The sequence below is a fragment of the Cetorhinus maximus genome, chromosome 19 (assembly GCF_964194155.1).
Source record: "Cetorhinus maximus chromosome 19, sCetMax3.hap1.1, whole genome shotgun sequence".
Classification (NCBI taxonomy): Eukaryota; Metazoa; Chordata; class Chondrichthyes; order Lamniformes; family Cetorhinidae; genus Cetorhinus; species Cetorhinus maximus.
The window spans coordinates 32,152,862-32,441,219 of NC_135897.1; the positions used below are offsets into that span (position 1 = coordinate 32,152,862).

General features: G+C 45.3%; 4 protein-coding genes across 8 annotated transcripts; all 4 read left to right on the top strand.

Annotated features, from left to right (window-relative positions):
- Positions 1-1,731: 1,731 nt before the first annotated feature.
- nmnat3 (nicotinamide nucleotide adenylyltransferase 3) lies at positions 1,732-117,685 on the top strand. 5 transcript variants are annotated; one of them, XM_078563669.1, is made up of 6 exons: positions 46,106-46,333; positions 52,472-52,625; positions 72,317-72,500; positions 84,939-85,051; positions 94,578-94,626; positions 117,110-117,300. In XM_078563669.1, exons 2-6 carry the CDS (start codon positions 52,517-52,519, stop codon positions 117,159-117,161), a joined length of 507 nt encoding a protein of 168 aa, XP_078419795.1. In that variant the 5' UTR covers positions 46,106-46,333; positions 52,472-52,516; the 3' UTR covers positions 117,162-117,300. The 5 variants fall into 5 exon arrangements, with proteins under 5 accessions (XP_078419794.1, XP_078419795.1, XP_078419793.1 ...); XM_078563668.1 differs by lacking the exons at positions 46,106-46,333; positions 94,578-94,626 and adding an exon at positions 1,732-1,842 and having other exon boundaries at positions 117,110-117,685; XM_078563667.1 differs by lacking the exon at positions 94,578-94,626 and having other exon boundaries at positions 117,110-117,685.
- Positions 117,686-126,187: 8,502 nt separating this feature from the next.
- On the top strand, positions 126,188-138,631 carry rbp1.1 (retinol binding protein 1, cellular, tandem duplicate 1). The gene is made up of 4 exons (XM_078563672.1): positions 126,188-126,439; positions 127,203-127,381; positions 131,302-131,403; positions 137,608-138,631. Exons 1-4 carry the CDS (start codon positions 126,289-126,291, stop codon positions 137,659-137,661), a joined length of 486 nt encoding a protein of 161 aa, XP_078419798.1. The 5' UTR covers positions 126,188-126,288; the 3' UTR covers positions 137,662-138,631.
- On the top strand, positions 134,095-135,681 carry LOC144694259 (large ribosomal subunit protein eL37-like). Its single transcript, XM_078564605.1, has 2 exons — positions 134,095-134,245; positions 135,305-135,681. The coding sequence occupies exons 1-2, from the start codon at positions 134,095-134,097 to the stop codon at positions 135,622-135,624; spliced, it is 471 nt and encodes a 156-aa protein (XP_078420731.1). The 3' UTR covers positions 135,625-135,681.
- Positions 138,632-153,985: 15,354 nt separating the features above from the next.
- On the top strand, positions 153,986-177,876 carry LOC144693729 (retinol-binding protein 2-like). The gene is made up of 4 exons (XM_078563673.1): positions 153,986-154,148; positions 168,816-168,994; positions 175,549-175,650; positions 177,639-177,876. Exons 1-4 carry the CDS (start codon positions 154,076-154,078, stop codon positions 177,690-177,692), a joined length of 408 nt encoding a protein of 135 aa, XP_078419799.1. The 5' UTR covers positions 153,986-154,075; the 3' UTR covers positions 177,693-177,876.
- Positions 177,877-288,358: the final 110,482 nt, after the last annotated feature.

Here is a 288,358-nt window from a genome sequence, read left to right on the forward strand (position 1 = left end):
GCCAACATTGAACACAAAAGTCAGCCCAACTTGGCAACTTGGAAATTGTGTAAAGCAGTTTCCACCTTGATCGTACATGGTGAACCTCTTTTCGAGTTACCAACAGTCACAGATTGCAACTCTTCCGAGTACAATCACAGTTCTTGGTTTCCGGGAGTGGGACATGAACCCACAACCCTCTGATTCAAAGGCAAGGGTGCTATGAACTGAGCCACAGCTGACACCTCCATTGTACATGGTGAAAGTGAACAACCAGACATATCATCACAACTGCAGACACATGTGCAACCAGAGAAGCTGCTCCTTCACAGCAGACAGCTGATGAGGAAGAGTTGATTTTGCCAACTGAACAAGAAATGGAATGACCATCAGTCCCAGAGGTCAACTGCTCCCCAAAAAATGCAACGGGTCAGCAGCAACATTCGTCACAGCAACAACATACCCCGGAGAAGCAACGTCGCACTCGGAGCCAGCAGACACCAGACGAACAACGAACAACAAACTGCATGTGCACCATTAGAAGATTTGAACACTTTAAAGATTATGTATTCAATGTATGTGTGGAGACTGTTATGATGTGGCAGGTGGTATTTGCCAGGCTGACCAAATCCACAAGGGAAACTTGATCACATGATCACAACAGTTTGCAATTTGTATTTATTACGAGAAGATTGGTGCACCGAATTCAGAAGTAATGAGTCCGCTAACACCTTTAGAGGTTTTAATAATTAAAACATTTATTAACAAAAGAAAATAATTAAAACACACACAAGATTACAGTTACACCATTTAATATTAAGACAAATTCCAAAATTCCTAATTAACCTGACTCCCAACTACACACCCCCTTTGAGGCAACAGTCCAAAATAGAATTTAAATTTAGATAGGCAGTCCAGCAAGGTTATCACAGGCACCCACTTGACAGTAGAATTGCAAAGGCTTTTACCTCAACTTTGGTTACTGGAACAGCAGACTTTTGCAAAGTGGCTAGAGGCTGTTTCCCCAAGTCAGTTTCACATGGTGTACCTTTTAGATCTTACATGGTCACCCCTGATACAATCTTCCATCCTTGTTTAAGTATATTTCTTTCCCTTTAACCTGTAAATCCCATTGTTGCCACATGTCTTTGAAATTTACTTTCCTCAGACTATAAAAATCTTTCATGTTGTCAATATGGGCTTTTCCTTTTGGGAAAAATAAACAATAACCTTGCCCTATTTATCCTGTCAGTTATAAAACTTTATCATGTTTCTTTGAAAACCAAATACCTCTCCACTTATCTCAAAATGCAAATTTCATTCACACCCTATCTGCTGAGACTTTTACCCTAGCTCACTCATTAGCATTTCAAATACCCTTTTTATACCTAACTCTTTTGATAATTTCAACCTTGCAGTCTATCTGACCCTACTTCAATTAAATCAGCTATAGACACACAAACATTGGCCTACTTTACAACAGTCCACTATAATATTATGAAAAATATGGTGACAGAGACAGATGAAAGTGAAACAGATTAGAATGAACACTTTTCTGTTTGCACATGCTGACTTTCTTTATAGACTGTGTAAGTGGGTAACTTGGAACTACAAATAATAATGCATGCAATGTATTTTATTTTCTTTTTATGAAAAGTGGGATGCTTGAAGAAATGCCTTTCTGCACTATTGACTGTTATGTACAGTGGCTTGCCATAGCCATGTGACCTCTGATATCATTCCTTGGTGAGTAAAGAATTCAGGCAGAAGCCATTTTGCTCATTACATGAACAGAAATGTAGTGCAGATAGAGGCTGAACCATTTTTACGTCAAATGTCCCATGTTCAGAAATCAGAGCAAAGGTAAATGGCCACAGGTTGTTAATTGAGTGTGAGAGGTCATTGTGAGTTCAGACTTGAGGTTCCATGGACAGAATGTTTTTTTCCCTTAAAATTAGTACTTGTATAAGGTGGAATACTATAAGGCAATGTATCTTGGAGAAGAATTGAGATTACACACTTCATGGAAACATAGTGGTGGGAATTGCCAAGCAAAGAGACTTCGGTTCAAGTAGTCAAAGGATATTAAAGTCAGAATAAGCATACAACATAACATCACCGGAATAATGTCAGAATAGGACCCTTTCGTTATGCGGAGAGATTTGTGATACTCAGACTATTTCCCTGAAGTAGAGAAAGCTAAGTAGAGATTTAACAGAAGTTTTTAAAATTAAGGAAATTTTTGATCAAGTGAATAGGAAAAAGATGTTTCTCTGGTCGTGAGTCAGTGAGCAAAATAGTGCCTTGTGTGTTCTAGGCTCTTACAACATGCGCAGCTTCTGACTGCGAATCATGAGAATAATATGATGAAGAAGCTTTTAACTATTCAACTTTACAAAATAAAACTTCTGCAGGAGTGAAAAACTGACAGTAGCTGGACAGCTATCCATTCTACACCCTGCCCAATTTTCCTTCCCATTGGCTTCAGGTTATCCCCATAGTGTTCAAGTGTCAGGACATTTTAAGAAGATTAGGAATAGGAGTAGGCCATTCAGTCCCTTGAGCACAGTGCTCTGTGATTTAATTAGATTATGGCTGATATGCACCTCAACTGTAGCTATTCCAAATCTTTTCTTATACTCTTATCTATCAAAAATCTATCAGTCTCAGTCTTGAGGGCTCCAATTGTTCCCATATCCAGAGCCTTTCTTGCTTTCTATTAGATTTTGTGTGAATAATTGTTTCCTGATTTCCTTCCTGACTGGCTTAGCTCTAAGTTTAAGATTATGTTCCCTCCTTCATGATCTCCCCCACCAGAGGAAATAGTATATCTGTATCTACACTATTGATTCCTTCTAACATTTTAAACACATCCAGAACATCACCTCTCCATCTTCTATTTTTAAGAACATACAGGCCAAGCTTATGTAACCTTTCCTCATAATTTAACCCACTAAGTCCTGTTATCATTTTGGCAAATCTGTGCTGTACCCAGTTGAAGGCCAATTTATCTTTCCTGAGGTGTGTACACAACATTGTACACAAATAATTCAGCCAAAACAAGAAGCTCAATGATGATTTGCGCCTTCAAGTTGATTCCAAATTCATGCCTAAATAGTTACCATCCAGAAAGCTACCCGAATCTGCAAAATACATTCATGGTTTTTTTGGAAAAATGCTTGCATTGATTGGTTGTCCTGACTCACTTCATCATTTCAATGCTGTTGGTATTGAAAGGAAATAACCAAATGTGCCTGTACATTGATCCAAAACCACAGATCTAAGACTCAAATTTAATCACTACATACACTGAACTATCAATGAGGGTCTACCTGAACTTGTGAAAGTAAAGCTGTTCATGGGTGTGGATGCAAAGATATAGAAGGAAAATATTGCGGATTCTGGAAATCTGAAATAAAAACAAGAAATGCTGGAAATAGTAAGCAGGTCTGTCAGCATTTGTGAAGACAGAAACAGAGTTAATGGCCTGGATTCTCCTGTTAGCAGCAAAGCGTGGGCATTGAGGGAGCCTGTGTGTGGGGGGAGAAGGGGAGCCACGGGAGCCGGGAAAGCAGAGGAATCATGAAGAACATTTTTATTGCCAATAATAACAGTCTATAGCAATGAATCCTTGGATTTTATTGCTGATAATTTCATCTACCCTGCCTGACAGATTTACTTTTCACTAACTTTACTGACTTACGCCTGTGTTATGAGCCCTAGGTTTTTGGCCAATTTCTCCCACTAATGGCCCCTGCCACTTTAAGAATAGACCCAGCAGGATTGTCAGCGTGGGCTCGACTGGAGCCCATTGAGGAGTATTGCAACTTCTGAATTTCAGTGTAAGTCTATTGCTATTCCTTCACTGTTGCTGGGTCAAAAACCTGGAACTCCCTTCCTAACTGCAGTTAGTGTACCTATGCAGGATGAACTGCAGTGGTTTGAGAAGGCAGCTCACCACCATATTCTCAGGGGCAACAAATACTCACCCTGCCAGTGATGCCCACGTCCCATAAAGCAATTAAAAAATGATCCTGTTAAAGTTGTAACAGCACTTCTGAGGTGGTTTCCCCTTGTCTCCCCCATGGTTTTTACCTTTTGCTGCTCGCGGGCATTCAAAAACAAAGGCTAACCCACCCTAACAACGGGTGGTGTTCTATCCGAACCCAGCGAACATAAGCACCATGCTGGGTGCTACCCTAATATTCACAGCTGGTGATGCTGTCTCCACTTGCCAGTGCTGTCTGGAATGTGGGCCATTCAATTCAGCCCCTTCAATCTGACTTAACTTGGTTCTTTAAACCTTAATACCCTTGCCTAACACAAATCTATCAACACCAGTTTTGAAATTTTCAGTTGAGTTAACAGCTTTTAGGAGTTCCAGATTTCCACTCCTCTTTGTGTGAAGAAGTTCTTTCTGACATCATCCCTGAACAGCCTTGCTCTAATTTCATGTCACTTTGTTCTGGACAATCCCACTAGTAGAAATAATTTCTCTCTATCTACCCAACTAACTCCTTTGATACCTCAATTAGATCATCCTTTAACTTTCTATATTCCAGGAAATACAAGCCTAGTCTATGCAACTTGTCTTCATAGTTAAGCCCTTTTAGCCCCAGTATCATTCAGGTGAACCTGTGCTGCATCCCCTGACTCAGAGGTAGGAATACTACCAGTGAGGAAGTGGAGACTTTGTCCAAGCACAAGTATACTGCTGGACTTCAACCCTGTTTTCAGAGACCATACTATAGTCTCCACTCGCTGAGGTTGTCTGTGAAGGGTTTCAAGTCCATCAATTACTGATTCAGAGGTGGGAATTCTGCCACTAAGGCAAAGACTCACTCCCAGAACAATGGGCATTGATCTCATAGGCATCCTGCAGAGCTCAAATTATGCCAATAGAGGGAAAGATATTGAAAGGTGTTTTCTCGCATTGTGTATTGAAACAAAGGATATCAGTAAGATTGAGAGAGTGCAGAGAAGATTTACTAGGATGTTGCCAGGTCTTAAGGAGTTGAGTTACAGTGAAAGATTAAACAGGTTAGGACTTTATTCTTTGGAGTGTAGAAGAATGAGGGGAGATTTGATAGAAGTTTACAAAATTGTGAGGGGTATAGACAGAGTAAATGTGAGTAGGCTCTTTCCACTTAGATTAGGAGAAATAAACACGAGAGAACATGGCTTTAGGGTGAAAGGGGAAAGGTTTAGGGGGAACATTAGGCGGAACGTCTTCACTCAGAGAGTGGTGAGAGTGTGGAACGAGCTACCATCTGATGTGGTAAATGCGGGCTCACTCTTAAGTTTTAAGAATAAATTAGATAGATACATGGTTGGGAGAGGTCTGGAGGGTTATGGACTAGGTGCAGGTCAATGGGACTAGCGGAATAATATTTCGGCACAGACTAGAAGGGCCGAATGGCCTGTTTTCTGTGCTGTAGAGTTCTATGGTTCTATGGTTCTAAACTGCTCAAGTTTGTGGGCTCTACCAACATGTTTTTATAATAGATTTAATCCAGACTTCTATTTCCTAGTTTTTAAAAGTTAGATTTCCTAAATCTTCATTATGCTACTACTGAAAGGTTCCACACATAATGCAGTTGGATGAATTAAATATTCACCGCTTACAGCAGTTCGCTAGGACTTTATCTACTGAAGAAACCTGAAAGGAGTATTTTTACAGGTGCTTCATGACTGACCAGATTGTTTTCTGGTAATAGATTCATGTTGGACAAATGCATCCACAGCAAAATCACTGCCACAAAGTATTTTGATTTTGAATGATTAAATGCTACAATATCAGGAAAATTAGCATTTTGTTCAGCACAGGAGTCTGTTGACCTAAATTATTCTCTCTTTAAAAATGTGTCATTGGTTAGTATTGATATATTTTGGCTGTGCACTGATGTCTATCAGTATCAAATATTTTATTCTGGATTCAGGATAAGTTGCAGAATGATCTGTGACATTTGGTGGTGCATCCTTCTGTTGCACATGACATTTTCTAAGCTGAATCTGTGTGACCTCTGTTTCAATCCTGGGTTAAAACAAATAGGGAAAAGTAGGAAATATATTTATTTTGCACACGATTTATTTTGGACAAAAGACAGAAAATAGCTTAGTAGATAAATACATCACTTGCTGGGGTAGTAAGCCATTTAGAACAGCAAGGTTCTGGGTCCTGTGTTCTATTCTCAGTTAGTTAGTCTCAGCCATGCCAGCGTTTGGGTGTTAAAATTAGATCAAATTATCCTAGACTAGGGCGAAGAAAAATTAGTCAGCGTGTCCACTTGTGATTGCCACTTGATAGAAAATGTATGTTAGCGGTCACTGAGTGATCACAGGTTTACTCAATGTTGTAATAAGCCCTCTGACTGAATTATCTGTATTGGGTAAGGTATCAGAGAGCTGACAACATTCATTAAACTCTATCCCAGAAGAGGAAAGGTGAAAAGGCACTGCCAAAGGAGTCTTGGTGAGTTGTTGCAGTGTATCTTGTAGATGGTATACTCTGCTGCCACTCTGACCTTTGGTGGGGGAGTGAATATTTAAGGTGATGGATGGGGTGCTGATTGAGCAGGTTGCTTTGTCCTGGTTGGTGTCAAGCCTCTTGATTGTTGTAGGAGCTGCACTCATCCAGGCAAGTGGAGAGTATTCCATCACACTCCTGAATTGCGTCTTGTAGATGGTGGACAGGCTTTGGGGAGTCAGGAAGTGAGTTACTTGGCACAGAATTCCCAGCCTCTGATCTGTGCTTGCAACCACAGTATTTATATGGCCAGTCCAGTTCAGTTTCTGATCAGTGGTGTCCCCCAGAAAGTTGATGTTGGGAGGTTCAGTGATGGTAGCACTGTTGAACTATAGCACTGTTGAACTTCAAGGGCAGTTGGTTTGATTCTCTTTTCCTGAAGATTGTAAAAGCCTGACACTTCTGTGATGTGAATGTTACTTGCCACTTGTCAGTCCAAGCCTAAATGTTGTCCAGCTTTTGTTGCATGTGGGCACGGACTGTTTTCGTATCTGAGGAGTTGCAAACGATATTGAACACTGCAATCATTAGCGAATATCCCCACTTGTGATCTTATGTTGGAGGAATACCCATTGATATAGCAGCTGATGATAGTCGGGCCTAGGATACAACTCTGAGGAAATCCTGTAGCAATGTCTTGTATTATAAAGTCAACATTAAAAAAATGCATGATCACTTAAAGTAATTCACAAGATCACTCTAAACATCAATTTAAATATCATAGTTTTTTTTTACAAAATATTTTGGCATTGAGAAATGCTATGAACATGGGGAAAGACATATGTTGTTTCTTTCTCGCTGATATATGCTGCCTGCAAAGTCTATTCAAATCTACTGAATGTGCAATCGCTGCCAGTTACAATATGCTATTTATTTTTGTTTTCTAACCCTTTTTGAATGGCTTTCCTATCATCATTAAGTAAATCAGAGCTTCAGCAAGAATTTGCGCAATCCAGCAGTCATTACCCAATTATAATTATTTGAACCAACCCTTTTATTTTATGTATAAAGTGTTTCAATTCAGGACATAAAATCAATTAAGTATTGTATGCTTAAAACTGGAAGCTAATACAGAGAAGTAATAGCTGAACAATTACCATTATGCTCTGAATTATTCTATAGTTATTGAATTGGCAAAACAATGTTTTCTTTTGAATATAGGAACTCTCTCTAAAAACTTGTTAATCTAAATTACTAATGAATGTAGGTTCATTAGCAAGAAGGCATTGATTTTGAGACCAGTCAGGAGATACAGTTTTAGTCTGTCATTCAATAATGTATTGATTGAATGAAACAAAAGCTAACAGCCTACATTATTAAGATTGTAGGAAATATATGTGGATACAGAAGGACTGCGGAGATAAAAGCAAGTTGAAGAGCATTAAGGGCCAACAATATTCACAGCGAAAAACAGTGACAGCAGTGCTTTGTATTGTGTTGCTAATAGTATGGAAGATTTTCTCAGGGTGCAGCAGATACCAGGATATGGCATTTTGCTCATTATGTTTCAGATATTCCCGTTGAGTCAGTTAGACCAATATTTCTTAGACAGGCCTCACGTAAACTTGAGCCTAGTTTACTTATATTAAGAGCATATATTGTGTTACATACATAGAACACATATTGCATTGTGTGAAAAATTGTTTTCTCTCTCTTTAATTTAAAAGTTCAATGGTTAAACTGCAGAAATAAAGCTATTCCTGATGAATGAATTGTTTCATTATTGCAAAATTAATATTTCAGTATGTGAACCAAAAGCAAAGTTGCCCTCAAGAATGACTTGTGGAAAAGTGTTGTTATTTTCTTGAGCCTGGACTTACAGTTCCCAATTGTGAATTCTTAAAACTCTTTGGAGGATTTACAAAAGTGTGCTTAAAATGTGACTTTAGTTGTCTCAACCGAGCTGAGAAAATACAATAGTCTGGTTCTTATGCTGTATTTGTGGTGACCTAATGAGTCCTTGACCACATTTCTAGTCACCACATGATGATGGTTCAATTCCAAGGATAAATAATCTTCTTGGGCAATTAGCCCGCAAAACCAGATATTCATGCTGTGGCTGCAGATGCTCCAAATGAAGTGTAGGAAATACGAGCTGGTATAGCAGTATTTTACATTATTTTCTCTATTGAAAGAAAATAACTAAATTCTGTATTTGACTAATGATACTTTTGAATTCTTGTGGGTTGCTATTATTTATTATACCTCTAGTTATTTTTCAGAAACAGCATTGGTCCTACTTTAACAGTTAGCTTTGAGCCTTTTTGTTAAATCTCAAAGTAGTGCTTTCGGGAGGGACCCTATCTCAGCAAAATAAATGCATCTTTCTGTAGTAATGTGGTGACTATACAAAAGCATGTGTTAGGCACGTTAATTTTAATTAAGTTCTCATTTGAGTTACTTTCAAGTTGTTCTTTCCTGGTGCTCTAGACTGTTGCTAATGATCTTGAACAAAAATTTTTTATTGCTTTTGAGTGATAATAGTCCACAGGAGAGATTTGCTGGTGTTTCTGCTTATACTTGTACAAGTGGTACGTTCATGTTGCATGAAAAAACCCAACATACTCTTTCCAGGATATCCTCTGGTATCAAGTACATGGGAGACTTTGGACAAGCAGCATCCATGAAACTGGCAGTGCTGATAGCATGGATCTCAGCCAATAAGCCATAATGTTTGGACATAATCCATCCAGGGGATTGCACGCTATAAGATTTCTTTTGCGTTTAGCAAACAGAGATGATTTTCAACTTCAACTTGCTTTTGAATAAGATAGGCTGAGGTTGCGTTCTTGATTGGGTCCAGTCATGCCTGGATCAGACTGAGAGCGCCATATAGTTTGATCAAATTGAAATGCTTCTTTTTTTCTTATTCACTCATGGGATGTGGTGCATTGCTGGCTAGGCCAGCATTTATTGCCCATCCCTAATTGCCCTTGAGAAGGTGGTGGTGAGCTGTCTTCTTGAACTGCTGCAATCCATGTTTTGCAGGTACACCCACAGTGCTATTAGGGAGAGAGTTCCAGGATTTTGACCCAGCCACACTTAAGGAATGGTGATATATTTCCAAGTCAGGATGGTGTGGGGCTTGGAGGGGAACTCCCAGGTGGTGGTGTTCCCATGCATCTGCTGCTCTTGTCGTTCTAGATGGTAGCGCTCATGGGTTTGGAAGGTGTTGTTTAAGAAGCCTTGGTGAGTTCCTGCAGTGCATCTTGTAGATGGTACATGCATCTGCCACTGTGTGTTGGTGGTGGAGGGAGTGAATGTTTGTGGATGGGGCATCAATCAAGTGGGCTGTTTTGTCCTGGATGGTGTCAAGCTTCTTGAGTGTTATTGGAGTTGCACTCATCCAGGCAAGTTGAGAGTATTCCATCACACACCTGACTTGTGCCTTGTAGATGGTGGACAGGCTTTGGGGAGTCAGGAGGTGAGTTACTCACCACAGGTTCCTAGCGTCTGACCTGCTTTTGTAGCCACAGTGTTTATATAGCTAGTCCAGTTCAGTTTCTGGTCAATGATAACCCCCAAGATGTTGATAGTGGGGGATAGAGCGATGGTAATACCATTGAATGTCAAGGGGCGATGGTTACATTCTCTCTTGTTGGGGATGGTCATTGCCTGGCACTTGTGCGGCACGAATGTTACTTGTCATTGTCAGCCCAAGTCTGGATATTGTCCAGGTATTGCTGCATTTGGACATGGAATTCTTCAGTATCTGAGGAGTTGTGAATGGTGCTGAATACTGTGCAATCATCATTGAACATCCCCACTTCTGACCTTATGATAAGAAGGAAGGTCATTGATGAAGCGGCTGACGATGGTTGGGCCTAGGATACTACCCTTAGGAACTCCTGCAGTGATGCCCTGGAACTGAGCTGATTGACTCCAACAACCACAATCACCTTTCTTTGTGCTAAATATGGCTCCAACTAGCGGAGAGTTTTCCTGCTGATTCCCATTGACTTCAGTTTTGCTAGGGCTCCTTGATGCCACACTCGATCAAATGCTGTCTTGATGTCAAGGGTAGTCACTCTCACCTCACCTCTGGAGTTCAGCTCTTTTGTCCATGTTTGAACCAAGACCGTAATGAAATCAGGAGCTGAGTGACCCTGGCAGAAACCAAACTGAGTGTCAGTGAACAGGTTATTGCTAAGCAAGTGCCACTTGATAGTACTGTTGATGACCCCTTTCATCACTTTACTGATGCTCGAGAGTAGTAGGCTGATGGGACGGTAATTGGCCTGGTTCGATTTGTCCTGCATTTTGTGTACAGGACATACTGGGCAATTTTCCACATATTGGAAGCAGTTCACCAGTAACGCAGAAGTTAAAGTGTTAACGTTGTGGGGGAAATCATGCACCCAAAGTCTGTATATTTAAAGAGGCAGAGTTTCACTACTGCCACCAAAAAGGGCATGTTGTTAAACAGTGCAGGGCTAGATCAAGACAGCCTTTTAGACAGCAGGTCAAGTTAAATGAAGTGCACAATATAGATGAGCCAGGAGTTACTGAGGCTGACGTTTATTCCCTACACAAGCTGAAGGCCAGGGAAACTGAACCAATCACTGTTATACTTCAAGTAAATGGAAAGCCTCTGCTCATGGAGGTTGACATAGGAGCATCGACCACAGTGGTGGGAGAATACATCTTTAAATACCTCAGAGAAGGTACCCAGCCATTGAGTTTGGTGAAAACCGCTGCTCAGTTAAAAACATATACAGGAAAAGCAATACAGGTGAAAGGCGTCAACTCTATCCTATATCCTAGAGGCAACAGACAGCTCAACTGCTGATAATTGCTGTCACAAAAATACCTAGCCTTCTGGGCCGTGATTGGTTGAAAGAAATCAAACTAAGCTGGTCAGAAATTTTTCAGGTCAGGACAGAAGGAATTCCAGAGTTGCTAAAAAAGATGACAGAGTATTCCAAGATGAGTTCGGGAAAATCAAAGGTCTACAAGCTAAAATATACATGGACCCTGAAGCAACACCCCGGCTTTTTAGGGCAAGATCTGTGCCTTACATTCTAAGAGGAAAGGCAGATGTGGAATTATGCCATTTGGAGAAGTTAGGAATAATACAGCCAGTCCAATTTTCAGAATGGGCAGTACCCATAGTCTTTGTGCTGAAACCGGACCAAACCATTTGCATCTGTGGGGGTTTTAAATTAACGGTAAACAAGACTGCGAATTTAGACAAATACCCAATCCCAAGGATTGAAGATCTGTATGCTAAACTTTCAGGAGGAAGATCCTACACTAAACTGGACATACATCATGCCTATCAGCAGCTCGAGCTGGACAACACATCCAGAAATTATGTCACCATAAACATGCACAAGGGCCTGTACCAATATACACACCTACCCTTCGATGTGTCACCTGCCTGTGTGATTTTCCAAAGAACCATGGAAATCTTACTACAAGGACTTCCCTGAGTTATAGTGTACCTGGATGACGTCTTGGATCACAGGATCCACAGAAGCAGAACATGTGGAAAACCTGGAAGGAGTTCTGAAGAGAATTTTGGAGGCTGGTATTCATTTTTTTAAAAAGTGCACTTTCCAAGCAAAGGAAGTTGCTTATCTGGGTCATCGAGTGGATGCCTAAAGGTTGCATCCATTAGAGGAGAAAGTCAGGACAATCAAGGAAGTGCCCTCTCCTATCAACGTCACAGAGCTCAAGTCTTTTTTTTGGCATGGTAAACTATTACGGCCGCTATTTGCCTAATCTATCTACAGTGTTAGCCCCTTTACATTTATTATTGAAGAACCACTGATGGTCCTGGAAAGGCGCAACAAGAGGAAGCATTTACAAGAGTCAAGAAACTTTTACACTCATCATGTCTGCTAGTGCACTATGACCCGTCTAAGGGATTCATACTCACTTGTGATGCACCTCCCTGCAGAGTGGGAGCAGTATTGTCACACTAGACGGAGGATGGATCTGAAAGACCGATAGGGTATGTACCCAGAACCCTTTCTGCAGCCGAGAAAGGATACTCGCAAATTAAAAAAGAAGTCTTTGCCCTCTTTTTAGAGTGCAAAAGTTCCATCAATATTTGCATATTGACACTTCACCATAGAGTCAGATCACAACCACTGTCAGGTTTGTTTAGTGGAGATAAGGCAATCGGACCAATAGCCTCTGCTAGACATTAAAGATGGGCTTTAATTTTGTCGGCATACAAGTACACTTTTATGCACTGTCCGGGTGTGCATATAGCAAATGCAGATGCCTCCCATTGTCAGATAGTATTACACACGTACCAGTACCTCAAGAGATAGCATTTGCATTGAATTTCCTGGACTCCTCACCAGCCTGCATGAGACAGATAAAGAATTGGATAAATTGGGATCTGATTTTAGCAAGAGTCCATGAACAATGTTATGAAATGGCAGGTGATATGTGCCAGGCGGACCAAATCCACAAGGGAAACTTGGCCACGCTATCACAATAGTTTTGCAATTTATATTTATTATGAGAAGATTTGGGAATGCACTGACTTCAGAAGTAATGAGCCCACCAACACTTACAGAGATTGTAAAAACTAAATTAAAACATTTATCAACGAAAGAAAAGATTTCAAGCACATATATAAGATTACAGTTACTTAATACTATAACAAATCCCAAAATTCCTAACTAAACTGACTGCCAACTATATGCCCACTTTAAGGCAACAGTCCAAAATAGATTTTAAGGGCAGGATTTTCCCCCCAATTCAGGCCCGCCCAGCGTGACGTCTGTATGGAAGCACTATGCGCTCCCTGTGCGGGCGGAGGGTGGGGGAAATCCCTAAACCTGAGAGTGCGCTCTTTCGTGCGCATCCCTGAAGCTAAGTGCTGCCTCAGGGAGATCGGCTCTACCATAAAATACAATAAAAAATATTAAAAATAGAAAAAAGAGATCCCTGACATGTCCTTTCATGTGACACTGTCACATGAGCTGGGACATGTCCATAACTTTTAAAAAAACTTTAATTAAATTTTTAAAAACCTACATGAAACCTCATCCCGCCCGTGGATGGAGTTTCACGCTTTTTGTAATGCCCAACAAGGCTCCTGGCCTGCCCGCCAACCAATTACTTCAATGACTCTGTCAATGGCCTCAATTGGCCATTGACAGGTCGGCGGGTGCACAGCTGAATTTGCTGTGCCCCCCGCCTACCTGAAAATTTAAATGTGGTACGGTGACATCGGGAGTTCAGCCCGATGTCACCGCGCATCATTTTACGTGTTGGCAAGCGGGCCCCGCTCACCGACGGGAAAATCCTGCCCTAAATTTAAATAGCAAGCCAGCAGATTTACCACAGCACCCACACAACAATGGAATTCCAAAGGCTTTTCTCCAACTTTAGTCACTGGGCACAACAGACTTTTGCAAACATGGTTGGAGGCTTCCCCAAGGCAGTCCTTTTAGTTCTTATATCATTCCACAACATCATCTTCATTCCTTCTTTATATATGTTTCTCTCTCTTTAAACTGTAAATTCTATTATTCTATTTGTCTTTGGAAATGTACTTTTTCCATAATGTAAAAATCTTTCATGTAGCCAATATGGTCAGTAGCTTTTGGGAAAAATAAACATACAGCTTGGCCTTGCTTATCTTGGCTCATAACATCTGCGCCCACAGGGTCGGTTTTGGGAGGTTCCCCAAAGATGCGCTGGATAATCCCTCTGGGAAGTTCCTTGGTATGGGTTTGCATGGCAATTGCCCAGAAGTGCACACTTCCTCTGGACAATTGCGCTGTGCTGGGAACCATCTGAAAATACGGTTTACATCGCAAACTTCAGATGGCTCAGCCTGCGTTATACTAAAAGTTACCCAGAAAAAGCTAGAAGAATTAAAACCTCTTCTAACTTCTGAGTAACTATTGTAAAGACCCAGACCTACCCTACAGAACTGCCCCCCACCCCCCCACAACACACCCCACCCCCGCTGAACTCCGACAACCCTGGACCTCTGACTCCCACCCATGCCCTCTGGGCCTTGGACCACCCACTGCCGCGATCGTCCCGGACATTGCAGCCCCCTAGATCTCAGACCCCCTCTCGCGACACCCCCGGACCTCAGAGACCCCCCCACGAGCTCCCAACCAACCTCCGCCACAGACATTGGACCCCTCCAGACCTCAGATCCACCCCTCCCACCCACCCCCCGGAACTCAGAACCCCCCCGACCTCCGACACCCCTAATCCTCCTGAGCTCTGACACCTCCCACCCCACTCCCGAGCTCCAACAATCCCACTCCCCTGACCTATAACACCCCCCACTCCACCACCACCAACTCCACCACCTCCCCTCCACCACCCACCAGCCCCCAGCCTCTGACAACCCTGGAACTCTGATTCCTACGCATCTCCTCTGGACCTCAGATCCCCTGCCCATGAACCTCCTGGACCTTGGATCACCCCCCCCATGACCCCCCCCACCCCAGACCTGGACCTCGGACCCCTCAGCCCCTCAACCTTGGGCACCCTGACCTCGGACGCCCCCCCCGACCTCAGACCACCCCCCCCCCACCCCCCAACCATCCCTGACCTTGAACCCCTCCCTTACCTTGGACCCTCCCCAACCTCCGACCCCCGACACCTGAAAACCCCATCGCCCCCCCCCCCCCCCCCCCCACCCCCCCCACCCAACCTGGACCTCTGACCATCGCCTGCCTGGGCCTCCGACCTACACCACCCCCCCTACCTCTGACCAATACCCCCCCCCACCCCCAAATACTCCCAATCCCCAAATCCCATCCGCTTACCTTAGACACTTAACCTTCCCCTGGCCTGTCAATTTCCCTGGCCCTTTAAACTGACCAGCTTTATGGCAGCAAGTGCTGTAAAAAAGGGGCCTGACCTCCTTGAATACACTGGATCTACACTTCGCTGGGGCCTGCGAGGAGTCTTTTGATGCAGGCCCCAAACAGTTCTGGTGAACGGAAGTAGCACTGCAGTTTTCAAGACCAGGTAATTAGGTATTTATTTCTTCTAATTTCTGCGGGCTAGTTGTAAGTTACAGCCCATTATTGGTTGGAAGCATCCTATCATCCTTTTGAAACCTAAACAACCCCTTCACTTATCTAAAAATGCAAATTTCCTTCACACCCGACATGCTAAGACCTCATCCATGTTTACTTATTAGCATTTCAAATGCCTTTTACCCCCTAATTTCTTTTGATAATTTCAAGCTTGCAGCCCATCTGACTCTAATTTAATTAAATCGCTCAGGCAGAACCATCTACACACACACCTATAAACCCAATTTATAATAAACCACAATAATATACTGAAAATTATTATAGTTTCATCACAACAAGTAATACAAGGTTGGTCCAATGCACAAGTCTTGGAAAAATTAAAACCATTCTTTGTACCTAAATCTGAACTGAGTTGTCAAGATGGTATCTTGCTGTGGGGAGCAAGTCGTTATCCCTGTGCAAGGAAGAGAACCATTATAGACAGAGCTTCATAGTGCGCATCCTTGTATTTTGAAAATGAAGATGCTCACACAAAGTTATACCTGGTGGCCAGGCATAGACAGTGATATAGAAAAATGGTGAAACACTGTCTCCAGTGTCAGCAACAGCAGAAGTTGCCCATTTCAGCTCCACTGCATCTGTGGAAAGACCTGGTTGACCCTGGGTTAGACTATGCAGAGACTATGTAGGTCCATTTCTAGGTACCATGTTTCTTGTGATTATAGACGCACATTCCAAATGGATGGATGTGTTTGAAGTGAGATCACCTACTTCATCTGCAACCATTGAAAAACTGTGCCAGAGTTTTTTACCTGAAGTTATTGTGTCAGACAATGGTACACGTTTCACTAGTACTGAATCCCAAAGATTCATGAACCTAAATGGGATTAAACACGTCAGAACAACACTGTATCATCCTTCGTCCAATGGGTTAACAGAATGAGCAGTACAAACCTTTAAACCAGACATGAAGAAACTATCAGAGGGAACATTGGAAACACAAATTTCAAGATTCCTGTTTAGTTTTCACACAATTCCTCATGCGACCATTGGTTTAACGCCTTCAGAATTGTTAATGAAGTGCTGACTTGATACAAGATTGAGGCTAGTATTCCCTAATTTAGAGGGGAGGGTGTAGAGAAACCAGAGTAGTCAGAGAGTGAATTGCGATGTTCACAGTAAAAGTCAAGAGTTTACTGTGGGAGAGGCAGTTTTTGTACGAAATTTTGCAACTGGACCGAGATGGGTCCCTGGTACAATTGTCTCTGAAAGAGGGCCTTTATCTTATCAAGTAGAATTGGAAAACAGGATTGTTAGGAAACAAGTGGATCATCTCAGAAGTCAAGAAACCCTCCAACAAGCAGTTAATGCACCTGAAATCGAAGTTGAAACTTCAACTCCTGAGGTGCCAAGTCGACAAAGAATAGACATACCAGATGTCTCTGTTGAAGTGAATAATTCTGAACTGCCATTGTCTAGGGATGTCCCTGAAGCTGTAGTTCCTGTTAAAGTCGATCCAATGGGAGGACCTCCAGTTGTAGAGTCACGTCGCTCTACCCGAATCCGAAAACCACCTCAAAGACTAAATTTATAATGGCATGAACTGTATATCATTGTACATAATACGGATTGAAATGTTTTTGTAAATAAGAAGGTAAAACAAAATTAAAGGGGGAGGAATGTAGTAATTGTAAGTTAAAACATTTCTTACTGTTATGGGGACCACGTGACTGCATAGACCAATCAGCCCGAAGCATGGGGAATCTTAAGGGCGGAGCTTTTCAGCCTTGGTCTGGGAACAAGCATGTAGCCTCATCTGGAGTCTGTAAATAAAGTTACTGTTTCTAACAAGAAACTAGCCCTGCATTCCAAGTTTTTACAAGTATGTTTTTCCCTCTTGTTTGTTCCTTCACTACGCCTGCTGCAGACCCAGTCTAGCAGCTATCTCCTTTGGGACTTGGTCAGTTCAGTCAGTAGTCGTGCTACTGAACCACTCTTGGTGATGGACATTGAAGATACCCCCCCACACCCAGCCCCCAGAGTACATTCTGCACCCTTGCCACCCTCAATTCTTTCTAACGTTGGTGGGGGGGGGGGGGGGGGGGGGGGGGTGTGGTCAGTACATGGTAAACAGCAGGAGGTTTCTTTGCCCATGTTTGACCTGATGTCATGAGACTTCGTGAGGTTCGGAGTCGATGCTGAGGACTCCCAGGGCAACACCCTCCCGACTGTATACCACTGTGCCGTCACCTATGCTGGGTCTGTCCTGCTGGTGGGACAGAACATACTGAGGGATGGTGATGTGGAGTCTGGGACATAATCTGCAAGGTATGTTTCCATAAGTATGACTATGTCAGGCTGTTGCTTGACTAGTCTGTGAGACAGCTCTCCCAATTGTGGCACAAGCCCCCAGATGTTCATAAGGAGGATCTTGCAGGGTCGATAGGGCTGAGTTTGGCGCTGTCATTTCCGGTGCCTAAGTCGATGCCGAGTGATACATCCAGTTTCATTCCTTCTGGACTTTGTAGTTATTCATACAACTGATTGGCTTGCTAGGCCATTTCAGAGGGCATTTAAAAGTCAACCACAGCTGTGGGCCTGGAGTCACATGTAGACTGGACCAGGTAAGGACGCAGAATTCCTTCCCTGAAGGGCATTAGTGAACCAGATGGGTTTATACAACAATGGTTTCATGGCCATCATTAGACTTTTAATTACAAATTTGTATTGAACTCAATTTCTCACCATGTGCCATGGCGGGATTCGAATCTGGGTCCCCAGAACATTACCCAAGGTCTCTGGCTTACTAGTCCAGTTACAATGCCACTGCCTCCCTGGAATCTTTGACAAGATTCTTGGTGTGGACAGGGAGGGGAGGATGGGGTGAGTGGATTTCAATTATATGCATTAGGTGGAAATTTGATTGGTGGACACCTAAAATGCCCCAGTTACCTAATCACAATAAAATCACCTGGATCCCACCATTTCCAATTGACAGATGACAGGGCCACATGTGCTAATCAATGAAGTAACCAGATCCCAACAATGATTTTATCTTTAGCTTGAGGACGGAGTGCTTATTCAGGCTTCTGCTGCGGTCACACTGCCCATGCTCTACCACAAGACCCACCTTGAACACCCTTCTCCGCACTTCTGAATGCCAAGAGCTATCTGATGCTTTGGAGCCTGGCAGTCACCTCCTGATCACATTCTACCCACTCTGAGCAGGAAATGGACCAACAGAATGTTAATGAGGCCCAGTGGTTAAAATTGCTGTGACTTCATACTGTCATGGACGTGCAGGAAACTAACTGAAACTAGCTGTTTTCTGCCAGAACCACGCTGGGAGTTAACCACCCGGTTTCACTCGCCTCATTCTCTTGTAAATTCAGGGATTATGATGTGATATCCTGGTTGAAGACTAATGCTGGTATTAAACTAAACTTAGTGATTGTGTTACCTACAATCCTGGATGGAGGCTCTGCTGCTATCCATCAGTTTGAATCACTGATCACTTGGAAGGTGTTCTGATCCAGAGGACCTTTTTTATTCCATTTAATTGGAATTTAATCCGGATAAATGTGAGGTGATGCATTTGGGCAGGACAAACAAGGCACGGGAATACACGATGAATGGTAGGACGCTGGGAAGTACCGAGGATCAGAGGGACTTTGGTGTGCATGTCCACCGGTCCCTTAAGGAGTGGGACAGGTAGATAAGGTGGTTAAGAAGGCATATGGGATACTTGCCTTTCTTAGCCGAGGCATAGAGTATAAGAACAGGGAAGTTATGCTGGAACTGTATAAAACGCTGGTTAGGCCACAGCTAGAGTATTACATGCAATTCTGGAATCCGCATTATAGGAAGGATGTGATTGCACTCGAGAGAGTGCAGAGGAGATTTACCAGGATGTTGCCTGGGCTGGAGAGTTTTAGTTATGAGGAGAGATTGGATAGATAGGTTATTTTCCCTGGAGCAGAGGAGATTGAGGGGGGACATGATTGAGGTGTATAAAATTATGAGGGGCATAGATAGGGTAGACAGGAAGGAACTTTTTCCCTTGGTGGAGGGATCAATAACCAGGGGGCATAGGTTTAAGGTAAGGGGCAGGAGGTTTAGAGGGGATGTGAGGTTGAATTCTTTTACCCAGAGGTTGGTGGCAATCTGGAACTCACTGCCTGAAAGGGTGATAGAGGCAGAAACCCTCATAACATTTAAGAAGTAATTGAATGTGCACTTGCGATCCAAAGGATCCCTTCACTAGACTGCCTTTTCCTACCTGCTGGATGGCCACAAGCTTACTATTCTCCCAAACCCTATGTAGTTGCCACATGACCATTTCCTGGAACATGCAATCCAGGAAATTCTCAGCCTCCTGTTTGGCCTGCAGTGACTCCAGCTGCTCCTCAAGCTCAGAAACCCTGAGTTCAAGCAACTGGAGGCACTTCCTGCACAGTTGGTTATCCAGGACACGGAACATCCTGGAGCCCCCACATGGTACAGGAAATGTAGGCAAAGCATCTCAATTGTTCCATAATTTTACTTAAAATTTTCTCTACGTATGTTATTTGTATCAATTTGGTATCCCCTTATTCCTATTTATTATTTAAATACTTGTGTATATAAGATTTTTATTCAATGCAATTCTGATCCCTTTAATGTTGACATCCTCTGTCTAGTTAGTTTTAATTTTATCACCTTAGATCTAAGTAATGATCCTGATTATTTATATAGTTACTTACTATTGTCTGTTGCTTTGCTGAACTCCCCAATTACCAATGCCACCAAATCCCCTTTGTCACTCTGTTTAACAGATTTCAGCAAAAATCCCCAGCACTGTACTTACCATTCTTGTTTTCCTTTGCCCAAAATTCTTTCTCCTTGAAGGAGAGGAAGTGTTAATACTTGGACTCCACAAACCCTATTTCTCTTTTCAAGATCTGTTGAATGGAAAGATTCATCTTTAGATTTTTGAAACACTTCCAATGCTCCTTAACTTGTGTCAGTCTTCCTATTTTGTTGTCCTGTCCCTTTGGTAGAATCAACTTGCTTCATTTTATAATGAAATTTGCATATGTTTTGGGTCTTCTAGTGCCTTAAGTTTACATAAAACCATGCCATTGCTTTGGTGAAAATACAAGTGCCAGTTGATATATTGTCAAATTAAGTCCATTGTGTCATGAGTACAAGGCATATATGCAGTCTAGTATGCTTAAATCAATTTATCTTATTGCATTGATCAGTGTTGGGACCCTTGCTCTTCCTGATATATATCAATGACTTAGACCTTGGTGTACAGGGGCACAATTTCAGAATTTGCAGATGATAAGAAACTTGGAAGTATTGTGAACTGTGAGGAGGATTGTGCAGAGCTTCAAAAGGACATAGACAAGTTGGTGGAATGGGCAGACAAGTGGTAGATCAAGTTAAATGCAGACAAGTGTGAAGTGATTCATTTTTGGAGGAAGAACATGGAGAGACAATATGAAATAAATGGTTGAACTCTAAAGGGAGTGCAGGAGCAGAGGAACCTGGTTGTAAGTGTACATAAGTCATTGAAGGTGGCAGTTCAGGTTGAGGGAGCATTTAATAAAGCATATAGCATCCTAGGCTTTATTAATAGGGCATAGAGTACAAGAGCAAGGGGGTTGTGTAAAAGTTGTATAAAACACTGGTTCAGTCTCAACTGGAGTATTGCGTCCAGTTCTGGGCATCGCACTTTAGGAAAGATGTGAAAGCAATGGAGAGAGTGGTTTCAGGGATGAGGAAATTCAGTTACAAAGATAGATTGGAGAAGTTGGGACTGTTTTCCTTGGAGCAGAGAAAGCTGAGTTGAGCTGATTGAGCTATTCAAAATCGTTAGGGGTCTGGACAGAGTAGATAAGGGAAAACTGTTCACACTCGTGAAAGGATTGAGAACGAGAGGGCACAGATTTAAAGTAATTTGCAAAAGAAGCAAAAGTGAGTTGAGAAATAACACAGCAAGTGCTGCCTGAGTGTGTGGTTCAGTTGAGGCATTCAAAAGGGAATTAGGTAGCCATATGAAAAGGAAGAATGTGCAGTATTACAGGGAGAAGGTGGGGGAATAGCATTAGGTGAATTGCTCATGTGGAGAGTTGCTGCAGACACGATGGGCTGAATGGCCTCCTTCTGTGCTGTATCAATTCTGTGGTTCTGCATTCTGTCTATCGTTTTCCAATTACTTTTCCCTTTTCCCTTTAGTTCCTTAATCCATGGAGCCTGGTTGGAAAGACAGGATATGTGCAGCTAACTATTAAAAGCTGAGAAGCATCAAAGAACTTGCCTGAGGAAGACTGAGATACAGCAGGGATTTGCATAGCCTGAATGAGCTGGGAGTTGAACCAGAATATATCCAGGGAGCTGTAGAAATATAGGCTTCATTGCATACCGTGTACCAAAATGCTGCTAAGATTACAGGTTCACAGACAGTCATCCGCTTAATGCAAAATTCCATCCCCAGTGATATCTGTAATATCTGCATGTATTTCGCATACAAAGTCATTCAGCCCAGTCACATTACCTTGAAATGATACTTGGGCTGGAGACTTTTGTTCAAATAAAAACAGAAAATACTCAGCAGGCCAGACAGCATCTTCGGAGGGGGAAACAGATTTAATATTTCAGGTGAATGATCTTTCATAAGAACTGGGAAAAGTTGGAAACGTAATAAATTTTAAACAAGTACAGAAGCAGGGCAGGTGGGAAGGGGAGGAAAGAATAAAAGGGACAGTTTATGGCTTCATCTCAAAGCTGTCCTGGTTTGCAATTGCATTGCATCCTTCACCTCACCCAGCACTTTAACAAAAAACTTTATTTCTTCCTTTCAGGTGTAAAGGGCATAAGTTTCAACAACTCTTGGATACCAATGCCCTTTCTGATCCTTCTCCCTTTTTACTTTCCTCTGATCCCATCTCTCCTTTCAATCTCACACTTTGCTGTGTTTTCTCTGTTCCCTCTGACCTCGCTTCCCCTCTTTGACACTGAACGATGAATCCTCAGTAAAAGCTGCAACTTCATCCCTTCAAACATCAAGGAATTTTCAGCTCGGCACGATGTTAAGTTTTTCTTCCATTGCCTGATATGCGCACACTTCTTTGACCAGGAGACTACCTCCTGTGTTCAGAATTCTTGTTCCATCTGGATCCCTTCTTCTAGTCTCATACCTGCTTTAGATCTTTTCATTGAAATCTGCGGGCATGATACCGGCTGTCTCAATCTTTCTCTTCTGCTTACTAACTCTAATCTACCTCCCTCTGAATTTACCGCACTCCATTTCTTCAGGTCCAATCCTAACATTGTCATTAAATGTGTTGACAATGATGACATTGTTGTTGTTTGGTGAACTAACATCTAATCTCTAAAGGCTGAACGCCGACTCTTTCACACTTCCTCCTACCTCCCCTTGGACCATAATGCCACCACTGAACATCAAGCCATCATTTCCCAGACTGACACTGATCTCGTTTTCTCCAGAGATCTCTCTTCCACTGCCTGCATTCTCATCGTCCCCCAACCCTGAAGAACCCGATTCTACTTCCTTTTCAAAATCCACAAACAGGACTCGCCTGAAGATCCATCATTTCAGCCTGTTCGTGCCCCATGGAACTGATTTCTTCCGTAGTCATAGTCATTATTACAGCACAAAAGGAGGTCATTCATCCCACTGAGTACCTTACACCTGCCTCTTTGTGGATATGTGGAATATTCTTTCCCAATCCTAACCAGGTTGCCTTCCTCACCTTTTTTTTGGTACATTGGTAACTTTCCTGCTGTGACCCTAAGCTGGAAAATTTAATCAACTTTGCTTTTAATTTCCACTTTTTCCTCACCATCACATGGTCCATTTCTGGCTCTTCTTTTCCGTTTTTTGACATCTCTATGTCCATTCCTGGGATAGGCTATCGAGCAATATTCACAATAAACCCACTGACTCCCACAGCAACCTCAACTACACTTCCTCCCACCCTGCTTCCTGTACCTCTGTTACATTCTCCCAGTTTCTCCATTACCATCACATCTGTTTGTGCTATGCCATTTCCATACCAGTGCTTCTGATAGATCTTCCTTTTACATCAACTGAGGGATTCCCCCTACGCTGGTTGATATGTCCCTCGACAATGTTCATTCCATTTCATGTACTTCTCTTCTCAGCCCTTCCCCTCCCTCCCAGAATCACAACAGAGTTCCCCTTACCCTCACCTTCCATTCCACCGGCCTCCACATTCAACGATCACCCTCTGCCACCTCCAGCGTGATGCCACCACAAAACATCTTTTCCTCACCTCCCAAATCACTCCCAACATCCACTCCTCTTCCTAGGCCACTGCCCCATGTAAGCACAGGAGAAGCAACACCTGCCCTTTTCTCTCACCCTTTTCCACCATTCACGCCCCCAAACACACCTTCCAGCTGAAACACCAATTTACCTGCTTTTGTATCTGTTTACTTCTTTTAACTTACTATACTGTATTTGCTGCTCACAATGTGGTCTCCTCGACATGGAAGTCCAAACGTGGCTCAGCTGTGCGGAACACCTCCATTCAGGCCGGATTCATGACCTGGAGCTTTTGGTTCCTGGTCAGTTTAATTTCCTACCCCACTCCCATTCTGAATTCCCTATTCTCAGCCTCTTATACCGTTCAAATGAACTCTCAATGTAAGCTTGAGGAACAGCATCTCAACTTTCAATTGGCACTCTACAGCCTTCTGTACTCGACATTAAGTTCAACAATTTTAGATCATAACCACCGCTCCATTTTTCAGACAACAATAGCTGGTAGCAATATTTCTGCTTTTCCCATTTGCACCTCCTCTAGACCCATCTTTTGTTTCTTTACTCATCCCATTACCATCTCCATTTGCTTTGCACCATCATCCCTTTTGTCATTTGATGTCTCCAGCTTCCACCCTATCACTGATCTTCCCCTTTTGTTCTTTCCTCTCCCCTTTACCTGCCTCTGTACTTGCTTAAAACCTGTTAAATCCCTAACTTTCCCCATTTCTGAGGAAAGGCCATCAACCCGAAACATTCACTTTGTTTCCCTCTCCAGAGATGCTGCCGACCTGCTGAGCATTTCTAGCAGTCCTCTTTTTCTGCAGATATCCAGCATCCACAGTGTTTTGCTGTTGTTCAAATAGTTTGTTTCTCCACAGAGAATTTGAACATTTACTTCAAATGAGAAACCATTCAAACAGCTATTTGATCCAAACACTTCAGAAGTCAAAATTCTTTGTTGCAGATGGGAAGATGTAACTCGTGAAATGGCAGACAAGAGCAGTCAATCATAAGTAACAGTTCCCCTCAGGGAGATTTTTAAGTGAATGGGCTGATATTGACATTTTGCAAGCTAATCATTTTTTGTACAGTCTACAGAAATCTTGATCCAAGTATTATAAACATGGCACTAAACTGTTAAGATTGAAATACGCCATTTGGTCTTTGAATATTCATTTGAAGCTGTAAAGACAAAAAATTAACCCCAGAGACAATAGGTTAAACAGGACAAATAAGACTGCAAGGTAGTCTTAAGACATCTGACAAATGTAATGTGAAAATTGAGGTTATGAGGTGGTTTATCTGTTTAGTCATAGCCAAAAAATCTTCTAGAATGGTTTCTCTCCTTGTCCCTGCACCATTAACTGTGGAGACCCTCAACAATCTATCCTTGGACCTCTCTTATTTCTCATTTATATGCAGCCCCTCGGTGACATCATCCGAACACAACATGTCAGGTTCCACATGTTGACTCAGCCCTATCTCAGTACCATCTCTCTTAACTCCTCCACTGTACACGATTTGACCATCTAGTATTGGATGAACATAAATTTCACCAAATATTGGGAAGACCAAAGCGATTTTCTTCAGCCTGTGCAACAAACTTAATTCTCTATTCCCCTCCGGCACTGTGTAGCTGAACCAAACCAGACTGCTAGCAACTGCAGTGTCCTATTTGACCCTGAACTCAGTTTTTGATCCCATATCCTCTCCATCACTAAGACAGCCTACTTACACTTTCATAATTTTGCCCATCTCCATCCTCAGCCCTGAAACTCGCATCCTTATTTCATCTCCACACTGGTCTATTCCAATGCCTTTCTGGCAAGTCTCCCACCTTCTATAACCTTCAAATCATCTAAAGTTCTGTTGCCTGTATCCTAACTTGCCATTCACCCATTATCCCATTCACTCATTATCCCATTCACCCATTATCCCATTCACCCATTATCCCATTCACCCATTATCCCATTCACCCGTTATCCCATTCACCCGTTATCCCATTCACCCGTTATCCCATTCACCCGTTATCCCATTCACCCGTTATCCCATTCACCCGTTATCCCATTCACCCATTATCTCATTCACCCATTATCTCATTCACCCATTATCCCAGTGCTTGCTGATCTACATTGGCACCCAGTCAGCAACACCTCAGATTTAAAATTTTCATCCATGGATTCAAATTCGTCCATGGCCCTGCCCCTTCCCATCTCTGTAGCTAGCTTTTTCCAGCCCTACAATCATTTGAGAACTCTGTGTTCATCCAATTCTGGCCTCTTGTTCATCCAGATTTCCTTCCTCACTTCATTGGTGGCTGTGCCTTCAACTGTCTAAGCCGTAAACACTGGAATTCCCTACCTAGACCTCTCTGCCTCTCTCCCGCTCTTTCCTCTTTTAAGATGCTCCTTTAAACCTATTTCTTTGACCAAAGTTTTAGACACCTGTCCTCTTTCTCTCTCTCCAGGTACCAGGCCCTAAGAGGGCATTGGCGACAAAGGACCCCCGTGTTAATCTTGCTCTAGGGGTGTGGACCATCTTCATTGGTGGTACAGTCATTCAGTTTGCGAGGCTCTTTAAAAAGATCATTCCTTGTCTACCTTGATCACTTTTACCATTGATCTTGCCCATCAGCATCAGACTTTCTAAATCATAATTTCTTCTTATGTGGCCAAGAAATTCCTACCATTCCTTCTTGATCTTGGTCAGCAGAGTTCCTTTGGTCTCTGATTTTACTAGCACCTCTTCATTGGTAGTGTGACTTGTCCAAGATATCTTCATTATTCGCCTCAAAAACCACAACTCTGCCACCTCAATTCTTCCTTGTATTGTTTCACTGATTGTCCAACACTCACTTCTATATGTCTATCCTTTCTATTGCTTTATGTGGCTCAGTTTCAAATTTTGATAGTGTTCATGTAAAGGGCTTTGGGATGTTTTGCTGCTATAGAAATAGAAGTTGTTGCTGCAGGAGGCTGAGAAAAATGACTTATGGCATTAAAGAGTTAATACAGGAACTTACTCAGGCAAAGAAAACTGATTAGATTTTTGAGGGCAACTGGATAGCATTATACTTGGTAATGGGCAATTGTAGGCCAATAAAATGAACATTAAACCTTGAGAATGAATGAGGAATGTGGTGGTACACCAGTATTATCAGGGACAGGTAATACTCTTTGTAGAGGGGTAACAGGACATTGGGGATATAGATAAAAACAAAAAGCTAAAAGCTACTGCGGATGCTGGAAATCCAAAACAAAAACAGAATTACCTGGAAAAACTCAGCAAGTGTGGCAGCATCGGCGGAGAAGAAATCAGTTAACGTTTCGAGCCTTCATGGCCCTTCGGCAGAACTGGAGCATAGTTAGAAGAAGGGAGAAATATAAATTGGTTTAAGGTGGGTGGGGGGGGGGAAGAGACACATTGAGGGTGTGGTGTGATGATTGTGGAGATGAGCAGATAATCAAAAGAATACGCGGCTGGGGCTGGGATTGGAAGATGGGGTGAGGACGGAGGGACAAGCAGGGGTGGAGGGTCCCAGATGGGTGTTGGAGTCGATGAGTTGTTGGAGCTTGCGTTCCTTAGCACTTGAGAGAAAGAGAAAAAGTTTCTTGTTGAGGCGACGGATGAGGCGAAGAATAAAATGAAACTGGGGGCACGCGCAGCTTTGAAAAAGGGTGCGGCGGTGCTGCTGGAGGGAGAGGTCGAGTGTGTTCATATGGCGGCGCATGGCACTGAGTGTGGATCTCAGAATGCGACGGGAACAGCAGTCCGAGAAACGTTTTATGTCCCGGAGATACCTGTAATCCTGGGTGGGTTCGAAACAAGAGGGATGGAATTTCAGTTGAAATCCACGTGGGGTGAGTCGGAGACGGAGACAGTCACTGAGCAAACACCAGGAGAGAAATGGAAAGCAATGAAGGTGAGCAGGGCAGAAGAGACAGTCGGAAATCCTGTCGGAGGACAGAACCATACTTCTTCAAAGAGGGTAATTCTGTTTTTGTTTTGGATTTCCAGCATCCGCAGTAGCTTTTAGCTTTTTGTTTTTATCTTTGTGTTTGATTGACTGCCACCTCTCTTCAAAAAATGCCCTCTTTGAAGAAGTATGGTTCTGTCCTCCGACAGGATTTCCGACTGTCTCTTCTGCCCTGCTCACCTTCATTGCTTTCCATTTCTCTCCTGGTGTTTGCTCAGTGACTGTCTCCGTCTCCGACTCACCCCACGTGGATTTCAACTGAAATTCCATCCCTCTTGTTTCGAACCCACCCAGGATTACAGGTATCTCCGGGACATAAAACGTTTCTCGGACTGCTGTTCCCGTCGCATTCTGAGATCCACACTCAGTGCCATGCGCCGCCATATGAACACACTCGACCTCTCCCTCCAGCAGCACCGCCGCACCCTTTTTCAAAGCTGCGCGTGCCCCCAGTTTCATTTTATTCTTCGTCTCATCCGTCGCCTCAACAAGAAACTTTTTCTCTTTCTCTCAAGTGCTAAGGAACGCAAGCTCCAACAACTCATCGACTCCAACACCCATCTGGGACCCTCCACCCCTGCTTGTCCCTCCGTCCTCACCCCATCTTCCAATCCCAGCCCCAGCCGCGTATTCTTTTGATTATCTGCTCATCTCCACAATCATCACACCACACCCTCAATGTGTCTCTTCCCCCCCCCCACCCACCTTAAACCAATTTATATTTCTCCCTTCTTCTAACTATGCTCCAGTTCTGCCGAAGGGCCATGAAGGCTCGAAACGTTAACTGATTTCTTCTCCGCCGATGCTGCCACACTTGCTGAGTTTTTCCAGGTAATTCTGTTTTTGCATTGGGGATATAGGGTAGATTATGGTTAGGAAAGAAAACAAGATTGGTAAGAAAACCTGAAAAAATATTAATGAAATCTCAATAATGAATCGATTCTAGGCACTGTTCAATACCGCAGAAGGAAATAAGATCCTGAAAGAAAAGGCAGCTAGAATACTGGAGGGAACAACCTGAACACAGATTATAGGTCACAGACAGACTATGTTTTTAGAGGGTTCTCTGATTGGAAAACTGAAAGCCAAGTGCGCTAGAAAGACCAGGCCAACAGGATGCTGAACTGCCTACCTGCTAAAGCAGTATACATTGCAGAAAGGTATAGGAAGGGTCACTGAAAGGGTTAGAAGTAGCACAGTGCTTGTCATTCATGCATGGGTCAATAACCTAGGTAGAAAGACATTAGCCACCTCAAAGCTCACATCAATAACAATGAAATATTGAAGAGAGGAAATGTAAAAATGGCCTGGAATTCTTCCAGCGTTTCGGAAAGGAGGGAAGTTCAATCATAAATTTAAAGGTATTAATAAACAGCTGGTAACATGGTGTCAAAATAATAATGCTACCTTCATGAATAACTGGGAACGTTATCTGAATATGAAGGACCATAAACTGGTAAGTTGGGTTATATGTTAATCAAATGCGAAAAAAGAGATTTGTGAAGAACGCTGAAACAGCAACTGAGAACCAGTTAAGCTAGACGGGTGAGGGAAGGCAGATCCCAAATAAAATGGAATTCAGGGTAGAAGGTCGAGAACAGATGGCTGTGAACACAGCAGCCCTGAGAGATATGGATGTACAAGAGCACAGGAACAAGTTGAGACGGAGAGACACCAAATGGGCTGACACATTGTAGATGAAATTTAATGCTGAGAAGTGTGAAGTGAAGCATTTTGGGAGGAAGCATAAGGAAAGGCAATATAAACCAAATGGTACAATTTTAAAAGGGATGCGGAAACAGGGAACATAAATCTTTGAGGAGACAGGACGAGTTGAAAAGGCTGCCAAAAAAGCATACAGGCTCATTTGGCTTTATAAATAAAGCCATAGAGCACAACAGCAAGGAGGTTATGTTAAATCTTTTAAGATCACTGGTGAGGCCTCAGCTGGAGTATCTTGCCCAATTCTGGACATCGCACTTTTTTGGAGGATGTCAAAGTCTTGAAGGGGGTACAGAGGAAATCTATCAGAATGATATCAGGGATGAAGGACTTCAGTTACATGCTGACAGTTGGGAACCTGGTATTGTTTTCCTTGGAGCAGAGCAAGTTAAGGATAGATTTTATAGAGGTATTCAAAATTATGAGGGGTTTGATAGAGTAAATAAGAAAAAGAACACTGTTTCCACAGGCAGGACTGTCGGTAACCAGAGGGTACAGATTTCAGATAATTGACAGAAGAACTAAGAAGGAGATGAGGAGCATTCTTGTCATTCAATGAGTTGTTGTGTTCTGGAATGTGCTGCTTGAAAGGGTGGTAGAAGCATATTCAACAGGAAAATTTGTAGGATTATGAGGCAAGAGCAAGGGTGTGGGACTAATTGGATAACTCCTTCAAAGAGCCAGTATAGGCACACAGGCCAAATTGCATCCTCTTGTGCCGCATGATTCCGAGAAAAATCAACATTAAGCTGCCTTTATATGCACACTGAAAGCATTGAAAATAAGATGACAGGACTCAGGGTAATTGTGGCAGTGAGTATGATGCAAATATCAGAAACATGATATTCAATTCAGAGAATGGAAGTTAATTTAACATTCAGCTGTATATAGTATGTAGAAAGGGCAGAAAAAGTGGTTCTGCAGTCACATATTTCAGGGAAAACTGGAAAGTGAATGATGTTGAGCTGTGGGCTGGGTAGTCTACGGAAAGACCTATCTGTATATTCATCTCTAATCTGAAAAAAATCCATGATAGAACTATGGCAGAGAAGTTGGCTATGCAGTGCCCATTTTGTGGGTACTGGAAGGCTCCTTAAACTTCAGAAATGGTGTCCATGATGCAGGCATACACTTCCGAGAGAAAGGGGACCGGAGAGTATTTTTGTATAGGGGTTGGTACACTTGGTGAACCTAACTACCACCAGCAGAATAGCGTATAACACTGATTTGATGCCAGCATTGCCATTTTAGAGTTCCACGTTCCAGCCTATGCCCTCTCTTTATCTCTTACAGCTGAATAGGACATTAAACAGCATGAAGGATACCCTCCCAGCACTATTTAAAAAGATATTTAAAACTGATTGCAGGAACTTCTAATGAAAGGTCATCAATCTGAAACATTACTCTGTTCCTCTTTCCACAGATGCTGCCTGACCTGCTGAGTATTTCTATCATTTCTTTTATTTGTAAAAGGGGTAGTTGCTTCCAGACATGGGTGGCCTAGTAAGGCTTCCTCTTGGCATTGAGCAGGGGCCATGTAGATCAGGACAAGCTGGTAGAAGAGAGAAGAGGAGGAGGAGGCGGAGAAGGAGTCACAGCAATGCTCCTTCCCATAATGACTAGCTGTATCTCCTCCATGGAGTCTGAAACATGCAGGAGTGCCTCTCCCCCTCCCATTTGTTCCTGCTGCCACCACCTGTTGTGTATCACCTTCCCCTGCAAGAAAGAGGCAATTATGTCAGTGAGTGTGGTGCAATGTGCTTAGGTGATCTGGCTGTCATAGTTGAATAAATGACAGTGTGTGTAAGTTTTGAGGTGTGGGTGTGAGGCTTGCAGCAATAATTCATTGAGGATAAGGTAATGCATATTAATGTTAGCTGTGAGTGTTGATTGATGGAGATTGCTTACAGATGAATGATGGCACTGCAGTGAGTTGAGTAGCGAATGAGGCAATGGTGCAGATAGTAGGATATGGTATTTGAGGATGCATCCCAGACATGTAAGGTAATTTCTTCCTGCAGTGCACCAAGGTCCTTGGGGATGTAGTCCTAGCAATGACTTCTGCTGCTATCTCTTCCTACTGCCTTTTGAGCATGTGTCTGAAGGCACTCCACCCAAATCCCCCCTCCCGTCCATGGACATGTCTTCTTCTTTCTATTTCTTCCATCCCTCCACTATAGTGTCCAAAAGCCTTGGTGCCCACTCTCAACCGTGGTCAGTCATTGTTGATTCTTCCACAGCACAGAATTCAGAATAGTCTTAGTACCACTTAGCAGCAACAATGCACTTTTGCTTTAAGAGGTGCAGGTAACCTTTAATAATACTAGGCATGCAGCTAATGAACAGTGTGGGCAGCACAGGCTGCATGCAACAATCATGGAAATGAGCAGGAAGCACAAAGTTGCCCCCTTGCCTGCAGTGTAATCAATGGGGGTAGGTTAATTGTGCATCAAGATCACTGCACTCATTTTCGGGGGTGATCCGATTTAACCCCTGAGTGGTTTACTAAAGAGCACCAGACCAAGGGAAGGCAGAGTACAGTTTGCTCCACAGAGACATAAGAAAGATACATGACAACAGGGAATTTATTTTATGGGAGATTTCAGTGCAACTAACCCAATATAAACTTAGGAAATCCAAATGATATAGTATCAGAGATGGTAAATGTAACACATGATGGCTTCACGACTATAGAAATGAAACTACGAGAGGCAATGCTCACCTTGTCCTGGACAGTACAGGAACAGTAGTTATGGTACCGCTATGGGACATAATAACCATAAAATTATCAAGTTTAATGGAATCGGAGACCCAATTTTAGCAAAGAACAGGGGTTAGGTTTATAACTTTAAAATACTGAGGAGGAATTGAAAACGATAGATTATAGGAGAGTGTCAACATTTCAGTAGAAATTAAATGGAACACCTTTAAGTAAATAATGCTAGACAGGCAGAACAAGTATATATCCAAGTTCAACAAGCTTAGACTGAACAAACAGATTAAAGGTGAAATAAAGAAGAAAATGACCTCTACAGCTCCTCTGCTCAGGAAAAATGAGAAAAAGGTGGACTGGGATGAAAATAGCATCAGAAATAGGAAAGATCAGATAGGTAGCAAATGCAAGGCAGTCTAAGTTGGGTTTGGAGTTGTCAGGAAGAGATATTAATGAATATAATGTTATTGGAATTTTTTTAAAATAGAGGTTTAGTCTGTGTGTGTGTTAATTGGATTAAAGCCAGCTAACCTGGATGCTTTGATGTATAGTAGTTTTGAGATGTAAACAGTAAGCTAAAGGGTGCATTTGCATTTTGTTGAATAGAGCATTCAAGAGTGGGAGTGAAATCTCGAACCTAGCTAGGAGAGACCAAGCAATATGTTTATATTACAAATAAAATTGGTACTATGAAAGGGGTTTTATTGTTAGAAGAGGTGGAGTTCAAAGGGCCTCGTGATACAATGAGAATTTACATTCAAAGAGAAAGGCTGGGTACAACAGAAAGGAGTTTGTGTGTGCAGGTGAGAGGCATGTAATATCTGAGCAGCTGTAAGCCTACAACTGTCTGCAAAGGAACCAAATTGAAAGGAACCTAATTTTGAATTTGTAAGGTGAAAATGCTTTGCCTGGTTTAAGTCTGTTGGTTATTACGTAGAAACTAGAAGCAGGAGTAGGCTATTTGGCCCATTGAGCTTGCTCCGCCATTCAACATGATTACGCTGATCCTCTATCTCAAAGCCACATTCCCCCTTTCTCTCCATACTCCTTGATGCCCCTAATATCCAAACGTTTATCAATTTCTTTCTTGAACATACTCAGTGGCTCGGCCTCCACAGCTTTCTATGGTAGAGAATTCCACAGGTTGCCCACCCTCTGAGTGAAGAAATTTTCCTCATCTCAGTCCTAAATGGTCTGCCCCATGTCCTGAGACTATGGCCCCTGGTTCTAGATTCCTCAACCAGTGGAACATCCTCCCTGCATCCAGTCTGTTAGAATTTTATACGTTTCAATCAGATCCCCTCTCATTCTTCTAAACTCTAGTGAATACAGGCTCAGTTGAACCAATCTCTCCTCATATGGCAGTCCTGCTATTCCTGGTATCAGCCTAATGAACCTTTGCTGCACTCCCTCTATGGCAAGTATATCCCTTCTTAGGTAGGGAGACCAAAACTGCACGCAATACTCCAAGTGTGGTCTCACCAAGGCCTTGTATAACTGCAGTAAGACATCCCTACTTCTGAACTCAAATCCTCTTGCAATGAAGGCCAACATACCATTTGCCTTCCTAATTGGTTGCTGCACCTGCTTGTTTACTTTCATTGACTGGTGTACAAGGACACCCAAATCCCTTTGTACATTCACATTTCCCAATATATCACCATTTAAATAATACCCTGCCTTTCTGTTTTTCATACTGAAGCGTATAATTTCACATTTATTCACGTTATATTGCATCTGCCATTTGTTTGCCCACACACACAACTTGTCTAAATCGCCCTGAAGCCTCCTTGCATCCTCCTCACAACTCACAATCCCGCCCAGTTTTGTTTCATCAGCAAACTTGGAAATATTGCATTTGGTTTCTTCATCCAAGTCATTTATATATATTGTGAATAGCTGGGGCCCAAGCACTGATCCCTGTGGTACGCCACTAGTCACCACCTACCATCCGGAAAAACACCCATTTATTCCCACTCTCTGTTTCCGGTCTGTCAACCAATTCTCAATCCATGCCAGTATATTCCCCCTGATCCCATGTGCTTTAATTTTGCCCACTAGCCTCTTATGTGGGACCTTATCAAAAGCCTTCTTGAAATCCAAATACATCACATCCACTGGTTCTCCCTTATCTATTCAACTATTCGCAAGATTGTTAATTAATCCTTTCTCATTGCACAATACCCACTCTAAGATAGCCTGCTCTCTAGTTGGTTCCTCAATGTATTGGTCTAAAAAACCACCATGTACACACTCCAGGAAATCCTCCTCCACAGTATTATTGCTAGTTTGGTTTGTCCAATCTACATGTAGATTAAAGTCATCCATGATTACAGTCATACCCTTATTGCATGCATCTCTAATTTCCTGTTTAATGCCTTCCCTTACATCTCCATTATTGTTTGAGGGTCCACAGACAACCCCCACAAACGTTTTCTGCCCCTTGGTGTTTCTTATCTCCACCCAAACAGATTCCACATTGTGATTTTCTGAGCCAATATCCTTCCTCAATACTGCATTGATTTCCTCTTTCACTAACAGCGCTACCCCACCTCCTTCCCTATTTGTCTGTCCTTCCTAAATATTAATACCCCTGGATGTTCAGTTCCCGTCCTTGGTCACCCTGCAGCCATGTCTCCGTAATTGCAACTGTATCATAATCGTTTATATCTATTTGCGCTGTTAATTCATCGACCTTATTGTGAATGCTCTGTGCATTAAGATACAATGCCTTTAGACTTGTCTTTTTAACCTTGTTAGTCATCTTAGCTTTATTTTACATTATGACTCCATTTATTTTTCACCCTTGTTTTTTCTGCCTTCCACTTTTGCTTCTTACTTTTCTGTCTTTTGTTCCTATCCTTATTTCCCCCTCCTCTGCCTCCTGCTCAGGTTCCTATCCCCTTGCTATTCTAGTTTAAACCTTCCCCAACCGCACTGGCGAACCCCGCCCCCCCACCCCCCCTCCTCCCCATCCCCCCTCCTCCCACCGCCCCTCTCCCCGAGGACATTGGTACCAGTCCTGCCCAGATGCAACGCGTACTGTTTGTACTGGCCCCACCTTCCCCAGAACCGGTCCCAATGTCCCAGGAATTTGAATCCTTCCCCTTTGCACCATTTCTTCAGCCATGTATTCATCCAATATATCCTGTTATTTCTACTCTTGCTAGCACGTGGCACTGGTAGGAATCCTGAGATTACTATCTTTGAGGTCCTACTTTTTAATTTACGCCCTAATTCCCTATATTCAGCTTGTAGGACCTCATCCCTTTTTTTACCTATGTTGTTGGTACCAATATGTACCACGACCACTGGTTGTCCATCCTCCCACTTCGGAATGCCCCATAGCCTCTCCGAGATGTCCTTGACCCAGGCACCAGGGAGGCAACATACCTCCTGGAGTCTCTTTTGTGGCTGCAGAAACACCTGTCCATTCCCCTTACAATTGAATCCCCTGTCACTATAGCCCTGCCACTCTTCTTGGTGCCATGAACTTGGCTCCTGCTGCTTTCCCCTGAGAAGTCACCTCCCCCAACAGCACCCAAAATGGTATATCTGTCAGAGAGTGGGATGGCCACAGGGGACTCCTGCACTACCTGCCTTCCTCTACTCTACCTGGTGGTCACTCATCTCCTTTCTGCCTGTTCAGTCTTTACCTGTGGTGTGATCACCTCACTGAACATGCTGTCCATGACAGTCTCAGCATCGTGGACACTCCATAGTGAATCCACCCACAGCTCCAACTCTGAAATGAGGTAGGCCAGTATCTGCAGCTGGATACACATGGTCGCCAGGGACACTGGAAGTGTCCATGACTTCCCCCATAGCGCAGGAGGAGCATATTATGGGTGCGAGCTCTGTGGCCATGACTTCCCTTTAGATTAAGCTCGTTAGTTACTCCCTTTAAAGAATACTAACTATGCTAGGGGCCTTATTCCACTCCAAACACTCCCACTACAGTCCAAAGTCCTCACCTTATTTTAAGCTAATGGACTGCAGCAGTTTAATTAGTAGAAAAAGTAGAAGTAGAAGTACTCACCTGGCCCTACTTACCAATCAGCTGCCTCCCATGCATTGTGTCACTTTTTCAATTGTGATGTCACTTCGAACTCCACCGCCTGAATGTCCTGAGGGTATGCTTCTCCTCTCTGGCCTCAGCCCTTTTATACCGCTCTCACTGGCCTCTCCTTTCTGGTCTCAGCCTCTGTTTTTCGAGCCCTTTATACCGCTCTCACTGGCCTCTCCGCTCCAGTCTAAAACTCACTTACAACCCTAACAGCAACTTTTAGTTAATTGCTAAATTAAAGAAAGACTTGACTTTAGATTGAATCTAACCCTTAATTTAACCCTTAAACTCCCTCAGTCACCAATCTCCAACTGAAGCTCTCTACTGCAGCCAAACACATCACTCCAGTGCAGACAAAAAAGATTATTGTTGCCTTACTGGAGATTCATTTGGGAATTTGTTAAAAGTTATGATAGTAGTAATTTGTAGACATGTGTATGTATTAATTCCTTGTTGTGAATTAATAAATGTTTCATTTAGTTTGATATAAAACCTCTGGAGGCTTGGTGGCTTCATTTCTGAATTCAGACCTGCAACTCAAAACATACCAATTGAAAATATAGGTTATGATAGTTGTTTAAAGTTTCCCTCTGGGATTTTAAATAACTCAGCCTTTACAAACTGCTGTGTCATAACAGAGTACATGCACATAAATGGACATAGCGTGGTAAATAAATCTGGTGAGCTGCAGGCACAGGTTACCACATGGGATTATGATATTGTGGCAATAACAGAGATGTCGCTCAAAGAAGGTGTGAATTGAGATCGTAATATTCGTGGTTCCAAGGTATTCAGCAAAGACAGGAAGTAAAAGGAGAGCATGTGACAGGATTGATTAAGGAAACTATTATAACACAAGAGAGGGGTGATATAGTTGAGTGGTAAAATAATCTACTTGGTTTGAAATCAGGAACAATAGAGGAACTATTACTCTACTGGCTCTATAATATAGGTCAACAATGAATGCAAAGAAGATAGATGAGCAAATTTGCAGTCTAATTACAGAAAGATGGAATAACTACAGTGAAATGATAATGGGGAACTCCAATTAACCAAATATAGATTGGGATAATAACGGTGTAAAAGGCAAAAGGAGGGAAGGATTTCTGAAGTGTGTACAAGATAACTTTTTTGAGAGTATATTTCCAGTTTAATGAAAAATTAAGCAGTGCTGGATCTGGTTCTGGGGAATGAAGTGCAGCAAGTGGCGAACATGTTTCAGTGGGATGAATTTGGAAAACAATTAGCATAATATCATCAGGCTGAGATTTGTTATGGAAATGGACAAGAACAATGGAGCTTTAAAGTACTTAACTTGAGGAGGACTAATTGTTAAGAAATCTGGCCCAGGTTGATTGAAATCAGAAATTGGTAAACAAAACAGTAAATGAACAATGGGAGGAAATGAAAGAGGAGATGCTCTGGATACAGCGTAGATGCATTCCCAAGGGAGGAGGAGTGGGCACGTGGTGGATGGGGGGGTTGGTGGGGGGGGTGCAGTGTAAGGTGTGGTTGGAAGGAAGGGATCCAAAGCTAGATCTCCTTGGATGAGCAAAGATAACTGGCTGCATTTTGCTATCAGCGAAGAAGCAATGTGTTCACTACTAACCTCAAATTTAATCTCTGTGTCATGGTTTTCCCTTTTCCTGACAGCATTTTACATTTGACACTAAGTTAAGGGGATGTTTTGGTGTGGAGTAACAGTGATGTTCGGTAAGTAGCCAATCACATTGAAGTTGTGCACAGCAAACCAGGAAGTTAAAGTTAAAATCACTTTTAATTTAAAATTTTGATAGCCAAATGAGCGGTCATAATTGGCTTAAGATAAAAGCTAAAACTATTAAAAATAAAAATGTGTAATTTTTATCGTAATTCAGAAATTTGACATTCCACAAATATAATTTCCCAGTGTCAGTGTGGGCATTTTGCAGTAATTATGAAGATAGTACCCTGTTAAGAAACCCAGCTAAATCTCATTCAACAACATGTAATTTTTTCAAAACAGAAACAGAATTACCTGGAAAAACTCAGCAGGTCTGGCAGCATTGGCGGAGAAGAAAAGAGTTGACGTTTCGAGTCCACATGACCCTTCAACATAACTGAGTATAGTTAGGAGAGGGGTGAAATATAAACTGGTTTAAGGTGGGGGGGCGGGGGGAGAGAAGTTGAGGGTGGGGTGGTTGTAGGGACAAGCAAGCAGTGATAGGAGCAGATAATCAAAAGATGTCACAGACAAAAGGATCAAAGAGGTGTTGAAGGTGGTGATATTGTCTAAGAAAATGTGCTAATTAAGAATGGATGGCAGGACACTCAAGGTACAGCTCTAGTGGGGGTGGGGTGGAAAGAAAGTAATTTTTTCACTGGTTTTTAAAACGATTCTAACAGCATAAGAGTGGAAGTTCTCATTAGTGCAATATATTTCCCATTGATGGCGTTCTGGAGGGACCTCAAAAGCGCAGCCTCTGAAAATGCGTGGAATCACTGACACATCCACCTTTTGCATTTCTGCATTATTTTGCTGAATTTTGCCATCATTACCACAGCAAATCCGGCTGATTAGGCGTCAAAAAGATCTTCTTGATGAGCCCAACAGGAGGTAATTATCACATTGGATAGGATAAAACTAGGTAAAGAGGAGGTACTTAAAAGGTTTGCAGTCCTCAAAGAAGAAAAGTCAACCAGCCCAGATAGGATATATCCTAGGTTACTGAGCAAGCTAAAGTGGAAATTGTGCAGGTTCTGACCGTAATCTTCCAATCCACTTTGATATGGAGGTGAGCACAGAGGAGTGGAGGATTGAAAATGTTGTAATGCTCTTCAAAAAAAGGGTAAGGATAAACCTAGGAATTACAGGCTTGTCAGCCGATCATCACGTGGTGGAGAAACTTTTAAAGTCAATAATTTGGGTCAAAATTAATTAGCATTTGCAAAATAGTGCAGAAGAAATTTACTGGAATGGTACCAGAGATGAAGGACTTCAGTTATGTGGAGAGACTGGAGAAGCTGGGGTTGTACACCTTAAAACAGAGAAAAAATTAGATGAGATTTGATAGAGGTGTTCAAAACCATGAAGAAAAAATAAAGAGAAACTGCTTCCAGTGGCAGAAGGATTGGTAACCAGGGGACAAGATTCAAGGTGGCATAAGGAAATTGATTTTTACACAGGGAGTTGTGATGCCTGAAAAGGCGGTGGAAGTAGAATTGGTAACTTTCAAAAGTTAGTTGGCCCTTGAAAGAAAAAAAATGAGCTATGGGGAAAGAGCAGGGGAATAGGCTACTTGGATAGGCCCACCAAAGAGCTGGCATTGACACGATCAACCAAATGGCCTCCTTCTGTGCTGTATCATTCCATGATTCGATGTAAGAACAATTTAAAAAGTCGGTTAAGAGACACCCAGAAATAAACAAAGAAGAGAGGTAAGATATATCAGTAAGGGGTTCTTGCAGGACTACAATACCGAGAACTGGGGGAAGGTGAATTTTGCAGAAATGAGAAGGGACTTGGCTGAGGTGGACTGGACAGCACTGCTGGAGGATAAAACAGTGGAGAACCAGTGGGAAGCACTAAAAAGCGAGATCTTAATTGTACAAAGTAGACACGTCCCCTACAAAAATAAGAGTGGGACTGCCAAATCTAGACCCCCCTGGTTGTCTTGAGGAATACAGGGGAAGATCAAACAGAAAAAGAAAGCGTACGATAGGCACAAAGAACTAAGCACTGCAGATAGCCTAGACGAATATAGGAAGTGCAGGGATGAAGTAAAAAAGGAAATAAGGAAATCAAAGAGAGGGCATGAAAAAAGATTAGCAAGTAAAATTAAAGATAACCCAAAGATATTTTACCAATACATTAATGCTAAAAAGTTAGTTAAGGAAAAAATGGGACCTATCAGAGGTGAAGATGGAAACTTGTGTGTAGAAGCAGAGGCTGTGGGAAGGGCTTTGAATTAATATTTTGTCTCCGTGCTTACAAAGGAAAGGGAGGAAATAGATATAGTAGTCCAGTAATGCAGTTGACATGGTGTACATGGGCTTCAAAAGGTATTTGATAAAGTGCCAAATAACAGCAAAGTTGGAATAAAAGAGATAGTGGCAGCATGGATATGAATTTGCCTAAGTGACAAGAAACAGAGAGCAGTGATGAACAGTTATTTACCAGACTGGAGGAAAGCATGCAGTGGGCAGTATTTAATGGAGGTGAAAGGGGTTTTGCCGCCATCTGCACACCTGGCAGAAGCCCTGCATCACCTTTTCTAAGGATGGCCTGCCGAATTAAGTGCCACTCAGGCACTTTACTGAACAGTGGGAGGCCTTCCCTGGGATTAAGAACTCAACCAGTGGAAGTCCCGCCCAACGAGAGCTGCCAGCCACTCAGAGGCCAGCATCTCGACTAAACGGAAGTGCTTCCGGGGAGGTGGTGACTGCTGCTGGTATGACACCCACCTCAGTACTAGTAGCATCATTAGATTCCAGGCCACAGGTGAGTGATGATGGGAGGGGGTTGTGGGGCTGCAGGTCAGCAGCATGGGCACAGGGGATAAAAACAAAAAACTAAAACAAAAACAGAATTACCTGGAAAAACTCATCAGGTCTGGCAGCATCGGTGGAGAAGAAAAGAGTTGACGTTTCGAGTCCTCACGACCCTTCAACAGAACTGAGTATAGTTAGGAGAGGGGTGAAATATAAGCTGGTTTAAGGGGGGGGGGGGAGAGAAGTTGAGTTGGGGGGGTGGTTGTAGGGACAAGCAAGCAGTGATAGGAGCAGATAATCAAAAGATGTCACAGACAAAAGGATCAAAGAGGTGTTGAAGGTGGTGATATTATCTAAGAAAATGTGCTAATTAAGAATGGATGGCAGGACACTCAAGGTACAGCTCTAGTGGGGGTGGGGTGGAAAGACTGACAAGGTATTAGTTGTAGATTTTAAAATAATGGAAATAGGTGGGAAAAGAAAAATCTATATAAACTATTGAAAAAAACAAAAGGGAGGGGGAAGAAACGGGGTGGGGATGGGGGGAGGGAGTTTAAGATCTAAAGTTGTTGAATTCAATATTCAGCCCGGAAGGCTGTAAAGTGCCTAGTCGGAAGATGAGGTGCTGTTCCTCCAGTTTGCGTTGGGCTTCACTGGAACAATGCAGCAAGCCAAGGACAGACATGTGGGCAAGAGAGCAGGGTGGAGTGTTAAAATGGCAAGCGACAGGGAGGTTTGGGTCTTTTTTGCAGACAGACCGCAGGTGTTCTGCAAAGCGGTCGCCCAGTTTGCGTTTGGTCTCTCCAATGTAGAGGAGACCGCATTGGGAGCAACGAATGCAGTAGACTAAGTTAGGGGAAATGCAAGTGTAATGCTGCTTCATTTGAAAGGAGTGTTTGGGCCCTTGGACGGTGAGGAGAGAGGAAGTGAAGGGGCAGGTGTTGCATCTTCTGCGTGGGCATGGGGAGGTGCCATAGGTAGGGGTTGAGGAGTAGGGGGTGATGGAGGAGTGGACCAGGGTGTCCCGGAGGGAACGATCCCTACGGAATGCTGCCAGGGGGATGAAGGGAAGATGTGTTTGGTGGTGGCATCATGCTGGAGTTGGCGGAAATGGCGGAGGATGATCCTTTGAATGCGGAGGCTGGTGGGGTGATAAGTGAGGACAAGGGGGACCCTATCATGTTTCTGGGAGGAAGGAGAAGGCGTGAGGGCGGATGCGCGGGAGATGGGCCGGACACGGTTGAGGGCCCTGTCAACGACCGTGGGTGGAAAACCTGGGTTAAGGAAGAAGGAGGACATGTCAGAGGAACTGTTTTTGAAGGTAGCGTCATCAGAACAGATGCGACGGAGGCGAAGGAACTGAGAGAATGGGATGGAGTCCTTACAGGAAGCGGGGTATGAGGAGCTGTAGTCGAGGTAGCTGTGGGAGTCGGTAGGCTTGTAATGGATATTGGTGGACAGTCTATCATCAGAAATTGAGACAGAGAGGTCAAGGAAGGGAAGGGAAGTGTCAGAGATGGACACATGTGAAAATGATGGAGGGGTGGAGATTGGAAGCAAAATTAATAAATTTTTTATTTATTAATCAGAGCATGAAGCAGCACCGAAGTAATCATTGATGTACCGGAGAAAGATTTGTGGGAGGGGGCCGGAGTAGGACTGGAACAAGGAATGTTCCACATACCCCATAAAGAGACAGGCATAGCTGGGGCCCATGCGGGTACCCATAGCCACACCTTTTATTTGGAGGAAGTGAGAGGAGTTAAAGGCACAGGGGAGGTTGTCAGAGGGCACCCCCTTCCCAATGCCAGATCCCTTAATCAGACTGAGTACCTTTGAATGAGGGCCCACAGCGCAGCCTGACTGATCTGGGAGGCAGACTGCAACTTCAGCATTTCTGTGCCAATCTACATATGCCTGACATCCTGAAGTTATGGTCAACTTCAGAATGATGCCAACCACCCCTTCAAACCCCAACAACACCCTCCACTCCGCCCCCTTCACAACCCCACGTCACCCTCCACTCCGCCCCCTTCAAATCCCCTCATCACCCTCTACTCCTCCCCCTTCACATCCCCACATCACCCTCCACTCCGCCCCCTTCACATCCCCTCATCCTCCACTCCGCCCCCTTCAAATCCCCTCATCACCCTCTACTCCTCCCCCTTCACATCCGCACATCACCCTCTACTCCACCCCCTTCACAACCCCACATCACCCTCCACTCCGCCCCCTTCAAATCCCCACATCACCCTCCACTCCACCCCCTTCACATCCGCACATCACCCTCTACTCCACCCCCTTCACACCCCCACATCACCCTCCACTCCACCCCCTTCACATCCCCACATCACCCTCCACTCCGCCCCCTTCACATCCCCACATCACCCTCCACCCCGCCCCCTTCACACCCCCACATCACCCTCCACTCCATCCCCTTCACTTCCGCACATCACCCTCCACTCCACTCCGACCCCTTCACATCCCCTCATCACCCTCCACTCCGCCCCCTTCACACACCCACATCACCCTCCAATCCGCCCCCTTCACATCCCCACAACACCCTCTACTCCACCCTCTTCACATCCCTCATCCTCCACTCCGCCCCCTTCACATCCCCTCATCAACTTCCACTCCACCCCCTTCACATCCCCTCATCCTCCACTCCGCCCCCTTCACATCCCCACATCACCCTCCACTCCACCCCCTTCACATCCCCTCATCCTCCACTCCGCCTCCTTCACATCCTCACATCACCCTCCACTCCACCCCCTTCACATCCCCACATCACCCTCTAGTCTGCCCCCTTCACATCCCCACATCAGCCTCCACTCCGCACCCTTCACACCCCCACAACACCCTCTACTCCACCCCCTTCACTCTCCCACATCACCCTCCACTCCACCCCCTTCACACCCCCACATCACCCTCCACTCCGCCCCCTTCACATCCCCACATCACCCTCCACTCCACCCCTTTCACACCCCCACATCACCCTCCACTCCACCCCCTTCACACTCCCACATCATCCTCCACTCCACCCCCTTCACATCCCCACATCACCCTCCACTCCACCCCTTTCACACCCCCACATCACCCTCCACTCCGCCCCCTTCACACTCCCACATCACCCTCCACTCCACCCACTTCACATCCCCACATCACCCACTCCACCTCCTTCACACCCCCACATCACCCTCCACTCCGCCCCCTTCACATCCCCACATCACCCTCCACTCCACCCCGTTCACATCCCCACATCACCCACTCCACCCCCTTCACATCCCCTCATCCTCCACTCCACCTCCTTCACACTCCCACATCAGCCTCCACTCCGCCCCCTTCACATCCCCACATCACCCTCCAATCCACCCCTTCACACCGCCACGTCACCCTCCACTCCACCCCCTTCTCACCCCCACATCACCTCCACTCCACCCCCTTCACACCCCCACATCACCTCCACTCCACTCCGCCCCCTTCACATCCCCACATCACACTCCACTCCACCCCCTTCACATCCCCACATCACACTCCACTCCACCCCCTTCACACCCCCACATCACCCTCCACTCCACCCCCTTCACATCCCCACATCACCCTCCACTCCGCCCCCTTCACATCCCCTCTTCACCCTCCACTCCACCCACTTCACATCCCCACATCACCCTCCACTCCGCCCCCTTCACACCCCCACATCACCCTCCACTCCACCCCCTTCGCACCCCCACATCACCCTCCGCTCCACCCTCTTCACACACCCACATCACCCTCCACTCCACCCCCTTCACACCCCCACATCACCCTCCGCTCCACCCTCTTCACACACCCACATCACCCTCTACTCCGCCCCCTTCACACACCCACATCACCCTCCACTCCACCCCTTCACACCCCCACATCACCCTCCACTCCGCCCCCTTCACACCCCCACATCACCCTCCACTCCGCCCCCTTCACACCCCCACATCACCCTCCACTCCACCCCCTTCACACCCCCACAACACCCTCCACTCCACCCCCTTCACCTCCCCACATCACCCTCCACTCCACCCCCTTCACATCCCCTCATCACCCTCTACTCCGCCCCCTTCACATCCCCACATCACCCTCCACTCCACCCCGTTCACACCCCCACATCACCCTCCACCCCCTTCACACCCCCACATCACCCTCCACTCCACCCCCTTCACATCCGCACATCACCCTCTACTCCACCCCCTTCACACTCCCACATCACCCTTCACTCCACCCCCTTCACATCCCCACATCACCCTCCACTCCACCCCCTTCACATCCCCACATCACACTCCACTCCGCCCCCTTCACACCCCCACATCACCCTCCACTCCACCCCCTTCACTTCCGCACATCACCCTCCACTCCACTCCGACCCCTTCACATCCCCTCATCACCCTCCACTCCGCCCCCTTCACACCCCCACATCACCCTCCACTCCGCCCCCTTCACATCCCCACAACACCCTCTACTCCACCCTCTTCACATCCCTCATCCTCCACTCCGCCCCTTCACATCCCCTCATCAACCTCCACTCCGCCCCCTTAACATCCCCACATCACCCTCCACTCCACCCCTTTCACACCCCCACATCACCCTCCACTCCGCCCCCTTCACACTCCCACATCACCCTCCACTCCACCCCTTCACATCCCTACATCACCCTCCACTCCGCCCCCTTCACACTCCATCACCCTCCACTCCACCCCCTTCACATCCCCACATCACCCTCCACTCCACCCCCTTCACACCCCCACATCACCCTCCACTCCACCCCCTTCACATCCCCGGCCTCCACCACCCCTGACCCACCCTCCCCAAATCCTCCACTCCACACCCCCTCCATTCCCCCATACTCCCATCTCCTCCACCCCCATGCTCCCCCACATACCCCACCCCACTCCCCTACATCCCCTTTTCCCATTTCTTCTCATTACCAGCAATAAATCTTTTGTTTAATTCAAGATTTTTTTTGTCCATGGTGTAATTTAAAATTTACCCGGGCTGGTGTGAGAATCTGTTGTAAATTGGTTTGGTTGTGCAAGATGCAGATTGTTGTGAGAAATTGGCACTCCTATGTTTTTTGTCCCTTCTGCTATTCCGTGCTTGTTGTGTGAGCTGAGCAGCACTGGAGGGTCAGCCAGCAGAGGGCGAATGGAGGGGTGGGTTTAAGGTTTAAGGTTTGTTTGTGTAACTTACTGCAGTTTTCTCTCTCTCTCTCTCTCTCTCTCTAGCTGCTTCTTAATGTCACTGAATCAGGCTTTACATCCTGGGGAATTGAGCAACAGAGCTACCTAAGATTCCCTGTGCTGGGACTGACCTCCCTGAGAGACTGAGCTGTGTAAAGACTAGACACGTTCTTTACAGACTGAATACCACAATGTGAAGAAGGAATTGATCCCAGGGGGTTCCTGGAAATTCAATCGTGTTGCTACATATTTGGGGGTGTCAGCAGGCCAGGTTTAGGTGGGCGTTGCTAGAAAGTGTAACTTGTTTCTAAGTTAGAGCAGCTTAGGCCTGGAGGAATAAGCACAGCAGCTTCCTGTCAGACAAGCAGCACACTGAGGGAAAAGGCGACCAGAAACAGCAGTAATGGTAAGGGAGGATTTGTGAAATGCACGACCAGCTGTTTAATAAACAGAAATTGCTGGTGTGATTTATTAGGAGTCACAGAGAATGTTTCAGCAAGTGGGTCAGAAAACTTAAACGTGTGGCTGTTGAGAAGATTATCTTGTGCTGCTGAGAGGGTGAAATCCTTATTGCCAGTTATTCAGCCAGCCTAAGAATTCTCTCTCTGGATCAGTGTGTAGGTCCACTGTCGGCAGTAGCTCAGTGGTAGCACTTTACCTTTGGCCTCAGGGTTGTGGCTTCAGGTTCCACTGCAGAGATTTGAGCAGAGAATCTCGGTTGATCCTTCAGTATAGTACAGTATTGCGATGTTGGAAGCCCCAACTTTCAGATGAGAGATAAGCCAAGGCTCTACATATCCTCTCGGGGATGTAGAAGTCCCATGGCACTATTTGAAAAAGGGCAGGGGAGTTCTCTCTGTCTCTTGACAATATTTATCCCTCAATCAACATCACTCAAAAGTCATTATCTCATTGCTGTTTGTGGGTTCTTCCTGTTTGTGATTGGCTGGCGGGTTTCCAATGTTACAACAATGATGACACTTCAAAAATTACTTAATTGACTGTAAAGCACTATATGAAGGCGAGTTCTTTTTTTTCTTTATTTGGTGTTTGTTGAGTTATAAATGCCAGAAAGGATCCAGGTCCAATCAACAGTCTGTACTGAGTTTACTAATCTCAGCAGGCCAGCAACATTTGGCCTCAACATTCCAGGATAGCGAAAGAGAAGACATTATCCTGTTCAATATCAAGAATGTAGCCCCAGTTGGACAGTCCAGGGATGGACCGGGTGCTGTCTGCAGTTAAATAGACACTTGCTGCCTTGGCGGACACACAGAATGACAGCTTGTGTGAAGGGCAGCGGATCAGCCACTGTCCTTTAACCAGCTCTCCTGCAAAAGTTAGTGCTTTCAATGTCGAAACAGGAATAGGGTATTCAGACCCTTGAGTTTGTTATGCCATTCAGTCAGATCATGGCTGATTTGTACCTGACCTCATTTGCCCACCTTTGCTCCATACCCTTTGCTACCCTGCCCTGACAAAAGTCTTATCAATCTCAATCTTGAAAATTTCAATTAATGCAGCATCTACAGCTTTGTGAGAGAGACTCAGATTTTTCAGTTTTAAAAAAAAAGTCGTTCCTGATCTCACTCCTAAATGGCCAAGCTCTAATTTTAAGATTGTTTCCCTTGTTCTGAATTCCTTCACCAGGGGAAATATATTTTCGATGCAACCTTTCCTCAAAATTTAACAGTTTAAGATCTGGTATCATTCTGGTGAATCAATTGCACCCCTTCCAAGGCCAATACATCTTTCCTGAGATTTGGTGTTCAAAACTGTTACTCCATGTCTGTCCAATTCTTTGTACAAATGAAAACACACCCTCCTTCCCTTTCTATTACACTCCCCTTGAGATAAAGGCTAAAATTACATTAGCCTTTTTAATTGCTTTTGGCTTACATGCACATCCCTTCAAGATAGAAGAGGAGAAAAATTGAGAAGGCAGAAGAAAATATTCTTAAAAAAAAAACACCTAATAATGTACCAGTGTTAAAATACTGGGAGAATTTGGCCCAGAACTGTATACAAAAACTATGCGCACAATTATAGAAATAGGAAAAAAAAAATGAGAGAAAGACATAAATGCATTTGTATACCACATTATCTGGTAGTTCAAAGCACTTTATGTTCAATTAAATATTTTTGAAGAGCAGTACCTGTTGTGTAGACATCCAAGCAGCCAGTTTTACACAGCAAGGTCTCACCGACAGCAGTGAGATTGGTTGACTGAGGGAACAATGTTGACTGTGACACCTGGAGAATTGACTGCTCTTCTACAAATAGTCTCCTGGGATTTTTAATGCCCACCTAAATAGTGCCAAGGAGATCTTGGTGTAATATTGCATCCAACAAAGCTGCTCTAGATTATGTGCCCAAGCCATGGAATAGGGCAGGAACTCTCAATCTTTAGATTTACAATTTATGAATGCTGCCAGCAAGCATCTAGCTGAAGAATAGAGGGGACTGTTCCCCAGCAAGTCTCCCTCCCCGAAGCCACCCATTGTCAGAAAAGATCTGTATGTCATTTTAATGAGTATAGATTTCCAACCGTTTATTATTTGTTCAAGGAATATGAGCATCAATGGCAAGGCCAGCATTTGTTGCCAATCCCAAATTACCCTTGAGAAGGTGGTGGTGAGCTGCCTTCTTGAACTGCTACAGTTTATGTGGTGATAGATACACTCACGGTGTTGTTAAGAAGGGAGTTCCGGGATTTTGACCCAGTGACAGTGAAGGAACGGCAACGTAGTTCCAAGTCAGAATAGTGTATGACTTAGAGGGGGATTTGGATGTGTTTGCGTTCTCGTGCATCTGTTACCTTCTCCTTTTAAGTGATAGAGGTCATGAGTTTGGAAGTTGCAGTTGAAGAATGCTTGGCGAGTTGCTGCAGTGCATCTTGTACACATTGCTGCCACTGTGGAGGGATTCAATATTTAAGGTGGTGGATGGGGTGCCGATCAAGTGGGTTGCTTTGTCCTAAATAATGTTGAGCTTTTTGTGTTGTTAGGGCATACTCATCCAGGCAAGTGGAGAGTATTCCATCACACTCTTGGCTTGTGCTTTATAGATGGTACACAGGCTTTGGAGAGTCAGGAGGCAAGTTACCTGCCACACAATTCCCAGCTTCTGGCTTGCTGTTGTAACCACAATATTTATATGGCTGGTGCTGTTAGTTTCTGGTCAATGGTAACCCTCAGAATATTGATAGTGGGTGATTCGGCAGCGTTAATGCTATTGAATGTCAAGGGGAGATGGTGAGGTTCTTCCTTGTTTGAGATGCTCATTGCCTAGCACTTGCGTGGCATGAATGTTACTTGCCACTTTTATTTCCGATTTCCAGCATCTGCTGTATTTTGGTTTTGTACTTGATACTTCAGCTGAAGCCTGAATGTTATCCAGGTCTTGCTGGATATAGACATGGACTGCTTCAGTATCTGAGGAGGTACAAATAGTACAGAACACCGTGCAATCGTCAGCAAACATCCGCACTTCTCACCTTATGATGGAGGCAGGTCACTGATGGAGGATTACATTTCGTAAAATAGGATTACGTAGAATATACTGCGCAGATAAAAAGGCCATTCAGTTAGCTAGTCCATGCCAGTGTTTATGCTCCACTTGAGCCTCCTCCCACTTTTCCCTCATCTAAATCTACTAGCATAACCCTCTATTCCCTTCTCCATCGTATGCTTGTCAAACTTCCCCTTACAAGGGAAAACATTGATGAAGCAGCTGAAGATGGTTGGGTCTAGGACAGTATTCTGAGAAACTCCTGCAGCAATGTCGTGGGCTGAGATAGTTGACCTCTGACAAACACAAGCGCCTTCCCTTTGCGCTAGGCATGACTCCAAGCAGTGGCAAGATATCCCTGATCCCCATTGATTTCAATTTTGCTCGTGCTCCTTGATGCCACACTCAATCAAATGCTGCCTTGATGCCAAGGGCAGTCATTCTCACCTCACCTCTGGAGTTCAGCTCTTTTTTCCATGTTTGTATCAAGGCTGTAATAAGGTCAGGAACCAAGTGGACCTGGCAGAACCCAAATTAAGCACCAGGGAGTACATTATTGATAAGCAATTGCTGCTTGATAGCACTGTAACTGATACCTTCTATCACTTAGATGTGTGAGAATAGTACTGGCTGGATCAGATTTGTCCTCTTTTTGTGCATAGGACATATTTGGGCAATTTTCCACATTGTTGGGTAGATGCCAATATTGTAGCTGTAACTCTTTCGAGTTATCAACAGATCGCATGTAACTCATTCGAGTACATTCACAGTTCTTGGTTTCTGGGAGTGGGACATGAACCCACAACCTTCTGATTCAAAGGCGAGGGTGCTATGAACTGAGCCACAGCTGACACCTCAAATATTGTAGCTGTACCTGAACAGCTTGGCTAGGGGTGTGGCTAACTCTGGGGCACTAGTTTTTAGCATTACTGCTGGGATATTGTCTTGATTCCTTATGTGGAGTTTAGTTCTGCAATGCATCAAAAAAGCTGCCTATAGTTCACTAGAGTTTCTAGTTTCTGTTCAGTATCAGACATAAACAATAGCTATAAGAAAACAAGGCCTTGAAACAACATTGTGGGATAATTTAATATATTGGTTTGAAATTCATTGCTCCACTGTTTTAGAAAGCCCATTTATTTTAAACTGATTTGACATTTGTGTAACAGAAAGAACTTTCAGTTGAAAGCATTAAATGTTTGTATGTTTTTCCACGGCATGATTTCAAGGCCAAAGTTTATTGAAGCTTCAGCAAATGCTACATTTCAAGGGTTTTGGAGCCATTTTTCCCTCATATTTGTTAGTAGCACTGATAACTCAATTGGTTCAGCATTGGGAGGCAAGAGTTTTTAGTTTGATTCTGAGCATGGTTCACTTAGCTTCATTTTAATCATCAGTAAAGTGATGGAAGGGGTCATCAACAGTGCTATCGAGCGGCACTTGCTTAGCAATAACCTGCTCACTGACGCCCAGTTTGGGTTCTGGCAGGGCTATTCGGCCCCTGACCTCATTACAGCCTTGGTCCAAACATGGACAAAAGAGCTGAACTCCTGAGGTGAGGTGAGAGTGACTGCCCTTGACATCAGGGCCGCATTTGACTGAGTGTGGTGTCAAGGAGCCCTAGCAAAACTGGAGTCAATAGGAATCAGGGGGAAAACTCTCCGCTGGTTGGAATCATACCTAGCACAAAGGAAGATGGTTGTGGTTTTTGGAGGTCAATCAACTCAGTTCCAGGGCATCACTGCAGGAGTTCTTCAGGGTAGTGTCCCAGGCCTAACCATCTCCAGCTGCTTCATCAATGACCTTCTTTCCATCATAAGGTCAGAATCGGGGATGTTCGCTGATGATTGCACAATGTTCAGCACCATTCGCGACTCCAGAGATACTGAAGCAGTCCATGTCCAAACGCAGCAAGAGCTGGAGAATATCCAGGCTTAGGTTGACAAGTGGCAAGTAACATTCACATTGCACAAGTGCCAGACAATGACCACCTCCAACAAGAGAGAATCTAACCTTCGCCCCATGACATTCAGTTGCATTAGTGTCACTGAATCTCCCACTATCAACATCTTAGGGGTTACCATTGACCAAAAACTGAACTGGGCTAGCCATATAAATACTGTGGCTACAAGACCAGGTCAGAGGCTAGGAATCCTGCTTCAAGTAACTCACCTTCTGACTCCCCAAAGCCTGTCCATCTACAAGGCACAAGTCAGGAGTGTGATGGAATACTCTCTACTTTTCTGGATGAGTGCAGCTTCAACAACACTCAAGACGCTTGACACCAACCAGGACAAAGAAGCCCACTTGTTTGGCATCCCATCCTCCACCTTAAACATTTGCTCCCTCCACCACCAATGTACAGTGGCAGCAGTGTGTACCATCTACAAAATGCACTGCAATATTTCACCAAGGCTCCTTAGTCAGCACCTTCCGAACCCATGACCACTACCATCCAGAAGGACAAGGGCAGCAGATACATGGGTACACCACCATCTGGAAGTTCCCCTCCAAGCCACTCACCATCCTGACTTGGAAACATATTCTTTTGAGGTACATTAATTGAGCATCATGTTTTAAGATGTGGGTTGAGAGGAAGGAAGCATGTTGACGATCACTCGAAAGGAACCGGAAATGGAAATGCACGCTTGAAATAAACTATTTGAAGCCTGGGTTAAAATAATCCACAAGGAAAGTTTCCACTAATGCATTAGCCAATGAACTGCCAGAGCTCTAGAGTTGTAAGTAGAGGCTTTGATTCCTGCAGAATTCAAAAGCCCTCATTACCATCATACCTATAACACCTATCTCCACAGCTCAGGTCATTCCAGGGCATTGTGTATTTATCCAACTTCCCTTGTTACACCTTCCCAATGCACCATAAATAGATATTTTCATCCTTACCCTGAATGTATCAGATTCCCTTTTCTCATTTTGCATCTTGAACATCCATTTCGGATTATGTACATAGCACAGTAAAATTTGCCTGAGGTTCTGATGAACTCAAACACTGTATTTTCTTCCTTCCTTTAAGCTTTAATCTTGACACTGGAGACAAAGCACACCTTTGTATGCTAAAATGATTAACAGAGTTCCAGTTGCCTTGCTCGCCTGTGGTTCCTTCAACCCCATCACAAATATGCACATGAGAATGTTCGAACTTGCTAGAGATCATCTTCATCAAACAGGTCAGTGTTGTCACAGCTGTAAATTGTACTGTACTATATATAGCCTTAAAATAACCACAAGGTAAAATTAAGTATTGAAATTACTATCTACTTTTCCAAGGAAATTCAGCTGACAATAAGTGTTTTTTTAATGAATGTGAGTGTGTAGAAACAAAATAAGAATGCATTTAGACAACTGTTGAGTAGATGAAAGTTGACCAGTTACTTTTCCCCCCATGATTATTGTTATGAGTTTACATTCATCAGAATGACTAACATCAGCGCTGAAGAAAGTACCATTGCTCTGTTGTTCTCCTGCAGATGAAGTGTCATTCTTCACAGTTTAGGTGCAGAGTGAAGATTTCTTCATACTCCTCATTAAATGTTCCACTGTTCCTACCTCAAAGCAGCATGCCCATTCCAGTCGTTCTTCTGAGTGAGGTTGTTAATTAGCTCAGAATTAGGGAAAGTTTTGTGTTGTGAATCCACAGCCAGTCATTTATTTCAGTCTGCCTAAACTCATTTCTCTTAGGATTTTTACAAGACAGCAGTCATACCATCAGTCTAGCCTTGAGCCAGTTCCGGGATCTTGCAGAGAACACCACCACCTGCATGTTCCGTTCCAAGTCACTCACCCTCCTGACTTGGAACTATATTGGCTTTCCTTCATTGTCATTGGGCCAGGAACCTGGAACTCACTTTCTAACAGCACTGTGGGTTTACCTACACCTGTTGGACTGTAGCAGTTCAAGAAGGCTGCTCACCACCACCTTCTCAAGGGCAATTATGGATGGACAATAAACTCTGGTTTTGCCAGTGATGCTCACATCCCATGAAAAAATACAATAAGAGATCTGCTCCAATCATGACACCTGGAAGTACCCTATGCTTATGTGGGGTATGGTAATGAGTGGTTATGGTACTGAACCAGTAACCCACTGGTAATGATTTTGTGCAACACAGTTCAGTAAATCTGGTCATTTATGAGCTGGCACCAGGAAAAATATGACCAAGAAGGTTTTTGTAACAACCTATTATTCATTGATTCCTTTAGGGAAGGTAACTTGCCACCTCAGCCTTTGACTTCAATCCCACACTCTGTGGTTAATTCTTAATGGCATCTTAAGTATTTACCGAGTCCCTCAGTAAAAACAGTCACTAATTCTTCATCACTGGTATGTATTATGTAGATAGGAATAATTGATTGTGTCGTTGAAAAAGAGAGACATGTCAAAGTTTTTCATCTTGCACTCATCAGGACATTGTGCAAGAATACCAATATTGGCGTAAAATAGCAATTTATACTGTGTGAGACGAGAGTGCCAATTGGTTGGCAAGTGGACTATGCTTGGCAATTTCAGATTCTGTACATAGTATGGTAAAATTTGTCTAAGGTTCTAATGAACTCAAGGCAACTTGGCAAAAAAAACTTTAAAAAAAACTTGGCAGTTAACTGGCAGTCACCATCAATTGGTGCATTCTCCATGGCAATGCCTCTACCAATCAGAGTCCACTTGCCAACCATCAGCACTCTCTTCTCATATAGTATAAATTGTTGTTTTCTCCTTATATTAATATTCTTGTGAAGTGTCCTGATGAGTTCAAGATGAAAAGCTTCAACATATCTCTTTTTTTCAGCAATACTCAAGTTCTGTACTACCAAACAACTACTTAATTGATTGTAATTCATGCTAGTTTTGCTTTGGGCTGAGTACATAACTGAGACAGTAGATGCTACTTTTCAAGACTACTTTTCTTAGAAAGATATCATTAGCTGTCATGTGACTCAATATTATGCACACATCAACGTGTTTTTCTTTACTTATCATTTAAAGAAGCTTAACTTGTCAGATTCTATTGGACAGAATAGAAATTCGTAAGAGCCTGGTGTCAGAGGCATGTAAAATATTAATAATACCACTGTGATTCAGATGGTAGAATGATCCCATGCTCATATGCCCTTTATTTAATGAATAGCAATTTGTCACTGCTATCACATTAAATCCAGGCTGATTTCCATGTGCCACAGAAATACTGACAGGTGGCAAGTTTGTACCACTTGGTGGTCAGAGTTAAACATGTGTCCTTAGTGAAGTGTAGATAGGCACAGGATACAAGTGTGCCACATCTGTGACTGAGTTATCATGAGCATTAGTGAGATCCCTAAAAATGCACCTGGTGGAAATGAATTGATAGGCCATGTTTTCTGAATCAGAGGGGGTAGAATTCAACTTCAGCGATAATACAAATCATTGAAGTGAATGGAAAGGGAAATCGGGCAGAGAGTACAACAGGGGGCAGAAATACTACTGCCATTTTGTGCCCTCAGTGAACTTGAATTTTATCCCCAGTATCTCTAATCACGAAATCACTTTAAAAAAAAACTGGCAATAAAATTGACTCTTTCACTGGTTGTGCTCAACTTCCCTTCTATAATCTCAGGTTCACTACAGACAAAATCTATAAAAACACTGTTACTTTAAATATATGTTAAGCAGTTTTTAAATTTCGTGTGTGGGTGATGGTCTGAAGTGCTCATTTTGTTTTAAATGTTTAGACATACTATACTTGAGCCTCTCCTGTTTTTCTATTCAGTTTGGCTCATGGCCTCTCCACCCTACCTATTGATGATCCTATCGACTCAATTCTAAACTCGTTTATTGATATTTCTCAACCTAGCATGCCAACTAAATGATTATTTGTGCGTTGGCAAGCCACAGTTTGAATTTCCAATATGAAATAGCTCTTGTTGTGTATTCAACTGCTAGTTAATCCCGTGAAAGATGAATTCTAAAATGAGGATTAGAGCCAATAAAACTCTAATGCATTATAGCAAAGGCAAACTAGCAAGTATTTACAGCTCAGAATTAACAACCCAATCGACCCAACAGATCCTTGGCAGTGTTAATTCTCCACATGAACCTCCCCTTACCCTTCTTTGTCTCACCCCATCAACATACCCTTCTACTCTTATCCCCCTTATGTGCTTATCCAGCTTCCCCGTAAATGCCTCTGCGTTAATTGCCTCAATTACTCATTGTGGTAGCGAGTTCCACATTCTAATCACTTTCTGGGTGAAGGAGTTTCTCCTACTTTATTTGATTTATTAACGACTGTCTTACATTTAGGGCCTGAGTTCTGGCTACACCCGCAAATGGAAACATGTCCTCTATCTTTAGCCTTTCATAGCCTTAAACAACCTGAAACTTTCATAATCTTAAAGACCTGTATCAGGTCACCCCTTGCTCTTGTCTTTTCTAGAAACAAGAGCCCCAACTTGTTCAATTTTTTATGATAGGTATAACTTCTCATATGAACATATGAAATAGGAGCAGAAGAAGGCCATTCAGTCCCTCGAGCCTGCTCTGCCATTCAGTAAGATCATGGCTGATCTGTTTGTGTTTCAAATTCCACATTTCCATCAACCCCGATAACTTTTGATTCCCTTGCCTAACAAGAATCTATCTTCCTCTGCCTTAAAAATATTCAATGATCCTGCCTCCACTGCCTCTGAGGCAGAGTTCCAAAGTTGCACAACCCTCTGAGAGAAAAAAAATTTCCTCATCTCTGTCCTAAAAGGGCGACACCTAATTTCAAACTGTGCACCCTTGTTCTGGACTCACCCACAAGAGGAAACATCCTTTCCACGTTTACTTTGTCGAGACCATTCAGGATCTTATATACTTCAATTAATTCACCCCTCACTCTTCTAAACTCCAGTGGAAACAAGCTCAGTCTGTCTAACCTTCCCTCATAAGACAACCTGCTCATTCCCAGTATCAATCTAGTAAACCTCCCCTGAACTCCCACTAACGCATTTGCATCTTTCCTTAAATAAGGAGACCAAAACTACACACAATATTCGAGATGCGGTCTCACCAAATCCCTGTATAACTGAAGCATAACCTTTATGTCCAATTCCTCTTGTAATAAAGGATAGCATTCCATTGGCCTTCTTAATTACTTGCTTTACCTGCATACTAACTTCTTGTGACTCATGCACCTAGATCCCTCTGCACCTCAGAATTTTGCAGTTGTTCTTCATTTAAGTAATACTCTGCCTTTTTATTTTTCCTGACAAAGTGAACAACTTCACATTTTCCCACATTATACTCCATCTGCCAGATTTAGCACTCATTCAACCTACCCAAATCTGCAACCTCCTTATGTCCTCTTCACAACGTACTTTCCTACCTATCCTTGTGTCATCTGCAAATTTAGCTACCATGCCTTCACTCCCCTCATCTAAGTCATTGATATAAATTGTAAATGTTGAGGCCACAGCATAGACCCCTGCGGGACTCCGCTCGTTACATCCTGCCAATCAGAAAAAGACCCACATGTCTACACTCTGTTTTCTGCCAGTTAGCCAACCCTCTATCCATGCCAATATGTTACCTCCTACACCATGAGCTTTTATTTTCAGTTTAGTTAATTGAACTTAAATTCCACCAGCTGCTGTGGTGAGATTTGAACCTGTCCTCAGAGTCACTGGGTCACTGAAGCACTAACCGAATGAGGTTACCACTAAGCCACCATCTTATTAAGTTCTCAGTTCTGGTATCTAGTAGTTCCGATGTGACACATGCTGTCAATCTCTCTGATTGGCACAGGGCATGTTTCACTGTCTTTCTGTAACAATGGGCAACAAACATAGCCAGCGTAAACAACATTCCAGTGGAAAAATACACTGAATGCATTTACTAATGTAACGTACTTTAGCATTATACTTTATGAAGGCACTGCAAACTTTTATTAATTACTGTAAACATTCCCAACGTTTTGATGTTTTATTGATTAGACTCAAGTTTCCTGATTCTAAGCATTCTAGTTCAGGTTTTGGTTCTCAGTTACATACAAACATATGAACAAGGAGCAGGACTAGGCCATTCAGCCCCTTGAGCCTACTCCGCCATTTAATAAGATAATGGCTGATCTGATAGTAACCTCAATTCTGCATCCCACCTACCCCCTGATAACCTATCACCCCCTTGCTTATCAAGAATCTATCCACCTCTGCCTTAAAAATATTCAAAGACTCTGCTTCCACCACCTTTTCAGGAAGAGAGTTCCAAAGACTCACGACCCCCTGAGTGAAAACATTTCGCCTCATCTCTGATTTAAATGGGCGACCCCTTATTTTTAAACAGTGGCCCCTAGTTCTAGATTTTTCCACATCCTCTCCACATCCACCCTGTCAAGACCTCTCAGGATCTTATGTGTTTCAATCAAGTTGCCTCTTACTCTTCTAAACTCAGCGGATACAAGCCTAGTCTGTCCAACCTTTCCTCATAAGACAACCCACCCATTCCATGTATTAGTCTGGTAAACCTTCTCTGAACTGCTTCCAGTGCATTTACATCCTCTCTTAAATAAGGTGACCAATACTGTACACAGGTGACCAATACAGTACGCCTCAAATTTGCCTCAAATTAAAAATCTCATCCTTGTTTCAAATCCTTCCATCGCCTCGCCCCTTCTTATCTCCATAATCTCCTCCAGACCCACAACCCTATGAGATATCGGTACTCATCTAATTCTGGCCTCTTGAGTATCCTTGATTTTAATCATTCCACCATTGGTACCTTCAGCTCTGGAATTCCCTCCCTACCCCCCTAAACCGCTCCACCTCTCTACTTATCTTTCCTCCTTTCAGTTGATTTTTAAAATCTACCTCTTTTGACCAAGCTTTGATCATGTGCTTTAAATATCTCCTTTTATGGATTGGTGTCATTTGTTTTTTGATAATGCTCCCATATAGAGCTTTGCGTTGTTTTACGACCTTAAAGATGCCATATAAAATACAAGTTGTTGATGCTGAAAAAGAGCTGATTTCACTCAATTCAGGATAAACCAAAACCTGAAAATCAAGACTTAATTATAACTATTATAAAGCACTTTGCACAGTCAGACTTCAATGCAAAATATAGCTAGAAATAAAGGGTGACAAGTCTTCAATTTAAGTATAATTATAGCTTTAGAATTAGATTTATCAGTGTCATCTCTAAATTTGTGTTGAGATCTGCATAGTTTCAAGTCATAATCATTGCCATATATTTGTATTCCGACTCCGCAAATTGCTAGTGAGCTAATATTTACAGAGGATGCAGCTAACCATATCTGATCAGAATCTCCAGTCTGCACTTGCATCATCCCCTTTCCATGTAGGTGATATTATTCTTCTAGTTATCAGCATTGCTAAGTTTATCCATTTGTTCATGAAAAGAGTTAGGAATGGAGATGTCTTGCAGTACTACACCCCTGAGGTCCATGGGAACTAGAGTCGCTGCAATCTATGATAAATTATTTTTCTCCCTAAAAAAAATTTCTCCTTGGGGCATTCCCACATCTGTAATGCAGCATCTCTAATTCATTACACTTGAATAAACATAAATCTCTGATTCTCATAGTTCCTACTCGTCATAGAGTCTGCTAAACATTGATTTTTCTCCTTTCTGCAACCGTACACTAGGGGCAGAATTTTGCCGTCAGTGAGCGGGGGGGGCGGGGCCCGCTCGCCGGCACGTAAAATGATGCGGGAAGTCGTCTGGCGGAACTCCCGATGTCACCCCGCCCCATTTAAATTTTCAGGAATGTAGGGGAGCAGCAAAATCAGCTGTGGGCCCGCCGACCTGTCAATGGCCAATTGAGGCCGTTGACAGGATCAATTAACCAATTAAAGGACCTGCCCGTCCAACCTTCAGGTTGGTGGGCAGGCCAGGAGCCCCGGTGGGAACTAGAAAAAACATGAAACCTCATCCAGCGGCGGGATGAGGTTTCATAGGGTTTTAAAAATTGTAATAAGGTTGTTATGTAAATTATGAACATGTCTCAACTCATGTGACATGAGGGGACATGTAAGGGATTTTTCTTTTCTCTATTTTTAATATTTTTAAAAGTCGAGGCGATCTCCCTGAGGCTGCACTTAGCATGTGCGAAAGAGTGCACTCTCAATTTTAGGGATTCCCCCTCGCCCGCACAGGGAGCTTCCTGGCAGACGTCATGCTGGGCGGGCCTTAATTGGCTCGCCCACGTAAAATGGCGGTGCGGCCCTAATCGCTGGCGGTGATCGGCTCCGTGCCCACCCGCGATTGGGTCAGGCCCACCCAACAAACGGAAAATTCTGCCCTAGGAGTTTAGTGTGGCTCCATAGGTTGTAAGGAAATGATGAGCATGCAAATGAAACTGTTATCAAAATGTGTGCGATGACCTATTCTCACATCATATGAAGATGGAGAACCAGTGCCATTGTGCCAGCTTGCTTTTCCCCAGCAAACCAGTCTTTGCTCCTCTTGTCATGCTTCTTGTCACCACAGATTTGGGATAAAGATGTCAGCTTCTCTAAAGGTACAGATTAAGCTAGATTGATTTCACGGTATCGTGCACCCTGATACCGGTAACTGATACCAGGAACGGATCTGGTCCTCTGGGCTTTCCTGTTGCCGACGGTGTCAACACCAAACAGTGAACCTCCATAAAATTATTTGCTTTTTTCTACTTTATTCAAAATAGTGATAATCGGTGATCAAGACTTAATATGGGATAACGAGCAGGCAAAGGAGTATTGGATATGTTGGGTTTCTTCTTAAGTGAATTCCAGGAGGTCAGCGAGGGCAACCCTGGAGAATTAAAACTTGAAAGGGGATGAAGGCATGAATGAGGATTTTGGGGGTTGATGTAGGTGATAATACAGAGGTGGAAACAGGCAAAAATCAAAATAATGCTGGAAATCAGAAATAAGAATGGAAAATGTTGAAAGCACAAAGTAGGTCAGTCCACATCTGAGGAGAGAAGACCAAATCGATGCTTCAGGTTTGGACCCTTTATCAAAAATGTAAATAGGTCATTTTAGTTTTGGTAAAATTTGAAACCCAGTTCAGAATCGAACAATTTGCTGAGTTTGTGAATTGCCAAGACCAGCCCAAGTAAGCAACCAGGAAGTCGATGGAACTGGTAATTCAGATGCAGTTTCTGATCAGGACTTAACAAGATGGCTTTGATCTTCTCAATATTGACCTAGACAAAATTGTGGCTTAATAGACAAACAGTCACACAGCATAGTAAGAGTGATGGATTGGCAGGTGATGGGAAAGAGGTAAAGCTGGGTGTCATCAGCATGCAGGGAAGTTGACTACTTTCTCAGAGAACATCCATAGGAGTCAGCATATAGATGCAGAACTGAAGGGAGCCCTTCACTTCACGTTTTTACCTCTCCAGCATCTACACAAGTGCCCTCAAAACTCTTTGATTGTGGGTTCTGATGCCTCCCCTATTTCCTACTTGTTGTCCACTATTCCTCCAATAAAACACCTCGGAATATTTTATTACACCAAAGGAGCCATATAAATAGCCAGAGAAGGAGAAAAAATATTACTTGACGTGGTTGAGCCAAGTTAGTGGACAACTAAGCCTATTGCACAGCGTGGAGTGGATTTAAAAATATTAGTGGCTGACTGGTGAAGAATGCTGTCCAGCCGACCTGATAGTGCCAGTGGAAGGCCCAGTACGTTTTGTGGGCTGCTTCATTAACATATAGGCAGTGGGCTGTGGATGCCAAAGAATGCAGCTTGTCCTTTCAGGACTAGCACAGCAGAGTTGGAGGGAAATCGAAGCAGCAGTGGTCCATGTTGTTCTTGCAGAGGAGCACACACATTCTTTAGTTGTGCCTTGTAATAATTTTTCTGAGCCAAAATGCTTATTTGAGCCAAAGTGCCATCTGCTCCATATGCTTATGATCCATGACCTTGAGAGACGGTAGCAAAGGCCAAGCTGGTGTGTTACCAATAAAAACTAAGGCTCTGGAAACTGGCAGATGGGGCGAAAGAGGGGGGAAAAGCACGAAGTTGAAGATAAATTGGCAACAATACTTTCCTTCAACACTGCACATGAATGAACAGCATATCTGAAAACAAGAGCTGCACGGAGCTGGCAATATAAAGCCTATGTATTCTGTTATCATCGTTGTGAGCCTTAGCTGAGTTTATCTTTGGTTAGGAACATTGGAGACAGCTGGAGGCAAGGCTGTTGGTAAACTTTAACTTTTATTAAACATTCTTCTAACCATGTAAAGGATAAGGCTTAGCATGAGGCTTCACATAGAACTATCTCACAACATACTCTGTTGTCATGTGATGTTACATCACTGATGATGTAGATTGTCTCTTTACATTAACCCTTTACACTACATATGCCAGCTGCACCATCACTGACTTTATGACAGGGGACGAGTTGTTGCTGCACTGGTTTGACAATTATGCTTCCAAAGTTACCGGTGTGAATCTTACCCCTGGCTGAGAAAGGAGTTTAGACAGCTTGGTATAAAAGATTTCAAGGCCATTAATGAGTTAACAGGAAGAAATATCACAACTGCTGAAACATCAGACTTTCCCCAACACTCATCTTTGTAGCAACAACACAGTTTGCACAGGCAAGCCTGAACTTCCTAAAAAATTGACAGTGATGCACCTCATGGGTAAAGCAAGTGGATAAGCATGCTGCAGGATTAATCCTTATCTCAAATTGCACAAGCATTTAATATACCCACCTGACTTTCCTCATCACTCCAGGCACCTTTATGCTGAAAGAATATTCTTCAGGATAAGCTAAAATGTATATTTATTGTGAGACATAAAGTTATTCAAAATATAATAAATCAACAGATAAGGAGCGGTACACTGTTTAATGTTCACCAATACTTCAAATCAGCCCCTGAAATCAAAATAACAGAAGTGTTTGAATTCATGGAGTCCTTAAGCTGAGGTTTTTAAAAAAATGATTTATGTGCAGCAAACATTTGCTCCCATGGGGCAGGATTTTACAGGGTGTCATGATTCCCGATCGTCTGGCTAAAATGTCAGTGGTGAGTGAGCCCACCATACTGATGGCTGCACCTCAGTGATTTAACACTGGGAGCAATGTTTATTGCATTAAGGTGAGACTTCTGCCCTGATCTCAGGAGTAGGTCCCTCCTTAAGAGGAGTACCAGTCAATCAGATGGCTGACAGCAATGTAGTCCCAGCAGCATTAGGCAGAAGTGGTGGCCACGGCTGTCAAGCCCCGGCAAGCATGTGGGGGACTTAGTTTGAGAGGCCAGGCAGGAAAGTTAAAGGGGGAAATAATGACCTTTGGTTGGGGGTAGTGATTCCGATGGGCACAAGGGATCTGCAAAGGAGGTTCCCCCACCTTGCCCGACACCAACTCATGCAACTTAAGCTGCAGGGCTTCCCACATGGTGCGGGCCACCACCTGCCATGGATGAAATAGCAGCAGTGCCAGGATGAGGCCCTTAAATGGCCATTAATTGGGAGCGGATGGGTAGGTGGCAGGCAGGCCATCAACTGTGAGGGTTACACTCTATACTCCTTTCCTCTAGCCCCAAGCTAGGTGAATCTTCCAGCCTCCTTTAAATCGTCATGAACTCGGTCTTCAATCCCACACATATTCTGTGCTGTGAGCAATAGAGTCAGGATTTTCTCTGCTTCAGAAGCAGGACCGGCTGCCTCTATCTCCTGCTCTCTGCACCTCAGATGGCTGTAGTTCACAGCAAATAAAACTTGTCTGTCTGTGATATTCAATTATAGGTAGGGAAGCCTGTAACCTGATATGAATAAATGGCTTCCTCTGCCCTTTTTCCCATGACAATGTGAATCTTGTTTCTAGGTAGAAAGGCTAATTAGCTATCTCTAATTTCAACTCCCTTTCATCTTAGAAGTAAATGGATGATTATAGCACAACTGTTTACAACCCGATACCAACAACACTTTTCTGGGACATAGGGAGGCTCAGGGTCTACTCATGGTATACTCAAAGCCGCCAGCGGAGGAGTGTAAAATCCAGCCCACTGTTTCATCTCACTGTGTGACAAGAAAATACAGTCAGCATAAGTGAACTGAAAATATGGCAAAAGATTGCAGTTGCTTCCACATCTAATACTGACTGTTACAATAATGAGTTTTATAAAATTATGATGTTTTGGAGTGTAGCTTTTGGTCTATAAGACTGTAGCTTTAAATTTAGGGTATATGAAGGGGTATGTGCCCTGTTCTGCAGTCTGCCTGACAGTGAGCCAGGGTGGTTTGATTGTTAGGGATCAAAGGAAGGCTTAGATTGTATTATAGAGATGAAGGTGCAAGATATTTACATTTAGAGACAATGGCAACAGTTTCTGAGTATACCATGAGTAGATCCTGAGTCTCCCAAAGTCTCAGAAAAGTTTTATTGGTATTGAGTTGCAAACAGTTGTGCTATAAATTATCCAAAAGGATAATTTAGGAAGCTGGAAGATTTGTCTAGCTTGGGGCTAGAGGAAAGGAGTCTAGATTGTAAAACTCATAGTGAAAGTCAGTTCTGGGCGTGAGCCTCCCAAAGTCCCAGAAAAATGTTGTTGGGATTTGGGAAAGCAAAAAGGAAGTAAACTATTAGGAGCTGAGAACAATTTTAGATTGGTTCCTCGAGGATGAGGTGTTCACTTAAGGGACAGTGTAACGTATAATCATAGTAGGAGATTTTCGGCCATGTTAAATGAAGAATCTCTTTTCTGTACTTTTAAGTATAAGTTGCCTACAAAGAGAAAATAGTGTTGAGTCAATAATGTCATTTGTTACAGTAAAAGTTTTAAAATGTGAAATCTTGTTGTGTCATTCTTTCAGCTGCTATATGTTAACTGGAAGCTTTAATTCTCATTCAGGTTATCAGTCTCTATGGAGATTGTAACATGACACAATCTACAACCAACAAATCCTTGTAAGACTTGGATTATTTTCAGTGGTTTAGCTGTTAAAGATAATGACTACATTCATTAGCTTACATTTTATGGCACCTTACAATGATTTTCAGGAGGATTTTGGTTCTGGCCCAATGATGAAGGAGGACGTTGCTGGATCTGGTTCTTGAGAATGAGGTGGGTCAAGTGGATCATGGCATTTAAGGAGAAGTGACCATAGCATCATAAGGATTAGGTCAGCAATGGACAAGGAAAAAGAGCAAGCCAGGGTCAAAACAAGTGAAGATGACATGCATTCAGTCGAGCACAAACACTGCCATGTGTTACAATTATGCAGCTCTTCCTTAAGGCTTAACCCTGCCTATTGGATGCTCTGTAACTACAAAGCTGAAAACACCTTGAGGCTTAACCCTGCCTATTGGATGCTCTGTAACTACAAAGCTGAAAACAGAAATATTTTTATTAAGAGCTTCAATCTTACTGAGGAGGCTTCAGGCCAATCCACATCCAACAACCTGCTCTGAAAACTCTGCTCACATTTTGACAACTGTGATAAATTCCACCACAGCAGTTGAGGCAATCTACAACATTCTAAAGCAATCAACAACATTTCAAATTAAACAAACCAACTGCATTCTTAAAAAAAAAATCAATTCCCCCCTATCTCCCAATGTTAACAAAACCCTTTAAAAAATTCCATGATCCAGATCCACATCTTCACCAGAAACAAATCGGTCCTTCCTTGGTCCATGCTCTACCTGTGGACCAAGTTTTGTTGAAATCCGTCTGTGGTTTTTGAGATATGTTGTTTGCAAATAGACTAACAAATAGGGCCGAAAACATTACTTCCATCCACCTTTAGGGGCAGAGGTAAAGAAGAGGTAGTTGAGATGCTGGATAAGCTTAAAAATTGATATAGAGGATGTATTAGAAAGATTGGCTGTACTTAAAAGTTGCTAAGCCACCGGATAAGATACATCCGAGGATGTTGAGGGAAGTAAAGCTGGAAATTGTGGAAGCACTGGCCATAATCCCCCAATCTTCTTTAGATACAGGAGTGCACCAATTAAACTGAATTTCGATGTCTCTTAGCGCTGTCAATAGCATTCAGAGTTGAGTAGAGCCAGCTCCAAAGGATTCTATAATTTTCAACTAAGATCACTGTTATCCTTCAACGATCCATAGTTTTGTTATCTATAACTTATTGGAACTCCTGAATTTGAATGGCCGGGGAAGAATTTCAATTGCAATTTCAAATGCATTGACTTCAGCCAGGATTAAATAAAATTACTCAGATTTATATAGGGCCTTTTATGACTTCAAGCGGTCTAAAAATATTGAAACAGATGATGTGACCCAGGCGAGGAGAGGTGGCAGAAGGGAATTATTTTACTTCCTTAGAGTATGAAGTGCTGGCCATTTCTTAAGCCAATGAAAGATGGGTGTTTTATTGTTATGGGTATCAATTAATGGCCGTGGCATGACAGTTTGCATAATACTGACATGGAGCCAGAGGAACACATTGCATTTTCATTCAATTCCATTAAATTTGGTGATGTTTTCCAGCCCTAAACACTTCCCACGCAGTTTTAATGAGTTACCTTGGTGAAGTACTCATCTGGGTGACCAAATAAGAGAAGCTGTCTGACTCCTCGGGTAGCATTTCTGTTTTGGACACAAACAGCAATTCAGACACAAATTGCGTCCATTTTGAAAAATGTCTTGTTTCTCGAGTTTCCATTCAAACATATTTGCGTATCAACGGACACAAAATCTGCCATGAATCAGTGTAATGTGGCAATGTTTTCAAATGTAATCTGTTTTTGTAAATTTAATTTAAAAATATTTTTATATGATTAAGGGTGGTAACTGTAGAATAAGGATCTGGCACATATAGGGTTACCATGAGACTGAGTACAGTACCACCCACCCAGTAATGTAAGAGAATACATGACCCACATATAGGGGTCAGTCTAGAGTTTGACAGAGCCGTGTGCACAAGCAAGCATGGAGACAGCTCCTAGCTTGAACCTTTACTGTATATATGTACATAGTTCTTGTAGTTAACTAATACATACAATTCATCGACATAAGACTGTGAAGACTTCATTAAGACCTACCCAATGGTATCCATCACGCTACAACATGATGGCAGTGAATGGGAAAACACAAAACCTCACAGAAAATGCGGAGAAAAATAAAAATCCTGCAAGACTAAAGAAAAGTTCAAAGAAGCATTCTGACCTGAAGAAAAGCTTGAGGAGCAGATGCACAGAGGAAAATCGCCAGGGAAAAAGTCCGAAGGAAGGCTTGGAAGCTGAAGGCAGAAATTTAAAATTCCTCATTGCAGTAGAAGATTCCATGGGATCTCTTGGAAGTCCAGCCTTAGTTCCCAGAGTGCAGAGTCAGCGGACCCAGCAGTGGTGAGCTAAAACAAAAACAGAATTACCTGGAAAAACTCAGCAGATCTGGCAGCATCGGTGGAGAAGAAAAGAGTTGACGTTTCGAGTCCAACATGACCCTTCAACAGAACTGAAGTATAGTTAGGAGAGGAGAGAAATATAAGCTGGTTTAAGGTGGGGGGCGGGGGGAGAGAAGTTGAGGGTGGGGTGGTTGTGGGGACAAGCAAGCAGTGATAGGAGCAGATAATCAAAAGATGTCACAGACAAAAGGATCAAGGAGGTGTTGAAGGTGGTGATATTATCTAAGAGACAGTCACTGAGAAAGGAAATATGGCTGTGAAAGTGGGTTTTAGTAAACACCTTGTCAAACACCAGGAGAGAAATGGAAAGCAATGTTCTTCTCCACCGATGCTGCCAGACCTGCTGAGTTTTTCCAGGTAATTTTGTTTTTGTTTTGGATTTCCAGCATCCGCAGTAGCTTTTTGTTTTTATCTCTGTGTTTAATTGACTGCCACTCCTCTTCAAGAAATGCCTTCCTTGAAGAAATATTGCTCTGTTCTCCGACAGGATTTCCGCCTGTCTCTTCTGCCCTGTTCACCTTCATTGCTTTCCATTTCTACTTGAAATACATTGGATAGAGACTTGGGGGGGTGGGTGGTGGCGGGGAGGCGGGGAGGTGTACTATAAGGGTCTGGCACATATAGGGTTAATGTTGGACTGAGTACAGTAGCGCCCACACAGTGATATAAGAGAACACATGACCCGCACCTAGGGTGTCAATCTAGTGTTGGACAGAGCCGTGTGCACAAGCAAGCATGGAGACAGCTCCTAGCTTGAACCCTTTACTGCATATATGTACATAGTTCTTGTAGTTAATAAATACACACAATTAACCTACTTAAGACTATGAAGACTTCATTAAGACCTATTGAACAGCATCCAATACCCTACAACAGTACCAGGTGCACTTTAATACAGCCAAAATGGGTTCATCACAAAAAAAATAAGCATTTTAAAACACAATATGGTTTCAACCACTGTGATCAACCTGATTTTAAACTACTGAAAATGACTGAAAAACTGTATGAATCGTTCACTTGTTGTATTGGGGTGCAGTTTTGAGTTTCTTTGCAAATTAACAAAAGGAATTACATTCAATACGTTTTAAAACATGCCTATTAGTTTCCTTGTACCCAAAATATTCAGCTTAACTTTTAGAGCCTTTACAAAGGCCTACAAATGAGTGCAATTAGTGAAAACCCCCAATGGTAATCAGTTCATCCTGGGGGCCTGCTTCTTCTGCAATGTTTCTTTAACTAGTGCAAAAGATCACAGCAGCTTGATTTGTGCTGTATGTTATCGGTTCTTAAAAAATTCTCAAATCTTTTGCGCCAGTTATGCCAATTTTGGTGAAACTGCGCCGGAAAACTATTGCATCCTAACGGAAGCTCCAGGCCACGGACTGCAGCATGAGTTCGGTTAGTGAATGCAGTGATGGATGAAGATGACTCGTCCACGACCCAGCCAGCTGTATCTCACAGAAGAATAAAATGCTGAGCAGATCAGTGAACATCTTAAAAGATGAGAAGCAGGCAGATAATTTGGGTCTGACCCTTCGTCAGAATTGAGAGTGAAAGTTAAGCATTTATTCCACTTGGGTTGGATGCAAGGAGGTGGGTGGGGGTGGCAGTGGGGGGGTGGGGGGGGAGCGGGAAGAAGAAACAGCATGATATCCAAAACATGAAATAATCTTTCTTTATTGGTGCAGACTGCTGTGTATTGCTAGCATTTTTGTTTTTGCTTCACACTTCCAGCACTTAGATATTTTTTCTCTTTTTATTTGTACCAACACCAGATAGCCTGGAGCCTTTTACTGCAATGCAGCAATCAAGATGTGTCTCATGCATTGGTCTATTCTTACTAACCTGCAGGCTTACGTTGAAAAATAAATCCTAGGAAAATGAAATTTATAATGCTAATGAACTTCTTCCTCATATTCGACTTGTATAATTGTGTAATTTTGACTTTTGGGTATTTAACACTTGTTGGATTGATGGTTGATTGCTTTGTTGTTCGTTTATGACAGAATTGTTCTTGTTCTGTTTTCCATTCTCATTAAGTGAAAAATTATACAGCACTTCTTCTGTCCCAAAGGAAAATAGCTATTTTGTAATATTTACAGTTTATTGTGACACTGAACCGTACAGAATGAACCATGTAGTATGATCTATAATGTGCCCTTTTGCTATTAATTAAGAAAACTATTTTCCAAGCCTGTTACTGTAATGTTGAATATGAGCATTTTAACAGTATTACGGTTGAGCATCTTTGTAATTTCACATGAAAACAGCAGATTTTTTATTTGTACTTTGAATTGAAAAGGTTCAATTTGGTCAGATTGGATAAATCTGAACATCTTTGGGGCCTTGGTTCATTTGGATGTACGTTCTTGTGAGAATCCACCATACAGGCATTAGAACCCACATCCGGGAAGCTCTGGATTTGGGGATTTTATGGATTTTGGCTCCTAGGTCTAGCATGTACTTATAATACATAAAATGAAGTGTGAAAAATAAAGAATAAAAGTGTTTGGTTCAAATTGCTAACCAGGGCACCAGCTTCAAATGTAGCCAGTTTTCGGGTCCTTCTGGAGTTTGGGAAGCTGAATAAGGGGTCCGGTACTTGTACAACGAAGGAAAATAAACAATGCTTATTAGGAGAGATTTTTGAAGACGCCTGTATTACTTAATGGCGCATTCAAGGGCTTGTTAAATGAACTTGTCCAGCTGTATTTGTGGCGTGGTTCTCTTTTGGGCGAGTCTTTAAACTCGTCTAATTTATCAGTGGAAATGCAGAATGGAGGCTGTGAGGAGAGTGAACAGACAGGTTTCCCAGTGTCACACTTGTGCAGCTGGTAATAGACCGACATTTGCCGAGTCATTCACCTGTCCTGATAGTCGAGAAAAAGGTGTATTGCATGGAGACACCCAAGCCTGGTGGGGGGGGTTATTACATATTGACCCAGCCTTTGTGGTCAGTGGCGAAGGGATGACTCTTGCTGCTGACCTAAAAAAAAACCTGCTTACAAAGATTTAGCGAGCTTTACATTGTTGATTTCTCCAATTCTGACATGATTTTCAATTTGGCGCCATCCCAGGCTGTTGAAGGAAGCCAGGGAGGAAATAGCAGATGCTTTGAGGATTATTTTCCAATCCTCACTAGATACAGGTGAGGTTCCAGAGGACTGGAGGTCTGTGAATGTTGTACCGTTATTTACAAAGGGTGCGAGGGATAGGCCAGAAAATTATAGGCCGGTCAATCTGACTTCGCTCGAGGGCAGGATAGTGTCTTATTAACTTAATAGAATTTTTTGAGGAAGTAACGAGGAGGATTGATGAGGGTAGTGCAGTGGATGTTGTCTACATGGATTTCAGTAAGGAATTTGACAAGGCCCCACATGGCAGGCTGGTCAGGAAAGTGAGATTTCATGGGATACAGGGGAAGGGGGCAAGCTGGATCCAAAATTGGCTCAAACAAAGGGTAATGGTCGATGGGTGTTTTTACGAATGGGAAACAGTTTCCAGTGTTGTTCCACAGGGTTCAGTGTTGGGCTCCTTGCTGTTTGTTGTTTATATTAATGATTTAGACTTAAATGTGGGAGGCATGATTGGGAAATTTGCAGATGACACAAAAATTGGCCATGTAGTTGACAGTGGAAAGGATAGCTGTCGACTCCAGAATGATATCAATGGTTTGATTGTGTGGGCGGAGAAGTGGCAAATGGAATTCAATCTGGAAAAGTGTGAGGTAATGCACTTGGGGAGGAAAAGCAAAGCAAGGGAATACTCAATAAACAGGAAATTACTGAGGTGGGTGGGGGTGGGTGGGGTGGTGGTTGAGGAAGTGAGAGGCCTTGGAGTGAATGTCCACAGGTCCTTGAAGGTGGCAGGACATTGGACAAGGTGATCAAGAAAGCATATGGAATGCTTTCCTTTATTGGGCGAGGTATTGGATACAGAAGCAAGGATGTAGTGATGGACCTGTATAAAACGCTGGTTAGGCCACAGCTGGAATTTTGTGTACAGTTCTGGTCACCACATTCCAGGAAGAACATAATTGCTCCGGAGAGAGTACAGAGGAGATTTACAAGAATGTAGCCAGGGCTTGAAAATTGCAGCTATAAGGAAAGATTGGATAGGCTAGGGTTGTTTTCCTTGGAACAGAGGAGGCTGAGGGCTGATCAAATTGAGGTGTAAAAAAATTATGAGGAGCCTAGATAGGGTAGACAGGAAAGACTCGTTTTCCCTAGCTGTGGGGTCAGTTACCAAGGGCCATAGATTTAAGGCGATTGGTAGAAGGATTAGAGGGGACATGAGAAAAAACGTTTTCACCCAGAGGGTGATGGGTGTCTGGAATTCACTGCCTAAGTTGGTGGCTGAGGCTGAAATGCTCAACTCATTTAAAATGTACCTGAATCTGCATCTGAAGTGCTGTAACCTGCAGGGCTACAGACCAGGTGCTGGAAAGTGGGATTAAAATGAGCGGCTAGTTTCTTTTTTCTCTTTTGGATGGCGTAGACACGACGGGCTGAATGGCCTCTTTCTGCCCTGTAACCTTTCTATGGTTCTATGGTATGGGGAATCTGTGCCGCCAAACACTAATCAAGCAGGCTAAGCATCCAATCAGATTGATGAATTCTCACAGAAAATAAATCAGGAAGTAAAAATTATGGTTTAGGATTCACTTTTTAATAATTTTACAGAAAGCAAAATAAAGATTGGGGCATGCATGTGAGTTTGAGGTAGAAGCTGAAAATTCTTAAACTTAAAAATATTTAGTCGTTTAAAAATCATGGAATGGAGAAAATGAGACACACTTATAAAATTTGTTTTTTTTCAAGGCCAAAATAGCTGTTTAAAAGTAATTATAATTTAGTAGGCCGTTAAAAGCTCAGTTACACTTCATTCAAAACAAGGCTTAACATTTTCAAAGAGTTTTAAAGTGAGAGTACTGTGGAAAAAGTTGAAGGTTACGCGGTATCACTGATTTTCTGTTGCTTGCATCTGCGAAAATGTAACATTGCAGAGGAACAGGACATTACTGACATCAACTTCTGGAACAATAACTAAATCTCATAGTTAACCCTTCTCCGACTGATATCTCAGAAAGCTGCAGTTTTTTCTCCAACCTTTCCCACAGGCAGTATTCCTATTAAGATGTGCAGGTGTGCAGCCTTAAAGGCACCATGTAGGTCTTGTTCTGTGATAAGCAGCATGTGTACGCTGCCATGCAAAAATAATTAAATGGACTATGCACTGGATAAAAGGGGCTGCACAGAACAATTACATTTTAAAGGGACATTGCCCACAGGTCTTTCACAAATATTATATTTTTCAAAAGTAACGTTTTTTCTCATTTTCATTGTGACAGAGATGGATAAGAGGACAAACAAAAAACAATCTGAAAACCTACCTCTTATCATAAAGCACATTCTCAGAATTAATCATTTCAAAGCCAACTGGCGCTGAATTTTGGAGATGGATTGAAATCGTAGCTCAAATTTCGTTGTATTTACATTTTTTTTGCAGGACTGTATAAAGTTATCAAGGGGATCATTTCCCCAGTTAACGACAGATATGGGAAGAAAGGATTGGTGGCAGCAAAACACCGTGTTGCTATGGCTCAGCGAGCTCTAGAGACCTCGGACTGGATTACCCAGGACCCATGGGAGAGTCAGCAGGAGCAATGGGTGGAGACTGTAACAGTGCTGAGGTAAATATCACAGCTCCTCTGACACAACCAAAAAGTTATGTTGCCTTAAACCACTTTGGGTCTGCGGTGTGCTTTCGGTTTAGAGGTTGGGTTACTGGTCAATCTACAGCAAAATAGATTAGGAAATTGATAGATCTCAGAGAGTGACAGCTGTGTCTCCCAAACACAAATAATTTAATTGAGTTGGTTAGTAACTTCACAATAATTCACTGTTCCAATTTCCAAGCTTTGTGTTGGCTCCTCTGGATGAGTTTGTGTATTTTATGATGGGATCTATTTTAATTGCTATGAGGAAGAACAAGACACAAAAAAGACAGACTCTGAAATTTATTTGTGGCGATATCAACACAATATTGATTTGAGGTCGGCAGATATAAGATGGAGCAGAAGCTACCTGGCAGTGCCTGAATAGTCATCTGGCATGTCCATTCTATTCCCACATTTCTATCCCTGTTTTTCCCTTTTTCTATACCTATGTAATCTCCTCCAGCCCTGCAGCCCTCCAAAGTATCTGCACTGCACTAACTTTGGTCTCTTGGACATCCCCAAATTTAATTGCTCCACCGCTGGTGGTCGTGCCTTCAGTTGCCTAGGCCCTAAGTTCTGGAATCGCCACACTACACCTCTCCACCTCTCTACCTCATTTTCCCCCTTTAAGACGCTCCTTAAAACCTACCTCTTTGACCAAGTTTTTAGTGATATGACCTAATATCTCCTCAAGTGGCTCGGTGTCATATTTTCTTTTATAATGCTCCTGTGAAGTGCCTTATTGGGACATTTTATTACATTAGTGGCATATTATATAAATGTAAGCTGTTAAGGTCCCAAATATTTCATTTGAGCAGGCATTGCTGGTATTTGTTACGCCTACTGCAATGTGTAGTCATGTTTGAGAACTGAACAGCTGCTATTAGGAATGTGTGGCATTTAGGATCTATCTGAACTCACACTGTTGTTTTAAGGTATCCCAAAATCTAAACTCAATAATAATCTTAAATCACATTAAAGTCGCAATGTGAAATATTAATATATAATAATAGGAAAACATATTCCAAAATGATGGCTTAGCTCATAATTGCTGTGTTGTATTTACTCATAACCAGAGGCCGGGATTTTCTGTGCCCGCCGACATCAGGCGTGTTCGATGGTGTGAGTGGACAATATGGTGCAATCGGTTTCACGATGCTGTTCGCGATTGTCCGCTCAGCCTGCTGATGGTTGGCTGTGTTTACCGTCATCGGACATCAGGAACCTCATTGTAATACATCAGCGAATCAATACTAGGCCTGCCTGCCGGAACCACCCCCCCAACCCCGCCACTGGATTGTCCGCCCACGTCGATGGGAAAACACACCGACGTGTTTCACAACAGCACATAAGCGACATGCACCTGACGGGCTGCACTTTGCTTGGGACTTCAAGGTTTGTTTGCCTACCTTGCTTGGGTCAGCACTCGCAGTCATCAGCGCCAGGCTTCACAGACAGCACCACATCACTTGTAGGGGGGCTCACGGGCAGGTCTCTACCTAGCAGATCAGCCATATGTGGGTGGCTTTTCAATGGCTGCAGGACTAGGGCTTGCTTGGGGAAGGGGGAGAAGTGCCCTTAGGCAAGGGAAGAGGCTGCAGGACGAGAGCTGTACTGGGGAGGGAGGGTAACCCAGGGTGTGTGTCGGGGGCACATGTTGATCTGTGCAAGTGGCCTCAAGGTGCTGAGGGCTGAGGAGATGAGGCCAGATGGACATGTGAGGGTATGTGTGTGAGAATGGGTGGCGATGTCCTTTGAGCTGGCAGTGAGCCAGAAGCCAGTGAATGCGTGATGGGCTTGGGTGTATGAGTTTAGAGTATTGAGATGGTTGCTATACCCTGGCTGCATGGGTAAGATCATTCATCCTCTATCTGCATTGGATGGCCAACCTCTTCTGTGCAGCATTGGGACTGATCAGCTTGGCCTCCCAAACCTGGTTGGTCACACCGCTGCCCATCCTCCGGCCAGATCAGGGTTAGAGGACATTGCGGCGGGCCTCCCCAGCATCCAAAAGGTGTTCCAGTGACACATCACTAAACCTGGGGGCTGCAGTGTTTTTGCCTTTTGTGGACATCTTACCTGCAGTAGTCGTGGGCTGGAAGCGCTGAGATGTGTGCGCGCGGCTGGACTTTGAATATGGCGCCCGGCTTGATGAAGCGACGAGGTGATGGCGTGACGGGCGAATGAGGCCCGCCCACTATGGAAATGGTGTGTTTCCCGGAAATGCATAACTAATGCAGCAGGTTTGGGACGATATGGCGTGAAAAGCCGCCATTGCGATGGAAAGTAAAACATCATTTCACCCGCCCACTACTGCATTTAGTGCAAATCTGGGACGATTCTGCCCTGAATCTCGGCCCTTTTATATTTCTTTTCAAATACCTCCCCAATTCCATTTGAAATTATCTTGGGCAGAATTTTCAGTTTGATGTGTGTGGGGGCGGGCCCCGCACGTCAGTGTGTAAAATGACGCGCGGTGACGTTGGGCGAGCATCCCGACGTCACTGTGCGCCATCGCAATATTTCGCTGGGTGGGTGCGCGATGAAGTCTGATGCGCGCCTGCCCTTAATTAACGGGCCAGCTAAGGCCCTTTAGTCTTCAATCGACGGAGAATTTCAGGCGCCCGTGTGATCTTCAGGTCGGCGCACGGGTACAACTGGCAGGCGGGTAAGAGACTTTTCTATGAATCTCATCCACGGGCGGGATAAGAGGGCTCAGTGGGGTCATCAATCTGCTTTGTGGAGTATTTATTGGAGAAAGTATTTTAAACTTGTCTGTGTGATCTGTAGCAGTTCAGAACGAATTCCAGCAGCTTTCTGTGTAATTTGAACCTTCAGGTCAGCGCTCTGCAGTCAGTAATCTTTATCGGGCCTGTAACTTTCAGGAAGCCTCCCCTTAGCCTGGGTATGGGATCTGACATGTCCACTGGAGGCAGCTCCTCTGAGGAGGAAGGGAGGGTTAGAAGAGGGAGGAGGCCAGGAGTGCACATTCAGCCTCCAGGGGAGCAACCTTTGGAGGACAGGCGCATGCACAAGGGGCGCTGGGCCAAGAGGTAGTCCAGGTGGAAGGGGTCGTAGAAGACGCCACTATCCTGCTGCCAGGATATACAGGCGGCGAAGCAGCTACCTTGATATGTCTGAGGTGCGGTGCCGAAGGAGGCTCCGACAGTCAAGGGAGACAGTGAGCTATATCTGTCAGATGATTGGCGCTGAGAACTCCCCTAACTGTGTGGGTGGACACCTCATGCCAGTGGCTCTGAAGGCCACAGCTGCCCTCAACTTCTATGCCTCTGGGTCCTTCCAGGACTTGGTGGGTGATCTTTGCGGTGTCTCCCAGTCAGCTGTCCACACTTGTGTCAAGCAGGTTACAGATGCTCTGTTCAGGCGTGCATTGACTTTCATCCACTTCCACTGGGACTAGGCAAGTCAGACACAGCGAGCCAGAGGCTTCGCGGCCATTGCTGGCTTCCCCCGTGTCCAGGGTGCAATAGACTGAACACATCAAGGCGCCAGCAGGTGAGCCCGGTGCCTTCATCAACAGGAAGGGCTTCCACTCCATGAACGTGCAGATAGTGTGTGATCACAGGATGCTGATTCTACAAGTCTGTGCAAGGTACCCAGGCAGCTCCCACAATGCCTACATCCTCAGACACTCCCAGGTGCCGGGTCTCTTCAGTGCTCCGGCCCAGCTTGATGGATGGCTGCTGGTTGACAAGGGTTATCCCCTCAGAAGGTGTCTCATGACGCCTCTCCACCATCCAATATCAGAAGCTGAGCAGCGGTACAATAGGAGCCATGCCTCCACAAGGGCTGTGGTGGAGAGAACCATCGATCTTCTCAAGATGCGCTTCTGATGCCTGGACCGCTCAGGGGGCGCACTCCAGTACCCCCCAGATCGTGTCTCGGTGATAGTGGTTGGATGCTGCGCTCTCCACAATCTTGCGCTGGAAAGGGGGGACACAGTGGACGATGAAGGCGTTGACGCAGCAGCTGCGGCTGCACACGATGAGTCCAGCAGTGAGTCCAAGGATGAGCATCCACAGGGAAATGCTGAGGGGGTAGACGCTGACCCGGGACTACACCAAGGAGGCAGGGACGCCCGGGAGGCTTTAATCCAACAAACCTTCAGCTGGCTCCACACAAATGGATCAGCAGGACCAGCCTTGCCTGGTGCTTCCGTGCTTGATACTTAAGTGCAAAATCTGCCACGTCATCAGCAGGAACTAAGGGCCTTGTACATAAATTTTAATGTCTAAACAAACATTCATGATAGTTTTCTTAAACATACACACACAGAACAAACGAGCCAATTTTCAAATCAGATGTTTTCCCAATTATTAAACAATACTGTAAGCAAGCAAAAAGAAATCCTAAGGACCTAATCTCGGACCAACAAAAGCACCAGAGAGAAACCCGTGGTGTGCCTAATGTGCCTTACGTTTCCATTTGTGGGTGCTATGTCTTGGTGCTGCCCCATCACTGGGAGTGACATCTGAGACAGCCTGCTGACTCTGCTGTCCTGTTGGCCTCGATGACCTTGGTGGTCGTCCTCTGGCCCGTGGAGCCTGTGCTGGGCCCACCTGGGAGGGAGCTGTCAGTTCCACAGCTGGCATCTCCCAGTCATTGCAGCCTCACCGGATGATACGGTCACTGGGAGAGGGGCGGTGGAGCTGGTGCCCTCATCCGGAGCGCCCTGAGAGGAGCCGGCAAATACGACAGGCAGCTGCTGTGCCAACGTGAGGTCACCCCGGACCTCCCTGCTCACCATGGATGGATGGGCAACGAGCTGCGAAAGTTGATGCCCAAACCATCTCCCACACTGGCACTGACCAGCTGTGGCCAATGTGAGGGCTTGCAGGTCCGATTGTTCTCCTGGAGACGCCTCTCCACGAGAGTCGCCACTCTCTCCATGGAGGAAGCATGACGCTCTGCCACGAGGCTCATTGCATCAGTGATGCTCCGCGTGGACTCCTCCACCACGGACACAAAGCGAAGCATAGCCTCATGTATCAGACCCAGATGCTCCCGCACGCCCGGCCACATTTCCTGCAGATTCTGCATCGCGGACGACTCCAGAGACACATCATCAGGCACCGACTGAGCATGTGCCTGGTCCCCTGCAGTCCTCCGACTGCTGGCGCCATCTGCACTCTCTGTCTCTGCCAGCTCTTCCAGCGAATGTGAAGTGCCCTCACCGCTGTGCCCCAGGACACTAGCTGATGTTCCAATGCCCACTGAGGTACTAGTATCTGCGCTGGTGCCTGCCTCACAGAAATGGTGTGACGCTGGTGAGACTTGAGGGCCCTTAGGTGTGAGATGGGGCAGCTGCAGCTCCTCCTGCCGGCCATGCTCTGATGATGCTGAAAGTAACAACAAGGACAGTGGATCAGTTAGTGTGCACACACTGACACACTTCATCCCTGTGCCCCTGGTTCATTATGCGCTCAACTTTCCAGAATCTATGGACACGAACATTGGTGGGGTGGCAAATAGGGAGGAGCATAGTCTTACATCACAGGAGGATATAGACGGGCTGGTCAGATGGGCTGATGAGTGCCAAATGGAATTTAATGTGGATAAGTGTGAGGTGATGCACTTGGGCAGGACAAACAAGGCACGGGAATACACGATGAATGGTATGACTCTGGGAAGTAACGAGGATCAGAGGGACCTTGGTGTGCGTGCCGACTGGTCCCTTAAGGTAACGGGACATAAGGCGTTTAAGAAGGCATATGGCATACTTGCCTTTATTAGCCGAGGCATAGAATATAGGAGCAGGGAGATCATGTTTGAACTGTAGAAAACACTGCTTAGGCCACAGCTACAGTGCTGCGTGCAGTTCTGAAATGCGCTTTATGGGAGGGATGTGATTGCAGTGGAAGGAGTGCGGAGGATGCTTACCAGGATGTTGCCTGGCCTGGAGAGATTCAGTTATGAGGAGAGATTGCGTAGACTGGGGTTATTTCCCCTGAAGCAGAGGAGATTGAGGGGGGACATGATGAGGTGTATAAACTTATGGGGTTCATAGATAGGGTAGACAGAAAGGAACTTTTCCCCTTGACGGAGGGATCAGTAACCAGGGGGCATTGATTTAAGGTAAGGGGCAGGAGGTTTACAGGGGATGTGATGAGCAACTTTTGCACACAGAGGGTGGTGGGAATCTGGAACTCACTGCCTGAAAGGGTGGTAGACGCAGAAACCCTTATAACATGTAATAAGTATTTGGATGTGCACTTGCGATGCCTTGGCATACAAGGCTATGGGCCTAGCGCTTGAAAATGGGATTAGAATAGTTAGGTGCGTGTTTGACCCATGCATCCTCGATGGGCCAAAGGGCCTTTTTCTGTGACCCACACCTCTGACTCTATCACTCTGTGACCGAGCAATGTTGCAACAATAACAAATTAAACTATCATCAGTGCTATGGATGTTGGGAGGATATTGCGGATCTCACTGTTGGCCTCAAATACCTGGCCGTTCCACCCCAGCCTCACCGACACCAGTGGACTTGGGTGTATGGCGCCTCTCCAGTTCAAGGGCCTCCTGCTTGAAGCAGCTTAAGATGAGGTGAGCCTGGCCGCCTCCAGTCCTCGTACGCTCCGAGGCATTATGAGCATTCTTCTCCTGAGAAAGAGAGAACACCATTCAATATGGCAAATTGCACATGGACTCTATACGCGCATGCTGCACCCCAACCACACTAGGCCACATCAGGCCTCCAGTGCCTCCTCTCCCTGCAATTGCTGATCACTCAAAGGCTAAGGCTACCTGCTGGGTTAAATGCCCAATGCCAACATTGTACTCACCCTGCCAGAGCGCAACAAACCATTGAAATGCTTACGACACTGGATCCAGGTGCGCCGCTCCATGCCACGAGAGCTCACCACCTCCTCCCAGGCATATTTGGTCATGTGGGGGGGCCTCCTCCTCCCATTTTGGGGGACCAACACCTCCCGCCGTGCTGCCTCCTCCTCGAGGAGGGCAGCAAAGCAGTCATCTGAAAAGTGAGGGGCGCATTGGCCCCCTCGCTGGCCTACCCTGCAGTCTGCCCTGCTCCTGGGGCAGACCCTGCAGCCTGCCCTGCTCCTGTGGCAGACCCTGCAGCCTGCCCTGCTCCTGTGGCAGACCCTGCAGCCTGCCCTGCTCCTGTGGCAGACCCTGCAGCCTGCCCTGCTCCTGTGGCAGACCCTGCAGCCTGCCCTGCTCCTGTGGCAGACCCTGCAGCCTGCCCTGCTCCTGTGACAGACCCTGCAGCCTGCCCTGCTCCTGGGGCCTACCCTGCAGCCTGCCCTGCTCCTGTGGCAGACCCTGCAGCCTGCCCTGCTCCTGTGGCAGACCCTGCAGCCTGCCCTGCTCCTGGGGCAGACCCTGCAGCCTGCCCTGCTCCTTTCCCCTTCCCTCCAACCTGGCCTGGTCAGCTGACCTATGTGGTGCGCCCTCGAACTGGCCATTGTCAGCAGCCTACAGGAGGCTGCCAGGCCTTCTTTTAAACAGACTGCTGGGTCGCCATTGGACCTGGCGGCCTGTGCATGCCCGCCGCTGCCCGCACACTCCCGCTATTCACGGGAGTTGGGAAATACGCTGGGCGGGCCTTAATTGGCCTACCCGCGTAAAATGGCGGCGCGGACCCGATCGCGGGCAGCGATCAGGTCCATGCCCGCCTGCACCCGCACCCGCTTCCCCTCCCTCAATGGACAATTCTGCCCCTTATTATTTACTTACAGCGTAGCATTCATAGAAGCATAGACATACCGCACAGAAGGAGGCCATTCAGCCCATCTTGTCTATGGCGGCTGTATAAAAGTCTAATCTCAGCTTCCATGTTCTCATGAACCTTTGTGTTAAAATAATGTTCTAGCTCACTTTTTTGTTCTTCCAGTGATGATACTAAGCTTATTCCCCTCATTGCTAATTCCCAAGCTCGTGGATGCAATCTTTACTATTTATCCTCTCTTAAGCTTTCATAATGTTGAAAACTTCTAGTAGGTTCCTCCTTCAACCTCCGTTGTTCCTGAGAAAAAGCTGCAATTTTTGAGACGTCATTCATAGCCGTAATCTTTCGTCCTTGTAACATCCTCACTACTCTTTTCATAACTGATCATCTTTCCTGTAATAGAGCACCCAGAACTGGAAGTAATGCTCCCAACTGTGGATTAATTAATGTCTTGCACAAATTCAACATTACTTACTTATTTTTTGTATTCAGTGACCTTGATATGAAAACAACAACATGCATTTATATAGTGCCTTTAATATAGCAAAATGTTCACTTCACAGGAGTGTTATCAAGCAAAATTTGACACCTAGCTGCATAAGGAGATATTAGGAAGATGAGTGTTTTATAGGAGGTGAGAGAGGTGGAGGGGTTTAGGGAGAGAATTTCTGAACTTAGAGCAATTAAAGCCATGCCTGCCAATAGTGGGGCGATTAAAATCGGGGATGCTCAACAGGCAAGAATTGGAGAAGCACAGATATCTTGGAGGGCTATAGAGCTGAAGGAGATTAGAGATAGGGAGGGCAGGCTATTGAGGGGTGAGAATTTTAAAATTGAAATGTTGCTATACCAGGAGCTAATGTTGGGATGAAGGGTGAATGGGACTTGTTACAAGTTAGGATATTGGCAGCAAAGTTTTGGATGAGCTTGATTTTAGGGAGGGTTGGATGATTGGAGGACAGCCAGCAGTGCATTGGAATAGCCAAGTATAGGACAAAGTCATAGATAAGGGTTTCAGCAGCAGATGAGCTAAGGCAGTTGTGGGAGGGGGAGTCACAGGATGTTACGGAAGTTATGAAGGGTGTGAACAGTCTGCTTCAGCCTTAGACAGTTGCCAGGGAGAGGGATGGTGTTGATGGCTAGGGAACCTAAAACCCAGAATCTCAGATTCGATCCCTTATCTGTTTTAAGTTAGTGGCATAATAGTAGATATGGCACTTTTGCTCGAATGATGGATAATTAAGCTTGTGTGGCTGCTCTTGACTGCAATGCAGCAACTGTTATTGGAAAGTGTAAACATGAATATGAGGAGAGGACATGGCCAAGGTCTGAACAACCTACAAACATTCACAGTTTAGATTGAGGCATGAAGGCAGCCACTAAAGTAACAGAGGGCTACTGCTGCTCTTGGAGATGTAGATGCACAGTAACGAGAATGAGTAACGAGCAATTTCTAAGAAAAAAATGTGATTTATTTTTACAATCCCATCCTCATTCCTCATTGCAACACTGAGAGTCCTGGATGTAGTCAGACGATTGAAGATTCACAAAAGACATCCTTGTACTATTTGTCTTCTTTCCTGTGAGGAAAAATTCAAACTTCTGATCAGTGCCTCTTATTTATTGGCTGTTAATTGGCAATTGGGATGTCCTGAGGTTGTGAAAGGTGTTATATAAATACAAGTTCTTTCTTTCTCTTTACACAGTCTGCCAACATATGTAACTCACCATCTAAACCTGGCAGAAAATTACAGTGAATAAGGAACTTTTGAACTCCATGATTCATTGTAATGACACTATTCTTCAAGGGCACCTCAAGCTGTGACTGATACAGAATAGTTTTTTTGAAAAGGGAAAATTAAGTACATTTAAGAATTTGTAGGGGTGCAGTGTTGAGCATGTGTGTAATAAAAATTCTCTCAGTTCTGTATCAAAACTCTACGTACCATGATAGAACAGAACTCTGGTCGTTGAAACTTTGTTTAAAAAAAAGGCTTGACTGTTATCAGCAGAGAGCATTTCCTGCACAGTAAGTTAACATTTTCAGCATTGCTGGAGTTGCCATTTGTATGTTGACTGTTATGATACAATTGAATCACAAACTGCGTGCAGGATAAAGACAGTGTACTATTTGGAGCTAAGATTCAACACTGCAGTCCCCACAACATCAAAATGTTTGATGATTTGCTTGTCGGCTTTCAGGCTATTAGATAATGCACTGATAAGCTTAGTAAACTCATTTTTCCAGATGCTGATACTGGTTCAGACTTTAGATTGGAATCCTGCCCTTTGAGTGAGCTGATAAGTGCAGTTGCACGTGTCCAGCGATTATATTTCAGGAGCTGCTTTTTGTCATTTGAATGGGTATACCAGACCTGCAGAACCAATTTTTTGATCCAAATCCAAATTAAATTTTTTATTTGGTTCAGGGGTTCAAAGAATTGCTGAATTAGTGCTAAGCAGGAAAGCCTTCTGGGCAGGCTTATTGCGGTCTCCATGACACATGGAGTGATTCAAACAAGTAGTGACAGGAGCGTTGTGACTGAGGGTGTGAATAATCAATCATGTGCAGCATTGAGATATCCATCGGATGCTTTGCTTCGGCATTGCGGTGAAGAGACAAACAGTTCTGAAGGAAATCTTTTTGAGTCAGAATAGAAATACAATTGGCTCCATGGTTAGCAGAGGCCCTGGATCTAATAGTGTCTTTGTTCCACTGGTCGCACTCTTTGCAAACCAGAACATTTCTATGAGAGAGCACTTCAAGGCTCTTGGAGAAAACAAATAGTATTGATAAATATTATTGAAACTGTGCAACAGCTAAAATCATTAGAATTAATCTCAGCAGAAAATTGGACTACCTGCTGCACCAAATGTTTTCTTTTTTTGTTTGATAACTCGCCTGTCCAATTTTACTTACTCACCATTGGTGGTTGTGTCTTTAGCTGTATTGACCCTAAGGTCTGGAATTCTCTTCTTAAACCTCTTCATCTCTCTACCTCTCTTTCTTCCTTTAATGTTCTCCTTAAAACCTACCTCTTTGACTTAGCTTTGGGTCATGCCCCTCTCCTAATATCCCACTACGTGGTTTAGCATCAGTTATATAGCAAAATACTGCAGATGCTGGAAACCTGAAACCAAAACCGAAAATGCTGGAAAAACTCAGTAGATCTAGTGGCATCTGTGGAGAGAAAGACAGAGTTAACAAAACATTAACTCTGTCTTTCTCTCCACCGATGCTGTTAGACCTGCTGAGTTTTTCTAGCATTTTCTGTTTTTGTTTAGCATCATGTTTGATAATGTTCCTGAAAAGTGCCTTAGGGCGTTTGTTATGTTAAAAGCACAATATGAATGCAAATTGTTGTTGCACGATATATTATATGATATTGTTTTGTACATTTGACCCACAGATGAAATTCTCCTGCTTATAAACAGGCTTTTTTTAGGTTACAATATAAATTTAGTAGGTTCTTGAATACACCACATAGAAAAGACTTTCCCTATTATCATACATATGAACTCATGAAATAATTAGGATTATTTTTAAACCAGCCGTGCAGGAACATGTGAAGAATATAATGGGAAATTTACATTAACCAACAACCTAAAGGAAATAAAGCTTGGCTATTGGATGGCAGGGAGTAAGTTCCATTTGGAAACTATTTTCTTATTGTGAATGGAATGTTGAACGCTGAATTGAGTTGGTTTCATAGCAGTACAGACTTATAAATCTACTTGCATATTCACATAGAAATAAAGGTTACTTGAAGCAGTGTTGAACTCATAACGCAACTGGTTGAGGTTTTTGCACAGTAATTTGTTATATTGCAGGGACATTTAAATGTGCTTGCCACTAGAGGGCATCATGCATTATTGGTGAGAGAAAGAGAGGGGAGGAAGCCATATTTTTCGAGGTGGTGAAAATTTTCCTTCGGACCATAGTGGATTAAGGTTTCTGCTTTCAGGGTTTTGTCCTCCTTTTCTGCTTCTTCCCTTTAATTATCCCAATCCCTTTCAATGGAAATCACATTGAATTTTCCTCTCCCAAACGCGAGTGACCTCCATTACACCTGTCTGAGGCTGCACATGGTGCTGTTAATAATTACACCGATTAGCTTTACACTGAAGAATTGAATGCCGTTGTTTACATATGGTAATGTGTAATGGTTAGACTTACTGTCAAAAATCAGCTCCAATGCATTTTTAGTACCTTTATGACATCCCAACAGCTTGCTGTATTGCTAGGGTGACCTTTCTGACACAAAATCATCATTGTACATATTCCCTGGTTTCAAATGCAAATTAAACTGTGTACGATCCACATACCAGTTTTTTTTTTAAACAGTAAATGAAGCTAACATTCCTGGACATTATTCCATTGTGGTTCAGCCAAAATAAGTATTTCTCACGTGGATGTCTTCATCCACAGAGCTTACTGTGAGGAAGGAGGTCAAGGAAACAGTCTGCTGTTGAGAAATATAACAGAAAATTGGTTACTGTTTCTGTAAAATCTCCCATTTAACCAGAAACAATGCGCTGAAATCAGTAAAGAACTAATTAAAGTCTGAAGTGATCCCTTGTATGCTTTGCTGAGATTCTGTTTGGTATTAATTGAAAGCAGGACTAAATCTCCTTATGGGTCTTTGATTGGATTATCAAAAACACGGGTCTTACTGTATTCCTTTCTTTCTTTGCAGGCACCATTACTCTGCGTTGTTTCACCAGTATCAAGCTATGGACGGGACGTCTCCAGAAAGCACAAAAATACTGAAACAGAAGCATGAGATAGATTCATCCAAAGATCAGTCAGGTGTGTAGATTCAGGAAGTTTTGATTTCCAGAGACTTGCTTATTTTTCTTCAAGTTTTTGGATTCCATGTGCTCCTTTTCCCCTCAGAGAACTTCTCCCATCCATTCCTCTACCTGAAAGTGTTGATCCTTCTTGAGCTATGGATCTGCAGGCAAAAGTATCCCCTAGATACTTCACCTGAGTAGCCAGTATTTGCAAGTGAGTTTTGATGTTGGGTGTCAGTGGGCTGTTCCACTGTGGGGGCATCACCTCCAAGTCTGATGCTCCTCACTCATCGTACTTGTGGGCACTTTCAACAGAGTTCATTGGACAAGGATAAGAAGTGCACCCCGTGGCCAGCTTTTCTCCCTACTCTCTAAAAAATCTAATGATAAAAACCAGCAACGTGTAATGTAATTTAGCATCTCAAGTTATTATCACCTGACTGAGCACAGGTCAGAGATCAAACTGGGGACTTTTGCAGTCCGAATGGCTCAGGTACTCAGCAGGTAAACTCTGAAGCCATTGAGGAAACACTTATTTTTTAAAAAAAATAGAAGCCCTTTACTTCAAAAGGAAAGAAAATCAGTCTGATTGTGGCTGACCTCCCAATTGACATGAGCATTTTTCAGAGCCTAATACACCTTAAACCATAAAATAAAATTTGCCCTTCCCTCCTCTTGTTAGGATACAGTGCCTTACTAATTTAAACGACTAAGGGGTGATGCTGGTGTAGTGGTAATGTTGCAGGACTATTAATCCAGAGGTCCAAGGTAACGCTCTGGGGGCATGGGTTCAAACCCCACCATGACAGCTGGTGGAATTTGAATTCTATTAATTAATAAATTCTGGAATTAAAAGCCAGTTTCAGTAATGGTGACCATGAAACTATCATCAATCGATGTAAAAATCCATCTAACATTCACTAATGTCCTTTAGGGAAGTAAATCTGCCATCCTTACCCAGTCTGGCCTACATGTGACTCCAGACCCACAGCAATGTGGTTGACTCTTAACTGCCCTCTGAAATGGCCTAGCAAGCCACTCAGTTCCAGGGCACTTAGGGATCGGCAACAAATGCTGGCCTTACCAGCGACACCCACCTCCCCTGAAAGAGTAAAAAATGTACTGAAACATTTACACTTATGATACACTTAGCAAGAAGAAGGATGTCAGGCCATAGCATACAGGGCTACGGGCCAAGTTCTGGAAAATAGGATTAGAATGGATAGGTGCTTGATGGCCAGCACGGACACGATGGGCTGAAGGGACAAAGGGCCTGTTTCTGTACTGTATAACTCTAGGACTCTATGACAGATGAGAGAATTTTTCTATGATTAGCATTCGCCCTTATCATTGAGTGTCCCTAAGTAAGGCGAAACATAGAATGGAAACAGACTATACAGTGCCCTTTGCTCTTTCCCAACAGAGTACTCTAGCTCCTTAACTAGTCTCAGTAGAGCCGACTGTATTGCACCACAGCGTAACGAGATTTCTATTTTCCACAATACTCATTCCTTTGATCTGTGAGTGACATTGTTCATTAAGGTTCAGAAGCATCTGAATTTGTTTTTCCTTTGGTTTCATATGTACTAAAAGTTCCTGCAGCAGCCCCACTCTTACTAGTGCTGATAACAATGACAAGCTTCAACAAACAACCACACTATACCAACTCATTTTAATTATTTAAACTGTGTTCTAGTTTTACTGTTTGGTCAATTTACCAGCCCATTTTAAAATTCCCATTTGTACATAGGACCATACTTAGTTAATAATGTAAGATATATTACTATGGTCCTCAAATCAGTTAAGATGGAAAAGTTTTTAAAAAATCTGTAATTAATTCAGTTTCCCTTTCCCCTATTTCATGGTCAGCCTAGTAGCTAAAAATATTACTTGTATCCCAAGTGTCTTGGATTTTTTTGTCTACTTAAAAAAACTAGCAGCCCTAATCCTGTCTTCAAAGCCAGGCCCAAAGACATATGTAGCCCTTTTACAGAGTAGCTATTGACTGAGAAATAAAAAGTTTTCAATAAATAATGATGAATGATAAATAATTCAATACCAACTAATCTCTCTACAGTTCTAGTGTCCTCTTAGTCTAAATTTATCATGCTTGGATCTTCACGCATACTGCACACTCACCAATTAGTCACCTGAGTGTCACTTAGCTTTCAGCTGATTGTCCTGACAATTTTACAGGAGCTGTTGACCGACACAGACTCCCCACTCAGGGAAATTTGTTATTGACTGACACAGATTCCCACTCAGCGAAAGGTTTAACTCTTCCCCTGCAAAGGTGATCTGAACCTTTCAGGAATTTATCAGGTGATTATTATGGGACAAGATTAACATTTTAGTATGTAGTTGAAGGCAGAATTTGTTTTTGTCGCACATCCCTAATTGCCCTAGAACTGAGTGGCCTGCTAGGCCATTTCAGAGGACAGCTAAGAGTCTGGAGTCACATGTAGGCAAGACCAGGTAATGATGGCAGATTTATTTCCCTTACATTTCATGAACCAGATGGGTTTTTATGACAATCGATGATAGTTTCTTGGTTGACATTACTGAGACTAGCTTTCAATTCCATATTTTAGTAATTGAATTCAAATTCCACCAGCTGCTGTGGTGGGATTTGAACACATGTCCCCAGAGCATTAGCCGGGGATTAGCTGGGGCTTCTGGATTACTAGTCCAGTGGCATTACCACCATCTCCCCTTAAATGTGAATGGTATATATAACAATTACCTAAAAATCATTGAGCATGATAAATGAAACTGTGCTTTTGGGCTCAATGACCAAGCTGGAAGGAAATACAAAGAGCCATCAGGCTAATGAAGCCACTGTAACTATAAAACAGATTGACAAATCCCAGGTAGGAAGTAAAGACTTGTTCAGTAACAGAGGCATGCGTTATAACTGGACTTGTGATGATGAAACAAATTCCAGGCTACAATTTTTCAAGACTATCAACAACAACAACTTGCATTTATACAGCGCCTTTAAACTGGTAAAACACCCCAAGGTGCTTCACAAGAGCGTAATCAGACATAACTTAATCCGGAACTAAAGCAGGAGATATGAAGAAACATGGCCAAAAGCTTAGTCAAAGAGGTAAATTTTGAGGAGTATTTTAAAGGAGAGAAGCATCATACAGAGAATTTGAAAGCTTATGGCCTAGACAGCTGAATGAAGACATGATTACCACTTTTGAGGTGAAGGAAGTGGTGGATGCCAAAGAGGCCAGGGTTAGAGAAAAATAAAAACATCCTTTTATGAGCGCAGAAAGCACTTTTATTGCAAAGTGCTTTACGCCCAAGGAGATACTTTTGAAGTCTAGTCACTGTTGTAATGTAGGAAATGGGGCAGCCAGTTTGTGCACAGCAAGGTCTCACAAACAGCAACGTGATAATGGCCAGGTAACCTGTTCATGTGATGTCGGTTGAGGGCTAAATACTGACCAGGTTTTTGGGGATAACTCCCCTGCTCTTCTTTGAAGTAGTGCCATGGAATTTTTCATATACACCAATGTAGAGCTCTCAGAGAGTTATAGGGCTGGAGGAAGTCACAGAGGTACAGATGGGCAAGGCCTTGGAGGGATTTGAACGTGATAAAATCACTGGGAATGTTGGAAAAGAATATTGGGTGGAATTCAAAATGAACATTTAACATGCTTATTGCCTGATTAGCATCACCATTGAAGAAAAAATTATACCTGGTGACTGGATTCTTCCTCATACAGCTAACTTGTAACAGTCATTGTTTGTACGAAAGAAGTTAAATGACCTCACATGAGTAGTCAAGGTCAGTGAATGCATATTCAAAAGCCATATAACCTACAGCTAAATAACTAGCTTCACACAGTGCTCAATTCATCACCTCCCCCAATTTACTCACCTACCAACAATCTCAATCAATCATGACTTATAGCTTAAATTTCATAACTTCACCTCACTCTCTCACACATAACAGTGCTGCAAAACTACATTGCACAGCTTGCACACATTGTTAACTATTCAACTGTGACTGGCACATCACTCAGACACATTGCACCACACTCACTGACAATTCTCTTTCTTGCTGGACAAGGTAGGGCAGAACCGCAGGCAGCAACAGCTAGCAGACATGGGACAGACACAGCTGCATGTCCTCACCCGATGGAGGAGACTGTATTCTCCATCATTATAGTGAGCCTGTCTGAGGCCTTGGCCAAAGGCAGAGCTGAAATCATGAAAGAATGAGAGTCTGTTCCAACCTAATCCTCTTTTCCACATCACAGAATCCCAGGATTTTAACGGCACTGAAGGAGACCATTTGGCCCATCGTGTCTGCACCCGCTCTCCAAATGAGCATTATGACCTAGTGCCATTGCCCTGCCTTTTCCCCGTACCCTTGCACATTGTTTCTATTCAAATAATCATCTCATGCCCTCTTGAATGCTTCAATTGAACCTGTCTCCACCACACTTCCAGGCAGTGCATTCCAGACCTGAACCACTCGTGTGAAAATGTTTTTTCTCACGTCACATTTGTTTCTTTTGCAAATCGCTTTAAATCTGTGCCCTCTCATCCCTGATCCTTTTACAAGCGGGAACAACTTCTCCCTATCTACTCTGGCCAGTCACCTCATGATTTTGAACATCTCTATCAAATCTCCTCTTAGCTGCCTTCTCTCCAAGGAGAACAGTCCCAACTTCTCCAGGCTGTCCTCATAGCTGAAGTTTCTCATCCCTGGAACCATTCTTGTAAAACTCTTCTGTACTCTCTCCAATGTGTTCACATCCTTCCTATAATGTGGCACCCAGAACTGTACACAATATTCCAGCTGAGGTCTACCAAGTATCTTATATAAATTCAGCATAACCTCCCTGGTCTTGTACTCTATGCCCCTATTAATAAAGCCCAGGATACAATATGCTTTATTAACTGCTCTCTTCACCTGTCCTGCCACCTTCAATGACCTATGCACATATACACCCAAATCTTTCTGCTCCTGCACCCCTTTCAAAATTTTACCTCTTATTTTATATGGCCTGTCCATGTTCTTCCTACCAAAATGCATCAACTCACACTCCTCCACATTGAACTTCATTTGCCGCCTATCTGCCCACTCTACCAACTTGTCTATGTCCTCCTGAAGTTCCACACCATCCTCCTCGCAGTTCACAACACTCCCAAGCTTCATATCAGCCGCAAACTTTGAAATTGTCCCCTGCACACCAAGATCTAGATCATTAATATATATCAGGAAAAGCAAGGGTACCAACCCCTGAGGAACTTCACTACAAACCTTCCCCCAGCCCGAAAAATATCCATTGACCATTACTTTCTGCTTCCTATTTTTCATCCAATTTTGTATCCATGTTGCTACTGTCCCTTTTATTCAATGAGCAATCACTTTTCTCACGTGTCTATTGTGTGGCACTGTGTCAAATGCCTTTTGAAAGTCCATGTACACCACAACAACAGCATTACCCTCATCGACCTTTTTTGTTATCTCTTTAAAAAAACTCTGGCAAGTTAGTTAAACATGATTTTCCCTTTAGAAATCCATGCTGGCTCTTCCTTATCAATCCATATTTCTCCTTGTGACTACTAATTCTATCCTGAATAATTGTTTCTAGAATCTTGCCCACCACTATGGCTAGTGCCCCTGCAATTTCTACTCTCACTTCCTTCAATATCCTTGGATGCATCTAATCCGGTCCCGGTGCCTTGTCAACTTTAATTACCGATTCAACACTTTCTCCTTGTCAATTTTGAACCTTTCTAGTGTCAGAGTTTCCTCATCTGTCACCATGGCCTGGGTAGCAACACCTCCTTGGTAAAGACATCCCCTCCTTCCACAATCCTTTCTGATCCCAAGCTACAGATGGTTTAAGCACGCATCTCTGACGTTACCCTCACCAATCCCTCTATGCCCTCAATACAACCCTATCCTTGTGTCTTTCTCCTTTTAGATAACCAAGGACTGCAAGGAAGTGGTACAGGAGTGTACAATGGAGAAGGAAGGAGAGACTGATGATGATGATGAAACACCATCATTCAGTCTCACATTTGCAGCTACCATCTCAGATACTAGTTCTATGTGGACTTTAGAAGGTAGCGTAGGGATGGGAGCTCCATGTGGTGACTCACCAGGCATGAGCAACGGCAGCAAGGGTGAAGGGAAAGCATAGCATGAGTGCCAATTCACTGCAGGATGAGGTTACACAAGAGTTCTGCTGCAGAGGACTCATGAAGACTTTAGTGGAATGCATGCAAAAAAAGACTGACGGGGATGTACACAGAAATGCTCCATGCATTGTCAGGTCCACAGGAAAACCTTTGGTTGCTCTCAAAGAGCATGGAGAAGTCCTGCAGCAACCTTCCACAGGGCGTTGAGCAGAGTTTGGAGCCCTTTTCCATCTTTTCCAGTATGGAAGTGGTGACCAGATCCATGAGCACATTTCTGCACAAAATATTTTTTTGGACAAAAAATGCACAAAAAAGCTTATGACTAATATCTGAGCTTCTATTGCAGTACAAACAGAAGCCACCTAATGTCGTTGCTGCAGTAGAAGCTCAAACTGAAGCCCTATAAGTTCAGCTTGTTTAAGCTCAAACTGATTCCATCATGGCTGCAGGTACTAGTGCTCAAGAGAGTTCCAAGCTTCCAGTGCCCACTGTTTATTTAAGATGTGATTTTTGATCTCTCATGGAATCAAGGGATATGGGGAGTAGGTGGAAAAGTGGAGTTCAGTCCAAGGATTATCCACGATCGTACTGAATGGCAGATAGGTTCGAGGGGCCAGATGGTCTACTCCTGCTGTTCCTTACATTCTTATGGTTCCTAACTGCATGCCAGAAAGGTTTAACCCTAAATTTTAGACTGTGCCCATAGTCGCAGGCTCCCTAACCTGTGGAAATGGCTTCTCCCTCTTTTAGAAATGGTTTCTCCCTCCAGGTCTCTTTGGACCTGCACTGTTTCCAGCCTTTCATAATTTAGAAAATACCCTGCTGTATCCTTTTTACATCCAAAGTGGATGACCTCACATTTGCCAATCATGAACCGCCCGGTCAGAAAGGGTCTGTGTTGTTTGCCTCCTTCCTTCCTCCTCTTCAGGTGCTTGCCATATCCCTGGCACAAGGGTTGTGCTGTCACGATGACAAGGCGGCTCAGGATGCAGCAGAGCAGAGCAAATACTGGAGAGTACTGCAAGGCTGCCGTAGAATGGTCTAGGCAACAGAAGCACTGTTTAAGCACCCAAATGGTCTGCTCGATGACATTCCATGGCAGCATGACTCTTGTTGTATCAGTGCTGCCCACATATGTGGGATTTGCGCACTGGAGTCATGAGACAGGTGGTCAAGAGAAAGCCCTTGTTGCCCAACAGCCAGCCTCTGGTCTCTCATGGCTCAAATACTGATAGCATAGCAGACTGGCGCAGAATAAAGGGATCTTGACTGCTGTCAGGATAGCCTGCATTGATCTGCATGACACTGCCAGTGTGGTTGCACAACATCTGCACGTTGAGGGATGGAACCCCTTGTAGTTGCAGTACATCTCTGAATTTAAATGTGGTGCCCACAAACCAAGGTGTGTGCACTCAATGGCATCCTGCACCATGGGGAAGCCCAGTATCATGGCAAAGCCAGGTGCAGACAGTGTGTTTCTTCACTCTTTGCACACAGTGCATCAGATACCTCCCTTATACAACACCGGAAGGTAAAGTTGAAATGTTGGACATGTCCTGTGCTCCAAACTGGAAGGAACCCAACACAAAGAAATTCATGACCACAGTGACCTTCACAGCCACTGACAGTGCTGTCCTCACCCTGCTCTGAGACTGCAGGTCTGGTTACAGCAGATGACAGGTTTCAGTGAAATCCTCATTAATGAAACAGAGATGTTTAACAGGCTGTTCTTCACTGAGGTTGAGGTAGGAGCAATGCTCCTTGAAGAACCTGATGGATATGGCCTCCTGCCAAGAGCCCTTCACCCCTCATCTTCCTCCCTTTTCAAGAAGCTTGTCCTCCTCTGCGTTGCCTCTGTGGGGATGGAGATTAAGGCACCCATGACTGGGTGCAAGTGATGTGAGAAAAATCCTTTCAGTGAGAACCAAGAATTGCCACATGCCATACCTCTTCCTATAGACTTCAACTTTAAATGTCAGAACAAACCACCAAATACTTTTAAATACTCAGCAACAGCCAGTGGAAATCAATCAGCAACTAACCTGAGAGTGGTTGATGATCCCTTTAAATAGCACAGGCTTTAAATAGCCTTTCTGCTGCTGAAACCCCCTTCAGCTGGGCAAGGTCAGAAGAATGTGATAGCTGGAGCATTGATGCTGAAAATGGCACTGCTAGAGTCAAATTCGTGTTACCCACTGTCTGACATCACCACTGCTTACGCTTCATACTTCCAGAGTGCACTCCTAGCGCCGATGCTTCTGACTTACCCAGAATGGCACCCAGTGCAGACCATACCAGAAGTGTGTGTGCACAACACAGATGCCATTCTAGGTACAAAATGGCACTGCAGCACTGAACATGCAGGCATTACAAAGCCAAATTTTGTGGCCCATTTCTCCGGAATCAATAGCCAGTGACATAACACTATGCTACCATATTTACCTTTCTCAGTCTTTCTTCCCTTCCCTTTATTTTGCTTTCCGTATCTAATTTGACTCTAATTCACCCTATTTCCTTCTCTATCATTCCTCTGTTTCTGATTGGTTGAGAAGGTGGACCGTTGGTCCCGTGGTTTATAAGATTCCAGGTGCATCGCTGCCCTCACCACATCATCATCAACTTGTACTTCCAGGAATCACAAGTTTTTTGAGCTACAGGTCAAAAGATGAGGTCATCCACTTAATTAAAATCTGAAGGAATGAGACTCCATATTTCAGTGCCCGAGGGACAGTCTGGTCATAATTATGACCTACCATGTCATTAAAAATGGATTTTCACTTGAATGGATCAGCCCTAACTCTCTGGTGTGTTTATGGGGTATCCGGTGAGAACAGTAACCTCATGCCCCGTATGCATTTGAATGCTGAATCTCTTAGTGAGGTACTGATGTAGTGAAGCTTGTGGAGGAACTGGGTAACGTCCTGATTTCTGTATTTAATGGTGCATGTACAGTCACCAGAAGTTGCTGTTTGATTTTCTCCTTAATATTGGTGAGTGCTAATAGCATCACTGTTAGCCTCCTGCTACAAAATCCAGGATATGATACACAAAAAATGATTTGACGTAGAAATGAGCTGTGCTGCTGTTGCTGGGCTGAATCTTGCAGTCAGTTGGTTATATTTAGTATGCTGAGCATTAGAAGCCAAAAAATTGGATCATTTCGTGCTTGGATCACGATTTCATACACAAGTGTTAGGTTTAGATCAAGAATCCTAGGAGGAAATGTGATGTAACTTGTTAGATTGGCACTCTGTGCTTCAATTGGCTTTTGTTTATCCAGACAATTCACATGATTTGAATTTCTGGCTCTGAGAGTTATTTCAGTTTGCATTTCATTCATGACTGCTACAATTTTCCCCAATTTGTTTCAGTTTTCTTCCAAAGAATGCCTCATTGCACGAATAGCTATCAGGAATTAAGGTAATCTGGCTACCATTAATGACATTTCATGACTGACCAGCAAGGGGCATGTCTCTTTATGTAAACTTGAGGTCATCCAAAACTCTGCTACCTCTGTCCTAATTTACACCAATACCCATTCACACTTCATCCTTATGCTTGATGAACCTACATTGATGTCTGATTACGCAACACCTCAGTTTTAAAATTCTCATCAATGTTTTCAAATCCCTCCATGGTCTTGCCCATCCCTATCTCTAACCTCCTCCAACCCTAAAATCCTCCTAGATATATGCACTCCTCCAATACTGGTGTCTTGAGCTTCGCTAATTTTAATTGCTCCACCATTGGCAATTATACCTTCAGCTGTCAAGGCCCTAAACTCCGGAATTCCCTCCCTAAATCTCTCCACCTCTCTTTTCTTTAAGACGCTCCTTAAAACCTACCCCTTTGACAAAACTTTCAGTCATCTGCCTCAATCTACCTTATCTGAATCAATGTCAAATTTTGTTTGATAAACCCCCTGTGAAGCACCCTGGGACATTTTGCTACCTTAAAGGCACTCTATAAATGCAAGTTTTTGTTGCCTCAATTCAACTATGTCTCACTCGCTTGCTTTCTTCACTCTCTGGATAATGGGTACGTTCGGGTCAAAACCCTGGAACTTCCTAACAGCTCTGTGGTGGCAGCTCACCACCACCTTCTCAAGGGCAGTCAGGGATGGGCAATAAATGCTGGCCCGGCCAGCGAAGCCCACATCCTGTGAATGAATAAAAAAAAGTATCAAAATTCTTTGTGTTGAAAAAATACCCAAAAATCCAATTTTTGTCTTGCTATAGAACCCGATTACCTCTGGTTCAGTTACACTAAGATATTTCTCATGTTGCTCATTATCATATCATAATTAGGTCACAGCCATTTTTCATTGTTGGCGTCGCTTTTTTCACAGAAGTTACACTGTGGGAAAGCTTTGGTTTTTTCCTGTTAATTTCTGCTGTTTTTCTGTGTGTATTTTTGAGTGGGAGTGACGGTTCAGTACTTTCTCCCAAATATTTTTATCACTGAACTGGTTGCATTTCACATCTTGTGGATTGTTAGCTATTGACCGTGGTGCAAGTAATGACACTGTCATTTTTTTCTGTTACTTAAGTTCAGAAGCATGGTGCAAAGATATTAAAAGTAAAATTGCAGAAATAGTTACAAATTAATGCGTCAGTCGTGGCTTAGATGGAAGCACTCTTGCCTCTGAGTCACAAGGTTTTGTTTTTAAATACCACTCCAGGACTTGAGCAAAAAAAATCAAGACTGACACTCCGGTGCAGTACAGAGGGAATGCTGCACTGTGTGTGGTGGACCTGATGAAAGTGAAAAACTGGAAAAGAAATTCATTCTTTGCTCACTCCACTCTGGGTGTCTAATGGATGTAGTTTGAACTGAATGCAGGGTAGGCCAGGGGAGAGCCAAGCTCTGTGTCTGCCAAACAGCAGAAATGGAGCTTGAGAATATGAATAATCTATTGGGCTGAGAGCTGAGCGTGGAGAGGAGCTATTCAAGAACAGGGAGAGAGTGAGTGCTCACTGGAGGGGACATTTTGAAGAACTCTTCAACCAAGACTCTGTAATTGACTTGAGTGTCCTCAATTCCATCCCTCAATATCCCATCCATTCAGCCTTGGCGCTACTCTGATCCAGAGCAAAGCTGAAAAAGCCATTCGACAACTGAGAAACAACAAGGTCTCGGGAGCAGATGGAATCCTTGCCAAAATTCTGAAACACAACAGAGATACACTCCTGGCATGGCTGAACAAGCCGGTCCCTCATCTGGGAAGAGGAGTGGATGTCTGGGGTGTGCATGTTCAGGGATGCTGTCTATATTCAAGAAGAGAGACAAGTCTGATTGCACTAACTACAGAGGGGTCTCCCTGCCGTCTGCCACAGGGAAGATCATTGCAAGTATTGTCAATCGTTCCGTCCCAGTGGCTGAAGAGCTGCTTCCAGAGTCGTGGTGTAGTTTTCACTCATTGAGAGGCACCACGAACATGATCTTCACTGCATGGTAAATTCAAGAAAATAATAGGAATAACACCAACCTCTGTACTTGTCCTTTTTCCATCTCACAAAATCCTTTGACTCTGTCAACCGCAAAGAAGTATCCTCCTCAAATTTGGCTGCCCTCAGAAATTTGTCACCATCCTCCTGCTACTCTACGGTGTCATACAAACCATGATCCTCACCAACGGAACCATCACAGACCCTATCTCAGTAAAAACTGGGGTCAAACAGGGTTGTGTCATTGCACCAACTCTCCTCCATTTTCCTTACTGCAATACTGACCTCATCTCCAGCAAATTCCCCACAGGCATGGAAATAATCAGGAAACTGTTCAACCTACACTGCTTTCAATCCAAAACCAAAATCACTGCAACCTCAGTGATTGAGCTTCAGTATGCAGAATCGCTTGTGTGTGCACTCATGCAGAAACTGAGCTCCAGGCCATTGTTTGCTCCTTCTCTGAAGCATATGAGAAAATGGGCCTTTCACTAAACACCTGGAAAACTAATGTCCTCTTCCAACCAGTCCCACGGTAAATCACCTCTACCTGTCGAGTAAGGTCAATGGCAAGATCCTGGAAAATGTGGACCATTTTCCATAACTTAGGAGCCTCCTCTCGAAGAAGGCAGTCATGGACAACAAAATTCATCATCGTCTCCAATATGTCAGCTCAGATTTCGGCTGACTGAGGAAAAGAGTACTTGAGGAGCAGGATCTCAAGCTCAAGACTAAGGTCACAGTTTACCGGGCAGCAGTATTCCTGCATTCCTCTATGCTTCAGAGCCTTGGGCAACCTGCAGCAGGCACCTCAGAGCATACCATTAGCGGTGCCTTCACAAGATCCTCCAAATCCAGTGGCAACAAAGGTGGTCCAATGGCAGTGTGCTCTCCCAAGCCAACATGCCCAGCATCAAAGTGCTAATCACTCAAAATCAGTTCTGTTGGGTGAGATATTCATATGCCTGACACCAGACTCCCAACACAACTGCTCTACTTAGAATTCGTCCATGGCAGGCGACTCCCAGTAGGATTGTGGAAACACTTTAGGGATGTCCTCAAAGTATCCGTGAAGAGATCAAACATCCTCCCCACAAACCATGGCTTGTGACTGACCAAAATGGAGAAGGTTCACTTGGGAACACAACAAATATAAACAAATGGAGAGACTTCATTAGGAACATGCAGAGGCGAAGTCGAGGCATTGGAGAGAGCCTACGAACCTCCAAGTAACTCATCTACCTGACCCTTCAACCACCACCTGCTCCACATGCAGGGGCATGCCTGTCTGCAAATTGCACATTGAATTTATCAGCCATCGCAGAACCTATTGAACCGAGTGGAAGTAAGTCATCCTCGATCCCGGGGGACTGCCTGAGAGAAGACAGGAATCTATTTGGCAAAGCAAGGCAGTATGAAAAGTAAATTGCCTTGCAGGCCACATATTTTTGTGTTAAAGTGCTTTAGGTTATATGCTCATTTTCTGTATTTCATTCAGACCTGTGAAAATGATTATGTTGAACGTGAATGGCAAACATCTACCAGAGCTCACTTGTTACATGTACTGCACGCCATTAACAAACCATGTTTAGCAGTCAGATATGCTGTTCGTGCCACTTGGTTACAGGCTGGGAAAGGAAAACTACATTTTTAGAATGGGGAACCCAGCCCACAAATGAAGATTCATCCTTTGTTTGACATAAGCGTCTCTTGCTGTCTTACGATTCTATACTCAATGTTTGCCATTGTCAAAATTCCAAATGTGAGGTAGGTAGAAAGCTGCAAAGGGCAAGATTGCTTTCCTTTTGCTTATTTTATACTAAAATTTCACATTGTCAGTGGTCATTGGTCTCCAGGTTGAAAAGCCTAACATAAGTTGCACCCGCACTAATGCATGATTTTTATCATTTTGTTAGTGTGACTTGCTGGAGTCACACTTTCTTGGATCTACAAAAACATAAACTGTTGCTAATGGTATGTTGCTGTGAATGTCACTGAACCACTCAGGTATCATAAATTCTGTCCAACTAGTTGGAGTTAGAGGGATTTTGTTCAGAGTACAGTCTTCCAAATTCCTTAACGGGGCTTAATAAAGAATATTTCTTCTAGTAGCAACTATTTGAATTTCATGACTGTGAGACTTTTTTTATATAAGAGATTTGGTAACAAGTTTTTGATGCGCAATCTTTAAATCTGACCAGAAAAACCATTTGTTATAACAAGAAGAATGTAATGGAAAATTGTAAGAACAGGATTTCACTGTATGTGTTGATCATGTTTCAAAGTAATGAGATTTGCTATCAATGTGTGAACAAGTAAATCAATTTCTCCATCAAGGCTTGTGTTACAATAAATCAAATGTGTACTTTGCGAAATTAGAATGAAAATGGTGTTACACACTGTATGCTTACAATCTAAATCATAGAAATTTAATCTGGAGAAGATGACCTTTTTGAACAATAGCTGTTTTTACCATGTACAGGTTAAAATGCTTAATGAAGCATTAGTGACAATAACAGCACAACATAATTCATTATCTTACTTATATATTTTCAATGAACACAGATATAAATATATCCCATTGTTCTTTAATGCATTCACTGTTGAGTTTGTGATTATCCCTCTTTAGAATGGTCATGAGAAAACTCTTTCACTGAGTCAGTAGCATTAGAAACTAATGGAGCAGACATGTGTGGATTTTCTCAATAACAGGCTGACCTTTACATCCCCAAGACTTTCAAGAAGCACTGTTGTCTGGTAAAATCACATGCATTTTCCTAGCCTGCTGAATACTGGGATGAGAGAAGAGATCAGAACTTCTGTTTTTAATTCATTCATGGGATGTCAGCATCGCTGGCAAAGCCGGAATTTATTGCCCATCTCTAATGCCATTGGGAAGTTGGTGGTGTGCTGTCTCCTTGAAACACCGCAGTCCATTTGGTGATGGTACCTCTTGCTGTTTGTAGGGAGTTCAGGACTTTGGCCCAGTGACAATGAAGGAAAGGTGATATAATTTCAAGTAAGGTTGGTGTGTGACTTGGAAATTGGGCCTGCTTCCCTTGACCTTAAGGTGCTAGAAGTCATGGGTTTAGAAGGTAAAGCTTTGGTGAGTTTTTGAAGTGCATCTTGTAGATGGTGCAGACTTTAGCCACGGTGTGGAGGGAGCGAATATTTATGACGGTGGATGGATTGCCAATCAAGCTGGCTGTTTTGTCATGGATGGTGTTGAGCTTTTTGAGTGTTGTTGGAGTTGCACTCATCCAGGCAAGTGGAGAGAATTCCATCACACCCCTGACTTGTGCCTTGTAGATGATGGACAGGCTTTGGGGAGTCAGGAGGTGAGTTACTTGCTGCAGGATTCCTAGCCTCTGACCTGCTCTTGTAGCCACAGTATTTATAGCTGGTCCAGTTAAGTTTCTGGTCAGTTGTGACTCCAGGATGTTGATGTAGAGGATATGATCATGGCAATGCTGATGAATGTTAAATGATGATGGTTAAATTCTCTTGATGGAGATGGTCATTGTCTCGCACTTGTATGGTGTGAATATTGCTTGCCACCTATCAGCCCAAGCTTGAATATTGTTAAGGTCTTTCTGCAAGTGGGCATACCTGTTTTATTATCTAAAGAGTTTAAAATAGAACTGAACATTGTACAATTATCAGTGAATATTTCTACTTTTCTCGTTATAATGGAGGGAAGGTTATTGATGAAGCTGCTGAAGATGGTTGGGCCCTGAGGAACTCCTGCAGTGATGTACTGGGGTTAAGATGTTTGAACTCCAACAACCATCTTCCTTTGTGCTAGATTCCAACCTGTGGAGAGGGGTTTTCCATTTGCAATATCAGTTGTCACACTCTCACCTCTGAATTAGAAGGTTGTGGGTTCAAGTCTCACTCCAGAGACTTGAGCAGAAAATCTAACCTGACACTCGAGTGTAGCACTCTCACTGTAATGAGTACTCCAGTGCAATACTGTGTGAGTGCTGCACAGTTGGATGTACTGTTGAAGCATTAAACTGAAGCTCCATCTGACCAGTCACATATAAGGTCCTACAGCACTTTCTGAAGAAGAGTAGGAAAGTTCTGGCCATTATTTACCCCTCAGCTAAAATCACTGAAACAGATTATCTGGTCATTCGTTCATTGCTGTTTGTGGGATCCTATTGTGCACAAATTGTCTGCTGCGTTTTCTATATTATAACAGTGACTACACTTCAAGAGTAGTTTGGCTCTAAAGTGCTTTGGGACAACCTGAGGTTGTATAAGTTGATATATAAATCCAAGACTTTCAAATCTTTCTTTCTTTAACTCTCTCATTATGAGCCCAAACTGAATTTTGAATTACCCAATGGACAGGATTTTACCAACTTAAATCTTGTAACGGTGCGAACATTTTCCATTTACGTGCTTTGTTGTTGCTTTGTGCGAACGAACCAATAAGCAGCCCCACTCCAGGTTCCCTGACCAATCAGTGAGATTGAGTGGGATTATATACCTATTACAGCAATGGAGGATCTCGATTTATTTCTACTCACAATGAAGCACTTTTTGGAGGAAAGCAGACAGCATGAAGGAGGAACAAGCTGAAGCGTAGATGCAAGACATAGAAAGGCTGCCCACCCAACCGCCTCCCCTCACCCCGTTCATGGACTCGTCCCTGGAGGTCACGCTATAAGCAGTAATGACATGGAGAGAAGTGCTCTTCACAGAGGATGGCAGGAGATGACAGCCAGCCTCACCAAGCAGGCTTAGTATGAAATTGCTGAGGTGATAAGCAGCAGGAGTATGATGCCAAGGACGTGGATCCAGTATTGTAAAAGTTAATGACATCATGTGGTCTGGCAAGGTGAGTGCTCTCCAATTTTCAGTTAGCAACCATTGTTTTCACCTCCCTAGCAGTCTCCTACACCACACTCCTTTGACTGGTGCACCTTGCTATCACAGACATTCCTTTGTCTCCAGCCTCCTTCCCAAATCTCCATCCCAACAGACACCGCTCACATTCACCTGCAACCTCTTGCCCTCTCACTACTGTTCCTCACAGTCACCATCCTCAGTTGTGTACACTCCAACCTTGGCAATCAGTTAAGCTCTCACACTCCTACCTCTTGGCCTTTTCTCATTGCAGAAGAGAGCCCACAACTCAAAGGGGAGGCGGTCATGGCCACCCTGACATCTATGGAGGAGGAGGGTCCTGGAGAATGGCAGGATGGCAGCAGTACAACCTGTTGTCGATGAAGAGATGAGTGTGGCCCAAAGACCTGGGTGACAGCATTAGATATTACACTGCCACTTGGCACTTTCCTGCACTATCCCCATAACACTTGACGTCATTAGTATCCAGAAATCTATCAATTTCTGTCTTGAACAACCTCTGACTGAGCTTTGACAGCCCTCTGGGGCAGTAAATTCCAAATATTCACCACCCTCTGAGTGAAGAAATTCCTCCTCATCTCAGTCCTAAATGGCCTGCCCCTTATTTTGAGACTGTGTCCTTGGCTCTACACTCACCAGCCAGGGGAAACATCCTATCTACATGTGCCCTGTCACGCCCTGTAAGAATTTTGAAACTCTAGAGAATTCTGGCCCAGTTTCCTCAATCTCTCCTAATAAGACAGTCCTGCTATCCCAGGGATTAGTCTGGTGAATCTCCATTGCACTCCCTCCATGGCAAGTATATCTTTCCTTAGATAAGGGGACCAAACCTGTACACAATACTCCGGGTGCAGTCTCACCAAGGCTCTATACAATTGCAGCAAGACATCTCTACTTCTGTACTCAATTCCCCTTGTGATGAAGGCCAACATACCTTTTGCCTTGCTAGTTGCTTGCTGTGCCTGCTTGCTATCTTTTAGTGACTCGTGAACAAGGACCTCCAGGCCCCTTTGGACATCAAAACTTCCCAACATTTCATCTTTTAAGAAATGCTCTGCCTTTTTGTTTTTTTTAACCAAAGTGAATAACTTCACACTTATTCACATTTTATTCTGTCTGTCATACTCTTGCCCATTCACTTAGCCTGTCCAAGTGCCCTTGAAGCCTTCTTGCATCCTTCTCACATCCTCCTCACAACCCACATTTGCGCCTAATTTTGTGTCATCAGCAAATTTGGAAATATTGAATTTAGTCCCCATATCCAAATCATTTATATAGATTGTGAATATTTGTGGACCCAACACTGATCCTTATTCACAGCCTGTCATCCTGAGAAAGACACATTTATTCCTACTCTCTGTTTTCTGTCTGTTAACCAATTCTCAATCCATACCAGTATATTACCCCCAATCACATTTGCTCTGATTTTGTTTACTAACCCTCTGTGTGTGACCTTATCAAAAGCCTTCTGAAAATCCAAATACACCACATCCACTGGTTCTCCTTTATCTATGCTACAAGTAACATCCCAAAAATCTCCAACAGGTTTGTCAAACATGATTTTCCTTTCATAAATCCATGTTGACCCTGCCCAGTCATATTATTATTTTACTAGTGTCTAGTTATCACGTCCTTTATAATAGTTTCTAACAATTTCCCTACTACTGTCATCAAACTAACAGGTCTGTAGTTCTCTGTTTTCCCTCTCCCACCCTTCTTAAATAGTGGGGTTACATTTGCTACTTTCCATTCTGCAGGAACCTTTCCAGATCTATGGAATTTTGAAAGATAATCACCAATGCATCCACTACCTCTATAGCTATCTCCTTCATTACTCTGGGATGTAACTCATTAGGTTCAGGGTATTTATCAACCTTCAATCCAATTAATTTATCAAGTACTACCTGTTTATTCATAGTAATTTCTTTCAGTTCCTTATTTTCACATGGCCCTTGATTCCCTAGTATTTCTGGGAGATTTTCTGTGCCTTCCTCTGTAAAGACAGACACAAAATAATTGTTTAGTTTCTCTGCCATTTCCCTATTCTCCATTATAAATTTTCCTGTCTCCACCTATAATGGACCCACATATGTCCTTACTAATATTTTCTCTTTCACATACCTAGAGAAACTTTTAAAGTCCGCCTTTATGTTTTTCGCCAGCTTGCACTCATATTCTCTTTTCCATTTCTTTATCAGTTTCTTGGTCCTCCTTTGTTGGATTCTAAATTGTTCCCAATCCGCAGCCTTACCACTTTTTCTGGCAACCTTATAAACCAGTTCCTTTGGCTTACTGGGATCTTTAACTTCTTTTGTTAGCCATGGTTGATTCACTTTTCTTGTTGGACTTTTGTGCCTTAGGGGAATGTATATTTGTTGCAGACCATGTAATTCTTCTTTAAATACTAGCCATTGCCTATCTATCGTCAAATTTCTAAATGTATTTTCCCAATCCACTATAGCCAACTTCCCCTCATACCGTCATAGTTTCCTTTGTTCAGATTTAAGACTCTAGTTTCAGAATGACTGATATCGCTTTCAAACTTAATGTAAAATTCTTTCATATTATGGTCACTATTTCCTAAAGGCTCCTTTACAGCAAGGTTATTAATTAGCCCTTTCTCATTACTAAATACTAAATCTAAAATGTCCCAATCCCTAGTTGGTTCTTGAACGTACTGCTCTAGAAACCCATCTCGTACACATTCCAGGAATTCAGCCTCCACAACATTAATGCTAATTAGGTTTACCCAGTCCATATATAAATTGGAGTTGCCTATTATTACTGTGTTTCCCATGTTACATGCAGCTCTAATTTCCTGATTTGTACTCTGTGCAACGTTACTACTACCGTTTGGTGGCTTATAAATAAACCACACCAATGTTTGCTGCTCCTTGCTGTTTCTTGGTTCCACCCAAACTGATTCTACATCTTGATTTTTTGAGCTAAGATCATCTCTCACTAATGTACTGACCTTGTCCCTTATTAACAGTGCTACTCCACCTCCTTTTCCTTTTTGCCTATCCTTTCTAAATTATGAATATACTTGAATATTCAGTTTCCAGTCGCGGTTACCCTGTAACCACAACTCTGTAATGGCAATTAAATCATACCCATTTACCTCTCTTTGTGACTCCAAATCATCTAACTTATTGCAAATGCTGCGTGCATTCAGATAGAGTGCTCTTAACTTTGTCTTTTTAACATTATTGCACATTCTGATCCTATTTAGTGCTTTCCTTCGCTTCATCTGCCTTTTACTTTCCTACTTCCTGTTACCAGTTTTGCTTCCATCCAATCTGAGCTCCTTCTTAGGTTTCCATCCCCCTGACAATCTAGTTTAAATCCTCCCCAACAGCACGAGCAAATCTCCCTGTGTTAGTCCCAGTCCTGATACGGTGCAACCTATCCATCTTGTACATGTCCCATCTGCCCCAAAACTGGTCCCAATGCCTCTGATATTTGATGCCCTCCCTCCTACACCAATTCTCCAGCCATGTGTTCAATCACTCAATCCTCCGATTCCTATGATCACTAGCACGTGGCACTGGGAGTGATCGTGAGATTACTGCTTTTGTGCTCCAGCTTTTTAATTTCTTTGCTAGCTCCTTAGAATCTGCTTTCAGGACCTCATCCCTCTTCCTACCTATGTCTTTGGTACCAATGTGGACCACCACCTCTGATTGTTCATGCTCCCCCAGAAGAATTTCCGGTCGCTGGTCAGTGACATCCTTGTCCCTGGCACCAAGGAGGCAACATGCCATCCTGGAGTCACGTCTACAGCTGCAGAAATGCCTGTCTGTTCCCCTAAATAACGAATCCCCATATCACTATTGCTCTTCCTCCCTTCTTGTGCAGCTAATCCACCAGCAACACCACAGACTTGGCTCTTACTGCACTCCTGTGAGGAACCATCGCCCTTACCAGTATCAAAAATGGAAACCTGGTTAGTAAGCGAGATCAACACAGGGAACTCCTGCACCACTTGCCTGGTTCTCTTAGACTTCATGGTAGTCACCGGTTCCTTCTCTGCCAGCATGCGCCTAACCCGTGGTGTGACCACCTCCCTAAACGTGCTATCCACATAGTTCTCTGCCCCTTGGATGCACCACAGTGACTCCTTGAGTTCCAAAACATGGAGCTCAAATTTCTTCAGCCACTGACAATCCCTTCAGATGTGTTGTCTAGGACCGCATGGTGTGTTCATGATTTCCCACATACTATAGGATGCACATTCCACTTGGCTGAGCTGCCCTACCATTCCTTAAATTCTACAAACTATTTATTGTAAGTAGAGTAAGCAGAATAGCTTAGCAGTTACTCACCAATCAATCAATCAGTTTCTTCCTCTGTACTGAAGTAAGAACCAAATGTAGAAAAATGCACCTCCTTCCCCTCTTCACCAAACTCCTTCACTGACCAAACTCCCAGCTGCTCACTCTGTAAAGTTGCATACAGTCAACATAGTATTACATTATGCATAAGATTTGATTTGAATGATTGCGCAAACATCTTCGTGCCTCTGATTTCATGTGTTCCTTCAGAACCTTTTATTTTTCTCCTTTCCTGTGTCTTAGGCATCTTCATTTAATAGAGCTTCTCTGGGAGGATTGAGCTTGTGTCTGCTATCAGGGCTCTACAAGCGCTGCTGCAGAGCTGACTGCTAAAGGATGTGTGGAGTGACTTGTTCTCCAATTTTCTTCCCCTCCCTCTAGAGAACTGTTTAGCATGAATTTGCATGACTGATGGATTCATTTGGTAAGTTTCTCTCCATTGACTCAGGAAGATGCGAATTCAAACCCCAGACCTAGCCCCGTGTTCATAATCTTGGCAGCTCTTCCAGTGTAACCCTGAGAAGTGCTGCATTGACCTTTGAAGGGGATGTTAAATCCCGGTACAACATGCCTATTCCAGTGGTTTAAGTGGATGTTCAAGATCCTGTAGAATAATTTGAAGAGAGGCAGGAGGTTCCCAGCCTGGCAATTCTCATCCTTAACCAATACCACTTAAAACAAAATAGAGAAATTGCTTTTTCATTTTACGGGTGTGTTGTTTGTGCAGAATGTCTGTAAAAGGTTGTTTGTACAGAAATGCTTGTTGTATGCCTACACAATAGCAACTTCACTCAAAAACTAATTCATTTTGTGGAGGACGTTGAGAAGTGTTATCATGGTAAGGTGCAATATGAACACAACTATTATTTCAGCTTTCCTTTTGGAATTCGATGTCAGGAGATCACCATGGCAGTGCACGTGGTAGCTCAATTTCTTTGACCTATATAATTTATCAAATTTGATTGCAATTTAAGGGAGAGGGAAAACTTTTCAAAACTGTCCATAACAGAGCATGTAGTGAAAATTTCCCTTCGGAATCAGTATGGAAACTCTTGCAGAGAAATTTTCCACACAAGCCGTTCCTAAGTAAAATCTCTTCAACAATGCAATATGACCTCTTAAATCTACTCTCAGCTGAAGCACAGTAAAATGTCTTTTGTTCAGTCTGCTGGTTTTTCTCACTAACCCTGAGGGGTATGCATTTAAAATAATTATCTGTAGATCCTTTTTCAGAATGGGTTTGTTCTATAAATGGGCACTGAGGAAGCATGGAGAATGGTATTAATTTTCAGTCGGTCCTTTTGCAAATGCTTACCCTTGATGAGTTAAGAGGATTGACTATGCTTTTGTGAGGGAGAGGAAGAAGTACAGAGATTATTTTCAAGAAAATACTTGGGTCAGCAGCACTGTTTCTTTGTTGAGCAACGAGTTTGAAAAGAACAAAATTTCCAGGGATTTTATACTAGTGAAGCATTGTTCACACATAGGAACCTGTGGTACAAAGAACAGTCACTAAGATATTTTTTATAAGCTTCCAAATTTTCAATGTACGAACTTACCCTATTTAAATAGACTAAATCTACACCACTGCCAGTCCTCAACCAAAGGTGCAAGTATTATGGAAATGCAGACTGTTCAATATATCCACAAAAACTATAGACATTAGTATTTTTATGTTTAAAAAATTATGTGTATTGTTAGCAGTCTTCAGTTTTAGTCTGAGACAAATATTAATTTGAATTGCCAAATTAAATGGCAGGGGATGGTGGAGAGAATTGGGTACTTTATCATGATGCTTTAGCCATCATGGTGTGGGCAAGCTTGATGGACCAGCTTCTCCTGTCAACTGAGTATGTTCATCATCATGATGTTCTCTGCCTTAAAGCAGGTCCTTGGTGATCATTCACTGAACCATTGCTATATGTTGTAATTTATACTATGGATTGGGTGAGGAGGCAGGTCCCGAGTCTACTTCAGCCAGAGTGGGGATCAAACCCAGTGCGGTTGTCATTAACCTGATCCACGCTAACCATTTAGCCAACTGAACTAATCAGCATTCCACCCCCCTCCCCACTCCACCCCCACACGTGCATATGTATTCATAAAACTAATAGACAACAAAAATAATCAGATTCAAGCTAACTGCTGATTAATTTTGTTCATGAAGGTACTTGTTTAGGATATTTTAAGATTTGACTGGTAAATTGGCAAGGAGACAATGGGCCAAGCCTGCCTTTGTTTACCAGTATGAGATGGAATCTGGTATTAGAGTGGGTTTTGACTGACAGATGATGAGATGAAGTCCATGCTTGAGATCCTGCTGGTAAAATGGAAAAACAATGAATGTAAACATCATGCTAATACCTTAAATGAAAAACAGAAAAATCAGGAATAATATATTAAAAAACTAAACGTCCTTGAAAAGGGAAAGTACAAATGAGAACAGCATCAGTGGAATGTGCAAAGCAAACAAAATAAAAGCAGCCAAAAAATGAAATGAACTAAAGAACAGAAGAGCATACGAGGGAAGAAAACCACAAGAACCAAATTGGATTGATAAAAGTGGCAAGGAAAGAAGAATTAGATAAACTGAAAATTAAAAACAAAATTAACTGAGAAAGTAAAGAATATTATATGCAAATGGATGCCTGAATGAACCAGACCAGAAAGGTGAAGTAATGAATTCAGAGAAAATAATGATCCTGTAGGGACTTGGAGACCTGTTCAGAATAATAATATCACCCAGTTTTCATGGAGGAATGAACCAAGGACACTCACTGTGCAGAGACCAACATCTGTCTTAGTGCCATGTACCAATAATGTTGATCTGTAACCCTATAGGAGATGAGCTTGAGTTCACCAGTGTGTTATACTTTTCAAGAGTAAAGCGTTCCTTTGGTTAGGATCGGTGCTCATTTAAACTTCAGAAAAGTCTCTATTGAGATTGCTGCAAACCTCCAAGAATGAAGTTAGGAAATACTTCAAAACACAATAAAGGGTAACAGAGGTTTGGAACTCTCCTGCAAACAGTAGTCGATCCTGGATCAACAGTTAATTTTAAATCCGAGATTGATAGATTTCTGTTAACCAAAGGTATGAAGGGAAACGGGGCAAAGCCAAGAATATGGAGCATGAGGGTGGGATTTTCCCCTCATTGCACTGAGGGTGGCAGCGGGCATGAAAAACAGTGTTCTACCGGCCGGCTACAATGGTGAGTTTTCGCGTCGTATTGTCTGCTTCCCGTCGCATTAATTATGCATGCATGGAAAACATGCCGGACCATGGTCGAGCGTCTCTGATTCACCTGCCCTGCCATGACCTCACCGCTTCTCCTCTCGGGGCACCGTATTTAAATGGCACCCGTGCAAAGCTTCTTTATTGTCTGCAGCCCAGGACTGTTCTATGGAAGACATGGCTCCTAAAAGGAAGAGGCATGCTGCTCTGAAACTCAGTGACGCCTCACTGGAATGCCTGCTGGACACAGTTGAGGCCCGCTGCAATGTCCTTTTACCCCTGTGATGGCTGGTGGAGATCCACCAACTTCACCACTCTAGCTTGGGAGGCGGTGGCATAAGTGCTCAGTGTCAATGCTGCACAGAAGAGGTCAGCCTCCCAGTGCAGAAAGAAGATGAATATTCTCATCCGTGCTGCCAGGGTAAGTCAATCATCTCATCACTCTAAACTCTCACACTCACCAGCCCATCACACATTCACTGGCATCTTACACATTCCAGCAAAAGAGATATCACCACTCACTCTCTCACACATATCCATCTGGCCTCATCCCCTCTGCAGTTCGTGAACTCATCCCCTTCATGGTTGCGCTCAACACCCACACATGCCAGGCATCCTTGTCATCTGTCCTGGCATGCGTTCTGCTCACACTCTCCATCTGTCTTTATGCAGGACAAGCTCGAACACAATCAAAGAGAGAGGTCTCAGACTGGGAATGGAGTGGCTGAAATCAAGGTCCTCATTACCTACGAGAATCGAGCCATTGAACTGGCCGGAGAGGGCGGAGTCCCAGCCTGCGGTCACTGTGAGGTGGACGTCGTACACCCAAGTGACATCCTGCACCAGCTCATCCCTCAGACAACCATACTGTGAGTGCATTGGTTTAAAGTCACCTGCCATGCACTAATTATCTCTCCTTTCTTTCATAGGCACCTCTGGAAAGTGCCCAAGGGCACTGACAAGCCAGGCCCTCAGCTCCTAGGATGAGGAACCACAGGAGGGCACCATAGAAGACTCGTCACAGCGCTCACCCACACCCCCCAGCAGTGCAGAGACGCACATCTTGGTGGGACCTAGTTCTAGGGTAGCCTCGGGGTCACAACCTGGTGAGCACAACACACAATCTGGCCCACAGCAGGCGGAGGCAGGGACATCTGAGGTCGCCAGCACTTGGAGGACTGATGGAGGCAAGGAATCTGCTGAGTCCAAGCCAGATGACGAGTCTCCAGACTTGGTCCTAAATCAACTGGTGGAGCTGCAGCGACAATCGCGGGAACATCAGGAGGAGATGTCAGCTGCATTCCTCAGATTACAACAAACGATGGAGGAGTCTGTCTGCCTTCAGTCTGAGGTGATAGTGCCGGTATGCCAAGGCACTGAGGTCGACACCGGTAGGATGGTGGCTGCCATTGGGACCTTGGTCCAGGACATTGATGCTGCACTGTTGCAGCAGCACTCCATCACTGTAGCCATTGGTGGCATCCATCAGTGGTACGCGAGAGGGGAAGGGGGCACCTCAATCTCACTCCAGCTGCTTCTTCTCCTCCTTAAGGAGTCAGCTAGGGGCCCTCGGGCACCCATAGGGAGGAGGACCAGCAGCTGGACACCCTGGGGCCATCCGTCCAGGTGACTCTAGCAGTGTCCAGCCGGTCCTAATTCCCTCTTCCTGTGATCCCATCACTTCCAACTCCACAAGCCGAGGAGGGTGCACCTGCCCGACAGCAAGACGCCCAAAGCAGGCCGGGGCCCTCCAGAGGTCCGCCAAGGTCATCACAGACAACGGCATAGCAGCCAGCAGGCTGCCTGCACCTCTGCCGTGGATGTCAGGGAAGCACCCAGATGTAGCGGTAGGGTTCGGGAGTTAAAAAGATTTAGGAGCACAACGGTGGCATGGGTGTTCACAACATGTGTATGATGTTCATAAATGTAAATAGAATCGCACCCATTTCACATCTCCTCTTGTGTATGCCTCCTTTTTATGATGAGCTGTGTTGCTGTCAATCATGGTGTCTCCCCCAACTTATCACAGATGTCGCTATCATGGGCCTCTCGTCTATGTAGTGTGCTTCCATATCACCACAGTGTGCCCCTTTTCCAGGTCATTCTCAATATCAGTGATGCCTCGACCTTAGTGTTAAGTGTGCTTGTGGAAGGAACCTTGTTCACATGCTTTGCAGGGTCATGTCATGTTTATTCTTGGCTGTGTGAGATTGAGGCAGGGATGTTCTCCTATCTCATCTGCATTGTTGAAAGGTGAAGGTGTAGTGTATAAGGAGAGATGTGTTTACGCAGTGGGGAGGGTCATATATCATGCAACTCCATGTGCTCTCTGTCATCCCACAGAGTTTTCATGCTATGAGCCCAAATTCAGAGCTTGTGTGCGCTCCTGTCTGGCAACTGCGTTTCCGACTTTCCGAGTGTACATCTGTCACCTCAAGGTGCCGAAGCTCTGCTCCTCTCAGCCACATTATTGCCCTGGCGCTCAAACCTACAACCTTGAGCATTTCTCAACCTGTAATTGTCTGGATTGTGGCCACAAGCCTCTCGTCACAATGTTGATGCAGCGCCGGGCGTCCCATCACCTAAACACTCGCTGAGACGGGTGGTGCTGATTGAAAATGGTGATATTTGGCGATCAGTAGAACCTTCGAGCATGCTCTGGAAGCACACATCATAGCTTTAGACAATGTTGAGGGGAGCAATGGGGTAGGAGTGAGGATGTACTGAAGCTGAAGTCTGCTCTTTACTAGCAATGTGTGACCTTGAGGGCCTCATGGTGTCTGAGCATTTTGGAGTTCACAAGGGCCAGAGCTGGCTGTGAGGGCACATTGTTTTCTTAAAGAGGAGGGCATTTTAATGTGGTCGAATGTCGTCATCCTCAGGTGTTCCACATTCATAGGAAGGTGATTATAAAAGCCGGCCAGCATCCCTAACTGAGTGTGCCGGATGTTAATGTGATAGAGAAGAAGACGAACACAGAGGATTGAGTCATCTCTGATTAGATGCACACCTGCAGAACATCCTCACCTATCAGTTTCACCATCGACATTATACAGAATGTGCTGTCTCATTGTTGGAGTTGGATCTCCTTGAGGAACTTTGTCACATTGAAGGCATATAGCTCCGAGCCCACTGAGGATAGTGGAACAGCTCCTGCCTCTTGTAGACTGCCATTGCGACTGGGATGCTGGAGAGATGCTTGAAGAGGCTGCACCTTCTGAAATCTGATGCAGGGACTCCCTCCTCCAGTTAGTAGCTCATCTCAGCAAGGACACGTGCTCCTGTGGAATCACCACCCTTCAAATGATCAGGACAGTGTGAGCCTGATGTGTAACTATTCACTCTCATATATTGAAGTGCGTGATTGAAATGAGAGGAATAGCAACACTAGTGTTCATGTTGGCCCATGATAGAGGGCACTTATCCAAGAAGGTACTCATTACAACTTGTCATCCTCCTCATGGAATCTGGTGGCTATAAGAGCCTCACACACACACACCTGCCTCGTCTGGCCTGTGCTATGGCCTCTTCCCCTGTAACCTCGGCTTCCTCCAACTCAATATCCTCATCCCCTTCGATGTCCTCCTCATCAGAGGAGATGTGCAGTTCCTCCATGTCGACATCTGGCAAGTCCTCCCCCCTTTTCAGTGCCAGGCTGTGCAGCACACAGCAAGTCACGATGATCCGTGAGACCCTCGGGGCTCTTCACCAGATCTGTCCAGGCATCAAAATCGCATCTTTAAGATGCCTATGATGTGTTCCACCAATGTTCGGATAGTGGCCTGAGCTTTGTTTTACCTTCCCTCTGCAGGATTCTGAGGCCACTGCATCAGCCATGTCCTTTGCAGGTACCCTTTGTCACCGAGGAGCCAGCCCTGGATCCTGTGTACTCCCTCAAATATGTCTGGGATCTGCAATGTACTCAAGGTGTATGAGTTGCTGACACTCCCTGGGTATTTGGCACAAACCTGCATGATAAGTTTCTTACAGTTGCAGAGCAGCTGTTTATTGAGCGAGTGGTGGCCTTTCCTGTTCATGTTTCAGAGTGCCTGTTGCCAGGGAGCTTTTATAGCCACATGTGTGCAGTCAATGGCACCCTGCACCTGTGGGGATCTGGAAATCTCAGCAAAGCTCAGTGCTCTGGCGTCCTGGCTTGCTTAATCTCTGTAGAAGTTGACGTAATTGTGGGCCTTGGCAAAAAGGGTGCCTGTGACCTCATGTATTTGTGAGTGGATGCTTGAGAGATCCCACAGAGGCCCCCAGTGGAGCCCTGGAAGGATCCACTCGTGTAGAAGTTCAGTGTGGCCATTACTTTCAGAGCCGCTGGTAATGGATACCCTCCCAGTCCCCATGGTGCCAATTCCTGGAGAATGTGGCAAATGTGAGTCACCAGATCCCTGGACGTGTGGAGGCGTTGGCGACACTGTCTCTCGATCACCTGTAGATAAGGCAGGCGAGTTCTTCACTTCCTCAGCCTTGCGAGCCACCTGCGCACAATGTTTCTGTGAGCCTCTGCGTCTGGAGGGGACCCTGCTGCTCCTTGGCCTTGAAGGTTTTGCTCCACCCTTTGGTGAGCCGGGCATCTCCGTTGCAATCTTCTCCTCCTCTCCTGCCTGTATGTTATTATGCAGCAGCAATAAATCCAGGCTCCATCTTCCTGATGGTCTCCCTTCTGCAGCATCAATGAGAATCAGACAAGAGTCAGCATTAGTCTCCAAAGGTCCTATTTCTGCTGATGACTCATCAGTGAATATGGGTTTTAGGGCTTTGTCCCCATGTCGACAACTACTGGCCCTTGAAATAAAGGCCTGTGCGGGGTGTGTATCAAGGTGCTCCAGCACCACACCACCCTCCCCACCACCTTTACATAACCGACTGCTATGACATTGCTATGGCCCGGCACTTGGATGTGCTGCTTTCAGCCCAGGCACTGGAATCCTCATTCAGTGCACTCTAATACTACATTCTTTAGAATAAACATTAGGGTAAATGTTTAGTCAGGAAAATAGATTATTTGAGGGGGGCCTGAGGCTTCTTTTCTGTGAGCCATCCAGCGCTCTGACTCTAACAGGCTTCTGAAGTTTGTCCAGTCACCCAATTACTCTGGAGTTTGTTATTGCTCTGGGAAATTTCCACACTGTGAACAAGGGGTTAATACAAGGAGATTGATTAGTGCCACTTTGTGGCATTATCTCACATGAATGTGCATCATTGCTTCACTTTCCTGATTCCCTGCATTGTCATTGAAAGGCTCCTAACGTCTCAGCTGTGCATCTCTCCTCATTTGGGAATGCACAGTTCAGTTGGGTGCCCCTTTAATCGTACCCCCAGTGCATGCACCTGTCCTCCAATCCGTCCTCAGAGCCCTCGGCTGCAGAGTTACCCCTCATTTTCATTTTGTATTGCGCCATTGCTGCAGGTTGGAAGATGGTGCTGAGCTCTCACTGCCAGATCAGCTTGGATTCTCCCATATGATTATAGCAACCTCTCCCATCATCACGGAGGAGCTTAATGTTCAGGTTTCCATCCCTCACAGGCCTCTCAATCCTCCCCCTGTAACATCCCATTGTGATTGTGCTGGATATCCGTTTCTTAGCCCCTGAACATTTTGAGATGGATATGCCTAAGCTCCATGTGGACCTCACCCCTCCCCATCTTGTGGTCACTTGCACAGTTAAACATATACCCCCCCAACATATTCTTGGATACCCCCACAGTGCCTTTTTTCTCCATATGTAGACTGCAGATGCCTCCCCGGACTGAGTGTGCCCTTTTCAGCCCAGTATGATGCCAGAAACCCCACAGCCCAAGGCGCATGGTGTTACCACAATGTGCTGCATACAACACGCTGGGCATGACTGAGACAGGACTGACATGCCCTCTCCCTCCCTGGACTGGGACAAAGACAGTCTTTGCAAGCTCAACAATGTAAACTGAAGTGCTTCTTCACTCTGCGATCCTCCCATTCTGGCCCCAAGTGGCTTATGTCATTCTGTAACATACTCTGTCCCCATCCTGGTGCCGAGGACGCTAACCCCCAAAACCTCCCCCCACCATGTATCGGAGTACAACCTTCCCCACTTGTACCCCCCAGCACAACCCTAGCCCTGCTGCCCCTTCCCATGCCTGAGGCCAGTATCCCCCTTCCCCAGTGCAGCCCTAACCCTGCAGCCCATTTAAAGCCACCCCCGCCTTACTGCTGGACTGGTAGGTAGAGACTTGCCTCTGACATGCCCTGAAAGTGATGTTATGCTGCCTGTGAAGCCTGGCGCTGATTAGTGCGAGTGCTGCACAGTGCAAGGTAAGTGAATGAACTTTGAAGTCATGAGCAAAGTGCAGGTTGCCAGGTGCACGTTGCTTATGTACCGTTGTGAAACACTTCATTCTAATTGCATGCCAGTGTGCCCTGATGATCCAGCGAGGGGAAATGATTCCAGCAAGAAGCCCTTATAATGAGATACAAATATATTGAAATGATGTACCCGATGTGCTGCGGCGGGAAATGTGGCCTACCATTGAATGCTGCAGCGCACAATCGCAAACTGGTTTTACGACGACGTAAAACCGATTTTTGGCCTTCTCGTGGTATTTTCCGCTCCCACCTGCCATGATGCACGCCATAGACGGGAGCAGAAAATCCTGGCCTAAGTTGCAGATCAGCCATGAAGTCATTGAATAGCAGAACAGGCTCAAATGGCTAAATGGTCTCCTGCTGTTCCTATCTGCCATACATTTTGCTTTATCATGATAGGCTTCACTCACACAAGGTTCTTCAACTATTGACTGTGAATGTAGTCCATAATTTTGTGTTTTTGCGTATTTGCTCTCCTACCCTCTTGAAGGTTCTATTTCCATGGCCCAAGGTACTTCATCCTAATTCTTTATGCCTAAATCCAGGCAATGATGTTTAGCAGATTATTAGCCATACTTGCCATCACAGCCAAGCCTAATCCTGATCTCATGCAAACACCACATATGTTGCCTCCAGCAAGAGTCAATAGATTGCAATCAGAAGTTGCAGTCCTAACATGTTTTCCCTCCCTAGCCCCGGGTATCTGAGGGAATGAATACCCCTACTGCTTCACCAGCTGAGATCAGGTAACTCAGCACTGAATGGGAATCAATCTTGGGACCTTTTGACCTGGAGAGCTCAATTATATACTGTCTTGTATTTTCTGTTAATGTGAGATGGGAGTTCTGCCTGCCACAAGGATGTGCCCTTAACCCTAGCTGATTTTCAGGTTCAGCTCATTTCTGGGGATGGGGACCAAGAGAGGCAAGGAAAGGGCAGAATCCGTTAGAATAGGAGGTGGAGCTCTTCTGCAGTTTAGTGTGGGAGATGACCTCTGTGCTGCCCAGTTAACTTTTTTTTAAGAAAATTGAAAATTACAAATACGCACCTACATGAATGCAATCAATGGTCCTACAAAGGTTTCTTTGCTGTTAAAATGTAAAAGTCTCCTCTGTTGCCCTTAGCAAATTGGGGTGCTAGAGATGATCAAGCATCCCTTGCACCTATTGTTACTATGGCACAAATGATGGAAAATGAATTGGATGACCAATGTGCATTATTTGCAACATGCCTGCCCACCTATGGTGGATGGATTGTTTGTTCCCCCATCACCTTTAATAGGAAAACCCAGAAGCGGCAGGGGAGAGCTTGCAAGCTATGGAGCGATTCCCATAAGCTTGAGTTCCATCAGGAGCTGATGTAACCCATGCAGAAAGTTCAGCCTTATTCTTCAACAGCTTTGCTATTAGGGAGCAGAAGCATGTCCTTCATACAGAGGAACAAATAGGCTCCCAGGCTCAGTGGTGATATTAAACACATATGCTAGGCACTGCTTTAGGTTGTTTCACAGCACTGTGTTGCATGTTATGTTATAATGGAATCTGTTGAAGCATATTCTGCCTATCAGTCTAAAACATCATTCGCCTTCCAGGTAAACATGTTTTTATCACAATTTTTGACTCATTCATTGATGTATGGATTCTGTGTTTATCTCCCCGCAGTTGTACCAAGGCTGAAATTACTTTGTGGAGCGGATGTTTTGAAAACGTTTGACATTCCCAGTCTGTGGAAGGACGAACACATTGAGGAAATAGTTCAGAAATTCGGTCTGGTTTGTATTAGCCGTGGGGATGTTGATCCACAGAGATTTATTTACGAATCTGATATCCTCTTTAAACATAGGCGCAACATCCATGTGGTGAGGGAATGGGTAATGAATGATATAAGTGCCACTCACATACGCCGTGCTTTACGCAGAGGACACAGTGTGAAGTACCTGCTCCCAGAAAGTGTCATTGACTATATTCAGCAGCACAATATATACACTGCAGAAAGTGAGCAGCAGAATATTTATGAGATCCTGCAGCCATTAAAATCTCAAAGCAGCATGATAAATATGCTAAATGATTAAAGTATAATTGATAATTTGGTTTGTCGGAGTCAACAAATGTTTTGTAATTCAAATAAAAAAAACAGTTCTTTGAAAATGTCATAATTGTGTAGAAGAAATTCATTTACATTTTAACTGCATTTCTCTATTATTACCTGAAAAATTCATTAAAATTCATTGAGTTTAATTAATGGGTCATTTTTCAATATGGAATTCAGGTCACTGTAGAGAAAGAATAGCAATAGAGAAAATGCTGGTATAACCCAGGCTATGCTTGTCTAAATGTTCAGCTCACCCAGCCTATTGGGTCACTGAGATGATGCAAGAGAAAAAAAGGAAGGGAGGAAACAATAAAGTATCTTGCAATCAGGATTTATTATGACAAATAGATTCAGAATTCTGTGGTTTTCCTCTAGTTATCCCAAAATTTGCACTAAACTTCCCATTTTTTCAATTCTTTCATGGGGTGTGGGTGTTGCTGGCTGACCAGCAGTTGTTTCCCATCTCTAATTTCCCTTGAGAAGGTGATGGTGAGCTGCCATCTTGAACTGCTGCAGTCCATGTGGTGTAGGCACACCCACAGTGCTGTTAGGAAGGCGCTCCAGGATTTTAACCCAACGATAGTGAAGGAACGGCGGTATAGTTCTAAGTCAGGATGGTGAGTGGCTTGGAGGGGAACTTTCAGCTGGTGGTGTTCCCAAGCATCTGCTGCCCTTGTCCTTCTAGATGGTAGAATTCACGGGTATGGAAGGTGGTCGAAGGAGACTTGTATATGTTACACGCTGCTGTCATGGTGCAGCGGTAGTGGAGGGAGTGAATATTTTAGGTGATGGGTGCGGTGCTGATCAAGCAGGCTGCTTTGTCCTGGATGGTGTCAAGCTTTTTGAGTGTTGTTGGAGCTACACTCATCCAGGCGAGTGGAGAGTATTCCAGCACACTCCTGATTTGTGCCTTGTGGACAGGCTTCGGAAGCTACAGTACACTTAAACAAATGAGAATTTTGCCAATTCTTACCTGTAAACAGCAACATATTTTTTCAAGACTCAACTACTTGTATAAATAATATAACATTTATCTCAATGTTTTCCATTTTTACATGGGTAGAGTTGGTGACTGATGATTGGCTGAAGTCCACTTGCAAATTGGATCCTCATCTGTAGTTCATTGAAATCTTGATCTAGACATACCATTTCCTATTGGCAAACTTTATCAGGATCAGACATACTTTTATTCCAAATATATTTTTATTTCAAGTATTCAAAATCCCTTTGTCTGATTTATATTGATTTACAAAGTTGACAAAGTGAATCAGATCACCCTCTTTGCACATCATGCATGGCGGCAAAATACTACTGGTAACCTTTAACAAGAAGCATATTTTTACTACAAAGTGATTTTTGTTACAGTTTTACTGTGAGCTACATTCCTGTCAGTAAGAGTTGTGTAAGAAAAAAATAATTTTTTTCTTTGTTCTAGCTGGTTTTGTTATAGAAAATCCAAGTATAATTTCATGGAAAAACTAGAATTTCATTTTTTTGTTATCAGAAAAAAGTCAGATGCGATCTATTGGCTCATTTAGTCACAGTATTAATAATAAAAATTTGAAGGGCAGAATAAGGCCTTTGAAAGAAGGTGGCCTAATTCCTTTAGCTGACTCGCCTGGTGACACTTCAATATGAGGCTCACTTCATGTCCAGAGAAGGGATGCATAATTGGTGCAGGTCAGTCCAAATTTAGATCCCCTGACTTTTTATATTCATTGTTCTGGTCTCCAAAACTTTCAATATAATTGAACACAAGCAAATCTTTCAGCAGACTTAATTTCACAATCGGGAGAAACTTACGCCGGGCAGTTGATCCGATATCAAAATCAGAATCATTTCCCTTGTGTTTATGGCCTCAAATGGATCAGGATGAATTTGAGGTGTTACTGGATCAGGAATGGATGAACAGGGACAGAAATTGGGCTGGGATCTGTTGGCAGGAAGCTCTGCTCAGTTTACCTGGTAGGTCCATCTCCTCTTATGAGATACTTTCAGAAAATATTTTTGGAGTCTGAACAGCATTCCTTGAAATCTCTTAGGTGCACCATTTAATGGCTTGACAATTATGTTCATGCCCAATCAAGCCTTTTGTTTGCCAGCAGAAGTCGTGTGATTGTGGTATTAACAAACTTAGTGTCCAGCTCACACCGATTAGTCACCCTGTTCAGGATTCATACTGTCCACTCAACTCCTTGATGCACCACCATGCATTCACCCATGTAAAAAAATCTCATCCGTCTTCAACAAGGTCAGGTTAGCCTCTCGAAGGATTCTCTCTCACTTCCTTAATTCCAAACACAACTTGGTCTCAGAGTATCGCTTGTGGCATTTTGGTGTTGAATTCTCCCTTTGGTGGGTTTTCATAGATGTATGATGGGGCCATGATTCAACGTTTCTTGCATTCTCCTGTGGAACATGAACCTCTCAAAAGATACATTCTTGAGCAGTTGGCAATGCTGGGAGACCTTCCTCAACAAGAGTTCATGTCTCTAACCATGGCCCAGCCTGTTCAAGTGGAGGAGACTTTGACTGTTTCTTTCCCAGTTACTGGAAGAAATGTCTCTACTTGCATGCGTTCTACCTTCTGGACAAGTTCTGTCACCAGAGAGTGGTTACTCGTGTTCACTTGAATCTCTTCAACTTTTCTGTAACATTCGTGTTATGGATTTCAAGAGCCCAAGGTTGTGGTAGAGTATCTCTGCATAACTTTAAAAACCATGCCAGCTTTCAAGATGGCCACCGAAATAATGAACGTCACTTTAAACAATCACTACCACCACGGCCACAATACATTGATACTTCCTTAAAATAGTGGACATATCCATGCGTGAAAACAAAGGAATCACTTGCTGAATCACACGATGATTATTCATATGCCACGTATGTATAATAAAATATGATCTACATCACTAATACTACTCCAAGGGTCATCTTTGACCTCATGTGCTAAAGTTCTTTAGTGCTAAGTTCTTTCAGGATTGCAGTATCAGCACAGAAGGAAGTAGTTCTGGTTTTGATTGCTTGTTTATGCAGAAGATTTGTGGGTCACAAGAAAGTATAGCCTCTTTAGTGTGTGTTCCAATAGGATATTTTGTTCTGCTGAAAGCAGTGTCAGCACTTCACAGAACCAGTGCTGAGCCACGTGAGACATAAATAATGGCAGCAGACAACTCTACCATATCATATATGTATCTCATAAAAAGCCTTTACTCTCCATTTATTAAAGTTAGCACAAGCAATACACATGAAAAAAGCCCATGTAGTCAAGCTCCAATGTATTAGAGACATTAGAATCAAAAGATGTTTCTAACAAATACAGATTGAATTTATTGATTGTCTCTTGTCAACACTGACATTATTCAAGCAACACATAGGAATGTATTTTCAAGATGTCATCTTCTGAATTGCAATTATTGCCTGAGGAATGGTGGTAGTTAACTGTGAACAATGAACGCAGCTTAGTTTGCATACTTCTTAAGTAGTAGGTGTGTACATTATGATACAAGTGGAAATATAGTGAGGGTCATAGTTCACATATGTTGCTGTGTGATTTATGTAAGATTCTAGTTTCACAAAAATGCTGGCAGTATGATTAGGATAAAAGGTGACACCTTCCACTGCAATAGGACCTAATAGCACACATACTGTATTACAGAGAAAATAATTAGGATATAATAATTTTAAAAAGCAGTTTGCACTAATTACCAAATTACAGTTTGACAAGGTGTTCAACCACTTGGTTTTACTCACAGCAACTGTGAAGTTGCCTAATTACTCCGCTGGTGATGAGAAATTATAGCTTTCTACCCTACCCAATAAGATTAGATCAGGGGGAAGGTGTAGTGGTATTGTCACTGGACTGGTAATCCAGAGACCCAGGCTCTGGGGTCGCGGGTTCAAATCCCACCACGGCAGATGGTTGAATTTGAATTCAGTAAAAATCTGGAATTAAAAGTCTAATACTTTAAAAGTCTAAACCATTGTCACTTGTCATAAAAATCCCATCTGGACCTTTAGGGAAGGAAATCTGCCATCCTTACCTGATCTGGCCTACATGTGATTGCAGACCCACAAGAAATGTGGTTGACTCTTAAATGCCCTTTGAAGTGGCCTAGCAAGCCACTCCGTTCTCTAGGGCAATTAGGGAAGCCTGCAATGCCCACATCTCATGAACAAATAAAAAGAAAATTACAAAGTTAACCTACAACAAACCATTATGTAATTTTTTAATGCATTCAACGTCGTCAGAAGTTCTCCCCATTAGATTCTCAGTCATCAGGTAAGAATTTAAAAGTGTATTTATAATTGTGATCCGAGCTTAGGTGTGAAAATCATTATTGTTAAGGCAACCAAACTGACAAAAATGCTGCAGTTTGAAACTGTCCCGCTGTTTACCTTGGATGTGCTGATTGCGTCTCAGATATTCTGTGAGGCTGGCTTGAAATATCTAAAAAAGCTGCAATCAGTGCTTGTTAGCTTGAGACAAACATTATTCTTTTTCTCTAGGTAGCGTCACCAAAACATGGCTTATGCCATGGTTTTACGACAGGGCAGGGCAAGGAGACAGGCCCCAAATCTACCTCAGCCAGAACGGGAATCAAACCCCATGCTGCTGACATTGTTCTGAACCACACGCTAGTATCTAGCCGGCCGATCTAACCATACCCACCCCACCCCCTATCCCAAACATTATTAAATCTTGAGAAACAAAAGATGCCCATCCAGGTAATATGGGTCACTTGTTAACAAAAGGAATAATGGCAAGAAGTATAGCAACAGGCTCTCAACATCAACCACCTGCAGGAAAATATGTAACGGCCAAATGAAGAGAAAGCATAAGCATTTGACATACATTCACAATTTTCACCCCTCCATACCATATGACTCTGCAGGAACTTTGACCAAAAAGAAGCCTCTTTACACATAGCCTGGTCATATTTTGCATTCACTCATTCAGGAAAATAGCCTGAGAGCGACAAGGTTTACTACTGTTGGGCCTACCCACAATGAGGAGGCTAGTGCAACCCTTGACATTAGTTCTGTGGTGGAGTGCAACCTTTCTCACAATAACTATGCTTGAAGCACATGTAGGACATGTCCCAGTCAGAATAAGTGTACTCAGCCCTCGCCTAAAACTGGAAAAATACTGAGCAGTTTGGAACATAGTTCTGGTAACTTGCTTGGGATAACATTGCTCCCTCCCCCATGCCACTGTCAGCCCTGCCCTCCCCCCTAAGCATCACAGGAAACTGACAATGAAGGACAATCTTTAATGGATTTGACCATTAGCAGGCAGGGCCTCTTTCCCTGCCAGCCCAACCCTTTCCCCACACATTATCCTCTCTGTAGATCGAATTGATTAGAAGACACCAAGAGCAAACAAGCTGGCTCAAAACTTTGACATGCATTGCTCGCTGTACATGCAAAGTCATTCCAAGAAACTTGGATATAATCCTTCTGCAAGCACTGGGCAATGAATATCTATAGATAGTAGGATCATAAAATATACGCACAAATGCATCTATTTTAAATTGGGAAAACCTGAAATAGATCAGGTTATCAGAAAGCAAATTTTAAAAAACATTTTTTACAGTGAGATGATGAGGTCATGATGATCTAAGCCCTGGACAGATCTGTTTGAATTTGCTGCCATTGTCAATCGGATGGTTAACTAATTAGAACAGGATATGAACACCTAAATTCATGTATGTGTAATATATTACAAGTCCAATACCATTTATTAATTGATCTGGTGCCAGTCACTTATATTTATTCAAACTGTCCTACTGTTATGACAATGTGTTTTTTTAAAGCCCAACCCAAGAAAAAGATACAATTTCTAATGCCTTTTTTCCGGCTGGATTTTTATAAAAACAATAAACTGTAATCTTATTAAGAAAATATAAGAAGACTGCTAGCCAGCCAAAATGCATAACCTGCATTCCACCCAAGTGGGATGTAAAGGGAACAGACACTCAAACACCTCTGAGGAATGTGAAAGACCCCATCTCCTGTTGACTTTCACACTATCTTGAAACTTTTCAAAAGTTTCGGTGATGAGGCGTCAAAAATAATTTGTCCTACAAAATAATGACTGCAATAGACGCAGTAATTGAATTCCTCTGGAATATACAGCCAGCAGGACTTTGAAAAATGTTTACCAAACTAGAGGGAGCAACAAAGATGGGAACGCTATATTGAAAGACTGAAAAGAGCATCTCTTTCTCACTCCCTCACAAGCATTGCACACGAATTGCAAAGAACAATCCTGAGAAGAGAAATGTACTGCAAGCCGAGATCTTTTGGGAATAAAATATGAAAATCTGCTCCACAGAACTGCATCCAGGGAGGCAGCTGAACAAAACAGCTGCAATGTGGAATCATCACATCGAGGCCAGCCAAAGGACGGACAGTTAACCGTATATCGCTTTGATTGTTTATCTTCTCTTCACAATCTGTAAAATGTCTTTTAAGTCTAACATCTTAATATATCATCTGCACTAGTGTGTGGGGTCCAGGGAATGTGTGTGCATAAATTGTGGTCATGATATACCTAGTTTTTTTTTTGATTTGTGAAGTAGCTTCAACAAACTTATCTTGTTCTTTGATTTAAACTCAGAAAGCCTGTCTGATTAACCATTTATAATCTGAAAGTGTACATTGTGGGACTCCTGCAGTATTGGCAAAGCACATCCTCTAGAAATTCTCACAAACCCCTGTTACAGCCTGACCCGAATGGTAAATTAACAGAGCCAATTTTTTACCCCACCCTACGTGGTCATAACGTCTACTAGGCTGTTCGGAGTGAGGTAAGAAAACACCCTCCACACAAAATGGATATGTGGTCATTTCCTTCAAACACTGTTGAAGCTGGGGGTCAACTGAAAGTTTCTAAACTGAGCTTGGTAGACCTTTTCTGGGGAAAGATCTTAAGGGTTACAAAACCAAGATGGATAGATGGAGTGAAGGTTCAGATCAGCCATGATCTACTTGAATGTTGCAGCAGATTCTGGGTGGGCATAAATGTTCTGTTTTTATGCTCATGACAGTGTTCCAATTTAGGAATGAAGTGGAAATCACAGATGTGATTCACTGTAAGATATCAGAAATGAGTCTTAACTTATGAGAGAGTAGCGAAGCAGAGTGTCCATGGACAGAGAGTGTTAAGAGAGCTATAAAAAGTGTTCAAAATTATGAAGAGTTGGATAAGTTAGAGGGAAAGTATTAACAAAATGTTGGTACACAGTTGAATGTTCTAAAAGAAAATGTATGCAAATTAGGCAACACTTTGGTCATTTACTAATGCACCATCTGAGCACAATTTCAAGGTTTGTTGGGGTTAGAAATGAGAACTGAGGAGAAATAGGGCAAACTGCTCCAAACCCACGTGGTTCTCTGTAAACATTGGCAAGAAAAAAAAAACTTATTTTATACATTGGGGCACGATTGGGAAATTTGCAGATGACACGAAGATTGGCCGAGTAGTGGATAGTGTAGAGGATAGCCATAATCTCTAAAACGATATAGGTGGGTTGGTGGAGTGGGCGGTAAAGTGGCAGATGGATTTTAACATAGAGAAGTGTGAGGTCATACATTTAGGGAGGTCAAACAGTTACAGGGGTTACAAAGTAAATGGGAATATACTAAGAGGGGTAGATGAAGTGAGAGATCTTGGCGTACAAGTACACAGGACCCTGAAGGCAGCAGTTCAAGTAGACAAGGTTGTAAAGAAGGCATATGGAATGCTCTCTTTCATTGGCAGAGGTATAGAATATAAAAGTAAGGATATAATGTTGGAATTGTATAAAACACTGGTGAGGTCGCAACTGGAGTATTGTGTGCAGTTCTGGTCACCACATTACAGGAAGGACGTAATAGCTCTGGAGATAGTGCAGAGGAGGTTTACAAGAATGTTGCCAGGGTTAGAAAAGTGTAGCTACGAGGAGAGATTGGATAGGTTGGGGTTAGAGGTGACTTGATTAAGGTGTACAAAATTATGAGGATAATAGATAGAGTGGACAGGATAAAATTGTTTCCCTTGATGGAGAATTCTAGAACCAGGGGACATAGGTTCAAGATAAGTGGCAGAAGGTGCAGGGGGGACATGAGGAAGAACTTTTTTATGCAGAGGGTAGTGGGTGTCTAGAATTCACTGCCCAAGTTGGTGGTAGAGGCAGAAACTTTAAACTCTTTTAAAAAGTACCTGGATCTGCACCTTAAGTGCTGTAAACTGCAGGGCTATGGGCCGGGTGCAGGAAAGTGGGATTAGAAAGGACACCTGGGTGTCCTCGGGCTGGCATGGACAAGATGAGCCGAATGGCCTCCTTCTGTGCTGTAACTTTTCTATGGTTCTATGGTTCTACATGCAAATAAACGAGTTTTTTCGCTTGGCTAACGGTTCGAAGAGTATGCAATCCCAACAAACCATTTGAGCCTAGCTCTCATCTTGTTATGACAATACAAGCACGTCTCCCTGTTTTATAATCTACTAAAACACGTTGAACCCTCAGTTACGTAACATTGCAACCGGGAATATTCTATTTACAAGAGAAAAAAATCAAAGCATGAACTAAACTGTTTGTGAGACACTGAAGACTATAATTAAAGGCTGCTTAATGAGCGTCATTGATTTCAGCTAAAGAGATTTCTGAGTCTGACCTGAAAACTCATTGCAGCATTCTCCAAATAATCGGATCAAGCGTCTCACATTTGTGGCTGATAAAGTGTGTTGGGCTATTGTCGCTACATGTTTATTCAACTCACTGAGGACAAGTCTGTGAAGCGTGGCCCAAGCTCCAGCTCTTCTGTTTCTGAAGACTTAGAAATGTCAACTGATTTCAGCGGATACTGGAAAATGATATCCAATGAGAATTTCGAAGAGTACCTGAAAGCGCTAGGTAAAAATCTGACCACTGGTGTTTGTGTATAACCAGAACTTTATAGCTTTGCAGCTCTGAAGAAGTCACATAGACTCGAAACGTTAACCCTGTTTCTCTCTCCACAGATGCTGCCAGACCTGCTGAGTTTTCCCAGCATTTCCTGTTTTTATTTCAGGTTTCCAGCATCGGCAGTATTTTGTTTTAGGTTTTGCATTCAGTCTGACACAACATTTCAACTGCTGATTTGAGAATTAACAGTAAGGTAGCAAATTTGAAATCATTGCCATTTTCCTTGCATTATAAATCCTGTATGTTGAGGTGTTTCTGTGCTTTGGGGTGGAATCGATTTAAGCGGGGCTTTATCTTTTTAAAAGAAATTGTTGCTGATATCTATTAAGAACACGTTATTAATACGTAACAAAACTTCTGAAGTGTTTAATTGGTTATGAAAGTTTGAGTCGATCAGGAGCGATGAAAGATGCAAGATAAATGCAAGTCTTTCATTAATACCAGTTCAGATACTTACAGAGGATTGAACTTATAACATTTCATGAATCTGATCCTTGCGAACATCCGAGCCTTCATTTCGATTGATGTCAGTGTTATTACGGAGGTAACCTGTAATCCTTCATTTACTGTATATGAGTATAAGAGATCCAGGCGAGAGAATGCTAATTGAATTGAAATTCTCTTTTTATACAATATGTCATTAAGACTCAATGTTTTGCCTTGTGTTTCAGTCGAACACATGCTATTTTATTTTCCCTCTTTTTTTAAACAGATGTAAACATTGCTTTGCGGAAAATTGCAACTTTGCTGAAACCAGACAAGGACATTGTTCAGAAGGGAGATCACATAGTCATTAAAACCATCAGCAGCCTCCGTAATTATCTCATGGAATTCGATATTGGCAAGGAGTTTCCTGAGGATTTAACCGGGATAGATGACCGCCAATGTATGGTAAGCATTGTGCACCAATCGGATCCTGTTAAGCTTCTGCTCAGGATGGATTTTGATATTTGTATTCTCAATAAACATTGGAAATATTGCCAAACTAGGCATAGACCAATCAGTGTGAGGATAATATGGCATTTTGTGTTGTATCTAGCGCTCTAATAGTTTGCATTGAGTCAAATTCGCAATGGAGACAAGTGCTCTCTGTAAGTAGTTCCCAGACAGATTGGTTGAAACATGGACAAAAGAGCTGAACTCCAGAGGTGAGGTGAGAGTGACTGCCCTTGATATCAAGGCAGCATTTGAATAAGTGTGAGATCAAAGAGCCCTGGCAAAACTGGAGTCAATGGGAATCAGGGGGAAAACTCTCCACTGGTTGGAGTCATACTTAGCACAAAGGCAGATGGTTATTGGAGGTCAATCATCTCAGTTCCAGGACATCACTGCGGGAGTTCCTCAGGGTAGTGTCCTAGGCCCAACCATCTTCAGCTGTTTCATCAATGACCTACCTTCCATTATAAGGTCAGAAGTGGGGATGTTCGCTGATGAATGTTCAGCACCATTCGTGACTCCTCAGATACTGATGCAGTCCATGTCCAAATGCAGCAAGACCTGGACAATATCCAGGCTTGGGCTGACAAGTGGCAAATAACATTTGTGCCACACAAGTGCCAGGCAATGACCATCTCCAACAAGAGAGAATCTAACCAATTCCCCTTGACATTCAATGGTATTACCATCACTGAATACCCACTAACAACATCCCGGGGGTCACCATTGACCAGAAACTGAACTGGACTAGCCATGTAAATACTGTGGCTACGAGAGCAGGTCAGAGGCTCAGAATCTTGAGGCAAGTAACTCACCTCCTGACTCCCCAAAGTCTGTCCACTATCTATGAGACACAAGTCAGGAGTGTGATGGAATACTCCCCACTTGCCTGGATAAGTGCAGTTCCAACAACACTCAAGAAGCTTGACACCGCCTAGGACAAAGCAGCCCGCTTGATTGGCACCACATCCACAAACATTCACTCCCTCCACCACTGATGAACAATGGCAGCAGTGTGTACCATCTACAAGATGCACTGCAGAAACTCACCAAGGTTCCTTAGGCAGCACCTTCCAAACCGTAAAAGGACAAGGGCTGCAGATAGATGGGAACACCACCACCTGGAAGTTCCCCTCCAAGTCACTCACCATCCTGACTTGGAAATATATTGCCATTCCTTAACTGTTGCTGGGGATCAAAATCCTGGAACTCCCTTCTTAACAGCACTGTGGGTGTACCTATGCCACAGGGACTGCAGCGATTCAAGAAGGCAGCTCACCATCACCTTCTCAAGGGCAATTAGGTATGGGCAATAAATGCTGGCCTAGCCAGTGATGCCCACATCCCTTAATAAAAAAAAGATTTGGGCCATGTTTTACTGACAAGATAATGGTGAGCCGGATGGTGCTGGTGGTATTTATGTGTACATGGTTCGGTAACTTCGGGCAAAGTACATATAATATATATAGGATTGCAGACTCTCCAGGGTTGGCCTGTAGCCTCCAAGGATTGATGACCAACCTCCAGGACACTGCTGTGTGCAATCCTGAAGAAAAATCATAGGGACATTAAAAAAGGTAGTTTTAAAAAAAACTTTGAACATTTCTCTTTATCAGATATAAAAATATTGAAAATGGGGGACAAAAAGGCTGTCTCACTGACAGTCAAGCATCATCCAAATGGGTAACAAATCTTTTAGCTTTCCAATTGGCCCAGGAAGTCAAAAGGATGGATGTGTTAGCCCAGGAATGACTGGAGCATGTGGGCAAATCATATGATGCAACCTCCAGGAATACATTTAATCACATTCGGCAATCCTGAAAAGCAGGTGGCATATATTAATATATACACGGTTAAATGCCAGTATGCAAAATGAATTTTCCAGTTGTGCTGCTACATCCTTAGCTTTGCAAAAATGATTTCACTGTCTACCTCAACATTGACTTGTATTGAATGTTGTGAAATTGCTGTAATTATTGGCTGGTTACAAACTAAACCTGCCAGAGGTTTTTAGGACAAGAAATTACAAACGAATGTACCCCCTTTTAACAATGTGATATATGTTAATTTCTGGCACTGAAAATTCAACAAGTACAAGAGTAAATTCTCATTCCTTCAGATTTTGAATTGTTTTTGGAGATTTCAAGGAAGCCAAATTTCAAAAAAGAATTATGACTTTTCCTCCCTTTTTCTCTCAATCCAATATTTCTTTCTCTCCCCTTATTTATGTTTTTGTGCCTGCTTTGACATTAAATTAATTCTCCTTTAAATCATTCAGTTCTTCTGCAGTTATTTCCCAATCATTAAATCTTATTGGTTCAGGAGATACCCTGCTGGTTGCCCAGTCTACTCAGATCCCAAATGCTGTTTCCCTTGCAGCACCATTATCAGGTCACGCTTTCAGCAACATACAGGGAAAAACTGTTTGAGCTGAAGAGTACAGCAACCCCGACTCCAGGAGTTGAGCACTTAATATTGCCTGGCACTCCTGGTGCAGTACTGAGGGGTGTTGCACTGCTGGAGACGATAGCTTTTGCTTGAGGCATTAAACTGGGGTCCTGCCTGCCATCTCAGGTGGACATAAAGGATTTTGCGGCACTGTTCAAAGAGGAACAGAGTTCTCCCGGTGCTCTGGCCAAAAGTTATCTCTTAACTAATACCAACTGTGCAGTTTAATTAGTCATTTATTTCATTGTTGTTTGTGAAAATTGCTGTGCTCAAATTGGTTGTCACTTTTCCCTACAGAAGTAATTAATTTGCTATAGTGTTTTGAGACATAGTGAGGTTGTGAAAGGGGCTATATGAATACAATTTCTTATTGTTTACATAGCAGCTGCAGATGTATATGCCAGTGTGTGTTTGAACCAGTGGTGGCTGTATAGAGCTACCAATTTACCAGTTCTATAGCCTATTAGCTGTAATTTGAGCTATAGGTATTGAAGTTGCTCATGATGAAAAAGCTGTGTAATACTTTGAAAAAAGCTTTTGTTTTAAAAATGATTTCTGTTTTGAGCAAATATTAGTCCCCATTAAGATGAAGTAAGTTTGAGGATGAAATAAATTTCCTCTCTGCAGTCAATTTGTTAGGTCAAACACACTCCGGTTATCTGTGTTGGTGGCAGTGTATAGCTTATATTCTGCTGGGTTTATGGCTTTGTTGTGCATAATGCACAGAAGGAATTAGTTTATTAAAGCTAGAGTCCTGAAGACTAAGATCATGTGGCCAATTACAACTCAGGGTGTCTCTTTTATTACACTCATATATTGTACATTTAAAAATTTTAGTTAATTGTGTGAAAATCAGATTTTTTATTGTCAGTCCAAAAGACTTTACCTAACACATGTCAATGATTATATGAAATAACAATTCTAAAAAACCAATAGTTTGGAATGTAGACATGGAAATTTCAGGTAAAATTTAGGAAATGTTGAAAATTTGCTGGAACGGGTGCCGGATGATTCTTCCACAAAAGAATATTTCAAGTATTAGCAGTAGGGCTTTTTGGAGTATTTAAGATACCTAATTACTTTTGCAGGATGTGGAACAATCCATGGACTTAGCCAGTCATGCTTCATTCATTTAATGGGGCTGAACTATAGCGGACTGCGTCAAAATGGCTGATTATTATCTGAATTAAAGTATGCCCAATTTTGAACATTTCAGCTGAGTAGAGTGCCTTTTCACAATTTTGTAATTGGGGCTACAACTGTGCAAGCAGAACAATGAAGCCTATAAAAAGTGCGCCTGAATTAAGTCCTTAGATCAATAAGGGAGCATGAATTATTCTGGCCAATCAATAAGTCAAGTGCAAATCTGAAACCTGTTTTAAATAGTTTTTGTTATAGGCATTTGACATTGTTTTAATTTACTTTAGACCACAGTGAATTGGGAAGGCGATAAACTTGTGTGTGTACAAAGAGGAGAGAAACAGGGTCGAGGATGGACTCACTGGATAGAAGGCGATGAACTGCATCTGGTATGTCATTTGTCGCTGGATAATATAGTGCTACTTGTATATTCGAAGGATTTGTATTTTTGAAAGGAATTACAATTTGTTTTTGCTGTTTGAAACTTACTGCATGTAGACCAAGAAATTCCATAACTCCTGATGCAAACTTCAAGCTGCCTCCTCCCAATTTAAATGATTGTAGTGTTCAGCTGATGCTGAGTGTGCTGTTGAGTGGCTGCATGCCTGAGTAGGGGGTGCAAAATCATAAGAGGCTAACATGAGTTCAAGCTAGCCTGCACTACTGAATGCAAGGCTGCCTCTGTTAAAGGAGAGGAGCATTTTGGGTGGAGCAGGTTCTGCAAGTTATTTTAGTGATTTGACATGGGAAAGACACAAGAATGGTACAAATTGACAGAGTGGGCTCCAAGATTTTCCACATTGCACTGAAGGCCCTGGTCCAAGAAGTGGAGAGGAAGAGAGATGTTGCATATCCACATAGACCAGGAATCCCTCCAGACAAACTTAGTGAAGGCAGTGGGTCCAAGGAGCTATGGTGATCCATGCCAGGTGTCCAGCCTCGAGGATCTGACTGCAGTGCCGCATATGACCTCATAGACCAGTGAATGTACCTTCAAATGCCACATCACACTCACTGCTGCACTTCCTCTTTCCTGCTGAACAGGGTGGTACTTGACCAGAGGCAGCAGTACCTAACTGAGAAGGATGAGCCCAACTGCATGTCCTCACCCCAATAGAGGAGACCATTAATAAACCCATTAATCACACTTATTGGTGCAGCTATGACTGAGGCCATGGCTGTGAGACTGTGAGACTGAAACCATTGAAGATGACTGAAGCTTATTCCTAATCCTCCTTCTTGTGTCCCTTTTTTTCCTTATCCCATAATCTTTTCTAATTTACAAACTGCAGATGGTGTGAGCATGCAGCCCGTGCTTTCCCCTGCTCCCTTCCCCACCACCTCACCCTTGTGCCTTTCTCCTTTCAGATACCCAATTCTGCAATTTGGGCAGGCAGTGGTGGAAGAGGAAGAGGTGAAAGAGCAGGAAGACAATGATGAAGAAGAAATGCCATCACTCACTCCCACACTCACAACCACCAGTTCAGATACTGACACTGAACTTTAAAATATTGCTTAGAAGCAGGTTCAGCACATGGTGGAATAGCCTGCAGCCAGGGCAGAGGACAAGACTAGCACTGGTGCCAACTTAATAGAGGGCAAGGTTGCTCACAACCTCTGCTGCAAAGGACTAAGACATCGATGGGCGGCATGCAGATGAAGCCTGGTGGATACGCACAATGGAATGCTTGCTACATTGGTACATTGTGGTCACTGTTCAGTAGTGTGGAGGAGTCCCGACACTAACTTGACACAGTGCTTTGTGCAGAGCTTGGAGACCATCCTTTCTAGTGTGGGAGTGGGGAGCACCCTTGTGGACCTAGCCAGGATGCAGTGCCAGGTGGCTGGCGTCTTAGATTCCAGAGCAACGCAGGCAGAAACCACCGAATGTGTGGGTGGAAGCTCAAACTGAAATCATGGAAACTCAGCTTGCAGCCACGCAAGCTCAGGCTGCTGCCATTGTAGCTGCAGATATGAGTGTTCAAAGCAGCTTATAGGTGTCACAATTAAGCAGTCCTGCAATCTGTCTTCCAACACCGTCACTGCCCAATGGGGTTGATGGTAGAACACAAATCTTTTGTCCTCTCTCAGATTGTATTTGGCCTCTTACCCCTGTCACTTTGCCAGTGCCCTTGCTATCAGCCAGCCCAAGCTGTTGCAAAATGGTGCAGTCTGAAGCCGCGAGCCTTCGAGGCCAGCGCTGACCACGGGCATCCGGCAAGACCATCTGCAGTCTCTCCACTGAAAGCCTTCCACTAGCCCTGCTGCAGCTACTGGAGTAGAATTGTGCTAGATAATGAACAGTCGAGGACGTATGAAAGACAGATGCTAAGGGGTTGCACATGGATGATTAGTTGACTTTTGTAAGGAATATGGCAAGGTTTGATTTATAAGTTCAATTTGGTACTTTTTTTGGCTTTTACTTTGTCCATGCGGCCAAGCAGACACTGTAATGGTCAGTGATGGAAAGAAGATAAGGCATGTGGGACCGTTGATAAATTGGGAATTGGAATTGTGTTCACTGGCACTGCAGTCAGATGAGGTGATCCCAGACAACATGACCAAAAAAGGCTGTGTTGGTTGCCTCCTCCTCAGCTGCTCACCCTATACCTGCTGGCAGGGGCTGTGCCTCATGATGATGAGGTTGTGCATTATGCAGGAGACCACCATGAATCATGGTATGTGCTCTGGAGAATACTTCAGAGTATCCTTCAGGGCAGTCCAGGTAGTGGAAATATTGTTTAAGCACCCCAATGGTCTGTTGGATGACACTTTGTGTGGCTGCATGGCTTTCATTATACTCATACTGCCCAGGTTTGCAATGGACTCATAAGCCACCAAAGATATCCATTGTCGCTCAGTACCAACCCTCTGATTTGTGATGGTGGCTTCAATGCAGATGGCACAACTGTTTGCTGCATTACAAATGCATGTGCTGCATATGGTTGCACACGGGCATTGAGGAATCCCTATCATTTGCATTACATCCCAGGGTTGGCATGCAGGTTTCATAAAGTGATGCACATACAGTTAATGGTAACCTGCACCATGGGGGAAACCTTCAATCCTTGTGGAGCCACATGCTTGCCATCATCTCCTTGCCTCTGGAAGGAGAGAATGAAATGTATTCACCTCTCTTTGAATACAGAGCCTCAGTGATCTTCCTTATGCCAACAGTGGACGGCAAACTGGGAGATGATGCAAATGTCACCTGCTCCAGCTTGGAAGGAGGTAGGCACAGAGAAGTTCACCCTCACTGGCAATGACAATGCAGTCCTCACCCTGCTCTGAAGTAGGAGTTACGCTGCAACGGGTGGCATGTTTCAGTGAGGACATCCATTGTGCCACAATGACATCTGACACATTGTTCCTTGCCAAGGCTGAGGTAGGAGAATTGTGTCCTGAACACCCAAAGTGGAATGGCCTCCTGCTGAGAATCATCACCACCTCCTCCTTCTGGCAGCTTGTATTGCCTCTGCTCATTCTCCCTGATGATGTGGACATACAAATTATCACATCCATATCTGGGAGGAAGTGGTTGTGCAGAATCAACGAAGTAAGGACAAAGTCCTACAGTACCTGCCACACACTCCTTGCATACATCAGCAACTTTAAACAACTCTGGAAGCCACAAAACACTTTGGAAATCACAAGAAGAGCCAGTATCTATCAATCAATCAGCAACTAACCTGGAAGTAGTTAATGATCACTTTAAACAGCACTGGTCGCGGGGATGGTGATTGGGTGTTCCTTCCTGCTGCTGAACAGATGTTCAGCTGTGTGTTTGAGAGGGTGTTAGATGAGGCATTGAGCCCTAAAACGGCAGAATAGCCCCAAAATGGCAGAACTGGTGTTAAATCAATGTTGCATGATGATTGATGTCAGAATCTGCCTACTCGACATACCTCCAGCGGGCGCCCCATGTCATCACCAAAATGGTCTCTGGCACGGTTGGCACCAGAAGTGTGCAAGTGCTATTTTGAAGGCAAAACAGCACACCCAGTGCCAAAAAACTGGGTGTCATGGAGGCAAATTTTGCAACTTTAATATTTCAGTCACAATGACCTCGTAAATATTAGTAGCTGTTGTATAATGTCTAGAATACAGGGAGGAAATTGCAGTGCTAATGTCACCAATAGATGCAAATACTCTAAGGAAATCTCTTGCAGGTAGTTAGAAATGTTGGAATTCATGGGTAGGAATTTTAACTCCTTCCTTATATATTATGTTCCAAAGTGCGGTCCGTTATGACATTATCACGAAGGAGTCAAGCTATTAAATGATTCACAGAGGCACAAGGTAACTGGCAAGGAAATCAACTTCATCACTCGAGCGCGCAGTCATTCGGAAAGAAGCGAAACAAGACCCACACTCTTTGCCGGCAATGTGGGGCATTTCACCTGCAGAAATCAACCTGCGGTAAATGTGCCTATCCTGCCAAGAGAAAGAGGAAGTATAACTGGAGTGCTAAGGCCAAAAGGAGAAACACAACTGGTACAGGCCGCATGAGGCACCTGAAGGTGGTGTATCGCCGACTCAGGAATGGATTCCACAAAGGGACCATCCTAAAACCCAGACCTTCCACAATGGCTTCCTCCAGCACTGCATAAACTACCAGTGTATCTACACAACAAATAAAGCTATGGTTCGGAAAATTAAAAAAAAAACACCAGTTCAGCCAAAACAATAGTACTGGTTTGTGATTAACCTCGCTTTGAACAGATGTTATCAGTTAACGATAAATCAGTATTCCCCTCCCATTTGAAAGCACTGGTGATTAATGAATGTGGTCAGGTTTCATTATCTGAGTCAAATCTCATGGTACCACTGTCTCTTCACTCTCACACTTGGTTTCCACTTTTTCAGATTCAACTAACTATTTTGCAGAAGATTTCACTTTCTGCAAAATTAATTAAGCATCTTAAACATTAAAACAAATTAGTCGATATTTGGTTAAAGGCAAATCTGCTCACACATGAGTCATTTGTGGTATGTTGGTTCTCTTCACCATGCAAGCAGGTGGATCATCCACTTCTATGTTGATATAACAAAAAAATACCACAAATTAACCTGTATTACTCTGCATAATTCCCAGTTACTGAATTAAGTGGCATGTCTAAAGGGCAAAGGGCACTTGCCTGCCCATGCTATATTTCACACATAAAACCATTACTTTTTTAACTTAAAGTTTGGCCAAACATGGACAGGAATGTGAATGAGGAAATTAACCCAGAATTCCAATTCCAGTGGTGGATCTTATTCAGTTAGTAAACCTTTAACGGTAGCTATTTGGATTCACTAAATGGTTCATTTGGTGGTAAACGTGCACTTATCAACTTTGAATTTAATAAATTTCAACAATTTTAACTCTACCCACCAGGCAGAAACCAGATGGATGGCAGTTAAAATTGCCCACATTACTTACCCACTGAAACATGCATGAAACTCACCTGTTGTGCTCTAAGTAGGCAGCAAGGATACCACCCCACCAAAGCTGGCAGCTGAATTCTTTATTATGTAATTATGTTGGGTCCCAATGATGCCATTGAGACCCGACTGCAATCTTAACTGGTGATCTAAGTCGGAAAGCCACTGCAGCTTTCCCAATAGATAAGGATATTGGGAAAAGGACGCAGGGCCAGTAGAAGCACGAACATGGTTCTGCACTTCCCTTATGGGGACAGGAGGACATAAGACAACCGAGAAGCCAATTCCATCACCAACCTGATGTCAACTCTGATATTCTTGGGACTGTATCATTTTCCCACCTGACTGTTCCAGGTGTGAATTCAACCAGTGGGATTTAGATGAAGTGTAGGATAATAAAATAATCCTAGCTTCATTTCTGGAACAGTGGATGAGTTTCCAATTCACCTCATTGCCGGCCCTTCCAAATCATGATTAGAGTTTAAATTGGAACCAGAGATGCCTACTTTATAATTTGTACCTATACCATGTGGCAACTTTCAAAAAGCATTAGCATTGTTTTTGCATTTGACATCTCAAAATACTTTCTCTCCGCTCCTCCTAAAGCCAGTGGTTGGTGCTTGCATCACTTGGATTTCATATTCAAGGGCCTGTTCACTATGCATGAGGCTGGAACAGTGATTATTGATTGGCAGTTTAGCCAATGAGCTAAGACTGAATCTATGCTCATTCAGCATCCAGGGATGCAGAGTTCCAGGGATCACTGGCCGTTTCTGTTTCCCTTCTCTAATCTGACGAAGGTAATTGAAGCTTATTGAAATTAAATAAGCTAAGCATAGAGCAGGGATAAAACTTGAGATTCACTTGAACTGCATGGTTCACTACCAGATTCTTATGCTTCACATGCCTTATTCAACCTAGGAGAATCTGACATCATCTGTGCAAACCCCAACTCTTGCAGTTCTCAATTTCGATACTCTATTGCCATGCCTGAAACTTTGCTACCTACAGTAGGATTCAAGACCATCCTGGCCAATTAGAGAATGCCCCAAAATGTTATTGTTAAAAAGAATATGTAAAATCCTAAATGGAATGATCTTGTAAATACACTTAGAGATTTTAACTGCTGTATTTTCTCTCTTGCTCTCTTCCTCACCCACTTCCAGGAACTGCGGGTTGGAGAGGTAACAAGTAAACAGGTCTTTAAACAAGTGCAGTGAAGAGCCTCCGCACATGACTGAAGACAAAACAGAAAGGAGACATGTTGGCTAAAGCTGGAGGATCTCTACAGCCCCTAAACCCTTTTAATACGAAGCGTAAAACTGTTCATAATATCAGTGGAGACAGTTACATGGTCACCTTTTTAAATGTTACATGCAAATAATTTAAATGTCATTTTTTATTAGCAGTGACTTGGCCAATTATATTGCTCTTTGATTGGAAATTTAAACTAGTGTGATCTGTTAGGTGTCTCATTTCTGTTTCTCTATTAATAATGGTTCACTAAATTACATTCAGTTGAATGCTATGTTTGAATTTGCAAGCTTTTCTTTGTGGTTTATGCTTTGTGCTTTATTTCTCATTTTACCTTATCTATCTCTCTCACTCCTATTTTCCTATCTCCCTGTCTGTGCCTTTTCATGCCTATCTGTTTTTCTATTGCACTCTCATTTACAAACCTCTGTCGCGGTCACCAACTTAGTTGTGTGAATGTAAAGGAAATCTCTTTTTTTTCATGCCTCATTCACCCAGATTGGTCAATGCAGACTGTAAATCATTTATTGGTGCTGCCGTGTCAGAAACATGATTTGTGCTCCCTTTTCAAGTGTGGTGCACTTTATCCTTAAAGCTGCACCTTCCCCCTATTTTTATGACTTGAACCTTGCAACCAAAATGAATTATAACTAAATTAAATTTTATTAGCCTGTATATTTCAACTGAATTCAACTTGAATGTTGGTCTGACGTTGTTGCGGTTAGTTCTATTCAAACATTACAGTCTGCAAAGGCGCTATGAGCTTAGATCTGAATTTCTACAGGTTGTTTATTAAAAAGACAATTTATAATATTGAATATTGGTCCATTTGATTTCAACTAAATTGGAAAATCTCTTCATTGTACAAATAGCTATTCCAATTATTTTGTGACATGATGTATTTTTTTTGATCTTTATTAAATATTTTAACACGTGGTTCATGCCGCTAATAGTCATAATCCAAAAACACTTTATGGCCAGAATTTTTACCTCGTCGGGCGGGCTTGGTTGGGGCGTGCGGGAGTGGTCGGGAAGCTGACTGCTGCCCGCGATTGGGGCTGGACCGCAATTTTACTCTGGCGGGCCAATTAAAGCCCGCCCAGTGTGAAACGCATGCTTCAGCGCTTAGCACTGCCTGTGTTGGGGTGGAGGAGGGCGAGCCTGAGCTTTGCGCATGCGCGCGGGTGTGCATTGGAAAAGCACAGAGCTGCCTCAGGGAGTTGAACAGTTTTGAAAATAAAAAATAAAGAATTTTTAAATGTTAACAAACATGTCCCCTCATGTGACTCTGTCATATGAGCAGGGACATGTTAGAAATTTGGATGGAATTAAAAAATTTTTTTTTAATGACGGTTCGAAACCTCATCCCGTCAGTGGATGAGGTTTCGTAAAAAGCTTTTTCACCTGCCCGCCAACCATAAGGTTGGATGGGAAAGGAAAAATTTAAATCAATTGGATTGTTATCGGCCTTATTAGGCCTTTTAATTGTTGGTGGGTGCGCTGCCAATTCCCGTGTGCACCTGCTGACTGAAATATCGCGCGAGTGCGCGATGATGTCGGGACGCTCGCCCAACGTCATTGAGCGTCATTTTACGCTCAAGTGGGTCAATCGCGCGCCCACCCGCTCAGTGAAAAATCCTGCCCTGTATGTCAATTTGTCTCCCAAATATAAAGCAAGATTGTTATACTGCATACTGCTGTGAAGGGGAGTGGGACACAGAAAATACTATCAGTACTGTATGGTAAATGTTAGGAACAAACTTTCAGTATTACACTTGTCTTGTATGCAGCTAGGCTGATGAAAGTAAACTTGGAAGTGCTACATTGGAAAAATATTATACCATGGTAAAAATAAATCCACGGTAGAAATTCTGCTTTGCCTTTGTGCTGTCAGCTCAACCAGCGTGTAAAGAGCTGTTTGAAGTCTGGCCACTTTCCAAAACCTCTATGGCAATGTGAATAACACTGTGACAATTTGAAGAGTGCTGGGAGAACATTGAAGTGGAATGAAAACTGATATCCAGTAGCACTAAGCACTAGAATCTACTTTGCACCTTTTGAATGAAATACGTTTTTAGCACTGGAGGGGCACTACTGCTGACACAAGTGGTAAAAATCAAATCCTGCCTGTGGTGAGTGTACCAGATGACTGACGTGCAGAAATGATAGCCATGATGCTAAGCAATTAGAAGTTGAAAACATGAATGACTGGGGAACACTATATTCTTTGATTGAAATTATGTATTAAAGTGTTCAGGCTCAATTGGGAATTGTGTATAATGACAGTAACTGGTCTGACGCATTGACATTCCATGCTTAAACCAGATATGTATGTTTATCTGCAGTCAATTATATCCCACCTGACAATAGCTTTTGAAAAGCAATAACCCAAATTAAATGACTTGATTAAATGTTTTGACAGATTTGATCAAATGTGACAGGTCCATGGAGTCCCCATATGACAAGCATTTGTCTGACTGCTTTTTTAATTTATCTAGGTCAATGACCTTAATATCCAGTCTGAGAGCCATGGCAAATAATCTATTTGTAATGAGGTAGAATTCAAGGGCAGAGCTGAATAAATCCTCTTGGGTTAAAGCCCTCGGAAAAGTAATAGTTGTCATTTGAACTGTAAACGACAGTGATGTTTGCACAACTGAACTGTGTCTTTGGCATTCAGTGACCAAGCGATCACAGAGGTGTTATAGAATAAGATTGAAGCCTGTGGCCAGGATTTTCCATTCCGGGCCAAAGTCCCGGGGTGGGAACCGATAGTGTTTCCTGCCGTGGAGCCCAGAGGGAATTTGCGCAAACTCATGCGATGCTGGCCTCATTAATTATGCAGTTGGGGTTTTCCCAATGTACTGGGTGGCGGGGCGGTCTGGATGACGTGTCCGCTGCCATCATATCCTGGCGCCATATTTAAAAGGCGCCCGGATATCAGCTTCTTTGTGGCAAACCCACCATGGAAGGAGGAGATGGCCTGGTGAACCCAGGGATCTGCGGCCCCCAGATTCAACAACGCTTCCCTCGATGTAGTGGAGGCTAGGAGGAGCACCCTGTACCCGAAGGGTGAAAGGAGGAGGCTGAGCCATGTAATCAACCCTGCATGGGAGGAAGTCGCCAGGGTGGTCAGTGCCCACGGCCTCCACCAGACAATTGCCCTGCAGTGCCGGAAACCGATGAATGACCTCATCCCCGCCGCCAGGGTAAGTGAACCCTCAACTGCTCACACTCACCTCAATGAATGGTAGAGGGGACATGGACCTCAGTGGTAAGGGTGCCATCCATGAATAAAAGAGCAATTCAATGTGATAAAGTGATGCCTTAGAGCCCCGCTGCAGTCCATCTAGTCTGCAGGTGGAGAGGCCACTGTGGGCCACTGAGCCTTCCACACAGAGAGCTCAGATGCTGTTGGGGCTGGGGATGGACGTGGAGGAAGAGGGGCAGTAGGGGGCTAGGTATTGAGGGCACCAGAAAGCACCACTAATGACATGCCTCTGTGAGCCTTCTATCTGCATGGGCTCACCGTCCTGGAGGGTGCTTCCCCAGAACCCTTGTGGACAACCTGCAATGCATCAATCACATGGTACACAATCCAATTTGTAAGACTGGAAGCAAGAGAAGGATACCTGAAACCCAAGTGCTCTCAACCCCATCTCTCTTTGCGCAGGAAAAGCTACGATATAATAGGAGAGAGAGGGAAGACAGGAGGGGGCCCACATGAACTGAAGAACTTTAAAGAGTTCAAGGGGCAGGCAGCCAAGCTGGCAAGGGAGGTATGGGATTGAATCTGTGCAGATGGAGATGTCGACTGGCGGCCTCCGTCCAGTAAGGATCCATGCATAATGTAGTCACATAGAAACCTTAGGGTTATGTGTTCCGCCATATTGCAGGCAGCTCATGCAGTCACTCGCTCTCTCCTCTCTCACTTGCAGGTGCTAGCAGGAAGAGGGAAGGCCAGAAGATGAAGCCCTCAAGGAATCAAGTAGGAGTCCCCAGGCACCCAAAGGGAGCAGGAGTGGCTGTTGGACACCCCTGGGACCTCCACTCTGGGCTCTCTGAGGGTGTCCGGCCCTTCAGAATCCCCCCTTGCCTGTGACCCCTTCAGCTTCATCCTCTGTGACCAAGAGGGAGCAGCTGCCTAAAGCAGGAGAGCCAAAGTAGGCCTCCAGGCTTCGGGTCTCCAGGGGATGTCTGCCAAGGTCATCCAAGACAACAGGGCAAACTGGTCAGCAGGCTCCCTCCATCCCTGCTGTGGATATTGGGGGAACACCTGGAAGAAGTGGTAAGGAATGAAAGATTAAGAGGTTATGATTTCACGTGTGAATGCATGGGTGCACTATAATCATTAATGTTCCTAAACTTTTGTAAGTAGACTACACTTGCATTTTAATGAGGTCTGATATGATTCAATTGCAATCCATAGTGTTAAGCCTGTGCACTCCCCACCCCCGCCATCTTCAGGGGATACCCAAGGCTGGGTCTATGTCTCCCGGAATCATGCATGTGCAGAGAGGCAAGGAGCTTTGCCAGGGCCCTTGTGAGCTGTGTGCAAGAAGCCTCCTGGGCATGCTGAGCTTTTGCCCTTCACGCGCTCATCTCTTGAAATGCCTTAGCATTGTCAGCACTACGTGCTGGGGTTTCCCTTCAGTTGTCCAGTTGAGCTGACCTGCCACTCCGCCCAGTCCTGCAGACCCAGCTCCCGTGCAGCATTTCGGGATCTTCACCTCTGTTTTGGCAGAGCCGATGGAAAATGCTGAGTTGTTCAAATCCCAAAGGAAAACGTGAAACAACTGCCACAATTTGTTTTGCAAGTTGTATAAATTTTGAAATGCGTGCCTTGAATTCAGTAGTAACAAGACCACCAAGTCTTATAGGTTTTTACAAAACTCTATTAAACACTTATGAATAAGAGAAATGATTTTAAACACATACATATGTCTACAAATTACTACTATAATAACCTCTAAATCCCCTGCTCAATCTGACTCCTGGGGCAGAATTTTCTGCTTGATGTGCGGGGAGGGGGTGGTGGGTCCCCGCTCATCAGCGCGTAAAATGACATGCGGTGACGTCAGGTGAGTCTCCCGATGTCACCGCGTGCCATCGCAATATTTCGCTGAGCGGGCACGCAATGAAGTTCGACGCGCGCCCACCATCAACTAACAGGCTAGTTAAGGCCCTTAAATCATCAATCAAAGGTGGATTTCAGCCTCCCGTGTGATCTTCGGGTCGGAGCACGGGCGCAACGGGGAGGCGGGTGAGAGACTTTTTAATAAAACTCATCCACAGGCGGGATAAGAGGGTTCAGTGGGGTTGTCAATCTGGTCTGTGAGTATTTATTGGAGAAAGTGCTTTAAACTTGCCTGTGTGATCTGTAGCAGTTCAGAACCAATTCCAGTAGCTTTCTGTGTAATTTGAACCTTCAGGTCAGCGCTCTGCAGTCAGTAATCTTCATCGGGCCTGCAGCTTTCCGGAGGCCTCCCTTTAGCCTGGGTATGGGTTCTGACATATCCACTGGTGGCAGCTTCTCTGAGGAGGAAGGAGGAGGCCAGGAGGACACAATCAGCCTCCAGGGCAGCCACCTTTGGGAGGCCAGGTGCAGGCATAAGGTGCGCAGGGCCAAGAGGTTGTCCAAGACTGAAGGGGCCGTAGAAGACGCCACTATCCTGCTGCCAGGGTTTACAGGCGGCGAAGCAGCTACCTCAATATGACTGAGGTGCAGTGCCGAAGGAGGCTCCGACTGTCAAGGGAGACAGTCAACTACATCTGTCAGATGATTGGCCCTGAGATCTCTTCTAAAAGTGTGGACAGACACCCCATGCCAGCAGCTCTGAAGGTCACAGTTGCCCTCCACTTCTATGCCTCTGGCTCCTTCCAGGGCTCGGTGGGTGATCTTTGCAGTGTCTCCCAATCAGCTGTGCACACTTGTGTCAAGCAGGTTACAGATGCTCTGTTCAGCTGTGCGTTGACCTTCATCCACTTCCATTGGGACCAGGCAAGCCAGACACAGTGAGCCAGAGACTTCACGGCCATTGCTGCCTTCCCCCGCATCCAGGGTGCTATAGGCTGTACACATGTGGCCATCAAGGCACCAGCAGGTGAGCCCGGTGCCTTCGTCAACAAGAAGGGCTTCCACTCCATGAACGTGCAGATAGTGTGTGATCACAGGATGCAGATCCTGCAAGTCTGTGCAAGGTACCCAGGCAGCTCCCACGACGCCTACATCCTCAGACATTCCCAGGTGCCAGGGCTCTTCAGTGCTCCAGCCCAGCTGGATGGTTGGCTGCTGGGCAACAAGGGTTATCCCCTCAGAAGGTGGCTCATGACGCCTCTCCGCCATCCAAGAACAGAAGCTGAGCAGCGGTACAATAGGAGCCACACCTCCACAAGGGCTGTGGTGGAGAGAGCCATCGGTCTTCTCAAGATGCGCTTCTGATGCCTGGACTCAGGGGGCGCACTCCAGTACCCCCCAGATCATGTCTCTCTGATAGTGGTTGCATGCTGCGCTCTCCACAGTCTTGCGCTGGAAAGAGGGGACGCAGTGGACGATGAAGACGTTGACGCATTGGATGCGGCCATCCCGGACCTCCATGCTCACCGTGGATGGATGGGCAACGAACTGGGAAACTTGAAGCCCACACCATCTCTCACATTGGCAATGACCAGCTGTGGCCACTGGCGCTGTGAGGGCTTGCAAGTCAGAGCATATCCCCAGGAGAAGCTGCTTGTTCTCCTGGAAGCCCCTCTCCAGAGAGTTGCCACTCTCTCCATGGAGGAAGCATGACGGTCTGCCATGAGCTCATGGCATCATTGATGTTCCGCGTGGACTCCTCCACCACGAACACCAAGGAAGCATAGCCTCATGTATTACTCCCAGATGCTCCCGCACACCCGGCCGCATTTCCTGCAGCTGCTGCGTCGCGGACGACTCCAGAGGCACATCATCAGGCACCAACTTAGCATGTGCCTGGTCCCCTGCAGTCCTCCGACTGCTGGCGTCATCCACACTCTCTGTCTCTGCCAGCTCCTCCAGCGATTGTGAAATGCCCTCTCCACTGTGCCCCGGGACACTAGCCGATGTTACAATGCCAGAGGTGCCAATATCTGCGCTGTGCCTGCCTCGCAGAAATGGCGTGACACAGGTGACACTTGAGGGCCCTCAGGTGTGAGAGGGGCATCTGCATTTCCTCCTGGCAGACAGGCTCTGATGATGCTGAAATGAACAACAAGGACAGTGGATCAGTTAGCGTCCACACAGTGACACACTTCATCCCTTTCCCCCTGGCTCATTATGCGCTCAACCTTCCAGAACCTACGGAGACGAATATTGGTGGGGTGGCAAATAGTCAGGAGGATACCCTTACACTACAGGTGGATATAGACGGGCTGGTCAGATGACCTAAGGAATGCCAAATGGAATGTTATGTGGATAAGTGTGAGATGATACACTTGGGCAGGAGAAACAAGGTATGGGAATACAGTAGGAATGGTAGGACCTTGGAAAGTAAGGAGGATCGGAGGGACCTTGTTGGGTATATTGACAGGCCCGTTAAGGTAGCGGGACAGGTACATAAGGTGTTTAAGAAGGTAAATGCCAAAATTGCCTTTATTAGCCGAGGAATACAATGTAGGAACAGGGAGGCCGAGTTGCAAGTGCAGAAAATGCTGCCTAGGCCACAGCGATAGTTCTGCGTGCAGTTGTGAAATGCGCTTCACGGGAGGGATGTGATTGGAGTGGAGAGAGTGCAGAGGTCACCGACCAGGATGCTGGCTGGGCTGGAGAGTTTGACTTATGAGGAGACATAACATAGACTGGGGTTATTTCCCCTGGATCAGAGGAGATTGAGGGGTGACATTATTGAGGTTTATAACATTATGTGGGGCATAGATAGGATCGACAGAAAGGAACTTTTCCCCTTGGCGGAGGGATAAGTAACCTGGTGGCATTGATTTAAGGTAAGGGGAATGAGGTTGACAGGTGAGGTGATGAGGAACTCTTGCACACAGTAATGTGGGACACACTGGCTGAAAGGGTGGTGGACGCAGAAACCCCCCTAACATGTAATAAGTATTTGGATGTGCAGTTGCGATGCCATGGCATACAAGGCCATGGGGATAGTGGTGGGAAATGGGATAAGGCGACTTTGGAAGGTGCTGGACACGCGCATCTTTGAAGCGCCGAGGGACCTTTGTCTATGACCCACACCTCTGACTCTATCCATAAACCGCCTCACCCATTCCACACCCCCGAAGCAACTCTATCTTTCCCTTACCATCCCCAGCCTCCCCCACCCCCCCCTCCAGGCCTTTACACCCACCCCACCTTTTCATTCCTCTCCCCCACATCTAATGCCCACTATCGCTGCCCAGCAGTACCTCATACAATCGACCGCCGGCACCGCGAAAATCCATGTCCTGGAAGATCCAGCAGGACAAAGATCCATCTGGTAGATGCTCCACCCACCCACTGCTGCACGTCATGTTCCAGTGTCCACGGTCACTTCCACTCCCCACAAGCTGCCCCAGGCCTTCTTCCAGGTGAGTCCTGCCATGTTGCGCCACGTTAATCCAGACATGCTGTGGACTGGCGTGATATTCTGCTGGCGGCAGGGATAATTGGATGGGAGGGACAATTCCGGCTGAGGCTTCATCTGCATCCGGTCAACAAGATGAAAAAAACGGCTTCACGCCGGCCTCTGGCGGGAATGGCGACCTCCCATGACGGGCGACCTGCCATGACGGGTGACCTGCCACGACGGGCGACCTCCCATGACGGGCAACCTGCCATGACGGGAGACCTGCCATGACGGGTGACCTGCCATGACGGGCGACCTGCCATGACGGGTAACCTGCCATGACGGGCGACCTGCCATGTCGGGCGACCTGCCATGTCGGGCGACCTCCCATGACGGGCGACCTCCCATGACGAGCGACCTGCCATGATGGGCGACCTCCCATGACGGGCGACCTGCCATGACGGGCGACCTCCCATGACGGGCGACCTGCCATGACGGGCGACCTGCCATGACGGGCGACCTGCCATGTCGGGCGAGCGTGTATGTTCCCGCCATCATTTCATGCCAACAGGAAACTGATTTTTCAGCTCCCGCTGCAATTTCCCCTCCCCTGCCCGCCATTAAACCCACTGCTGTTGGGACTGTGAAATCCCGGCCTGTGTATCTGAAATGCAACTTTATCAAAATAGTCTGATTATGGCATGGGTTTATTTGGTAAGTAATTACCACAGCTGAAGACTGCTGAAGACTGAAAGTTTCCAATCATCTTTCAAAAAGTTCAAAATAATTGCCCAGATTGATTAAAATTGGCAGGGACTCCTTGTTAGATTTTCCCCCACACCCTCTCAGCTCTGCTTTAATATTGGGGCCCTGATAAAAATACATCAATTTGCTTTCAGATTGAAGGAAACGCGATGCTTTTGGCCATTCCTATTCCAATAAGCAGATATTTATCTCCTATGTTCCAGAAGCTTCATCCATTTTCTATATTCATTCCCTGCATGTTGATACCTGTCAATGATCTGACTGACAGAAATCTGCATACTAGACTTTATGTAGTTTTGTACTGCACTATCAACCTCTCTTTGGCATGGTAGATATTACTATTTAAACCAGAGACTAAACAAATGCTTCAGAGAATGTGGGTTTGTATTTGAGAATTTTTAAAGCTTTTTAAAAACATCTGGAAATAACATTTTTCCAGAATAATTAAAAGTTAGATTGTTGTAAAAATCTAATTGGTTCACTCATCTCTTTTAAGTAAGGAAATCTTGCATCCTTACCTAGTCCAACTTATATGTCACTCCAGACTTACGCTCGCATGGTTGACTCTTAAATGCTTTCTGAAGGGGCCAAAGAACCAATCTAACCTGGATAACTAGAGATGGGAAACAAATTATGATGTTGTCAGCAATGTCCATGTCCTGAGTATTAATATTGAAATATAAATAAAGAAATGGCAAACATCCAAAGACCAGTGTTAGGTTGATTAATTGACTGGATTGATTCCTGGAACAAGAGGATCGATTGACTAGAATGGGCCTATATTTTCTAGAGTTTAACAGAATGAGAGATGATTTCACTCAAAAGTATAAAGCTCTTATAGAGCTTGACATGCTGGAAGGCTGTTTTCCTGCTGAAGAATCTAGAACTTGGAGTCATAGGCGTGCATTGACCTTCATCCACTACCATTGGGAACAGGCCAGCCAGACACAGTGAACCAAAGGCTTCGCGGCCATTGCTGGCTTCCCCCACGTCCAGGGTGCTATAGACTGCCCACATGTGGCCATCAAGGTGCCAGCAGGTGAACCCGGTGCCTTCGTCAACAGGAAGGGATTCCACTCCATGAACGTGCAGATAGTGTGTGACCACAGGATGCTGATTCTACAAGTCTGTGCAAGGTACCCAGGCAGCTCCCACGACGCCTCCATCCTCAGACACTCCCAGGTACTGGGGCTCTTCAGTGCTCCAGCCCGGCTGGATGGATGGCTGCTGGGTGACAAGGGCTATCCCCTCAGAAGGTGGCTCATGACGCCTTCCGCCATCCAAGAACAGAAGCTGAGGAGTGCTACAATAGGAGCCACGGCACCACAAGGGCTGTGGTGGAGAGAACCATCGATCTTCTAAAGATGCACTTCCGCTGTCTGGACCGCTCAGGGGGTGCACTCCAGTACCCCCCAGATCGTGTGTCGATGATAGTGGTTGGATGCTGCGCTCTGCACAATCTTGTGCAGGAAAGAGGGACACAGTGGACGATGAAGATGTAGACGCAGTGGCTGCAGCTGCACACAATGAGTCCAGCAGTGAGTCCGAGGATGAGCACGCACAGGGAAATTCTGAGGAGGTAGATGCTAACCTGGGCATACTGCAGGGAGGCAGGGACACCCGGGAGGCTTTAATCCAACGAACCTTCAGCTAGCACACCACAGATGGACCTCCAGGACAAGCCTGGGCTGCAGGCTCCATATCCAAGACTCAAGTGCAAAATCTGCCAGGTTAGGAACAGTCACTAAGGGCCTTGTTAATAAAACTGAATGCCCCACAAAACACTCATTACATTATTGGAAACCATCCACCTGCACAAGAAAAGAGGCACCCTCAGCCATGGGGACATGTCTAAATTTAATATTGCAACCAAAGAAACTTATTGAAACAAAATGACAAAGGTGTTAAAAATCACACCAACTCATAGGGCAGAATGTTACGGCAGTGGGATTTTATGTTGCCACTGAAGTCAATGGGGTTTATAATGGCTCGCCGCATTTTACAGACCTGTCCCTACCGAAACGGGGCCGTAAAATTCTGCCCATAAAGATCTCATTGCGGGCCAACACAAAAACACCAGTGATAAACCCGTGGTGTGTTTAAGGTGCCTTAAGTTTACGTTTTCGGGTGCTATGTCTTGGTGCTTCCCCATCGCTGAGAGTGGCATCTGAGACAGCCTGCTGACTCTGTTGTCCTGGGTCTCTGCCTCTCTGCCTCGATGACCTTGGCGGTCATCCTCCAGCCCGTGGAGCATGTGCTGGCCCCGCCTGGGAGGGAGCTGCCAGTTCCACAGCTGGCATCTCCCCAGTTGTCGCAGCCTCATTGGATGCAACGGCCAATGGCAGAGGGGTGGAAGAGCTGCTGCCCTCACCTGGAGCACCCTGAGCGGTGCCTGCAGAGATGACAGACAGCTGCTGCGCCGACGTGAAGTCGCTTCAGGCCTCCGTGGTTGGATGGGCACTGAGCTGGGAAACCAGCTGAGGTCAATGCCGATGTGAGGGCTTGCTGGTCCGAGCGTATCCCCAGGAAGCCCTGATGCGTCTCCTGGAGGAGCCTCTCCATGAGTGTTGCCACGCTTTCCACGGAGGACGCATGGCGCTCGGGCATGAGGCTCATTGCCTTTGGCAATAGTCCGCGTAGACTCCTCTGCCACGGAGACCAAGCCAAGCATAGCCTCATGTATCTCCCCCAGATGCTCCTGTACACCCGGCCGCATTTCCTGTACTTGCTGCATCGCGGACAACTCCAGAGGCACATCATCAGGCACTGACTGAGCATGTGCCTGCAGTCCTCTGACTGCTGGCGCCATGGGCACTCTCTGTCTCTGCCAGCTCATCCAGCGACTGTGAAGTGCCCTCATCACCGTGCCCCGGAACACTAACCGATGTTCTAATTCTCACCGAGGTGCTAGTATCTGCGCTGGTGCCTGCCTGGCAGAGATGGTGTGATGCTGGTGAGACTTCAGGGCCCTCAGGTGTGAGAGGGGGCCTCTGCTGCTCCTCCTCCCGGCCCTGCTCCACTGACTCTGAAAGGAAGAACAAGGGCATTGGATCACTTAACGTGGAGACAATGTCAATGTGCATCCCTGTCCTCCGGATCATTATGCGCTGATCCATCCATAAGCAATGGTCAAACCATTTTGCAAACTTCAATCACTGCACATTCAGCACTGCCATGGCTGTTGGGAGAACAATGGTGACCTCACTGCTGGGCAAACAGACCTGCCTGTGGCACCCCAGCCTCACTGACATCGGTGGACCAGGGCGCATGGTGCCTCTCCAAATCTAGGGCCTCCTGCTCGAAATGACTGAGAATTGCTGACTGTGCTGGCCTGCCGCCAGTCCTCACCCGCTCGGCGGCATTATGTACATTCTTCTCCTGAAAAGGAGAGAAGAGCATTGATTAGTGCTACTTGTACCTGGATTCTCTTTGCAGACGGCCCACCCCAACCAGAGTGGGACATTGCAGGGCTCCAGTGCCTCCTCACCCCGGTGCTGCCGAACACTCACACAAAGATGCTGGGCCTGTTTCCCCTGCCCCATCACCTTAGCCAAATGCTACCCACATCACATTTGGCACCACACGGTCTAACCTTCCATAGCAAGGAGGCGCAAGTACGTGGAGCACAGAGGGCAGCAGCAGAAGGATCGGTGCCAATGCCGCCTTGAAGCTCCCCTCCCAGCATGTCATCACCCTGACTTTGACATGTCCTGGAGTTCCAGCACTGCGACTAGCTGCAGCTCCTCCAGGTTGCCCCCAAAACAGTCATGTGGGTCTCAGTGTACCACATGCTGCGGTGCACAACCCATCTCTTCACCACCCTCTCAGGGCGACCTCGGCATGGACAATATCTGTTGGCTCACCCAGCGAAGGACACATGCCGTCAATGATTCAATGCGGCCACTACAGTCAGACTTGGCAAGGGTGTTGGGCGGGGGCATCAGGGGGGAAAGCCTACTTGCTGAATTAAGTGACCAATGCCAACATGGTACTCATCCTTCCTGAGCGCAACAGGTCATTGAAGCGCTTGATACACTGGATTCAGGTGCGCCGCACCACATCGTGGGAGCTCACCACCTCCACCAGCTCCTCCCAGGCATGTTTGGTCATGTAGGGGGGCCTCCGCCTCCCATCCTGGGGTGCCGGGGCCTTCCGCTGTGCTGCCATCTCCACAAGGAGGGCAGCAAGGCAAGCATCGGAAAAACGAGGGGTACAGTGCCCCCCTTCCCTACCCTCCTGCCTGGCCTGGTCACCAGCAACGCTCTGGAGAGCCATGATTCGCAGCCTTTGAAAGGCTGCAGCAACTTTTCAAAGCAGGCCGCCGGGTCGCTCACTCCCGCTGTCCTCGGGAGCTTTGATTCACGCTGGCTGGGCCTTAATTGGCCCGCTCGCGTAAAATGGCGGCATGGACCCGATCGTAGGTGGCGATCGGATCCGTGCCCGCCCGCGCCTGCTCCTGCTCCACTTCCCCTGCCAATCAGAAAATTATGCCCTATTAGTCCTACGAGGCACTCCCCTAGTGGCATCAGTAAAGTTGGTTGAAGTGTACTGATGTTCATGTTGTGATTGTATGCCGAATGAGGTCAGGGAAGAAAATTAATTCTTGAGTTCTAGGGGAAAGGTGGAAGGAGCATTGGCTGGTGCTGTTGACAGGAATGCAGCAATGAACCCCAGTCCTTGGGATGATGCTCCTGGCACTGTTTCTCTTATCATCCCAGACGTGCTGGATATTAGATAAAAACAAAAAACTACTGCGGATGCTGGAAATCCAAAACAAAAACAGAATTACCTGGAAAAACTCAGCAGGTCTGGCAGCATCGGCGGAGAAGAAAAGAGTTGACGTTTCGAGTCCTCATGACCCTTCAGCAGAACTGAGTGAAGTTAGGAGAGGGGTGAAATATAAGCTGGTTTAAGGTGGGGGGGGGAGAGAGGTTGGGGGGGTTGGTGGTTGTAGGGACAAGCAAGCAGTGATAGGAGCAGATAATCAAAACATGTTACAGACAAAGGAACAGAGAGGTGTTAAAGGTGGTGATATTATCTAAGAGAATGTGCTAATTAAGAATGGATGGCAGGACACTCAAAGTACAGCTCTAGTGGGGGTGGGGTGGAAAGACTGACAGGGTATTACAGTTATAGATTTAAAAATAATGGAAATAGGTGGGAAAAGAAATATCTATATAAATTATTGGAAAAAACAAAAGGGAGGGGGAAGAAACGGAAATGGGGGTCGGGATGGGGGGAGGGAGTTTAAGATCTAAAGTTGTTGAATTCAATATTCAGCCCGGAAGGCTGTAAAGTGCCTAGTCGGAAGATGAGGTGCTGTTCCTCCAGTTTGCGTTGGGCTTCACTGGAACAATGCAGCAAGCCAAAGACAGACATGTGGGCAAGAGAGCAGGGTGGTGTGTTAAAATGGCAAGAGACAGGGAGGTTTGGGTCTTTCTTGTGGACAGACCGCAGGTGTTCTGCAAAGCGGTCGCCCAGTTTGCGTTTGGTCTCTCCAATGTAGAGGAGACCGCATTGGGAGCAACGAATGCAGTAGACTAAGTTAGGGGAAATGCAAGTGAAATGCTGCTTCACTTGAAAGGAGTGTTTGGGCCCTTGGACGGTGAGGAGAGAGGAAGTGAAGGGGCAGGTGTTGCATCTTCTGCGTGGGCATGGGGAGGTGCCATAAGTGGGGGTTGAGGAGTAGGGGGTGATGGAGGAGTGGACCAGGGTGTCCTGGAGGGAACGATCCCTACGGAATGCCGTCAGGGGGGGTGAAGGGAAGATGTGTTTGGTGGTGGCATCATGCTGGAGTTGGCGGAAATGGCGGAGGATGATCCTTTGAATGCAGAGGCTGGTGGGGTGATAAGTGAGGACAAGGGGGACCCTATCATGTTTCTGGGAGGGAGGAGAAGGCGTGAGGGCGGATGCGCGGGAGATGGGCCAGACACGGTTGAGGGCCCTGTCAACGACCGTGGGTGGAAAACCTCGGTTAAGGAAGAAGGAGGACATGTCAGAGGAACTGTTTTTGAAGGTAGCGTCATCAGAACAGATGCGACGGAGGCGAAGGAACTGAGAGAATGGGATGGAGTCCTTACAGGAAGCGGGGTGTGAGGAGCTGTAGTCGAGGTAGCTGTGGGAGTCGGTAGGCTTGTAATGGATATTGGTGGACAGCCTATCATCAGAAATTGAGACAGAGAGGTCAAGGAAGGGAAGGGAAGTGTCAGAGATGGATTTTAACCCAGTGACAGTGAATGAACAGCAATATAGTCCCAAGGCAGGATGGTGTGTGACTTGGAAGGGAACTTGCAGGTGGTGGTGTTCCCATGCATCTGCTGCCCTTGTCCTTTTGGTGGTAGAGGTTGTGGGTTTGGAAGGTTCTGTTGAAGGAGCCTTGGTGTGTCATCAGAAAACATGAGGGAACCACTCCGCAACAAAAGGTTTGTGTCCATGGTGTTGCCATGATGGCAGTAAATGCAACCTCACTACAAAGGTGCATTCCCATTTTAAGTATGCCTCCTAAAAATTTTAATACATAAATGGGCAGGCTGCTCAGCTCCCAAAGCTATCAGATAAGCTGCTTGGTTCATGCCGGCACTCAACCCCCACACCCAACTCCTGCTCCTGATTAAAATTGGATCTTATATGTCACAAGCAGCATATCTAATTAAATTAATTAGACCATTTGATATAGACACACTTTGAACAATCCAATCAAATAAATTCAGCCTGTCAGCGATATTAGTAGCAATAATAACTATGTTACCCTTCTGATGATTTAACTGTTTAATTCTAGAAGACTTGCCCACATCATTGTTCCATTTCTCAATTACATTCTAAAATAGTGTGTAAAAATTAACAGAAATACACAATCTTTGCCAAGTTAAATTGGTTCATGAATTTGCCACCTAAGCAAAGGTGAAAAGAGCTTGTGCAATGGGTGAAAGTCATGCAATTCTCTTATCTGTTAATATTCTCTAACATGTTGAACTATGAACCTTCACGAGGTAAGTGCGAAGAGTATAAAAGCAAATGCATTCAGCACATTGTCCTAGTAGATCTTCCAAAAGAGATTTTCTTCATCTTGACTCTGCTTCAGAAAACTGACAAGATGCCAGCAGATTACAATGGTTCGTGGGAGATGATAGAAAATGAGAATTTTGATGGCTACATGAAAGCATTGGGTAAGTTTTGACTTCTCTATAGAATATATTGAAAGACTGACAATCACAAAGATGTTTTTTTAAAATCTTGGTGTAAAACCTATACATTGAAAATGGAGTTGAAGGTTATAATCTTGAAGCTAATAAAATGTGGCAGAACAACTCAAGACCGGTATGTTTCTATAAGTAACCAATTTTGTCCAATTACATGGATTTTGTAATTAGCAAATGGTGCTTGCCACTGACCTTGAAGAAAGCTGCCCACAAAGATCTAGTAATTTCTGTGCTCATTCCCAAGATCAGTTCAAATCTGGCACCAAGTCAAGGGGATCTCAAGGAATTTAGCAGCAGCAATACCAGCAAGCAGGGCAAGCAGCCAATCACTTTGAAGTATTCTCACGGAAAGCAGGCCAGGCAGTTAAAAGCACTGAATGCCTTTATTTATAGTTGAGAGCGAAATAAATTATTATGATTGGATTAAGATGAATGTAAATTTTTCAAGGGTTCTCACAAAAATGGTAATTAGCGTAAGAGTGGAAATTCTTGTCAATTCATTGATTTACTATTGATTGCAGTCTGGGGAGTTCAGTAGTGCACCCTTTGGAGAAATGTGGAATCACTGTCAGCAATTTCTGGATCTCCACACTAAGGTGCACATATGTGGACTCCCAAAATTACTGTCAATTTCAGGGCAGTGATGATGGCATTGCTGACAATTTCACCACCACTTCCATCTCAAAATCTGAGCCAATATTGTCAATAATACAAATCATTTTAATTCTTGCTTCCCTTCCTGAAGGATGTCTTGCATTGTGATAAGTTACCTGTACAGATGAGCAGTCTATGAGTAATGAAGAGCAATGCCAGGTTAATCTTGTGTTGTCAACTTTTTTGGGGGCTATGCCTGTGTTTAGCTTTTGTTATTTTTCTAGATTAGGATTTATGTATGGTGCAGTTGTTTGACCTAGATGACCTTCATGTAAACTTGCCAGCATGTCCTTGGTCACTGCCCCTCATGCATTAGGAATCAGAAGTGAATAATACCGGGAATTTCTTGTGCTGAACAAAAAATACTGGTTTTGATTTTCTTACAATTTTAGGAAGACTCTTTTCTCGTAGATCAGGTCTGCTAGGCCAAGAATGCAGAAATTTCATAAAACAATTGTGAGGCCAGGCTATTTATTCTGTTACTGGAGCGGGCTGTATATTACAATAGCTACTTATTTGGAAAGGTTATCCTTCTAAAATTCTTACAAAATTCATCTATTGTCTAAAATGTCTCATTTTGCAATGATCATGCCTCCCACATAAATTATTACATACAAGGTGGTGAATTTCTGTATTGACCCATTGGGAATACTGTTATAATGCCAAAGATATTGACAAAATATTGCATCATCTGCTAAATATTCTCTGATAAATTGCTTTAACAGATGTGTATTTATGACAAAATCAATGGCGTTGTTTCACCTTTCATCTACTGCAGACACTGAGTAGAAAAGAAAACAACATTATCCTTTGTAAAAGACGAGAACAAAGTATTGCAAATACTTGAAATCTGGAATAAAAACAAAAAAAAGCTGGAAATACTCAGCAGGTCTATCTGCCAGACTTGCTGAGTCTTTCCAGCATTTCTGTTTTTATGTCCTTTATGAGTTTATGCTAATGAAAAGGCACATATAGATGACCTCTTCTCAATTCTCTTTTTTTTTGTCTCTTCTAATACACATAAGGTATTGAATGCAGTGCATAAACTAAGCTCTTTAAGGCTTTTATGGTATGCTAGCACTTATTACCGTCATTATCCTGTTTGCATGCAGGCATCACTTTGGGGTGAACATAAGTTCTGTCAGTAGTCAATTCTATCACAGTGTAAGGTGTATTTTAGAATGGGTGTATCTCTGGCTAATGCCTTAAATTCCAGGCCCCCATGGTCACTTTGGACAACTAGAGATGGTCAAGAAATGCCCACATCCTGAAAATGATTACAAAATATCAGAATTTTGAGCTCTAAGTTCTTGCCATCTTATTTGTAAGGGTAGATTTTCTAAATCCTCTCCTGTGGTGAGATACCTTACATGCCAAAAACATGCATCGGAAAACAACAGGTCCTCAGTTTGTTATTTTCCAATCCAAGCTCATGGCATCCAAAATACTTCACCACAGGGAGCTCAGAAAATCTACCCTCATGCCAACATACAGATTATTCTACAAACAGGTTAAAGCTGCTGTGGCACAGTTCTACCCTTGACAGTTGGTAAGGGACACTTAATATTCTAGGCTGAAGATATCAGGATGTGAACAAAATGTATAGTTCCATCCTCACATTACTTGAGTTGTGTGATTGTGTACATACCCAGCTTCCATCCGAGTCCAACATTGTGAAATAACTAAATGCATGATAAATCATTCTTGTATTATTATCCTTTCCATGAGTGGATATTAAGAATGCATTTCTTAAATTCTTCTCCCATTGTCATTTCTTTTTATTCCTTTTCATTTAATTATTCTATTTCCTTATTAATATGTAAATTTTCAAGATTATATAAACTGAAATCAGTAATGTGAATGTCAAGGGAATTTGATCAAAATTAAATGTGGGCAATTTTGCTTCATCTGCAAAAAATCTTCCAAGTAGGATTGTTATAGGCAAAGTTAAGCTATGTCCAAATCATTGATCAAATGCCAGATTTGCACAATAAATAGGGTAAGATAATTTTATGCAATCATTATCCATTTGATTGTGGGATAGAAATTCTTTCCTAACTCTATGAATATTAATCATAGAAGTGAGGGGGAGGCTTAGGTCACAAAAATATTGAATATATATGAATAAGGCTCGCAAGTACTATATGATGATAATAGGGGTAATGTAGGAATGAAAATTAAGATTTCTCTAGATTATTCAGCTCCTCCCACCTCAGCAGGTCTAGAGCAGGCACAGTTGGAAATTTGCTCAGGTATGCCTTCCATTACATTACCACATCTCTGTATCTCCCCCCATTTAAGTCAGGCTCGGCAATGTAGAATGGCCCCACCCATATGTGACAGGTGTATGTTAAAACAATTAGGAAAATATGCCCTCTGACACATCTCCTGGCATTTGAGCCTATTGAGTGACCACCTTAATAGGTCAAATGTCCAGCATTCTGAGGTTCACAGGGAAGCTAAAAATATTTTGGGGGAGGAAGCCAAAGCCTGTACAAGTGTTTATAGAGCATTGTTCTCCATATGCCAAAGCTGAGCCATAAAACAATACATTTGCCATCTTATTTTTTAATTTTTATTTTTTATCCACTTATTTTTATTTTTTATTTATTTTCATTTTTAGTCCTTGTTTTAATCCTGCCTTTTATCCAATTTTCAATCTTTTTTCCCCCACCCCACCCCCAGAAGGGCCATCTGTCATTTATTCATGTTGTTCTTTCCAGAGTGCTTACCCTTGTTCTGCTATTATCACATTCTGCTTTCTGACCTTAATGCCACCATCAGTACCTCCTTTAGCCAGTACCACTATCATTAACACTCCTTTGTTCTTTTGTCCATGACATCTCTGGCAATCTCGCCTTTGCCTCCACCTAACTCCACTTTGCCTTCTATCCAGCTCCACCTGCCCCACCCCTCTTAAACAGTATAAATTTCATTACATTTTTACTTCTCTTTAGCTCTGAAGAAGAGTCATAAGGACTCAAAACATTAATTCTTTTTTTCTCTCCACAGATGCTGTTAGACCTGCTGAGTTTTTCCAGCATTTTCTGTTTTTGTTTCAAATTTGCCAGTTATTCATTAGCACGGAGGCTATTGCATCCTACCACTATGGCCAGGCACCTCAATTTTCCACAACCCTTTTTAGTGCAGCTCTCCAGCTTGGGCAAAAGCGTGCACCCAAAATATAACTAGCCCTGATTTGTGGAGGGCCATGGGTATATGTCCATGACAGGCAGAGTTCCTGCCACAGTGGGAATGTCTCCCAATTAAAAGTTACGGGAAAATCTGAGCCAGTATGCATTTTTAAGTGCAAGATATGTTGGTGAGGATTAATCATAACACACCATGTTAAACCTTATTCCTTAGCCTCTAAGATAAAATTCCAACTTCCTTTTAACTTAGAAAAGTGTCAGAGAATGCTTCACAGAAGCATGATCAGATAAAAATCCTTTGAGACAAAGGATGACCAAAAAATTGGCCAAAGCGGTGGGTTATAAGGAGGGTCTGAAAGGAATGGAGGTAGAGAGGCGTAAGAGTTTAAGAAGGCAATTCTGGGGTATGGGGATGAACATGAGTCAGCTGATGCCATGGATCCAATGGGGGGATGAAGTAGGGTAGGGCTGTATATAAGGATAGAATTAGTCAGTGTACTTGAAATACTCTGTTGTAACCTCCTCTACAGCCCTTTTAGTTCACTACCAGGGACTAGGACACTAGACTGGGAATCCTGGTAAATTTGTGTACATTTTTTCTGTTTCCTTGTCATTTGAATACAGACCTGATGCTAAGTGAATAAATAACTCCTGCATACTTCTCACTCTGGCAGTTTGTACAACCAAAAGTGTGAATATTATTGATGGAGTGGGTTCCCTATTTGGGAAGCATTTGCCAGAATTTTCCTGTTGGTGCGTGGGGCCGGGCCCTGCATGCCGATGCGTAAAATGACAAGCGGTGATATCGGGTGAGCATCCCGACGTCACCTCGCGCCATAGCAATATTTAGGTGGGTGGGTGTGCGATGTTCTCTGATGCGTGCCTGCCATTAATTATTCATGTAGTTAAGACCCTTGAGGCAGCAATTGACTGCAATTTTTTGGGGCTCGTGTGATCTTCAAGACGTCACATGGGTGCAACGGGCAGGCGGGTAGGAGGCATTTGTATGTCCCTCATCCACATGCGGGATGAGGGGTGAGTGGGGTCGCAAATGTTATCTGTCAGATATTTAATTGTGAAAGTTACTGATGCTTGGCTGTGTGAGCAGGAATACTTGAAAACTCATACCAGCTGCTTGGACAGGAGTAACAGCCTTCAGGTCAGGACTCTACAGCAAAGATCATTTTGCGGCCTGCAGGTTTCAGGAAGCCTTCCCTTAGCCTGAGAATGGGAGTTGTGGTCTCCACTGGAGGCACCTCATCTGAGGAGGAAGGGAGGACCAGAAGGGGGAGGAGGCCAGGAGTATACATTCAGCCTTCAGGGAGGCCACCTTTGGGAGGGGAGGCGTAGATACAAGGTGTGCAGGGCCAATGGGAAGTCTAAGGCGGAAGGGGCCACAGAAGACTGCCAGGGTATACAGGTGGCGAAGCAGCTACCACAATATGTCTGAGGTGCAGTGCCGAAGGAGGCTCCATCTCTCAAGGGAGGCAGTGACCTCCATCTGTCAGGTGATAGGCCCCTGATCTGCGCAAACTGTGTGGGTGGGCACCCCATGCCAGTGGCGCTAAAGGTCACAGCTGCCCCCAACCTCTATGCCTCCGGCTCTTTCCAGGAGTCAGCAAGTGATCTTTGTGGAGTCTCCCAGTCAGCTGCCCGCACTTGTGTCAAGCAGGTGACAGACGCTCTGTTCAGGCGTGCATTGACCGTCATCCACTGCTGCTGGGACGAGGCAAGCCAGTCAGAGTGAGCCAGAGGCTTCGCAGCCATTGCTGGCTTCCCCCGTGTCCAGGGTGCAATAGACTACCCACATGTGGCCATCAAGGTGCCAGCAGGTGAGCCCAGTGACTTCGTCAACAGGAAGGGCTTCCACTCCATGAACGTGCAGATAGTGTGTGATCACAGGATGCTGATTCTACAAGTCTGTGCAAGGTACCCGGGCAGCTCCCACGACACCTACATCCTCAGACACTCCCAGGTGCCGGGGCTCTTCAGTGCTCCAGCCCAGCTGGATGGATGGCTGCTGGGCAACAAGGGCTATCCCCTCAGAAGGTGTCTCATGACGCCTCTCCGCCATCCAAGAACAGAAGCTGAGCAGCGGTACAATAGGAGCCAAGGCACCACAAGGGCTGTGGTGGAGAGAGCCATCGGTCTTCTCAAGATGCGCTTCTGATGCCTGGACTGTTCAGGGGGCGCATTCCAGTACCCCCCAGATCGTGTGTCACTGATGGTGGTTGCATGCTGCGCTCTCCACAGTCTTGCACTGGAAAGGGGGGACGCAGTGGATGAGGAAGATGTAGATGCAGTTGCTCTGGATGCACACAATGAGTCCAGCAGTGAGTCCGAGGATGAGCATGCACAGGAGAACACTGAGGGGTAGATGCTGACCTGGCCATACTCCAGGGAGGCAGGAACACCTGGGAGGCTTTCATCTAAGGGACCATCAATTAGCATACCACAGATGGACCTTCAGCACATGCCAGGGCTGCAGGCCCCGTACTCGATAACTGAGTGCTAAATCTGCCTGGATAGTAACATAAACTAAGGCCCTTGTCAATAAAGTTCAATGTCAAACAACTCCCTCATAACATCATGGGTAACCATTCACCTGCAGAAGTAAGGAATCACCCTGAGGCATGGCAACATATCAAAATTTATTGAGATAACAAACGTCACTTCAGAAACTAAAGAAAAAAGGTGTTGCACATCACATCAAGTTTTAATGAATTACTATGGGCCAACATCAAAGCACCAGTGAGAAACCCGTGGCGTGTCTAAGGTGCCTTAAATTTATACTTACGGGTGCTACGTATTGGTGCTGTCCTCTCGCTGACACTGGCATCTGAGACAGCCTGCTCACTCTGTGGTCCTGTTGGCCTCGATGACCTTGGTGGACATCCTCTGGCCCGTGGAGCCTTTAATGGCCCCGCCTGGGAGGGGGCGGCCAGTTCCACAGCTGGCATCTCCCCAGACGCCGCAGCCTCAATGGATGTCAAGGTTACTGGCAGAGGGGTGGAGGAGCTGCTGCCCTCATCCAGAGCGCCCTGAGAGGAGCTCGCAGAGATGACAGGCAGCTCCTGCACCGATGTGAGGTCGCTTTGGACTTCCCTGTTCACCATAGATGGATGGGCACCGAGCTGGGAAACTTAGTGCCCAGATCATCTCCCACACTGGCACTGACCAGCTGAGGTCAATGCCGGTGAGGGCTTGCAGATCCAAGCGCAAACCCAGGAAATCCTCTGATTGTTCTTTTGGAGGAGCCTCTCCACGAGAGTCGCCACTCTCTCCATGGAGGAATCATGGCGCTCGGATATGAGGCTCACTGCATTGGTGATGCTCCGTGTGGACTCCTCCAGCACGGGCACCATACCATGCATAGCCTTATGTATCTCTGCCAGATCCTCCCGCATACCCCGCTGCACTTCCAGCATTTGCTGCCTCACAGGCGACTCCAGAGGCACATCATCAGCCACCGACCGAGCATGTGCCAGGTCCCCTGCAGTCCTCCGACTGCCGGTGCCCTGGGCACTCTCTGTTTCTGCTTGCACCTCAAGCAAGTGTGAAATGCCCTCACCGCTTTGCTCCAGGACACTAGCCAAAGATCTAATTCCCACCGAAGTGCTAGTATCTGCCTGGCACAGATGGTGTGACGCTGGCGATTTCCTCTTTGTCCTCAGGTGAGAGGTGACCCCTCTGCCTCCTCCTTCTGGCCCTGCTCCAGTGATATATTTCCAAGTCAGGATGGTGAGTTACTTGGAGGGGAACTTACAAGTGGTGGTGTTCCCATCTATCTGCTGCCCTTGTCCTTCTAGACGATAGTGGTCATGGGTTTGGAAGGTGCTGTCTAAGGAGTCTTGGTAAATTCCTGCAGTGCATCTTGTAGATGTACACACTGCTGCTACTGTGCGTTGGTGGTGGAGGGAGTGAATGTTTATGGATGTGGTGCCAATCAAGTGGGCTGCTTTGTGCTGGACAGTGTCCAGCTTCTTGAGTGTTGTGGGTGCTGCACTCATCCAGGCAAGTGGGGAGTATTCCATCACACTCCTGACTTGTGCTTTGTAGATGGTGGACAGGCTTTGGGGAGTCAGGAGGTGAGTTACTCATCACAGGATTCTGAGCCTCTGACCTGCTCTTGTAGCCATGCTATTTATATGGCTAGTCCAGTTCAGTTTCTGGTCAATGGTAACCCACAAGATGTTGATAGTGGGGGATTCAGTGATGGTAATGTCATTGAACTTCAAGGGGTGATGGTTGGATTCTCTCTTGTTGGAGATGGTCATTACCTGACACTTGTGTGGCGTGAATGTTACTTGCCACTTTTCAGCCCAAGCCTGGATGTTGTCCAGGCCTTGCTGCATTTGGACATGGACTGCTTCAGTATCTGAGGAGTCGTGAATGGTGAAGGGAGTCAAGGGTTATGGGGTGGTGGGTGCAGATTGGAAAGCAGAGTTGAGACCACAAGCAGATCAGCCATGATCTTATCAAATGGTGGAGCAGGCTTGAAGGGCCGAATGGCCTACTGCTGCTCCTAAGTCCTATGTTCCTATTAACTGTCCTTGTCACATGCTCCCATTCACTGAGGAGGCTCGTTCTTGATGGCTTCCTGCCTCTGGCATGAACAAGACTCTTTCATGGCCCCCATCTCTCTGAGCAGTGTGTCCAGCATAGCATTACTAAAGTGGGGAGTCCTTTCCTTTGTGACATCCTCCTTGTCTCTCAGTGCTCCAGTGAGATTATCCAGCAGCCTATAGTGCATTGCAGCAACTTCACCAGGGATTGCGCTTTTAAAAACGGAAGCTTGCCTGGGGAACGTGGTTTCTTCAGAATGCTGCTTGGCCCCCTGCAGTGTGCAGAGGCTGCCAGCTCAGCATGGGAGCCACAAGGGGCCACATTACAATTAGGGAAATGGGGGACACGAATTTAGGTGCTGCCCACCTTGTTTCCAAACTGCGTGAGTGGTTCATGAATCACCCGCCTGCGCCGGAAAATCAGGACAAATGAATTTTGAACCCCAGAATTATGTATTATGTGCGTAAATCCAGGAAGTGCACATGAGCAGATCTTTTATGTGTGGCAATGTAAGTGAGTAGTCGAGGATTTTGGTGGATGTACCTCAGAGGCGGTGCAAACAATTGAGGAAATTTGCACGTTGCGAGGCTTTGGCATAAAACTCTCATATATCAGTTACAAGTGAATCTTCTCAACGATAAATACCGTGGTCCACCACCAAAGTTAAACTGACATTTGACAGAGAATTCAGGGGCATTGTAACACTTCCAATATTAGCATGGTGTAAACTGAAGTATCTCCAACAATTATGGAATTAAAAGGAAAGCTTACTTCTGTGCAGTCAGCAGAAATCATAAGAATTGCAACACTTCTTCAGTAGTTGGATTTGAGCTCTTAATTACCTTAAAATTAGCTTTCTGGGCAACTTAACATGAGTAACAATTGATATGTAAGCAAGCTGCACCATCAACAATCTGAAAATACATTTATAAAAAAGCTTGACCAGTTCTCAAAATCCAGTTGGCAGTAAAATAATTTTGTGTCTACTGGGATTCACTTGGTATGCAAACTTCCTTCACAATTGATTAACTGTTAGCCTGTTTAGCCTTCAAGAATTTATGCTATTTACATGGATGTAGCTATTAATAATTTACATCATTGAGTCACCGTTGATCCAGAATTAAAGTATTCCCTTTAATCTCCACTTAAAAATGAGACGGGTACAATTTACTTATTTACAATACCACGAAACAATTTGCATTTATATTGTGCTTTTAAAGTAGTACAACATCCTAAAGCACTTCACAGAAGTGTTATAAAACAAAGTTGGACACACAGCCACATAAGGAGATATTAGAACCAAAGCTTTGGTTGTAAAGGTAGGTTTTAAGGTAACCTTGATGAATGAGCAAGAGGTAGAGCAGCTTAGGGAGGGAATTGCAGAGCTTAGAGCCAACATAAACAGCTAATATTTATAAGCTGCAGTGACAACTAAAGGCACAGCCCATGTTGATGGGGTGATTAAAATTGGGAACTCGCAAGAGGAATGCAGATACATTTGAGGGTTGTGGGGCTGGAGGAGGTTACAGAGATAAGGAGAGATGAAGCCATGGAGTGATTTAGATTTAAGGATGAGAATTTTAAAATTGAAGCAATGTAGGTCAGTGAGCACAGGGCTGTTGGGTGAATGGTACTTGGTGTGAGTTAGGATATGGACAGCAGAGTTTTGGATGATTTCAAGTTTATGCAATATGGAAATTGGAAGGGTGAATAACGGAATAGTCAAAACTAGAGGAGGAAAAGCAAGGGTGAAGGTTTCACTACCAGATGAGCTGAGCCACATATTCTACATCTATCTGTATATAGTTAAAAATAATTTTCATTATTTTTTAAATTAAAACAATGGGAGTCCACCGAGAAAAAGCATGTTGTGTGATTTTGAGAGAGAATTTGGCATCTAGTCCTCTGTCAAAGGGACTAATATGCATCTAAATTAGTACTGGTGCAAACTGAGTTCACGAGGCAGGTGGGTTGAAATTGGCACCAATTTTGCAACAATGGTTTAATACATGTTGGAGGTCTAAGTGTGTCTGATTTTGGAGCCAGTTTAATTTCTTTGTGCCAGAACAATCAGAGCAATAGGATGACTGCTATCAGTGAGTCTCTCAGTTTCTCATTTATGACATTATAAGTATATGCTCAAAGATAGGAAAGCTTGCTAATTAAACTTCATTGTTAAATCGTATTCTGTCTTTCTTTTGCAGACAGTCATTTTTATTCTTCAAGAAGTATAGAAGCTCTCTTGTCAGTTTTGTCCCTTCTGTCTCATCCTCTTTATCTAGAGGTACCAACTCCTATTGGAGTATAGTTCTGTGGGGAGCAGTCATCTCTGCTGCCTCTGCATTATTCACAGTCTGAGTCTAAACAGGTTGCTTGACCATGGGCAATGTCCATGTTTGATCCTGTCCTCAGAGATAAAAACCAACTTTGCTCTTCTCCGCCGATGCTGCCAGACCTGCTGAGTTTTTCCAGGTATTTCTGTTTTTTTTTTAGGATTTCCAGCATCCGCAGTTTTTTGTTTTTATCTCTGTGTTTAATTGGCTGCCACTTCTCTTCAAGAAATGCCTACCTTGAAGAAGTTTTGTACTACTCTTCTTCAGGATTTTCGAATCTCTCTTTTGCCTTGTTCCTCCTGTCACTGCTTGCTTGTCCCGGCAGCAGCCCCCCCCAACCCCACAACTCTCCCCCCCCTCCCCTCCCTGAACCGGCTTATATTTCACCCCTTTCCTATTTTTACTTAGTTCTGTTGAAGGGTCATGAGGACTCGAAACGTCAACTTTGCTTTTCTCCGCCGATGCTGCCAGACCTGCTGAGTTTTTCCAGGTATTTCTGTTTTTGTTTTGATCCTGTCCTCGCTCATTTTGTTCAACATGGGCCACTGGAAGTGGAAATTCTGGTTCATTTTCCCCCCCTTCCAGTCCAGGATGATTGAGGCCAATTGCAGCACTTTAACTGCCACGTGTCTGAGAACAGGTAACTCAGAACAGATTGGAAATCAAAAATGAAAATAAGATTTTCCTTTCTACTTGTGTCAATCATGCCTTGCCTTTAGCAACTGAACCATAGGGTGGAGTGTGCAGTTCTACTAACATACTTATGTAATCTTAATACTAGCTTCTGCTGCATCAGTGCTGAACTGATACCCATGCACCAAAGAGTATGTAGTACTAAAATGACATAAATATAAGAAGCATAGACGTTGTCCTTTGACAAGTAAATGGCAGCTTTCTATCTGTACTTTAAAAAATATCTGTTAGAAATAAAGCACAATGAAATGAATAGGGGTATATTTAACTTTAACAGAGGGGCAGAATTTTGCCCTTGTCGGGCAGGTTCGGTGGGGGAGGGTGGGGGCGGTCAGGAAGCCGACTGCCGCCTGCGATCGGGGCTGGAAGGCAATTTCATGCTGGTGGGCCAATCAAGGCCTGCCCAGCGTGAAATGCGAGTGGCAGCACCCAGTGCTGCTTGTGTTGGGGGGGCGTGGTGGTGTTGTGGGGGGGTGGGGGGTGGCTAGGGGGTGGGGGGGTGGGGGAGGAGGGCAAGTGCGTGCTTGAAAATCTCCCTGAGGCACAGAGCTGCCTCAGGGAGATAAACAATTTAAAAAAAAATAATAAAGATTTTAAAAATGTTATAAAACATATCCCCTCTGTCACACGAGCAGGGACATGTTATAAATGAAATATAAAATGTTTTATTTTATTTTTATTTGCTGTTGGAAACCTCATCTCGCCTGTGGATGAGGTTTCCTAAAAGGTGCAAAGGCCGCTTGACCTTTTTGCTTGCCCGCCAACCGTAGGATTAGACCGGCAGCAAAAAATTTAAGTTAATTATCTTTTTAATGGCCTTAATAGGCCATTTAATTGTCGATGGGTGCGCGCGGGGTTCGGCAATGTGCCTGCCAACTAAAATATCGCATGGCTGCGCATTGACACCAGGATGCTGGCCCGACGTCAACGCGTGTGATTTTACGCACGTGCCCTCTTGCTGAGGTAAGAATTCTGCCCAGAGTACAAAATGGGTGGCTGAGGATCAGCAAAGTGATTTGGGCAAAGTGTGTAACAGGCAGCCAATCTGCTGTCGCCTGTTTGGCTATTAAAGAGGGCTCCCTCTCCACCCCTGGAACCTCTTGGGAGGTTGTCAGGATTTACATGGCGATCACCCCATGTTGCAGCAGGCCCTTCTCTTGCAGGCAAAATACTGGCGGAAGCAGCAAGTGGCCCTTAATTGGGCCCATAAGTGGCATCATTGGCCGCGCAGTGGGTAGCCACATCACTGAGCTGGAAAACTCAGCTCAGTTTTCCTGGGCTAGCAAAGGGAAGAATAGGTCAAATGTTGTCTCTACTAATCAGTACCCAATGGATCCTGCTGGAAAGTATGGGCAGTTGGGCTTCAAGTGTGATTACAATCAGTTATGATTCTCTTTATGATAGAATAGCCAGCTGGATAATGCTCATGATTGAAAAAGCAAGGTACTGAAGGGCTTCAACATTTGTAGAACAGTGCAAGCAGCAAGGATTCAATGCTCTTAGGGGACTACTGAAAAATTTTCAAAGGATAAAATATATCTCACCCCATGACTTTTTCCTTCATTCGTCTGGCGGAGGCTCTATTGTTGACTTCGAGTTTGCCCCAGACAGCACAGAGACACAATGTGTTGGTCTATCATTGTGTTAAATCATCATTTCTTCAGCAATTTAAGGAATTGTCTCAGAGCCTCATGTTCAGAGGTGAATTTATTGGTTTATTAAACTGGTCATTCTTGGTGACAAATGATAGCTGCTGTTACAAACTTTAAAATGAAGTGACTGCGTGGCAGTAAATTAACACTGCAGCTTTGTTGGGGGCTATTGGAACATATCTGTTTGAAAAGAACTGAATCTTTGAATCATAGAGTAAGTCTGTTCTTGATCAATTTAAATCCACATATAAGTAGTTGAAAATGCTCGCAGTGTAGCGCGATAATTTTGAACTTTATTTAAAGCGCACTAAACAATAGGTAAAGAAAATCTAATTGAAGTAACCAAGGCTGCCTTGAGACTCTTTTCTCTATTTAAGCCATGGATTTTTATATCTTTCATTTTACTGACAACTGAACCAAAAGGGCTCATGTCTTATTCAGTTTTGCTATAGAATTTCCTAATAAGAATTGACAGGTTAACCTAGGATTTTTGACTCCTGCCCAATTATTAATTTCTGGCAGCATCACATATTAACAAAGTGTGGCCAACTGGCACAAAAATTGATTAAAACTTTAACAAAATTTCAACATAAAATGAAACTGTAGATTTTTAAAAAATATATGGAGAAGAACGGTTCAATATTATCATCTAATCTTGGAGTTCAGATGACAGATATTTCTATGACTCAAGCTTCAATCTTGAAACAAACAGTGGTTCCAATGGATTCTTCCTTTGTAATCATTTTTGGGTTTCTTTATTCTGAATATAATTAAAATACTTTTGAAATATTGGCTGCTGTTGAAGACAAGTAGTTTGAAAGAAGTTTGGCTAAATGCTGGGAATTCTGGAAACTATTGTGACCACTGGACACAAATCCTTGCACCAATTCAGGAGAATGGCAAGCTTTATGTTATCATGTTTATTAGTTATCAAAGCTAGAGTGACCCATAACCCAGTTTGTTGACAAACCTGCAGTAGCTTATTAAGCAGATGGTGACAGAAAGTTTCCATTATAGCCCAGAGGCATAAGATTCTGAATTATTATATTCTTCATCTAGGCTACTAAGCATGACAGGTCAATGAATCCTCATGGCTTAAGTTAGTAGGTTTTCATTATTGCCAATTGTCTGACATCTGCTGATGGCAGTCCTCAATATGGCACCAGCTACAGCCTAAACAGTTTCATTGGAAACAGCTTCTGAGTATGATCACAGTGCCAGGCTGGGCAAAAATACTTCCTTTTTAAAAAAAAAGTTAACTTGCTCACAGAAACAAATACAACTACAATTTTCCAGCTGTAACTGAAACTTCACTACCCACATTATATAGAAAAGACCCAGCTGTGTAATAATGTTTTCACCAAATACAGTCTTGATCATTCCCCTCAAGCTTATCTCTACAGGCCTGAAGTGTAATTTTTACCTCTATATAATGTTATGTCACAGTGTATAAGGCTTGGATATAAATTCTTCAATCTGATAACAAGACACAACATTTTAAGCAGACAGTAAGCTGAAATAAAACCATACCAATGGAAGGTTTAGATTCCTCATGCTAAACTTACTCTCATCTCTCCATTACAGACATAGACTTTGCCACCAGGAAGATTGCACTTCATCTCAAGCAGACAAAAGAAATCAAACAAGAAGGAGACAAGTTTACCACCAAATCTCTGAGTACCTTTAGAAACTACAACCTGGATTACACAGTTGGAGAAGAATTTGAGGAGCACACAAAAGGCCTAGATAATAGAACAGTCAAGGTACACAGCAAAGATTACTTTTCCTGAGGATATTTTTGTAGTCATTTTCACCTTTTTATAATTTTCTTGAGATGAATTTTGCAGCGGATGTGTTCCTCGCCTCCCCAGCCCGGTCGAAAAGTTGGTCGGAACCACGCCGACTTTAAATCTGGGCACCCTGCAGCAATAATACACTGGGGGCGGTCTGAATGAAGAAAGAGTGGGACTTCCACCCCTCAGGGACAGGAAGACCTGCCCTGGAGAGCTGCTAGCCAATGAGACTGGCTGGCAGCTCTGTAGACCCAGCAGCGCCAGAAGCAAATTTTGGCTGCTGCTGAGACGATAGGCAGTCCCTAAGGAGGAAAAACATGGGTGTTGGACTTTAAGGTAAGTCCTGGCATTTTAGCCGGGGAGGGATCGGAGACCCCAGGGAGGTGGGGAAGGGGGTCAGGTTTTAGAGGCCAGTGGGAGGCACAATGTTGGGGTACTGTAGTAATTATTAATTATGATTTTATTTAGTGTGTAATGTACCTTTAAGAATAATACTTGTTATGCAAGATCACATGACCTATAGTACCCAATAGGAGAGTAGCTTGGGCTACCTCAGCATTTAATGTAGAGATAGAGTTGGAGTTGAAAACACACGTGTAGTTGCTGCCGAGTATATTGTAAATAAACTTAATGTTTCCACCCAAGAAGTGTCTGCTGATCAACTCTATCAGTGATAGCACAACTGGCCATCCTGCAACAAACTGGCGATGAGGATAAAACTGGATTGAACAGAAGAAATCAAGTTAAAAAGTAATCGGCACTGTACTTCGCCATGGAAAGCGCAGTAAGAGATTCAAAAGCAGTACAGGATGTGCAAAATAGTGCTGTCCTTCACATTGGGTGAGAAGCCTCAGCTGTAAGTGGAGCGAAAAGCAAGATTCTGCTGAGAAGCGGGAAACGGCACCCACTAGTTGAAGAATAAAGAAATCTAACTTAACAGCGCAATCAAAGAATAATTTTAATAGAGGTGGAAACAATCAGTCTTTTAACGATTGGCAGTTTAAAAAAAATCGATTGCTACTATTGTCATAGAAATGGACATATGATGAGGCAGTGCAAAGAAAGATTCAAGCAGGCTTGTAAACAAAAGAAGTCCAATGAAATCTATAATGTAGAAGAGCCTGAAACAACAAATTCAGACATTTACTCGATTTTTAATCTGAAAGTTGGAAATACAGAACCAATGCTTGTCACAGTGAAAGTAAATGGCAAAGCTGTTAGAATGGAAATGGACATGGGAGCTTCCACTACAGTAATTGGGGAACATACCTTCAAATATTTGAATAATGGTGAACATCAGTTAAGTTTAGAAGAAACAGATGCCAAGCTAAAAACAAATACGGGTAAAGACATTCAAGTAAAAGGCATAAGCAGAGTAACTGTCCATTATGGAAGCCAATCGGCAAAGCTACCAGTGTTAGTATTGAGAGGCAGAGGACCAAGCCTTCAAGGGCAAAATTGGCTAAGGGAAATCAACCTTGATTGGCCACTGAGATTCCAAAAGGAAGCTGGAAGCATTCCTGTTTTAAAAAAAGAGTGTGCAAAGACTCAACAACCTGAAGAAATGCAGGCTGTCTTAAGCCAAAACCTGGAAGAACAGCAGAAGGAACTCGAGGAGACCCTGCTTGATGACAGAGTTCGAGACGAGGTGAGCAGCCTTCGAAGGGAAAAAGAAAACCCGTTGAAAGATGTTCACACACTACAAGATTCCCTCAGGTCAAAGTTTGTACCTCTGGAAAAGTATGAAGAGAAACAGAATGAATTCAACACCTCTCTGAACAAACTAAAGAATGAGTTGGCAGAGAAGAGGCAACAATGTTCAATTTTCCAGGAGGCAGCAAACAAATACAAAAAAGAGACAGAAGAGCTGAAGAATTAGCTAAATGAAGCCAAAAAGGCTTTGGAAACAAAAGTTGCAGAATTCCCCAAGAAACAGACAGGTAATGAAATTTTGGGAGACTCAGCCACTGAGCTCAGACAAGTTGAGCTTGCATCTGAGAGAAGTCTAGCCAACAGTGAAGTCAAAAACAAGGCCGAGATTAAAGTCTGTGCTAGGGAGAAGAAGACATGTAGAACGAAGATACAGAAGTACCAATAGGGCTTAATTCTGGCAGCATACAAACACACTTTTGTACATAGGCCTGGCAATCAAATCGCAAATGCTGATGCCCTTAGTCGTTTACAAGAAAATGATGAGCACGTCTCAGTTCCACAGGAACGTGTTTTACTGTATCTGATGAAATGAAGCCATGAGAAGATATGAAATCCCAGCCAGGATGGTACCTTATTGTGGAGAGCACGAGTGATAGCTCCTCCAAAGGGAAGGGAGCCACTTTTAATTGAATTACACAGTGCCCACCCAGGAATTTCCCGACTGAAGACCATAGTACGCAGTTATCTATGGTGGCCTGGGATGGATGGCAAAATAGGAAGTTTAGTAAAGCACTGTGTGCAATGTCAGCAACTGCAAAAGTTGCCAGTCACAGCTCCATTACACCCATGGGACTGGCCAGGTAGACCCTGGGTGCAGTTATACATTGACTGCGTTGGACCTTTCCTGGGAACAATGTTTCTGCTTATTGTCATTGCTCATTCAAAATGTTTGATCATTTATGAGGTGAAATCACCAATGTCTGCTGCTACAATTGAGAAACTATGTCAGAGTTTAGCATTTCACAGACCACCAGAAGTAGTTATTTCCAATAATGATACGGCATTTATGAGTGCTGAGTTTCAACAGTTAATCAACCTCAACGGTATCACTCATGTGAAAACAGCGCCTTAGCACCCTTCATCAAACTGATTGGCTGAAAGGGCAGTTCAAATGTTCAAGGCAGGCATGAAAAAGCTAACTGGCGTTTTCTTGGCAACCAAGCTGGTGTGCTTTCTTTTTTATTACAGGACTATCCATCATGCAACAACAGGTGCTACACCTACGGAGTTATTGTTGAAACGCCATCTCAGGATGAGATTGAGCTTAATAATGCCAAATTTAGAGGGGAAGGTGGAAAGGAGCCAGGGAAGCCAGAAAACTAGACACGACTGGCATAGTTGTGAGAGGAAATTTACCGTAGGAGAGTCAGTATACGTGAAAAACTTTGGTTACCAGGTGAAATAAATGTGGTGACCGGACCTCCAACTTACCACGTGGAGGTGGAAGGCTGGATCATTCGTAAACATGTGGACCATTTAAAGAAGACAGACAAATCTCCAAGATTTGGTTCCACCGGTGATCATGACTGGGTCTGTGTTTCCTGTTGAGAATACTCAACCCAGGACTGACATGTCTGATGTTCCTGTAAGAGTTGAGCACACAGAACTGCAAGTGCCCACCGAAGCACCTAATGTTCAGGCAACTCCGGAAAAGGAGGCTCCTGACAAAGAATCTGAAGTTGTGGAGCTGCGACATTCCACACGTACCAGAAACCACCTGAAAGACTGAATTTATAAGTTCCTTACCCAGTGTAAATATTACATTGTCTTGAAAAATATGTACTTGTAAACATGATATGTATAGCGGAGTTAAAGGGGGAAGAATGTAGTAATTATGGTTTTATTTAGTGCGTAATGTACCTTTAAGAATAATACTTGTTAGGCAAGATCACATGACCTGGGGATAGTGTCATTAGCGTAAAAGGGGCAGATGCCATTTATGGTATATTGTGGGTTGAAGCCAATGAAGTCAGAATGGTAAGGTTGTATTAGTTACAGAGATAGATTGTTTTGCAAATGTAATGATTTCTTTGTAGCTACTTTCCCAACAACAGTTGATTGCTCCATGATTAATTCTTCTTAGAGAAACAGCATTGGGCCTCCAATTTCCCCATTGCTACAGTCATCTGCTTACTGCATGCAGGTGCAATAAAAGAAAGACAAAACCTACATTTATACAGCACCTTTTATGATGTCCCAAATCACTTTACTGTTAATTCAGTACTCTTGAGTTGTAGTCACTAGTCAATGTAGGCAATATTATCAAATGGCAGAGCAGGCTCGAGGGGCTGAATGCCTTGCTCCTGCTCCTAATATGTTTTTATGTTTGTATGTCATTTGGATGGATGAAATGAGCTGGGCTAGATGGCCTTTATCATCCATAATTATCTTGAGAACAGAGGGTGGAATCATGGCTGGGGTTCTGTTTATTTTATTGTTAATGGAAGCAGGCTTTGTGGAATGAAATTTCCAGGACAGAAGTACATAATGGGTTCAAAGTGAATCAGTAGCCTAACACTGCACATGATTCTCATTGACTTCAATCTTGTCCTTTTGTCTACCTATCTGTTATCCCAGCCTATCTTAGTGCTCTTATAAGTTTTTTGAGGTATTGAAATATCGTGATAAAGCTGTGTTGCATAGTCAATATTGAAAATATATTGTAGTAAGAAGCAGCAATCAGGAGAGTCTTCAGACTTGCTTATCAAGAAAACAGAGATAGAACTGTGAACTATTCAGTCTTTGGCCTCTCGCCTCTTAAAAGTTGTGTCGCACAGAGACACCCGAGGGCTCCAACACTTCTCATTGACAGTGAAGACCTAAGTTGTTCAATCATTCCACTTTGTTGTTCAGGAATCATTTGATTTATCTACCCTATGAGATTCCTGAAAATAGAATCCAGTTACACCCCTTGTATGAAATAATAATATTGAATAATATCATGCACCCAGTCTGGAGAAAGTCTTCTACTTCTTCCGCCGAATAGAAAAGATCTTGTGCAGTTTGTCTGGGTTACAAGTATTGAATCTTCCTCCCAAATATGAAGTTACTGTCACCGTGTCCATATGGTGCAATGTGCAGAACATGTTAATGAGGGTTGAGGCAAGCAGTGTTATTATCTGAGCAGTGTTATAATTAACCAATGGGATGCTTTCCTGTCAAATTAATAATATTGCACGATGATGTTAAAGTAAAACTTGTACTCTCTGGTATGTTTAATTGTCATGGTGGGATCACCTATAGGGTGCACATAAACTAACACTGCATTATATTGTTGCGGCTCGTAATATTAATGACCCATGCTGCATATATATCAGATGCTTTGTAATCAGGTCCCAGCAATGTGCGTTATCATTTTACTAGAACCTTCCTGTGATTGTTTGGTGAATCGATTGGTGAATCTTGAAAGGGGAAAAATATCATGCATGATTGAGGGGGAGGGAAAGGAGGAGTGGAGTGGGGTGGTGGGGTGGGTGGAATAAGGAGCCTGGAAACAGGAGAAAAACCGGAGCCCTTGGCTTCTCTCCCTGGCCCTGCCTCCCTGTTTCCTGGCAGCAGCTTGGTCATATGCTTGTGGATAATCCCAGGCATTCCCAGGAATTCTGCCCAACTACTGGGAAAGGACTGCGGAGTGGGATGAGCTGAGTTGCTCTTGCAGTGAGGCAGCAAGACATGACAGAGTAAATGGCCTCCTTCAGCGATGAAATTATTTTATGATTCCATGATTCTTTAGCTGAGGTTTATTAGTTCCCATGGCTTCCATGCCTGCTCGGAGTGGGGTGTTGATCTTCAGCATCTTCCATCCCCCTTCCAAAATCCAGAAGGGAAAGATGTTCTATATCCCGTCTTCTGTAAGTTTCTAATAGTGAACTCAGGCTTCCTATTATCCCACATCATGTTCCTTCATTTGTCAATGCAAATAGGTATAACTATTGCTACTTAGTATAGGTGAGCCTGCCGTAGGGATTGTATCACTAGTTAAGCATCATAAATAAGAACCCCACCATTTTGACTTGTTGATTATCTATGCCTCAGCATTGGTAAAACATCTCTAATACAGACAGTTTCACCTACATGAAGGAACATGTGGAGGAACTATTGTAATTTAAAGTGCAAATGAACAGGTACTACAGTCACTTATCATCCAAAAAGAACATTTTTTAGGTCAAAAGAAGAGACAAGCTCCTAGCATGCCTCTTTTTATTTGACGTTTTAGATACCAATGACGGGAAGCACCTATAGATTTTATTGGTGAGGGAAAGTCAGGCACCAAATGCTATTTCGGACACAGCTGCATAATTTTTACCCCTCGTTCCGAGGGAACTTGTGTTCTGGAGTCCAGCTGACACTTGTGGCAATAGAATAAATGAGATAAATTTTCAAAATTAGATTTTCTTAAAACTAAATTCTTATGGGTTATCCCCAAAAGATGTTGGGATATGGTTGCATAAATACCAGATACCCTCTTGTACCTCACCCTAGTGGCCATCGTTCAGGAGTGAGCCTTGACAGCGAGTGTAGGCAAACTATTTGTCTACATGGGCATCAGAACCAATATTGATACATACGTGCACATACATGCTTATAGCAGAGGTTATGGGAAACCAGTCAGGAACAAAAAGCATTGCTGAACTTTCATGCCCTACCCCAGGACAAAGAGGTCAATTGTAGCAACACAACCGAGATCAGCTAGTCCGGCACAGACTAGACATTGAATCAAGGACCTGCCTGGTCTGCATTGCTCAGCCACACAAAGTAATTATACTCATTAGTCTTGAAGTTTAATAGTAAATGTGCTTGTTTTCTTACAGACACTGGTGAAGTGGGATGGAGACAAACTCATCTGCGTTCAGAAGGGTGAAAAGGCCAACAGAGGCTGGAAGCATTGGATTGAGGGTGATAAACTGCACTTGGTAGGAAATACTGCACAGGATGATTACACAATACTCTCATTAAAGCTAAATCTGTAATGTAATGATATATTACTTAAATGAATGCTGGGGCCAACTGCTTTGCCAAACAAAACTGATTGTTCAATTGTATTATTGTAAAATATGGGTGAACAATTGCTTTGAAGTCAATGTTCCAATAGTTCCAGTTCAAGTATAAAATGCACCTGGGCCTCACAGTAAGAGAATGATGCTACCTGATGAGAGTAAAAGAAAATCATTGCCACTGGATCTGATTCCTGCCTCTCCTCCAAAGCACTGCCTGTATGTAACTCACCAGTTGTCTCTCTATGAACAACATACATGAACAGTTACTGTGAATCGTTGATCTGTGGATCATATGCAGCAAATAAATGGTTCAAAGATGAAGCCCACCATCACATCTTCAGGGCAACTAGAAACAAGCAAACATGCTAACCTTGCCCACATCCCATCCTCTGCAATGGCCATATGCAAGCAATAGAGAATTACATAATATAGAAACAAGAGAGGAGAAAAGTGACTTTAGAAGAAAAGTGAATTTGAACTGAATAATAAAATAGGTTGGTGTATTGCCCTTTCAATCCAGCCATAAGTATTTGGATGGGAGCTTTTCTCCACTGTACAGATCTCATGTAAAATGAGTTTGGCAGTTTGAATCCAGTCCCAAGTCAACACAAATAGAAAACTGCTCATATTTTGACAGTAGTTTGGCACATCATTCGGAAAGGCCATAGGATAGGTAGTATGGGAAATGGAAAAATGTCATACAGGGAAAAGGGTTGTTCTGTGGTTGGTGTAAAAGTACAGGAGAGGAGAGACAACATTGCCATTGTGGCAGCAATTGCTGATAACACTCTTGGGTATGCTTTAACTTTAAGGTGGTCAGTGGAGCTTGGTGGGCTCAAATGTTCCTATCAGATGGGCTTTCAAAATGGTGGTGATCAAAGAGCCACTGTTAATGAAGTGGTAAATCTGCAATCCCATTTTGAAGCCCTTACTGCTGGTTTAGGTGGTTAAAAATGACCCCTTTAAGCACCTGAAATGGATTAGTGTTATATTCACCAGCATCCACATACCTCAGCAGTAAAGGAAGTAAATAGTCCAGTGCTTATTGCAAAATATAAAGGAGAATGTTAACTTCCCCTATCCAGCAGAAACCATCAGATTGGGAGTGGGGGTAGAATGGGTTAATCTCCCGTTTCATCCCTGTCACACTGCAATTTCAACCCCATTGTATTTCAGGTCAGGAGGAGCATCACATATTTATGCAAATTTGAGTTCAATGATGTAGATAGGGCCCCAATAATATTTGAAGTGCTGACTGAGTGGGGTGCTCGCCCTAGTGGATCCCTCAGTGAAGCCTTGTTTGCAGGAAGGAGAATAGTAGCAAGGTCAGTGGACCTTTTGTTAGTCCAAGATGAGCAGCAGTGCTCCTCTGGGCCCCACAAGGAATGTCTGAGCCTTTGCCACCCTGGGGTCTCCTATTTCCCGCATGTGTGACCCTTCTGGGTTGTTACACCATCCCTGTGACTTAATTTTGTACTGCCTGATCTCCAACTGTCAGGAGCTGGCCAGCTGCCTTTTTTTTTGTTCATTTCAGATCGGTAGTGGATCAGAGCCACGCAAATGCGGCTCAGCCTTTAAAATTGGCCAAATTCCTTGCGACTGCCTGCTCACCCAGCCAGCTTCTCACTTCTGAGTTAAAATTTCAGTGTGTGTTAAAGAAAATAATTTTTCTTTCTGTAGTTTTTATTTAGTTAATCTCCTTCCATCGCCTGGCCTCTCCTGTGGGAATATGTCGCGTTAGCAACAAGAACCCTCTAGATATTTTGCACAAATGACCAATGAGTGTTAAGGGCTGTTCAGCTGTTGGAGCATCACAGCCAAGCTTGACCCTGTGGATATACTATTTCATTGGTCACATGCTAAATAATGTATTCTAATTTATCGATTTTTTTATCCCCTTCCAGGAGCTAACATGTAGCGACCAAGTGTGCCATCAAGTTTTCAAGAAAATCAGCTAAAAAGATGTTCAATGCACACCTTTGTCAATCACCAAAAATATGAACATTTATTTTTATTATATGCAGCATATCTATGCACATTGTCATTGTATGTGTATTGTATTTTGCACACTGCATGCAGTGATATAAATTACATGAAATTAATTTGTGCCATGCAGAATAAAAACATTACATTGAGACTTTCAATGTCTAGTTCCCAGTGGTTATTTCAAAGTGACTGCACATTCTCTTTAATGTTCAATGCCAAAAATGCATCAGCAGGACTTAGATTCATCTTTATTTGCCTCAGGCAAGCACACCTTCTGTTGGCTTATCCTCAGAGAAAAACTCCATCAGTGCACTTAAAAAATTCTCTGTTTTTCCAGCTGGTAGTTCAAGGCAAGAGAGATGAAACAGTACATAAGAGAATTAAGTGAAGGAAATGTGTTTTAGGATATTTGGATTTCTGTTTTAATAATTGCTCTATTTTTGATGTAGCATCATTACTGAACAGCTAATATCAAGTATTGAGGTGTGACATTATGGTAATTTGCAATAAGAAAGTAAAAATGATTAATTCACCTCATTGGTTTTCCTAATCAATAGGACTTTGTAATTGGAAAAATGACCCTGGGACACATTTAGCAAAGCAAGATCTAACCTCGTTTTTGTCCTTATGCAAGGCCTGGTCTCCCAGCAGAATTGTTTAACCTCAAGAAAACCACACATACTTTTACCAAAACAAAAGAAAGTTCAGAGCAAAAATCTTGAAATAAAAACAAAAAATGCTGGAAATGCTCAGCAGGTCAGGCAGCATTTGTGGAGAGAGGAACAGAGTTAATGTTTCAGGTTAATGACCTTAAGTCAGAATTGGAAAAAAATATTGCTGTAAAGAGAAACACATTGCTGAATCTTTTCATCTTGCACTCATCAGGAAAAACATAAGAATGCCAAATTTCAAAAAATCACAACAATTTATACTACAGAAGAAAAGGGTGCTGATTGGTTGACAAGTAGATTCTCTTTGGCCAAGGAGTTGACATGGAGAAAGCAATGGGAAGCTATATGCTCCTCAAGCATCCTGATAATTCAAAAAAGGAGCAAGGTTTAAACATATACAACTCAGTTGGCAATGTTGAAATTCAACCCCCATGTCTCAGACTGTTCCACTAAAGAGGCCATAAAAGGTGAAGATAGCAGACATAAGCAAAACAATACCATAGAGGAAACATATAAACTTATGGCTGGAAATGCGTTCATTTGTTTATACCATAATTGGTTGTGTCTAAGTCGACCTTTGAAACCTTGAAAAATCCCTCCAAAAATGGCAATCGACTTATATGCTGAGTATTAAAGTAAACCTCCGGCATGAGTGTGGGTGGTCACCATCTTTGTCATTTGCCATGTGGGCTCTGGCTGGGTAGGCATGTCCTAAACTCCCACAAACCTTTGCCACACAGCCCATATCTCCTGCTTGTTTCCTTGCACCCAGTTATAAGGTACCGGTAAGTAAAACATCATTTGTGGGATGAAAAATTGAGGCTGACTACTAATGTGAGTATATCATGTCATGGCTGAAAAGGGGAATCGGCTTATATGCCAAGCATATTCAGAAACATGATTTTTGGGGCTGAAAAATTGGGTTGCCTTATATGCTGGGTTGACTTCTATGCTGCAATCTATGGTTGTTATCTCATGAGAAAAGTTATGGTGAATGCATGCCTGTGACATAAATGTGCCACAAGCAGCAGTGTAAAGAAACTCATGTTTGGAATAAGAAATAAAAAATGCATTAACAGGCGTGGCTCAGACAAGGCCAGAAATGGGCTTTTCGTATTCCTGTGGGTACCAAGTATTCAGGAATGATAGAGAAGGAAAAAGAGGATGGGACGTGACAGTATCGATGAAGCATCTTTTTCCTAAACTAGATGGGCGTTGGGCTGAATTTATTTGTCCAGGATTAAGGAACAGAACAAGAGCTCGTACATTGCTAGGAGATTTTTATAGAACTCCAAACAGTGAGAACATAGATCAGCAAATTTATTGGCAAATTTCCAAGATGTGTAACAAAATTAGTGTAGGGAAGATATTATTTGCCTTAAGAGTGTCAACTGTTGTTCACATGGGAGCACTCTTGCCTCTCAGTCAAAAGGTCGTGGGCTCAAATCCTGCTCCAGAGGCTTGAACACAGCTTGGCTGACTTCCCAATGCTGAGGAAGTGCTGTCTTTTGGCTGAGATGTTTGCTCTCTCGGGTGGATGTAAAAGATCCCGTGGCACTATTTTGAAGAAGAGCAGCGGAATTCTCCCAGTGACCTGGTCGATATATATTCCTCAATGAACATCACAAAAAAATTATCTGGTCATTATCACTTTGCTATCTGTGGGTGGTTGCAATGTGTAAATTGGCAGCAGCATTTCCAACAGAACAACAGTGAGTGTACTTGAAATGTACTTCATTGGCTGTAAAGTGCTTTGGGATGTCCTGGGGTCATGAAAGGGGCTATAAAAATTCAAATCTTGTTTCTCTTTGAGTCTAGGCAGGGAAAAGTAGTACTAAGAGTGGTGAAGGAAAGGAACTTCTCATATGGGCAGAATTTTCCCATTGGCGTGCGGGGGCGGCCCCGAACACTGACGCGTAAAATGACATGTGGTGATGTCGGGCGAGCGTCAAGCAGGTGACAGACGCTCTATTCAGATGTGCATTGATGTTCATCCATTACTGCTGGGACAAGGCCAGCCAGACACAGCGAGCTAGAGGCTTTGCAGCGATTGCTGGCTTCCCCCGCGTCCATGGTGCAATAGACTGTACACATGTGGCCATCAAGGCACCAGCAGGTGAGCCCGGTGCCTTCATCAACAGGAAGGGCTTCCACTCCATGAACGTGCAGATAGTGTGTGATCACAGGACGCAGATTCTACAAGTCTGTGCAAGGTACCCAGGCAGCTCCCACGACGCCTACATCCTCAGACACTCTCAGGTGCCGGGGCTCTTCAGTGCTCCAGCCCAGCTGGATGGTTGGCTGCTGGGTGACAAGGGCTATCCCCTCAGAAGGTGGCTCATGACGCCTCTCCGCCATCCAAGAACAGAGGCTGAGCAGCAGTACAATAGGAGCCACGCCTCCACAAGGGCTGTGGTGGAGAGAGCCATCGATCTTCTCAAGATGCACTTCCGATGCCTGGACCGTTCAGGGGGCGCACTCCAATACCCCCCAGATCGTGTCTCGGTGATAGCGGTTGCATGCTGCGTTCTCCACAATCTAGCGCTGGAAAGAGGCGACGCTGTGGACAAAGAAGATGTCAATACAGTGGCTATGGCTGCACACGATGAGTCCAGCAGTGAGTCCGAGGATGAGCACGCACAGGGAAATGCTGAGGGGGTAGACGCTGACCCGGGCATACTTCAGGGAGGCAGGGACACCCGGGAGGCTTTAATCCAATGAACCTTCAGCTAGAACACCACAGATGGACCTCTAACACAAGCCTGTGCTGCAGGCTCCATACTCGATGCCTAAGTGCTACATCTGCCTGGATAGGAACATTAACCAAGGGCCAAGTCAATAAAGCTCAATGTGACACAATCCACTTACAGCATCATGGGTAACCATCCACCTGCAGAGGAAAATAGGCACCCTCAGCCATGGTCACATGTCTAAATTTAATGAAAAAACACAATGATCTTAAGGAAACAAAATGACAAAGGTGTTAAACACAACAACTAATCATGACCTCATTGCGGGGCAACACAAAAACACCAGTGAGAAACCCGTGGTGTGCCTAGAGTGCCTTAAATTTATGTTTTCAGGTGCTATATCTAGGTGCTGTCTCCTCACTGGCACTGGCATCTGAGACAGCCTGCTCACTGTGCTGTCCTGTTGGCCTCGATGACCTTGGATGCCGTCCTCTGCCCGTGGAGCCTGTGCTGGCCCTGCCTGGGAGGGAGCAGCCAGTTCCACAGCTGGCATCTCCCCAGTCGTCGCAGCCTCATCGGATGCCACGGTCACTGGCAGGGGGGTGGAGGAGCTGCTACCCTCATCCGGAGCGCCCTGAGAGGAGCCCGCAGAGACGACAGGCAGCTGCTGCGTCACTTCGGACCTCCCTGCTCACTGTAGAGGATGGACATTGAGCTGGGAAACTTGGTGCCTAGACCATCTCCCACACTGGCACTGACCAGCTGAGATCAATGCTGATGTGAGGGCTTGCCAGTCCATGCGCATCCCGAGGAAGCCCTGATTGGTCTCCTGGAGGAGCCTCTCCATGAGAGTCGCCACTGTCTCCATAGAGGAAGCATGGCGCTCAGCCATTAGGCTCATTGCACTGGTGAGGTCTGTGTGGATTCCTCCACCACAGAGACCAAGCCAAGCATAGCCTCATGTATCTCCGCCAGATCCTCCCGCACACTCTGCTGGACTTCCAGCGTTTGCTGCCTCACAGACAACTCCAAAGGCACATCATCAGCCACCAACTGAGCATGTGCCTGGTCCCCTGCAGTCCTCTGACTGAGGGACTTCTGCACTGCTTTTGATAAGGTCCCACATGGGAGACTCCACCTATCGCTGGCCCTCTATCCAGCTCCACCTGTCCCACCCCACTTAAACAGCTTATATTTCACCTTATTTCTATTTCTCTTTCGTTCTAATGAAGAGTCATATAGACTTGAAACGTTAACTCTGCCTTCCTCTCCACAGATGCTGTCAGACCTGCTGAGTTTTTCCAGCTATTTTTGTTTTTGTTTCAAATGAAGCCATATGGGTAGAACTGAAAAACAAAAAAGGAGCAATCACATTGCTGAGAGTGTACTATGGGCCACCAAACAGTTAGAGAGAAATAGAAGAGCAGATATGTAGGCAAATTTCAGAGAAGTGTAAAAATAATAGGGTAGTAATAGTGGGGGATTTCAACTTCCCCAACATTAACTGGGTTAGTCATAGTGTGATAGGTTTAGAGGGAGCGGAATTCTTAAAATGCACCCAGGAGAGCTTTTTAAGCCAGTACATAGAAGGTCCTACAAGAGAGGGGGTGGTCCTGGACTAAATTTTAGGGAATGAAGCCAGGCAAGTGGTAGAGGTATCAGTGGGGGAGCATTTTGCAGATAGTGATCAGAACTCCGTTAGATTCAAGTTTGCTATGGAAAAGGACTAGGATGGGCCAGAAATCAGAGTTCTAAATTGGGAGAAGGCCGATTTTAATAAGATCAGGTATTATTTGGCCAGAGCAGCTACTTTTTGGTAAATCTGCGTCAGAGCAGTAGGACTCATTCAAGAAAGAAATAGGGAGAGTACAGGGCCAACATATTCCAGTAAAGACAAAGGGTGGTACCAACAAATCCAGGGAACCCTGGATGTTGAGGGATACACAGGATGGGATAAAGAGAAAAAGGGAGGCGTATGGCAGATACTGAGGGCTCAAAATAGCAGAAGCCCTAGATGAGTATAGAATGTGTAGGGGGAACATAAAAAGGAAATTAGGAAAGCAAAAAGGAAAAACATTGGCAGGTAAAATAAAGGAAAATCCAAAGTTATTTTACAAGTACATTAAGAGTAAGAGGATAACTGGGGAAAGAGTAGGGCCCATTAAGGACCATAGTGGTAATTTGTGTGTGGAGCCGGAAGACGTAGGTAGAGTTCTAAATTAATACTTTGTGTTGGTTTTCACAAGTGAGAGGGGCGACATGGATATGGAAATCAAACAGAATGACTGTGATATAATTAAAGAAATTAGCATGGAAAGGGAGGAGATTCTAAGTGGTCTGGCAGGCTTAAAAGTAGATAAATCCCAGGCTGTTGAGTGAGGCAAGGGAGGAGATAGCAGGGGTGCTGGCCTGAAAAATAATTTTCAATACCTCTCTGGCCACAGAGGACTGGAGAACAGCCAATGTGGTACCGCTATTCAAGAAGGGAGGGAGGGATAAACCAGGGAACTACAAGCCAGTCAGTCTAGCCTCAGTGGTGGGGTGACTATTGGAAGCAATTCTGAGGGACAGAATTAATCTACACTTGGAGAGGCAGGGATTAATCAAGGGCAGTCAGCATGGTTTTGTTCAGGGGAGGTCATGCCTGACCAATTTGATTTAATTCTTCAAAGAAGTGACCAGGTATGTAGATGAGGGCAATGCATTTGACGTAGTCTACTTGGACTTCAGCAATGCTTTTGATAAGATCCCACATGGGAGATTGATAACGAAGATCAGAGCCCATGGGATCAAAGGCAATTTGGCAAATTGGATCCAGAATTGGCTGAGTGGCAGGAAGCAGAGGGTGATGGTCGAGGGGTGTTTTTGTGACTGGATGCCTGTGTCCACAGGGATCGGTGTTGGGCCCCTTGCTGTTTGTGGTATATATAAACGATTTAGACTTGAATGTAGGAGGGTTGATCAGTAAGTTTGCGGATGACAAGAAAATTGGTGGGGTGGTAAATAGTGAGGAGGATAGCCTTAGATTACAGGAGGATATAGACAGGCTGGTCAGATGGGCTGATCAGTGGTAAATGGAATTTAATCCGGATAAGTGTGAGGTGATGCACTTGGGCAGGACAAACAAGGCATGGGAATACACGATGAATGGTAGGACCTTGGGAAGTACCGAGGTTCAGAGGGACCTTGGTGTGCATGTTCGCTGGTCCCTTAAGGTAGCGGGACAGGTAGATAAGCTGGTTAAGAAGGCATATGGGATACTTGCTTTTATTAGCCGAGGCATAGAATATAAGAGCAGGGAGGTTATGCTGGAATTGTATAAAAAGCTGGTTAGGCCACAGCTAGAGTATTGCGTGCAGTTCTGGAATCCACATTATAGGAAGGATGTGATTGCATTCAAGAGAGTGGAGAGGAGATTTACCAGGATGTTGCCTGGGCTGGAGAGTTTTAGTTATGAGGAGAGATTGGATAGACTGGGGTTATTTTCCCTGGAGCAGAGGAGATTGAGGGGGGACATGATGGAGGTGTATAAAATTATGAGGGGCATAGATAGGGTAGACAGGAAGGAACTTTTCCCCTTGGTGGAGGGATCAATAACCAGGGAGCATAGATTTAAGGTAAGGGGCAGGAGGTTTAGAGGGGATGTGAGGTAAAATCTTTTCACCCAGAGGGTGGTGGGAATTTGGAACTCACTGCCTGGAAGGGTGGTAGAGGCAGAAACCCTCATAACATTTAAGAAGTATTTGGATGTGCACTTGCGATGCCATGGCATACAAGGCTATGGGCCTAGTACTGGAAAATGGGATTAGAATAATTAGGTATTTGTTTGACCAGCGTAGACTCGATGGGCCGAAGGGCTTTTTTCTGTTCTGTAGACCTCTATGACTCTATGACTCTATGCCTGTCCCTCCCCCTTGGCCAAATGCAGCCTACATCACATTTGGCACTACATGGTCCAACCTTGCAAAGCAAAGAGACGCAAGTACGTGGAACGCAAAGGGGAGCAGATGGATCGGTGCCCCGCCATCTAGAAGCTCCCCTCCCAGCATGTCAGCACCCTGACTTTGACATGTTTTTGCAGTTGCAGCACTGCACCTAGGTGCAGGTCCTCCAGGTTGCCCCCAAAACAGTAATGTGGGTGTCACTGTACCACATGCTGCTGGTGCAGAACCCATTTCATCACCACCCTCTCAGGGTGACTTCGGCATGACCAATATCTGCTGGCCCACCCAGCGAAGGACACATGCCGTCAATGATTCAGTGCTGTATCTGCACTCAGAGTTGCGGGGTGTGCGGCCGGGGGAAAGCCTACCTACTGGGTTAAGTGCCCAATGCCAACATGGTACCCACCCTTCCAGAGCGCAGAAGGTCGGTAAAGCGCTTGCAGCACTGGATCCAGGTGCACCACACCATGTTGCGGGAGCTCACCACCTCCGCCACCTCCTCCCAGGCACATTTGATCATGTAGGGGGCCCTCCTTCTCCTCCTGTCCCTCAGAAGGAGGACCTCCCACCGTGCTGCCACCTCCTCGATGAGGCCAGCAAGGCAATCGTCTGAGAAACGAGGGGCACAGTGGCTTCCTGCCCTACCCTCCTGCCTGGCCGGCTCACCAGCAGTGCTCTGGGGAGCCCTTCTGTTGGCCATGTTTGACAGCCTTTGCAAGGCTGCAGGAGCACTTTTAAACAGTCCGCCGAGTCACCATTGGACCCGGCAGTCATAGCAGTCCCACCGCCGCCCGCCCACTCCTGCTGTCCTTGGGAACCACGTTTCATGCTGGGCTGGCAAAATTGGCCTGCCCGTGTAAAATGGCGGTGTGGAACGGATCCTGGGCGGCAACTGGATCCACGCCTGCCCGTGCCCGCTCCCGCTCCCGCACAGCCTACCCAACAGGCAGAAAACTGCCCTATGTGTACAGGGGAACTTACTCGAACAATATGTTTCCGATCCAGTAAGGAAGGAAGTAGTGTTGAATCTGGTTGTGGGAAATGAAGCAAGTGGAGAGAGATGCAATACAAGATCATCGAGCTAACAGTAACCACAACATAATAGAAACAGACCAGAAAATATCAAAGGTAAATATACTCAACTAGTGAAGAGCTAATTTCAGTGATTTAAGAAGGAATCTAGCACAGACAAATTAGAAAAGGCAATTGCAGGGTAAAGCAGTAATGAAGCAATGGAAGGCATTCCGGCAAGAGAGAGCTCAAATACAAAGTAGGCATATTCCTTGAAAGGAAAATGGTGGATAATCCAGAACTTGTGTCCTAGATGACTAAGGATGTAAAAGATAAATTATAATAGAAAAAGAAGGATGATAACAAATGCCAGGGCCAAGATCCAGTTAATAACCACAATTCAATTTCTAATTCAGTTAATAATCCAGGAAGATTATGAAAAGTGCAGGAGGGAACTGAAAAAGTAAGTTTAAGAGGCAAAGAGAGGATACACGATGACCAGCAGAGGGGAATCAGGAAATTGAACTCTAACACATGGGAGAATACAGGCTCCAAAATTTGGATCTGTTGTGCTTGTACTTTTGGCACTACATGCACTGTTTTGCAGCCAAAATGACGTCCATGCTGCAAGTATGCATTTTTGGTGCAGGCCACACTGGGTGCAGCTTTGGGTGGTTGGTGGAGGCTGTGCTAGGATAGTGCACCAGAGATATGCAGCATAAGCAGTTTGTGATGTCAGTCAACCAGTAACGCTGATTTGGTGCTAGCACTGCCATTTTCAACCTCAACACTCCAACTCTCTGAACGGAGATGAACATCCATCCAGCAGTGGGTAAGCCACATACCAGCACAATTTAAGGGATCATCAACCACGCTCAGGTTAGATGCTGATTTCTTCCTACTGGCTGCCTTTGAGTTATTGGTTGTTTTTACTCTTGTTTAAAGTCAATGATGTTTACGGGAAATGGTGTGGCACATGGTGAAGGCCTTAGATCGGGTTTCATGAGCTTCAGACTACTTGTTCCCAGGGCCCGGGAGAGGGGGATACAGACGGTACCAATCACCAGGGCCCATGCTTTAGGGGGCCCCAAGCTAATTGGCCGATTAGTCTGTCATTCTGGATGGTCAGTACCCAAAGCAGAAATTCAGGCATGTAGACCATTCCGATTGACAAGCCACTCGGTCAATGATTGCTGCAGCTCTGAACAGCAGTAATCATTAGCCCAGTAGAGCCCAGCACATCAGTGCAAAAGATAAGGCTGAAGCATTTGCTACAATCTTCAGCCAGAAGCGCCGAGTGGATGATCCATCTGTGCCTCCTCTGGAGTCCCCCAGCATCACAGTCAGTCTTCAGCCAATTTGTTTCACTCCACGTGATATCATGAAATGACTGAAGGCACTGGATACTGCAAAGGCTAGGGGCCCTGACAATGTACCGGCAATAGTATTGAAGACTTGTGTTCCAGAACTTGCCATGCCCCTAGCCAAGCTGTTCAAGTACAGCTACAACACTAGCATTTCCCCGGCAATGTGGAAAATTGCCCAGGAACGTCCTGTACACAAGAAGCAGGACAAATCCAACCTGGCCAATTACTGCCCCATCAGTCTACTCTCAATCATCACTAAAGTGATAGAAGGGGTCATCAACAGTGGCACTAAGTGCCACTCGCTTAGTAATAACCTGCTCACTGATGCTCAGTTTGGATCCTGTCAGGGCCACTCAGCTCCTGACCTCATGACAGCCTTGGTTCAAACATGGACAAAAGAGTTGAACTCCAGAGGTGAGGTGAGAGTGACTGCCCTTGACATCAAGGCAGCATTTGACTGAGTGTGGCATCAAGGAGCCCGAGCAAGACTGGAGTCAATGGGAATCAGGGCAAAAACTCTGCACTGGTTGGAGTCATACCTGTCACAAAAGAAGATGGTTGTGGTTGTTGGAGGTCAGTCGTCTCAGCTCCAGGGCATCACTGCAGGAGTTCCTCAGGGTCATATCCTAGGCTTCAGCTGCTTCGTCAATGACCTTCCTTACATCATAAGGTCAGAAGTGGGGATGTTCGCTGATGATTGCACAATGTTCAGCACCATTTGTAACTCCTCAGATACTGAAACAGTCCATGTCCAAATGCAGCAAGCCCTGGACAATATCCAGGCTTGGGCTGACAAGTGGCAAATAATGTTCGCGTCAACAAGTGTCAGGCAATGACCATCTCAAACAAGAGAGAATCCAACCATCGCCCCTTGACATTCCATGGCATTACCATCACTGGACACCTACAATCCACATCCTGGGGATTGCCATTGACCAGAAATTGAACTGGACTAGCCATACAGATAATATGGCTACAAGTGCAAGTCAGAAGCTAGGAACCCTGCAGCGAGTAACTCACCTCCTGACCACCCAAAGCCTGTCCACCATCTACAAGGCACAAGTCAGGAGTGTGATGGAATACTCTCCACTTGCCTGAGTGTGTGCTGCTCCAGCAACACTCAAGGAGCTTGACACCATCCAGGAAAAAGCAACCCGATTGATTGACACCCCATCCACAAACATTTACTCCCTTCACCACTGACGCAGAGTAGCAGCAGTGCATACCATCTACAAGATACACTACAGGAATTCACCAAGGCTCCTTCGACAGCACCTTACAAACCAATGGCTGCTAACATCAAGAAGGACAAGGGCAGCAGACGCATGGGAACACCACCATCTGCACGTTCCCCTCCAAGTCACTCACCATCCTGACTTGCCGTTCCTTCACTGTCACTGGGCCAAAATTCTGGAACTCCCTTCCTAACAGCAACGTGGGTATAGCTACACCACATGGACTGCAGCGGTTCAAGAAGACAGCTCACCACCGCCTTCTCAAGGGCAATTATGGATGGGCAATAAATGCTGGTCCAGCCAGCGAAGCCAATATCTTATAAAATGAATTAACAAAAAATAATGCGCCAGATTCCCCAGTCCCTCCTTGCCTCACTCCTCGTGATTTCTGTTTGGGTGAACTCGGGTGTGCTGCTTTCTTCCCTGGCTGTGGCTGGAGCCGAGAGGCTGCTGGAGAGCAAGGTAAGTGCTAGTCCGTGCCTCTACATTGACTTTACCTCCCCACCCAGATACTGACTGCAACTGAAAGCCAAAAACCCAGGAACTATTACAGCCCGAGACAGTGGCATGAGAGGAAAAGCTGGCTTGGGAATGAAGCAGCATAGGAGAGGCTGCCCAGATGGACCCTGAGCCCAAGGTCATGGCTGGCTCCTGGGAGACAATCCTCTGGTGATAGCAACAACTCCGCCCCCCCACCAGCCCCCAACACCTGCCCCGCCCCCAACACCCGTCCCACCCCCAACCACGCTGTCATTGTCTTCTGGTCCCAGTGGGAGGGGGAGGCTGCGAGCAAAGTGAAGGCCGGTTTGCCGAGGCAGCTGGAGAGGGGGTTTCTGTATAACGGATAGATTATATATCCTCCGCAGCTCTTCCTTCCTTCCCTCCCTTATCCATGTCAAGTCTACAGGGATCTTTGCTCCTACCTCAACCTTGGGGAGGTACATTATGTTAGACTTCTCAGTTTGACTGAGGAGGTGTTCAGTGAAATCTACTAGCTATTGCCCAGCACATACCTGCAGTCAACCAGAGCAGCCAGAAACCAACCAGAAAACAACGAGAAAGCATTTTGCCACCAATATTGTCAGCTGACTTTAGCATCCAGCTCTGATTTACAGAGAGCTTGGACTGAGGACTGGCTGAAGTCAAGCATTGCCCGAGCCCCGATAGGGCCACACTGGGACTCTGATGTGTCCCTATATCTCTGATATAAATGTGAGTTTAAGGCACCTGAACAATTATCAGCCTCCTGCCTATGGAAATGTTACTGGTGACAATGGCTACGCAGCATTGGGAAAGCAGCCAGTCAGTGACCAGCACTGCTGCCTAATGTTACCGAAAGCTGGTTAATGTGGAGAGTTGGGACAAGATTGATGGAGAGAAAGAGAAGGAGGTGGAGGCAGCGGAAAAGAAGAGGAGGATGTTGAGTGGCGGAGAGGAAGAGGAGGGGGTTTAGGTGATAGCGAGGAAGATGAGGAGGTGGAGATAGCGTGGAGGAAGAGGAAGAGGTGGAGGTGGCAGAGAGGAAGAGGAGGAGGTGGAGGTGGCAGTGAGGAAGAGGTGGAGGTGGCAGTGAGGAAGAGGTGGAGGTGGCAGTGAGGAAGAGGAGGAGGTGGAGGTGGCAGAGAGGAAGAGGAAGAGGAGGAGGTGGAGGTGGCAGAGAGGAAGAGGAAGAGGAGGAGGTGGAGGTGGCAGTGAGGAAGAGGTGGAGGTTACAGTGAGGAAGAGGAAGAGGTGGAGGTGGCAGTGAGGAAGAGGAGGAGGTGGCAGTGAGGAAGAGGTGGAGGTGGCAGTGAGGAAGAGGAGGAGGTGGAGGTGGCAGAGAGGAAGAGGAAGAGGAGGAGGTGGAGGTGGCAGAGAGGAAGAGGAAGAGGAGGAGGTGGAGGTGGCAGTGAGGAAGAGGTGGAGGTTACAGTGAGGAAGAGGAAGAGGTGGAGGTGGCAGTGAGGAAGAGGAGGAGGTGGAGGTGGCAGTGAGGAAGAGGAAGAGGAGGAGGTGGCAGAGAGGAAGAGGTGGAGGTGGCAGAGAGGAAGAGGAAGAGGTGGAGGTGGCAGTGAGGAAGAGGAAGAGGAGGTGGAGGTGGCAGAGAGGAAGAGGAGGAGGTGGAGGTAGCAGTGAGGAAGAGGAAGAGGAGGAGGTGGAGGTGGCAGAGAGGAAGAGGAAGAGGAGGAGGTGGAGGTGGCAGAGAGGAAGAGGAGGAAGTGGAGGTGGCAGAGAGGAAGAGGAAGAGGGGGAGGTAGAGGTGGCAGTGAGGAAGAGGAGGAGGTGGAGGTGGCAGTGAGGAAGAGGAGGAGGTGGAGGTGGGGGTGGTAGTGAGGAAGATGAGGAGGTGGGGGTGGCAGTGAGGAAGAGGAGGAGGTGGAGGTGGGCAGTGAGGAAGAGGAGGAGGTGGAGGTGGAGGTGGAGGTGGCAGAGAGGAAGAGGAGGAGGTGGAGGTGGCAGAGAGGAAGAGGAGGAGGTGGAGGTGGGCAGTGAGGAAGAGGAGGAGGTGGAGGTGGGGGTGGCAGTGAGGAAGAGGAAGAGGAGGAGGTGGAGGTGGAGGTGGCAGTGAGGAAGAGGAGGAGGTGGAAGTGGCAGTGAGGAAGAGGAGGAGGTGGGGGTGGAGGTGGCAGAGAGGAAGAAGAGGAGGTGGAGGTGGCAGAGAGGAAGAGGAGGAGGTGGGGGTGGAGGTGGCAGAGAGGAAGAGGAGGAGGTGGGGGTGGAGGTGGCAGAGAGGAAGAGGAGGAGATGGAGGTGGGTGTGGCAGTGAGGAAGAGGAAGAGGAGGGGGTGGAGGTGGCCGTGTGGAAGAGGAGGATGTGGAGGTGGGGGTGAAGAAGAGGAGGATGTGGAGGTGGCAGTGAGGAAGAGGAGGAGGTGGAGGTGGGGGTGAGGAAGAGGAGGAGGTGGAGGTGGGGGTGAGGAAGAGGAGGAGGTGGAGGTGGGGGTGAGGAAGAGGAGGAGGTGGAGGTGGAGGTGAGGAAGAGCGTGCAGGCAGATCTTTCAGCCTCAGAGCAGGGCTGGACAGAGCTTCCAGAGGCTATAAAGGTGAACATGGCCAGGAACTTCTTCACATTTTAAAAAATTCATTCACGGGATGTGGGCTTCGCTGGCTGGGCCAGCATTTATTGCCCATCCCTAGCTGCCATTGAGGAGGACCTTATGATGGAAGGAAGGCCATTGATGAAGCGGCTGAAGATGGTTGGGCCGAGGACACTACCCTGAGGAACTCCTGCAGTGACGTCCTGGAGCTGAGATGATTGACCTCCAACAACCACAACCATCTTCCTTTGTGCTAGGTATGACTCCAACCAACGGAGAGGTTTCCACCTGATTCCAATTGACTCCAGTTTTGTTAGGGCTCCATGATGCCACACTCTGTCAAATGCGGCCTTGATGACAAGGGCAGTCACTCTCACCTCACCTCAGGAGTTCAGTTCTTTTGTCCATGTTTGAACCAAGGCTGTAATGAGGTCAGGAGCTGAGTGACCCTGGCGGAACCCAAGCTGGGTGTCCGTGATCAGGTTATTGCTAAGCAAATGCCGCTTGATAGCACTTTTGATGACCCCTTCCATCACTTTACTGATGATCGAGGATAGACTGATGGGGCGGTAATTGGCTGGGTTGCATTTGTCCTGCTTTTTGTGTACAGGACATACCTGGGCAATTTTCCACATAGCCGGTAGATGCTGGTGTTGCAGCTGTACTGGAACAGCTTGGCCCGGGGCATGGCAAGTTCTGGAGCACAAGTCTTTTGTACTATTGCCAGAATATTGTCAGGGCCCCTAGCCTTTGCAGTATCCAGTGCCCTCAGCCATTTCTTGATATCACATGGAGTGAATTGGATTGGCTGAAGACTGGCACCTGTGATGCTGGAGACCTCCAGAGGAGGCAGAGATGGATCATCCACTCGGCACTTCTGGCTGAAGATCATTGCAAATGCTTTAGCCTTATCTTTTGCACTGATGTGCTGGGTTCCCCATCATTGAGGATGGGAATATTTGTGGACCCTCCTCCTCCAGTGATTTGCTTCATTGTTCACCACCATTCACGACTGGATGTGGCAGGACTGCAGAGCTTAGGTCTGATCCGTTGATTGTGGGATCGCTTAGCTCTGTCTATCACATGCTGCTTATGCTGTTTGGCACACAAACAGTTCTGTGTTATAGCTTCACCAGCTTGACACTTCATTTTTAGGTATGCCTGGTGCTGCTCCTGGCATGCCCTCCTGCACTCTTCATTGAACCAGGGTTGATCCCTTGGCTTGATGGTAATGGTAGAGTGGGGGATATGCCAGGCCATGAGGTTACAGATTGTGTTTGAGTACAATTCTGCTGCACCTGATGGCCCACAGCGCCTCATGGATGCCTAGTTTTGAGTTGCGAGATCTGTTCAAAATCTATCCTATTTAGCTCAGTGGTAGTGCCACACAACATGATGGAGGGTATCCTCAATGTGAAGGCTGGACTTTATCTCCACGACGACTGTGCGGTGGTCACTCCTACCAATACTGTCATGGACAGCTGCATCTTGGCAGGTTGGTGAAGATGTAGTCAAGTATGTTTTTCACCAGCATTTGAGCCAGCAATGCAAATCAGAGGGTGGCTGCTGGGTGACAAGGGCTATCCACTAACCACCTGGCTCATGAATCTGGTGTGCAAATGCACAGAATGTGCAGTATGCATATAATGAGAGCCACGGCCTTCTGCAACTGGTGTGCAATGCAGGGGCTGCAATGCATCATCAGCCCCAGGAATGTTATTTTAATTTAATTTTGAGAGGTTTCCTTTAAAGTTTTGTTCTTTTGTTACAGCGCCCCTTTAAAGGGTGGCTCATTAGTTAATTAGTTTATTTGATTTTACTTAAAAGAGTAAAATGAGAGCCATGCTACCACATGGGATATTATCAAGCAGCTGAGGAGGAAGAGGAAGACAACAATGAGCAGGAGGAAGACGAGGTGGAGGTGGAAGCCAGAAGGCAAAGAATAGGTCCCTTTCCTGTCTGGGCTGCCTGTGATTGGCTCATCTGACTACAGCACCAGTGAATGCAATCTCAATTCCCCATTCAATGACAGCTCCGCACCTTACCTTCCCTCTGTCACTGACCTTGAGCAAAATGCTTAAAAAAAAGCCACCACCAAACAAGCATTGGACTTCATCAAACAAACCATCCAATATTCCATATAAAAGTCCACTAATCACCCTTGTGTTTTCGCCTAGTGCTTGTCTGCGGCAAGCCTTTAACCTGTTCCCCTTTGACAGTTCCTCCCTCACTCCCTCCGTCCCTCAGTCAGCCATACGCTTTTCCCCTTTTACAGCTGCCACCTGATCTGAATACATTATTGCTTCCTCTTCTCTGGTTCAACAAAGCTCCCCAAAGAAGATAAGTAGCTCCGACTCTGTCCAAATCCACCAGGAAGACTACCTTGTCTGCTGCACAACACCTTTAACCAGCCGTGAATCAGTAGGCTTGTGTTTCTCATTTGCTGCACACTTAACTCCAAAGGTACAAGTTAATCTGGCAAAGTTGTGTTTTAATGAGCATGCATGACATGTTTACATATTAAAAATAGGTTCCCACTGCTTTCCCTCTGGAAGCACTATCCACCCTCAATCCACCACCAACCTAATAATTTTGAAAAGCGTAAACAAGCAGAGACTTTGCTGTCCAGAGAGACAAATACTTAAAGTTGGCAGGGTAAGTTGATAAGGTGATTAAAAAAAACATCATAAATAGAGGCATTCAATATAAAAGCAAAAAGATCACGCCTGAAATTTATAAATCACTGGCTATGCCTTAGCTGAAATGTTGCAGACAATTCAGAGCACCGCACTTCAGAAAAGATGTAAAGGCCATGGAAAGGGTGCAGGTGAGATTTACAAGGGTATTACCAGGGATGAGGAACTTCAGTTATGAGGAGAAGTTAGAATAGTTAGGACCATCCTCCTTGAAACAGGGAAGGTTAAGAGGTGATCTAATAGGAGAATGTTAAGATGACGAGGGGTTTTGATATTGTAGATAAAGAAAAAAAACTATTCCTCCTGGTGAGTGGACCAATAACCAGAGGTCATATATTTCAAATAATTGGCAAAAGACCTTAAGGGGAGGTAAGGAGAATTTTTATCCACTCAAAGAGTGGAACTGGAACAGTCTCAGCAGCGTGCGAGAAACGAGAAACACGGGCCTCCGGCTGAAAAGGTGGTGGAAGCTGATTCCATGGGTAGAATTTTACATTCCCCGGGTTTGCAAATGGACCGGGGCCCATAAAATTCCTCAGATGGCCTTCTACCCACCTACCCCAACCTCTCCACAATTTTATGGTGAGACGAGCGAGGCTTAGCCCGGTCCACCCGTCCCTGCCCCAGCCGAGCTTCTTAAGTGACCAATTAATAATCACTTAAGGGCTGTTTCCTGCCCAGCCTCAATTTGCAGGCTGGCGGGAGGAGTTCAGGGGCAGGGGGCATGTCTGGAATGTGACCCTGCTCAGGCCTCAGGTGGGAAGCGGTGGGGTGTTGTGGGTTCGCCTCCATCAATAGCCTCCTTTCAACATCAGGTGCTTGCCCCCCGCCCCACAAGATCTGGTCACTGTGGGTGCTCCCACTCCCCTCCCTGCCCTTAGGTCCTCGCACTGGTTCTAGATGCCTGGGACATAGACACTGGGGACTGTTTTGCAATCCCAGTCCTGTCCACTGCAGCTTCTGATGTTTGGCCAGCAGCTCTCTGAGGCTTCCTCTTGAGTGATGGGCAGAAGTGTCACCTCCAGCCAATTAACGCTTGCTGAAGCATTAAATGACTGCGGGGCAGCCAGAATCAGCATTTACTGCTGACTCTTTGGAAGGTGGAAGGGAAACCCCGCCATTCTAAAAATCTTGGCCAATAAATCATCTTAAAAGGGAGTTTGTCTAGATCCTTGATGATGAGGAAATTACAAGGTTACAGACAAAACAGGGCTGTGCGACTTCGTATGTCTGCAACTTTCAAAGAGCCACACAGGCACAATGTGTTGAATGGCTTCCTTCAGTGTTGTCAATTTCTCTCACTCAATGATTCCATTACATTTATTTAACTGAAAAACTTTACGTCTCAATACCTTTTACTTATGCTAGCAATGGCAGTGAAGTAATATCAATTGTTCAGTATAGTTGCACATTCAACCGTGGCAGACAGTCTCCCAAACGTACCCCTCCCCATTTCCAACACTATTCACTCTTGCCTTCCCTCCCAGAACCATGATAAGACTTCCCTCGTACTCACCATTCAACCCACCAGCCTCCATGTCCAACAGATCATCCTGTAAGACCCTGTTCCAGATCTATAGGTTCTTGTCTTGGATATCAACAGCACACAAAAACTTGGATGAAATTTCACTAAAAGTGATACACCTTTATTAAACCACTAAGCAATAGTACATACTCAGGATAATACTGGTTCCTTAGGTTCCCTGCAAGCTGGGGTCCATCTCGGGAGTCAATCTGATGACAAATCCTCCATGCGCGTCTTCTGAGCAACTGACCAAATTGCTCTAACCGCTGCAGCCCAGATGGTCCTCTCGACTCTTTCTTTTATCCTTCTTTGTGCCATATTAGCTAAAATTTACTTTTAGTCCATTTAATTGGTTTTCAATTACATCATTGTACATCTCCATGCCTTCTCCAGATATACCCTGGCTAGGCCTCCTTTGAAGGTCACGTTTGAGGTACCATATCCAACTTGACTCCACTTTGTTAGCTCCAACACTGTTGTCAACCTCCAGAGCTGGGAGAAGACAGCACATTTATTGCTCCTTAAAAAAGTTCAGTCTGCTTATCTTCCCTGGTATGAGCCCTCCTACAGTTTGCCATTTTACAGAACTTGCTGATTCTAGCAAGGTTTTCATTTAACTAAATTAACCATCATGCTTTGTGTTTTGAGCCCCCAGTGCAGTTCAGTACAGTTTTCTTTACATATCTTCAGTCTGAGTCCTTCTTATACCTTGATGTTCCATGTTACCACCATGAGACAGACTCCACACGCAGGGTTACATCATAACCAGTCTGCATTAATTAATTTAAAAGCAATTAAGAAACAGTTACATAGTTAAAAAATGATTGTACATTAAAAAGGTAAATAAATCGTGGGCTTCCAGCATCCATCCTTAAGTGTAGAATTTCACCTGAGAGCATAATTACACTTTTTTTCAAACTAAGTCAAGATTCGTATATTAAATACATTACAACTATGAACTGTACCACTACCAGAACATACAACACTATATTTATGCAGGAACATATTACAATCTGAGCCCCAACATACCACCAAGATGTTTCTGGGATATCTTTAAGTTTTTGCAAAATCTAATGTTTGACTTGTCGCTTTTGATAATATGCTTTCCCGGGTCTTGTCCATCTCCCCTTTTAACCTAGTCAAATGCTCAGGTAGGGGGGCTATGCCATACCCAACTCCTCCACATACTGCCTCAAATTCCCCTTTAAATCACCCTTAAGATTTTCTCCTTTTACAATCTGCCTGCACAGTACATTACAATTCTCTGAGTTGGTACGCAGGGATGTTGTTTTCATGTTTGGCCAATGCTTCAAGGTGATTGCTGTTTTCCTGGGCCTGCTCTCCCAACTAGAAGCCACACATTACACACACACATATCATTCTGGGCTGCCTCATCAGAGGCATTCCTATTCCCCCAGGTGAGCTTATTGATAGTCCTGGTGTGATTCTCCAGTTGTTCTATCACCCTTTTTGGGTGGACAGTCATAATTTAATATCCTGTTAATTCAGAGCCTTGGTTGGTACTCCTTTTGGGAGGCCAAATGCAAACTATTCACTATTGGGGTACCCCGTGTTACATATTGTGGCAGCAGCATTGGCTAAATCTCCTTTTTTCCCTTGATTTAGTCCCATTCCCCGCAGGCTTGTAGTACTGTTTCCAGGCCAATGGTTTGGTCCAGCACTTGTTCCAACAGTCGCTCATACACACTCATCTTTTTATCACACTAATCTGGTACTCCTAACCCTGTTAAATTCAACATCATCGATACCACCTCATGGTGCACATCATGATACAATATTTTCCTAATGGATATTAACACCAAACCATTCTTTAGAACCTTCAGTTTTCATGGGGCAAGATCTTATTCCCTCATCCTTTGTCTCATTATTGTTCTTGACCACTCTTTCTCTAGCTCATGAGTGGGGACATTAGCACAAAAATTTTCCTACCTATTTTAGATTTTAGTTTCCTCTTCCCCGAATTGTTATATTCCATTATCCATTGTAACTTGAATGTGAGCTCTGAATAATCTCAGTTTAATACGATACTCCTTTTGGTCTGACACTCTCCACCTGCTGATTGCCTCACTCAAAAACATTAAAATAACAACGTGCTTGGACTTAAAAGATTCGCCAGCTCTCCCTTCATCTGTATCCATCTTGTGGATACTTGTTACTATGTGTACTTACTCCCAGGCCCTTCATTGTTCCAATCCAAATTTTACTTTAATTTTGCTCACTTTGACAGGCATCAGTTTGTTTAATTTTATTCGGATTGGTTTAAAGTCAGTTTCCCTATGGAGTATGTGTCCGTGCCTTGATGATTTAAAGACATTGTCTCACTCCGCTGGCCACATTAATCATTTCATGCCATGCTGTTTGTCAAGTAGCCCACATGCCTGAGACCTGTTCCTCGGTGCGTATCTCCAAGTACTTCTCAACCTTTGAACCAGCTTCTTTTGGATTGATTTCCTGCATATTAGTTACTTCACATGTAACTCCTCTGCACGCATATGCAGTGTTCCAAATGTCAAGCCATACATTTTTGACTCTCATGTGATCTTATCAAAAGATCTTTAGGCCTTTGCTTATTTCTCCATGTATGGTCCCGATGCCTTGGGTGGTGGCCAAACTATCAAATTCAGTTCTTTAAAAAAAACCATAGACAAGGACACAAACATCACCCAGGGGAAGCTATCAATTTACTAACCTCAACTGCACTTTCCTTTTGCTGGAATATACATCAATACCAAGCTGAGATATTCCATTGAATTACACCCAATATAGGTTATTCCAATTCCCATTTGGTGTTGGGTTCTCTATCTTTTACCCTCAATTACTTCCTCTCATTCAATTTGACACATTCCACTATCGTGAGTATCTACTTTATCTTAGTGGTTTCATAAAGGCATATCACCTTTGGTGAAATTTCATCCAAGTTGTTATGTGCTTTTGATATCCAAGACAAGAACCTTTAGACCAGGAATAGGGTCTTACAGGATTTGGCGAGCTAGGGCCAGGAGTCTTGAAGATAAAGAAATAACAGTCATGTGGTCAATCTGCTCACATTCTCTTAAATGTGTATTACACTTCAGGTTACCACATCCCTCCCCCTTTACTTGAAAGTACATTTTGCAATATATTATCTATTTACAAAAATGAGCTATTTACAAATTCAGTCTCTCAGGAGGCTTTTTCAAACATGTTGACTGTCCTAGTTCTACGACTTTGGATGGTTTATCTGAGGCCTCCCTCTCAGGAGTAACCCGTCTAATAGGCTCCCCAGTAGGAGCCTGTTAGTTTGCCTCTTTGATTCTCTCAGGCTTGACGGGTCCTACAGATATTTTGAAAGCAAGAGGAGTTCCTTCTGCTTGTGGTGTAGACTCCAAAGGGAATGTTTGGCACATCTTTTCTTGTCGATCTGTTTCCCTTTTCCTGAGGTGATCTACGTATCTCCTAACCTTCAACCGATATGTGGTAGGACAGGGGTCCTGTCACTGCATGGACTTCACCTGATAGCCATTTGGACCCATCTTCGAAGTTCTTTGCAAAAACTGCTTCTCCTACAGTGAAGTTTCTTTCACGACTGCGGTAATCGTATTCATTTTTCTGGGCCTCCTGACTTCTCTCTACCCTTCCCTCTAAATTCAGCCTTATGAGGCTTAATTGTGCCCTGAGGCATATCTTCATTAATAACTCTGTGGAGGCAATACAGGTGATCATTTGTGGCCTACAGCTGAGCAGGAAACGTGATAACTTTGTTGCTACAGAGTCCCCGTCTAATTTTTTCATCCTGGCCTTTAAGGTCTAGACTGCCCTCTTGGCCAACCCATTGGATGCAGGGTGGCATGGTGAGGTCTTGACATGTGTCATGCCATTGAGACTTGTAAATCTTTGGAATTCCCCGCTGGTCAATGCCGTTCCATTATCAGACACTATTATCTCTGGTAAACCGTGTATTGCAAAGCTCATGCAATCGGTCTATGGTGGTGGCAGATGTGGGTGATCTCACCTAGTATATATCTATCCATTTGGAATGAGCGTCGATAAGTAAAAGGAACATTGTCATGTAGATTGGCTCTGTTTTACCCATTTTTAAGTTGTGTAGCGAGTAAATATCTGACTCTGTTTCTCCTGGTTCCTCTCTCATGTAAATTTCATGACTTCTGCCTTTTTGTTTGAAATTTTGTCTCAATCTTTCTTTACAATATTGCATAATGTGCCCATTGCGATGGCAGTAGAAACAAATGGTTCTTTTAAATTGTCATTTGTTTATAGGCTGTCTGGTTCCAATTCTGCCATTATTAATGTGGTTTTTATCTGTTAAGCCATTGCTTTTTGCTGGTCTGTTAATGGCAGCTGTTCCTCGCTTTTCCACGGAGCCCTGTGCTTACACGTCGCTTCTAACTGGTGCCTCCCTCCCGACGTGAAGGATTGCGCCATTTTTTGCTCCCTTGATTTCTTCTGAGCCCCTGACCACACTTTCCATTGCGAACATTAACTCCAGCACTTTGCTGAAGTCTGTTTGTTTCTGACAACAACCTTTTTTGAATGGCATCTTCGTTAATCCCACACACTAATCGATCTCTTAACATGTCAGTAATCAATGAACCAAACTCACAGTGCTCTGTCAGTTGTTTTAAGACTGCTACATAGCAAGTGACTGTCTCTCTAGGGGTGTGACACCTCAAATTGAACCTGAAACGCTGCGTTGTTGCTGAGAGTTTTGGCTGAAAGTGGCTTTTCACTAGATTCACCAACTCATCAAAGCTCTTGTAACCTGGGGTGTTGGGTGCCATTAGACTGCAAAGTGGGCTGTATGTTTTACTGCCGCATGTCGATAAGAGGATCGCCCGCCTCTTCTCCTTCCCCGATTGTTGGCCATAAAGAAAAATGCGAGGCATTCAATATAATGTGACCAGTCATCAGTGGTCTGATCAAACGGTTCGATGTGGCCAAATAGTGGCATATTGAAGGGAGATAACTTCAACGACTGTGTGAAGGGTTCTCAAAATTCCCACATTTTTCATATCATCAACAAGGATATGACTTTTGGACTTTTATGGCAGAGGACCCAACTGCTGAGTTAAGTGTAGAACCCTGCAGACAGGAGGCTAGGCCCATGAAGGCCTGGGACTGGACATGCCCGGGCTTGTTGAGTTCAGTGTGGATTGTTGCCTGAAACCAGACAATGAGAGGAGACAGAATACACATTCTTCCCTTTAAAACAATCAACCCAGAGAAAGACTTCATCTTACATGAAACTAAAGCCCATAAAAATCTTGCATAAATAATTGCTACTAACTACTAAGGCAGGAAGGCAGCAATCAATGCAATTATGCGAACCTATCAATACTCCACATATACAATGGCTTTCAGTTCAAGACTAGTTACGGGAGCAGGAAGACAACGATAAACATCGTGCGAGCCCATTAAAAACAATGAGACAACAATCACCTGAAGAAGCCCACCAAAATCAGACAAAGAACTAACCTTGATTTGGTTTCAGATGAGAAATTCGAAAAACTGTATAACTGGGCCACCAGTTATGAAGGGCAGGGGGTGAGCATTTTTGGAGCGGTTGAAGCAGAGTTTAAGCAGGGAGAGGTAGCTGAGCCAAGCAGAGGAAGGAGATCTGGAGGTTTGCAGGCCCGCAGGCAACATCATGGCGAGGGGCACGGGGTGGCAGGCTCGATCGAAGACAACAAGGCCACAACTGCAGCCCTCCACGAAGATCGACCACCCACAACCGCACCCTCCACCCAACTGAAGAACCTTTACAGATTCCACATACCAGGACCACGTGGGGATGGCAGGCCCCAGAGGACACAAAGAGCGTACCCCAAAACTGCAACTGGCTTACCTGGCTGGATTTCGAACTGTCAAGGAACCCTGGTTGGTGAGCATGATCCCTGACCTCTCCTAGATCAATTTAGTTAGGTTTTGGGGGTGGGACAAGGGAAAGGGGATTAGTAGCGTGATTTTCCTCATTATGCCGTGTGTTCCCCATTCTTAACTAAGTGTACTTTGTAGGTCTGTATAATCTCAGTGTAATCCTAATGTTATAAATTCATTTGTGACTTCAATAAACCCAGTTTTTTTTTCTTGCACCAAAACCAGTTGTCTGCTGTACTTTGTCACAATCCCCAAATAAGTCCAAGGTCTAGAACCCAGGGAGTGGGAGCAATTTGGACCACTCAGAAGTCAGAGGTGAAGCTGACACACACCACCACCCCCTACATGTGGTGAGGGCTTACGATTATAATGTACTTACAATCGGCCTGCAAGGCATGGCAGATTCACTTCAGTTGCATTTTCACAGCTTCCTTGGTGTTATTTACTGGTCGTGTTTTGCCATGTCGCCAGTTGTTATGTTCTACTATGGGGTCACTTTGCTCGCGAACCAGTTGCACACATCTGTTGGCAGGTGAGTGAATTACAATATACTGCAGACACAGAGACCAATATGAAATGAAACACAAACTATTTATTTACACAAAAACAGAGCACTAACATGATGTGTGCTTCTCCCACCAGACCCAACTCTAGACTAACATTAACATGGTAGCCCGCGCTACACAGCTATGAGTCTTACAGTCACATGGTCAATCTGCTCACATTCTCTTAAAGGTGCATTACACCTCAGATTACCACACACCATGAGACAGACTCCTCATACAGCGTTACACCACAACTGGTCTACATTAATTAATGTAAAAGAAATAAAGAAACAGTTACATAGTTAAAAAGTGTTTGTTCATTAAAAAGGCAAATAACACGGTGGCTTACAATCCTCCATAATTCCTGCCACAGATAGCATGATGCTACCATCAACCATATCTTCCTCTCCCCTTTCAGGATTCCAAAGGAACTGTTTGACCTATTTTTCCATGGTCCATTTTTCAATCACCCTCAACACACACTCCTATTCCTACAGCAACTTCTGTAAGTATAGGGGATGCAACACTTAACCTTTTAACCCCCCACTTCTCGCTGTCCAAGGCTCCAAACATTCCTTCCAGGTTAAATGGTGTTTCACTTCTTCTTCTTTCAATTTGCTGTACTTTATTCGCTGCTCATGATGCTCTACATTGAGAAAGAGCAAACACAGAATGAATGTTCACTTTGAGGAACACCTCTGTTCAGACTCCAATTGTGACCCTGAGCTACTGGTTGCCTACTATTTTAAATGTCTGTCCCACTTCCTCTCTGCCCCTGGTCTCTCACACTGTTCCAATGAAGCTCAATGTAAATTTGAGAAACAATATCTCATTTTTTGATTAAGCACTTTACAGTTTTCCAAGTGCAATTTTGAATTCAATAATTTCAGATCATAACCACTGCTTCTGTTTTATTTTACCAGCTATTAACAATGATTCTGCTATCGCCATTTACAACTCCTCTAGACCCACATTTTGTTTCTTTACTTGTCACACTATCATCCCCTGTGCTTTACGCTATCATCCCTTTGTTATTTAATCCCTCCTGCCTTCCACGCTATCATAGACCTCTTTTGTTCTTCCCCCGACTCCACTCCCACTTCGCCTCTTCCTTGATTCAGTACTTGCTTAAAACTGATTACATGTCTAGCATTTTCCAGCTTTGATGAAAGGTCATCGACCTGAAACATTAAATTTGTTTCTCTCTCCATAGATGCTACCTGACCAGCATTTTCAGTCTTTATTTCAGATTTCCAGCATCTGCAGTATTCTGCTTTTGTATTAAGTAGTTGCTGCTTAATTATACAAAAATGGGGAACTCTCAGTTGTGGCTGGGAAAAGAGAAATGAAGTGAAGAGAAAACAGGATGATTTTATTTTGTCCCTGTCTGGGGAAGGGTGTTTGGGACTCTATGATGCTTCTGCTGACATGAGGATATTTTATGAACTGGTAGGGTTCTTTAGAGTGCCCTGCCTGAATTGGGAATTCAATCTCATTCCAGTGAATAGTTTTGGTGCATTGAAATTCTGTGCTTGGATCAAGAATGCATTTATCTGCAGTCAACTGTATCACATCTGACAATGGCTTTTGGAAAGCAATAACCCATGCTAAATGCCTTGATTAAATATTTTGACAGGTCAGATCAAATCTGACAGTGCCATGGAGTTTCTATTTGCATGAGTGTGAGTATTACTGTGATTTTAATTTATTAAGGCTTTTGATTTTGTGAATATTCTGTCTGGGAAAAAATAAAAGATAATGGTGTCTAAAGTGGAAAGCTCCTGAAAACCAACATGGGGACCGTGGTCAATATTTCCTGTAAGCTCCACGTGTGTGCAGCCGTGCAGCAATCATGAAAGTACCGTGAAGGCCTCTCACAAGCTGTCCCCTTTAAGATACCACGTATTTACAGGCACACAAAAAAATGTAAAGGGACTGTCCATTGAAGTTTAAAGGCCCGCACAGCAAAGAATATCTAAAGCGATTATCCATCATGGTGCACGATTAATACATGCAGGCAGCATGGCACCATTGATTGGCTGGATGCCTCAGTAGAAGGCCAATGTCATGAGTGGCTAGCATCACTTAACGCTAATATTGCTTAAAGTTGGCCTGCACCACCTAAAGGGGAGGCACATTGTGGTTAGAATAAGTCCTGGCAGCCATACAGGAGGTGAATTTAACCTGGGAAATATTGGATAATGGCACAGCATGGGACAGAGTGAGCTCCAAGGTCTTTGAAAGCTGCATTGGAGTTCTTGGTGGAGGAGTTGGGGAGGAGGTAGGTGGATGTGAGCGCAAGAAGCCTTTTAGACGAATTGCCAGAAGGGACAGAAACTTGCCATAGAGGGAGTGCAGCAAAGGTTCACCAGACTGATTCCTGGGATGGAAGGATTGTTGTATGAGAAGAGATTGGGCCAACTAGGCCTGTATTCACTGGAGTTTAGAAGAATGAGAGGAGATCTCATTGAAACAGATAAAATTCTAAGAGAGATGGACAGACTGGATGCAGGAATGATATTTCCTCTGTCTGGGGGGGCCTAGAACAAGGGGTCACAGTCTCAGGATATGGGGTTGGCCATTTAGGACTGAGATGAGGAGAAACTTCTTCACTCAGAGGGTGATGAATCTATGGAATTCTCTACCACAGAAGACTGTGAAGGCCAAGTCACTGAATATATTTAAGAAGGAAATAGGTAGATTTCTGGACTCTAAAGGCATCAAAGGGTATGGGGAGAGCACAGGAGTACAGTGTTGAGATAGCGAATCAGCCATGGTCATATTGAATGGTGGAGCAGGCTTGAAGGGCCGAATGACCTACTCCTGCTTCTATTTTCTATGTTTCTATGAAACCATTAAAGGTGACAATATCCTTAAAACCAATCCTCCATCTCATATCACTCCATCTCCCCCTATCCCAAAAATCTCTTTTGATTTACAAGTGGCAGATAGTCTAAGTACACAGCTCTTACTTTCCACCACCTCTAAACCACAACATCACTCTTGCTCCTTTCTGCTTTCAAATACCCAAAAACTAGCCAGGAAGTGGAGGAACAGGAAGAAGACAGTGATAATGAAGGCATATTGTGCCTCAACTTCACACTTGTAGCCACCAATACAAATACTGATACTGCACGTATCTTAGAGGATAGCATAGAGGCGGGATCTGTACGTGGTGAGATACTGGGCATTAGTGACCCACACCCAGAGCAGGGGGCAAGGACAGTGCAAGTGCCTGTTCATTGGAGGGTACTGGGTCTTCCACCAGGGAATTTTTACAGGAAGGTGAAATGTGAGTGCAGTTGATTGCCACATTAATTTAAAAAGTTCAACAGATTTTCCTTAAATGAATCCTTAGGGGGCATGGAGATTAAGGTTTGCGGAAGATTATTCCAGTCCTTAATGGTTCTTGGGGAAAAACAGTTAACAAAGGGAGTATGTTGGGGTGTATATACAGTTAGAAGTGTTGGTCATGAATTCGTCAAGCTTGGTCACTTTTGTGCATGATGTGCTGCTTAGAAATATTTAATTATCTATTCAAAATTTCAAGCAGGCATGTCAACCTGTGGGCTTTTCTTCGGTTCTGGAGGCTGTGCCAGCCTAGTGAGCTGACCAACAGGGAGACGCTAAAATATCATGAGTGATTGTTTGTAATGGAACAAGCTGCCCAGCTTTGAACTTTCTTAAGGAGGGTAATGTTTTCAGCAGTATATGGGTCCCAAGTGGCTGCGCTGTACTCTAGGTGAGGTCTAACTAGTGTCAGGTGCAGCATTTCCTTTACTGCAGTTGAAGATTGATGGAAGTTCCTTTTCACGAACCCAAGCAATTTGGATTTCTTGGCGGCTGCTTGTTGACCTTGTACAATCCACTTTTAATTATTTTAGATGTGGAGTCCTAAGTAGTGTCATTCTTTTGCAGCTTCATGGCAGAGGGTGGGGGGTGTTTGGTGGGGGGAATCCTGCATTGTGATAGACATCAAGTACTGCTGATTTGCATGATGTTGCATTTATCTACCTTTAATTTAATTCCCCATGCATTAGCCAATTTGACAAAATTATTTGAATTGTTAGACTTCACCTCATTGACACAGTTGCCTGTGTGGGCCGGGCGAGTGGTGGGGATTCCCTTAGCCGGGAGTGCTAAGTGCTGCCTCAGGGAGATTGGCTCCGAATTAAAAATTGTTATACAAATGATAGAAAAATTTCCCTAACATGTCCCCTCATGTGACACTGTCACATGAGTTGGGACATGTCCATAACTTTTATTGAAACCTTTATTAAAAATTTAAATATCCTCATGAAACCTCATCCCGCCCGTGGATGATGTTTCGTGCTTTTTATAAAGCCCGCCTGGCCTGCCCGCCAACCTTAAGGTTGGACGGGCAGGTCCATTAATGATTTTTAATTAATTTCTCAATGGCCTCTATAGGCCGTTGACAGGTCGGCGGGTGCACAGTTGATTCGGCTGCTCCCCCACCGACCTGAAAATGGAAATGACGCGGGGTGACGCCGGGAGTTCCACCCGATGTCATCCCGCGTCATTTTACACATCGGCAAGTGGGTCCCCACTCGCCAACCAGAAGATCCTGCCCATGGATCCTTTTGGAGTGAAATGAAGTATAGCTAGGGCATGTTTGCACATTTGGTCTTCAGGGTGTCTAGCTTAACAGTAAAGAGAAGCCAAAGCTACAATGCTGATTGGTCAGAAAGGTGGCCTGAGGGATAGATGTTCCAAGGACCTCTGGTTGGAGATACAATTAAGGTTAGATTGTTATGGGATGCTAGGAGTGCTCTTCCCATTGGACAAAAGTTGCAAATATTAGGTTAGAAGTCATTAGTTGTGTTGATCCAGGTGCACATACTTGGGCTAAATGTTGAAAAGATATCTGTGAAAAGGGTATAAAAATAGGGGTGTATCACTAAGGTTTGTGCACTTGCCAAGGGTCAGCATTTGTTACAGGATACCTGCTAGGGGCCATTTGACGGGAGACAGCGAGAGAGAGAGAGAGAGAGAGAGAGCGAGACAGAGAGAGAGGAGAGATAGATGGGAGTAGGACACTTGCTAGGAAGCTAGCATTTGTGTAGGACATTGCCAGTTGTCGGGTATTTATCATGGGCTAAGGGGTTGCTGTAATATTTGGCTTACTTCGTGACTAAAGTAACTGTCACAGGATTGAAGGGCTGGTGTAAGAACCTGGTATTAGGCTTAGGTAGTGACTAAAGTAACTGTCACAGGATTGAGTATTGCTGTAAGAATCTAGTATTAGATATCAGTGGGTCCAGCATAAACAGGATTTCCAGGGCTAGAGTAATTGCCTTAAGAGACAGAGAGAGAACACTCAGCAGGCAGCTAGTTGTGAAGGGTGTATCTTCAACATTTAAGGTGGATTAAAATCTTCAACAGTTAAGCTAGACTGGGAAGTTGTGAGTTGGAAAAGGATCCACTAGAGTTGAAACCTTAAAGTTGCAAATGGATTTGTATATATGTTAGAGTTAAGCTGACTAAGCTAAAATCTCAAAGGACGTTGTGAGCCAAGAGATCAGGTTCAAGGAACCAAGAAGAGAAAACCCCAGAAGTCCTGGGATCCATGGGAAAGACAGACCAACACTTGTTGAAATTGTATACCATGCCATGCCTCAACTAATGAAATATTAAGTATCAATCTTTATTTTCTAATAAACCTTGTTAGTTTGCATTCTAAATTAGTGGTTGCCTTTTTTGACAATATAGTTATTCCTCAACAAGAATTTCCTTACTTTGGGGTTTAGTATAGAGTCAAAACCTACAAGATCTACCTGAAGGCTAACCTCATTTGTTGCTTCAGTAATTGCTCTGCAAAGTCGTCTGCAAAGATTCTGATCTGGCTTGATATTTCATCTTGGATGTCATTTATAAGGAGAAGAAACAAGTGTGGGCTCAGGACTGTACCTTGGGGCACACAGTTTAAGGCCAGTTTCCAGTTTGAGGCTTCCCCATTCATTGCGACTCTGTTGCCATTTGGTAAGAAATAATCTTACTCGTTGCTCAGTGCTTCCTTGGACTTCATAATGATCAAATTTGCCCAGTAGCTTTGCGTGTGGTGCACGGTCGAATGTCTTGGAAAAACCTAAAATAGCTAGATCTGTGGCAATAAGATTGTCAAAATTATAGGTCAGATTGTGGATGGTAAGGGTGAGATGTGATTCTGTTGATCTAGCTTTACAAAAGGCATGTTGTTCATCATTGACAGCCAGCTATTAAGATATCTTGAAGGGCAGAATATTCTTGACGTGTTCTAGTAATTTACAGCAAACACTAGTAAACAAAATAGGCCGGTTGTTTTCTGGAATTGTAGGGGGTCCTTTCTTATAAATTGGACAGACAGGATTCCTAGCCTCTGACCTGCGCTTGTAGCCGCAGTATTTATGTGGCTAGTCCAGTTCAGTTTCTGGTCAATGGTAACTCCCAGGATGTTGATAGTGGGGGGATTCAGCGATGGTAATGCCATTGAATATCAAGGGACGATGGTTAAATTCTCTCTTGTTGAAGATGGTCATTGCCTGGAACTTGTGTGGTGCAAATGCCCTTGCCCCTTGTCCAGGTCTTGCTGCGTTTGGACATGGACTGCTTCAGTATCTGAGGAATCGCAAATGGTGCTGAACATTGTGCAATCATCAGCGAACATCCCCACTTCTGATTTTACGATGGAAGGAAAATCATTGATTTAGCAGCTGAAGATGATTGGGCCTAGGACACTACCCTGAGCAACTCCTGCAGTGATGTCCTGGAGCTGAGATGATTCTGTTGCAACATAAGCAGCAGCTTTCCAATGTTTGCATGCTGCAGTGGAAGCTCAGGCTGTTGTCATGCAAGTTCAGTTTGCTGCCATCATGGCTGTGGATTCAAGCATGTAAATGGGCTTGCAGGATGTCACAGCCATCCAACAAACTGTTCTCAACAGATTACTTGGATTGCTGAGATGCACTGCAGGGGTGTGGCAGTGGCTTTCTGGAGCAGGTCTTCTCTCAGGATGACAGCATTCTTCCTCCTACCCCTGCCGCTCTGCCAGCACCCTGACTGTTGCCTGTCAACCAGCCAATCCAAACTGTGGCCACCGATGCTGAGACAGTGCAGCCCACAGCCCCACCTTCCTCCAAAGCCAACTGCAGTCTCCACCCCACAGTGAAAATCAACAGCTTTCCACCAGCCATGCTGCGGAAACACTGCATAGGGGCACTATGACAGGCAAAGGCACACGAAAGCCTGGCACTACGTGAATGCACAGAGTGATCAATTGACTTTGTTTGTAATATGGAATGATTTCATTTATAAATTTGGCTTGGACTGTTTGTCTCATGTTAGCTTTTACTTTTACATTGTTGCCAAGTGGATGCTGTGATGATCAGGGACAGAAAGAATGTGAGGTGATAGACCATTGACATTGACCTGTTTGAATGGCAGAGCAGGCTTGACTAGTTAATTGGCCTACTCCTGCTCCTGTGTTCCTATGACTAGGGAATTGAGTTTGATGTTACTGGTATCTCACTCAGATGAGTTCTTCATGGACAGCCCAATCAGAAAGGGGCTGTCTTGATTTCCTACTCTCTTCCCCCTCTTCCTCTTTCTCATGCTCCTGCTTCTGAGCTGCTGGCCATATGGTTGGTCACATGGGCTATCCCTTCATGATGTGAGGTTGTGTGGAATGCAGCAGACCACCACAAATCCAGAGACTGGCTCTTTTGAATACTACAAAGCTCTTCCAGCATGTTCCAGGCAGACCAAGTCTCAGCATACCGATGGTCTGCTCTACTGTGGCAAAATGCTTTCATTGTATGCATGCTGTGCACATGTGCATGGATTCCATAATGGAGCCAGCAGCCACATCAACAGTGGATAGCCTTGTTACACACAAGTAGCCCTTTGCATTGCTGAGGTGGCTCAAATGTAGTTGGGACAGTGGGCTGCCATGGAATGAAAGTATAGTGGCTGCTTCCAGACATTGGCCTGCATGATTCTCTGGTCACACCAGCTGTATGTTGAGGGAAGGGAATCCCTTTTGGCTCTGTTATAAGGCAGAGTTGGCAATTGGCATTTGGAAAGCAATGTGTGTGCAATCACTGGCACCATGCATCATGGTGAAGCCTGCACTCTATGCAAAATCCAATGCTTGTGCTATCTGCATGTTTCTGGCAAGAAAAAATAAAATGCAGTTTACTCCTCAATAAATAAAGAGCCTCAGTGGCCTCCCTAATGTAACATTGGATGGCAAATTGTGAGATGATGCACATGTCTCTAGCTCCATCCTGAAAGAAGCCAGATGCATAAAAGTTCACTGTCACCTTCACAACCACTGGTAATGCAGTCCTTGCCCTGCTTTGGGGTTTCTGTTGTTGCTGCAGCAGGGGATAGATTTCAGTGAGGACCTCCTTATCGAAGCACAGACAACTCTCGCACACTGCTCTTCACTGAGGTTCAGGTAGAAGAATTGTTCTATGAACACACTGGGCAGATATGGCCTCCAGCTGAGAGCCCTTCATCTACCTCCTTCCTCTTTGAGCAACTTGTCCTTTTGTCCTACTCTGTGTGGCTTTTGTTCATTTTCTAAATCAGGCTGCATTCCAAGAGAAATGGCTACTACGGCACCCATGTCTAAGAGCAACTGGTTTGTGCAAAAGTCTTGAAGTCACCAAAAACTCCTTCAGCAGCTGCCACTCCACTCTCTGTAGATTCTTGCAACTTTAAACAAGTATAGAGAGCACCAAACATTTGTAGAATCGAAGCAGCAGCCAGAATAAATCAATCAGCAACTAACCTGTAGATGATCCTTTAAATAACGCTGGTGCAGAGTTCTTTCTGCTGCTGAACACATGTTCAACTGTGCAGTGAGGTTGCACTGATTGATGTTATGATCTGCCTACTCTGCTTAGTTCCAGTTTGAGAAATCCCACAGGAGATATGGACAGTGATATTAACCTGGGGGAGCATTGGGCGCAGGGATTCTTGATATCACACGAGAATCCCAGGCGTTCAGTGCATCCGTCAGTAGCATTTAAAAAAAAACAGCACATTTACTTTTTACTTCTGGGTTTGGTGGTAATTGCATGGTTACAGATATGATGAGAACTCACATGAAGCGATCACAATTACAGTATTTAGAGGGCCACTTATATTGCAAAATCTCTTCTTTAGCAGGATCATACAGATTTTATTATTTTCCATTACTCTTCCATCTTGTCCAATCTTGGCTGCTAGGTAGCAAGTCCCCTTTAACTTATTTTATGTTAAAGGGGATAACATGAATTAATAGGAACTAATGGGAGTTATTCAAGGGGCGATTGTCTGTTTGTTGGGCTGTTTTATGTTAGTGGCATTGTGGGGGATTGGGAAGAGTGGCCATTGCATGGGGTTCTGACATTTGTCCACTGGAGCAATTTAAGTGATCCTTGCACTAATTAATAAAGGCATTCACGGTACCTCAGGTACCAACATGCACAACTGACAGTGCACCAACTACGTTCCATTTCTCCTCCTCTTTTTCCTCATCTTCCCTGGGATTGTCTGCAGCCAATGGCGCTCTGTGTCCATTTCCTCTTACACGTCCACACCTCAATGCTGTGCAATGTTGTGCAGAGCAAAGCAAGTCACAACCATTGTGGAGACTTTGGCTGGTGAATGAAAGTTACATCCACAACAGTTTAGGTACCAGAATTGCATCTTCAGTGCACTTTTGGCCTGCTGGATTCTGGTAGTCACATAGCCTTTATTATATTCCTGCTGGAATTTATTGGTCAGATTTCTGATGGATGTCAGCCAATGTTGAAGTGGATATGCTATGTCTCCTTGCAGTCACCCCTTAATTACCTTTGCAGGTCCAAAGAGGTCAGGGAGCTTGTACTGCCACAGGACAAAAGCATCATAGCAGCGCCCCAGGAATCCTGCAGAAATATTTTTCTGTGGTTGCACAACAGTTTGCATGGACAGGGTGGAAGTCCTTGCAGGTGACAAGTATTACTGGCTACTCTGGGGATGCCTGGATTGACACGTGCGTGCAGTCAGTGATGCCATTTGCCTGTGGAAAGCCAGCCACACATGCAACCCCGAGCACCAAGTGAATGTCCTAGGCCCAACCACCTTCAGCTGCTTCATCAATGACCTTCCCTTCAACATAAGGTCAGAAGTGGTGATGTTGCCGATGATTGCACAATGTTCAGTTCCATTCTTGACCCCTCAGATACTAAAGCAGTTTGAGTCCATATGTTGCAAGACCTGGTCAACATTCGGGCTTGGAATGGTAAGGGGCAAGTAACATTCATGCCACACCAGTGCCAGGCAATGACCATCTCCAACAAGAGAGAATTTAACCATCACCGCTTGACATTCAATGGCATTACCGTTGTTGAATCCCTCACTATCAACATCCTGGGGCTTACTATGACCAGGAACTGAACTGGGCCAGCCATATAGAAATAAATGAATATATAAACACTTTGGCTACAAGAGCAGATTAGAGGCTGAGAATTCTGAGGCGAGTAACTCACCTCCTGACTCTCCAAAGAGTGTCCACCATCTACACGGCACAAGTCAGTGGTGTGGTGGAATACTCCCCACTTTCCTGGATGAGTGCAGCTCCAATAACACTCAAGAAGCTTGACACCATCTAGGACAAAGCAGCCTACTTGATTGGCACCACATCACCACCTTAAACATCCACTTCCTCCACCATCAACGCACAGTGGCAGCAAGATATACAAGCTGCAATGCAACAACTCATCAAGTCTCCTTTGACACCACCTTCCAAACCTGAAAACTCTACCACCTAGAAGGACAAGGGCAGCAGATACATGGGAACACCACAACCTGCAAGTTCCCTTCCAAACCACAGACCATCCTGACTTGGACCTATATCACAGTTCTTTTACTGTCTCTGGATCAAAATCCTGCAGTGGTTCAAGAAGGTAGTTCATCACCACCTTCTTAAGGGCAATTAGGAATGGGCACTAAATGCTGGCCTAGCCAGCAATGCTCACATCCTGTGAAAATATAAAAAACCCACTCATTCTCACTGTTGTTATCACAGGTGAAGCTGGCATAAAACATGCCAGACATGCTTACTGCAAGATCTTAGATGTGTTTCCAGCAGAGCCCTGGATGGATGCAGAGGCAAAGAAGTTGACAGTGGTGGTGACTTTGTCAGCGACTGGTAACGAAATGGCTACCAGGTCCAATAGGGAGTAGGCCTTCTTTTAGAAGTGCAGATGTCGCACTACCTGACGTGACAGTCCAACACCCCTAAGGCACTGTTGTTCAGACATATAAAGGAAACTCAACCTTTGCCTGTACAGTCTGCATCATAGGTAGTGCCTATTTTGAGTTGCACCCAGTGCTGTTTCCCTCCCCTCTTCAGCTTACTGATACTGCCCTCTATGCTGTCCAGTTGGATGTCTCTCAGCAGCAGACTGCTGTTACTGATGTTGGTCATGTTGCTCCCATTCTGAGGTCCGATCTAAGGCAGCTAAGGCACCAGCCAGCCTGATGCGATTCACAAAACCTCTGAAGTGTAGAGACTGAGCTTACAGCTGAAGCGCTGTTAACAAACCCTTTCTCACTAGTATGAAAGAAAGCAGCAGTGAGTACTGAGTATTTATTGTGTTTTAACGAACCCCTCAATTGCTGGTGTGTTCTAGCCTTTTTTTCAAAGGTAAGTTTCAGGAAGCCTGGGAAAGCCATGGGCGTGGTGTTAAACTTAAAGCTGTGTTGAAATATCGCTCCAATTGAGCGGTTAGCATGTGTTAATAGGTAACCTGCTTCTCCCAAGGGGATTGCAAGCAACCAACCAAACACTTTTGAATTAAATGTGGAAGTTGGCAGTTGGAGTTTATAGCTTCCCGACTCAGGTTTTGCCAAACTTAACCCCTACTCGTACCCAACCCCATGGACTCTCCCAGGTTAAAATTCTGCCCACGTTCTCATCTTCATTCATCTTCATTCAACTATTTGGATGCATCCAAATTGTCTATGCATCCTGGCTCTCTCATGCATGATGAAATTCTTCATTCAGCATCCTCATCACCTTTTCTTCTTCCACTTGTTTCCCTCATATCTGTCTGAGCAGTGTGTACAGCCATAATTACAATGCAGAAGCCCTGCCCATGTTATTTACTCTGAAATTCAGCTCAAGTTCTGGAGTTCTGCAGCAAGAACTTACAAATATGCTTTTCTTAAAATGACTAAGCACTATGGCTTTGACTTAAATCCTTGTCAACTCTGCTGGTTGCCACATGCCTTCTGTGGGATCCTGGATGCAAATTTGTTATTTGAAATGGCAAACTCTAGCTGATGTATATGTAAGTTTAACCTGATTCTGAACTGATCTTCCAAAGTAGCCCATATCTTTTGGGGACCCTTCAGCTTCTCTTCCGTTAATCCTGGTGTGTTCAGTAGACCTTCATTCCCAATTGCTGGGCAAAATTTTATGGCTTACTTGTCTGTTTCAGATACACTTGAATCAAGAAACCATAGCTCTTGATGCTTAATATTTAATGTTTAAACATTTTGAATTCAGACAGTAGGTCAACTGCATCACCATTCAAACTAGGAAGTTTTGTGGACATTCTGACAATATCCCTTTGAACTTCTTCTGTAGTACCTGGGATGAGTGTCGCTGTAGCCGACACTCGCGTGCTTTTATGAAACTCCTTCCACCAAGACTAGTTGTGACAGGAACACACCATGGAGTAATGCTGTTCTTTGTTTTTTATTCAATTTATGGTTCAGCATTAAGAAGATACCCATTGTAATCGCAGCCTTCTCTGGCCCGGTTCTTACGGCTTTTTTTTTTGTTGTTTGTTTGACTCTCCTTTGCTTGCTATTGATCCGGCCTGCACCCTGGTGACTCGCATTTCCCAACTGAGCTAACCCACTGCTTGTCCTCTCGACGTGCTGTCCCACTCACGGAACTACAGGTTATGTGCTGCAATCTCACCACAAGGGATCCGTCTGCTTACCAGCTCTTTACTTAAGTACCAGATTGGTGCTGTGTCTCCAAAGTTTTTCTTTGCAGTCATGGTATTTTCAACACTCTGACATTGCAGCCTAACCACAATGTCGATGGTCTTCTCTTGCCAAGTGGCACTATCTAAGGCTATTCACCATATTGTGCCTGTACTTAATCTTGCTGCCACCAGTCTCACCACCGCTGATCACCATGTTATGTTATTATAATGGTATAATACCGTGGTCTTATTTACTGTACAAGACACAAAGCACCAATTGTTCACAAGGGATTTGGTAAACACGTTGTGGGTTCATTTATTAAGACAACGCACATGAGAACAGTTATACATAGGTATAAAGCTTGAAGGCATCAGAGATGTGTGTGTGCGATCTGCTCAAAGCAAAAGTGAAACTAAGACTGGATTATATGATACATTTCCTTTCTAGTGATGTCATGATATCCATTAAAGACATATTATAACAGATGGAACTGAATTTTTCTTGTCTCCTCAACCATAGTAGAACAGACATAAACCTATGTTCTTTTGCAATTATTGAAAAAACGGTGGCCTGGATTTTGAGTCGGAGGTGACTGAGAATTGTCAGCGCTCGCCATCATTACCCCACTGAAACTGACAACAGCTTCAGGATGTTGATGTGCAAATTAATGGAAATCCTGAATTTGCAGTATGTCACTCAGGGTCCTGATACAGGCTGCGCTGTGGATGCACCCCCTCCCCCCAACTTCCCCACCCAAACCCCGAAATGGCAATCTCTGAAATCACAGAGAAACTCAACTTTCCCTCTCCCACATCACCGATAAGAAGCCCGATGAAAATTTACACCTTGTTCATTCAGGTGTTACTTGATTTTTAACAGCAATTTGATTAATAAAAGTTGATGAACAACAGAACTTTCCCTGAATAATTAATTTTATAATTGCAGAGTGCCATTAAATGATTAATTAGCAGATTTTTAAGCTGAGGATTTTAATAATAGTCTAAAAAAAGCTTTTTATCAGAATGTTTTGGCTTCTACCAGCCACAGGGAGCTATCAGCCAACCATCAGGGAGGCCGCGGCTGCTGCCGGTGCAAAACCATCCTGAGGTCTAAGGTCGTCGCTGGATCCCTGGCCAGAAGTGAATGGTGTCACGGCGGGGGTGGGGATGCAGGGTGGGGATTGCTGGGGAGGAGGTTTGGTAGCAAGGGCAGGGGGGCTGGCTCTCAGTGACATCTCTATCCTGATGCCAGGTCCCTTGATCAGGCACCAAGTGCCTTTGAACAAGGGAACTCCCCCAGTAGCCTGCAACCCCTCCAGCCACTGCTAGGTTAATACCAGCAGTAGTGGAATGGGGACCTTAAGTGGGCATTAATGGCCTAGGTCAGGGCCTCAATTGGCAGTGGGCTGGGAAGGCTGCCCACTGGCGGGGAGAAAGTGGAAAGTCCTGCCCGATTAAATGACCCCACCCCTCTCCACAAAACTCACTGTGGGGTAGGGCACAAGGTTCTGCCCCATGTGTCTGCCTGATTGAGCAAATATGGAAGGAGCTATTTAATGGGGTAATGTTGGACACTCCTTTGAGCCGTTTGTAAAATTGTGTCATTCATAATCTGTTGAAGGATGATGTTTATTCAAATAGTGGAAACTGATATAAAATCTCTAAGGTTTGATTTATTTGCTCAGCTCACTCATACTGTAAAACACAGGTTTCTTTTTCATTACGTCTCCCCTCAAGAACAGAGAGTCGCAAATTACAATAGCAGAAAATTAGAACTTTAATCGCTACATGATGGCTTTGAGCTGGTTTAGATTGCTCTCAATCCTATACAATAATAGGAGTGTAAAATAGTTCTCTATCTTGATGCACAGATTTAAAACTCTACTTACAAGGAAAATTTCATCTGTAATATGACCTGATTTGTACAATTCTGTTACCCTTACATGATTAAGGTGAAGCTATGAAATGGCCAGCAGATAAAAGGCATTTAAGTGATAACAGAAATTAGTCTCACCATGCACCATGACACATCAGCAAGTAGATAATTATTTACAGCGATTCAAGTCAACAAATCGATACTGCATTTTTTATTGCTGTGATTTCAATGTATATTAGGCCCAAATTACTATAGTGCAATTTGTATAATTCACTTGCAGTGCAGTGCAATGAATTCATGTAATTATTCAATGGCACTTTGTGAAAGAAATCAATAGAAAAGTGAACATTTATTCCACTAGTATGTTGAGAGAGAGTAAGCAATAATGGTGATGGAAAATAAGATAACTTAAATCAGAAACAATTCTTTTTTACTAACAGTAACACAGGGATTATAATGAGAGGCATATCTGTATAACTGATAACCTTCAATGGCTAAAAAAAATGGTGTAAACATTGTTAGGTCGGTGATTAAAAATTAGTTTGTGAATTGATAACATTTCTTCAAATCTAAATTGAAATCACCTTGTCCATATTCAAGCCATCCATTTATGTGTGAATTTATGCAAATTCAGCAGCTTCCATATTGGCTCTTTACTGATATCGACACAGATCTGTTCATCAATACAGCACACAGCTGTGTCACAGAAGGTTTATTCATAATACTGTGTGTTGTTACATTATAAAGCTAACAAGAAGATTTCTAAAAGAATAACAACCAGAGACTTGGAACCCTAACTGCTGACGGGTTCAAGTCCACTAGCTCAGCATAGACTGGGAATCAAAAGGGAACTTGTGATTTGTATGACTGAGTATTGCACCAAATACTATTTTCACCCTAACTGAGCGATGTATATATTAGTATTTTTCTAATGAAAACAAAGCAATAAATATACGTCCTCCTCATACACTGTTAAAGTTCACATGTAAATAAATACGCTGCCGACCGTGTTACTAAATCATGAAGATCCTAGATTCAATAGTCTAGAGTGTGCTGGGTTTGCTGATCTCAGCTGTGATTGCGGTAAGGGCCATTACCAATGGCTGCAGGATCAGGCTCCAGGAAGATAGGACCAGGATTAGGCCATTTAGAGCCCCACAAGCTATTTCAATAAGATTATAGCTGATATGTAACCAACATCCATATAACTGCCTTGACCCATAGGCCTTAATATCTTTGGTTAAGAAAAAGCTTTCAATGTCAGATTGAAAACCTCTATCACCTTTTGCATGTAGAAGTATTTCCTAACTGCATTCCTGAAAGGCTTAGCTCTATTTTTTTAAGAGATGTGTCATCTGGCCCTAGACTCCCCAGCCAGAGGAAATAGCTTCTCACTAACTATCCCAGCATTTCTCTTAATATCTTAAAAAGTTTGGCTAAATCACCTTCTAAAGTATGGGGAATACAACCCTTGTTTGTGTATCTCTCATTGTAATTTAACCCTTGGAGTCCAGGTAACATTCTGGTAAATCTATGCTGCGCTCACTCCAAAAGCCAATGTAGCCTTCCTAAACTTTGGTGACCAGAACTGTTCACAGTTCTCCAGTTATGATCTCACCAGGGCTTTGTATAACTCTAGCATACCCACTTAGTCCTATAGATATAAAGGCATATAAAGCATTAGCATTTTTGATTATTTCCTGTGCCCATCTGTAACATTTTAATGACGTATATTATTGGACACACAAGAATGGAATTTTCCCATCCTGAATTGGGATAGAACAGGGGTGGGAAAGCAAAAGAAATGACACCAGTGGCCTTTGTCCAGTCTATTGCCTCCATTCCCAACTCTGACCAATTTCCTGAGGGGCGGGGGGTGCAAGAGTGGGAGGGGGTGGGAAAGTGAAGTCGCCTGCCTCATTATTTGCCCAATTTGCCCTGGTCATTGGGGGACTCAGTAAGAGCTTGTGCTGTGACCTAGATTTTCATGGGGCACGTGGTCGTTAGGAGCTCTCTGAGGGTGGCCAGCTTCAACCTGGCAGGAACAGGTTGACAGCGCTGAAACAGTCTCATTTAATGCAAAAAAATGAAAGCTGAGCAGTAATAATGTTTTAGTCACCAACCTTTCCTTACCTACCCTGGGTCTCAGCTCTCCATTTACCCTGACCACTTTGAAAATGGAGAGCCTCTAATTTTTTTAAGGCCACTCACAGGCAGTAGCCACAGCAATGGCTGCTGATTCAGGCCAGAGTGTGGCCCATTTTCCTGGTGCCTTGCCTCCATTCTTACATCCCCCTTGGCCACTAATTGGGCAGCAGATCCATTTTTATGGCCATTCAGACCCTGCTCCTCAGAAAATCGTGCTTCATGGTATGCTGGCATCAGGGAGTAGGTTCACAACCTGGAATCGCACCACCACCATGTGCCAATCAAGTGAGCTGCTTTGTCCTGGATGGTGTTGAACTTCTTGAGTGTTGTTGGATTTAAACAATTGTGCAGACCTAAAGTTCAAATTAGAATAAGAAAGATGGAACAAGCTTCCAATCGTTTTGAAGTCTATGAAATTAGAAATGCAGCATTTCAACATGATGATTTCCTAGGAGCACTTCGGGTCTGTAAAGTTGAAAATACAAGGATACAGAACAGAACTTAAACTGGACACCAGGGCTGGGATCATAATCTTATCGGACAAATTGGACTGGCTTCAGAACTGACTTAAGGAAGTAAAAGTCTAATCATCTGAACTAAAGCTAGGACCCTTCAAAGTGAAGAGTCAGTTCATTACAACCCTTAGGTATGATGATAAAGGAATTAATGAAACTATTTATATCTTACAAAACCAGCATGTTTCTCTGTTTGGCGGGTCAGCGTGTTTAGAACTTGGCCTTCTACAAAAAGTCGATGCAGTGACAATACAGGACAACAGAACAATACTCAGGGATAAATTTCCATAGTTGTTTTGAGGACTGGGAAACCTCAAAACTGCAGCAGAAATTGAAGTCAACTCATTGTGCAGAGAGCTGGTCTTTATTGCAGAAACACCATCCGCTGGAGCACAGGAGGAGATTGAAGGTTTCCCACTTCTTGTTGAAGACAGGTTAAAGGGGCAGAAACAGGGTGCACTATACAAGATGGTGGCCATCCGATAGAGAAGCTTCTAGACTCGATTGGCTCTTTTGGGACACTGTTCAAGTGAATGAAACCATCACAGAAGCAGGAGATCTATTGGAAGAAGAGGTCCTAGATCTCACCACACTCTTTGACTCCACTGCCAACACTTGTGAAGTCTTGTTGTCTCTTTTGAGGAGGATCATCCATTTGTTGAAGGTGGTAGTAAAGAGTATAATTTGTCTCTTCATTCTACTGAGCCAACCAATGACATCCATCAACAATTGCTTGCAGCCAGCATAATACTATCCAGGGAGAATTAGATGCTTAACTCCAAGTTGAATCAAATCAATAGAGGAAGCTCAGAACTTATTAATTTGTACAAATGTAAACTGCAGCTCACACTTCGATCTCACCAGTAAGTCATGGATGCACTTAAATCTTTTTTCAATAAAGAAGCAGAGGGCCAAACTACACAGCTTCTACAGCTGAAAAGTACTACACAGGAACTTCATATAGATTCAGCTCCGGAGGTTTATTCCATTGTTGATGATGGTGCAATCATGCTAACCCTACAATCCCATTGTCTGCACAGAGCAGCCTCATGCTGAAGCAAGCATGGAAATGATACCACTACCTACAGAAAGTAAAAATTCTACCCTAACAGTAGTAGGGAAGTCTTCCTTTCCTTGTATCCTGCAGTATCTTCAGGATGTGCTTCAGTTTTCTTTTCATCTACCTGCATCATTCGTGACTCAGATGTTGAATACTTCTCTTGTTGTGACAGCAGCAGTGATTGACATAGCTGTGAAGTTCTTCACAGGAGTTGAAAGTGCTTCAATTTCACAAGCTGGTGCTTTCACCTTTCTCAAATGCACAACGCAGATGAAGGCTACAGATAGAATTTCAGTTTGTTGTCTTCCTTTTCCAGGGGCTGTGATCATTCAAGTCCAGAATTCAGCTTCTCTTTGATTGGTTTTCACAGCCTTTACATTCAGGTTGTCCTACTCCAACAATGTGCTTGCCTTCAAGGAGAAGATAAGGGAATACACATGTCCTACATGTCCTCTAAGAGAATCAATAACACTGTTTGGGATTGACGCCTTAGGTGACAGTGACTTGGAGGAGGTGGGGGGAGGTAGGAATTGGATGGAAACTGTAAACAGTATGTGAGGTTTACAACAGGAATCTAATGTAAATAGTTTAAGAAAATAATATAACAGTTTTGAGATTATACTTGGCATGGGGTGATGTAGAGAAAAGAGTTAATTATTATTTTAATGAAACGATGTTAACGATGATGTAAGAATAATATCAGGGTCAGATAATCAAGAGGTTCCAAGCGAACAAGACACAGAATAGCCTGTGTCCTTGGAACCATCTGCTTACCATGAAGTCTTTGTAAATAGTGTAAATAAATAATTTCAAGAAAAAATTATACACTGATGATCTCAAGTCACTCACAGAGTAAGCAAAACCTCATCAAAACAAAAACTATCCTGAGCATACTGAAGACATTTGCTACCTTTCTGACATCAATGAGTTTGCTTATCCCAATCTATTTGAAATCCAAAATCCCCCTTTGAAAGCACACTGCCTTTGCTACATGCTTTTTAATTTCTGCATCTATACATTCTGCCACTTCACAGCTGTTACCAAGGGGTCAATGCATCACTTCCAACACAAGTTTAAATTATTTTTTATTTCTTAATTCTATCAATAAAGTCCCCATTGCCTGTTTGCCTCTTGTTATATCCTCTCTTATTTTGAGGAAATTTCACCCTTAATCAATAAGGTTACTCCTTCCCTTCTCCTCCCACCCTACCTGCCTACCTATTTCCCTATTCTTATTGCAGACCTTAAAACTTGGTATATTCCATTCTCAGTGCTGACCGTCTTGTTGCCATACTTTAGTAATGGCTACCCTCCATGTCATACCCTCCAAACTGAATGTGCTCTTGCAATTCATTCAATTATTTCCTTAAAGTCCATGGGCCAAAATTTTCCGCTTGGCAGGCGGGCGGAGAAGGAGCAGCAGCAGCAGGCGGGTGTGGACCTGATCGGCGCCCGTGATCGGGGCCATGCCGCCATTTTGAGCGGGTGGGCCAATTAAGGCCTGCCCAGTGCATTTCCGACTCCCGTGAATAGCGGGAGTGTTCGGGCTGAGGCGAGCGTGCACAGACTGCCGGGTCCAATAGTGACCTGGCAGTCTGTTTAAAGGAAGGCCTGCTCACAATGGCTGCTCACAATGGCCACGTCGAGATCACACCACAGGGGGTTGGCTGAGCAGGGTAGGCTGCAGGGAAGGTCAGAGGAGCAGGGCAGGCTGCAGGGAAGGGCAGAGGAGCAGGGCAGGCTGCAGGGTCTGCCACAGGAGCAGGGCAGGCTGCAGGGAAGGGCAGAGGAGCAGGGCAGGCTGCAGGGTCTGCCACAGGAGCAGGGCAGGCTGCAGGGTCTGCCACAGGAGCAGGGCAGGCTGCAGGGTCTGCCCCAGGAGCAGGGCAGGCTGCAGGGTAGGCCAGCGGGGGACCAATGTGCCCCTCACTTTTCTGATGACTGCTTTGCTGCCCTTATCGAGGAGGTGGCAGCACGGCGGGAGGTGTTGGGAGGAGGAGACCCCCCCACATGACCAAACGTGCCTGGGAGGTGGTGGCGGAGGTGGTGAGCTCCCGTGACGTGGTGTGGCACACCTGGATCCAGTGCTGTAAGCGCTTCAATGATTTGCGCTCTGGGAGGGTGAGTGCCATGCTGGCATTGGGCATTTAACCCAGCAGGTAGCCTTAGCCTTTGAGGGCTCTCCCCACCAAGTCTTACTGTCGTAACTGCAATGAATCATGATGGGCATTTCTCATATGCTGGGTGGGCAAGCAGATAGTGCCCATGCTTATATCAGCCTGAGTGGTTCATGAGGAGATGAGTTCTCCTGCACCATGGGCAGAATTTGCCCCTGTTGTGGGGGAAGTTGAAGACCGGGCGCGCAGAGGCACGCCTCAGATCGGCGCCCCCGATTGGGGGCGTGCCGCCATTTTACGATATAGGCATGGGCACTATCTGCTTTCCCACCCAGCGTATGAGAAATGCCCAACATGATTCACTGCAGCGACGACAGTAAGACTTGGTGGGGGAAACCCTCAAAGGCTAAGGCTACCTGCTGGGTTAAATGCCCAATGCCAACATGGTACTCACTCTTCCAGAGCGCAACAAATCGTTGAAGCGCTTACGGCACTGGATCCAATTAAGGCCCACCCAGAGCTCCCTGTGCAGGCGGGGGTGGGGGGGTAGAATCCCTAAATCGAGAGTGCACTCTTTCTCGCATGAACACGAAAGAGCGCACTCATCTCCATGAGGCTAAGTGCTGCCTCAGGGAGGTCGTCTCTACTGTAAAAAATATTAAAAATAGAAAATAAAAAAATCCCTGACATGTCACATGAGTTGGGACATGTCCATAACTTTTAAAAACACTTCAATTAAATTTTTTGAAACCTACATGAAACCTCATCCCGCACGTGGATGAAGTTTCATGCTTTTTCTAATGCCCACCAGGGATCCTGGCCTGCCTGTCAACCTTAAGGTTGGGTGGGCATATCCATTAATTACTTAAATGACTCCGTCAATGGCCTCAATTGGCCATTGACAGGTCAGCGGGCACACAGCTGATTTTGCTGCGCCCCTGCCTTCCTGAAAATTTAAATGGGGCGCAGTGATGTTGGGAGTTCCACCCGATGTCATCCCGCGTCATTTTATGTGTCGGCGAGCGGGCCCCGCCCCCTCCCCCCCTCCCCCGCCGACCGGGAAATCCTGGCCCATGTGTTGCTCTTAGTCGCACATGACTAGTCTGGGGGCAACCTGCAGGAGATGCAGCTAGGCGCATACTCCGAAATCCAACACATGTTCTATTCACGGTGATGAGATTGTGGAAGGGGAGCCTCAAGTCTCGTGGCCAAGAACCATCTGCTGCCCTCGATGTTGCACCTCCTTGCTATGGGAGCTAAGACCGTGTGTTTCTTAAAGTGATGGACGCAGAATGTGTCCAAGGTGACCGTTGGGGGGAGGTGGCTGAGAGCAGGCATACTATCTTTGTGTGAGTGATCAGCAATAGCGGGGAGAGGAGACACTGGAGGCCTGATATGGGCCAATGTGGTTGTGGTGCGGTGTGGAGAAAAATTTATTGAGGAGAAAAATGCTCTCAATGCATGTGAGCATTCGCACAAGTGGCCAGGCCCAGCTCATGATTTTAAGCCGCTTCGAGCAGGAGGCCCTGGAGCTTGAGAGGCGCCATGTCCCAGGTCAACTGGTGTCGGTGAGGCTGGGGTGGGATGGCCAGGTATTTGAGGTCAACAGTGACATCTGCTTTGTCCTCCCAACATCCATAGCATTGATGATTGATGATTTGTTATTGCTGCAACATTGCTCGGTCACAGAGTGATAGAGTCAGAGGTGTGGATGATAGACAAAGGTCCCTTGGCCCTTCGAAGATGCGTGTATCAAGCACCTTCCAAAGTCTCCTTATCCCATTTCCCACCACTATCCCCATGGCCTTGTATGCTATGGCATCGCAACTGCACATCCAAATACTTATTACATGTTAGGGGGGTTTCTGCGTCCACCACCCTTTCAGGCAGTGTGTCCCACATTACTGTGTGTGCAAGAGTTCCTCATCACCTCACCTGTCAACCTCATTCCCCTTACCTTAAATCAATGCCACCTGGTTACAAATCCCTCTGCAAAGGGGAAAAGTTCCTTTCTGTCGACCCTATCTATGCCCCTCATAATGTTATAAACCTCAACAATGTCACCCCTCAATCTCCTCTGCTCCAGGGGAAATAACCCCAGTCTATGCAATGTCTCCTCATAAGTCAAACTCTCCAGCCCAGCCAGCATCCTGGTCAGTGACCTCTGCACTCTCTCCACTCCAATCACATCCCTCCCGTGAAACGCATATCACAGCTGCACGCAGAACTATCGCTGTGGCCTAGGCAGCATTTTCTGCACTTGCAACATTACCTCCCTTTTCCTATATTCTATTTCTCGGCTAATAAAGGCAAGTATGGCATTTACCTTCTTAAGCACCTTACGTACCTGCTCCGCTACCTTAACTGGCCTGTCGATATGCCCAGCAAGGTCCCTCTGATCCTCCTTACTTTCCACGGTCCTACCATTCCTTGTGTATTCCTGTACCTTGTTTCTCCTGCCCAAAGGCATCACCTCACACTTATCCACATAACATTCCATTTGGCATTCCTTAGGGCATCGGACCAGGCCGTCTGTATCCGCCTATCATGTTAGAGTCTCTCTGACTATTTGCCACCCCACCAATATTCGTCTCCATAGGTTCTGGAAGGCTGAGCGCATATTGAGCCAGGGGGAAAGGGGTGAAGTGTGTCACTGTGTGGACGCTAATTGATCCACTGTCCTTGTTGTTCATTTCAGCATCATCAGAGCCTGTCCACCAGCAGCAATTCCAGATGCCCCCTCTCACACCTGAGGGCCCTCAACTGTCACCTGTGTCACACCATTTCTGCGAGGCAGACACCAGCGCAGATACTAGCACCTCGGTGGGCATTGCAACATCAGCTAGTGTCCCGGGGCACAGTGGAGAGGGCACTTCACAATCGCTGGAGGAGGTGGCAGAGACAGAGAGTGCCGATGGCGCCAGCAGTTGGAGGACTGCAAGGGACCAGGCACATGCTCAGCTGGTGAGTGATGATGTGCCTCTGGAGTCGTCCGCGTCGCAGCAGCTGCAGGAAATGCGGCCGGGTGTGTGGGAACATCTGGGAGTATTGCATGAGACTATGCTTCACTTGGTGTCCATGGTAGAGGAGTCCACGTGGAGCATCACTGATGCAATGAGCCTCATGACAGAGGTCATGCTTCCTCCATGGACAGAATGGCGACTCTCATGGAGAGGGGCTTCCAGGAGAGCAAGCAGGATCTCCTGGGGTTACGCTTGGACTTGCAAGCCCTCACAGCACCAGTGGCCATAGCTGGTCATTGCCAATGTGGGAGATGGTGTGGGCTTCAAACTTCCTAGCTCGTTGCGTGGTGAGCAGGGAGGTCCGAGGCAACCTCACATCGGCGGAGCAGCTGCCTGTCGTATCTGGGGGCTCCTCTCATGTCGCTCTGGGTGAGGGCAGCAGCTGCCCCGCCCCTCTCCCAGTGACCGTTTCATCCGGTGAAGCTGCGACGACTGGGGAGATGCCAGCCGTGGACCTGGCAGCTCCCTCCCAGGTGGGGACAGCACAGGCTCCATGGGCCAGAGGGCGACCGCCAAGGTCATCAAGGCCAACAGGACAGCAGAGTCAGCAGACTGGCTCAGATGCCACTCCGAACGATGGGGCAGCACCAAGATGTAGCACCCAGAAACATAAACATAAGGCAGCTTAGTCACACCACGGGTTTCTCACTGGTGCTTTTGTGTTGGCCCTTGATTCGGGAATTATTATTTGTTTATGCTTGAAAAATGTTTTGTTTTGACATTGTGTGACCTTATGATGGTGAAAATTAAAACCAGATGTGTTACCGTGGCTGAGGGTGACTCCTTTGTACTGCTTACGTACGTTTTACATACGTGTCATGAGTATTTGAGTGGACATTGAAGTTTATGTCCAAAGCCCTTAGTTGCAGCTGATGACCTGGCAGATTTAGCACTTAAGAGCCGAGTATGGAAGCGCCAGGCAAGGCTGGTCCCCCTGATCCATTTGTGTGGAGCGAGCTGAAGGTTCGTTGGATTAAAGTCTCCCGGGTGTCCCTGCTTCCTTGGTGTAGTCCCGGGTCAGCGTTCAGCCCCTCATCATTCCCCTGTGCTTCCTCATCCTCAGAATCAGTGCTGGACTCATCGTGTGCAGCCGCATTCACTGCGTCAACGTCTTCATCGTCCATTGCATCCCCCTTTTCCAGCGTAAGATTGTGGAGAGCGCAGCATGCAACCACTATCACCGAGACACGATCTGGGGGGTACTGGAGTGCGCCCCCTGAGCGGTCCAGGCATTGGAAGCGCATCTTGAGAAGATCGCTGGCTCTCTCCACCACAGCCCTTGTGGAGGCGTGGCTCCTATTGTACCGCTGCTCAGCCTCTGTTCTTGGATGGCGGAGAGGCATCATGAGACACCTTCTGAGGGGATAGCCCTTGTCACCCAGCAGCCATCCATCCAGCCAGGCTAGAGCACTGAAGAGCCCCAGCATCTGGGAGTGTCTGAGGATGTAGACGTCGTGGGAGCTGCCTGGGTACCTTGCACAGACTTGTAGAATCTGCATCCTGTGATCACACACTATCTGCATGTTCATGGAGTGGAAGCCCTTCCTGTTGAGGAAGGCACTGGACTCACCTGCTGGCACCTTGATGGCCACATGTGTGCAGTCTATAGCACCCTGGACACAGGGGAAGCCAGCAATGGCCGCGAAGCCTCTAGCTCGCTGTGTCTGGCTTGCCTGGTCCCAGCGGAAGTGGATGAAGGTCATTGCACGTCTGAACAGCACGCCTGTAACTGCTTGACACAAGTGTGGACAGCTGATTGGGAGACACCGCAAAGATCACGCACCGAGCCCTGGAAGGAGCCAGATGCATAGAAATTGAGGGCAACTGTGACCTTCAGAGCCACTGGCATGGGGTGTCCGCCCACACAGTTAGCAAAGATCTCAGGCCCAATCATCTGACAGATATAGTTGACTGTCTCCCTTGACAGTCATAGCCTCTTTCGGCACTGCACCTCAGTCATATTGAGGTAGCTGTTTCTCCACCTGTATACCCTGGCAGCAGGAGAGTGGCATCTTTTGCAGCCCCTTCCACCTTGGACAACCTCTTGGCCCTGCGCCCCATGTACCTGCCCAAAGGTGGCTCCGCTGGAGGCTGATTGTCCACTCCTGGCTTCCTCCTTATTCTAGCCCTCCCTTCCTCCTCAGAGGAGCTGCCTCCAGTGGACATGTCAGAACCCATACCCAGGCTAAAGGGAGGCCTCCGGAAAGCTGCAGGCCCGATAAAGATTACTGACTGCAGAGCGCTGACCTGAAGGTTCAAAGTACACAGAAAGCTGCTGGAATTCATTCTGAACTGTTACAGATCACACAGGCAAGTTTAAAACACTTTCTGCAATAAATACTCACAGACCAGATTGACCACCCCACTGAACCCTCTTATCCCGCCGTGGATGAGCTTTATTAAAAAGTCTCTTACCCGCCTGCCTGTTGCGCCTATGCACTGACCCGAAGATCACACGGGCGCCTGAAAATTGGCGTCGATTGACGATTTAAGGGCCTTAATTAGTCCGTTAATTAATGGTGGCACGTGTCAAACTTCATCGCGCACCCACCCAATGAAATATTGTGATGGCGTGTGGTGATGTCAGGACGCTCACCCGACGTCACCATGCCCGCCCTCCCGCGCATCAAGCAGAAAATTCTGCCCCATGTGTTTGTATTTAGTAGCTTATTTGGACCATGAACTCTCACCTGCCTTTCTACTCTCATTATTTTCCTCACACATTTCTTACTTACCCCTCCCAATTTAATTTTTTTCTATCTTTTAGTGTTCCCTTTACAAGTAGCGCCTAAAGCACTATTCTGATTATTACTCTACTCTCAACCCTTTTGCTTGTTTTAGAATTATTATTTACACTCATTTTGCTGGATCCTGGTCCCAGCTTGGTTCAGGTAAAGCTTGTTCCCTTCCTGTCCCATAAATGGAGCTAGTGATATGGAACCCTTCTTTTTCACACCATACCTTCAGCTATGTGTTCACCTCCCTAATCTGCTTATCCCTATGTCAATTTGCAAATGGCTCAGACAATAATTCAGAGAATATCACTCTTGCAGTTCTGTTTTTTAATTTAGCTCCTGGCTCCTGGTATTCTCTGAACAGGGCCTCTTGCCTGCTCTTTCCTATGTTGTTGGTCCCAACATGGAACACAACCACTGGATCCTTTCCCTCTCTCTCCAATCTCCTTTTAAGTTGGTTCAAGATGTCCCTCATCCTGGAACCAGGAAGGCAAAATACTAGGGGGTCTCTTCTGCTTACAAAGAGTGCTACCTGGTCCTTAAATTATTGAAGCACCTACAACTACCACGTTACACTTCCAGTTCTCCTTCCTCTGAACAGCATCCTGCTCCAAGATGCCAATGTCAAGGCTCTCACTGTCCTTCCAGCAGTCTTCACCCTCATCCATTAAGGTGGCAAGTACACTAAACCTGTTGGATAAGATCAGTTTTTGTGGATGCTCATTTTCTACTATACCTGGGTTCTCCTTACTCTGTACACTATCGGTCATACCAACACCGCTCTGACCCTGTACCTCTCTAGGAGTTGTGAATGAGGTCTGTAGCAAACTATTCAGATACTCCACCCTCTCCCTTATGTGTTGGAACTTGCAGTCCTACTCAATGACTCAGATGTACAGAGTCGAGATGGGAGATATCTGCTGCAGACGTGTTCGTTTGGCACAGTCTCAATGTCCACACACGCCCACATACTGCAGCCTTTACAAATAACCCCATGTGCCATATCTTAAGTCAATATTTATCTATAGGTAATTACTTTTTATTCTGCTTTAATTTCATTTTTTACCTACTAACTTTCTTTTGTGGGGACATCGGAGTGTCCAGTCTCCCTCATGCAAACCCACTGCAGCCTTAACCCGACCAGCTGTAAGACCCTGCAAGCACCTCCACTCCCAGGTGCCACCCACCTACTCTGCTGCTGGTGGGTAGCTTCTAGGCTACCCAATTTTCATCCTTCTTTGCAGCTAACTGTGACTTTCCACTAGAAACAGCTCAACCTGTCTGCTGGCGAGATTCAGGTTAGGCAAAGTCTGCCAAGCCTCTGATAGGCACATGTTAGTTTTCAAACAGGCATTAAAATTAGTCCTATAATAAATGTATTTTATTCTATGATTGAGTTAGATAGGATTTTGCAGTAGGGCTGTGCACAAAATGTAAATGGACTGGACTTTCACTATGTTCAAATGTACAGGGTGTTTGAATTTAGCCAATCTATATAGCCAGAGAAGGCATTAGGAACATTGGAGCAGGAATAGGCCATTCAGCTCCTCGAGCCTGGTCCCTCATTCAACTAGATCATGGCTGATCATGAACCTCAAAGCCACTTTCCTTCGCTAGCCCCATAATCCTTGATGTCATCAGTATCTAGAAATCTATCAATCTCTGTCTTGAACATACTCAATGACTGAGCTTCCACAGCCCTCTGGGGTAGAGAATTCCAAAGATTCACTACCCTCTGAGCGAATAACCCTCTGTTAATGCAGTTTCAATTTTATTGAACATCTGTGTAGTGGTCTTTAAAGATTTATGGGTGAACATTAAGGAAGGGAAGGCATGTGAATTTAAAAGTGAAGATTCACCTCTGAAGTTATTTGATGCATTCAACTCTTTTTTTAATGGAATATAAACATTCCTGCTCGTCTTCAAAGGAGCTTTGATTAAATGCTATTATTTGAAGAGTGCACACAGAACACACCCTCATTATAGCACTCCCAGGGTACAGAGTTACCTCCACCATGGCACCATTAGTTGTTGCTTTATCATTGTCTCTTTGAACTATCTGTACAGAGAACTGCACTGAAAGATGGAAATTAACCTGAGCTAGTGTTGCAACTCATTCCCAGGAGCTATTTTATAACAGATCAAATGCCACACTCTTCAATTAAGATTCTTGCATTGATGAGTTAAGAGCTGCATAGTTATCAGTACACTGACAATGGGTTATGGATAACTTTGTGTTTGCACAGAATGTTCTGAATCACAATGGCCACTTCTTGTCTTTAGGTTTAATCAGTTCTAAATGATTATGAATGAATGAAAACCCTGATTGAAAGATCAAGTGTAGATAGCATTCAATTCTCCTGTACTTCACAGCAGCAGGTGCAGACTCAAATGGGTCAAGGGAAGACACTAGTGGTGTGAGAAGAATATTGTGTCTGTCAAATTTAAAGTGCAGTTGGAGGAGAGAGCCTCAAAGGGCAGCAGGGGAATGGACAAATATTCTGAATGGCACCTTCGCCCATTAAGTTGCCAGGGACTTGTATTGCATCCTCTTTTACATTTTTTATTGAAGCTCCACTTACATCAGACTAGAGTTTCCACTGCTTGTCCTGACTGGAAACTTGAAGAGAGCAAAGATAGAAATCAGGAGGAACCAATTTATGCCTAATTTCGCAGTCCATTATGCCCTGTCTATACTTAGGTTGTAATGGAGACAAAAATAAGGCTAAGCATGATGTATTATCACAAAACAATAACTACAAATTTATTTACTACTAATTGTAATAAATGACTCACACTAAGTCATTTTGTACATATTACATAGAAATTACAGCTCAGGTCCAAGCCATTCAACCCAAACGGTTCGTGCTGGTGGTTATGCACCACATGAGTCTCCTTCCACCCTATTTTATCAAACCCTACTAGCATATCCTTCTATTTCTTTTTCCTTCATGTATTTCTCTAGTTTCACCTTAACTGCATTTAGTCTTTCACCTCAACTATTCCCTGTGTAGCACATTCTAGTCATTCGCCAAATAAATAATGTTCTCCTGAATTCCTTATTGGATTTATTAGTGACTATCCTTTAGTTATGACCTCTAGTTTGAACTCTCTAGAAAGTGCAAATATCTTCTCTATGTCGACCCTATCAAACCCCTTCATAATTTTAAAGACCTATTGCCATAATCTTTTGCTCATCGGGCAGGCGCGCGCCTGACCCAAATGAACGTAAAATAATGCGTGATGAGATCGGGCAAGCGCCCCAACGTCATCGCAATCGCACAATATTTCGGTTGGCGAGTGTGCCAGGGAGTCAGCAGTGCACCCACTGACAACTAACAGGCCTATTAAGGCCACTAAAGTCCCAATTGAATTAAATTTTTCGCTGGCCGTCCAACCTTACGGTTGGCGGGCAGGCGATAAGGCCAAGCGCCCTTTTGGATTTTTTCGGAAACCGCATCCATTTTATTTAAAAATTAGATAAAAATTTTAACATTTCATTAATAACATGTCCCTGCTCATGTGCCAGAGTCACATGAGGGGACATTTTTTTTAACATTTTAAAATTCTGTATTTTTAATTTTTAAAATCTTCATCTCCCTGAGGCAGCTCTGTGCCTCAGGGAGCTTTTCCTGCACGCACCCACGTGCAAGCGCGAAGTTCCCCGCTTGCCCTCCTGCACCCCCTCCACACAGGCAGTGCTGAGCACTGCAGCACACATTCCACACTGGGCACGCCTTGATTGGCCAGCCATTGTGAACTTGCTGTCGGGCCCCGATTGCGGGCAGAGGTTGGCTTCCTGACCGCTCCGGCTCGCCCTTGCCAAGCCCGCCCGATGAAGGCAAAATCCTGGCATATAAATTCACTTGTCTGCCTTCTCTTCTCTCAAGAAAAGAACCCCAGTTTGTTCAGACTTTCCTCATAGTCACAGCATTTCTGCCCTGGTTTCATCCTTGTAATCTTTACTGTACCTTCTCCAGTGCTGCTATATCTTTATTGCAATGTGAAGCCAAAACTGTGCACAATTCTCAAAGTGTGCCGTTTCACACCATTAACTTTATTTACTTTGTTATAGTTTTTGAAATTATGCACTGATAAAGTGTAAAAATGTCATTATGGTTTTTGTATTTTCGGAGAGTGGAATTTTCCGTGCCTGTTGGCATTGAGATTCATGGCGGGCATGAGCAGACAATATGGTGGGAAGGCCAAAAATCAGTTTCACGATGTCTTGAAACCAGATTGCAATCGTCTGCTCCACCCGTCAATGGTAGGCTGTGTTTCCCACCGTCGGACGTCAGGAACTTCATTGTAATATATCTGCATATCATTTTAAGCCCAGTTTGCTGGAATCATCTCCCCAAGCTGGATCACCCGAACATGTCAGTGTGCTAATCACAACAGCATTGATTAGGCATGTACCTGGCGGACTGCACTTCGAGGGGAACTCAGAGGTGAGTGCACAGCAACATTGCGCAGCGCTCGCAAGGGTCACCCGTTGGAGCTCAAGGTTGAGGCGATGTGCAGTCAGGTGAGGGTACAGGTAAGTCGCTTTTCCCCTGCTGGCTGACTGTGTGGTGCCGGGGCAAGGGCTGCTCTGTGGTTGAGATGAGTTGAGGGTGCCAAGGGCTGCACTGCGGTTGAGGCAAGTTGGAGGGGGGCAAGAGCTGCCCTGCAGTTGATGCTAGTGTGCAAACAGGTGCCAGGTCGGGGCGGGGGGGCAGCGGAAGCGAGGAAGTGACCACGCATTAGGGAAACCTTGTAGAAAGTGACTGTTCCTCCACAGCTGAGACAGTTCAGGTGCAGCCACATTGACATGCTTGGAGTTGGGCCTCTAGTTTATCTGCCCACTCTAGCAACACAGAGGCATGAAAGTACCACCAAGTGCTCCACAGCTTTTCACCCCTTGGGTACAGACTGCAAACTAATGAGTGTTTTAGTGGACTGCAGAACAATTGGATGAATGGGCACGTTGTACAACCTCCTTTCTGAAGTTGGCTAAGGAGCAGTCACTGGTGGATTTACTCACAGCCCCTTGCAATGTCATCATACAGGACCAGTCTACCCCATGGTTCAGGCTAACAGTGCAGTCTTGCAATGTGGATTAGGAGAATGCCTGCACCTGAGCATGCAGTCCAGTGGGCAAAGCTGGCGCCAGGTGGAGCAGAGGAGGGTGGGGTTTCGGGCAGCCATGCAGCGCACTAAACTCTGGCCATCCAATGGTGTCCAGCACTCTCTAGGATGCATTAAGGGATTTTCAGACTTAACCAAGAGAGGTTCTTAGTGCACCCAAGTTAACCCATGTGTCCCTCCCTTTCATCCTGCAGGAGGAGTACATTAGGAGCATGGAGCCTGGTGACCTATCTGTATGTCTCATGGCTTACAGAGAGCAGAGATGAAGGAAAAGAAAGTGACGGAGGTGCCTGGCTGGGCAGAGGGAGGACCAGCACCCTCAGGAAGAAGGGGCAGTTGGGGTTCCCGCACACGCCACTGGAGAGCCACAGCGAGCTGTTGCTGGTCGGTGCCTGGCTAGATCCAGGGTCTATAGACGGCGCCTGTCATTCCTGCAGATGACTGAGAACCAGTGTCGCTGAAGACTGCACATGTCCAGCAAACAGGTCAGTCACATCTGCCACCTGCTGCAGGATTTGGCACCATGGGGACATGGAGGACACCCATGACCAGTGGCTGTGAAAATGACTTGTGCGCTCAATTTTTATGCCAGTGACTCCTTCCAGGGCTCCACAGTTGACCTCTGTGGGATATCGCAAGCCTCCATCCACAAATGCATCCATGAGTTCACAGTGGCCATCTTCGCGAAGGCGCAAAATTTTGTGCATTTCGCCTGGGACCAGGAAAGCCAGGATGCAAGAGCGCTGGGATTTGCGCAGATCTCAGGTTTCCCACAGGTGCAGGGTGCCATTGACTGCACTCATGTGGTGCTCAGGTCTCTGTGGCAACAAGCAGTCAACTATGTCAACTGCGAGGGCATCCACTTGCTGAATGCTCAGCTGCTGTGCAACTACCACAGACGCATACTGTAGGTCTGCGCATGGTTGCCAGGGAGTGTTCACAACTCCTATATTCTCAGTAGGCCTCAGAACCCGGACATCTTCCAGGGTCCACAGAAGCTGCAGGGTTGACTCCTTGGGGAGAAGGTCCACCCGCAGAGGATGTGGCTGATGACACCCTTGAGGCAGCCTCAGACTGCAGCAGAGCAAAGGTACAATAAGGCTCATGTTGCAACTTGGACCTTGGTGGAGCAACCATTGGAATGTTGAAAATGAGGTTCCAGTGCCTGGACCAGTCTAGTGGACCCCTGCAATATAGTCCACAGAGGGTGTCACGCATTGTTGTCACCTGCTGCGCCCCTTCACAACCTGGTGCTGCAATGGGTAGAGGAGCTGGCTGAGGAGGAGATGGAAGAGCTGCACGTCTCATCTGATGAGGAGAACATTGACGAGAATGAGGGTGAGGAGGTCCTCAAAGGTGAGGATGACGGCAATTAGGCCATCACTGGAGGCCATCCTTCCAAAGTGTATCACCTCTCACTTTTCAGGGTTAAATTCCATCTCCCATCTATATCTTCCTGTAGCCCAAGACACTCAATCTCACTGTTAACCACCCGGCCAATCTTTGTGTCATCCGCAAACTTACTAATCCTACCCCCCACATAGTCATCTATGTCGTTTATATAAATGACAAATAATAGGGAACCAAGCACAGATCCCTGTGGTATGCCACTGGACACTGGCTTCCAGTCACTAAAGCATCCTTCTGCCTCTGTCTCCTACAACTAAGCCAATTTTGAATCCATCTTATCAAATTACCCTGTATCCCATGTGCATTTGCCTTCTTTATAAGTCTCCCATGTGGGACCTTGTCAAAAGCTTTGCTGAAATCCATATAAACTGCATCAACTGCACTACCCTCATCTACACACCTGGTCACCTCCTCAAAAAATTCAATCAAATTTGTTAGGCATGACCTCCCTCTGACAAAGCCATGCTGACTATCCCTGATCAAACCTTGCCTCTCCAAGTGGAGATAGATTCTCTCCTTCAGAATTTTCTCCAGTAGTTTCTCTACCACTGACGTGAGACTCACCGGCCTGTAGTTCCCTGGCTTATCTCTACACGCCTTCTTAAATAGCGGAACCACATTAGCTGTTCTCCAGTCCTCTGGCGCCACCCCGTGGCCAGAGAGGAATTTAAAATTTGGGGCAGAGCCCCTGCGATCTCCTCCCTTGCCTCCCTCAGCAGTCTGGGACACAAATCATCTGGACCTGGAGATTTGACCACTTTGAAGCCTGCCAACACCTCCAATACCTTGTCACTCCCTATATCAGTTTGCTTAAGAACCTCACAGTCTCTCTCCCCGAGTTCGATATCTTCATCCTCATTCTCTCATAGCATTAAGTCTTACCAGTAATCTTTGGGAAAAATAAACACACTGGGTGGAATTTTCTGAGCTCGCTGGCGGTGGGTGTGTTAGGTGGCGTACACGGAAAATATGGCGGGGCCCAATTCACGACAGCGTGAACGCATGTCGTGATCTTCTGCTCAGCCAACTGACGGTGGGCCGCATTTCCCGCCATCGGTCAGCGGGGAGCTAATTGTAATACATTAGCATATAATTAAAAGGCCATCCCGCCAGGCTCCTGGAACCCCACCGTATCGTCTGTCCACGTCGGCGGGAAAGCACGCCGACCTGTTTCACGACAGCACACAGGAGATGTGCACTTGGCGGCCTTCGCTTTGGGGGAGCTGAGGTGAGTGAGTAGCAGCGTTCTCCACAGCTCGCCTATTGTTTACAGGCTCAGGGACGCTGGAGGGTGGGGGCGGGGGAAACTGATACCTGACCCCACAGGCGACTGCCAAGGTGGCGGTGTCTAGGGGCAAGTGCTGACCAGCCTTGGAGGCGACTGCTGAGGGGTGGGGGTGTCTGGGGGCAAGTGCTGGCCATCCTCGGAGGCAACTGTTGAGGTGAGGGGGGGTTCAAGTGCTGCCCTGGCTCTGCATCCTGCGCATAGGCAATCGAGGTGGGGGAAAGGTTAAGCGAGGGAAATGGCCACGCATTAGGGACACCTGTATAAACTGACCATCCCTCTGCAACTGAGACAGATCAGGCACAGCCACAGTGATTTGATTGGGGTCAGGATCCTAGCCTGTCTGCCCATGCAAGCAACGCATGGCAAAAAAGGGCCACCAAGCGCTCCATTCCTTACCCACCCCCCGCTCCCCCCCCACCTCCCCGCCACCCCTCCCACCATCCCCCCGACACAGACCTTGAATCCGCCAACACTTTATTGAACCGCGGAGCAGTTGGGCTGCACACGTTGTACAATCTCCTCGCTAACGCTGGCCATGTATCAGTCACTGCTGGAGGGACTCACAGCCCCTTGTAATCTCAGCATCCCGGTTTGGCCCAGTGTCCCCCATGTCACAGGTTGACAGGGCAGCCATGCAGGGCACTCATCTCTGGCCGTCCGAGGGGTGACCAGCACTTCCAGGGAAGCATTAAGTGGCAGTCACACAGGGCCAGGAAAGGGGCTAAGTACAGCCATGATAACCCCATCTCTCTCTCTCTTTCATGCCGCAGGAGGACCACGTCAGGGTCATGGATCCTGGTGACCTAGCTGTATGCCTGATGGCCGACAGAGACCATAGAAGACGGAGGAGAGAGTGACTGAGGCACCTGGCTGCGCAGAGGCAGGAGCAGCAACCTCATGAAGAAGGGGCAGCAGGGGCTCCCGCACACGCTGCCCAGGAGCGACAGTGAGTCGTGGCTGGTTGGTGCCTAGCAACACCCAGGGTCTATAGACACCACCTGTCATTCCAGCAGATGACTGAGAACCAGTGTCGCCGACGACTGCGCATGTCTATGGACCTGGTGGTTCACATCTGCCACTTACTGCAGGACTTGGCGCCAAGGGGACATGGAGGGCATCCACTGTCACTGGCTGTGAAAGTGATCGTGGTGCTCAATTTCTATGCCAGTGGCTCCTTTCAGGGCTCCACACGTGACCTCTGTGGGATTTCACAAGCCGTCACCCACAAATGCATCCATGAGGTCACGGATGCCATCTTCTCCATGGCACACAACTTTGTGCATTTTGCCCGGGACCGGGACAGCCAGGATGCAAGGGCCATTGGATGCACCCAGATCTCGGGATTCCTACAGGTGCAGGGTGCGATTGACTGCACTCATGAGGTGCTCAGGTCTCCATCGCTACACTCAGTGGACTCCATCAACCGCAAGGGCTTCCACTCACTGAACCCACAGCTGGTATGCGACCACCAGAAACGCATCCTGCAGGTGTGCGCACAGTTTCCAGGGAGTGTGCACGAAGCCTACATCCTGAGTCACTCGCAGTTCCCTGCTGTCTTCCAGGGTCCATAGGGACTGCAGGGATGGCTCCTCAGGGACAAGGGCTACCCGCAGAGGCCATGGCTGATGACATCCGTGCGGCGGCCTCAGACTGCAGCAGAGCGGTGGTATAATGAGGCTCATGCTGCAGCTTGCAACTTGGTGGAGCAAACCATCGGGATGCTGAAGATGTGGTTCCAGTGCCTGGACCAGTCTGGTGGAGCCCTGCAATACAGTCCACAGAGGGTGTCACGCATCATCGTCATCTGCTGTACCCTTTACAACCTGGCGCTGCAATGGGGTGAGGAGCTGGCTGAGGAGGAGATGGAGGAGCTGCATGTCTCCTCTGATGAGGAGGACACTGCCGGGGATGAGGGTGAGGGGGCCCTCGGTGGTGACGACGATGGGGATGAGGCTTTCACACTGACCAGATGAGGCAGGCGCACTCAGGAGGCCCTCATAGCTGCCAGGTTTTTGGAGGATGATGATGACATGCAGTGAAGTGTCCCTGTAGATCCTCATGTCGCAGTTGTGAACGTTTGACTCCAGTCTGGCAGCGCCAATACCCTCTGTGAGAATGCTCCTGTCATGGAGATGCAGTGGAGGCCATAATAGTCGCTCGATTGCAGGAGGATGATGACAACATGCAGTGAGGACACTCCATAGATCTACAGATAGCCCCTGAGAATGTTTGATTCCCGTCTGGCCAAGGGTAGCTCGCTTTCGCTCCATGATCAGCACCATCTCAGAGACGCAGCCATGAAACTTTAGGTGCATCTAATGCTGTGTCCCCCTTCAGCACCTCAGCCCTTCAGGAGCTGGAGCACAGCATCACTGATCGCAGATGCTGGTGAGATAGGGGCCAGCCCCACCTTAAAGGTGCTGAGAGCACACAGAGGATGAGAGAACTCTGTGGCCCCTGCCCACTACATTCTGGCAACAATGACCAGCACCGCCGAGGTGCAGGCATCAGTAATGTTTCCAGGGAGTGTGAGGGTGGGCTATCACTGTGATCTGAAGGCTGCACAGAGCACAGGGAAGAGGCCCTGGACTGAGACACCTGCCTTTATCTTGCGCAGAAAGGTTTCACATCTGAGTGACAAGAACACTGGTCATCAGAACAAGGAGCCATAGGCAGGGAGACATATTTAGGAGTTTATTGACAATAGTGATCAGTCTGTACAAATGATCAACACCCATGGCCAGGCTGTGCAACTACTTTTACCTAACTTTCCTAACCCTGCCATTACATCTTGGTGCTCCCTGGACATCCACAGAGGTGGAGGCAGCCTGCTGACTGTGATGCCCTGTCTGTGATGACTTTGGCAGGCATCCTCTGGAGGACCGAGACTTGGTGGGCCCCGGCCTGCTTTTGGGGTCCTGCTGTATGGCAGTGGCACCCTCCTCAGCCTGTGAAACTGGATCTGCGGAGGTCACAGAAAGAGGAGAGTCAGATGGGCAGGTCACTCCCGGAGTGCCCCGGAGTGTGCACCTGCTGATGCTGCTTCCTATGGGTGCCCGAGGGCCCCTGACTGACTCCATGAGCGGAAGGTGTAGCTGGAGTGAGATCGAGCTGCCCAGCACCCCTCTTGCGTACACACTTTTGGAGGCCAACTATGGCATCAGCGATGGAGTTAAGCCTGCGCAGCAGTGCATGAGTGATGTCCTGGACCAAGGTCTCCATGGTGGCCACCATCCTGCCAATGTTGACCTCGGTGCGTTGCAATGCCGGCGCTACCACCTCAGCCTGAAGACGGATGGACTCCTCCATCGTGCCTTGCAATCTGAGGAGTGCAGTGGACATCCCTTCCTGATGTTCCCTAGCTCGTCTTTGCAGATCCATCAACTGTGACACGACTGAGTCCAGAGGCTCGTCATCTGACTCTGACTCAGCAACGTCTGGCCTCCAGCAGTCCTCCGAGTGCTGGGGCCTGGGAAGTCCCTGCGTCCGCCTGCTGTGGATCAGAAATTGCAATGTGCTCACCAGATTGTAATCCCGAGGGTACCCTAAAGCAAGGTCCCACTGAAGTGTGTCTGCACTGGTGGAGGGTGTGGGTGAGCGCTGTGATGGAACTTCAGGGAGGTTGCCTTCAGATTCCTCTTCAGAGGTTTCTTCGGGGCTTGATTGGAGGCCCTGGGTCATGGACTCTGTCGGCTGTTTGGCAGATGTGCCTGCGAAAGCGATGGGAGATAATTAGTGCATGGCAGTGGCCTGTGAAAGAGGACACATCATTCACGGCTTGGTTGTCTGATGGATGTTGCACTGCTGGATCCTCACTTGGTAAAGCAAAGCCGACCTCACCATCAGCACAGGACTGGTCCCGGTCATCGCCGGCCAGCTGGATGGCTCTGTTTTCGAATTACATTAGAACTTTGAATTCCGGCATTCCTCCACCTGTCTGCGACCTTTCCCTCCTGTTGTGAGCCAGTTTGTCCTCCATGGATAGAGATGGGGAGAGTGTATCAGGATGCCTGCTGGGCCAGATGATAAATATGCCTGGCCTGTGTGGGTAGCAAGTGGTCCCATGGGCGGGATAAGAGCAGTGACGGTGTGTGTGAAAGAATGAATGGTGATGTCCCTTGCACTGGCAGTGAGTGAGGGCCCCTTTGGATGTGTGATGGGTTTGAGTGTGTGTGAGTTGGGAGTGATGAAAAGAGTGACTTACCCTGGCGGAATGGAGGAGATCATTCATCCTTTTGTGGCACTGGGTGCCTGTCCTCCTCTGCAGGGTGTTCGCACTGACCACCGCTGCCACCGCCTCCCAAGCCGGGTTGGTGACATTGCTACCCATCCCGGCAGGCCTCCAGGTCATCCAGCAGTCACTCGAGTGTTGAAGTGGGGAGCTGCAGCCTTTTTGCCTTTGCTGGCCATGTCTCCCGGGCAGTGGTGGTGAGCTGGTGGCGGTGAGTGCTTTGCTGGTGGCTGCCTTTTAAGGATGGCGGCTGGCGTGATGCAACAGCGGGGTGATGGCGAACGGGCGAATGAGAGCCCGTCCGCCATGGAAATGGCGTGTTTCGTGGGAGTGAATATCCAACGGGAGTGAGGTGGGCTCGGGAAGATACGGTGTGAAAATCGCCATTTCATTGGCGGGTAGGGCTCCATTTTACCCGCCCACTACCGCACTTAGTGCAATTCCGGGAACATTCCGCCCATTGTTTCTAAACTTCACCTGGCTAGGTGACACATTTCACTCCCTCTTTTGCAAACAATATTGTCTGGCTTATTTAAAAATGCAAATATTCCCTTGACACCTATGTTTCTAAACTTCCCTATGTTTACCCAAGTAATATTTCAATCCTAACCTCTCTTCTTACATCAAAGCACCCAGGCTAATTCAATTAAATCTCACACGCACACAGACACATATAGACCCTTGGACACACATAGACACATGAAAAGCAGTTTCATGTTTGTTTTATGCCAATATCAATAAATTGTCAGAGTTTACACAATAGATATCATCCTATAGCAATCTCCATATCAGCTGACATATGTAAAGTTGGAGTATAAAGTGCACTACATTCCTATTTTAAATCATCACACTCACCCTGCGACAGACTACAGCAAACTATAGAAGGTACTCATGTCATAATTCTACATAATGTTATGCTTTTGTCAGCCTTGGTCAGGATTTATTGGTACCTGACAGAAATGATAACTTTGCTGACACCCATGTATACTGCCCCATGAGCTTAGGTGCAAGATACCACTTCCATTTTTTACTAACAAGGGACTCTATAGGGAATCTAGTGAATAATTAAAGGAATATATTCACAGATTTATAAATTGATGGCAAACCTCCAGCTGTCAAACAGATAAGTTAAAGCAGCCTTTGAACCATTTCGTACATACTTTATCTGGCACCAGTATCGCTGGCAGAGAAATAATCAACGCCAGTTTACACCTGGTACTACCAACAGAAATGAATTCATTCCAATATAAACCACTTCCACTGACCAGCCCAGATAAGGAAACTCAGGTTGTGTAAATAATCTAGATAAGGAATTTCCATAGAGTGATTCATAACTCACAACGAAGCTGCAGGATAATTTTTTTTCTGTTAGAGGGTCGTTAGTATGTGGAGTTCTCTTACCCAGAAAGCAGTGGAAGCTGCATCATTGAATTTATTCAAGGCAGAATTAAACAGACTTTTGATAGACAAGGGAGTCAAAGGTTGTGGAGGGCACACGGATCAGCTATGATCTTACTGAATGGGGGAGCAGTCGAAGGGCTGAATGGCCTATTCCTGCTCCCAAGTCCTATGTTCCTATGTACTTCTTGTAGCTTCAGTAGAAGTAGATGCCGGCTGCTCAGATCCCTGCTGTCTGCTGTGATGCTCTTGGCTACCATCATCTGGGCCTTGGAGCTGGTGAAGGCCTCATCAAAAACTGCTCCGCCTGCAGTAGGGAGGGGGCAGACTTGGTCATTGGGAGATGAGGCAGCATCGAGGCACTGATTCTGTGTGTGGCGATGGGTGAGAAGTGAGAAGTCCCTGCTTGAGCCGGGGACCCACTTCCCTTCCCCCTTTCACCATCATCCTTCTCATGGCCCACTTGCACTTCCCTGCTAGCAATGTGCTGGCAGCCCTAGGCCACAGATCAGGGGGTTGATGAACGGCCAAGGCTAAGGTTTCATCAATCCTATTTCAGGCAGTATCCATAGTGTGCAAGTCACTGGTGAGAGCTAGCACATACTCATTTAATTGCCATGTTTGATACTCACTGCAGATAGGCACTCTTTCCACATTTAGGTATATCCCAAATGTCATCAGCCAAGATTGAAGGGGTATCCCTTGCCTCCTAGCAGCCACCCATAAGTCCGCAGGTCCAAAGAGTTCAGGGAGCTTGGACGGCATCAGGATGAAAGCATCCTGTCGGCTCTAGAGAATTTTGCACACACTTTTATCAACCTTTTCCTGTGATTGCACATATTGATGGAGTGGAGCTAATGTGGTTTGTCAATACTCCTGGGCCAGGATTTAAATCTCCATTCAGTTCAGCGGGACTGTAACATCCCACCGCGTGGGAGGCTGTAAAATCCTAGCCCTGGTTAATCTGGGGATGTGTGCGTGCCAAATGTGTGCAGCTGATGACATCCTGTAGCTGCAGGAAGTCTGCTAGAGATGCATATCCAACCACCCGCTCATTCTGGCTGACATCATAACACCAAAGTTAGCTTAATTGCCATGCCTAATAAACATCCCTTCAGTGATCCAGGTGCAGCCAGTAGAAAGATCCTGACTATGTCTCCAGCAACACCTTGGAAGTATCTAGAAGCAAAAAAGTTCAAGGTGATGATCGCTTTCACAGTCACTGGCAAGGTGTATCCAGCAGATCTAGCAGGAAGCAGGTCTTCGTCTAGGAGGCTGTTGGTGTCTGCTACCACCTGATGTGACAACCTCAGCCTTTAGAAGCAAAGCTCTTCAAAAGGTCAAGGAAGCTGACCCTCTGTCTGTGCACCTTATTATCCTTGTCGTGCCGCCTGTGATCTCCACGCATCTGCAGCTCCCCAGTCGGCTGTTTCTCTCTTCTCACCACCTGCAGGTCTCTCCACAGAGTCTGTTCCTGCTAATAATGGACATCTTGCTCCTCATCCTCTGAAGCAGTCAAGGTGTCAGTCTGCAAGTTAAAGTGGCTGGAAATATTATCAGATCTTGAAGTCAGCTCCAAAGTCCTGACGTTAGGGTTTAACACACACAGGCACTTTTGGTAGATTCTGCATAACCTCCTCCAGAGGTTGTGCATGACCCCCATGGGAGCTGCTGTAAGGCTTTCATCCTGTGCCAGTCCAGCTTTCTGCCTCCTCGGACCTGCAAACAGGCTTAACGCGTCACCCATCCTGATCTGAGTCTCAAAATCATAACTGCAGGAATTAACCTTTCAATACAAAGTGGGGGAAATTTTACCAGGCCCTTGGAGGCAGGTTTGGAAGATGGTTGGGGGTGGGGTAGAAATTTGGAAACATGACATTGGAAAGAAATGCCGATATGTTCCTGCATCCTCCCACTTTTCCTGAAGGCGGCTTCTGTGCACTGTCGGCAACCTGTTGGGCAGCCAATTATCGTTGTCAATGAAGCAATTAACAGGCATTTTCTAAGCTGGAATTTTACTGGTGGCGCATAAGACCCCACAGCGTCTGCAGCTTGCCAACTTCCCAAGGCAATTGCATAGTAGGAGGTCAGAGCACCATGAAAATATTAGGCAACCAGCATGTTAAAGGTGCAAATCGGCAAGCCTAAAGACATCCACAAGTAGAGGCTTGCAATTTCAAAATTATCTTCTGGAGACTGATGTCACAGTGCTGGTGGTGAAGAGATGATTGCCTTTTCCTCCAGCCATTTCATGTATCCATTTTGTCCTGCCCTCTCCCATTCACCTCAGCAGTAATCTCAGTGCAGACACAGTGACTGCCGATCGCCATTGCAATCCTGCACTCTGAGTTGCCCTCCTTAACCAAATTGGACTGACATTCCAGAGGCGCTCTCTTAATTGGACACCCGGAAGATTATACTTGCAGTCCTGCTGCTGCGGCGATTGAATTCACAACCCAAAAATGGTTCCAGCGTTCAGAAAATATCTAAGGTAATTTCAGCCCAAGTACTGTGAATAAAACACCAATGCAAAATCAAAAGTTAATTTACCTGAACCATTCACTCTCTTACTGCCTTGCCTTGTGCTTTCTATAGGGAATGGCTATATAATCTGCCACTGAATTGATGAAATTTTTTGACACTTATGGTTAAGTGACTTGCCAGCTATTTGAGAAATGTTAACAGATGATTTTAACAGAATAACATTATATTTCTCCTTTCATCATGAATCTTGATTCTTACAGTAGTTTCAATGATTGTCCAGGGGATGGAGTGTGTGTTGAGGGGGGGAAATGAATATAGGAAGCAGGGAATTAAGCACCCTGCTGCCACGATCTCAAAGATGCATGAAGTACATCTGGATGAAAAAGAACTGTTATTATTTTAACAGTTTCCTTCCATAGTGTAGCACTGGCGATAACATGAATGCCAGTGACTATTATTGACCTGTCAAATTCTGATGAGTGAAAACACTGAAAGGGAAAGAGGAATAATTCAAATTTTAAACAGGCCATTCACTTGTATTGAAAACTGGAGTGATGATGTGCCTAATAGATATTACTTTCCATTTCAACAATCACTAGACTCCCTTTTAAATCATGTATATGCTTTTCTCTAAACTGTGACAGTGAAATTCATTCTGACAGTTAAAGAAGCAGAAAGAATGGAAACAGCTCCTGGCTGTTGAGGAAACTGGTCCCAATTTTCGCATTCCATTCGAAAAGACTACTTAGGTTTCTCTTGCTTAGAAGCTTCAGAATAAAAGAAGCAGCATTCAAGTAAAATTCCATTGTGGATGCATTTACATGTGAAGAAGCCATTTCTTCATCGCACCAAGGAGAAATAGCTCCAGAGAAAACATAATATGGTAAACGTACAGCCCTTCTAAATTTTCTGAACTGTTTTTATTCCTAACACATTTTGAACTGCTGTGCAGCTGTCTTATTGGGAACAGAAGGCTGATGTGCAAATTTCTTTTGTATAGATTTGATTTGTATGCAGATAAGAACATTAACTAAGAATGTACATGATTTTCATTTAGTTTTGTTTTAAACCCCTCAGGAGAATGTCGATTGTTGGCACATTATGACTTTACTTTTTTCAGTAAATTCTCTTCTATATTTCCCCTTCAGTTCTCCTGACGATATCTAAACAATGAAAGCAGCAGGCCACATGCTCCTGTGGCTCCATCAATTCCACTCTGGAGAAAGCCGCTGGGAAATATACTGACGCATGTCTGGGTGACCGGTTCCCTTTAAGAAATCAGCTCAGCATCTTCCACTAAAGCTATAGTGAGACTGGAAATCCTTTTATCATAAAAACAGAAATTGCTGGAAAAACTCAGTAGGTTAGGCAACATCCGTGAAGAGAGAAACAGGGTTAAGGTATCGAGTCAGATATGAGTCTCCTTTGGAAGTCTTCAGAACTGTTCCGAAGAAGAGTCATACTGGACTCGAAACGGTAACTCTGTTTCTCTCTCCACAGATGCTGCCGGACATGCTGAATTTTTCCAGCACTTTTTGTTTTTATTTCAGATCTCCAGCATCTGAGATACTTTGCTTTTATTTTACTGGAAATTCTTTCATTTCATTCATTGTTCCATTTTCACCCCCTTTTGACTTTGCACCGTCAGCACTTTTGTCATTTAATTACTCCTGCCTGCCACATTGTCCTTTGTTCTTCCCTTCCCTCTCCCTACCCACTGCAACCCCCAGGCTCTGTACTTGCTTAAAGCTACTAATCTCTAGCATCTTCCTGTTCTGAGGAAAGGCCATCACCCTGAAACATTGCTTTTGCTTCTCTCTCCCCAGGTACTGCCTGAATTGTTAAGCATCTCCGGCATTTTCTGTTTTTATTTCAGACGTTAAGCAGCTGGAAGCTAATTGGCTGCTTCTGGCAATAATTGTATCCAACTGGCCTGCAAAAATCAGACATGATCTAACTGAATAGCAGAACAACTTCGAGGAGCTGTATGGCTTAGTCCCGTTTGAATTTATATTCTAACATTCTTAAATACCAACATCGGGTCGAGCAGATTAATTCCCTGTTTTGGGGAAGTGAAACATTTGTAGGAATTTGGCACATGTTAACCCTATTTTCCTTCTTTTTCCACCAGAAAAGAGAGTAGGGAGAAATCCTGGAGGAAGCCTCCACGTCTGAGATATAAGGCAGAATCTTCTCACTTTAAGCCCTTGCCGAAATGGCAAGGCCATTTTCGGGCCTGGAACCTGACACTCCGAATAGCTCTTTACCAGAGCGACCAATCGTCATCCGGCTTCCCGACCAATTAGGGAGGGTGTGCTGGTTGATGCATTCATTCTGTCAAAGAAAGGATTTCTAATTAAACTCTGTTTTTCTTTCTGCATAGTTGCTGCCAGACCAGCTGAGAATTTCCAGCACTTTCTGTTTTTATTTCTAATTAAAGGGCCATGGCATGGCTTACATAGACTCGCCAGCACTCAGATTTTCAGGGCTGCAGCGACCCACAGGAATAGGGACGAGACCTGGGAAGGCTGCTCCCTAGGTCTCTTACTCTTAACTGGAGGTTCTGCTGAGAGATCAGAGGGACGATAGTGAGGTGATCTCTCCTCAGGATGGGGTGTATAGAAGCAGCTGAGCAAGTCAGCAGCAGGAGTGTGATCCCTCCAAGCTCGAGACAGTGCACTGAGAGGATCTAGGACCTCAGGAGGATGGGAAAGCTGACTGGCAAAACACTTCCAGGTGCCAAGCCCCACATTCTGACTTGCCCAGCGTTCTCCTGTACAGCATGTCTCAGTCAACACACCTTGCAGCTCCACTTATTCCTCTCATCCCCTACTAAGCAGCCAAAAGTCATACTCATCCGCAACTTATTGCCTTTCATACCCGTGCCTTACAATTACTGTCCACAAACAGTACCCTCTCTCTCCTCTCCCCACAAGACATTTCAAATACCCACAGCTCTTAGCTTTCTCACCTTGCAAGAGAAGAGAGCACACATCTTGCAAGAGACAGATACGCTTGGGTAGGGAGGAGGACGGGTGACAGGCACCTTGTCAGTTATTGGCAGTGTGTGCCCACCTGCTCCATTTGGAAGGAGGGCTTGCTCCAGTTGGCTGCATATGTCAGCAATGACCTGTTAAATCCAATAATCGTATGTTGAGGAAATAATGAGCCTGAAGCCAGCCTGTACCTTAAGATGGGTTTATTTCCAAGCCTACAGAGTAAAGCCACAAACTCTTCCAATCCACCACCCCCCCTCCCCCCGCACCCCCAACATCCAGTGTGAACACTTTTTATACACTTGTAATGAAGCCCTAATACTTCCCCAACCGGGGACAGCTAATCTTGATTACCAACTTAAAGTGTGTACTGTATTGCAGCACAATTTCAACATTAACATGACCTGCCATGACAGCCTGAGCTTCCTGAAGCACTGATGTTCAGACATGTTGTGGGAGCTCATCATCCTCTGCCTGTAGAACCTTGTGTTGTGGGTTTTGCCCCCTTCCAGCTGGATCGCGATACCTATCCCATCTGCCCTGTGGAGTGGCATGTGGCTGAGGAGAAGGAAGCTGGTGCTGGCGCTGGAGACGTTGATGCTGGTGTGACGTCTGCTCTTGACTGTCAAGTGGAGCTGCATGAACTGCTTCCATGCTGTAGTGAAGGCTGGCAACAGGGAGGTGAAGTGAAATGCTAGACAGGTGAAGCTCCTCCCAAGGAGCTGTCAATCACCTGTCAAGCAGTGAATTCTCTCTCTGAGAGGAGAAGTGTTTTGAATAGCAGTCTCTCAAATGGCTATGGCTGGAGTTCATCAGTGTACGTGATCAAAGCCTCCACAGCTTGTCAGTTTCACTGAAGAAGCCCTTGCTAATGTGCACTCACCTTGCTGACCCTGGTGAGTTGCTAACAGATCCAGAAACATGTTTCCTGACTGGGAAATCTAGGATTCAAGGCTAAAGCAGCTCATGGTTGGCTTCTTAACAACCTCAACAACTTCTTAATTACTTACCCAGCAGATCGATAGAAATTCCCTGCTCAGTGTCAATGTTGCCTCGGGCAAAGCTGGAAGAGGGCAGGATCATGGTGGGATCCAGTTCAGACATCAATTTCTGGAATTGTCCACTCTTCCCACTCCTGAACCTGTCGCCACTGGGCTGGGAAAAGTTTTCCCATGAAGACCTTAAAAAATCCTTGGTTCAGTTCTCAATATGTAACGCGTTAGCTGATCTTAGCCAGGCTACTGACATATGTTCTTAAATTAGGAAAGGAAAAAATCAGTCAAGATTCCTTCTCCTGATGTGTGCAAGTGTGTGTGTGTATCTTCCTTTTGACATCCTCAACAAATTGATAGCTCGCTAGAATTTACTGTCAGGGTTACTGTATGAATAATGTGCATTTTGGGCAAGGAGCTGAAGGTTGTTCCATGTCACCCTTGCTTCAGCTCCTGAGAATAGAATACAATAGAATATAATACAATAGAATTAGAAGTACTATTGCCTCTGAATGTGCAACCCGTGTATTGAAACCCAACTCCAGAGATTTCAGCACATCATTTAGGTTGATACCTCAATGCCTACTGCAGAAGCACCATATTGCTGAAGGTGACACCTTTCAGATACAGTGTTAAACTGAGGCCCTGCCTGCCCTCTCAGATAGTTGAAAAAGATCCCATCGCACTATGTAAAGAGGAGCAGAGGAGTTCTCCTGGGATATCTTGGCCATTTTAACTGGTCATTCATGTCACTGCTCACTCACTCACTTTTCCAGAACCGTTTCATCCAATCATGGGTCACTGCTATTATTGGGAATTTGTTGTGCGCACATTGTCTGCCAAGCTTGCTTGCCTAGCAATAGTGAATGCACATAAAAATAAAAATTTGACGATAAAATGCATTGGGGTGTCCTGAGGATGTGAAAGTTAAAATGTAAATGCAGCTTCCTGCTATCATGGAACTATGCTGCAGTGTAGAAGTAAATAGCTAGAAGGGAGAGAAGACAATTGAAGGAGAAAATTCCGAGTAGTTGCCCGGGCCTTAATCAAGCTGGTGTACCTCATCTGATGCAGCATAATGGCTTCTTCTCTTATCCCAGTTTCTGTGTGGGTCTTGTAAGTGAAAATTGCCTGCCTCCTCTATAATCACTGGTTTTGTAAAGGACATAAAGAGACTCAACACCAGACAAGGCCAAGCAGTACACCCTAATTCAGGTTGGGGTCAAACATGGTTGAGTCCTGACCTTTGTGTCATTCTGCCTGACTCCCATTGGAGTTAGCACAGAAAACCTCTGGAATGGTCGAGGGAATTCAGCCTCGAAACTATTAGTGTTGGCACCTACTCTAGTGTATCACAAAGGCAATTGTTTTGTTTGAGCAGGCACTCAGGGAATAGGTGTCTGTAATTTAGAGCTCTAAACTGTTAACTTCCTTGAGATAAGGCAAATGCACATTGCTCTGCTGCCAGACTACCCAATGCCCATTTTGTCTATTAATCCAGTATTAGTTCCTGAACCGCCATTGGTGGTTGTGCCTTCAGCTACCCAGGTCCTAAGCTCCTGAATTCCCACCCTAAGGCCTGGATTTTCACTGAGTCGGGTTGACTCAGGAGTCCTTTAAAAATGGCGAGCAGGTCCCAATTCTGTGATTTCTAAGCTAATTCCCAGTCTGTCTAATTTTTGGGAGTGTGGACTGGTTCCTGTCAAAAGCCCACATCCGGCACAACTGATCTGGCCGGCTCCATTGTGGAGATAGGCATATCCAACTCCTCCGCAATTTTCATGGAGTCAGGCCAGGTTTTTAAAGAGTTATGGTTCACAGCCTCTTACAGGAGTCATGAACCCTAGCATGCATGAGGGGACATTTTAAAAGCTAAGTTCAACAGGTCTCCCTCATGCCTGCTATGCCAAGTCAAGCCCCCACATGATCCCTATGCCAAGTTATGCCCCCCACCCACCTCCTATGTCCCCTCATGCCCCCACTGCCAAGTTCTGCCCTTGCACCCAACTCCTCAGGCCTCACATGCCCCCTATGCCAAGCTTTGGTACATCCATGCCCATTGACCCACTGTACACATTCTAGAACCAATAAGCATCATACTAACAGTAAGATGTGTAAAAGGAAGCCTTTGAAAAAATGTAATCCATTGATAACTTTCTCCTATGCTTGAGAAAATGTCTGGACTCGAAGCTAATAAAACCGTCAATCATCCTGGCCCTTTGAAGCTTCATAAACTACAAGCCACAAATGAAAACACTCAACTTAACATAGAAAATAGGAGCAGGAGTAGGCCATTCAGCCCTTCGAGCCTGCTCCGCCATTCATTATGATCATGGCTGATCATCCAACTCAATAGCCTGCTCCCGATTTCTCCCCATATCCTTTGATGCCTTTCGCCCCAAGAGCTATATCAAACTCCTTCTTGAAAACATATAATATTTTGGCCTCAACTACTTTCTGTGGTAGAGAATTCCAAAGGCTCACCACTCTCTCGGTGAAGAAATTTCTCCTCATCTCAGTTCTAAAAGATCCGCCCCATATCCTCAGACTGTGACCCCTGGTTCTGGACACCCCCACCATTGGGAGCATCCTTCCTGCATCTGCCCTGTCTAGTCCTGTTAGAATTTTATAGGTTTCTATGAGATCCCCCTCATTCTTCTGAACTCCAGCGAATATAATCCTAACCGACTCAATCTCTTCTCATATGTCAGTCCTGCCATCCCAGGAATCAGTCTGGTAAACCTTCGCTGTACTCCCTCCGTAGCAAGAACATTCTTCCTCAGATAAGGAGACCAAAACTGCACACAATATTCCAGGTGTGGTCTCATCAAGGCCCTGTATAATTGCAGCAAGACATCCCTGCTCCTGTACTCGAATCCTCACGTTATGAAGGCCAGCATACCATTTGTCTTCTTTACCGCCTGCTGCACCTGCATGCTTTCCTTCAGTGACTGGTGTATAAGGACACCCAGGTCTAATTGCACATTCCCCTCTCTCAATTTATAGCCATTCAGATAATAATCTGCCTTCCTGTTTTTGCTACCAAAATGGATAACCTCACATTTATCCACATTATACTGTATCTGCCATGCATTTGCCCACTCACTCAGCTTGTTCAAATCACCCTGAAGCCTCTCTGCATCCTCCTCACAGCTCAACCTCCCACCCAGCTTTGTGTCATTTGCAAGTTTGGAGGTATTACATTTAGCGCCCTCATCTAAATCATTAATATATATTGTGAATAGCTGGGGTCCCAGCACCGATCCCTGCGGTACCCCACTAGTTACTGCCTGCCATTCGGAAAAAGACTTGTTTATTCCTACTCTTTGTTCCCTGTCTGCCAACCAGTTTTCTATCCATCTCAATACACTTCCTCCAATCCCATGTGCTTTAATTTTACATGCTAATCTCTTATGTGGGACTTTGTCAAAAGCCGCCTGAAAGTCCAAATAAACCACATCCACTGGCTCCTCCTCATCAATTCTACTAGTTACATCCTCGAAAAATTCCGGTAGATTTGTCAAGCATGATTTCCCTTTCGTAAATCCATGCTGACTCTGTCTGATTTTGCCACTGTTTTCCAAGTGCTCAGCTATTAAATCTTTTATAATGGACTCTAGAATTTTCCCCACTACCGATGTCAGGCTGACTGGTCTATAATTCCCTGTTTTCTCTCTGCCTCCCCTTTTAAACAGTGGGGTTACATTAGCTACCCTCCAATCTGTAGGAACTGTTACAGCGTCTATAGAATCTTGGAAGATGACCACCAATGAATCCACTATTTCTAGGGCCACTTCCTTAAGTACTCTGGGATGTAGATTGTCAGGCCCTGGTGATTTATCGGCCTTCAATCCTATCAATTTCCCCAACACCATTTCCCTACTAATGCTGATTTCTTTCAGTTCCTCCCTCTACCAAACCTTGTGTTCCCCAACACTTCTGGTATGTTATCTGTGTCCTCCTTTGTGAAGACAGAGCCAAAGTATGTATTTAGTTGGTCAGCCATTTCTTTGTTCCCTATTATAAGTTCCCCTTGTATTAACAGACATTGTGAAACTGACTGCAGAGATCGTAGAATCTGAGCTGTTAATCAAACAATGTTTCCTCTGGGGCTCAGGTGTTCTGGTATTGTTATAGCTGCCTGATTATATATGCTGTTCATTGGTTCTAGGAAGTATACAGTGGGTATAGAAGCGCCAGAGCTTGGCATATGGGGCATGAGGGCACAAAGGGTGTGGGTGGGGGCATGAAGTGGCTTGGATGGGGCATAGGAAATGTTTGGAGGGTAAAGGGTGTGTGAGGGATTAGGGCTGGAGGCCTTCATTCTTTTTCACTGGGACAAAGTCCCATGGCACCAAGGTTGGCCTTTTTAACATCCCACCTCAGCACCCAGCAGCCCCTACCGCTGCCTCCACACTTCTTTCTGGGTCAGCGGGCTGGACTGCAACCTTCCACAATGAATATCCCGCCTTTGTGGGCACTTTCTCCTGTGACAGGCAGGCTAAACGGGAATTTTCCCAACTCCCCTACCCACCTCAAGGATGAAATCCAGGCCTAAATCTCCCTGTGTCTCTGCCTTGCTTTCCTCCTTTAAGACACTCCCTAAAAGCTATTTCTTTAATCAAGCTTTTGCTCATCAGCCCTAATGTTTCTTTAGCTTGGTATCATATTTTGGTTCATAATGCCTTGATGAGGAGTCTTGGAACATTTGATTATGATAAAGATGCATTTTAATTGCAAGTTATTGTTGTTGTTGAATCAAGGCCAGACTGCATTTGTCATTATTAATATGTAATATACCTACTTGTAAGTTGCATTTCATTAATGCTCCCTGCATAAAAGTAAGCTTTGAGAGGCCATGAACTTTACAGTGGTTAAGCATTTGTAATCGATAAACTCCATCCAAAAGCTTGAGCAGTATAAGCCATCGACTTTACAATGAATGATCACCTTCCATGCAGCTCTGAGTGAAAAAATGTATTAACATGAAAGTTTCAAGTTCCAGGGTGGTCTCTGTTTCAACAGGGAGAAAATTGTGGTGGCATTGTGCAAATAGTAAAACAGAGCTTTCTGTTTGATTTTAGTTACCTTGGTCTACCCTTGCCCAGCAAAGTACAGTTTAAAATGGTAAATGGTTAGCCAAGTGCTTTCTATGTACAAATGATACTGCTGATGAAGCACATATAATTGAACTCTGATCATAAAAGTGCTTTGTCTCAAGTATCCTGACTTCAAAGGTTACAAATATGAGATTGAACTATTATGAATCATCAAAAAATTTTAGATAACATAATAACTAAATTATTTTGTCTCTGATAAGCAAACATTTTCTTGGCTGTCCAGCATTAATTTGTTGGCAGTGCATGACACAAGTAATGCATTTCATCATCAACATACTTTTTAACCTCAATATGGTCCATTAAATATTACAGGCAACTGATGAAAAGCTGAGCTTTGAACAACACCTTTGAGATCTGTGTTTCCATCTCAATCAGAAAGGACAAAGATTTCTTTCTCAATAGCTGCAATAACTACTGAAAGATTGGGTTAATCTTAGTTTTGCTGAATTGAAATTAGCAGCTACTAAATGAGCCATGTTAAAGGTGTATATTCTTTCAGACTTGCACAGTTCTAATCGCCTTACAATGAAAAAGATATAGAAGTACTCAAAAAAGTGCAAAAAAGATTTTACAAGGATGGTACCAGAATTAAGAGATTACAGCTATGGGGAAAGAATTAAGTGTTCTGAGACTGTGTCCTTCTGCCTTGCATTCTAGGCACGCGACTTGTTTCATAGACATACTCTGGTATCTGCTTTACACTTGTTTATCAGTAATACTTCTAGACAGGTTGCAGAGTCGGCACGTTGTTCCTAGACATAATTCCAACCACACGCTCAAGAGTTTAACACATGACTGACTAACATCAATAGTACATCATCATCTACATAATACATTAGCATGTCCCATCAGTGAGCCCTTTAGACCACACCTCCCCCCAAGTATGCTATGCTACTTTTTAACAAGACCATGAAACTATGCGCCGAATCGTCCCAGATTTGCACCAAGTGTGGTACCGGATGGGTAAATGTTGTACCCACTGGCCGCAATGACGGCTTTTCACAGTATATCATCCCAAACCCGCCACATTAATTATACATTCCCAGGAAACACACCATTTCCATGGCAAGCAGGCTGTCATTCGCCCACCGCATCATCATCTTGCCGCTTCATCATGCCGGCTGCCACATTTAAAGTGCAGCCGCATGAACACCCCTCAGCGCTTCCAGTCCTACACTGCTGCAAAGACGACATGATCCTGAAAGACAAAAAGACTGCTGTCCCCAGGTTCAATGACATGTCCCTTGAGTGCCTTTTGGATGTAGTGGAGGCTCGCCGTGATGTCCTCTACCCCTGCACTGGCCGCAGGATGGGCAGCAACATCACTAATCTGGCTTGGGAGGTGGTGGCAGCGGTGGCCAGCGCCCTGCAAAAGAGGGCAACCACTCATTGCCGCAAAAGGATGAATGATCTCCTTCGTTCTGCTAGGGTAAGTCACTCTTCTCAACACTCTCAACTCACACGCTCACAAACCCATCACACATCCACAGGGATCTCACTCACTGCCAGTTCAAGGGACATCACCATTCACTCTCACATACACACCTTCATTGTCCTCATCCCATCCATGAGACCACTCGCCACCCACACATGCCAGGCATACTTATCATCTGGCCTGGGAGGTGTCCGGCTTACAATCTCTCCACCTGCCTTCATGCAGGACAAGCTGGCACACAATAAGAGGGAGAGGTGGAGGAATGCCTGAAATCAAGTCCTCATGGACTTTGAAAACAGAGCCATCCAGCTGGCCAGTGAGGATCTGGACCATTCCTGTGCTGACGGTGAGGTTGGTGCTGCTCAACCAAGTGAGGATCCAACAGTGCAACATCCATCAGACGGCCATACTGTGACTGATGTGTCCTGTTTCACTGGCCACTGCCATGCACTAATTATCTCTCCTTGCTTTCGCAGGCATATCTGCCACACAGCCGACGGAGCCCATGACCCAGAGCCTCCAATCAATCCCCGAAGAAGCCTCTGAAGAGGAATCTGAAGGCACCCTTCTTGAAGTCCCATCACAGCGCTCACCTACACCGTCCCCACAGCGCAGAGACGCACACCTCGGTGGGACCTAGCTTTAGAGTAGCCATGGGATCACAATCTGGTAAGCATATCACACTGTCTGGTCCACAGCAGGCAGCAGCAGTTACTTCCCATATGTCCTGCACTCGGAGGACTGCTGGCGGCCAGAAATTTGTTGAGTCCGAGTCAGATGATGAACCTCTGGACTCGGTCATGCCTCAGTTTCTGGAGCTGCAAAGGCAAGCTCAGGAACATCAGGAAGGAATGTCCGCTGCACTCCTCAGATTGCAAGGCATGATGGAGGAGTCCGTCCACCTTCAGTCTGAGGTAAAGCACTGGCATTGCAACGCACCAAGGGCAATATCGGTAGGATGTCAACCACCATGGAGACCTTGGTCCAGGTCATCGCTCCTGCACTGCTGTGTGGGCTGAACTACAGCACTGATGGCATAATTGGCCTCCAACAGTATGCGAGAGGGGTGGGGGGCAGCTCGATCTCACTCCAGCTATGCCTTCTCCTCAAGGATTCAGCATGGGGCCCTTAGGTATCCATAGGGAGGAGGATCAGAAGGTGCACACGGTGGGGCCATCCACCCAGGTGACTCCAGGAATGTCCGGCCCACCCAAATCCCTTCTTGCTGTGACTTCAGCAGCTCCAGCTCCACTGCTCCACACAGCAGGGCCCCGAAACAGGCTGGAGCTCTCCAGGTTTCAGCACTCCAGAGGATGCCTGCCAAAGTCATCACAGACAGGGCGTAGCAGTCAGCAGGCTGCCTCCACCTCAGCTGTGGATGTCCAGGGAGCACTAAGATGTGATGGCAGGGTTAGGACAGTTAAGAATATGTAACTCTTTTGGAGTTAAACAATTAAACTAAATTAACAAAATAAGGGATAAAATAAACACAGCCCCTAAGTCAGGTCAGCTGTAAAACTAAGGACAAAGATTAAAGGAAACTTACAAACATTAAACCAAAATGTGATTAAAGGGGTCGATAAAACACCCCAGTTCTCACGGTGCCCACTGGGCATGGAAGGCCTCGAGAGTGCCGGCAGACACCGTGTGCTCCCTCTCCAGGGACACCCGGCCGCGAACATAGCCGAGGAAGAGGGACAAACAATCGGACGGGACAATCCCCTCGATCGCCTGCTGCCTGGACCTGTTAATGGCCAACTTGGCCACGCCAGGAGCAGGTTCACGAGGAGGTCCTCCTCCTTCCCGCCCCCCCTCCGCACCGGGCGCCCGTAGATCAGGAGCGTGGGGCTGAAGTGCAAACAAAACAGTAATAAAAGGTTTTTTAAATAACTAAAAAGGGAGTGCAGCCTACCACACCCTATATAAACATGGTCCACGGACTCCACAAGACCACAAAAAGGGCAGGTATCCTGGGAGTCCGTGAACTGACACATTCTACGGTTGTAGGGGACTGCTGCGTGCAACACCCTCCAACCCAGGTCCCCAATAGAAAGCGGGAGGACACCTCCATAGAAGGCCTCCCAACGGGGACCTCCGCCGCCGGACGGCAACAAGGCACGCCAGGGCTTGTCTGGGCGCTGGGCGAGGGCGAGAAAATGAAAGGTGTGCAGCAGCAGTCCGTACAGAAAGCTCCTCTGCGCCGTGCCAAATGGCACGGAGGGCATGTCCCTGAGGCGACTCATATTGCGGGGCACTGGCACCCGAGGGAGGGTTTGGGACCAATGTGGAATTCTGTCCGAACAGGGGAATGTTCAGCAGGAAGACCACCGCGCACCTGGGCCACCTCGAGACCTAAAATTATGTCAGGTCCGAGCACGACCGTCCTGAGGTCTTGGATGGCATCGGCCGCGAGCTGGACACTCACAGACGCGCGACACGCCAACTCCTGCGGGAGCATCCAGCCCACTCCTCCGCCACCCCGCACGTCCCCGATCCTGGTCACCCCGGCAGCCACAGCCCTCTTCTCCACCAGCCACTGAAAAGGACGGAGGGGTGGATTTCTGAGCAGCGGCTCTCTGACAATAGCCACTACTCCTGACGGGGGAGAGCTGCATCGCGAGGTGACCATGTTCCAGGCTTTGATCAGGTCCTGGTAAAAGACGGGCAATGCCTGCAAGGAGCCACTGAGGCCCCTCTGCTCTATAAACAGGAGCTGCACGTCATAATTCAGGCCGTGCACCTGGCGGAAGAAATATGTCGTCAGGGCACACCATCTCGGAGGGGGCTCGATGTAAAGGTATTGCTGCAGGGTCTGAAGACGGAAAGTCACCACCTGTGTGCGCAGGCACACCAGTAACCGACCGCCCTCCCTAAGCGGGAGACTCAGAACCGCAGCGACCCAGTGCAGCCTTTTGTCCCAGAAGAAGTCGACGAGCATTCCCTGGATTTTCGTGACAAAGTCCGGGGGAGGGGTCAAAGTGACCAGCCAGTGCCACAACATGGTGGCGATCAGCTGGTTTATGACCAGAACTCGACCCTGGTAAGTCAGCACTCGGAGCAGTCCTGTCCTGCACCGCAGGCGAGCGGTGACTTTGGGCTCCAGTTCCTGCCAGTTCACCAGCCAGGATTCCTCAGCAGGGCAGAGGTGGACCCCCAGATAGAGGAGGCTGGTCCTGCTCCAGGTGAAAGGCCTGAGCTCCTTGAGTAGGGGACCCATCTGCTACTGACCAACCAGGAGTCCAGGACACTTGTCCCAGTTGATCCTGGCAAAGAATGCGGCAGAGTAGACCTCCTGGCACTTGTGCATCCTCCGCAGGTCAGCCGGGTTGGTGAACATGAGGAGCAGGTCATCGGCGGAAGCCAAAAGGACCACCCCAATGCCCGGCCTGCGCAGAACCAATCCCAACAACCTCCTCCGCAAGAGGCGCAGGAAAGGCTCCACGCAGATAGAATATAATTGGCCTGACAGGGGGCAGCCCTGACGCACACCTTTCCCAAAGCGAAGGGGCGCCGTCAGGGACCCGTTAACCTTAACTAGACACTCCGCGGCGGTGTACAGAAGTCGGATCCGGGCGACAAAATGTGTTCCGAACCCGAACGCTCGCAGAGTCCCGAATAAATATTCGTGATCCACCCTGTCGAACGCCTTCTCCTGATCAAGGGACAGGAAGGCGCTCGACAGACCAGCCCTCTGGGAATGGTGGATTATGTCCCGGACCAGATGGATATTATCAAAAATGGTGCGGTCCGGGACGGTGTAGGATTGGTCAGGGTGGATCATGTGGTCCAGCACGGTGCCAAGGCGAGAGGACATGCGCTCTGGCGAAGATTTTATAGTCCGTGCTGAGGAGGGAGACCGGGCGCCAGTTTTTAAGGTGGCAGAGATCCCCCTTCTTAGGCAGCAGGGCAATGACCGCCCTGCGCCACGAAAGGGGCATCTCCCCGGTAGCGATACTCTCCCCCAGGACCCCCGCAAAGTCGCTCCCCAGGACGTCCCAGAACGCCCTGAAGAACTCCACGGTCAGCTCGTCTAGTCCCGGGGATTTGCCCCTGGAGAGACCGTCGAGGGTGCCGATCAGCTCCCCCAGACTTACAGGGGAGTCAAGCTTTCCGGCGCCCTCCGGGCCGACCTGCGGCAGGTCCTCCCACAAAACTCTGCAAGCATCCTCGCTGGACGGATCCGGAGAGAACAGGGCAGTGTAATAGTCTCGGGTAATGGCCCTGATGCTCTCCGGATCCGAGACAAGGGATCCGTCGTCGGCCAGCAGCGTAAAGAGCTGCTGACGGACCCCGTGCCTTTTCTCCAGCGAGTAGAAGAAGGGGGAGCCACAGTCCAGGTCCTTGAGGAACCGGATCCGTGACCTCACAAACGTGCCATCGGACCTGGTGAGTTGCAGGTCCCGCAGCGCGCCCTTCTTCTCATCGTACACCGACCGCAGGGCTGGGTCCGCGTCGGGCTGACAGAGACCTGCCTCCAGGTCCAGCACCTCCGTCTCCAACTCCTCGACCCTGGATTTCCGCCTCTTTGTCGACCCCCTCGCGTACTCCTGACAGAAAACTCGGACGTGCGTCTTGCCCACGTCCCACCAGAGCCTCAAGGAGGGGAAGCCTCCCCGCTTCCTTCTCCAGCCGGCCCAGAAACAATGAAACGAGTCCAGGAACTGCTCGTCCTCCAGCAACAGGTTGTTAAAGTGCCAGTACGCGGACCCCGTCTGAGCACAGAACGGAGCAAGTTCCGCCCACACCAGACGGTGGTCCGTGCACAACACCCACCGCACAGAAGCTGACAGAACACAGGACACGTACACCTTAGAAACATAAAGGTGATCGAATCTGGACGTTCCAACTCCAGGTGACACAAAGGTGAAAACGCTGGAATCGGGATGGAGATTTCGCCAGACGTCCACCAAGTCAAAGGACTTGACCAGGTCCCGTAACTTACTCACGCCTAGCGTGCGGTGCTGGGTACCGTGATGGTCCCAGGCCCCGAGGGTGCAATTAAAATCCCCCCCCCAGGACGATGCACTCGCCTGCGTCGATGGAGCCCAGATGAGTCGACACTTCTTCAAAGAAGCTCGCTTGCTGCTGCGCGCCCAGAGGACCGTACACATTCACAAAGTGAAGCACCGCGCCCCCCAGGCGCACAGTCAGGTGCAGCAACCGGCCTGGCACCAGCTCCTTGACCCCCAAGATCTCTGGCTGAAAACATGGGGCAAACAAGATAGCCACCCTGCCAGAATTGGAGGCTGGGGGACTCATGTAGACCCCACCTCGCCACTCCAGGAGCCACGTAGCTTTGCCTCCCGGAACGGTCTGGGTTTCCTGCAGGATGCACAGCGCATACTTCCCGTCCCGGAGGACCGAAGAGTTCTGGAGCCTGCGCTGTGCGTCCCTGCTGCCGTGGATGTTGAGGCTGGCTATAGTTGTCTTCATTGTCAAAAATACGTGCAACCTTCACCTTAAGTAAAAGAAGGAGAGGACTTTTAATCCTTCCTCTCCTTCAGGAGCCCAGCAAGAAATGTTTGGACCCTCCGTCGAGCGTTCCTGTCCAACTCGGGAGCCTTGAGAGCCTCGGGAGTGGACCAGAACACCAGCGGAAAAGAATGCCACCGGTCCAAGGCCAACTGGACCCTGTCTCGGCGACCGCGATTACTCGCTAGAAAGTCTTGGAGTTCCCGTGGGGGGATGAGGGGAGAGTCTGTGGAGGGCACCGGGGGATCCATCACCTCACCTGACAATGACTCAACGTCGTCCCCGGTACTCACCACCGAAACTCCATCCTCCTCCAGGTCGTTGCCTCCAGCTTCCAACCCCTCCCCCGCATTGAGTACGGGGACTGGTCCGGAGCTGCCAGTCGGCTCCACCTCCACCTCGATCCCACCCCCAGGATCAAAGCCAGAGGGGTCTTCTCTGGTCTCCACTAATGATTTTGGGTCAGAAGGTGGCGGCATCTCGGATACCCGCTCTCCTCCCAGCACCGGGTTCTCCAGGGAGCTCAGGAGAAGCTCCTGCCCTGACACTAGGACGCCCGGTGCTAAGTTTTGGTAGGGAGCGGGAAGGCCTTCCTCGCCACGACCACCCAATGACCCAGTTAATTTTTTAAATTTGGGGGTGCTGCAGTCCCCCAATGGGCCAGAGGATACCTCGGGGGTATTTAGTGTGTCCAAAAGGGAGGTACGCTCAGCAACCACCGAGTGGCCCTGTTCAAGGGACTGCAGCAGGTCTGTGGGGGGGGGGGAATGAGTGTGGGGGTAGGGGCTTGGGTTTCCCCCAGAGGGCAGGTCAAGGTTTTATTAGATGGAGACGCCACCACCTCTTCATCGGGGGAAGGGACACACCCAACCTCTTCAGCCTGGGCGCCGCCCTCCCCCTCCTCTTCCTCCTCCGAGGGGTGATGTCTCTTCCGGGGGAGGCTGGGGGCTAGGGAGATCTCCATCTGCGAGGCCTCCTCCACCTTGTCCAGCCTTCCCGGACGCCCCACTCTCTGGGGTTTGGGTTTTTCCACCGGCTCGGGTTCACGAGTCTCGCCCCCGCCGGCCCCGGGAACCCGCGCAGGGACGATGCCGGGCCCAGCACATGGCGCCTCTGCGCCCACGGGCCCGGGAGCTCGCGCGGAGACGACACCGGGGCCAGATGTTAATATTTACCCCGGGCCGGTGTCTGCAGGGGTTTGGGGATCCTGGGGAGGTCGGGGGGTTTGGGGAGTCTCAGGGGCCGTCCCCGGGTTGCGGGTCTTCCTCCGCGCCTTCTTACGGCGCATGGTCTCTCCGCCCACCTCATCGGCAACCGAGATGGCAGTGGCTGCCGGCGACGCCTCCCCTTGCGGGGAGGGAGATGGAGTAGTGGCGGGGGGAGGAGGGGCGGTGCCAGCCGCGGCCGCTTGGGTGGAATCGGTGGCCTTGGAGGCGGGGCAGTTCTTCCTCACATGCCCCGCCTCCTTACAAGCATGGCACCGCACGCCCTCCGCGGTCCAGAACACCCGGTAGGCGGTCCCTTCATAATTTATCGAAAAGGCCCCCTCCAGGCACTCCTCCCAGGCCAAGCGGATGAATACCTGGTGCCGGAAGGAGTACATGTGGCGGAGGGCCACGTCCTTGAGGCCGAGCAGGATCGGCGCCACCCCCGACCTTACCTCCCCCAGTTTACAGAGGTGGGGGAGGAGGAGCTCACTGGAAATAAAGGGCGGGACATTCGAAATGATGATCCTCTGGGCGGTGGCCTCAAGGGGATCCACCGCCAGAAAGGTCCCGCCCACAGTGAGCCCCTTTTGCAGGGCCAGGTGCACCGCCCACTCGGACCTCAGGAAAAAATATGGCCTTCCCATACATCTTCGAGGCCGCAACTATGGCCGAGGGGCCGATGACCCCAGCCATAGTCTTGACGCAGGCCTCAATAGTCATACTGGGGTGAGCGTAGCTCTTTACCCCCAGGGCCCTCGTTAGGAGACGGAATGGTGACAGGGCTGCGGGAGCAGCAGCTGCAGAAGCAGCCACCCCCGCATAGGTCTTTTTAGGAGGCCCCGCCACCGGTGACAATACCGCCTCCACGTTTGCCCCTGAGGGCCCAGCCACAGGTGATGGTGAGCTGGCCATTCGGCCTGAGCCACACCCACCCCGAGAAAGGCTGGCCATTATTTTTTTGCTTTTGTTTTTTTTTAATTTATATTTTTTTTAAATAAAGTTCCTCCCTGGGGAGGGGAGAGGGGGAGAAAGGTGGAAATAACCTCCCCCTTTGAGATGTTCAAAATAAGGGAGAGGAGAGGAGGGAGAGGGGTAGAGGACAGGGAGGCACAGGAGGGAAAGGGGAAAGTCTAGGTGGGTGTCTCTGGGTGGAAGATGGACGTTGGGTGGGGGCCTCGATGATCTTCTGGTAGGGGGAGGGCGATGTCTTCACTAGCCAACACTGGGGAAAGGCTGGGCGGGGGAGGTGTGGCAGCAAGATGCTTTTTAATACACACCGCCCCCCACCCCCCACACCCCCCCCACTCCTTTTTCTTCCACAAGTCCTTTAGGCAGTCTTCTGCCCTCCCCCTACAAAACACAGTCCTTATGAGCCCCCACCTGAACAAAATAGAAAGTCCAGACACCCACCTAGGATGTTATAAATCACAGTCCTGACCTTCCTGTCCTGTAGCAGCAGCAACAGCAGCTGTTGTTCTTCCTCTCCCTCTCTCTCCTTTGGCCCCTCCAAAAGGAAAAGGCCCTCCAACTCCCCCAGGCAATGGAGGAGGACGATGATGAGATGAAGCCAAGGGCACAGGAGACAGCGACAGCAGCACACAGCCTCCTCTCCTCAATCCCTAGATCCAACTGAAGCAACAACGATTCCAATGAGCTCATTTAGAATATGTAATTCTTTTGAGTCAACCAATCAAACTAAATCAACAAAGAGATAAAGCAAACACAGCCCCTAAGTCAGGTCAGCTATAGAACCAAGTTTAAAGGAAACTTACAAACATTAAACCAAAATGTGGTTAAAGGGGTCGATAAAACACTCCAGTTCCTGTGGCGCCCACCGAGCACGGAAGTCCTCGAGAGTGCCGGCAGACACTGCGTGCTCCCTCTACAGGGACACCCGTCCGCGAACGTAGCCGCGGAAGAGGGCCAACCAATCGGGCAGGACGACCACTGGTATTAATTACTTGTACATAATGTTCACTATTGTCAATGAACTCCCAAGAATGTATCCCTACCTTTGGCTCCTTGTTCTGATGAGCAGTATTCATGTCGCTCAGATGCGAAATCTTTCTGCACAAGATAAAGGCAGGTGTCTCAGTCCAGGGCCTCTTCCCTGTGCTCTGTGCAGCCTTCAGACCAAAGTGATGGTCCAGCCTCACATTTCCTGGAAACATTACTGATGCCTGCACCTTGATGGTGTTTGTCATTGCTGCCAGAATGTAGTGGGCAGGCGTCACAGAGTTCTCTCATTCTCTGTGTGCTCTCAGGGCGTTTAAGGTGTGGCTGGTACCCATCACTTCAGCATCTGTGACCAGTGATGCTGTGCTCCTGAAGGGGTCAGGTGCTGAAGGCGGACAAAGGATCAGATGCTTCTAAAGTTTCATGGCTGTGTCTCTATGATATGGCCCTGATCACAGAGCACAAGTGAGCTGCCCTCAGCCAGAGAGGAGTCAGATATTCTCAGAGGCTATATGAAGACTGTCCTCACTGCAGTGTCCTCACTGCATGTCGTCATCATCTTCCTGCGATCGAGTGACTATCAGGGCCTCCACTGACAAGAGCATTACCACGGAGAGTATGTGCACTGCCATAAGACAGATTGGAGTCAAACATTCACAGATGCAATGTGAGGATCTTATGGTGTCTCCTCTCTGCGTGTCGTCATCATCCTCCACAAATCTAGCAGCTACAAGGGCCTCCGGAGTGCCTGCCTCATCTGGCCAGTGCAAGGGCCTCATTGTCATCATTGTTGCCTCCACCAAGTTGTGAATTGCAGCATGAGCCTCATTATACCGTCGCTCTGTTGCAGTCTGAGGCTGCCACATGGGTGTCATCAGCCACGGCCTCTGCGGGTAGCCCTTGTCCCCAAGGAGCCAACCCTGCAGCTTCTGTGGACTTTGGAAGAAATCGGGGATCCGTGACTGACTGAGAATTTAGGAGTCGTGCACTCTCTCTGGAAACTGTGCACAAACCTGCAGGATGTGTTTGTGGTGGTCACACACCAGCTGCACATTCAGCGAATGGAATCCCTTGCGGTTGACCTTATTGACCATGTGTTGTGACGGAGATCTGAGCGCCATGTGAGTGCAGTTGATGGTACCCTGCACCTGTGGGAAAGCCGAGATCTGGGAAAATCCAATTGCTCTTGCATCCTGGCTCTCCTGGACCTGGGCAAAATGCACGAAGTTTAGTGCCCTCATGAAGATGGCATCTGTGAACTCATGGATGCATTTGTGGGTGGAGGCTTGCGATATCTGACAGAGATCACCTGTGGAGCCCTGAAAGGAGCCACTGGTGTAGAAATTGAGTAGCACTGTCACTTTCACAGCCACTGCCAATGGATGCCCTCCATTTCCACATGGCGCCAAATCCTGCAGTAGCTGGCAGATGTGACCAACCAGTTACCTGGACATGTGCAGTCTTTGGCGACACTGGTTCTCGGTCAACTGCAGGAATGAAAGATATCGTCTATAGACCCTAGTCTAGCTAGGCGCCAACAAGTAATGGCTCACTGTGTCTCTTCAGTGGTGTGTGCAGGAGCACCAGCTGCCCATTCTTCCAGAGGGTGCTGCTCCTCCCTCTACGCAGCTAGGCACCTCAGTCACTCTCTTCTCTGTCGTCTTCGCTCTCTGTACACCACGAGGCATACAGCTAGTTCACCAGGCTCCATGATCCTGATCTACTCCTCCTGCAGGGTAAAAAAGATGTGGGTTAGCCTGGGTGTTCTAAGAACCTCTCTTGGCTAAGTCTGAAGGCCGCTTAACATGGGCACTGGCCACCACTTGGATGGCCAGAGATTAGTGCGCTGCATGGCTGCCCGAAACGCCATCTTCCTCCACCTCACTCCACCTGACCGATTGGTGGCAGCTTTGCCCACTGGACTGCATGCTGTGCTCCCAGCTCAGGCGCAGGCATTCTTCTAGCCCGCACTGTGAGACTGCACTGTTAGCCTGAACCATGGGGGAGACTGGTCCAAACCAGGATGATGACATTGCAAGGGAATGTGAGCACCTTCACCAGTGACTGCGCCACGTCCAGCTTTAGCAAGGAGATTGTACAACGTGCCCAGTCATCTGATTGTTCTGAAGTCCACTAAGACACTCATTAGTTTGCAGTCTGTGTCTGAGGGGTCAAAAGCTCTGAAGCATTTGGTGGCACTTTGATGCCTCAGCGCTGCTCGAGTGGGCAGAGAAGCAAGAGGCCCGACTCCAATCATATCAATGTGGCTGTGCCTGAACCATCTCAGCTGCAGAGGAATGGTCACTTCCCTCGCCCAGCCCCCCCAATTCCGCATGTGCTTGTGTGCAACGTTACTGTGCACTCACCTTCAAGTTCCCCTCAAAGTGCAGCCCGCCAAGTGCTTGCCTTTTATATGCTGTTGTCAAACACATTGGCGTGCACGGCGGGGATGAGTCCAGTGGGCTGGCCTTATAATGATATGTTGATGTATTACAATGAGGTTCCCGACGTCTGATGGCGGGAAACCTGGCCCACCACCGATGGGCTGAGTGGACGATCACAAACTGGTTTCGCGACATCGTGAAACTGATTTTTGGCCTTCTCACCATATTGTCCGCTCACGCCACAGAACACACCCAATGCCAGTGGGCATGGAAAATTTCGCCCTATGTCTTTAATTATTATCATTACATTTCTGTAACTCCCTTTTTACAACTTCTGATTCTACTCAACTCCAGTTCCCACTCTTCCCCTCCTCAAGTCACAGTCTTGGGGTTTCAATCTCTCACAGTATTCTCAGCCCTTAGGGAAGATGTCTTGGAGATATGAGAGCTTTCTTCTGCATCTGGTAGGACATCATTATCTGTAGAAAAGGGCAACACTTTATCATCATTGCTGTCAGCATTGGTTTCAGAATGACTGAACTGCAAGGACAATGAAGACTTTCAATAAAAGACTGATCCAAAAGAAGACACTGAAGAAAATCAACATTTGGACCCTCTGGGACCAGAAAAAAAGAGCTCGGGCCACTGAGGAGCTTTAGTTCCCTCAAAGGGCTCTGGGAAGGGGTTTAAAAAGAAGAATGATCTTCAACTCTTAGGAAGACTGTGTCACAGCTGCATCCTTCACCGCTATATCAAAGACTGAAGAAGCATTGAAGATCTGAGACAACAAAGAAAAAAAATGACCAACTTCCTGTAAGGCTGTCTGAAAAAGAAGAAGAGATGATTTCCAAATGATATTTCGGGAAGATCATCCACTTTCTGTAGGCAGTGGTGAGAGAGCCACACTTCTATCTGTCTGAGGTTGCTCCACTATGGGCAATAAGAAGAACTGCTGAGAATATGGAGACCAGACGGCCTCATCTTCTGTAATAAAAGGAACTCCTGGTGACAATCAACTTGAGGACAAGGTTGCTGTATGGGATTCTGCAGCCTCAGAAGTGCTAAAGCTTCTGCTGCAGCTTCTGTGCTGACCTCCAGCTCTAAAGGGAAGAAGACTTTCAGCTGGAACTGAAGTATGGGTATGAATTGACTTTCACCTTGGGAAGGGACCAGCTCTCTAGTTGCGTGATCCTCTATGAACTCTACCCTGGACTCAGGCAAAACACTCTCTCTGGAAGACACTTCATGGACAACAAAAGATAAAGTAGGCAATACATCAGTAGATTCAATGGAACTAAGAGCTGATTGCTGCTCAGCCACAAAAAGCACAACTGATTCTTCTAAAAAGGAAACAGGGACATTATAACATGCATCTAACAATGGGAAAGACAAATCATTCTGTAGCACTTCCACCTCCAAGAGTTCACTCAGTGCTGCAAGGGATTCTTCCTCATCACTTTCAAGGAGCAATCAGTTCATGTCCAGCAGGTTTTCATGGGGATGGTCACTATCTGCTGCAGCGCCTTCTGTATCCTTCACCTCTGGCCTGATTTTGTGAAGAACTGAGAGATTCATAACTTCCATGTCTGGCCTAGGCCTAGAAGATGGTGTCCCTGTGGAAGAAAGGAACTTACTGCTGAGTGCATAAACTTCCTCAGCTTCAGAAGGCTGAATTTCCACTGCTTCTAAATTAAAGGTTGAAGATTGTTGCATGAAAGATAATGAGTCATTCAAATGATGAACCTCATCTGGTTTTCCTAGGATTCCTAGAAGTATGTCTACATCACCATTAGAGGTGTCAGCTGTGGCTCAGTTCATAGCACCCTCGCCTTTGAATCAGAAGGTTGTGGGTTCATGTCCCACTCCCGGAAACCAAGAACTGTGAATGTACTCGAAAGAGTTACAATCTGTGACTGTTGATAACTCGAAAGAGTTACATCACCATTCAATAAGGATGCATGTCGATTGTGAAAAACACAGAGAGATATTAATGATCTGCCAACCCTTGTGGCTAAGAGGAACAATAATCCTGCCTTTAATTGGAAGGTCAATGGCACCTGAACCTTGTAACTTGATGTCTGATGGATAAAGGATATCGGCCGAAGCCACTCGAGGTCTTCTGCTAATATGTTAACAGCTGCTCCAGTATCAACTTTAAAAGATGCATCAAAGTCTTGGACTTGTACCATTACTGACCAGTTGTCTGGATTAAGACTATCTATTTCTCGTAGGAACTTTGCAGGGTCGTCGATTCCTGGACTTCCCATTTCTTCGAAGGAATATGCTTTGTAAATATTCGCTGGTTTGCAACTTTGAATAAAATTTCTGGATTTGCAGAAATATTTGAAATGTCCAGTTTTGCCACACTGGGAGCTTTTAGTGCCCCCTGCTGGGCAGCCTTGGCATCTATGCTGGGTTTTCACGCCACAACGCAAGCATCTTAAAATGACTGCTGGCGTGGAGTTTCCTGCCCTTTCAGTCTGTTTGGCAGGCTTTCATATGGTTGGGGCTGCTGCACTTGGGCCTACCAAATCTATGGAATCATGTGAAGCCTCAGTGTCGCCACGAATTATAGTCTGATTTGCTGCTGGGAGCTGGGGCCGCTTCACGCACTGAACCGCCTGCTCGATAATGGAGTTCCATTGTGGATTAAAAAAGATATCGAAGGCTTTAATAATGGAATCAAAATCCGTGGTTGATTCTTGCCCACCCTGCCTCAGGAGAACATCGCCTGCTACTGGACCTACCGCATAAAGAAGGGAACTAATTTGAAGCTTTGGCTCTTTTCTTGAAAACCTGACATTGCTCAGTACCGAAGAAAATGGTATTTCCATAACTCCCACTGCTGTCTTCTCTGCGGACCCTTGAGGCAGTCTGTTACAACTGGGATGGGAGGAGTGCGCGAATTATCAAGCCCAACTGCCCTGCAGGCCGTACCATTAATTTAAATGTTTAATTTTCTCACCGAGATGGCTAATTGTGTACCTATACCTCTAGTACCCAGAGGAAAAGAGACTCTGACCAGGCTTCTTTCAAAAACACAGAATGATTAATTTATTTTAAAACAAAACTTCTTTTAACAAGTTGCAAGTACTGGTTAACACACAATCAGGAAGTATAACTATCTATCTCTTCCTAAAGAATTCCCCCAAGCACACACACGGACACACATACAGACAAACAGAGGACGAACAGATAGAGTCTCTCTGCAGAGATGGGCTTTGGAGGATGGGGGTAAAGTCCACAGGGACTCGACGCTTTCCACCTGGAGTTCTCTCGCTGGTCCTGGCAGATGCCTGGGAGTTCTCACCAACTGGCCTCAGATTTACAGGTCTAAATGCAGACTAGTTACACTCAGATGAGCATTCTCTGGCTACAGGTTGATAGCCACACACAATTTTAAGCAAGGTAGAGAGAGGGAGCAGGTCAAGGTAGCCTTCCTTCCTTAGCTTGTTCTCCAACAAGACTGCCTTCGAAACAAGCAGGTTCACAACTTAAGTTTTTTTCCTCTCTCCCATGTGATTGCCTTTTGCCTCCCAGTTTTTCATTAATTAAAATTTTTTGCAGTTCAGAACAAACAACTCCTTCTCAAGTATCATATAGGTCAGGTGATTTCTTGGAAGAGGCCTGCTTGTTGACATTTACAAGGTGAACTTACGACCTTCTTTAAAAAAAAAATCCCAGGTTAGCACCCAGATTTCCAGGTCATGCCATGTCCTTCCATTTTGTAAAAGAAAACTTCAGTCTTGAGAGATATGATTCTAACAAGTCAAATGGACGGGGTAAGGACAGGAACTGCTTACCAGGTATGGTCATTGTTATCTCTCTTCAGTGTGCCTCGTTCTACTGCCAACATTTCTCCAATTGCTTTCAAAGGTTTCTTCACTCTGTGGTTCCTTCGATAACACCCATGTGTCTTTTACATTGATGTTTCCATCACTGCCACCATGTTCTGAGATTGGGTCCTTTTTTCTTGGACTCTGGATGTGGGACTTGGTTCTTAGACATACTTTAGACACACTGTGGTATCTGATTAACACTTGTTTATTAGCACTACTTCTAAACAGCTTACATAGTAGGCACGTAGCTCTTAGGCATGATTCCAACCTCTCTCTCGAAAATCTAACTGACTAGTATCAGTGGTGCACCATCACCTACATCATACATTCATATATCCATTTTTCTTTCAGAAAACAGGACATTTAGTGACCTAAGAGAGATCTTTAAAATTATGGGTGGAGACTAAATTAAGTGGTGGGCGGAATTAGCAATGAGTTTCCCGTTGATCAGCGCGTCAGGAAATCGCACCGTTCTTATGCTTGGAAGCTCATTAATTAAGCATCAGCGAGTAGCTCTCTGGATCACACAGTGGGGCGGTCAATGATTCGTTTGCCCCGCTGTAATCAATGGGCTCGAAGGTCCTGGTGCCATTTATAAATGCCAGGCGAACACACAGATTACTCTCTGCAGCCCAGCTGTGTGGACTACCAAGGCTGAGATGGCTCCAAGCTTCAGCACCAAGGTTCAGCAATGACTCCCTTGAGGCTCTTATTCATGGTGTGTGTCAGCACAGGGATGACCTCTACCCGGGGGGTGGCTCCAGGAGGTCCACCAACCTTACCACGCCAGCCTGGGAGGCGGTTGCAAGGAAGGTCAGCTCTGTCCGAGAAACATCATCCAGTGCAGGAAGAGGGTGAATGGTCTCATCCGCCCTGCCAGGTAAGTCATCATTCAGCTCACTCCAAACTCGCACTCTCATAATGGCATAATGCACTCGGAGGGTCACTCAGCTCAGGGATCTCACACAATATTAGCAGAGGAAATATCAGCATTGAAAGCCTATTCACCAACATCTCATCTTTCATCATGCACAAACAGCACTCTCAACCCTTACTGGGGAGGACTCAGCACTCACAGCAGGCATGCATGCTTCCCAACCTCTGCTCCATCCCTCCTCATTACATTTCATCCCTTTGCCTTCATGCTGGCCGAGCTTGTCCACAACAAGAAAGAGAGATCGCAGACTGGAGGAGGAATGGCGGACATCCAGGATCTCTCCAAGTTTGAAGAGCTGGCAGGCGAGGACAGAGATCACTCCTGTGGGGAAGGCGAGATCGGCCTATCCCAGCACGGGTGAACCCTCCATGACATGACTGCATTCTGACATTCACAGTGAGTGACATGAAATATTGGAATCAACCCTGCTCGTGAACTAAATCTATCTTCTCTCTCTTACATGCAACTGCAGGTCCAGACAGACCAGCAGGGCCAACATAAGCCCCAGACCCCAAGCCATCTCAGAGGAGGATGCTCAAGAACCATTTGAATAAGACCCGTCACAGCATTCACCTGCATCCTCCACCAGCGCAGGGACACACACCCTGGTGGGTCACAGTTCTAGGTTAGGCTTGAGGTCACATTCTGGGGAACACCTCACTGACATGTCTCTGCAGCAGTTGGAGGCAGTGACAGCCCAGGTCTCTGGCTCTTGGAGGATTACTGGAGATCAGGCACCTGCTGAATCCGTGTCTGATGATAGACTTCTGGAAGTGGCTGTCACTAACATGCTGGAGATTCAAAGACAGGTAGCAGGACAACAGACAGAGTTCTGAGAGGCAATCAACAGACTAGAGCAAAGGATAGAGGAGTCCATCCATCTGATGTCGTGGCTCCGACATGCAAGCGCCTCAAAGTCCCTATGGGAAGGGTGGCGATTGCCTTGGTGACCCTGATCCAGCAGCTTTTGCTGGATTTGCGCTCAGACCTCCACTCCATCGCTCTAGACATAGGTGGCATCCATTAGCGACTAGGCGAGAGGGAGATGGGGCACCTCAGCTTCCCTCCAAGTGCCCTTTCTCCTCAAGGAGTCAGGCAGGGGCCCTCAGGTACCCACAGGGAGGAGGACCAGCAGCTGGACAACCCAGGGCCATCCACTCAGGTGAGTCCACGTGTGTTCAGCCGATCCCAATTGCCTCTGCCTGTGACCCCATCAGCTCCAGCTGTACAGGCCGGCAGGGTGCACCTGCCCTCCAGCAGGAGACCCAAAGCAGACCAGGGATCTCCCGGCCCCAGCCCTCCAGAGGACCCCCGCCAAAGTCATCATGATAACAGGACGTAGTAGTGAGCAAGCTGCCTCCACCTCTGATGCAGATGTCGGGGATGAATCAAGAAAGAGCAGTTGAGTTAGAAAGATTAAGAAATCTTGATATCACCTTTGGGTTATGGGTTTTCACTTACTGTATATATCATGCACCCTCGCAAATACATTTGCTGTTCATGACAATGGTCTCATCATTTGAGTGCGTCGTGCATATGCATCTATGTGGCCTCTTATTGCGAGGGTGAGCCAACCTCCCACTCTGTGATTGCCTCCCTTTGTGAGCCTCACATTCATGTGATGTCTGGCTGACTCACATTAGTTACTCAACCCTTGTCTAATGTCAGGGAGATGTGTCAACCTCTTTATTGAAAGTGACTATCAACTGCGTTAAGAAGTGATATTCATTAAAAGACTCCATGGAGTTATGTGTGCTTAATTGCATTGTAGGGTTACCACTCATATTGTCTCATCATCAAATAGCTGTCTTCCTTGTTTGTGCCAAAGCACAAGACCTACAGCCATGATGGACTCTCCAGCTATTTGTGCATCTCTGTGGCACCAAGCAGTGTCTCATTCAGGAGGCCACGACTGCATTAAGTCCACTTGACACAGGCATTGCGCTGGTGAGCTGCCTTTCACTTCCCAGAGCGACTACATATAGCTTTGGCTGCTGAACTTTCCAAAGATTAGGGCCTGGTGAAACATGAGGGTTGGAGGTCCAAGGCCCAATGCTGACCTTGCTCTTGATGTTAGTTGTTGTAAAGACCTTTCAACTCATTGGCATGCCACTAAAGGCAGGAGAAATGCACTTGAGTACCCTTGCCCACACTTTACTCCTGCTGGAACCTTGTGGCTATGAGTGTTCATGGGCACATCTTAAGCATCTTGCAGCTTTGATTGTATTCCCGCATTGAATCTCCCCATCAGGTTCCTGCCCTTCCAGGTCTTCATCGGCAGAGGGGTTCTCAGCCTCTTCCATGTCTCCCTCTGGCAAGTGATCTCCCCTTTGAAGCATCAGGTTGTTCAGGATGCATCAGACCACAATGATGCAGGACACCCTCTGTGGAGAGTACTGCAGAGCCGCACCCGAATGGTCTAAACATCGGAAGCGTGTCTTCAGGATGCAATGGTCTGCTCCACGATGGATCTTGTTGAACTATACAGTGTGTTGTATCTCTCCTCTGAGGCACTTTGAGGACGACAGTGTCATGAGCTGTTTCAGGGGGTGCCTCTTATCACCAAGCAGCCAGCCTTGTAAGTGCCGCGGCCCTTCAAATATGTGAGGCACCTGGCAGTGCCTTAGGGTGTATGAGTCAAACTCCCAGGGTGCCTGGCACAAAAGTGCATTATGTGCTTCTGTTGGTCACACACCAGCTGAACTTTGAGGCAGTGAAACCCGTTCCTGTTAATGAAAACCGGGGGCTGCTGCCATGGAGCTCTCAAAGCCACATGTGTGCAATCGATCGCACCCTGTAGCCTAGGGAAACCAGAGATTGCAGAGAAAACCAGAAATCTGACAGGCTGGCTAGCTTCATCCACTGTGAACTTTACATAATGATGAGTCTTGCTATAGAGGGCATCTATCACCTCCTTGATACATTTATGTGTTAAGGACTGTGAGATGCTGCATTCGTCCCCTGTGGATCCCTAGAACAACCCACTGGCAAAAGAAATTGTGTGGCGGTAACCTTCAGGGGCATTGGCAGGGGATGTCATCCCAGTCCATGCAGCTGCTCCCACAGAATGTGGCAGATACGATTCACCACATCTCTTGACAAGTGTAGGCATGCATGGCATTGTCCCTTGCTCATCTCCAGATAGGAACTGTGTCTTCGGTAGACCCTTGGTCACACGAGTCACCTCTGTGGGATAGGCTTGACCTCATCCTCCAGATCTTGCTGGGGCTCCTCTGGAGCATGGTCCTCAGGCTGGGCCTCTTCTCAAAACTGTGCTAGGTAGCATCGGGCCCTTCTTCTCCTATTCAATAGAATCACTACCATCAAGAAGGCAGCATTAAGTGCAGGCTCCATTATTCAATCCCCAGATAGATCCAACAGATTCATGAGTAATGTGTAACTATAGTAGAGCTGCCAATTGCTGCCAGGGATCCTTTTAATGCCCTAGAGCTGTGTTTGTGCTATTCACCTTTCCCTGATCCAACGTTCCAGCTGAGGCACTACCTCACGGATCTTGGTGGCCAAGATGCCACTCCAGCTACTTGACATCTTAATCCCAGAGAGTTTGGAAGAGGATCGAGTACATCCAGGTTATGTTCAACCTTACCTAATGCATTACTACTATGTCTGAATGACTGGATGCTCTTTGGCCTGTTAGCCATGACGATTGCAGAAAGCACCTTAAAGGCTTTCATAACGAGGTGTCAGCTGTGGCTCAGTTCATAGCACCCTCGCCTTTGAAGCAGAAGGTTGTGGGTTCATGTCCCACTCCCGGAAAACCAAGAACTGTGAATGTACTCGAAAGAGTTACATTCTGTGACTGTTGATAACTCGAAAGAGTTACATCTTAAAGGCTTTCATTGATCATCTTGCAGATATCCAGCAGCTGTGCTCCCTTAGTTGGCTGCATCTTCCAGTCTCACATTCCTCTCTGTTAATGCTCAAATTGATCAACTTCGTTGTGAATCCAATGATTCTTGCAGTCTCACGTTAACAGCGCTCCAAATGTCAGTGGCCCAAGTTGCACCTTTTCAATAAATTCTTCCTGAGTTCTATCAGCTCAGTCTCCATTTCCTTGTTGTTACTCTAAGCAGTGTGAAGGTGCCCCCTGTCAGGTCCCTGAGTCCAGCTGTGGGCTCCTCCCACACTGTCCCAGCCCTCTCCCATGCAGATTCTTTTCCAGTTTTGATTTTAAACTGCGTCATAACTTTGGGGTTTCAAGATGGCAGTGCTGCATTTCTACTTTGAGACCAGCTTCGGCCCTCCCCTTGTCAGAGTTCTGGTCCCCCCTGTACCTTCCTGGAACCTCACAATGTGCAGGCAGAACTCCCTCTGGTGATTCTGCAGCCTCGCCCTGTAACCCTGATCCTATTGTCATTGTAGTGGACATTCCTACCTTCCCCCCTGAACCCATCACTGTGATGTCCCCATGCCCCATGTGGACCTTTAACCTCCCCATCTTGAGGCTGTGTGCTTGGTCGCATTCAGAGGCGTCCTCTCCCACCCCAGGAGAGTTTAGAATATGCCATCCTTTATTATGTTTTCCCCATTTACAGGCTGTAGATGCCTCCCCTGACCATGACCATCCCATCTGTAACCCAGTACCAAGCCAGACATCATGATTGACTGTGAGACTATGACCACACCTTGCACACCAAGCCATGCCTGATCCCCACTGAGCACACAGGCCTTGCCCCTCCCAGAAGCAGAAACATGATGTACATGCCATGCTGTAGCATGGCCCACAGAGCCCCAGGACTGTCTTTAATCTCTCACCCTGACTATGTGGTCCACAGAGCCCCAGGACTGCCTTCAATCTCTCACCCACAACTTCTTGGCCTCAGTCCAGGGGCTATGACTGTCTTCCGCTCAGCTCTCCGGCTTCTTATTGAATGACCACAAGACCACATCCCTCCCCTTCCCCCATGAGTGTCTGCACAACCCATCCCTCTTGTGCAAGCCTTCCCCCCCACCACCCCACTCATGAGCCTCTGTTGCAACATTTCCCCCTTGTGTCACAATAACCAGCCCAACCTTTTGTACTCTAGAGTCTGCGTACATCCCCTCCCCTTCATGCAATTTGAATCCCATCCACCCCCTTCTGTGTCTGCTCTCTGCTGTTCCATGTCAGGCTTCAGCTTCCCCACCCCCAATCTTCCCTCTGCCTGCCATTGTCCCCCACCTCTAACCCTACCAAACCCTTTTCACTCTCATGTCTCTGAGATCTCCGCACAACACCCCACCCCCCACCCCACCCCCATCCTGCCTTCCCCAAGTCACCATGCTGGTCTCTGTTTTAGAGTGCATCTCTGCCTGAGACTCACAGTACACAATGCTGCCCTGCCTAGCGTAGCAGCCACCATGAGCAGGCCAGCTCAACACCCAAGGCAACCACAGTGAGCAGCCCTACCATACACCCCCACCGGTGTGCGCTAACATTGGCATTGTTGAGAAACTGGAGCAGCGCTGTTGCAGGTAGGTTTTGAATGTTGCACTCCCCTTGAAGTCATGAGTAAAGTGAGGGTGGACAGCTGCATGGCACTTATATCTGGTCATAATTTAGACCAGTCTAATTTCCCAGTGGTGTGGCACGTAACTGGGAGGTTTTCAATGAGTACTTATGACATGCTAATGCATGCAAGTTGTGTTCCCGACATGGATCAGCGGGAAAGCTGACCTGCCATTGTCCCACCATGAAAGTGGTGAAGGGAAAATTACAACTGATTTTTCCATCAGCTGGAACCCGGCTTTTGGCCTCACTCTGAATTTTCCACTCCTGCCCGCTACAAAACCCACCACTGGCAGGACCGGAAAATTCTGCCCCATGGATGAATTGTACAGGGTTGATGTTGACAGAATGGCTGGGGTTTTAGCATCCCTGGGGCAACAGGCTGTGAGGCAGGTGGGCCATAAAAGTACTGAGGAGCCATGTCAGGGCAGCTCCCCAACTCAGTCATGCCACGCGCTGCTGGGGATGTTTCCCAGCAGTGGGCTAAGTGTGGCTACCTGATGAACCAAGGTGGGCAGCCGGTTTGAATAATTCGCTGCCCAATTAAGGGCCATTTTCCCAGGCCAACCGCATTTTTCCAGTGGTGAAGTAGCCCTGCGCCATTGGGGGGTGGGGGCGGTGGTACTATCAGCTCATCGAGGTGGCCACGGAGCAGCTTCCCGAGGGGTGGCCAGCAGAAAACTATACCCCTGTAGCCCCAATGCTTGATGGGTTTCCCCTCCAATTGGCAGGGCCTGTTGTAATATGCCTTTAAGGGATCACATGACACACTTCCCTTCTAGTGATGGCATGCTGCTATCCTTGTGAGCAGAGAACAGCACACACAGCTCTGCTGCTGATATCTTCAAGGCATATTACAACAGGGCCTGCCACCCTTGCCCACCTAATTTTTAAATTTTAAATTACCTTTTCGAGGGCACCTCCATGTTGAGGCACCCAGCCTGCCAGTGATCACCTCTCCCAGTGGTGCTGCTGAGGCTCCAGAGCTGCTGGTTGTCTGACTGGGCCAACAGCACAGAGATCCTGCCTGTTGTCCTTAACTGGACAGCTGGCCCGGCCATTGCCAGTTAGGAAGTAGCCTCCAGGAAGATTGCTGACATTGTCACTCTGCCCACCCCTATGGGCTCAGGACTGGCATATGGTTGTTACAGCCAAGGTGAGAAGTGATAGATTGGCTCCCCTCTCTTTCTGACTGTCAGTTGACTGCAACAGGTGTTTTAAAAGATTTTATTTGTCAATTTAGTGAGTGTTTAACTGTTGAAGTGCTGTGACTGTATAAGACACACGCAGACAGGTTCTCTTGTAAGTTTTTAAAAAAGGAAATAGTGTTTATTGTACTTAACATCCAATAAATAAAAAAAACGTTCCCAACTCAGACTCACATAAAAGCACCTGAGAGACTCACGCACACAGAAGTAGGTTATAAGGGGGGAGGGTAGGTTAAATTGTTTAAGAATGTCCAAAGGAAAGTCAATCATATATGTGTCCTGTAGGCTGATTCATTGAATAGTTTCAGGACTTGTTTAGTGATTTTTCCTGGATTCTGCATAGTGACTATTTAAAGTCTTGACTCACCATTGATCTCTGTCCTTTCCCCTGAGGTCAGCAGTTGTTTGGTTTACATTGAAGATGCTGCCAGCAACACTAGCACAACGGTTGGAGGAAGAGAAAGACCATGAGTTCTCTTCTCGCTGTGACCCATTCATTTACTGTCTGTGACTGGCTCACTCTGAAAAAACAGTTCCTTTTTAACACAAAGGGTTAGCTTGCTACCACACAACCTCTATTCACAATCTAGCCAGTTACTAAATATGGTCACAGCAAGCTGGGAAACCCTCATTCTAGCTCCATTGTTTATCTGATAATTGCTTACTATAGTGACTTGAATGAATAATCCAGAGTGGGCACACTCTTCATGTGGGTTCCATTGTCTAAAGTGATCAGATTAAGTGGTTGGCAGACCCCCCACTCAGCCAGGGCCCATTGTCCAAAGTGATGAGTTTAACTGATCGGTCTACATCCACCTGAATAAACAGACTACGTTTGGGTGTTTGTGAGTAGTTCATGGGATGAGCTTTCACACTCATTTAAACTGATTATTCTGGTTGTCCACCTCCAGGCACCACATCTCCTTTTTGATAGCATTGTAATTTGCAAGGTGAAGTCATATAAATGTTTGACCATTTTAAGAACTGCTGTTTAGGCCACATAAAAATACCTTGTCAGTATTTTTAACTTTTATCCTGTGGTTTTTCAGTCCAAATATTAAACAAAGTCACTTTTGATGAAAACATGGTTTCTAACATGGCCCTGATGCCAGGACTTCCCCCTCCAATAAAATTAAGCCCAACATTTCCACCTGTGGGAGAATCCAAAAATCAGGACCACAACTTTTTTTATTATTCATTTACAGGATGTGGGCATCGCTGTCTGTGCCAGCATTTATTGCCCATCCCTAATTGCCCTTGAGAAGGTGGTGGTGAGCTGCCTTCTTGAACTGCTGCAGTCCATGTGGTGTAGGTGCACCCACAGTGCTGTTAGGGAGGGATTTCCAGGAATTTGACCCAATGACAGTGAAGGAACAGTGATATATTTCCAAGTCAGGATGGTGAGTGACTTGGAGGAGAACTTCCAGTTGGTGGTGTTCCAATATATCTACTGCCCTTATCCTAGATGGTAGTAGTCGTGGATTCAGAAGGTGCTATCGAAGGAGTCTTGGTGAATTTCTGCAGTTCATCTTGTGGATGGTACACACCGGTTCGCCGGTGGCGGAGGGAGTAACTGTTTGTGGATGTGGTGCCAATCAAGCGGACTGCTTTGTCCTGGGTGTTGTCAAGCTTCTTGAGTGTTGTTGGAGCTGCATTCATCCAGGCAAGTGGGGAGCATTCCATCACACACCTGACTTGTGCCTTGTAGATGGTGGGCAGGCTTTGGGGAGTGAGGAGGTGAGTTACTCGCTGCAGGATTCTTAGCCTCTTACCTGCTGTTGTAGCCACAGTATTTATATGGTTAGTCTAGTTCAGTTTCTGGTCAATGGTAACCCCCAGGATGTTGATACTGGGGGATTCAGTGATGGAAATGCCATTGAATGTCAATGGGTGATGGTTAGATTCTGTCTTGTTGGAGATGGTCATTGCCTGGGCACTTGTTGGCGCAAATGTTACTTGTCATTTGTCAGCCCAAGGCTGGATATTGTCCAGGTCTTGCTCATTTGAACACGGACTGCTTCAGTATCTGAGGAGTTGCGAATGCTGCTGAACATTGTGCAATCAGCAGCGAACATCCCCACTTCTGACCCTATGATGGAAGGAAGGTCATTGATGAAGCAGCTGAAGATGGTTGGGCTGAGGACATTACCCTGAGGAACTCCTGCAGTGATGTCTTGGAACTGAGATGACTGACCTCCAAAAACCAGAACCATCTTCCCTTATGCTAGATACAACTCCAACCAGTGGAGAGTTTTCCCCCTGATTCCCATTGACTCCAGGTTTGCTAGGGGTCCTTGATGCCACACTCAGTCAAATGCTGCCATGATGTCAAGGGCAGTCGCTCTCACCTCACCTCTGAAGTTCAGCTCTTTTCTCCATGCTTGAACCAAGGCTGCAATGAGGTCAGAAGGCGAGTGACCCCGGCGGAACCCAAACTGACTGTCAGTGAGCAGGTTATTGCTAAACAAGTGCAGCTTGATAGCACTGTCGATGGCTCCTTCAATCACTTTCCTGATGATTGAGAGTAGACTGATGGGGTGGTAATTGGCTGGGTTGGATTTGTCCTGCTTTTTGTGGACAGGATATACCTGGGCAATTTTACACATTGCCAGGTAGATGCCAGTGTTGTAGCTGTACTAGAACAGTTTGGCTAGGAGCACGGCAAGTTCTGGAGCACGGCAAGTTCTGGAGCACAAATCTTCAGTACTATTGCTGGAATATTGCCAAGGCCCATAGCCTTTGCAGTATCCAGTGCCTTCAGCCATTTCTTGATATCTCGTGGGGTGAATCGAATTGGCTAAAGACTGGCATCTGTGATGCTGGGGGCCTCCAGAGGAAATTGAGATGGATCATCCACTCGGCACTTCTGGCTGAAGATTGTTGCAAATGCTTCGGTCTTATCTTTCGCACTGATATAACTACAAGATAATTTCCAATAAATCCAATTGGGAAACAAAGAGAAATTTATTGAATCAGGGAGTGGTTAAAATGTGGAACTTGCTGCAGTGGGAAGTGGTTGAGGCAGGGGAGTAGAAAGATATTATGTTAAACTGAGATGAGGTTGATAGAATGGGTAGAGACCTGTGTGTATATACAATAGTATAGACTAGTTTGGCTGAATGGTCTGTTTATGTGCTGTATGTTCTATTTGATTCTATGTAAGACTTATAGTTAAATAGAGTTAAGCATATAGGTTCTCTGTACAAGCAGATCAATCAAGTTTTTAATATTTTTCATGAGAACTTCCCTTGCTGGATATGAACTCTACTCATATACATAATATTGCTGAGCAACTTTCATTATGGAATAGTGGTGAGCACTATAACACTATATCCAGTATTAATTTTGTTCAGTCCTCCAATTTCCTCTTTGATATTTGTTCCTGACCCCTGACAACCTGCAGGTAGTGACTCATACTGGAATATTGTTACATGGTCCGCACAAGTCATCAGAGTTCAATCTAATACTGTTCTTATTCAATATGTATACAGCCACGTGAATGCATCCCATCATTTAAAAAAATTGATATACAAGTAAATTACTGTCTCATGTGATACCTCGACTAATTATGTGGAAGGCAACAACTGGACAATGCTACATCCACGGCGATTGTTTGGATAGTGTCCTGTCACAAGCTGTTGGCAGCTGAAATAATTAAAGTGAGAGCAAAGGTATTTAAGAGACAACAATCTCTCTGAAAAGCAGGCAAAAAGGTTCAAAATGTAATTTCTGGACTGTTACAAAATCTGTTGAATAGACACCGGCATCTCTCATGCACACATGAAATACAGTCGGCAGCAGTGGATGTAGGGAAGAGATTCATTCCATTGTTAAGCTGATAGAAATGGTTTGTTAGCTTTTTTTTTTAATCCATTCACGGGATGTGGGTGTCACTGGCCAGATCATTTTTTGTCTATCCCTAATAGCCCTTTAGAAGATGGTGATGAGCTGACTTCTCAAAGTGCTGCAAATGTAGCAGTTTGGTACAATGGAGAGGCTTGCTAGGGTATTTCAGAGGGCCATTACTCAACCACATTGCAGTGGGTCTGGAGTCACATATCAGCCAGACCAGGTAATGACAGTAGATTTTCTTCCCTAAAGGACAGTAGTGAACCAGATGGGTTTTTACAATAGTTCCAGAGGCTCCATTGTCACCATTGCCGATATTAGCTTTTTATTCCAGATTTATTTAGTTAACTGAATTCAAGTTCCCTGCCTGCTGCCGAACTTGTCTCTGGATCATTAAGAAGCCTCCAAGTTATAACAATAAATCTGACAAATCTATTTTGCTTTGTGAATGCAAAGCCAGTTTGTGCAGATTACATTGTGAACACTTCTCATATCTTACAAAAATACAATTGTAATCTCCAAGGCGGTTAGCAACTTTGGGGAGATAATGCATGCTGGCATGTCCAGTGGGTCGTGGCAGTTGTCACCATCAGAAAGATGAAGATACTTGGATTATTAATCATAGAATCATAAGGCTGGATTTAATGGAGGCAATGAGGGACTCACCCACCAGCTGGAGAGCTGGCAAGAGCCCCTTGTCACATCTTTTAGGGAAGGCCCATCGAATTAAGGGCCTTAAAGCACTTATTTGGACAACAGCGAGCTTTCCCCAGAATTAAAGACCCTGGGGGTGAAAGTCCCGCCCACTTAGAACTGCTGGCTAATCAGACACTGGCAGCTCTATTGAATGGCAGCACCACCAGGGAGGCGGTGGTTGCTGCCGATACAACACCCACCTGAGCCCTGGTACCATCTCTAGATCCCAAGCTGCAGGTGAATGATGGCGGGAGGGGGGTGTGGGGTGGAGGTCACGGTGGGGGGGATGGGGTTGAGGGGGGCCAGCAGCAAGAGCAAGGGGTTGGCTCTCAGCAGCACTCCACTTTCTGATGTTGGGGCGCTCGATCAGGCACTGAGTGTCTTTGAACGAGAGACCCCTGCTGGAAGCCCACAAACAGCGCCGCATGGGTTTGCTTGTTGTGCTCCTCGCATGCAGGGTTAACGCCAGCAGCGGTGAGACGAGGCCCCTCATTAGGTATTAATTAGCCACTTAAGGACCTCAATTGGCAGGGCAGAAAGCCATCCATGGGCCTGCCTGTCATGGACTTAATTGGGGTGGAGGCAGGAAGGTGGCAGTGTCCCCACCTGCCACCCTTCCACCCAACTAAATGCCCCAATGCCGCCAAAGCCACCACAGAGAGCACATTAAATTCCACCCGTAGAATGGCTACAGCTCAAAAGGAAGCTATTTGGCCTGTCATGTCCATGCTGGTGATGTGAAAATCATTTTAGATATTAGACTAAGGTTTATTCTATTCCTCAGCTTCAAAATAGTCTCGCAACTGATGGTAAGGCTAATAAAATGTATAAAAAACAAACTAAAATATATAATTGAATAAAATAATTATATAGTTAATTATAACACATTAAGGGAGTGAGGACAGGTATGTGTCACAGCTGCAGCATGTGGGAGCTCCTGGATGCCAGTTTGATTCAGGACAAGCACGTCTGCAGTAAGTGTTTGAAGTTTGAGCTGCTTTGGCTCAGAGTTTATGAGCTGGAGTTTGAACTACAGACACTGCGATGCATCAGGGAGGGGGAAAGTTACCTAGGGGAGAATTTTTTTCCCTGTCAGGTGGGAGGTTCGGGAGTGGGCGCGGGCGGGCATGTAGCCAATTGCTGCCCGCGATTGGCTGCACGCCACCATTTTGTGTGGGCTGGCTAATTAAGGCCCGCCCAGCATGATGTGCACCCGGAATCGCTTAGCGCTACCTGCGCAGGCTGGAGGAGGAGGGAGACTCAGGGCCTGAGGAGTCAGGGCCTGCGCTCTTTCACGCGCATGCGCGCGGAAGAGCACAGAAATCTCCCTGAGGCACGGAGCTGCCTCAGGGAGATTACTTTGCTTATGAAAAATTAAATAAAAGAATTTAAAAACATTTTCCGACATGTTCCCTCATGTGACAGTGTCACATGAGCTGGGACATGTCAATGAATGTTAATACAAATTTTTATTAAACTTATAAACCCTTCATGAAACCTCATCCCGCCCGTGGATGAGGTTCCATGAGAAATGCAAAGGCCACATGGGCTTTTCACCTGCCCGCCAACCTTAAGGTTGGACAGGCAGCCCAGACAAGTACCTCAATTAGTTTAATAATGGCCTTAATAGGCCTTTGACAGTTCGGCGGGTGTGCAGCTGACTTCGCTGTGCCCCCGCCGAACTGAGGATCAGAATGATGTGCAATGATGTCGGGACACATGCCACATATCATTGTACACGTCAGCGACTGGGGCCTGTCCCCACACACCAACCAGAAGATTCAGGCCCTGGATTCTTTGTACCGGGAGGCAGTCACACCTCTAAGGGCAGGGTCTTCTGATTTGGTCAGTGGTCAGTGGCCGGAGAGTGTGACTGCAAGTGAAGCAGTTTAGGGAACTCAAAGGGTAGGAGTGCAGGAGCCTCAGCCTTTACAACTGTCCAACAGGTTTGAGCTTTTTCAGCTTGTTTGGATGAGAGTGGCGGCTGCAGGGTTGATGAGCTAACTGGCCGTGGCACCTTGGTAGAGGAAGCCATTCAAGTGTGGGGAGCAAAAAGGAATGTAGTGGTAGTAGGGGACAGTATAGTCAGAGGGATTGACACCATTCTCTGTAGCAAAGAGCATGAGTCCAGATGGCTGTGTTGCCTGCCTGGTGCCAGAATACGGGACATCTGCTCGGGGCTGGAGAGGAACTTGCAGTGGGAGGGGGAGGACCCCGTTGTTATGGTCCATGTAGGTGCCAACAACATAGGCAGGACAAAGAAGGACGATCTGCATAGTCGGTATGACGGCCTAGGAACCAAATAAAGAAGCAGAATCTCAAAGGTTATAATCTCTGAATTGTTACCTGAGCCACGTGCAAATTGGCATAGGACAAATCAGATTAGGGAGATGAATGCATGGCTCAAAGATTGGTGTAGGAGAAGTGGGTTCCAGTTCGTGGGGCACTGGCACCAGTACTGGGGAAAATGGGATCTGTGCTGTTGGGACGGTCTACACCGTGCTGGGACCAGTGTTCTTGCGAGCCACATAACTAGGGAAGTAGAGAAGGTTTTAAACTAAATAGTGGGGACAAGAGATAGAATTTGGGAAGATGTGGTAAATGAAAGAGCAGAGGCAAGGCAAAAGAAGAAGGTATTATTACAGGGAATGAAAAACAGACCGTGACAGGAAGGGCTAGAGAGTACAAGTTTAACAGATGAAACTGAAGGTTAACAAGAATCAAAGGATAAAACTAAAAGCTTTGTATCTGAATGCACGTAGCATTTGAAACAAAACAGATAAACTGAGAGCGCACATAGAAATAAATAACTACGATTTGAAAGCCATTATGGAGACATGGCTGCAGCAGGACATGGATTGTGATCTGAATATTGAAGGGTGCAGGACATTTAGGAAGGACAGGAAGTGAGGAAAAGGTGGAGGGTTGGCTCTGTTAGCTGATGATGGTATTAGCACAATAGAGGGGGGTGACCTAAGTTTAGGAAACCAGGATGTGGAAACGGTTTGGGTAGAGATGAAAAATTGTAAAGGCAAGAAGTCACTTGTGGGAGTTGTGTACAGGCCCCCCAACAGTAACCACATGATAGGGTGGAACATTAAGGAAGAACTAATTGGAGCCTGTCAGAAAGGCACGGCGATAATCACGGGAGATTTTAATTTACATATAGACTGGAAAAGTCAGATGGGCAAAGATAGCCCAGATGAGGAGTACATTGATTGTTTTCAGGATAGATTCTTAGAACAGCATGTTCTGGAGCTAACCAGGGAGCAGGCTGTACTAGACCTGGTATTGTGCAATGAGATGGGAGTAATAAATGATCTCATAGTAAAGGCGCCCCTAGATAGCAGCGACTATAATATGATTGAATTTTACATTTAGTTTGCGGGAGAGAGGAGCGGGTCTGAGATTAAGTCTTCAAACTTTAATGAGGGCAATTATGAGGGCATGAAAGCTGAGCTGGCTAAAGTGAATTGGCAAATTAGGTTAGAAATGCAGTGGCTAATATTTAAGGGGATATTTCAGAATGCACAGAATAGATACATTCCAACGAGTAAGAAAAAGTCCAAGGGTTAGACACCATCCATGGTTAACCAGAAAGCTTAAAGGTAGTGTCAAACTTAAAGCAAAATCATAAAATTGTCCAAAGACAGGTGATAGGCCAGAAGATTGGACAGAATATAAGGAACAGCAAAGAATGACTAAAAGGCTAAAAAGGAGGGAAAAATAAGAGTGTGTGAGAAAGCTAGCCAGAAATATAAAAACAGATAGTAAGAGTTTTTATAAATATTTTAAAAGGAAAAGAGTTATCAAAAAGAGTATTTGCCCTATAGAAAGTGAGTGTGGAAAATTGACAATGAAAAACAAGGAGACGGCAGATGAATTGAACAGGTGTTTTGCATCAGTTTTCACTGTAGAGGATACAAGTAACATCCCAGAAGCAGCTATAAACAAGGAAGTGGAAGTGGGGAAGGAAGTCAGGAAAATTACAATCACCAGAGAAGTGGTACTGAGTAAATTGTTGGAGCTACGGGCTGATGTCCTGATGGACTTCATCCTAGGGTCTTAAAAGAAGTGTCCAGTGAGATAGTTGATGCATTGGTTTTAATTTTCCAAAACTCCCTAGATTCGAGGAAGGTCCCATTAGACTGGAAGATAACAAATGTAATTCCTTTATTCAAAAAGGGAGGGAGACCGAAAGAGGGAAACTATAGGCCAGTTACATCTATTGTAGGGAAAATGTTAGAAGCTAGTGTTAAAGAGGTTATAGCTGGGCATTTGGATAAGCTCAAGGTCATCATGCAGAGTCAACATGGTTTTGTGAAAGGGAAATCATGTTTAATCAACTTATTGGAGTTCTTTGAGGAAATAACATGTGCTGTGGATAAAGGGGAACCAGTGGATATACTGTACTTAGATTTACAGAAGGCATTTGATAAAGGACCACATCAAAGGTTATTGCAGAAAATAAAAGCTCATGGTATAGGGGGTAACATATTAGCGTGGATAGAAGATTGACTGGCTAACAGGAAGCAGAAAGTAGGCATAAATGGACCTTTTTAGGTTGGCAAGATGTAATGAGTGGTGTGGCATAGGGATCAGTGCTGGGATGTCAAATGTTTACAATTTATATAAATGACTTGGATGAAGGGATTGAAGGGATGGTTGCCAAATTTGCTGATGACATAGAGATAGGTAGGAAAATAAGTTGTGACGAGGACATAAGGAGGCTACAAAAAGATATAGATAGATTAAGTGAATGGGCAAAGATCTGGCAAATGGAGTATAATGTGGGAAAATATGAAATTGTCGATTTTGGTAGGAGGAATAAAAGAGAAGCATATTATCTAAATGGTGAGAGATTGCAGAGCTCTGAGATGCAGAGAGATCTGGGTGTCTTAGTGAATGAATCACAAAAGGCTGATATGGAAGTACAGCAAGTAATTAGAGAAGCTAATTGAATGTTATCGTTTATTACGAGGTGAATTGAATACAAAAGTGGGGAGGCTATGCTTCAGTTATACAGAGCACTAATGAGACCACATTTGGAGTACTGTGTACGGTACTGGTAACCTTATTTAAGGAAGGATGTAAATGCGTTGGAAGCAGTTCAGAGAAGGTTTACCAGACTAATACCCGGAATGGGTGGGTTGTCTTATGTGGAAAGGTTGGACAGACTAGGCCTGTATCCACTGGAGTTTAGAAGAGTAAGAGGCAACTTGATTGAAACATATAAGATCCTGAGGGGTCTTGACAGGGTAGATGTGGAGAGGATATTTCCTCTTGTGGAAGAATCTAGAACTAGGGTTCACTGTTTAAAAATAAGTGGTCGCCCATTTAAAACAGAGATGAAGCAAAATGTTTTCACTCAGTGGATTGTGAGTCTTTGGAACTGTTTTCCTGAAAAGGTGGCGGGAGCAGAGTCTTTGAACATCTTTAAGGCAGAGGTGGATAGATTCTTGGTGAGCAAGGGGGTGATAGGTTATTGGCAGTCGGTGGGATACAGATTTCAGATTATTATCAGATCAGCCATGATCTTATTAAATGGCAGAGCAAGCTTGAGGGGCTGAATGGCCTTGTTCATGTGTTTGTATTTAGTTTGGTGCCAAAGGCAAATGAAAGGCAAAGTGTTCTGTAAACTGCCGGACAGATCGTTTCAAGGTGGGGGAATTAACCCTTTAATCTCTGGGGAAAATCTAAACACAATAATTAGATCCCATTGCCTGTTCATTAAAAGAGATACTATTCAAAGTTTACGAGCATATCAAACAAAAACAGTAAAAGTACTCTGCTGAGTAACAATAATTCACAGAGTGCCATTAAAATGTTGAGCTGTTACATATTCCAAATTTCATAAATTTAATTTCTTAAGTTTGAGCTCAAAGTTTCTAAATCTCATCTTTGGTGGTTTAGCTGATCATAGCTGGGCCATAGATGGGGGGATGTTCAAATTGTTCTCCATGACCAAAGTTAGAGAGGTAAAAATCAGCTGCCTTTCAATACTCCTGATCACTAATCAGTGACTTTTGCCTGGAAAATGCTTTCCTGTGGACAT

Excerpts from the sequence above, each read along its gene's own strand:
- LOC144694259 (XM_078564605.1), top strand. The coding sequence starts at position 134,095 with ATGCTTGCCATCATCTCCTTGCCTCTGGAAGGAGAGAATGAAATGTAT. Across the intron at positions 134,246-135,304 it reads CTGCTCCAGCTTGGAAGGAG|AGGCACAAGGTAACTGGCAA; the intron begins GTAGGCACAGAG and ends AATGATTCACAG.
- rbp1.1 (XM_078563672.1), top strand. The coding sequence starts at position 126,289 with ATGTTTATTCAACTCACTGAGGACAAGTCTGTGAAGCGTGGCCCAAGC. Across the intron at positions 126,440-127,202 it reads AGAGTACCTGAAAGCGCTAG|ATGTAAACATTGCTTTGCGG; the intron begins GTAAAAATCTGA and ends TTTTTTAAACAG. Across the intron at positions 127,382-131,301 it reads TAGATGACCGCCAATGTATG|ACCACAGTGAATTGGGAAGG; the intron begins GTAAGCATTGTG and ends AATTTACTTTAG.
- LOC144693729 (XM_078563673.1), top strand. The coding sequence starts at position 154,076 with ATGCCAGCAGATTACAATGGTTCGTGGGAGATGATAGAAAATGAGAAT. Across the intron at positions 168,995-175,548 it reads TAGATAATAGAACAGTCAAG|ACACTGGTGAAGTGGGATGG; the intron begins GTACACAGCAAA and ends GTTTTCTTACAG. Across the intron at positions 175,651-177,638 it reads AGGGTGATAAACTGCACTTG|GAGCTAACATGTAGCGACCA; the intron begins GTAGGAAATACT and ends ATCCCCTTCCAG.
- nmnat3 (XM_078563668.1), top strand. The coding sequence starts at position 52,517 with ATGATTAACAGAGTTCCAGTTGCCTTGCTCGCCTGTGGTTCCTTCAAC. Across the intron at positions 72,501-84,938 it reads GAGACTGTAACAGTGCTGAG|GCACCATTACTCTGCGTTGT; the intron begins GTAAATATCACA and ends CTTTCTTTGCAG. Across the intron at positions 85,052-117,109 it reads TTCATCCAAAGATCAGTCAG|TTGTACCAAGGCTGAAATTA; the intron begins GTGTGTAGATTC and ends ATCTCCCCGCAG.